Below are 248,946 nucleotides of genomic sequence, written 5' to 3' on the forward strand. Positions count from 1 at the left end.
AATGAAAAATATGAAATACTTTTTAAGATTCAAGATCTTTAAAAACAACTTCCATGGCAATTAGTTTTATAGTAATGTTTCTATTCAAGTTTGGAGTTTTAACATCTGTGTCTACATTTCCAGTTACAGAAAAATTGAATAGGTACTACGGTGATTTCCTAAGAAAAATAGCAAAGTATCACATCAGAAGACCTTATCTTCAAGTGACAATAAGTGCTGATTCTTCCCAAATCAACACAAGTACACTACTATGGTATCACTTTTATATTAAAAAACTGGTTTGTAAATTATAAAATATTACATAGTCTACCACAAGACCACAAACTGAAGTTTCTAATTTTAGATGGTACATGAGATGGTACATTTAAATCCTTTGGTAAGCTATTAAGAATCTGAGCACCTTTATCTTCTGTCACTTTTATTTCTTTGTTGGACTTATCCTGCATTAATTTTATTCACATTAAGACTAAGTCTTTAAAGAAATTTGAAACCCTTATTTTGTGACACTGGTAGCATTTGATGTTATTAAATATAGCTAGGTACCTTCTGCCAATATGGACTATCCATGCTGTGTCCTTGCTCAGTTGCTCAGTTTTGTCCGACTCTTTGCAACCCCATGGACTGTAGTCCACCAGGCTTCTCTGTCAGTGGGATTTTCCAGGCAAGAATACTGGAGTGGGTTGCCATTTCCTTCTCCAGGGGATCTTCCCAACCCAGGGATCGAATCTGTGTCTCCTGCATTGGCAGGTGGATTCTTTACCACTGAGCCACCTGAGAAGCCCCTTCAGAGCTCTGGGAAGCCAGTAAATGGTTTGTGGCCAGTGATATGCTTTGACTGGATTCATAATGCTTTAGAGTGGTAACTGTCTTCTGGAAAGAGAGTGGCATATAAGGAGGTTTGCAGAGACTGCTAGCTGTACCCTAATACCTATTCTCATAGAATAACAGTTCTCTCCATTTTTAGCTAAGCAGATAGCTACCTAGAATAAAGAATACTTTTCCTTGCCTTCCTTTGTGACTGTATGTGGTCTTGTGACACTTTTATTTGGCTTGGGCTAATATTAAAGTTAACTTACTTGTTTTGAACATACACCAAGTTAGTCACCCAGTCCAGAACTGGAAGTTTGCTCTTAAGAATCAAGAAGTATCTGTATTAGATACCATTCTTGTATCTAGTAAGCCCTGTACTTCATCTATAAATGATAGGTTTATCATAGCTCTTACTCAATCATATGGGAAAATCTGAAATTTTTCTTGCTTAAGGGAAGTTATTCCCTTCTCTATGCCTTTATTAATATTACATACCTTTGCTAAGATTCTTAATATGTATTAAGGTACTTAATAAAGATACAAGCAATAGAAAAAGTCAAGTAGTATCAAATGTTTGAAACACAACAGTGGTCCTCAAACTGGCTTCATATTGGTATCACCTGGGGAGTTTCAAAAATCACTATGCCAACATGTCACCCTCACCCCAAGTTTCTGATCTGGGTGTAGCCTGGACATCAAGATAGGTAACAGCTCCCCAAGTGATTATAATGTGCAGGCAAGTTTGTACACCACTAAAGTTACATACCACTAAATGGGTATATAGTCCCATTTCAAGCACTTCTTAGTTTTATTAGAGCTCAAGCTTTACCCAGTACATGGAACTTAACCTCCTATCTAGGTGCTGTAGTTTCACCTACACTCAATGCAGCTTCATCTTGAATTGTTCTGACAAGAAGGAAAAAAAAAACCTCATAGCTTTGAAACTTCTTTCATTTTTGTAAGAGTTCTAGCATGTCAGATCCAGAAAAGACTTGGTAGGTCAATTCTAATCCAACCTCTTTAATTGTGTCAATGAAGAAAAAGTCTAGGAGAACTTACTGTTTTCCTGAGGATATGACACTAGCTGCTGCCGTGTCAGCACATGCACAACATTTTGTCTTGTAAGAGAACTTCATGTTCAGAGAAGCATCTGAAGTACAAACAAACATCAAACCTTGGGGAGAAGGATAGTTAGGGAGTTTGGGATGGACAGGTACACACTGCTACATTTAAAATGGATAACCAACAAGGTCCTACTGTATAGCACAGGGAACTCTGCTCAATGTTATGTGGCAGCCTGGATGGGAGGGGAAGTTTGGGGGAGAATGGATACATGTATGTGTATGGCTGAGTCCCTTTGCTGTCCACCTGAAATTATCACAACATTGTTAATCAGCTATACTCCAATATAAAATAAGAATTAAAACATCAAACCGTTATAGATTGGGAATTGAAGCACTGTGAGGTTGAAATTAAATGACAGCAGCTAATCTGTTAAAACTACAACTAGATACCACGCTATTCATGTACAACTTGTATGATCTAAAGTTCTTAAATTGTATATTAACACATATAACAAAATCTAGAAAGATGGTACTGATGAACCTATCTGCAGGGCAGCAGGAGATGCAGACATAGAGAACAGACTTGTGGACACGGTGGGGGAAGGAGAGGGTGGGACAAATTGAGAGAGTAGCACTGAAACATATACATTACCATATGTAAAATTAGATAGCCAGTAGAAATTTGCTGTATGATGCAGGGAGCTCAAATCCGGTGCTCTGTGACAACCTAGAGGGGTGAGATGGGGTGGGAGGCCAGAGGGAGATTCTAGAGGGAGAGAACATACATATACTTACAGCTGATTCCTGTTGATATATGGCAGAAAGTAATGCAATAGTGTAAAGCAATTACCTCCAACTAAAAATAAATTTAAAAAATAAAGTTCTTAAATTTTAGAGTGCATGAGAATTACCTGGAGAGCTATTTAAAATGTGGATTCCTAGATATTTCCCTCTGATTTTGATTCAGGATGACTGGTAGTAGGAACCAGAAATCACTTTTGATAAATTTCCAAATGATTCTACTGTAGGTGTTAACAGAGAAAATCTTAAAAACACTGAATAAATTAGACTACTCATCCCCCAGCAAATTACCTTGAGTCAACTGGAAAACTGCACTGATGGGTATTTATTGTTCTAAGACTAATTTTACTTAACTGCAAAATTTTAAAAACAATTTAAAATTATCTTTGTAAGGTGTGACTCTGAAAGCTATAAAAGGAAACATAAAGGCACTTATATACAAGGTATATAATGCTGGCTACCATATAAAGTCATGCACTTCAACCATCAGAGCAATTTAAAATAGTTCAGCAAAGTTTTGTCATGAGCACTGCCACAAAGTGTTATGCAGAGTTGTCATTTAAAATCATATAATGATTTTCCTTTTAAAATCAATTTAATAACTAGTACAGAAGGTTAAATCTCTAGAACTTTACTAATGAATTATCTGTTGAATTGATCACAGATGTCTATTAGCAATCAGCAGATTAATCATTCTGACAATAATACTTCTATTTTCAATTTGATAGTTTTGTCTAGTGAGTAGTCTTTATTATGAGTTTTGACATCAAAATGATAGTGCTAATAGCAAAATAATAAACTACTTGCATTTACTCTTAAATAGACCATAAGCTAATACACAAGACCTTTAAACTTTTCAGTTCAATTCCATGAATAATTATTGAGTGGTTACTGTGTGTAAGTTGTTACTAATACCAGGTACTGTGAGGGAGGGGATACACCCATGAGTAATCAGCAGCTATAACAGGATAGAAAGGTTCATAATATTTGTATTGTGCATTTGCTGGAGTTTATCCATAAGTTTCTACTGCAGATTCCCCGAACTCCCTTCTGATGTTAACTGTTTGTTTCCACTTGCAGGGTCCACTCCCAACGCTAATACTTCAGATGCCCAGGAATGGACAAGTTGAGGGAGTGGGATGGAAATAGCTTCATTGGTCATCTTCAACGATGTCTCCTATTTTCCTGCTTTCTGTTGTCCTGTCCCATTGACTCTAGTGGTATTCCTTATTCCAGACTATTTTCCTTGGACTTCAGACTACCATTGTTTCTGCCTTCCTTTTGACCTGGTGTCTTTCTACTTCTCTGTCAGTCTAAAACCTATTTGTCTGTTTTTTTGACTCCTGGCCCAATCAGATTTCTGATATCTCTGTCTCGTTGTCCGTTCATCTACTTCACCAGCCCTTGGCACACATTGCAATCTACCTTTCCCAGCAACATACCAATGTATGCCCAACTGCTGCTAGTGTCCAGTGTACTCTTGATTAAAAACAGCTTACAGTGGTAAAGAATCTGTCTGCCAATGCAGGAGATGCAGGTTGCATTGGGAAGATCCCCTGGAGAAGGAAATGGCAACCCACTCCAATATTCTTGCCTAGGAAATCCCACAGACAGAGGAGCCTGGCGGGCTACAGTCCATGGGGTCACAAAAGAGTCAAACATGACTTAGCAACTAAACAAAGTGTAAAAAATAGATAACTAATGAGAACCTACTGTTTAGCACAGGGAACTCTACTCAGTGCTCTGTGGTGACCTAAATGGGAAGGAAATCCAAAAAAGAGGGGATATATGTATACATAAAGCTGATTCACTTTGCTGTACAACAGAAACTAACACAATATTGTAAAGCAACTACACTCCAATAATTTTTTTTAATTCTAAATGTTAGGAGATAAACCTTGAATAATCTTTTGTTAGAGTATAAGACATGGGACATAAAAATTAATGGAATGCATCACATCATAGGTATCAATCAGTTGAGAAATATTTGAGTGCCCACCACTGGGCAAGGCATTTTACTTCAAATGATCCGTAGTGACTGGAATATGTTTCCCTTTCAATGAATAAACAAGGTAGCAGAAGATATTCCTTGGGGAGATTGTTAAGAAAAATTCCACAAAGAAATAAAACCAAAAAAGGCTGCAAAATCAATTCCACCAATGCCATAGCAATTAAAATGACAGATATTAACTTACTTCCGGCTGAACTGGTTTATAGCATATATCAGCAGGGCTTGGAAAACCAGTTTGGTATTTTAGATAATCTGAGAGAGGTGACTTTCATTTTGTCACGTGGGAGTCCCAAGAGTCCAGTTCCTCATTCTAATCCACTCCGTGTTTATGAAAGTTCATTAGCTGGAACAATAAGAAGGAAAAAATGTCAATGCAGGAAGTCATCCAGTCCTGATAAGTTGACATGTAGAATAAAGTTGATGGTGTTATTTATCACTAAGGCAGTCCTGATTAAGGGTTATATGTGTGTACAGTTGGAGGAGGGACAGGCAAAGGGGAATATAGCTAAGTAAAGTGAAACAGAGCTGATGTATTCAGAGCTTACATTGCTAGAGGTGAGATCAGTTACCTACTTGCAACTGAAATTTCAAACTTCTGCTTAGCAGGGACCTGCATGGACAAATGGTGACAGTTGGAAAAATCAGCAGACATCTTAAATTTTATGCTCGAATGAACAATGAACCAGGAGACTAAGTCCAGTTGTTTTCAGCTGCTGGTAATTTTTACCTTTTTATTTAAAATCACAGCACCTTTTTCAATTAATGCCTATGTGACTGTGACTTACTACAATGAAACCAGCAACTACACTTCAGTAGAGACGTGCGAATGTGGTGTTTATGGCTTAGCCTCACCAGTGGCTAATGCTATGGGGGTGGTAGGAATCCCTAAGAACAATAACTACCAAGCTTGTGACTACAACACTGAGTTTACCTATACCAAGAAGCCCTGGATTGCGCTGATAGAAAGAGGTAATTGCACATTTTCAGAAAAAATTCAAACAGCGGGCAGAAGAAATGCTGATGCTGTTGTGATTTACAATCTTCCAGAGACTGGCAACCAGACGATACAGATGGCAAATTTTGGTAAGAACCGATTCCCAAAGAGTGTTAATGTCTTTGTTTATCTTAAAATGGTATTTCTATCTAGAATGGCTCTAGGATCTGGCAATGAGACTGTTAAACAAGTGTATTTAAAATTTTTTTTGCACGGCACTACTCTGAGTTACTTTACTATTAATATTTGGAATTAATTTGTTTCAAGAACAAAAGCAACTCAGGAAGTGGTTCCTGTTTTCCTTCATGATATCCTTAGCTCTATTAGTTTTCTCAGTGAGTATTATATAATTGCTTTTTAATGCCTTTACCTGTAACCATTAAAGAAAATATAAATTTTTTAATTTCATTCTTAATTTGTACTTTTCATTTTGATTCAGGGTTGTATGTATTCAAGTATGCAGTAACTGCAAAACTGATTCATTATTATTATCAAACAGTAGCATGTTTTAAGTGTTCAAAATGTTAACAGAAATGAGAATTCAACTATCTGCTATATGCATGTGAGATTTTAATATTTGTGGGACTAATATGTATAAAACTACTCTGTAAGAAACATTATACATTTAAAATGGTATGGCTGAAATTGGATATCTCTGTAAGTCACACCAAAAGTAAAGATTTCCCTTAAAAATGTTTCCCTTAAAAATGACTCAAGTAAATATAATTATCTAATGTATTAACTTTGTAAAGGAATTTACCTCTTAGAATTACTGTTTTTATTTTGTTTATTTTGTAAAAAATGCCAGTTTCAAAATAAATGGTTTTAAACAAGTGAAAAAGTAGACTTCTGAAACAAGTCTTCTGTACTTTAGGTGGATATAGGTATTTTCGACCCCAGACTTGGCCAAAGGAAAAAAATAATTTCAAACAGGGTAAGATCTGGTTGAATGCAATATCAGGATAATTAGTATTCTCACCACCAAATTTGGTGTCTGAGAAAATTAATGTAAATTAAATCAACCAGATTTCAGAATTGTAAGAAAAAAATCAAATTTGTGTTTAGTAGAATGATTGAAACATCCAGGTTGTGTACATACAATATGGCAATTTGGTACTAATGTTTGAAAACCAAGCTGCTTGTTTCTCTGGGTATTGAAAAACCAGGTAACATGGTCTTTAGCAGTACAAAATTGTTGTAAATGTACAAAACTCTACTTGCTACCTTTTATAACATATGCTGGACATCACCAGAACCCAAGTATTCACCTTTTTTTTCTTCTGAAGTTAAGAGTACTTCATAAGCATTCCCTGTGTTCCTATATTTTTACAGATGACTTTTATTCTTGTAAAAATAAAATGAAGCAGCCATTTCTGTTGAAAATTAGGAGTTAAACCTCTTCTAAGGAACCTATGTACTCTGTTTCAAATTAGAGACTCTTAAGTATTCAAGGTTTCCTTTTACATGGACAATCACATTCTGCTGTTTACTCCCCTGCTTTATTTAGCATAATTTTTTTAACTGAAGTATAGTTGATTTACAATGTTGTATTAGTTTCAGGTGTACAGCAAAGTGATTCAGTTATACACACACACACACACACACATATATATGTGTGTATATACATATATATATATATATATATGCTATATAGTAGGTCCTCATTGGTTATCAATTTTATATATAGTAGTGTGTATATGTTATTCCCCAAATTCCTAATTTATCCTCCTCCCCACCTTTCCCCTTTGGTAACCATAAGTTTGTTTTCTATGTCTGTGAGTCTGTTTCTGTTTTCTAAATCCTCTGGTTTTCTAAAAGTATAAACAGTATCAGACTAAACAGTAGTCATGTTTTCAAAACTTGCTTTGCAACATGAAGGGCCAACTACTGAAAAGTAGGTGCCCAGCTATTGAATTTAAAAGATTGCCAAAAAAAAAGAAGATTGCCAAAACACTAAGTCTCTCCAAAAGGCACGCACAGTCATCTGAGTATATGTCTCTGAGTAGAGTTTAAGAAACAAAGCAATTACATTTATTATTGAATATATAATACCAATATAATCAAGACTATGTGGTCAAAAACCTTTGTAAAAACTACAGCATTGCTCCTGTTTTAAAATAAGCACACGGGAAAAGATAGCATTATCACAGTAATTGCAATAGTTAATATTTATTGCCATTTAATATATGTCAGGCACTGTTTTAGGGTCTTTATTTTAACTAATGAATGATGATCTTTAACACTGAATGATCTCAACCCCAAAGAATTAAAATTGTAAGTTTAGTGTTATGCAGTTATAAGACCTGTCAGCTAGTGTGTCATTAGAGTTCTTCCTTCCTAGAAATTTCTCTTAGATAGAAACTATTACATAATGCAGTTGACAAACAACAAACATAGGGAAGTAAGTGTGGATATGAAAACTCAATGATCAGCCCCTAGACCATTAAAGACTGAGTCATTATTATATAACATAAGCTAAGATTGTGTTTGTTTTTGCTATCCTTCATTACTGTGTGTATGTTTTTTCAGGCACAGAGCATGGGGGAGCAACTCCTGCTCCTCCTACAAAAGCTCTAGGCTTTACCTTCCATCACCTTATCTTTTATCACCCCTGAAAGCCACCTTTTCAGAAAACCACACTCTAGCCCCCTCAGGGCAGTAGCACCCTTTCACTTCCTTGGTTCCCACTACCTCTTCATTCCTTCAGCCTCATTTTCCATGCTAGGCCTCCCTAGCCTTTCCACAAGGCTGTGCCTCCTTATGTCTTATTGATGTCAACACCCTCCAACCAAAGGCTGCTAGGAACAGACCTGTAGCTTTAAAAGTTGGATTTATTACTTACTGCAGCAAAGGGGGAATGCGTACCATCAAAAACGGTGCAGTATCTCAGTAAGAGGGCTTCAGAAAGGATTTCTAGGATTTGGGCTTGCTTCAGATGACTTGAGGGAGGATTTAAGGAAACAGGCCTTTGACCAGACATCCCAGTTTGCCTGAGACAGGAATTCCCTGGATTGTGGGTCTTGCAGTGCTAAAGCCAGGAAATTCTTGGGAAAACCAAGCTGAGTAGGTCACTCTAGCTGGCATTGTTCTGGATTTGGATGCTGTCAGAAAGTAGGGGGTAATTCTGTGACTGGATTTCTAAATAAATCTTATTTGTAAGTAGGGAAGACTAACCTGAACTGGCAGATAATTGGTAAAGTAGTCGTTACTTATGTTTGTTAGGATGGGAGATGTTTGGTCATTTTTGTGCCTTGGATGCTGTTCATATTTTGACTGGATTCAGATATAATTACAGAATGGTCTTGTCTTTGTCTTGATCCATCATGGGTACAGAATGACTTTCTCTACTATTGATGCCCTGTGAAATTATCTATGTTCAATAAGAAAACACCAAGTCCTGATTGTTAGTACCAAGCCAGGTCCCAGATATCAGGGGCTGCTTGTCTCTTTCTTATCAACAATACACAATGTCTATGTCTTTACTGTTGTGCAAATACATTATCTCCCCCCATTTGATGTATCAGTGCTTCCCCACCCCTCTATACCCTGCCTTCAAGGTCCCCAAGAAGCCCAAGAGATGCTTCTGCACTCCTTACCTCTCAGGGTTTCATGATATGGATACAGAATGCCTTTACTCCTGGGCCCAATTCATTCATAGCCCCCCTACTAGCAGAATCCTTTTTCTGATGGGGACGACTTCAGTCTGAGACGTGCTCTCACTGAGGAAGAATGGTGTATAGCCCAGTAAAGCTTTAATTCTGTTTTCCAGTTTGCAGTGTGTTTGGATTTGCATTATGATGCAGCTGGAAATAGAAAGATATGTTTATGGTATCCTTAAGTAATTATGTAACTTCTTAACAATCCTTTTCAAATATTTTGGAGACATCTATCTATCCAGCTGTCCCAGATATGCAAGAAAAGGCAGGGCTCCTCAGTTATAAATGAAGAATGAATGAATTAATTCTGAATGAATATGTTAAGTATTGGCTTTCTGACCGAACAGGTTTTCTTGAAAGTTAAACATGCTATTAATAGGTTAATTGCCCTAAGAAGCAATTAGATTTGAATGTATTGTAGTTTATTTCAGCAAAGTCAGTAATTTGAGAGGGATAAAATGGTTCTTTATCTATTTGATTATGTTCAATGAAGTGGATTACAGGGTGATGTCTATAGTCTTTCAGAATCCCCCAAACGCATCAATTCCCAAGCAGTTATGTGCATGGAAGGAAGAGTTTCATCAGAACAGCAAACTCACATGTTTTAGAAAAATGTTTTCCTGGAAATGAGGGGGTAAATAAAAATATAGGATATAAATGAAATGAGAAAATATAAAAACTTCACACACACACACACACACACACACGGGCTTCCCTGATGGCTCAGTTGGTAAAGAATCTGCCTGCAATGCAGGAGACCAGGGTTTGATCCCCAGGTCAGGAAGATCCCCTGGAGAAGGAAATGGCAACCCACTCCAGTACTCTTGCCTGGAGAATTCCATGGACAGAGGAGCCTGGCAGGCTACAGTCCATGGGATCACAAAGAGTCAGACACGACTGTGCAACTAACTTTTGCTTCTATATATAAGCTCATATGTGTGTGTGTGTGTGTGTGTGTGTGTGTGTGTTTAATTCAAGAAAACTAATCAGTTCCACTTCAAATTAATCTCAAATCTGCCTGGCACCATCTCCAAGACTTCATCCTCAGACCTCTGCAATAACTTCCTAACTCATCTCCCTGCCTCTCTTGTCCCCCTCTAAGCCTACTACCCACTCTGAAGCCAAAGTGGCTTTTGAGAATAAAATCAGACCACACCTTGTTTAAAACCCTTCAGTAGCTTCCCATGGCACTTAAGAGTACATTCAGACACCTTTCCATGTCCTCACCTGGCCATGAATCACCTGGCTCGTGCCCACCACTCTGATCTCATCTCCTCTCACCTCCCTGCACACCACCCCCTACACTGAGCTCCAGCCACATTGGGTCCCTTTCAGGCCCTCAGTCCCAATAAACCATTCCCCGCCTTGAGCCTGAAAGTGCTTGAAAGCACCCTCTTCTTTACACTCCCACATCTCATTAAGCATCAAGTCCTGTTGATTCAATCCCCAAGCATTCCTGAAATCCGTCCCTTTTCCCACCTCTGCTGCTTCAACCCAAGCACAGGCCAATATGATGCCTCACCTGCATGCGTGCTCAGTTGCTTCAGTCGTGTCCAACTCTTTGCGACCCTATGGACCATAACCTGCCAGGCTCCTCTGTCCATGGGATTCTCCAGGCAAGAATACTGGAGTGGGTTGCCATGCCTTCCTCCAGGGGCATCTTCCCGACTCAGGGATTGAACCCAGGTCTCTTATGTCTCCTGCATTGGCAGGTGCGCTCTTTACCAGCTAAGCCACTGGGGACCTGGACCATGGCAATAACCTCCCAGCAGCTCTCCCTCCTACTCTCCCCCCCTACAGAGTCTTGTCTTCCACCTAGCAGTCAGAGTGATCCTGGGGAAAATGGAATTCAGTCCAAATTAGAATAAAACCCAGGTTTCATGCAGGTCCTACAAGACCCTGGGTGGTGAGACCTGATTCCACACCCCTCTCCCCCACATTACTATGCCTCCACCACTCCTGTCTTTCTTGTTTCTAAACCAAAAGAGCTAGCTTTTGCACTTGCTGTCCCCTCTACTGAAGTCATTTCTCTTTCATGTTTTCATATAATGCTGCCTCCAAAAATATAACTGTGTCACTACTTTCTCGACATGGCAGCTGGAACGATCTTCTAAAAATAGAGGTCAGATCACATTGCTTCTCTTCTCAAAACCAACCCCCGCCCCCAGTGACTTAACATTATTCTTCAAATAAAATCTAAACTTTACCATGCCTGAAAAGACTTGTATGATCTGGTCTCTGCCTGCTTTCCCAACTTAACACTGCCACCCACCCTGCCTAAAGCCTAACCACTCTGACCCTCGGATATTTTCACCAACCCACGAAGCTTTTTCTGAGAGGCCCTTTGGGCTTGTTTTTCTCCTTATCACCATCATCACTACAATACATGATATACTGTATTCAATACTCTGAATCCCAGTTTAAATGTCTCTTCTTCACAGAAATCTCCCCGACCACATTAATTTCAATCAAAACTCGGTGCTCATTTCTGTTGAAATCACTTATAAAGTGTAATGACTGTCTCATTTGCTTATTATGCATCTCTCCCACTTGATTGTAAGTTCCAGGATGGCAGAGAACATGTCACTCATTGTACAGAGCATAGTGCATAGTCTTCACTAGTTGTTAAATGAATGAAAGATTAAGAAACTAAAAGGCAATTCCCTGTTATATATGAAAAGATGGACAAGTTCAAATGAAGTTTAGGTGAATTCAGCAAACTATTTCACTCTAAAATTGTTTTTATTTTTCCCTATGCAGGTAATACTTCCTCTTTTAAAAAAACAAAACACAAAATATAAAGTTCCCCTTGACCATTGCCTGCAGTCTCAGGCCTGTCCCCAAAGATAACCATTGCTATTCATTCAGTAGGTAACCTTTCAGGCTTTTTGTATAAATTATTGCATATGTATACCAATAGAAAATACAAAATCAATCTATCTTTTATTTTTCACATTAATGAAGTTATTCTGCAACTTGCTTTTATCACTCAACAGTAGGAACTGGAGTTATCTCCATGTTAATAAATTCATATTTAGATTGTATCCATTTTTAACCACTGCATAATGTTTCATAGTGCAAGCACACTCATAACTTATTCAACCACTCCTCATTAATGAACAATTAGGTTGTTTTCAGCTTTGCTTTTTTATAGACAATACTCCAATGAACATAATTAATGCTGATACCTAAGGAAGCTAATGACATTGACCTTGCATCACTATTTGATGCTGCTCTTATATCTGATCACTTTGTTAAACTATTTTATTTTAATAATTTGTTCTTGAATTTTCAGGATAAATGACCATTTTCTCTACAGTTTTGTCTTTTATACTAATAGTACCTCTTCATTCTTTCCAGTGGTCCTATTCTACTGTCTAGAGTTCTGGTGGTGGTAAAATGTACCCCTTTGACTTGTTCCTGATTTTACTACAGAAATGCTCCCACTGTTCCACCAATAAGTGTGTTGTTTGAGAGAAGTTTCTGGGAGACACTCTTTATCAAGTTTCAAGACTTTAGTAAGGCTTTTGAATCTTGTTATTCTTACTGGCAAGCTATAATATAAATACATATGTATAAGCATATATTTACGGGAATAATAGGTGAAAGGGACAGTTTTATTTCTTTCTTTTATTTTTTTTAGATATCATTTTATTGGTGCCTTTTTTTTTTTTGACTGCACCACACAAGTTGAGGGGTCTTAGTTCCCCAACCAGGGATCCCACCAGCACCTTCAGCAGTGAAAGTGCCAAGCCCTAACCTCTGGACTGCCAGGGAATTCCCAGGTGCCCTTGATTAAAGGATTGAAAATATTTTTGTTGCTTATACATATGACTTCCAGTTGAGTGTCAAATTGTAAGACACAAGTGAAATTTAAAAATATCTTGACAAATTAGAAAAAGTGTCTATTAAAACAAGATGAAGTGCCATAGAAAATAGTAAAGAATAATAAATATAGAGACAGATGTAAAATAGAAAAATCTTAAGACAGGTTTATAACCAAAATATTTGACAATTACATTGTGCATGCATGCTAAGTCACTTCAGTTGTGTCCAACTCTGTGACCCTATGGACCATAGCCCACCAGGCTTCTCTGTCCATGGGATTCTCCAGGCAAGAATACTGAAGTGGGTTGCCATGCCCTCCTCCAGAGAGGATCTTCCTGACCCAGGGATTGAACCTCCATCTCTTGCAACTCTTGCGGTGGCAGGATGGGTTCTTTACCACAAGTGCCACCTGGGAAGCCCAGTCACATTGTACCACAAGTTAAATAAAGAATGACACAAAGTTGTTTTAAAACTAGCATGATCATGAGATGTACCAGCAAGTATATAATATGTTAGGCCTGGAAAATACCATGGTTATGCTTGGAATTCACAAAACTCTGAAAATATCATAAGCCTTACTTTAACCTGGCTTACAATAACAGGATTTTAGTACCTCTCTCTCATATTCTCACATAAATTCCCAAGTGTCTGTCTCTCTTTTTCTCTCCCCGTCCCCACCTCCCACCATATAGACACAAACATACACAACTGCATAAGTTTATATTTTTATAAGTGAGTTAAAGATACAGTACCTCTGAATGCTGGTTCAAGAAAAAAAAATGAGTAAATTCACTATGAGCTATTTAAAGGACATTTTATCTCCCCTTTCTCCATTTTAAAGTCTAGGAATATATTTTTTAATCAAGGAATGTTTTGTAAGTCTAAACATGTGCTTTTTGTTTAGTGATATATTCTCTGCTTAACTCCTGTCCTCTTTCTCCTAAACTAGATGGAGAAATGCCTGAATGGCATTGCATACAATTGAACAGTCCCTCTTAAATTACCTCTCCATTTTCAGCAGTCCTTGGTTCCTAAGTCCTCTTACCCTAGCTAGTTCTCTTCCATCACTCAAGCTTACCTTCCCTAGACAGCAAGGACTTTATGTAAAGAAATTATATCCATTTCCATCTAAACTCACAAGTCTTATGTCCTACTCATTTAGGTAATTATTAGATATGCCAGAGCTACTTTAATAAAGTATCCCAGGGAGAACTTTACTAGTTGTCTCTAGGAACAACATGATTTAAACAAACAAACCTGATTTCTGATGATAATATCAGGACATTTGACAGAACTGTGGAACAGAAAATTGGAGTAAATCATATTTCAGAGCATCCCTTATCACATCATACAAGAAGCAATGTACTCTACTTAATGTTTTAGATTTTTAGACATATATCACATTTGTATCTACATTTTAATAATATATATTATTATGTGATTTTCTAATGACTTTACATGCAGTGATACATAGTGATACTATGTGGTTAAATAAATTGGTCTCTGGCATCTCCTTAGTGGAAAGTGCAAATTGAGGGAAATAAAAATTTGCTTAATAATTCACTTGCTCTCAGTTTTCTAAAAATGATTGTCTCCATATCATTATCCCTAATATCTGGAGTTCTTTCCATTCAGTATTGTACCTAATTCCTACTAAAAACTGGTTTTCGTTGCCCTTTATGAGGGCAGTTGTTAACAGTAAATATTCTATTAGCTATGTGCTGCACATAGTGTAATTAATCATTTCAAAAATCCATAAGGTACAAAGTGTTAGTATTCACATTTCATATCTATGGAAACTGAGACATAGAAAGGTTGGTTAACTTTCCCCTCATAGTCATAACAACTAGTAGATTACAAAACTAAGGTTTGCAATACTGATGTCAGAACCTGTGCTTTTAAACAGTACACAATAGTACTCTTCTGGTGAGCATACACAACACAAGGTGCCATACAAAATAGTACCAAAACACAATCATTGCCCTCAAGGAAGAAAATGTAGTAGGGAGAACCGATATTTACACAACTAGTAAAAGGCAGAATATAAAAAGCACTATTCAGAGAAGTGTTGAGATTGTAGGAGCTGAAGTGGTTAAGAAATTATGAGGTCATAGTGTTGGAAAGGTCATCAATGTGGGTGGATGTTAAAGTTATAGAAGATGATAGCAAAGAACTCAAAGATCAGGAGTGAGAACATAAAAGGGAGAGCTACCCAAGGAGGCAATTAGGAAGTGAAATATTTCTGTTAAGATTTCAAAAGTTGAGCAGATCAGGATGATAATAATGTCCAGAGTCTGGTCATGACAGTGGAGTGACTACAGTGGAATAGAGACAAATGTCCCTGAGGTTGGATCACAAGGAGGCCAGACTGTTGGATGATGGAAGAACTTAGGGTGGAGAGAATGACTGTGATTCAAATGCCAAAGTCTTCATGTTCATGGGGGAATGACTAGGAAGTAGGTCCATGACCAAACAGGGAGAGAAGGACTTGGAGGTGGTAAAACCAAGTGCCGTGAGTCTCTTGACTGACATGAGTTTCCAAGAAATGGGTTTTACTCATGATGGTGGGGGGAAAGTGGTCTGGAAACAACCGTGTGGGGGTGAGGAGACCCCCTGTAGCTCTGAAATGTGTGGGATACAAAAGGATGAGCTGTCTCTCTTAAAAGTAACTGAAGGAAAAGTGGTGTCCTCTGGGGTAAGATGGGTCAGGGACCATAAGGAAATATCATAAGTTTTAGTATAACCCTCAGTGATGAGGAAATGAGGGAATTTTACCAGTTGAGCATGTGTCATGGAACCAGAGATCTGGAAGACTCAATGGAAACTTTGGGGGAAAGAGCAGTGGAAGAAGAAAGTAATGAACAGTATAGAGAGGGGAGCACAGAATGAGGATAAAACAAATTAGCTTCCATTTGGGACAATAACTAAGGATGATATGAATGTGAGACCAGGAAGCATAAGTGTGAAGGTAAAGCTGTCTCAGACAAATAAAGGACTTGGTTTACCAGTGTAAAAGGATGGAATTGTATATAAAACATAAAAGAATTATTCACAAGAGAGAAGGAACTCTTGAAAAAGTTGAGAAGGGCAGAGCTGAATATAGTAAAGATGAAAATATGAAAGAAATGAGATCAGTAGGGTCCTAGAGCTGTGGCTATAGATTACAAGAGTGAAAGAAGAGAATGTTAATGTGTGGGCAGGGAGGGAGAGTACACTGAAGATAATAGATGCTGAATGACCCGAAAGTAAAACTAACCAGCCTTAAGTTTCCAAATGGAACTTCTTAAAAGTGTTAAATCAGGTGTAAGTTGGGACTTGCATCCAGTGTTACATAGATATCTAGAAGATGTTTCGTAAAAATATGAAATCCTTATAAAGAGTAAGCTCATGACAAAAATTATTTGGGTCCATTTAATAAATTAAATATTCTGGGAAAGAAATGATCTGTTTGTTATGACTAATGCTTTTAGTAAAAACTGGTAGAAACCTAGTCAAGGCCTTAGGATGTCAAAACTGCAATGATTAAATGCCTGGTTGCCCTGCATTCCAGAACTGAATTAAATCCAACCTACATTTACTTGTGTGTATTTTTAGCCTTTAAATGGAAATATAAATTGAGTTATTTTCCTCAGAGCAGTCAATTCAGTGATGGAGGCTGAGTAGAAGGAGTGGAGAATCAGTCAAATAGGATGTTTGACATTATTTTAGCTCTAAAAAAATACTTACATGGACCAAATAACCATTTGTCAAATTAATTTTCCCACTGATTATTTTTATTAGCCTCATAGAGGATATAACTGCATCTAAATGCTCAGTAACTTGTGTATGGTAAAGATCAGTTGCAGTTGGGGGCCACAGTGGTTAATTCTTAGAAATATATTACTATTACAACTGTACAGGCAAATGTTCTTAGAAAATTAGTCTTGTCAAAAAGCCAGGATATGCAGAAAGGCTGTATTTACTAGAGGGCTTTGTGGAGAATTCTTGGAACAGAACTCAGATGGAGAGAGGGATAAGTTGCATTTTGGCTGAAGGAAGATGTATGGTTTCTCTGACCATTTCACGAAGAACACATCCCTTCTCCTCAGAATACTGCAGCTCTTTGTCTGAACAAGAGAAGTTTAAAGAAGGCCTAAAGAGAAATGCTAGGGCCCTAACCTGATGCATATTATACTTGACACCTCCCCCATCACCCCTGGGAAACAAGAGGTGAGATTAAACACTAGGGCATAAAACCCTTGGGTGCCACTCGTCCTTGTTTACATATCCATAACCTGGGGCTAGGGATAGTTCTGCCGTGACTAAGATGTAAACTTCTAGGGAGGGCAAGTTCTGGCTGACAATTGGGTTTTCTAACATGGGAATAGAAAAAGACATAAAATGTGGGGTCTTTTTTTTTCCATCTGCAAAGCAAGGATTTACTTATTCATTTAACAAATACGTGCTAAGGACCAACTATTGGTCCTATCTTCCCAAATTTTACATTTCATAGCTTGCTCTCTCTCAGCCTTCAGAAAATGTAACAAGGGTTTTAATGAGCAGTGGCATGTCATAGTGATTTAGGGCATGGGCTTGGTAGGGAGACAGATCTGGATTTGAATATCAGATCTACTGTTTGTTTTCTAGCTGTGTGATCTTGAACAGGTTATTTAACTTCTCTGAATTCCAGTCTTCTCATCTTAGTCATCTCATCTATAAAGTGGGTATACTACAGTACTACCTTATAGCATGGTTGTAAGGATCAAATGAGATAACACATGTAAAGAAAGCATTTAGCATGGTGCTTATTCTATCATAGACACTAAAAAAGATGGTAATAATAGGATGATGATGATGAAGTAATTCCACTTCTTGATTTATTCCCTCTCTTTTCCTATCCAATTCTTTCTCACTTTAAAATCTTGGCCAAAATTTATGTCCTATTAGAAGACTTTCTTTTTTTTTTTTTTTTATTAGTTGGAGGCTAATTACTTTACATCATTACAATAGTTTTTGTTATACATTGAAATGAATTAGCCATGGATTTACATGTATTCCCCATCCCAGTCCCCCCTCCCACCTCCCTCTCCACCCGATCCCTCTGGGTCTTCCCAGTGCACCAGGCCCGAGCACTTGTCTCATGTACCCAACCTGGGCAGGTTATCTGTTTCACCCTAGATAATATACATGTTTCAGTGCTGTTCTTTTGAAACATCCCACCCTCGCCTTCTCCCAGAGTCCACAAGTCTGTTCTATACATCTGAGTCTCTTTTTCTGTTTTGCATATAGGGTTATCGTTATCATCTTTCTAAAGTCCATATATATGTGTTAGTATACTGTAATGGTCTTTATCTTTCTGGCTTACTTCGCTCTGTATAATGGGCTCCAGTTTCATCCATCTCATTAGAACTGATTCAAATGAATTCTTTTTAATGGCTGAGTAATATTCCATGGTGTATATGTACCACAGCTTCCTCATCCATTCGTCTGCTGATGGGCATCTGGGTTGCTTCCATGTCCTGGCTATTATAAACAGTGCTGCGATGAACATTGGGGTGCACGTGTCTCTTTCAGATCTGGTTTCCTTGGTGTGTATGCCCAGAAGTGGGATTGCTTTCTTGACTAACAACTTACCCTGATCTCTCCTTTGATATGGTGGTGGTTTAGTCACTAAGCCATGTCTGACTCTTGCAACCCCATGGACTGTAGCCCTGCCAGGCTCCTCTGTCCATGGGATTTTCCAGGCAAGAATACTGGAGTAGGTTGCCATTCCTTTCTCCAGGGGATCTTCCCAACCCAGGGATTGAACCCATGTCTCCTGCATTGGCAGGCGAACTCTTTTTATCACTGAGCCACCAGGGAAGCCCAACAGATATCATCAGTTCAGTTCAGTTCAGTCACTCAGTTGTGTCTGACTCTTTGAGACCCCATGAACCGCAGCATGCCAGGCCTCCCTGTCCATCACCAACTCCCAGAGTCCACCCAAACCCATGTCCATTGAGTTGGTGATGCCATCCAACCATCTCATCCTCTGTCATCCCCTTCTCCTCCTGCCCTCAATCTTTCCCAGCATCAGGGTCTTTTCAAATGAGTCAACTCTTCGCATCAGGTGGCCAAAGTATTGGAGTTTCAGCTTCAGCATCAGTCCTTCCAATGAACACCCAGGACTGATCTCCTTTAGGATGGACTGGTTGGATCTCCTTGCAGTCCAAGGGACTCTCAAGAGTCTTCTCCAACACCACAGTTCAAAAGCATCAATTTTTCGGTGCTCAGCTTTCTTTATAGTCCAACTCTCACATCCATACATGACCACTGGAAAAACCATAGCCTTGACTAGACAGACCTTTGTTTGACAAAGTAATGTCTCTGCTTTTTAATATGCTGTCTAGGTTGGTCATAACTTTCCTTCCAAGGAGTAAGTGTCTTTTAATTTCATGGCTGCAGTCACCATCTGCAGTGATTTTGGAGCCCCCAAAAATAAAGTCAGCCACTGTTTCCATTGTTTCCCCATCTATTTGCCATGAAGTGATGGGACCAGATACCATGATCTTAGTTTTCTGAATGTTGAGTTTTAAGCCAACTTTTTCACTCTCCTCTCACTTTCATCAAGAGGCTCTTTAGTTCTTCTTCGCTTTCTGCCATAAGGGTGGTGTCATCTGCATATCTGAGTTTATTGATATTTCTCCCAGCAATCTTGATTCCAGCTTGTGCTTTCTCCAGCCCGGCGTTTCTCATGATGTACTCTGCATATAAGTTAAATAAGCAGGGTGACAATATATAGCCTTGACATACTCCTTTTCCTATCTGGATACCATAGCAATTCACTGATAGTGATTTGAGTGCAAAATGGCAGATGGGATGAGCTGTGACCTAGAAGCAGTACTAGACAGTTGGAGATCCAGGGACCTTGTTTTGTTCATGTCAATATACATAGTACTTAGCACAGTAACAGACTAACACTAAGCCCTCACTGATGATTGATGAATGAGGCTAAAAAGAGAAGCATATACTCTCCCAAACAAATATTACGTACTTTACAACTCTATCTATAGTAATACCAGAGTGTTGGGGTTCCTCAACTTAATAATAGCCTTGCTGGCTATTAACATGTTCTTTTCATCTCCATCGTCTCTCCCTGAGGCTATTTGGTGTCTCACCTTCAGCTGGCAGTCAGGACATGACTTTTGTTAGGCTGCTTCTATATAAAGCCCTGGCAATAGGAACTGCGTAGATTACAACCAGTGATTCACACACCTACACAGAGGGCTTACACCCACACAGGGTCATGGGGTGAAGGATTCAAATTCCAGTTCAGGTCTTGTTTCACTAAACAATATCGTGGAATTAAAATGACTCTTTCACTTCTTTATATAAACTATTGTAGATGTAGTGATCTGTATCATACTATGTGAATTTGGGTAGCGTGTAAGAAAAACCTCATTAATTCTCAGGTGTTTAATCTAAGTTAAAAATGTGGGGTTGGCACTTAGAGGAGTGGGGAGATGATTAACTGCTTCAGAGAATAGAAAACTCTTTTTATGCGGTACATAAAAGCAACTATTTTCCTGCAAACAATCTTTGCCTGTTCATTAAAAGATCCCCAGTAGTGCTTCTCTTTGACATGATTTTAGTACCAATTCATTTGTGTTATTGTATTACTTGAAAATAATAAAGGTACATTTCATATGTTGTTAAAATTTTAAGAGGAAGGCTTATGTGACAGGAAATCACTGAACTCTGGAAGGGCATTTGAAAGAATATTTTTTTTCAGGCATATAACAGTAATGTAATCAAAGCTAATGAAATATAGAAATCTGCTTCAAAGAACAGTGAAAATGATTTTAATTAATAGTCTAATTGCTTTTATGTAAATGAATGCTTCCTAAGGCACTAGAAAAAATGGTTTTCTTGTACAAGGTAACTGTTCTCAGTGCAGAACTTATCTACACCATAAATTTCCTTTCATCACAGAATGAGCCCTAGCCCTTCTCCAAAATAATGAAATATTATTCTATAATTCCAATTATAGCACTTGCCAACTTCAAGCAAGTCTGATTTAGTAAAGTTTTTCTCTCTCTGCAAAATAATTTCATAATGAAAGTAGAGTTCTATTTTCTTTATTCTGTATACTTGGACTGTATTTCTGACAATGAAAAAAGTTAAATCTAAAAGAATATCCACATTGTTCATTTGTGAAAATTGTTTTAACTCTTGGATATCCTATTAATACTTCTCTGAAAAAAATCAATGTCCACAGCCCATTAATCCTCACTCTGTGAATACTTAAAATGTTAGTAAAGTGGTAAACAAAAGATGCATCTCCTTCAAGCACTAATACTTCACATACCCAGTCCCTTAGGCTGCCATTTAATGGACCTATGCTCTTAACCTGTAATTACATTTTAAAAACATGCAGTTGTGGTGTTCAGTGGGGTTTTTCTGACATTTATCTGGGACATTTTTATGCTATAACTTCTTATGGGAATATTTCCATTCCCTTACAATAAGATCTTGGAGACAGTATATACTGGGTTGGCCAAAAAGTTAGTTCAGGTTTTTCCATAAGATGGGATGGAAAAACCCAAACGAACTTTTTGGCCAATCCATATTTTTAAAATACCTTCTCAAATTATGTACCTATTGCACGTGAGAGAAAGAAAATATTACTCAGAGTAGGAGGGTAATTCAAGACTTCTTTGCATTCAGCAAACAAAAGGGCAAAAGGAAACAAAAAAACCACAAAACCTCTATTGTCTTAAATGTAATTTAAGATAAATTTAATTACTGCATAGATTGTAGTATTCTGATTTCTGAAAGGCTACACAGTAAAGCACCATGTTCTACTGAAATATGAAAAAATAGGTAGTCTAAATTCCTTTAGTATGTTTGTCTTCCTGTCCTGTAGTTAGTTTCACCCTTGTCTTTGACATACCACTAACATTCATAACAAAAGGAAAGCAGCAAAGACTAATATACACCACAAGACAGATTTCTATAATGCTCCAATCATTATCTTTGCAGTTATTATTTATTTTGTTAATAGTAGAAGTAATTGGATGCTTCAGAAAACTCAGAGTACAATGATTTCATTGAGGGCATTGACTTAAATGAGTCTGGAAGAATTTTCAGTTTGATAACAATGAAAACCTATTTGACTCCCAGGGCTCCAAGAACTGATCTTGGTGTCTTAGCAAGAAATTCATAAAAAAAATAGCCAGTTATATTCTGGCCAGTTCTATTTTTTTGAGTGCCACTTGGCACTGGGTAGAGGAGAAGCAATAGTCTCTGGATTTTGTCTATTTTCATGATTTGCTTCTTCTGAAGCTATAAGCAGGAACATGTGGTCAACTAAAATGTGGTGATTATAGCTTATACAAATGAACTGTGTACACCTTCATTTGACTGTAAGGAATTTGTGGGGAACATCCTTGCAGGATATTTGTTACTATACCACAGAGGATATTAAAAAATATTTTGATCCAACAAAAATATAAAAATAATTTGTGCTTAAAAAACACTGAACCTAAATCTCCATTCTTCTCTAAAATCAAAACACCCTCTTAATTTATAGGAAGGAACACCTACTGATTCATAGGATTTGGTCTCAGATAAAACCCTGGGGGTTTGGGGGAAGGGATAGGTAGAAATGCATCTTTGCAAACCCTGCAAATATCTTGAATTAAAATTCACCTCTTCACAGATATTCTCTTGTGGCAGAATGATTTAGTTGGTTTGTGTAATAATGTAATAATTACATAAAATATAATTATGGTAGAATTGTTCCATTGGTTTACATATTTATGGAGCGATTACCTGACAATGAGATGTTCTTGCTTCATAAAACACAAGGGAATTCCCAAACGCATGACGAAGTTTTCGTTTCTTTGGGTCGAGATAATATTTAAATCTTCCTTTTGAAACCAGCTAAGTGAGCCAGACTTATTCATGCCAGAAAAACTCATGAATCTGTACTTAAGGTTTATTCATTGCATGTGATCATTGTGGGGAATTCCTTTTCTCAGCCCTCTGTACAACCAGATGACACAGCATTTTTCAATTCCAATCTTATAAAAGAAAGGCCCAGCAGAGGGCATGTTGAGCATTTTTATGGCCAATCCAAACACCTTGGTACTTGCCTCAAGGATATTTAAGCAGTAACATTCTATATTTGCATCTGAAGTAAAATTTCCAATGTCTTCTGATGTCATATGACAACTTTTTCAATTAAGAGAACACCAAGATACTCAGTCAAGTTCAGCCAAATAGATTTAAATAAAACAAAAATCAATCTAATTGATTCCTTTAAAACCAACCACCTTGAAGATGTGAATAAATTCCCAGAATGAATAAGACCAGTGAGTTCATAGATCCTCTTTAGTGGTTACATGCTCATGGAAGCAAGGCGATAGACAGAATATAAATATGCTAAGTTATACCATTAATTTAATTATCTGCATGCAGCTAGTCCACTGGCAGTGTTTAAATCTCAGGCTAATTTTCTTTGATCACTCAAGCTACTTCAGTCACCTCTTATGGGTTTGAAGGGAATGCCTGCATAAAACATAAGATGAAAATGTGCTGAAAAATGCATTTCAAAGCCAACTTCAAGTGTCTTTGATAATCTGCTCTTTTGTATTAGCTATATCACTGCTTCCCATATACTTGTATCTATAACTGAGATCTGACTCAACTCTTTCTTAGGGGACTAATAAACAGTGACCCTAAGAAATCTAAACCTTCAGTATAATAATTCTGGTGTGCACCTAGTTTAGGTGGAAAATGAAATTCTATTAAAAAATAAAAAAGTTGATTTCAATATTTGAAAGAGAAAGCAAGACAGGCAAGAATATTATTTGCATTTTAAGAATATAATTCTTCTAATAAGAGAAAGATCATCAGAGCTTTGGTAAATGACCACTACTTTAAGCATGAGTGCCCTCTATTTCTAAATACTTGACAAACTGCAATGAATCAGAAAATTGCAAGATACCAGTTCTCTTACATTTTTCTCCATCTTTTTTTCTGCCCACACATCTAAAATGTTACTCAACTCAGCTATTTATCTTCCCATCACAGCAGTTAAAATCTTGCTTTTCCCCTCTGTTTTAATAACCCTTTGCCACAGTTAGTATCATATATGTTTACATGACACCCAAATAAATAAAAAATATAGTTGAACAAGGCAACTGAATGTTCTACTTTTAGCCAGTTGTTTTGCTTTTATGTAGGTAAGCCTGACTCTTGAATATCTCCTGAAATTATTCATCTGTATCTCTGTTGTCTTCCAAAATAATGCACTTGAAACAATTCTTCCTATTTGCAAGTGCCAGTCCTGTTTTCTTCTGCCATTATAGATAATAATGTAAATGGTTAACAATCAGTGTCTGCTACTGTTACTGATAAGTCATTTCAGTCGTGTCCGACTCTGTACGACCCCATCCCTGGGATTCTCCAGGCAAGAACACTGGAGTGGGTTGCCATTTCTTTCTCCAATGCATAAAAGTGAAAAGTGAAAGTGAAATCGCTCAGTCATGTCTGACTCTTAGCGACCCCATGGACTGCAGCCTACCAGGCTCCTCCATCCATGGGATTTTGCAGGCAAGAGTACTGGAGTGGGGTGCCATTGCCTTCTCTGACCTAATTCACAGGCATCTCAGTTAGTCCCTTGGTTAAGACCAATACAAAAATAAGACATTTATGGATAAAATAGAATCAATCTAAAGGAGGAATTCTTAGGCTGGAGTCCTTGGAGATGCACAGATAGGTCATACAAAGTCTCTATGCAGCTGAAGTATTCTTTTTTTTTTTTTTTTTTTTTTTTTGGCCACGTGGCATGTGGGATCTTGGTTTCCTGACCAGGAATCAAACCTGCACCTTGTGCATTGAAAGGGTGGAATCTTAACCACTGAACCACCAGGGAAGTACCAAGGTAAAATATTCTTGAAGTTACCAGTACATGGAGTAGATTTTTTTTAAATCATTCTAAATGTCAAGAGCAATGCAGTCCAATAGAGCATTCTGCAATGATACAAACTTCTATCTCCATGCATTCCAATATACATGGCCACAGCCTTTTGTGGCAGTTGAGCACTTTAAATGTGGCTAATGTGCTTGAAGAACTGAATTTTTACTTTTATTAAATTTAAATAGACACATGAAGCTGTCTACTGTATTGAACAGTATAGCACTAGATGAACATTAACACGGGGTCACTGGGATAAGCTTCATGAGGTCCATGAAGTCCTTGAAATTGTGCACATATTTGTGTGTGTTCATTCACTGTGTACATAAGTTTCATCAGTGGACATGAGTTTGAGCAAACTTCGAGAGATAGTGAAGGGCAGGGAAGCCCAGCATGCTATATAGTCCGTGGGGTCACAAAGAGTCGGACACGACTGAGCAACTGAACAACAACAAAGTTCCATCAAAGTTTCAGAAGGAAGTCTGGCCCCCCGAAAGGTTAAGAATCATAGCAAAAGCAGAAGTAGTGCCCCTGTTTGGTCTGTATGCCTCCTAACAACATAGTTAGAACTAGAAACTTGGTGAATTTTATTGTTTTTTCAAAACTTTAATGTCTTAAGAAAACATCTGAATCCCTCGGCAAAAAAAAAAAAGGAGATAATTTCCTAGAGTTAAATTCAAGTAATGTATTATACATATACATTTCTACAACCAACACACATTTCTCTCTTCAAAAAACTTTTTATTCTGAGATAATTGTAGATTTATGTGCAGTTGTATGAAATAGAGATCCCATATACCATTCACCTAGTTTCCCTGAATATTATCACCTTATGTAACTATAGAACAATATTACAACCAGGAAATTGACATTAATGCAATCCACTGAGCTTATTTAGATTTTACTAGTTTCACATGCACTCATGGCATGTTCTGGGACTTCCCTGGTGGCTCAAATGGTAAAGCGTCTGCCTACAATGTGGGAGACCTGGGTTCAATCCCTGGGTTGGGAAGATACCCTGGAGAAGGAAATGGCAACCCACACCAGTATTCTTGCCTGGAAAATCCCATGGATGGAGGAATCTGGTAGGCTACAGTTCATGGGGTTGCAAAGAGTCAGGCATGACTGAGCAACTTCACTTTACTTTCTATTGCATGTTCTATGCAGTTTTATCACATGTGTAGGTTCATGTGATTACCACCACAGTCAAGGTCCAGAACAATTCCATCACCACATTGTTCCCTCATATGGCCCTTTTATAGTGACACACACCTTCCTTCACCCCATACCCTTTCCTTGACTCTAGGCAACCATTAATCTGTTCTTCATTACTACAGTTTTTCATCTCAAAAATGTTATATAAACGGGGTCATACTGTATGTAATTTTTGCAGATTGACTTTGTTCATTCAGTGTAATTCTCTGGAGACCCGTTGAGATTGCTGCATATATTCATAGTTCATTCTTTTTTATTGCTGAGTAGTATTTCATGGCATGGATGTATCACAATTGGTTAACTATTCACCTATCAAAGAACATTTGGGTTCTTTCCAGTTTGGGGCAACTATGAATGAAGCTGCTATAAATGTTCATACACATATATTTTAGTGAACATAATTTTTCATTTATTTAAGATAGAGGCCCAAAACTAGTATTGCTGAGTTATATGGTAGTTATATGTTTAATTTTATAAGAAACTACCAGACTGTTTTCCAAATTTGCTATACCAGTTTACATTCTCACCGACTGTGTATGTGTGGTGCAGTTTCTCCACATTCTCACCATCATTTGGTGTGGTCATTTTTTTAAGCCATTCTGATAGGTATGCAGTGATATTACATCATGGTTTTAATGAACATTCCACTAATGGCTAATAACGTTGAACCTCTTTTCATGTGCTTATTTACCATCTGTATATCTTCTTTGGTGAAATGTGTGTTCTTGTCCCAGGGGAGAAAAAAGCATCCCAAATAGGAATGGGTTCTTTTTACATAGGAACTTGAATAATACCAGTGGATAATATAGTTTTATAAAAGAAAGAAATGCTGTTCAATCAGGAATTTTTACTGGCTACCTGCTAAGATAGAAGCCTTAACATTAATTGATACTTACAGTGGCTCAACAGTAAAGAATCCGCCTGCCAATGTAGGAGACATGGGTTCAATCTCTGGATCGGGAAGATTCTCTGGAGAAGGAAATGGCAACCCACTCCAGTATTCTTGCCAGGAAAATCCCATGGACAGAGGAGCCTTGTGGGCTGTGGTCCATGGGGATGCAAAGAGTCAGACATGACTGAAGTGACTAAACCACCACCACCACCACCACCACCACCATCCCAGTGAAGATGTTTCTGTGGAGAAGTAGAAAAATAGAATCCAGGAACAATACTTGGCTTTTTGATACCTTGACCTAGAGAGAATTGAGAGAATACAAATGAATGGAGAGATAAGAGAGCTTTTGGTTAAGTATTGGATTAGGTCATTTCATGAACATGTTTTCTAGCAAGTACCAGTACCACAGATATTTTATATCCTTGGTATGCTTTTGATATATTTAGATGTCATTTATGGCCTTATTTTATAGGTCACAGTTGTATATACTCACCCAGATAGAGAGCCATCTACTTCAACTCAGGCAGGGCAGCAGGCAGAACTATTACTCTCCTCTAAGAAGAGCTTGAATCAAATACCTGCAATCATGATTCGGGCATGCATGCTAAGTCACTTTAGTCCTGTCTGACTCTTTGTGACCCCATGGACTGTAGCCAGCCAGGCTCCTCTGTCCATGGGATTTCCCAGGCAAGAATACTGGAGTGGGTTGCCATGCCCTCCTCCAGGGGATCTTCCTAACCCAGGAATCAAACCCAGGTCTCTTATGTCTCCTGCATTGGCAGGTGTGTTCTTTACCACCAGCACCAAATAAATCAAGACCAAATTCCTAAATACATTTTTCAAGATCAACAAAGCCCTAATCTACCTTTTCTGTCCTGTCTCCCAATATTCCTCCTCTAATGTTTAAACAAACTGAAATAATGTTCCCTCAATCCCCCTGCTCTTTCCTGACTCTGAGCTTCTGTTTTTGCTATATCCTTCAGTGAAATATCTTCTCTCTATATAAAAATTCCACCTACCCACCCCTCAAGGCCCTACTCAGACAGATGCTACTTTCTCCATGAAATCTCCCCCAAATCATTAAGTCAAAAGCAAACATTCCCCCCTCTGCATTCACATAGGACTTTGTAACCCCTTCCAGCATCCATCCCTCTAACCACTCTTTTGTTTAAATGTCTTGCTATTGCAATAACTTAGATGAGTCTCAAACAAATTTTACTAAGAAATCAGATGCAAAAAAACTACATACTTAGTGATTTCATTTACATGACATTCTAGAAAAGGAAAAAAACATAGGGACAGAAAGCAGATGAAGGGTTGCTAGGGGTAAAGGATGGGCGCAGGGGGAGACTTGACTATAAAGGCATAGTATGTGGAATTTGAGGGAGTGATGAAACTTCTATATTTTGATTGTGGTAGTGGCTACATGACTATATATTTGCAAAATTTATGGAATTGTATACTAAAAAAAGAGAAGTTTATTGTGTGTAAATTATACCTAAACAAACACAGTAGGAAAAAATTAATACCAGCTAGTCAGCAAACCGGAGAAGGCAATGGCACCCCACTCCAGTACTCTTGCCTGGAAAATCCCATGGACGGAGGAGCCTGGTAGGCTGCAGTCCATGGAGTCGCGAAGAGTCAGACATGACTGAGCGACTTCACTTTCACTTTTCACTTTTATGCATTGGAGAAGGAAATGGCAACCCACTCCAGTGTTCTTGCCTGGAGAATCCCAGGGATGGGGTCGCACAGAGTCGGACACAAATGAAGTGACTTAGCAGCAGTAGCAGTCAGCAAACCATTCAGGTATAACCTAAATCAAATCCCTTATGACTATACAGTGGAAGTGAGAAATAGATTTAAGGGACTAGATCTGATAGACAGAGAGCCTGATGAACTATGAACGGAGGTTCGTGACATTGTACAGGAGACAGGGATCAAGACCATCCCCATGGAAAAGAAATGCAAAAAGGCAAAATGGTTGTCTGAGGAGGCCTTACAAATAGCTGTGAAATGAAGAGAAGCGAAAAGCAAAGGAGAAAAGGAAAGATATTCCCATCTGAATGCAGAGTTCCAAAGAATAGCCAGGAGAGATAAGAAAGCCTTCCTCAGCAATCAATGCAAAGAAATAGAGGAAAACAACAGAATGGGAAAGACTAGAGATCTCTTCAAGAAAATTAGAGATACCAAGGGAACATTTCATGCAAAAATGGGCTCAATAAAGGACAGAAATGGTATGGACCTAACAGAAGCAGAAGATATTAAGAAGAGGTGACAAGAATACACAGAAGAACTGTACAAAAAAAGATCTTCACAATCCAGATAATCACAATGGTGTGATCACTCACCTAGAGCCAGACATCCTGGAATGTGAAGTCAAGTGGGCCTTAGAAAGCATCACTATGAATAAAGCTAGTGGAGGTGATGGAATTCCAGTTGAGCTATTTCAAATCCTAAAAGATGATGCTGTGAAAGTGCTGCACTCAATATGCCAGCAAACTTGGAAAACTCAGCAGTGGTCACAGGACTGGAAAAGGTCAGTTTTCATTTCAATCCCAAAGAAAGGCAATCCCAAAGAATGCTCAAACTACTGCACAATTGCACTCATCTCACACGCTAGTAAAGTAATGCTCAAAATTCTCCAAGCCAGGCTTCAGCAATACATGAACTGTGAACTTCCAGATGTTCAAGCTGGTTTTAGAAAAGGCAGAGGAACCAGAGATCAAATTGCCAACATCTGCTGGATCATCGAAAAAGCAAGAGAATTCCAGAAAAACTATCTATTTCTGCTTTATTGACTATGCCAAAGCCTTTGACTGTGTGGATCACAATAAACTGTGGAAAATTCTGAAAGAGATGGGAATACCAGACCACCTGACTTGCCTCTTGAGAAACCTGTATGCAGGTCAAGAAGCAACAGTTAGAACTGGACATGGAACAACAGACTGGTTCCAAATAGGAAAAGGAGTACGTCAAGGCTGTATATTGTCACCCTGCTTATTTAACTTATATGCAGAGTACATCATGAGAAACGCTGGTCTGGAAGAAGCACAAGCTGGAATCAAGATTGCTGGGAGAAATATCAATAACCTCAGATATGCAGATGACACCACCCTTATGGTAGAAAGTGAAGAGGAACTAAAAAGCCTCTTGATGAAAGTGAAAGAGGAGAGTGAAAAAGTCTGCTTAAAGCTTAACATTCAGAAAACTAAGATCATGGCATCTGGTCCCATCACCTCATGGGAAATAGATGGGGAGACAGTGGAAACAGTGTCAGACTTTATTTTTCTGGGCTCCAAAATCACTGCAGATGGTGATTGCAGCCATGAAATTAAAAGATGCTTACTCCTTGGAAGGAAAGTTATGACCAACCTAGATAGCATATTAAAAAGCAGAGACATTACTTTGCCAACAAAGGTCCATCTGGTCAAGGCTGTGGTTTTTCCAGTGGTCATGTATGGATGTGAGAGTTGGACTGTGAAGAAAGCTGAGTGCCAAAAAATTGATGCTTTTGAACTATGGTGTTGGAGAAGACTCTTGAGAGTCCCTTGGACTGCAAGGAGATCCAAGCAGTCCATCCTAGGGGAGATCAGTCCTGGATGTTCATTGGAAGGACTGATGCTGAAGCTGAAACTCCAATATTTTGGCCACCTCATGCAAAGAGTTGACTTGTTGGAAAAGACCCTGATGCTGGGAGGGATTGGGGCAGGAGGAGAAGGGGACGACAGAGGATGAGATGGCTGGATGGCATCACCGACTCGATGGGCATGAGTTTGAGTAAACTCCGGGAGTTTGTGATGGACAGGGAGGCCTGGCATGCTGCAATTCATGGGGTCGCAAAGAGTCGGACACGACTGAGTGACTGAACTGAACTGAACTGAGTCAGCAAACTAAACAAGTTGCCCTACAGTTCTTGCCATCCACTTGCATGTGTGTGCTTAGTCGTGTCCAACTCTTTGGGACCCCATGGGACATGTAGCCTGCTAGGCTCCTCTGTCCATGGAATTTTCCAGGCAAGAATACTGGAGTGGGTTGCCATTTCCTCCTTCAGGGAATCTTCCTGACCCAGGGATCAAACCCATGTTTCCTGCATTGGCAGGCAGGTTCTTTACCACTGAGCCACCTGGGAAATCCTGCCATCCACTTACTGTTTTTCAAATGTATTCTAATGTCCCAGGCTAAAAGCTGAGGCTACAAAGAAGAAAAATACATGATTCCTTCTCTCAAGGAACTCAGTCTCTGATGGAGAAGGTATGCAAATAAATAAATGCACCATAGCATGGAAGATACTATATACGATAAAGTGGAGGTATAAAGGAGACAATGGTCAGCTGGACCTAGATTGTTGAGGTCCCAGCCCTTGAATTTTAGAAATTTCTACTCTATTCAATACACAAAATGAGAAGTAACATAATCATAGCTATGTTTTAGAAAGTACAGTATGGCAGTAATATGAAGGATGACTTGGAGTGGGGCAGAGACTAAAAGCAGGGAAATCAATTAGAAGGCTATTTACAGTGGTCTAGAAAATTAATATCACTTTTCTTCATTATTAGTAGGCTATTGAGATTAGACTAGGCTTTCAACTAAAGCTTGTATTGCTTATAATCTAGATAGGCAAAAAACAAAAAGGGCTCACAAAATTTTCCTTGGTACAACTGACTCCCAGTAGACTAAGATACTTAAAGGAGGGACCTTGTTGCAACTATCATAAGACTTTGTAGACATTAGAAGCTCTAAGAAATATTTATTATTCTAATGAATAAATTCAAAAATGTGTGAATTTTCTTTTAAGTCACCGAAGCTCCAAAAGAGAAGATCATAAATCCTGCATGCTCAGTGATACTTATCGCTTAACATTTTGTATGTCATTCTACAACCCAGAGGGTCAAGGTTAGAGAAACATTTTATTTTACTAATTTGAATACTGACTGCAGTGATCAGGTGGGATTAGTCTAGCACATTTTTTCCCTGAAAAGTCCATTCTTTGCTTGTTCACTGCTATGTAACACGACTTACAGTAACAGGGCTAAGATTCTGTTTAAAAAAATAGGATAACAGCAGGCATTATAAATCTACACTGGAACTACCCTTGGGCTTCCCAGGTGGAAAGTTAAGTGAAAGTGAAAGTCGCTCAGTCGTGTCCAACTCTCTGTGACCTCATGGACTATACAGTCCATGGAATTCTCCAGGCCAGAATCCCAGGTGGTGCTAGTGGTAAAGAACCTGCCTGCCAATGCAGGAGATGCAGAAGACACCAGTTCGATCCCTGAATCCAGAAGATTCCTTGAAGAAGGAAATGGCAACCCGCTCCTGTATTCTTGCCTGGAGAATCCCATGGACAGAGGAGGCTGGCAGGCTACAGTCCATGGGGTTGCAAAGAGTCAGACACGACTGAAGCGACTTACCATGCACACACTACCCTTAAGCAATTCACTATTCCATCTATCTTGGAACTCGAAAATCTCTGCTGAAAATATCGTATGTGTGGCAGAGTTGAAGACACTGATCTGAGATAGCCTGGTTCCTGGAATGTATGTGCTGAAAAGTGTTCATTCTGCCTTGAATCTAAACAAACAGAAGGTCCTAAAACCAGCAGGATGTTGGGCCCTAAACACCTTGTAGAGCCCAAACATATGCTCTCATCGGGTCTCTAAACAAACACCTCAACCATCACCACCTCAGCAAAACTAAGATGTTTAATGAACTGGTGGGATTATTAAAATAAACTTGATGAACCTCTTCAAACAAATAGGAGTTCAGGCTTTCAATGTCTACTTGCTCCCTCTCTTTTTCCCCCCACCACACAAAAACCAAACATTGCTAAGCCACTTCATTGCCTCTCCTAAAAGGCTTTCTGTGGCACCAGAGCTGACAACATCCAGAATATTAAGAAGTCATTGGTCTCTAGATCCAAACTACTTTGCTCTAAAGAACATGAAGGATACTGATCCGATCTGCCCCCAGAGTTACACGGACACAGCTTAGAAAAGAGTGTATCCACCCTCTGCTAACTGGAAGATTGGCAGTTAAGGGAGAATTTATTTTATGGATTCCTGGTTGTGCTGTGGTTCGTTCAATGGATCTGGGCATTTTTTCCTTGTGATGGTTCTGTTAGTACTTTTCGTCATTAAAGTTCCTATACTTTATATGGCATGATTTGTGATAAAGTCAAACCAAAGTAAGTTTTGTAGTCATAAAATACCCTTTTGTTGAAGCTGTGCTTGTCTCTTGCCTGTTTCCTGCAACCAACACAACCATGCTAAGCTGCTGCTGCTAAGTCACTTCAGTCGTGTCCGACTCTGTGTGACCCCATAGACGTCAGCCCACCAGGCTCCCCCATCTCTGGGATTCTCCAGGCAAGAACACTGGAGTGGGTTGCCATTTCCTTCTCCAATGAGTGAAAGTGAAAAGTGAAAGTGAAGTCGCTTAGTCGTGTCTGACTCTTAGCGACCCCATGGACTGCAGCCTACCAGGCTCCTCCATCCACAGGATTTTCCAGGCAAGAGTACTGGAGTGGGGTGCCACTGCCTTCTCCAACACAACCATGACACTTATCTAATTCTGATGTGCTGAACTTAATTACTGTGTGAATCATGAGTGGGAGACCAGCTAATTTCAGTTATCTCAACTGTGTGTTAGTACCTGATCATTACTGCCAGATACTTGTTTACTCCCAGTTTTTGATCGATTTTGAGCTCTGGCCAGCAGCAGCTAATCCTAAGGCATATTGTTGGCAGCTGTGAATTTTTGACTTTGCCCCTTGGAATACAAAGGCCACCTTTGCCCCACACTTTAGCTTCTAAAGAGTAAAGCTTGGCCTCACAGGTGATTGTGATTATGCACTACACTATAACTATGCTTATTCTTAAACTGCTTTTCAGAAGCTTCAGTTTTACTAGGAATTACCAAATCAGGCTCCTATTAAAAAGGAATCCCATTCTGTCTGTAGGTTAAAAAAAAATACTGCCCATGTACATTTTGAAGAACTCAACCCCTCCCTAATTTAGTAAACTGATCTTCTCCATGCCTGCCAGGCCCACTCCCTTCTTCAGCAATTCTGTCATTTGTCCTAGACAGTGGCAAAATCTTAGATAATTTATTTTAGTTACATTAGCTGATGTGGTAGGCTTTAATCTGAAGAAACACTAAGTGGTTCAGAATATATCTACACAATTTTTTCATTATTATTATCCCTATTTTGTAGCTGAGAAAGAAGAAACAGAAACTTCCCTGGTGTCACATAACCAGTCCACAGCAAAGTTAAAAATAACAACAGGATCTAGTCTACTAAGTAGCGCAAACGGATTGGAAATAAACCTCAGATATGTGGCCATATCTGTAGGGCACGATTCATTAAAAACATTTTCCTTAAGCAGTTGTTTTTCTTTCTTTTAATATACAGAAATCTCTTGTGTCCACAGATTTAATTCTTTGAAAGTCATCTTACTAGAAACCTAAAAAGAGAGAGTTAGAAGAGATTGCATGAGAACAGATTAATTTCCCAAGTATTTGGTTGAACGAAAATTTCTTTCAGGTTTTTCTGTAAGATTTTATGGAAAAGCCCAACAAATTTTTTGGCCAACCTGATAACGTTGTCCTGATACTGCAGGTGAGGGTAAAAATCACTCACATCCATCGTTCCCTCCAAGCACCTCCCTTGCCAACTTTCCCCTTGGACCATTGCTGACCCCATGCCTTGGGCTCTTCCCTACTCGTATCCCTTTTTAGCAATCTGAGATCCCCGCAGTCATCCCCCCAAACTCAAGATGGCTAACTTGACTCCCCTTCCCCATAGCAGTCAACTTGACACAATTCACTTTCAATTTTTCTTCACTGTCCTTATCAGTATGATTACTTTCTGTACTAGTTTGCATCAGTGAACAGAAAACACCCTTTCCACACATAACACGTGTTCAAGCACTCCTCCCCACACAAGCATGGGGGCCATGTGTACAACTCGATGTCGACATTTATAAAGGATGATGAAGCACTTGACTAAATGGACTTTCATTATCTCTGTTATCTAGGAGTTTTAGGGCTGTTCAGCAAGAATCAGTGCACTCTGGTAAAGGGGTTCTTAGTAGGTTGAATGTGTTACTGGATCTGACTGAAAAACAACAAATCTTTCCCCCTTGTAGTAATACCCTCACTATGCATGTGGAGAAGAAGTACAGCAAAATGAAAATGGCATAGAATTTGGAGTCAAATATAACTCCCATGTGAATTCCAACTCTGCCACTTACTAGCTGTGTGACCTTCAGCAAGAAACTTCACTTTTCTGAGCCTCATTTTTCTCATCTGAAAATAATAGGATTTTATTACTTGTTGTAAGAATCAAATGATATAATTAATACATGTAAAGTGTCTGGCACATAGGAAGTTCTCAGTAAATATGTTTCCTTCCTACTCCTACTTTGGTAAGTAGTTTATGGAATGAAAAGTTTTACAAGAAGAGTGTAGTTTTGTTCTAAGACATGGAGTCAAATTCCAATTCGATCGTTAGGTTATTCCCTAATGGGTGACCTCAGCAAGTTACTTAACCTGAGCACACATTTCTCCTCTGGTAAGATGTAGCATATAATACTTAACACATGGGTATAACATGTCTGCTTCCTGGCAGGTTCTCAATGGTAGCTATTAGTGTTACAGGCATGAGAAGACTGTTCTTAGATTGAGATATAGCACACCTACTGTTGTAAAGCCCCTCTCTGAAATTCTGTCTTTTCTTTGAGTGCATGAAATCTTTGTTTAAAAAAATATCTGTTGTTTTCTAATGGTTGTATACCCACTTGAGCTGACTGAGGTTTACCTGCACTTGCAAGTCATGGGACATAATTTGAAAGTATGCCACAGCACCACATTTGGGGTTTAGGGTTCTGTTTCGTTTGGCTGTTTGCTCTCTCCGCACTGCCATCTTCTTCTTGCTATCCAAAGGGCAACTGCCTCAAGTGGAAATTTGTTGCCATACATTCTCTGCACCTATATTGTTGAGCTGTTTGGCTACAGCATGTCTTTGATGCCAGGTCACCAGTTGTCCCAGATGGTACTTTGCCACTTATTTAATGGTAAGAAGCCAGATGTGGTGTCTAATTTCCAGGAGACATATTAAAGGCTGAATGCTCTTGTCCATCTCTGCACCACCACAGAAACTCCATGTGACCGGGAACTTAATCAGCTGCTGTGGTACCCTGCTGTGGCTTCTGCAGTAAACTCTGTTTACCAGTTCATCATTAGATAGTGCACTGCTCAGGGTGGCTTTCAGTTCAGTGTTGCTGATATACATATTTGGCAAGGCTAGCCTTTGTGGTAGGATTTGAGGAGTTGAAAAAGACTCCTGGCCCAAATATATCTCTGTCACTGATTACAGTGACTGAAATGCATGCAAGAAACTTTTCACATGAACTTTCCTTCTTGGGTGTAAGGCAATGTTAGAATGCAAATACCACTCTCGAGAGGAAACATACTGGGTCATTATTGGCTATTAATACTTAAAGTCAGAAGTGCATTGAAATCCTGACTATTATTAGCTATATGAGCTTAGGGAGTCGCTAATCCTCTCTGAAACAGTTTTTTTTTTTTTTTTTTTCTGAAAATAAGGATAATAGCAGACTTCCCTGGTGGTCCAGTGGTTAAAACTCTGCTTCCAAGGCAGGGGGTTGGGTTCCATCCCTGATGGGGGAACTAAGATCCCACGTGCCAAAGGTGCAGCAAAATATTTTTTTTAATGAAAATAAGGATAATAATGGAGGGTTGTGAGAATTTAATGAGATAATGCATGTAAAGGGCATAGTAAATGCTCAACGAACTCTTATTATTCTTGGGGACAGTAGGACCTGGAAGGAATACATCTAGAAGTGGTAAACTCAGTTTGAGAGCCAGGAAAAGGTGAAGTCTGGTACAGGGAAACTGCTCATAGCAAAGACCCTGGTGGAGTGCTGATAATACAGCTGGGGAAGAGCATGGAAACTCTGGGGAGCTGGGGTAGGAAGAATTGGATGGGAGGAAGAGGAAAGACTGAAACAAAATCACAGTACATCTGTAGGAACTTTCTAACAAGAAAAGCGCAGTACTATTCAGGATGCAGTGCTCTGGGAGGTAGTAAGCTCTGACACCCAGCAGAGGCTGGGTGCTGGCTACCTGTCAGGAATATTCTAGTCTACCCCAGAGTAGACTAAAAATCACCTGGGAATTTTGTTTAAATGCAGATTCTGATTCAGCAGGCCTGAGTGGAACCTGAGAGTCTTCACTTCTCAGGAGCTCACTGACAATGCCGATGCTCCCGATCAACAGATCTCACTCTTAGTAGCAAAGGCTCTGTTGCAGTTTTAAAAGAAATCATAATGAGACAGATGAATTTGGTTAGGAAAAGCCAGAGAGTTACCCAGACAAGGCTCCATAAAATGGGAGCACTCTAACGCAGTCAGGATCTACAGTCTGGTCCTTAGCTTCATAAGCTTTGCAATTTGATTGGTAGTATAACCAGAGCCTGGGCTCCTGGGGACTGACTCATGCTTAACCAAATTCACAAGATACCCATATACAAGTCAGAATGCCAACTGATTAATTTCTAATGAGAAGTATAACTTCTAAGAGGAACAGATACTAATGTTTTCTGATCAGTGCATTATCTCCCTGTAGGCATATTTACATGAGGAGCTAAATGATAATAAGAAGGTTGCTTGGTGAGGGTGGACTCATAGCAAGGGCAGTTCACAGGATGATTTTTAACAGTTCATGTCATCAAGCTATGATAGTCTGATACCTCCATCTCCACCACGGGGCTAGAATGGTCTAGGGTGAGGGTGTTAGCCTCAATACCAAGTCTGTTGTGCCCTAATACAATTTGGATGATATATGTAAGCCTGGGTCTGGTAATATCATTCATTTGATCCACTTCAATATAAATTTACAATCTAAACTCATCATTACAAAAAGTTTAAAATATAGAGAAAAGTTGAAAAAATATTGTAGCAAGCACCTATATACCCACCATCTAGATTCAACAATTGTTATCATTTTGCCATATTTACTTTATGTCTCTGTGTGCACACACGTGCACTGAGCCTACACTGTTTAACATAGATTGCGGAACTCTTCATGCTCTGGCACAACCTGCTTGACCTGCTCCATTCCTCCTGGCTCCCCCTTTGCTCCCCAGACATACCTAACTATTGGATGGGAGTTCCCGAATGTTCCCTGCTATTTATTACCTATTGCCTATGTCTGAATATCCTTATTTTCTTTTTCCTTGATTAACTCTATTTGTTCATAAAGACAGCCCTGGCCATGTTGCATCCTATACTCTTCTCAGTGATAACATGTATTACACTATGCTGTTATTTGCTTGCCTCTCTTCATGGCTCAGATGGTAAAGAATCTACCTGCAATGTGGGAGACCCGGGTTCAATCCCTGGGTAGGGAAGATCCCCTGGAGAAGGAAATGGCAACCCACTCCAGTATTCTTGCCTGGAGAATCCCATGGACAGAGGAGCCTGGTAGGTTATAGTCCATGGGGTCGCAAAGAGTCAGACACAACTGAGTGACTAACACTTTGACTTTCTTACTAAACTATGAACTCCTTGAGGGCAGGGACTGTTTCATTTGTCCCTGTATACCTGTACCTCTCAAGTGTCTTGTGCTTGGTAGATGTTCAGTAACCAGAAAATTCAACTGCCAGCTGGACAGTTCTACCTAGTTACATCATGGGCACGTTGAATTCAACATGTCTAAACTGAAATAATTTCTCCTCCTACTGAGTCTACATATTTAAAACGCTCCTCCTAATTAAATGCCATTCAGTCTTCCAAGTCAAAAACCTCAGAGCAGTCCCTAACTCTTCCCTCTCATTCATCCTCCAAACAAGTCTTATTGATTCTATCTCCAAAATACACTACAATCTGTCCATTTCTCTTTATGTCCATTACCTAATTAGTCTGGGCCACCTTCATTTCTCACCTGGAGAGCACTGCCAACAATCCTCTGCCTGGGTTCCCTACAGACAGAGGATTCCCTGCAGGAGACTCTTGTCTCCTCCAAATTTTTATTCACAGAGAAGCCATAATGATTACTAAAATTCAGATCTGATTTTATTACTCCCTGCTTAAACCTTAATTATATTACTCCTTGCTTTTGGATCAAGTTCAAACTCCTTAACTTTACCCAAAGGACTCTCAAGAACTGAACCCTTTGAACCTCTATCACTTTATCTCTTGTACTCTGGGTCCCAAACACTTGGTGTTTATAGAGTCTGTATTACTTATTGTTTCTCAACATTTTCAGTTTCATGCATCAATGCCTTTTCTTGTATTGTTCTCTGTCTAGAAAGGCTGACACTTTCAAAATCAGCACAATTGTAACCTCCTCTGGGAAGCTTTTTCTTAACTTCCCAGTCTGAGTTAGTTCCTCTTCTCTAACACCCACTACTGCCCTACACCTACCTCTAGCATATCTCTTACACTATAAACATCCAGCACTCTAGACATAATACAGTGATCAGTTTGCTTGTTTGTCTCATCAAAAATAATTTATGAGCTTTCTGAAAGCAGAGTTGGTGTCTTATTTTTTAATCCCAATGCTTAGCCCATGATTGGCATATAGAAGATTGCAATAAATATTTAAGAAAAGACAGAATGAATATTAATAAATGTCTCTCCAAACTTCATTATTGTAAACACCTCATAAAAGATCTCTTTTCTCTTGAACACATTGTTTCCTCAAAGTACCATATAGTTGTTTGTCACACAAGTAATATTGATTGAATGTTGAGTGCTCTTTACCAGTAATTTCAGACAATTTCTGGAATCATACAATTTCTTTAGATGGCAGATGCTATCCTTTTGTTTTACTCTAGGTAATTTTTATCTAAGAGAGTAACATAATCAGTAGTTGGGGGTGTCATGCTATTGGTCCCATATACTTCCCTTGACCTCTAAAGTCTCTTTCAACACCTACAGTTCATGGTTCACAAAATTGCCCATTTATTTGGATTCTAGGTGCTATTTAGTTATGGTATTAATTTTCCTCTAGGTTTCTCTCAAACCATAAGAGTCTCAAGTGCAGAACTGTCCCATGCTTAATCTTTGTGAATAATATTGATTAAGTAAATGTTGGGCCATGGGTGTGAAATGATTGATTGGGAACCTAACAAATGTTGGGCTGGATAAAGTAAATTATATTTATTTGAACTGAAAAAAAATTGTTAAAACTAAACATTCTGAACATTGCTTTCTCTGATTATTACCTCAAAGTAACAACCTTGATATTCTTTAAAAAGTATTGGGTCCCTGACTGTTTAATAATAATAGTATTTAACAGATAATAATTTTTATATTCTGCTAGTGAAGTGAAAGCCTCTCAGTCCTGTCTGACTCTTTGCGACCCCATGGACTATACAGTCCATGGAATTCTCCAGGCCAGAATACTGGAGTGGGTAGCCTTTCCCTTCCCCAGGGGATCTTCCCAACCCAGGGATCCAACCCAGGTCTCCCACATTGCAGGCAGATTCTTTACCAGCTGAGCCACAAGGGAAGCCCTATACTCTGCTAAGCACTGTTCTAAGGGCTTTATATGTATGAACTCATTTGATCATCTGGACAAGTCTATGAGGTAGGTACTATTATCACTCTCATTTTGCAGATGATGAGGAAACTGAGGCACGGAGAAGTAAGAAGTAATCGTGCCAAGGTCGAAGGTTATCCATGTGTCAGACACCAGAAGTATTAATTTCGTTTAATCCATTCTTATTTATTGAGCACACACTAAATTAACAACTAACAGGGTAAATGAAAATTGTATACTTAAAGTAAGGAGAAATCTTAACGCCAAAGTGCCATGAGCGAATTGTCAAGGTGAATCAGGCTCATTTTTGTTAGTGGGCAGTGGAGAAAGATTATGTAGTTAAGGTCATGAGTTGGCAGAGACATATCCGGTTGGGTAAATCTGGTTTGCGGAAGATGGAAGAGGCTTAGTTTCGAGGAGTATGAAAACAGTCATTCTTTTTTTGAGAGCTAAGATTAGCTTTAGAAGGGGCATCTAATGCGGTATATTTAGGATGAGGTAAGGGTAAAAGAAAATACACAGGTATGACGCTTGTTTAGAGCAGGAAAGGAAAAATTAAAAAAAAAAATGCGTTCTTCCTGCCCCTCTCCCCTTAGAGAATTAGTAAATAGCCTGCCTAGGTATCACCCACCTACACAAATTCTCTGGACTGCAACTCAGACCCTTCAGATCTGGGCTTTTTAGAAGTACTTTTCGAATTCTGGCACCTTAAACCTGAACAGCCTTGTGGGCAAACGTTACGAGGGAAAAAAATACATTCTTGCAGTTCAAAATGGACTCGAATCCTACCAGCGAGCGTTTCTGTTCGCGCTGATTCCACAGTTCACCTGTCCATTTTTCCGATCCTAGTCTAAAGCCTTCCCCTCCTGCTACCCTTTTAAGAGGCGGTCCCGCAGTGTCCTTTCCTCCCTCCCAGCCACCTCTACCCCCAGTCAACGGGGCGGAGCTTCTCGCTAAAACCCCGGAGCCCGACGCGGCCCCGGCTGTCGCGGAGAGGAGTGGAGCCACAAAGGGCTTCCTCTGCGGCAACATCTCCGGCGACGCTACGTGCCCGCCGGCTCTGACCCAGCCCGCCGAGCGCGCCAGTCTCTCCCGGTCCTCTCCCTACCTGGCGCGCACCTGGCCCAGGCCGGGGTCCCGCCGAGAGTCGGGAAGGCGCGTGCCAGGGGCCCTAGGGAACCTCGGAGCGCGCACACCATGGGGCCGCTGCTGGGGGCCGGGATCTTCTGCCGCGGTGGTTGTGGCTTTTCCCGATTGCTGGCCTGGTGCTTCCTGCTGGTTCTGAGTCCGCAAACCCCTGGCTCCAGGGGAGCCGAAGCCGTGTGGACCGCGTACCTCAACGTGTCCTGGCGGGTTCCGCACACCGGAGTGAACCGCACCGTGTGGGAGCTGAGCGAGGAGGGCGTGTACGGCCAGGATTCGCCGCTCGAGCCCGTGGCTGGGGTCCTGGTACCGCCCGACGGGCCAGGGGCGCTCAACGCCTGTAACCCGCACACGAATTTCACGGTGCCCACGGTCCCGGGGGACTGGGGCAGCGTGCAAGTGTCTTGGTTGGCCCTCATCCAGCGCGGTGGGGGTTGCACCTTCGCAGACAAGATCCATCTGGCTTACGAGAGAGGGGCATCTGGAGCCGTCATCTTTAACTTCCCGGGGACCCGCAATGAGGTCATCCCCATGTCTCACCCGGGTGAGTGCAGCTATCCGATTGCGCCCCATCAAACCCCTGCCGAGGCCGTTTTTTCCCATATTTCTCTCAGGGTATTCCTCCCCCCATCCCCTTGCTCCGAAGGAAGACGAGTGTCTTTTCTGTCCCCATCGAGTGAGGCAGGGTCCTCTCTTCCCCAGCTTCATCCTGCATGGGGGGTTGGGCGGGAAAATCCTTCAGAATTTGCCTCTTTGGTGGACAAGGGTAAAAACCAACGGAGTGCGGAGACTGGCAACTAGAGAACTGTTGGGGTTCTTTGCGTCGTCTTTTCCTGCTGTTTGTGAGGGTGCTTGCATGGGGTGGGCATTGGTAGTGGGCATTGGGTTTGATATGACTGAGAGGCAGCCTAACCGAGAAGCCCATCTGGAAAATCCCTTCCTCAATCTTGTCCTGATTCACAGCTTCAGGCCCGCCGCAGATTTTTTTCCCCTGCTCTCCCTGTTCTCTCTGCGTGTTTCCTCGAATCAGGTACAAGATTGTGTTACTGTGCCCTGTTAACCTCATTCCAGTTTTGTTGGAAGCTATGTTCAGCCCTTGGATCCTTCTCTGCCCCGGGGTCTCAGGCCCCAAGTGACTGTTGGCATCACTGCTTTCCTTGGCCTCTGGGGAAAAAAAATCTGATTTAGCTTATTGAGTGACAAAACAGGTGATTAGTGTTACTTAAAAGGGAGAGGTTTATGCAGGAGACTAGCAAGGACCTAGACGTTGGAAAATGTAATCGAGGTAGATCTTACATTTGTGCAGATGAGGTGAGTTACTCTTCTTCCCTTTTCAGTTATCCTTCCAGAAACCTTCTCCCTATTTGTGTTTATGTATTCATACCAGGCCTTAAAAGACAAAGAAAAAAATGTGGGGGGATAAAAAGGCAGAGACACATACTAGCGGTGTATCATAGTTGTTGAGAGCTGGGCCTCAAGTCAGATGTTGGTTAAATTCTCGCTCCATTGCTTACTAGTCCTGTGACCTTGAGCAACTTATTTGAAGTCTAGCCTGGGTTCCCTCCTCAATCAAATGGAAAAGGACTAAGAATGAACCACTCCCACAGGTTTTCCAGGAGGATGAAGTGATTATCCTTTTAGGAGTCACTGGAGAGATGAATCTGCTTGTTTAGCTACTGGAGGTTTTGTGTTTTTCCTAAAACAGTGTGTCTGGCCCTGCCTAGAGAGCACTTGTAGACAGAGTGGCTGGGTGGTATAAAGGAAAGGGCACTGAACTGGAACTCAGGAGATTTGAGCTCATTTTAGTCCCTTCTGTGCCTCTACCAGCTTTGTGACCTTGTACAGGTTACTCACTTAGTCAAATGATAGTACAGAGGTAGGAGCGGGAGGCCAAGTTGCAGATTGTGCAGAGACAAAAATGAACCAAATAAACTCCCTTCCAGCTCTAAAATGCTGTGATTCTTAGATTTTATATTGAGTAAAGATAGCAGCAACTCCATCTCTTTTGGTTGATAATTCATTGATTAGAATGAAAATACTTTTTAAAGGCTGATAGAAAGGAAGAATAAGGACTCATAAATTTTAAAGTCCTTCCATTTCAATTGGCTACTTACATGCAAGGTTTTGACTTTGCCTCCTCCAAATGAGATTTGTTTGCACAGATGATTTGGAATTGAAAAGTACTCTTTAATTAGAGAGTTCTGGTTTAGACTGCTTTCATACTACTTCTGTTTAAGGATATAAGCTTATATTTATCTGATAGTTTTAGGGGACAATAAAATTAATTTTTTTGCGTTCCTATGTTCCAGGCACTCTGCATACATCTTATACTTTGTGGAGAGATAGTATGGTGTACTAGGAAAAGCACAGGCATTGTAGTTAAGAATGAGAATCAAATTCTGAATTTACCACATAATAGCTTTGTGTCCTTGGTCAGATTTTTGAACTTTACTGAGTCTCAGTTTTCCCATCTGTAAGATGGAGATATTTACATTGCTGTGATCATTAAGGATAATGTATGTAAACTACCTAGCAGATAATAAATACTCAGTTAAAAGTCAGTTATTATAATAGGCTGATGTTAACAAGATGCAAAAAAATTAATGAGCAAACATAGGCTTACACAGCTGTCAGGGTACACTGGTAATCTAAGCATGGCTCCTTTGTTTCAGAATACTATATAGAAATAAAGCCCTAAATATCGATCACTTAATTAAAACTCAGAAGAGTGTTTTGACACTTTAAAAATGAATTATTATCTGAGATGTAGCAATGAATTTTTATCTGACTGTAGCAGTGTTACACTTAGGTTAACTAGCTGAAAGAGCTAGCTAGATACTTGAGGAATGGAATCACATTTCTCCCTTTAACTCCTGGAAAAACTACTTTTCAACACAGGGGAAAATCACTTTGCATTTCATCCACGTATGTTGTTAAATATTTTGTTTGCAAAGTGCCGTGTTGTTTGCTTTGCTCATTCCTGAGAGTAATCCCAGGGTTCATTGTAATCTCTGGTCAGAAAATGATTTCCTTGGATCCTAGTGGCAAAGAGGTAAGACTGAAGTTTAAATGTTGATTAACTTAATATATATTGCCATGAATTCTACAAGGGCCACTGAATGTGGAAAAGTCATTGCTGTGGACTTTGTTTTACAAAACCTTTCTCCACCCCCTCTCACAGGGGCCTGTGCTTGAATTGTCCTTCAGTGGAATTAGTGCTGATCATCCACACTCCTATCTATCACAGTTCTGTGACCATGAAGATCCAGTTGTTTCAAGTAATAGAACTAACTGGTTAACAGCAGTAGCTTTAAAACTTTTGTATATTGGAGAGAAACTCCACTATACAACCGCAACCAATTAGAAAAATCAGGCTGTTTTTATGGATACCAAATTTTCCCAAAGGGTAGCTATAGCCTTATAGCAACCTAGCAGTTTATTTCTGTACACTATCTTCCAGAAAATCTTGATTCATTCAGATAAAAAATTGTAAATGATAGATTTTTATTAACAGCTGATCCTGAAATCTCTGGATATTTTTCATTCAAATTGATCCAGAAACGGGGAAGAAAATTCAGAGAAAATTTTGGTTGCACAGTTAAATCACTGTCCGTGTCTTATTTAAATATGAAAATCAGATAAGAAGTGGCCAAAACTTAGAGTAAGCACTAAAGCCATCTAAAATGCAGAGTTGTTACGATGAGACACGTTGTGCATGCTCTTGTTATTGCACAACTAACTAGTCTGCTTTCCCAAGCAGATGAGCCTGAGCCTTGCATGCTTTCTAATTGAACACAGCCCACTGGTTGAAGTGGTGTCAGTACTTCCTTGTATAGTTTTCCTTGAGTCAACATGTGCAGGCATGAGTTTATTGAAAGACCTGTGCAAAGCTTCCACCTTCATAATCCATGACGTGCTTACAAGAACTTGAAACATATTCAAAGAGATGGCAAGAGAAGCATTATTCTTGAGGGCTGTAAAAAAGTGAATGAACCAAGCCATTTAAGTTAATGATTTGGTGGTCTCCCTTGGAATAGAGGTTGCTATATAAAACAGTTGCTTGTTGTATACATTGTTGAAAGACCTCTTAGAGCATATTAAGAAGATGACCTTTGCCACTTTTTAGTTATTTATTTATTTTTTACTTTTTGGCTGCTCAGTGCAGCATGTGGGATCTTAGTTCCCCAACCAGGGATAGAACCTGTGCCCCCTGCAGTGGGAGTCAGGAGTCTTAACTGCTGGACTGCCAAGGAAATTCCCAGGGTTTTTTTTTCTTAATTAAAATATACTTGATTTACAGTGTTGTGGTAATTTCAGGTGTATAGCACAGTGATTCAGATACACACACACACACACACACACACACACACACACACATATTCTTTTTCAGATTCTTTTCCCTTATGTGCATGCTTAGTTGCTTCGGTCGTGTCTGACTCTTTGTGACCCCATAGACCATAGCCCACCAGGCTCCTCTGTTGGTGGGATTTTTCCAGCAAGAATACTGGAGTGGATTGCCATGCCCTCCTCCAGGGGATCTTCCTGACCCAGTGATCAAATCCACGTCTCCAGCATTGCAGGTGGATTATTTGCCTGCTGAGCCACTGGGGAAGGCCCAATTCCCTTGTAGGTTATTATAAAATATTGAGTATAGTTCCCTGTGCTATACAGTAGGTCCTTGTTGATTATCTATTTTATATATAGTAGTGTGTATATGTTAATCCCAAACTCCCTCCCCCTGCCACTTACTATTTTTAAAATCTTAGGCCAGTGTTTTACTTCTCTATGTCTTAGTTTTCTCCTATGTAAGATGGACATAATAAAAAACTTGCCTGATAAAGTTAATGGAATTAAATGATATAATACAGATAAAGTGTTTAACACAAAACCTGACATTTAGGAAGCAACTATAATTTTTCTTAGGATAGGATAGTTATATGTATTTTAGAAATACATTTAGAGTTAGGATAGGGATAGCTAAATGTATTTTAGAAAATGAAAATTAATTTGTATGTTTGTGGTATATAATTTGAAAATGAATAGCCACGAGTACTCCAAGGTCCATATTATCTGACATCTAACTGTAACTCTTTGGGAATAAGTTGAGTAAACTGAATGCTTTACAAGAAAATGATCTTTTGGCCCGCATATGTTTGTCATTCTTTTCTCAAATAACTGCTTGTCCCTTGAGTAACCAATCTCTTTTCCATTCACAAGGACTTTGGAATAGGATTTTCCACTGGCTTATTACCACCCAGTTCCTTCTCAACCATTTGACATTTAGTTTTTATTCTGTTTTGAGTTTTGCTGTTTTTTCTATTTGTTTTTTTAATTTTTATTTTTTACCCCCTAGTAAGTTGACATCAAAAAGAACCTCTTTAGGCTCAAAAAGAAGTTGAGAAGAGATTGGGTGGTGATGATTTACCAAGGTAAAATACCATTCCAAAATCTGTTCTAACGGTCATCCTTTTTGATCTATCTGCAGAACTGTATTTGATATTGTTGACCACTCCTTCTTTGAAACTCCTTCCCAAGCAGTCTCTTGCTTCTCTTTAGCTTCATTTCTGTTATTTTATTAACACATTCATCTCACACCTTTTCTTCCTTGCATTCACATCCAGGGCCCAACTCTCTCCCTCTAATAAGTATCTGCCACGTCCAGTTGATTTAAACTTTTCCTTCTTCTCACATATGTTCCCTTCTCCCTCGCAATTGTTATTGCACTGCTTACAGTTCCAAATGTCTTCTAATGGAAACAAATGATTAGCCTCCTAATTGGTCTCCCTGCCTTCAGTCACTTCTTCCTTTCAGTTCTTCTTCCACATGGCCACTGGAACATAGCTCTGGACATGCATATGCCATTACTCAAGAGCCCATTACTTATAATTTTTAGATTATGTTTCTCAGCATGGCATATAAACTCTTAATAATCTAGTCCCAACCTAGTTTTGAAGCTTTATGTACCTCTTGTATCATATTGATCCTGAAACATATTCTCTACCCTCTCCCATTATCAGTCCTTTGCTCATACTTCTGCTTTTGCCTATGTACCCTTTTCTTCACAGTTCTGTTGATCAGAAACTTACCCATCCTTCAAAACCCAACACAGATGCCTCCTCATCTTTGAGGATTTTCATCATTCCTTCTTTTCCTCTTCTCACCACAACCCCCACAACCAAAAACAAAATAATCTCTTTATCTCCCATAGAATTCCATCCCTTATAAGTACTTTCTGCATTTTACTGGTAGTTTTTGTTCATGCATTTTCTCTTCCTACTGTATTGTAATCATTTTAATGTTTTATTAATTTCATATTCCCCATAGGAACCTTTATTAACTTTCCTGTTGGCTCAGTGGTAAAGAATCTGTCTGCCAATGCAGGAGATGTGGGTTCCATCCCTGGGTTGGGAAGATCTCCTGGAGGAGGAAATGGCAACCCACTCCAGTATTCTTGCCTGGAAAATCCTATGGACAGAAGAGCCTGGCGAGTGTACATGGGGTAGTAAAAGAGTCGGACTTGACTTAATGACTAAATAACAATTTAGAAATCTTTTTACTGTATGTGCTCTGCAAATACTTGTTGAGTGGCCTTAAATACACAAGAATGACAGAGGATCATAAGGTTCCCTAGAAAAATATCTAAAAAATGGGATTGAAACTCAATTCACTGAACATTTATCAAGGGTCTACTGTATGCTAAGTACTGAGCTTCCTGACTCGATATACAAAAAAAGGAGAAATAAGATTATATAAATACTTTAAGATTGCAAGCACCCTAACTTCTATGGTGGTCACCATCATATGCTAGTTTATGGTTTTTAAATAGTAATATGACCTAGATAACAAAGAAATAATGACAATGAGTATTTCCATTGAACCTTCTCTTTTCTATTTTTTTCTGATATTCTAAAAATTTCATTTATACTATTCAATTTATGTCTCCAACTAAAGTGCTTCCACTGAACATGTTGGTGAATGTTGAATTCCATAATATAAAAATTCCATGATATAAAAATCAATATAGTTTGATTGATGAATTGTTTTTCTAAGCACATAAGGAACTATTTCCCCTAGTACATGGAAGATGTGTATTGTCTCATCTAGATTGCATTTAGTCTCTATTCTTAGGCTTCAGTGGAGGAAATAAAGGAGAGTACCAAAGGTATTTTCTAAATTATTTTCTGATTATAAACTTAACTATGCTTCTTGCAGAAAACTTGGAAAATACAGAAAACTAAAAATAAGAGCTCCACATAATTCCACAATGCAGAGACGGTATTGTTAATATCCCTTCTTGTCTCTTTTTCCATGTATAGGTATAGTTTGGTATCCTGCTTTTATCATGAATATTAATATAGTATTAAGAAAATACAGACAATTTAAAGGAAAACAGAAAAAGCCATACATGTAACCATTTTAGCATTTGGGGATGTGTTTGTTGTCATTTTCTCCCTTTGCTCTATATATGTATTATGTAAAGAATTATAATTATATACTAGATATGCAGTTTTGTATCCTACTTCTTGTTATAAGCATTTTCCCATGTAATTAAAAATAGAAAGAGGGTTCTCTTATAAGCTGAAGATGGCAGTCTTTGGTGGGGGTGGGAATTGAGCTTCTTTTCCAATAACTAGCAAAAAGAAGTGCAGAATTGGTGATGTGGAGGGATGTGAATTGGAACATTTAAAACAAAAATATACACCAGAGAGCTTTACATAAAATATGCTAACTAGTCAAAAACATGATCTGGTCTAACCCATATTCATTACCTATTGTGGCCTTGGCATTTTGAAAGATTTGATCACCATTTGTGCCTTAGTTCCTCTTCTCCTATAGTATTCTTATAATATTCCTATATTATAGGAATTAGGTCACAAATGAAGTTTACACCCAGTTTCCTTGTTGGCTTGCTTAAGCAGCACCTCATTGACTAAAATAGCTTTTCTTTTTTTTTTTTTTAAGATTTTATTTATTTATTTATTTTTCCTTTATTTTTATTAGTTGGAGGCTAATTATTTTACAATATTGTAGTGGTTTTTGCCATACATTAACATGAATCAGCCATGGATTTACATGTGTTCCCCATCCTGAACCCCCCTCCCACCTCCCTCCCCATCCCATCCCTCTGGGTCATCCCAGTGCACCAGACCCGAGCATCAAGTGTAAAATGGCTTTTCTTATTCATGATGACCACTGAACTATAAACTATTGTTGGCTTTTCCCCAAAGTTTACTTGATAGGGTACCACAAATACTGCTTAGAGGTGAACAATTTTTTGTATATGTAAATTTTATTGATGAATAATGTACATACCAAAAAGGTACAGACATAATTAGTGTATAGCTCAGTGAATTTTCACAGAGTGAGCACACTTGTGTAACCAGCACCTGGATCAAGAAGCAGGATAGTCCCAGAACCCCAGAAGACTACCTGTGCCCCACAATGAAGAATCTTTGAAGCAGCACAATTGTCCGCTTTGTCTTCAGAGGAAATGACTTCTTGCAGCATGTGGTAGGAGCCCACTCACCCACAGAAACAAATCCTACACTGCATTGGAGCTAGTTAACTGTGGTTGATCCTCAGCTACACACTGTAGGGAGTTATTTCCAAGCATTTTTTGACAAAGTTATTAAGCCAGTTCAGAATTGCCACATTTTGCTGTTAACACCCACTTTGGAGCCCTGTGGGCAAAGCAGAGCACAAGGGCTCTTTGTTATTTTTCCATTTCCTGTTCTGCCTCTTTCAGCTGTATGTATGTCTTTCTATATATCATGACATATAATTATTGCCTGAATTTACCCCTAGGCTTGCTACAATATTGATTGCTTCCAGAAAGAAAGTTTGGTGATTCATGCCTGACTTCATGGGGTCTGTTAGGTTCAGAACCTAGACATGATTTACTTGGTTTTAATGCTTGAATGCTCAAGTTAGATACAAATCAGTGATTTTGAGTTAACCCTATTTATTTTGACCTTTTTTGAAAGAAGATGGTGCTTGAACTTACTTGATGTGTGTGTGTTTCCCTCAGGATATCAGTCATTATCATTTCAGATAAAATGTTGAATAAGCTTAGTTAAATGCTGCCTGCAACTAAAAAGTCTTAGCCTTTGAAAAGAAAACACACCAAAATGTTAACCATGGTTATATCCAGTTGGTGGAGTTATAAGTGATTATCATTCTGTTTATTATAATTTGTCTCTATTTTATGAATTCCTAAAATGAATGTTTTATACTTGTAATCAGAAAAATGTTATTTAAAAATCCAAAACATTCCTATAGTGTTCATAAATCCAAAAGAAAGCATTAATTATGTGACTATACCAATAGCAGGAACAAAGCATACCTAATGATAGAAATGATTTATAGACTATTATAAGAATTTAAAGAAGAATTACTTTGGTTTTTTGAATATATCTAGCTCACAAAATTGTTAGCATGGTCCTTTCTTGTTAATACTAACTGGTTTTTTCATATGTAATATAAGCCTTGAACACTAAAGAACTTTAAAGACTGACTTTTTCTATTTATAATAAAGAATGTTTCTCTTCTCTTTACTCTTTGTATTATGATTGGTATTTTTCCTTTCCCCCCTTTTATACATACCTTACCTTTCTTGTTTTTTTGTCTGTTTCTTTTCCATAAGAGGCCTGCTTGCCCTCACAAGCCCTCTTCAATAACTTTTCTATTCAATACTTTTAAAATTAATGCTAAATTTAATAGCTTAATATGAAGAATCCAATATATCAGCAGTTTTCACCCATGACACACTGAGTTCATCTGATGACAATTTGTTGTTCAGTCACTCAGTCGTGTCCAACTATTTGTGACCCCATGGGCTGCAGCACCCCAGGCTTCGTCCTTCATTATCTCCTGGAGTTTGCTCAAATTCGCATCCATTGAGTTGGTGATGCCATCCAACCATTTCATCCTCTGTCATTCCCTTCTCCTTCTGCCTTCAATCTTTCCCAGCATCAGGGTCTTTTCCAATGAGTCAGCTCTTCGCATCAGGTGGCCAAAGTGTTGGAGCTTCAGCTTCAGCATCAGTCTTTCCAATGAATATTCAGGGTTAAATAGGATTGACTAGTTTGATCTCCTTGCAGTCCAAGGGACTCTCAAGAGTCTTCTCCAACACCACAGTTTGAAAGCATCAATTCTTTGGTGCTCAGCCTTCTTTATGGTCCAACTCTCACATCCATACATGACTACTGGAAAAACCATAGCTTTGACTATATGGACCTTTGTCAGCAAAGTGATGTCTCTGCTTTTTAATATGCTGTCTAGGTTTGTCATAGCTTTTCTTTCAAGGAGCAAGTGTCTTTTAATTTCATGGCTGCAGTCACCATCTGCAGTGATTTTGGAGCCCAAGAAAATAAAGTCTGTCACTGTTTCCATTGTTTCCCCATCTATTTGCCATGAAGTGATGGGACCAGATGCCATGATTTTAGTTTTTTGAATGCTGAGTTTTAAGCCAGCTTTTTCACTCTCCTCTTTCACCTTCATCAAGAGGCTCTTTAGTTCTTCTTCACTTTCTGCCATAAGGGTGGTGTCATCTGCACATCTGAGGTTATTGATATTTCTCCCTGCAGTCTTAATTCCAGCTTGTGCTTCATCCAGCCCGGCATTTCTGATATACTCTGCATATAAGTTAAATAAGCAGGGTGCTGTACTCCTTTCCTGATTTGGAACCAGTCCATTGTTCCAAGTCTAGTTCTAACTGTTGCTTCTTCACCTGCATACAGATTTCTCAGGAGGCAGGTAAGGTGGTCTGGTATTCCCATCTCTTGAAGAATTTTCCACAGTTTGTTGTGATCCACACAGTCAAAGGCTTTAGTGTAGTCAATGAAGCAGAAGTAGATGTTTTTCTGGAACTCTCTTGCTTTTTCTATGATCCAATGAATGTTGGCAATTTGATCTCTGGTTCCTCTGCCTTTTCTAAATCCAGCTTGAACATCTGGAAGTTCTCAGTTCACGTACTGTTGAAGTCTAGCTTGGAGAATTTTGAGCATGACCTTGCTAGCTTGTGAAATGAGTGCAATTGTGTAGTAGTTTGAACATTCTTTGGCATTGCCTTTCTTTGGGATTGGAATGAAAACTGACCTTTTCCAGTCCTGTGGCCACTGCTGAGTTTTCCAAATTTGCTGGCATATTGAGTGCAGTACTTTCACAGCATCATCTTTTAGAATTTGAAATAGCTCAGCTGGAATTCCATCACCTCCACTAGCTTTGTTCGTAGTGATGCTTCCTAAGGCCCACTTGACTTCACATTCCAGGATGTCTGGCTCTAGGTGAGTAATCACACTGTCATAGTTATCTGGTGGCTCAAATCATGATCTCCTTATGGCAAAATTCAGACTTAAATTGAAGAAATAGGGAAAACCACTAGTCCATTCAGTATGACCTAAATCAAATCCCTTACAATTATACAGTGAAGTGACAAATAGATTCAAAGGATTAGATCTGATAGACAGAGTGCCTGAAGAACTGTGGACAGATGGGTTTGTAACATTGTACAGGAGGCACTGATGACAATAGCTTTTGTCATTCTAGAAGAGGAAGAAATTTTATGAGAATAAGGATAAAGGAGAATCATGGTATTCTTATTTTACACTTTATTAATGATGTGCAGAACATACAAGCTCAATCAAAATTGTATTTAACACATTATTAAAATTGAATTACAGATCTTCCTCGACTTATGATGGAGTTACATCCTGATAAACCTGTCATAAATGGAAAATATCATAAGTCAAAAGTGCATTTAATACACCTAACCTACCTAACATGATAGAATGTTCTTTAACATGCTCAGAACATTTATATTAGCCTACAGTTGGGCAAAATCATCTAAAAAAAGCCTATTTGATAATTAAGTGTTGATTATCTCATGTAATTTATTGAACACTGTACTGAAAGTGAAAAACAGAATTATTGTATGGGTACACAATGGTGGTAACTGTATTAGTTGTTTACTTTCATGGTCACATGGCTGTGTGCTGCTGCTCACTGTCTCAAGAGAGGATCATACCACTCATAAGTCACACCATCATAAGTTGGGAACCTTCTGTACTTGTTTTTTGGGGGCTTCCCAGGTGGCGCAGTGATAAAGAATCTGCCTGCCAATGCAGAAGATGCAAGAAATGCTGGTTTGATCCCTGAATCAGGAATATCCCTTGGAATAGGAAATGGCAACCTGCTGCAGCATTCTTGCCTGGAAAATCCTATAGACAGATGAGCTTGTGGGCTACAGTCCATGAGGTTGCAAAGAGTTAGACACAACTGAGCATGCATGTATTTGTTTTTTAAATTGGCATTTCCTTTGAAATAATATTTTGCTATGCGCAGGTTGGTGGTTTGTACAAGAAACTGTCAAATTCAAGGGTAGCTGTTATACCACTTCTTTTCCTCTTAGGATACATTTTGTGTCCTAATTTTCTACATGCTTCCTTTGCCTTTCATAGCTCAATAAATTCTCAGTTCAGTTCAGTCGCTCAGTTGTGTCTGACTCTTTGCGACCCCATGAATCACAGCATGCCAGGCCTCCCTGTCCATCACCAACTCCCGGAGTTTACTCAAACTCAAGTTCATCGAGTCAGTGATGCCATCCAGCCATCTCATCCTCTGTCATCCCCTTCTCCTCCTGCCCCCAATCCCTCCCAGCATCAGGGTCTTTTCAAATGAGTCAACTCTTCACATGAGATGGCCAAAGTATTGGAGTTTCAGCTTCAGCATCAGTCCTTCCAATGAACACCCAGGACTGATCTCCTTTAGGATGGACTGGTTGGATCTCCTTGCAGTCCAAGGGACTCTCAAGAGTCTTCTCCAACACCACAGTTCAAAAGCATCAATTCTTCGGCACTCAGCTTTCTTCACAGTCCAACTCTCACATCCATACATGACCACTGGAAAAACCATAGCCTTGACTAGACAGACCTTTGTTGACAAAGTAATGTCTCTGCTTTTTAATATGCTATCTAGGTTGGTCATAACTTTCCTTCCAAGGAGTAAGTGTCTTTTAATTTCATGGCTGCAATCACCATCTGCAGTGATTTTTGGAGCCCAGAAAAATAAAGTCTGACACTGTTTCCACTGTCTCCCCATCTATTTCCCATGAAGTGATGGGACCAGATGCCATGATCTTAGTTTTCTGAATGTTGAGCTTTAAGCCAACTTTTTCACTCTCCTCTTTCACTTTCATCAAGAGGCTTTTTAGCTCCTCTTCACTTTCTGCCATAAGGGTGGTGTCATCTACATATCTGAGGTTATTGATATTTCTCCCAGCAATCTTGATTCCAGCTTGTGCTTCATCCAGCCTGGCGTTTCTCATGATGTACTCTGCATATAAGTTAAATAAGCAGGGTGACAATATACAACCTTGATGTACTCCTTTTCCTATTTGGAACCAGTCTGTTCCATGTCCAGTTCTAACTGTTGCTTCCTGACCTGCATACAGGTTTCTCAAGAGGCAGGTCAGGTGGTCTGGTATTCCCATCTCTTTCAGAATTTTCCACAGTTTATTGTGGTCCACACAGTCAAAGGCTTTGGCATAGTCAGTAAAGCAGAAATAAATGTTTTTCTGGAACTCTCTTGCTTTTTCGATGATCCAGCGGATATTGGCAATTTGATCTCTGGTTCCTCTGCCTTTTCTAAAACCAGCTTGAACATCTGGAAGTTCACGGTTCATGTATTGCTGAAGCCTGGCTTGGAGAATTTTGAGCATTACTTTACTAGCGTGTGAGATGAGTGCAGTTGTGCAGTAGTTTGAGCATTCTTTGGGATTGCCTTTCTTTGGGATTGGAATGAAAACTGACCTTTTCCAGTCCTGTGACCACTGCTGAGTTTTCCAAGTTTGCTGGCATATTGAGTGCAGCACTTTCACAGCATCATCTTTCAGGATTTGAAATAGTTCAACTGGAATTCCATCACATCCATTAGCTTTGTTTGTAGTGATGCTTTCTAAGGCCCACTTGACTTCACATTCTAGGATGTCTGGCTCTAGGTGAGTGATCACACTATTGTGATTATCTGGATCATGAAGATCTTTTTTGTAGAAGTTCTTCTGTGTATTCTTGCCACCTCTTCTTAATATCTTCTGCTTCTGTTAGGTCCATACCATTTCTGTCCTTTATCGAGCCCATCTTTGCATGAAATTTTCCCTTGGTATCTCTAATTTTCTTGAAAAGATCTCTATAGTCTTTTCCATCCTGTTGTTTTCCTCTATTTCTTTGCATTTTTCGCTGAGGAAGGCTTTCTTATCTTTGCTTGCTATTCTTTGGAACTCTGCATTCAAATGCATTCAATCAATTCGATCTCGCTTTTATTCTCTCTTGCTGAGTCCCATCTTTACAAAAAAATTTGAGCTTCTTTCTGTGTGATGCCATTTCTTTTGAAGTGAAGTTATTCATAAAGAAGCCAGTGCTGTCAATATCTTAACAACCTTAAATGTGTCCATAACTAACTCCCACAGTCTCTACAGAAACTTCCTGTCAACCATGTAATCCTCCTGATTAAATATGCATTTTTCTTATGTCCCAGCATTTAAGATATTTTATATGTTTTGGTTTTTTTGCTTGCTTGCCTAGGTATTTCTGAGATTTTTTTTCTGAGAAGTTTTATTATAAATTTGGGTTAAATAATAATTTATATTTGCTTTGAAGTTTTTAGTCCTCAAAGCGTTTCACATGGAAATAATCTGGGAGTTAATTTGGGAGCTCAAACTCTGTTTACCAACATTACTATGGGAAAATGTATTGTCTCTAATTCCAAACAACTCATTTGCAGATGAATTTTTGAAACGCAACCCATCAGTGTTTCTGTTGTGGTTATTGTTTGTAGTGATAGCTCCATTAAATATAGTTTATTAGATTCTCCCCAATCATGCTAGTTTAGAGAGATTTCTCTACTTACTCAGTTTCTTTGTGATGTTGACGAAAGCACTACCTCAGCTTTTACATGTTTTTTACCATAAGGAATCTCCATTTTGTTTTCCTAACCTATGATCATCTCAGAGGTTGGCTTATTTTAATAGCATTTGTGATGTTCCCAAAAGTTTCAAGAATGTAATTTTGATTTGTGGCTTAACCATTAGCAGATTTCCAAGTCATTACGTCTTTTCTCATTTTAGAGGATTTCAACAGTCATTCAGATGAAGGCTTAGAAAAGTGTGATTATATTGAGTAAGGTTTTCATTTGTATATATACACTAGCAACCTATATTTAACAGAATTCGAAAGTGCTTTGAGTTATAGGAGTGCTTCAGAGTTTTGCTTCCCACCACCATCATTTCATCTTGGCAAGAGAGCAGGATGTGTAGAAGAAATGGAAACTGGCCAGTGCAAAAGCATCAATCACCTCCCTTGCCCTAGACCTCAACCCTCCACCTACTTTGCTGCTTCTGTCTGGCTGATGTCTTTTGGTTGAACTGGCAATCAAGACAAGGAAATTGACTTACTTTGACTAATGTAATTAAAGGCTAAGAGATTACCCTTTGTTAGCAAGGAAAGATGCATGATTACTATTTTTTATTTCAACCTATTATACCAAAGGTGAATGTGTTCTATTTGAAATTGGGAGATAGCATAATGCAATGGAAAAACAGATGTCCTTGAGTCAGACTGCTCTTTTTGAATTCCAGCCCTACTAATTAATATACATGTAGTCTTGGGCAAGTTGTTGACCTGAACTTCATTTATCTTGATTATATAAAGGGGGGGTAATAATGCCCATTTCCTGTGATATTGTAAATAAAGTGTTTGGCCTGAGGTGGATGTTTTGTGACTTAGTTCTCTTGAAACTTTTGTTGACAGTTTTTTCTATTTTTAACTAAACATAATATTTCAACTTTGATTATCACAGCTGTTCACTACTGCATTTTGAAATAAGTAATTGCTTTATATGTAAAAGTAGGAAAAATGTGGCATCCAAATTGCTATTTTTCTGGCAGTTTTTGAGAAATGCAGGTAGAAATCACATAATCAAGAAACTGAAACAACTCTTGTCCTTCTCCCCTGTGTATTTCCATTTTAAGCAGCAGCGGGACTTTAAAATCAAGATGTTAAGCTCTAACAATGAAATGGCTTTGAACCTTTTGAGGGCAAAGTGGTCCAAAGATCGGGAACTGAGGAATGAGGTAGATTTTGACTTAAAATCCAGATCTATCATGTAATAGCTTTGTGATCTTAACCAAATTAATCTCTATAACAGGACTCCCCAACCTCTGGGATCTAATGCCTGATGATCTGAGGTGGGCTGATGTAATAATAGTAAATTAATAATAATTATTAATAGTAAATTAATAATTTCTAGTAATAAAGTGCACAATAAATGTAATGCACTTGAATCATCCTGAAACCATCCTCCCACCAACCCCAGTCCATGGATAAATTGTTTTCCATGTAACTGGTGCCTGGTCTCAAAAAGGCTGGGGATCACTGCTCTATAAGATTAATCTGTTGATGTAAATCCATGGCTAATTCATATCAATGTATAACAAAAACTACTGTAATGATGTAAAGTAATTAGCCTCCAACTAATAAAAATTAAAAAAAAAAAGAAAAACTGAAAAAAAAAAAAGAAAAAAAAAAAGATTAATCTGTTGAATGGGGGATGATAGTTGTACCTATTTCATAAGGTTATTATGAGGGATAAATTAGATGATATATAATGTACTTAGTACATAGCTTTGTTCATTAAAAAATAGCTTAACCACCTCCTTACCCTCATGTATAGCCCTGTCTTGGAGACTGGCAATATATATCTCTGCGGGACTTCTCAGAACCTCTGAGAAGTCTAGATGAGTCTAAAACACTTTAACTTTGTCTAATGCATTATTTTCTAAACTTATTTATCTATAGAATGATTTTTATCTCAGAATACTAAACATCTGAAATATAATTTAGAAAACACTGATTACCAAGCACTTGATAACTTCTTTTCTCTCTTACCTTCTCTCCCCCTCCCCCTCCCTCTGTCTTTCTGTGTTTCTCTTAGACTGACCTCGTACTTTGACTCTACCAAAGTCCTGTCAGTGTCAAGGAGTGACTACACCAGTTATCTCACTATGATAAGAAAGAATGTTTTCAGCTGTGATGACAAACATTTAAGTTATGTTTCTTGGTACTAATATGGTACCTTTTTTTCAAGTTAATGTAACTTTATAGTTCCACAGGTTTATTCTCCTTATTGACTTTCAGAAACAATTTATTGTGAAAGGATAAAAACAAATGAGACAGGTTTGTGTTTTTATAAATTAGTGTATGGGACTAACTTAGCTTAGCTTTTGTAATAATTAATACAGGAGGAAATTTAGTATTCTCAGTTAGCAGAGTGTTCCTATTTATGAATTTTTTATACTAAATGGTACCACGATTTCTGGAGAGGCATACCAAATTCTCTTTTTCTCTGATTCAGATACCTAGTAGAATACTAATTTAACATCTGTACCTTTTGCCTGCATAGGTTCTTGTGGCAGGATCAAAATGAATACCTTATCTCTCAACATAATGCTCTTTCTGATTTTAATGATTAATACAATTTCCAATCTAATTCCCCTGTTATAATAACTATATGTGAAGAGAAGACAAACAAAAAGAGGTTCCAATTGCAGCAAAAGTTTGAACACTCCTTTATGACCAGCCTTGTGACTGGATATTGTAGTAGGAGAATAGTAGGTGAAGGAAGTAGGTGAAGATAAACAATGACCTGGTCCTTTTCATCTAGGTTACATTTTCAGCCTGTGTTGCCTATTTTTTGGCTAATAGTGATGTTTTTGTTTGGCACTCAAACATCAATAAAGGTAGGGCTTTTTGTTGTTCAGTCACTCAGTCATGTCTGACTCTTTGCAACCCCATGGACTGCAGCACACCAGGCTTCCCTGTCCTTCACCATCTCCTGGAGCTTGCTCAAACTCATGTCCATTGAGTCGGTGATGCCATCCAACCATCTTGTCCTCTGTCGTCCCCTTCTCCTCCTGCCTTCAGTCTTTCCCAGCATCAGGGTCTTTTTCAGTGAGTCGGTTCTTTGCATCAGGTGGCCAAAGTATTGGAGCTTCAGCTTCAACATCAGTCCTTCCAATGAATATTCAGGACTGATTTCCTTTAGGATGGACTGATTGGATCTCCTTGCAGTCCAAGGGACTCTCAAGAGTCTTCTCCAACACCACAGTTTGAAAGCATCAGTTCTTCAGTGCTCAGTCTTCTTTATGGTCCAACTCTCACATCCATACATGACTACTGGAAAAACCATAGCTTTGACTATACAGACCTTTGTTGGCAAAGTAATGTCTCTGCTTTTTAATACACTGTCTAGGTTTGTCATAGCTTTTCTTCCAAGGAGCAAGCGTCTTTTAATTTCATGGCTGCAGTCACTAGGGCTTTTAGACCTACACAAAAATGTCACTCTCTAGAGTCTGGCCATATTTAAGGTTCCGAGTACATTTTCCTTTCATACATTCTTGTACTAGTTTCACATGATCTGGAAATTTGAGGGTTAAGTGGCAAGTGATGGAGGCCATATCTGAATTTTATTTTATGCCTAGGCTATGGCCTCCTTTTGTGCTCATCCCATCCCACGCCCAATACAGTAGTAATTTATTCAGTGGGATTCTCCTTCTCAAGGTCTCACATTACAAGAATCAATGACTACAAGGAGAAAAGAGCACCATAATTTTCTAACATTTGTTTATATAAGTTTTCTTTCCTTGAAACCCCTAAATCTCTGTTTAACTTTTTTTTAACTGCTCAATAAAGATCAGGTTATTTTTAACCTGTGATGTATATATTGTAAGTCAGTAATTCCTTTACCTTGAGCCATTAAATAGTCTTATCAGATTCTGAATAGTTCTGGATATTGTGCAGTTTATTATCCCAAAGGATTGAATACATTGATGCTATGGAGTTTACTGACTAGCATTCCTCTGGAAAACAGTAATAGATAGCAACAACAATGTTGAATTGGTTTCTCGAAATCTTACCTCCCCCAAACAGAAACTGTAGCAATAGAAAACTTTAGCATAAACATTTTAATGCGATCACAGAATGCCCTTTTGACCAAATAACATACATACTAGAATTTCTGCCTGGCCTGGCAATAGCATATCTTATTATTTTCTTTTCCTCAGTATCAGCACAAATTTAAGGTGGTATAAACACTCAACTTGTTCCAATGCTTCAAGACCTTTTATGTCCTCTGAACTTCCTCATAAGTTCCCAAACAACCAACCTCCTAGTGAACCAGGATGGCTGACTGGGTTCTATCTTGAACTTGGCACTAAAATGATATCTGTCCAGCTCCTGAATGCAAGTGTGAAACTGTAGTGAACTCAAACTCAAGGATGGAGAAGGATTATTGTGACCATTAGGACTGCTCTGGCTATATGTTGATTTCAGTGGGATCAGTACTGAAGCAGTAACTCACACTAAACCCAAGATCTGCAGAGTAGGATTAGTATTTAATTTGTTACTTATTATAGATATGTCCTTGCTGTAGGCAGACGTGTCTTGAAGATACGCCATTGTTGAATGTAGGAAGGTGACGCATCTTCGACTGTTCACACAATTATCTTTAATGATGAATTTGTTTTCAGATTCAATCAAGATTCAAATTGTCACTAAATATAGCATTCTTTTTTTTCATTTATTTTTATTAGTTGGAGGCTAATTACTTTACAACATTGCAGTGGGTTTTGTCATACATTGACATGAATCAGCCATGGAGTTACATGTATTCCCCATCCCGATCCCCCCTCCCACCTCCCTCTCTACCCGATCCCTCTGGGTCTTCCCAGTGCACCAGGCCCGAGCACTTGTCTCATGCATCCAACCTGGGCTGGTGATCTGTTTCACCACAGATAATATACATGTTTTGATGCTGTTCTCTCGAAACATCCCACCCTTGCCTTCTCCCACAGAGTCCAAAAAGTCTGTTCTGTACATCTGTGTCTCTTTTTCTGTTTTGCATATAGGGTTATCATCACCATCTTTCTAAATTCCATATATATGCGTTAGTATACTGTATTGGTCTTTATCTTTCTGGCTTACTTCGCTCTGTATAATGGGGTCCAGTTTTATCCGTCTCATTAGAACTGATTCAAATGAATTCTTTTTAATAGCTGAGTAATATTCCATGGTGTATATGTACCACAGCTTCCTTATCCATTCGTCTGCTGATGAGCATCTAGGTTGCTTCCATGTCCTGGCTATGATAAACAGTGCTGCGATGAACATTGGGGTGCACGTGTCTCTTTCAGATCTGGTTTCCTCAGTGTGTATGCCCAGAAGTGGGATTGCTGGATCATGTGGCAGTTCTATTTCCAGTTTTTTAAGAAATCTCCACACTGTTTTCCATAGCGGCTGTACTAATTTGCATTCCCACCAACAGTGTTAGAGGGTTCCCTTTTCTCCACACCCTCTCCAGCATTTATTGCTTGTAGACTTTTGGATACCAGCCATCCTGACTGGCATGTAATAGTACCTCATTGTGGTTTTGATTTGCATTTCTCTGATAATGAGTGATGTTGAGCATCTTTTTATGTGTTTGTTAGCCATCTGTACGTCTTCTTTGGAGAAATGTCTGTTTAGTTCTTTGGCCCATTTTTTGATTGGGTCATTTATTTTTCTGGAATTGAGCTGCAGGAGTTGCTTGTATATTTTTGAGATTAATCCTTTGTCTGTTGCTTCGTTTGCTACTATTTTCTCCCAATCTGAGAGCTGTCTTTTCACCTTGCTTATAGTTTCCTTTGTTGTGCAAAAGCTTTTAAGTTTCATTAGGTCCCATTTGTTTATTTTTGCTTTTATTTCCAATAATATAGCATTCTCAAATTGCATTCATCAAACATTTGACATGTGTTATGTGTCAGGCACTCTGTTAGACATTGTAGTTTCAGTGATGAAAAACCCAGTCCATAATGTGAAAGAGTCCATGGTTTAGTGAAACTCAGGTAAACCAGATAACCTCAAGGAAGCCTGCACTGGACAGTGTAAAACCTGGCTATCTAATGTAGATGAATCAGGATCTTATGAAAGGAGGCTGAACTTTATTTTGTAGGTAAATGAAGCTACAGAGCTTTATGGAGTCCAGTTAGGGATCTTTGGCAAAAAAACTCTTTTTTTTTCATTTATTTTTATTAGTTGGAGGCTAATTACTTTACAATATTGTAGTGGTTTTTGTCATACATTGACATGAATTAGCCATGGATTTACATGTATTCCCCATCCCGACCCCCCCTCCCACCTCCCTCTCCACCCGATCCCTCTGGGTCTTCCCAGTGCACCAGGTCCGAGCACTTGTCTCATGCATCCAACCTGGGCTGGTGATCTGTTTCACCCTAGATAATATACATGTTTCGATGCTGTTCTCTTGAAACATCCCACCCTTGCCTTCTCCCACAGAGTCCAAAAGTCTGTTCTATACATCTGTGTCTCTTTTTCTGTTTTGCATATAGGGTTATCATTGCCATCTTTCTAAATTCCATATATATGTGTTAGTATACTGTCGCAGCACTGTTTATAATAGCCAGGACATGGAAGCAACCTAGATGCCCATCAGCAGATGAATGGATAAGGAAGCTGTGGTACATATAAACCATGGAATATTACTCAGCCATTCAAAAGAATTCATTTGAATCAGTTCTAATGAGATGGATGAAACTGGAGCCCATTATACAGAGTGAAGTAAGCCAGAAAGATAAAGGCAAAGAACTCTTTAAGAGCCTTTGGCAAAGGAATTATGTGAACATTTTTCCCATTTAGAAAATTTTATCTGGTAGCCATGAGGGGACTGAATTGAAGGACTGAGACTGGCAGCTTGGAAACTAGCTAGCAGGTTGTTACAGTGATTTAGGTTGCACTAGTGGTAAAGAACCCATCTGCTCAATGCAGGAGATGTAAGAGATATAAGTTTGATTCCTGGGTCAGGAAGATTCCCTGGAGGAGGGAATGGCAACCCACTCCAGTATTCTTGCCTGGAGAATCCCATGGACAGAGGACCCTAGTGGGCTATAGTCCATGGGGTTGCAAAGAGTTGGACACAACTGAAGTAACTTAGCACAGCACAGTGATTTAAGTAAGACACAATGGTGACAATGGAGCTGTGTTAGAAAAGAAATGGGCCTGTTTCTTATGTGGCCAATTTTCTAACTTCTCTTTGTGAAGTACTTACTGATAAAAACAAAATAAGTCTTTCTGGCTTACTTCACTCTGTATAATAGGCTCCAGTTTTATCCATCTCATTAGAACTGATTCAAATATTCTTTTTAATGGCTGAGTAATATTCCATTGTGTATATGTATACCAATACAGTATACTAACACATATATATGGAATTTAGAAAGATGGTAATGATAACCCTATATGCAAGACAGAAAAAGAGACACAGATGTATAGAACAGACTTTTGGGCTCTATAGGAGAAGGCAAGGGTGGGATGATCTGAGAGAACAGCATCGAAACATGTATATTATCAAGTGTGAAACAGATCACCAGTCCAGGTTGGATGCATGAGACAAGTGCTCGGGGCTGGTGCACTGGGATGACCCAGAGGGATGGGATGGGGAGGGAGGTGGGAGGGGGGTTCAGGATGGGGAACACATGTAAATCCATGGCTGATTCATGTCAATGTATGGCAAAAACCACTACAATATTGTAAAGTAATTAGCCTCCAACTAATAAAAATAATTTGGAAGAAAACAAAAACAAAAACAAAACAAAATAAGTCTATTGGCAAAGTCTTTTTATGCAGAGTCAAGGATTGGCATTGTTCTGGCTAGAGTGACTGAACCACTGTCTTGAAATTCCTTGGCCATAACATCAGTCAAGTTATAATCAAACTCCAGCCAATACTTCTAAAAGTATGGGTCACAGACTACGTGCAGTCAACGAATCCACAGAACTTGTTAAACTGCAGTTTGCCAAGACACACCCCAGACATATTGAATTAGGGAATGGGGCCCAGGGATTTCAATGTTTTAACAAGTTTCCCAGGTAATTCTCATGGATATTAAAGTTTGAGGATCATTGATCTAGTCCCATAGTTTTCAAAATATGATCTCAGAGCTCTGCTCCCTGAGATTCTTTCAGGCACCCATGAGGTCAAAACTATTTTCATAATACTATGTAGACATTATTTGCAGAATTCACGGTGTTGACATTTACATGGATGGTTTAAAAGCAGTGGTGGGTAAAAGCTGCTGGCACCTTAGCACCAATTAAGATAGAAGCAGCAAACTATATTGTATACATTCTATGCATTTGCAGTAAAAAGGAAATGCCAGTTTCACTTAGGACTGTTCTTGATGTAACAGTAAGAATAATTAATTTTTTTGAATCTCTACACAGCTTTTTTTTTTTTTTTGCCTGTTCTGTGTGGTGACAATGGGAAGTAGTTGCAAAGCACTCATATAACTGAGGTGTGAGCCAAACTAGCTGTTATCTCCAAACAACTGCTTTTTAACTTGAAAGAACTACCAACAAACAACAGTTATTCAGCCTAGGGTATCTGGAAGACCTTTTGTCAAAAATGAACTAAGTGAATCTGTCCTTTGTATGCTAAGTCGCTTCAGTCACGTCCAACTCTTTGTGACCCTATGGACTGTAGCCTGCCAGGCTCCTCTGTCCATGGGATTCTCCAGGCAAGAATACTGGAGTGGGTTGCCACGCCCTCCTCCAGGGGATCTTCCTGACCCAGGGATCAAACCTGTGTCTCCTGCAGCTCCTGCATTGCAGGCAGATTCTTTACCGCTGAGCCACCATGGGAGCCCTTTCAAAGAAAACAAATGACAGCATTTGCTGCTAATGATAAAATTTAAGTGTTCAAACAAAAATTAGGATTTTGGAAAACTTTTACCTACCAGATGAGCTTGACGGTTTCTAAAACTTAGACATTCCAGTGAAAACTGTTGCAATATTAACAACCATGATTTTTTTTTTGTTATTGTATAATCTTTAAATGAGTCACTATTTAAAAAACCTGCATAATTCAATGAATCAGTACTCTCCAGATGACCAACACATGGTGTCACAAAACCATGCATAGATAAAGGATCCATTCAATATATTAGATCAATGGATTTTCATTTAGCTAAGTACAAGGAATTGATTGATAGGATTTCAAATTCTCCCTTGCACCTAATATTTAAGAAACTACTACTTAATTGAGTTTTGTTGTAACATAAAAGAATATGTACAATTATTTGAAAATGCTATTAAAACACTCCTCAATCTTCTGATTACATCTTTGTGTGAGTACAGATTTACCTTCATATATTTCAACCAGAAAAACAGATCATAGTTAGGTCTAATGCAGAAGGAGGTATGAAGATACAACTGTTTTCTATTGTCTGACATTAAAGAGGTTTACACAAATGACAATGCCACTCATGACATTTTTTGGAAAAAGTTATTTTTAATAAAAATGTTAATTACATTAATATATATTTATAGCTGTTATATATGAATGAATAAATATTTCTAAAATTCCTTTTAATTTCTAATATGGTTTATATGAATAGAAATAATCTACATAAACAAAAGTTCTTTGGAGAATTTAAAGGAATCCTAAATCCAGAAATTTAGAGAAATGCTGATCTAGCCCTTAGGTTCTTAACAATGTGCCAAACATTACCACTTGTGGAAATCAGAATAGGCCTGGCAGGACTAGGTTTTTTTAATAAGAATCCTAAAATTTGTTTACCTGTGAATATGGTGTCATCAAAAAATTATGCATCTGTGACCTTTTGGACAGTATTGTTTCTAATTTTCTAGTGCCTTTAATGTGCTATTTCCTGAAAGTTCCAGCTGCCTGAAATTTTTTGGTGCCATATCAAATTGTTCCCTAAAGTATTATTACCATCAAAATCTTACAGCAGTCTTACAGCAGAAGTACTTGGGGATACAGGGCAGAAGGAAAGTCAGCTTGTTGAACTACCCATGGCTGTGTGCCTCTGTTTCACTTGTTGGCTTAAAAGAATGATAATAAAAGGTGATTTTGGTCATCTTCACTGCCACCACCCCTCCCTCAAAAAGATGACTTGTAACAGTGCAAAAAGTTAAGAACCATGGCTTTAACCAACAGGCAACCTGTTTCATATTCTGCAATAGACTAGAATTTACCTAAAGGCTAGTTAGGAGTGTCCATCTGTCCTAAGTCACTTCAGTCATGTCTGACTCTTTGCAACCCTATGGACTATAGCCCACCAGGCTCCTCTGTCCATGGGATTCTGCAGGCAAGAATACTGGAGTGGGTTGCCATGCCTTCCTCCAGGGGATCTTCCTGATCCAGGGATCAAACCAGTGCCTCCCTGCATTCCTGCAAGAACTTCTGCGGTTCCTGCATTTCAGGCATTCTTTACCTCTAAGCCACCAGGGAAGCCCCATAACACATTAAAGGGATGTGCAGTACTGGTTTGTCTGGTTCCCAGTAAACCACAGACATATATTCCCAGATACTTTTAAGAAAGCACTTGTATATTTGTTTGTTGAGGTGCAATGATAAAATTTAATTTTTTAATTGAGAGCTGCTATGAAACAAGTCAATTGAAGAAACTAAATTTGGTCTGTTGGTAACTGGTAGTAACCAGAAGTGAGCAAAAAACAAGTTGTCACAAAACAGGAACTTGCATAAAGAGAGGTTAGTTTGGCTTAAAAGTTTAGATAATTTTTTGTACTCATTAAAAAAAAAATTCCACTTAGGACTGCTTGGTTTGGGGAGCTTTGGTATCCCTCTTTGAAGTACATTGACCTTCCCCAGTTGTCCAAAGAGTTTGGGCTATAGGGAAGGAAACTGAGCCTTTAAAAGCTATTTGGTGAGGACTTCCCTGGTGGTGCAGTGGTTGAGACTGTGCTTCCACTGCAGGGGTGTGGGTTCAAGCCCTGGTTAGTGAACTAAGGTCCCAAATGCCATGGTGGTGTAGGCCAAAAAAAAAAGCTACTGTGGACAAATGAATATTAAGTTCACTTGAATTAGTTCCAGATTTTCTAAAGGAGGAAATGTTTGTTAGAAAATTGTGTTGAAATTCACCATACCTAGATCTTGTTCATTCCAGATACAAGTGAATTCAGAAGCGTTGACCCCATTTTAACATCAGAATGAATGTGAGTTTAGTTTTTTAAGAGCTACTTTGGCTTTCAGTTGCCCTTATTATTTGTAAGCCACTCATTGTGAAGACTTATTTTCTAATATTAAAAGTGAAAAACTGGTTGAAAGAAATATTAGAACAGCTTTCCTCACCTCCTTGTATTTTGTGATTGAATGCCAAGATGCTGTAAGTATGTCATCATTATGCTCAGGATATTTCACATTTTATATTTTAGAGTTCATTTTACATTTTGACACGTTACTGTTAAAATGTGGGAGAGAAAGATCCTGAAGCACAGAGCTCACTACATTTGCACCAAATGCAAATGGTTTGCATTTGACAAATAATTTATTCAATGAGTTTGTCTGTGTTCACAAATAAATAAGATTAGACCCAGACCATAATATCATTGGAGATATTGGAGAAGAAAGTGATAACCCACTCCAGTATTCTTCCCTGGAGAATCCCATGGACAGAGGAGCCTGGTGGGTTACAGTCCATGGAGTCACAAAGAGTCAGACACGACTGAGGCAAATGAAGCAAGCATGATATCATTGGGCTTCCCTAGTGGTACACGGGTAAAGAATCCTGTCAAAAAAAAAAAAAAAGAATCCATTGACATGCAGGAGACGTGGGTTCAATCCCTGGGTTGGGAAGATCCCCTGGAGAAGGGAACAGCTACCCACTCCAGTGTTCTTGCCTGGGAGATCCCATGGACAGAGGAGCCTGGCAGGCTACAGTCCATGGGGTCACAAAAGAGTCAAACATGACTTAGTGACTAAACAACAACAATAATTTCACTAGTTTTTTGAAAGAAATGAATGAGATTGGTCACCAGCAGGATCCTAGTGTCAAATTTCTATATATTATGAATAATAACTATGAAGTGTTTTTTGCCAGTAGTGATGAAGATACTAATTATAATTGAATGATATTTTAATTGAATGATATTCAATAACAGTAGTAAGAGTTGCTACAGCCTATTTTATTATCTTTGTTCCCAAGATAAGCACATGCCAAAACCTTTATTCATTGTTTTTTTCCCTCAAACTTTAAACTTTTTATTTTCTATTGGGGTGTGGCCAGTTAACACTAGTAGTAAAGGATGCACCTGAAAGTATAAGAGACTTGAATTTGAGATGCTGGTTCAATCCCTGAGTTGGAAAGATTCCTTGGAGTAGGAAATGGCAACCCACTGCAGTATTCTTGCCTGGAAAATTCCATGGACAGAGGAGCTTGGCAGGCTAAAGTTCATGGAGCCGCAGAGTCAGACATGACTGAGCACACACACACATATAGCCAATTAACAATGTTATGGTAGTTTTAGGTGAACAGCGAAGGGACTCAGCCATACATATACATGTATCCACTATTCACTGTTGAACATTTGAGATTAAGAGTCTAAATTTCCTCTTATGCTAAATTATCATCTATTCCTAATCTGTCTCTTCTCCCAGAATACCCTAGATAGCAGAGTGAAAATGTGAGAAACTTGAGCCACATCATGTTATTAATGGTTTTTAAGTGGGAAGTTCAAAGATTCCCTATAGAATTGAGTAACTGCTACATTTTGTCTATCAAAGATTTTTCTTTTGGTGGGGAAGAGGTGCTATGATTTTTGGAAAAACAATGAAATTAATAAATAGCTGGTTTGAAAATTCCATAAGGGGAGCAGGAGAAAATTGTCTTATTCCTTTGCCAGAATTGATCTTAGAAGCTTAGTACAGCCCTTCAGGCAAAAGCTGCAACCCAGTGGTGTGATTCCCACTTCAAAGTTATTTTTGTCACATTATACTTCTTCCCTCCCTCAAACTCTAGTCCATTTCTGGTTTCCAATTTTTAAATAAAGAGTTCTAAGTTCAGAAATATCAAAACAAGTACAGTTTGTTATATTACAAATTACTGGACATTGAAAGAAAATAGTCTTTTTTATGTAGGAAGCAATTCTACTAACCCAGTATCAGTTCAGAATGCGGTTTGGAAATTATTGTTTTCTATTACTGACCATGAAAATGGATATGTACAATTCATTTTTCAGGCTTAGTTCATATTCCTAATGATGAAAGGCTAATATACAGGAGACATCTGCAAATGCCTAGAGGGCAGGGACTGTATTTTATTCCTTTCTGTGGCCCCAAGGCCTAGCATAGTGTCTGTCGTGTGTGTAAATACTTCCAAAATATTTAATGAGTTTCAAGGTATTATCTTCTGTATGAGTGATCCACAAGAAGATTAATTGAACCATAGCCTTGATCTTTTTAACACTATGTTGTAATTAGCTGGGCTGTGCAACCCATATTTGGCTTCCTAGGCTTGGTCCTTTCCAAAGGAGATAGTTGTTACAGCAAAGTTGTTGGATAGAAAAGTGGAACACTTGACAACTTGTTTAAGAATATGTATTAGTGCACTAACATTGGTTTTAAAGATCAACTGTAAGAATGGTTTAAGGAAATAACAATAATGTAAATGATTGTGGTAAAAATATTTGCATGTAATATGTTATTGTACTACCATGAGAGAATAAACTGATATGCAAAATTCTACAGCATAAGGAACATAGATTCAATGATATAGGTTAGTAATAAATGACTAACTTTTTATACAGAATATGCTGTGTGAGACTTTAAAAAATCACTTACAAAGTTATTAATTTTAATTTGAGAGGTTTGGAATCAGCTGAAGCATAATAACAGCCTCCTGAATTTCCAATATTTTAAAGACAAGAAGAAAGCTTAAGGGAGAAAAAGACTTGGCCTGCCTGCTGTGGTAAGACACACACAGACTCACTCACTCGCCCCAGTCAGAAAAAGATATTTTTTTCTTTTCCACAAAAAGAAGTCTGACTGTTCTTCTTTGAAGTTTTGGGGTACATATTCTTTGGGTTTTAACAGAGTAGCAAGTAGAAAAACAAATTTAACTTGGGGCTGTACATGAACTTTGACTTTTTAAAGTAAGTATGAAAAAGTGAAAAGAATAAGCAAAGTATTAATAATTTTGCTATAATTGTATACTATATGTATTTAAGGTTTTTTTTTTTCTGATGGAGGTCACTTTATTTTTTTTTTTTTGAGGCTAATTACTTTACATCATTGCAGTAGTTTTTGTCATACATTGAAATGAATTAGCCATGGATTTACATGTATTCCCCATCCCGGTCCCCCCTCCCACCTCCCTCTTAAGTTTTGATTCTATAATGTCCAGTGGTGCACTGGAGTTTTCTGACTCAGCCAATTGCACCCATATTTTCCTAACTCCACATTTTTATGGCCATTGTTGTCATTTGTTGTTTAGTCAATAAGTCATGTCTGATTCTTTTGTGACCCCATGGACCATAGCCCATCAGGTTCCTCTGTCCATGGGATTTCCCAGGCAAGAATACTGGAGTAGTTTGCCATTTCCTTCTCTAGGGGATCTTCTCGACCCAGGGATTGAATCCATGTCTTCTGCTTAGCCAGCAGATTCCTTACCACAGGAGCCACCAGGGAAGCCACTTATATGGCCAAGGGAGTAGTATTTATGACATGGAAATTGGCACACACTACAAATCAAGGCTTCTTCCATCTCCCTCAAGAGCCAGTCGTTAAATCTTCCCACTCCCTCCTCCAATGTACCTATTTACTTTTCATTTTTTACTGTCAAATAATAGCTTTAGGTTTCACTGAAGATAGAGAACTGATGTAGAATGATGGTGAAGAGCAGAGGCACTGAAGCCAAACTACCTGGTTTCAGATACCAATTCTGCATGTATTAGCTTGTGTTATCCTAGGCAAGTTAGTCAGTCTTATCTCTAATAGGAAAATGGCAATGCCTATCTTGTAGGGTTGATATAAGGATTAAATATGTTAATACAGGTAAAACACTTAGAATAAGTTCTAGTTTATAGATCTTATCTGGCAACTTTAATTATCCAGAAAGTAGCCAGGATTCAGGAAGTAAAAATATCACTGAACAACCAATCTAAATATCAAAGGGTACTTGCCCCGAACCTCTCAAGTTCTCTCTGGAAGCCTGTTTTACTCTTTGCTTTGATCCAAGCTTGATTGACTTTTCAGAGCTGACAGTAGATTAGAGGTATAAAATTAGAAAGAGTGAAAAGAAGCAACAAGTGACAAGCTCTCTCCCCCAAAGAAAACTACCCAAAGTGAGAGCTCATAAATGAGTCAGACTGGATGATCTCTAAGGTTGATTCTAGCTCCCCAAATCTGTGACTTTGCTGGAAAATCATAACAGTTTTGGGACAAATAACCTAGTTACTATATTAAATAATGGTTTACAAAGATGATCCACTATCAATAGTAAATCATAATCAGTATATCCTAGTTAGGAAAGTAGGGCAGTATGGATGGCTTTTTTAAATGTCCATTCAAAATTGTTGAAATTAAATATGTGCATTAAACTTTTTTATTAAACTTGGGAATTTTGCTTATATGGAGTACCTAATTCCCTGACAATACTAGATAAAGAAGAGTGTTGCTATAGTTAACTAAAAGACAGAGGGAGTATGGCATGCCAATTGAAATGCAAAAGAAAATAAACTACTAGCTAGAAGTTAAAACCCAAGTGACAGGGGAACAAAGAGGAAATACTTACATTCTCACTTGGAACTTGGGGGGAAAAATAGCATAGAAGGCAACATTTGAACTGGGAGTTAAGTAATACATAGGCAGAAAAGGGATGAGGAGTGTCAGCAGATGTAGGAATTTTAGGCTGAAAGAACAGAATGAAAAAAAGGAAAGTTATGAAAAGTGAAAGATACTAGCCAATCCTGTGTGACTGGATGGATCCAAGTGTTCATGAGATATGGTTGTAGTGGAGATACATCAAACTGGAAAAATTGGTTTGGGACCAGATCATATAAGGCTTTAAGTACTAGGCCAAGAAGTCAGAAATTTAATGAGTAATAAGGAGCCAGTAAAGATTTTGAGCAGGGAAGAGTCATGATCCAACTACATAATGGCAAAAGTCAACCAGGATGGTAAACACTGATGAAACTTTAAGGGAAGGGGGAAATTTGGAGTTAAGAGCGACCAGTTAGGTTACTGAAGTAGTTCAGTCAAAGAAATTATGAGGGCCTATTATATAGGCAACAGGAACGGAATGGAGGTTCTGAAAATGAGAGATGCTAAGGAAGTTTTATCTATTGCATGCGTGCATGCTCAGTCGCTAAGTCGTGTCTGACTCTTTGGGACCCTGTGGACTGTAGCCTGCCAGGCTCCTCTGTCCATGGGATTTCCCAGGCAAGAATACTGGAGTGAGTTGCTATTTCCTTCTCCAGGGGATCTTCCTGACCCAGGGGTCGAACCTGTGTCTCCTGCCTCATCTCCTGCATTGCAGGCAAATTCTTTACCGCTGAGTCACCCAAGAAGCCCATATTCTATTGGGCTGGCCAAAATGTTAATTTGGTTTTTGCCATATGATGTTACAGAAAAACCCAGGCAAACTCTTTAGCCAACCCAATACATGAGACTGACTAGGTTAGCAGGGGGTATTCAAATGTGATTCTGATGTCACTAAACCTGGTGACCAGTGGGTTGTGATGCCATTAACTGTAACCAGGAACAGTGGAGGGGAAGCAGTTTTTAAATAGTCGCAAGGGTGTAAAGACTAGGAGATGTATAATAATGCTTAGAAATAGGACTTTTATATGATTAGAAAGCTAATTCAATAGATAGTTGTATTACATATAGCATACATGAATATGAATTGGGGTGATTGAAGTACAGCATTGTTCCTTATGTGTAGACAGTGTACATTTCTTGACTCTCCTCGTTTTTTAATCTCCATTTGACCACGAAGGCCAGTCATCCTTCCTGAGCATCCACCCCTGCCACCCACCTCATATCTTCTAAAAGAATGAAAATGTACTTCTATTAGTAAAAAACATTTATATACGCATCTGTGATTTAAAAAGAAGTCTTTAGAAGTATCATATATTCCTAAACCTCATTTTTAGAATGATCTATACAAATATTATACATTTTACAGTATCAGAGGTGAATGCTATAGTTAATCAAAACTTTATAACCATAAGCTTTCCTGACAGATAGCTTGTAGAGAAAAGCCAAATAATTACAAAATAGAATTGAAATAATTTCCCACATTGCAGGCAGACGCTTTAACCCCTGAGCCCTGACTCAGAGTAACCTCTGCCCAGGTTTGATCCCTGGGTTGGGAAGATCCCCTGGAGAAGGAAATGGCAACCTACTCCAGTATTCTTGCCTGGGAAATCCCATGGATGGAGGAGCCTGGTGGGCTACAGTCCATGGGGTCGCAAAGAGTCGGACATGACTGAGCGACTTCACTTTCACTTTCTGTGCTTTTAGTGCCAAGGCTAGAAACTTAAAGCTCCCAAATAAAGAGAAAAATCAGCCTCTCTCTTGCAAAATAGCCAGTTATTTAGGACCATTTGCATTATATACTGATAGAGGAAAGAGTTACAACAGAAGACATTTTAGCCTCCTTCACTTTCTACTGCTTTTGAAATTTTACTCATGTTAAATGAGGAGAAAGTGAGTCTTCAGTGTTACCAAACTGAGTAATGGCAAATGAGTCAGCAGTAATATAAAAGGGTTTAACTGAATGGCTATCCTGTGATAAAATAATGTCTTTTGGAACTTCAAGAATCTCTAATACCCTGTGAATATATTTTATGAGTTAGTGACTTCAAGTGAGGGGAGAATCTTGATCTTTTGTAGACTTTGGCCATTGGGGACTATAAATTTAGGAGATTACTTAGGTAATAATTCTGCTATAGACATTGCCATTTGAGGTTTGTACTCTTGATTTGATCATTGAAAGTGTGAGTAGCAAAGAACTCTACCCTTTTCCTAAACATTACTGATCTCAGGTCATTTAAACTAGAAGGAATATAAACCATGATAAGCATTGGACTGGTAAGAGTAACATTCTCACACCATTGGAAAAGATTGGGAAAGATAATGTCTGTCCTTTATTTTTATCACAACATTTATAAAGTTGGTAAAGCGGGAGATGTTACAGAGATTTAGCCTTTAGATTAAGACTTCTAGACCATTAGACTAAGAGCAAAGTTTAGTCTCATTTCAGACTTGACTTTAGTTGGAGTTGAATGGAAACACATTCCTATCAATTGTACATGTTACATTCATTGCTAACCTGATTCAGTTCAGTTCAGTCACTCAGTCGTGTCCGACTCTGTGACCCCATGAATCGCAGCACGCCAGGCCTCCCTGTCCATCACCAACTCCCGGAGTTTACTCAAACTCATGTCCATCGAGTCGGTGATGCCATCCAGCCATCTCATCCTCTGTTGTCCCCTTCTCCTCCTGCCCCCAATCCCTCCCAGCATCAGGGTCTTTTCAATGAGTCATTCTTCCCATGAGGTGGCCAAAGTCCATGCAAAACCTTAGGGCACCTTGGACAAATTTTATATTGCTTTTGAGGATATAGAAAAATGGCACACGGACATATATATATATACACACACACATATATAGTGTGTATATATATATATATATATTTATATATATATAGGTTGTCCATTTGGGCTGTAATCATTATCAAAAATTACTAATCCTGATATATATATCCTTATACATTTTATTTTTCTTTACTTTTTTTGACTATGTTGCATGTGGGATGTGGAATCTTAGTTTCCCAACCAGGAATCAAACCCATGCCCCCAGAAGTGGACGTGTGGACTCTTAACCACCAGACCTCAAGGGAAGTCCCTTCCTTATACATTTTAGTAGCAGGTTCATGAGATAGTCTATCACTTTATAAATTCAGAAATACATAGTTAAATTTTTCGTTTTTCCCAAATCTCAGATTCTCTAGGAGAATTCCCTACTATCCAGGTGACTACTTTAAGAAAACCTTCCCAAATAATAAAAATAAATGGGAAAAAAAAAAGAAAACCTTCATGTAAGAGGCAAATTGGGCCCCAAGCCCAATACTTTTGAATTATAGGTAGCAAACCTGAGAATGGGGGAGGTATTTATTATGTATTAATATCATGGCTTGCTTACCAAACTATGAGTTCTTAAGGTCAGTAACCAAGTCTCAGTATGCTTATATTCCCTGTAACTTACATATACATATGTGCCCAATAAATGTTAATTGAATGAAGAAGTGTCCTTCCTTTGTCTCATTGAGTGTCCTTTAAAATCATTTTAGCAATTGGATTTTTATACTAGGAAAAATTTTATACTTTAACTTTACCAAACTAAAACTGAATTCCTTTTCTTTTACAGGTGCAGGAGACATTGTTGCAATCATGATTGGCAATCTGAAAGGCACCAAAATTCTACAATCTATTCAAAGAGGCATACAAGTTACAATGGTCATTGAAGTAGGGAAAAAACATGGTCCTTGGGTGAATCACTATTCAATTTTTTTTGTTTCTGTGTCCTTTTTCATTATTACGGCGGCAACTGTGGGCTATTTTATCTTTTATTCTGCTCGAAGATTACGGAATGCAAGAGCTCAAAGCAGAAAGCAGGTTTGTAATGATCCTTTCTTCCAATTTAAAAATATTTTACTGTTTTAATTGTAGATTCAGTGTCATGCATTTTAATATGCTTCCCTTGCTGGACAATGATCCATGCGTGCATTTTGTGGCAACTGGTAGTTTTTAAAAGTACGTCCGCTTCTGTACTCTCAGATCTCTTATTTTCTGAAACTGGTCTAAGGCCTTAATCCAGCTGGGTTAAATCTTCTAATACTTTATTGGAGAGCACAGCAAGCATTTACGTATATATGGGTATAAATACATATGTTCTTTTGCACATTTTTCTAAATGACAAAAGCATTTCATATGCAATATAGAAAATTTAGAAACTAGAAAGTACAAGATGGTGGTTTAGTCACTAAGTCGTGTCCAACTCTTACGACCCCATGGATTGCAGCCTGCCAGGCTCCTCTATCCATGGAATTCTCCAGGCAAGAATACTGGAGTGGGTTGCCATTTCCTTCTCCTATGTGTGTATGCATGTGTTCATTTGCATTTGGGGGCAGGGCTGGGAAGAGAGACTAGGCTGAATATTATGAGTAGGCAAATTTAAAGATCTAATTGTGCATAATATAGTACTCAATTCTAAACAAAGTGACAGAGTCATAATTTCTCCCATATATTAACAACTGGTGTATAAACAAGTACAGAGTGTAGAAATAATAGAGCAAAAATACTGAAGTATCTTTGAACAGGGAAGTACCTGTTTGTCTAATGTTGATCCTACTACCTTTAAACTGCCCCTCATCCCTCTGATATCCTCACTTCTCTTCCTTACTCAACTTAACTTCCATAGCCATTCCCATGCATGTATCTTCAGTTTCTTTGGTCCTTGTCTCTCTTTGTTATACTTGCTGTCAAAACCCAATCCTGATTACATCCTACTTCCCACGTATTCTGTGCCTGTTCTTTGCTTAGCTGAAGTAGCGGAAAAACATTAGCATCTCTACAACTGGCTAATCTCACTTTAAATTTGTGACCACAAACTCAGAGTGAGTTTGCTTAATGCTGCCCAACAATCATACCATCTTTTCTTAGCCATTTCCTCTCCTTTCATAGGTACACATTCCTTTCTCTTCAGATCTCTAGTCCTTACCTCCAGTTTTTACTCTCAACTTGTATTTTGGGTCTTATTCCACTAAGAAAATTGAAGTAATCAAGAGTACTTCCACAAGCTTCTACCATATTTCTACATCTGTGTCTATACCCGCTGTCCTCTGCTTTGTCTTCTGTTACTGTAGACACGGTTACATACTAGTAATTGCTTCCATTTTCAAAAGAACTTCTTTTGACCCCAGGCCAGAAAACTTGGAGTTAATTCTTTATTCTTCTCTTTCTCTCACTTCCTGTATAACCTCTGTCAGTAAGTCCTTTGTTTCTACCTTCATTGTGTATCCAGGATCTGATTACTTCTTAGCATTTCCTTTGCTTCCACTCTGATCCACACCACAATCATTTCTTTTTTTTTTAATTTTAATTAATTAATTAATTTATTTTTTTACAATATTGTAGTGGTTTTTGCCATACATTGACATGAATCAGCCAGAGGGATGGGGAATACATGTAAATCCATGGCTGATTCATGTCACAATCATTCCTTAACCTCCTGTCTCTCTCAGGAATTCTAAACACAACAGCAAAGCTGTGTGCCACGTCTCCAGAATGTTCGCTAGGGATTTAAGGCTTTCAGCTGATCACATAGTGGGGGACAAGATTATATATGTACTTAAAAGTTTCTCCAAAGACAGATTCTGACCATTTCATGCACTTTTTCTTCAATAAGCAAAGATGAACCCAATTTATTTGAGAGTGGGGGAGCAGTGAGGATTTCTAGATGGCAAGAAAATAAGCTTAGGAATAGATGAAAAATTAATATCTTATTATAAAACCTTTGTAAAGATTTAGACACCACCATATGGTAAGGAGTGATGATTATCTTAATGTTTAAAGTTAATTGACTTCTGTACTTCTCTTTAAAGAAGCAGCTTATCACATTGGTGGCAGGTTCAGCCTGTTACTAGTTGTGGTCAAAAGGATATTTAAAATTCCTGTGCCAGATGATTCAGTAGTCTCACATTGTGTTAATATTTGACATTTGTATATTGTGCTGGTTTTTATCTCTGAGATTGGAAAGAAATTGGTATCCAGTATAATGAACTATTCAAAGGTTATAGTTACAATGAGAAGAGTGTTTGGTTTCTGGATGTTCATGGTGAGGTATATATTTCTGTTCTCCAAGTGCTATATGAAGTCTATTAACTTGGCATTAAACCCCATAAGCAAATAATATAGTTCATAAAGAACTACCTGGTGTTGCACAAGCTACATTGATATTTAACTCTGATCTCATTACTTGTTTAAGTAACTTTCATAGTTTTATTTCTTAAAAAAGTTAACTTCTGTACAAATAGTTAAGAAGAGCATTAAAACTTCTCACCTTTTAGAGAAGGCTTTGAGAGGGCATCTTTCACTATTTAATGGGCTATATCTGTTTATTCTTTGGTGACTAAAAGATTAAATATATGAGACTGATAATCCCTTTTGCTTATATATACTTGAGAGTGCTGAAATGTCATTTATATGTTATTTAATTTTCATAACTTCTTATTCATTTTTAAAATGTAGCGCTTGATGCATATGATAGTTATAACTATCACTAAATATTTGACTGCATTATCTCCACTTCACTGGTCGAAATGGTGCTGAAACTGAGCTATAAAAATTTACCTTCATTAGAACATTAGGAATTGATTAAATTATTTGTGTATGTCTTCCCTCTGAACCATTTTGACACATAGCAGATAATGTCAGGCAAACTGATAAATGTATGGCCATAAATTTGATGACCAAAATGCCAAAGTGTAATGGACAGCATGTACTGGTTGCATGCCTGACAAGCCATAGTATGCTGTGTAAGAACACACATTATCCATGGTTTTGTGGATGGAAAGCTTTTAAACAAGATGAAAAGTAGCAATGGGTTGTGAATGAAAATAACATATTAGGCATTATATGGTGGATTCAGGGAGAAGGCAATGGCAACCCACTCCAGTACTCTTGCCTGGAAAATCCCATGGATGGAGGAGCCTGGTAGGCTGCAGTCCATGGGGTCACTAAGAGTCAGACATGACTGAGTGACTTCACTTTCACTTTTCACTTTCATGCATTGGAGAAGGAAATGGCAACCCACTGCAGTGCTCTTGCCTAGAGAATCCCAGGGACAGAGGAGCCTGATGGGCTGCCGTCTATGGGATCGCACAGAGTCGGACACGACTGAAGTGACTTAGCAGCAGCAGCAGCAGGTGGATTCATGTTTTCACTGGGGACCACCCTAACCTAAGACAAGAAAGATTGTGGAAAACCTTATGGCATGCTCAGACTAAACTGAATTTGGGAGTGACCACTATAACTATACACATGACTGACGTGGGACACCTGCATTTTGGGTATACAGTGCATGTACCTTAACCTTATTCAAGCAATCAATACTCAAAGGAAACAAGATACATGTTGGGTTAAACATCAGCCAGTGAAACCAAAGAGGGCTCTAGGTGAAATAGAAGCTGGCCTTGGTCTAATGGAACAAGCTGAATTCACTTTTAGTGAAAAGTGTCTTTCAGAAGAAAAGAAATTACTCTTACATAGACAGATTGGTGGGAATCATCTTCCAAGAGCAAAGAAAAGAATGGGAATCTACTTGGAAAGATGGTAAAGACTTGGTAATATGGTCACACAGAGCCAATAATAATGCTAGAGAATGCTAGCATTCAGCGCTTGGGAAAGAGCATATACTCTGACACAACAGGGTCTGTTAACTATTTTACTTTGAATGGAGATCCAAGTAGTCATGGGATAATGGCTTTCCATTATCACTTATGGAAGTTGCAAGAGCATCTTTGAGACACATGCAGATCCTCAAACTTATGGAAGTTTTCTGGGTGAAATTGTAACTTACATTACTGATCTCTGACTGACCTTTACCAAAGGATGGACTGATGAGATGAGGTAGAGGAATAATGCTGAATGATACACATGTTTTCCCCATGGAAGGGAGATGGGCTTGCTGCACAATAGTCAGTGGGAAAACTGTATAATAGTGTGACTTGAGACAAATGATGGGCTTTGTCCTCAGCTAACATGGAATCTAGAAATGACAGAATCATCACCACTGGTGATAACACTTGTCCATGATATCTGATATGTGGGCAAACAGCAATTATTCTAGGAAGATTTAATAAACACTTCTGTGATACTTCCCAATTTCTTTTGTAACCAAATGAAACTGTATCATAACTATATTGTGATGGTGTAATACTGGTATTGTTGGTAAGATTCAGCTGCCTTATATAAACAAATTTTATGATAATCGAATGTATTGGGAAACTGAACTAAAACCTCCCAGCATGTGATGTCAATGGAGAGTGACTAGCCTGAGGAAGAATTAAATGTAGTTCATTACTTTAAATAGCTCTGTACAAGTTTGTCACAAAGTTCAAGTGACCATAGATCAAGGGAATAAACAGATAATTAAGTTGTTACATCAATATAAAGATGTCTTAAATGGTCTATTGACTAGAAGAATAATTTATTTGAGCCTATTTTCATCCTTCATTTGGCTTCTGCAGGTATTAGATATGGTTATGTTGCTCTTGCTTACCTTATATATAAATGCTGTACTATCTGTAAAAGCCCAAATATGCCTGTTTCATTGTTAAAAAGACCTTGATTGAAAGAGAGCGAGTGGACTGTAAAGAGACAATACAATAGATTTAGTTGCTTACTCCTTGAGAGTCTCCCAGGAAACTGTGCTTGGCCCTTAGCCAACCCTGGGAAAATGGTTCTCAAGGTGGTTTTATTTTGTTTGTTTTGTTTGATTTTCTGTTTTTTCCAGTTTTATTGAGATATAATTGACATAGAGCACTGTGTAAGTTTAAGGTGTACAACATAATGATTTGACTTACATATATCCTGAAATGATTACCACAATAAGTTTAGTGAACATCCATCATCATGTAGATACCACATTAAAGAAATAGAAAAAATAATTTTTTCCTTGTGATGAGAACTCTTAGGATTTACTCTCTTAATAACTTTCATTTATAATATATAACAGTGTTAATTATATTTGTCATATAGTACATTATATCCCTAGTACATACTTATAATTAGTAGTTTGTAGCTTTTGACTACTTTTATCTAATCCCCCCTCCCCCCACTATCTGCCTCCGGTAGCCACAAATCTGATCTCTTTTTCTATAAGTTTGTTTGTTTTTGAAGTATAATTGATTTACAACACTATGCTAGTTGCTGGTACGTAACCCAATGATTTGATATTTCTGTGCATTTCAAAATGATCACCATGATTGTATAGTTGTTACTTGTAACCATAAAAAGATATTGAGTAATTATTAATGGCTTCCAGATGGTGCTAGTGGTAAAGAAACTGCCTGCCAATGCAGGAGACTTGAGTTTGATCCCTGGGTTGGGAAGATCCCCATGGAGAAGGAAATGGCAACCCACTCCAGTATTCTTGCCTTAGAGAATCAACTTAACATGCACACACTCATAACTACTGACTATATTCCGCACACTGTGCATTTCATATCTGTGACTCGTTTATTTTGTAACTGAAATTTGTACCTCTTTATCTCCTATATACAGTGAAATATTATTCAGCCATAAAAAGAATGAAATCTTAACCACTTGTGACAACATGAATGGACCTAGAAGATATTATGCTAAATGAAGTAAATCAGGCAGAGAAAGACAAATAGTGTATGATTTCGCTTATATGTGGATTCTAAAGAACAAAATAAATGAACAAACATAACTAAACAGAAACAGAGTCACAGATACAGAGAACAAATAGGTGGTTGCCAAAGGTGAGGGGGATTGGGCTGGGGGGTAGAAATAGGTGATAGAGATTAAGTGGTACAGACTTTCATTTACAAAATAGATTAGTCAAAGTGTTCTTTATGTTAGTGGTTGATAATTTTGTGATATACATCTGAAGCAATGGACCATGTTGTACCAGTTTGTCATGGGTACTTGGCACAACAATCAAGATAAATAATATGTACTTGGTTTCATTGTTGGGGTCCTGAGTTTGGGGCAGCATGGCCTACTGCTAGTAGAATTATATAGTGACCAGTCAGTTCCCCATCTGAGCCTCACATCCTGAGATTCAAATTGGCTTCCTGGGCAGAGATATGTCACATGTGTCCTTGCAGTTTGCTGCCAAAGAGATAGCACTCCTGTGTGGTCTCAGATGAGGAAGAACTTAGCTACATTAATATCTTAAAATTTGTCCTTGAGCTTAAAGCATGACTAAAAATATCTGAAACATTTCTGATCACATTAAATTTTCTCTGCTCTCCTAGTATATGAAATAAACTGGAAGACTTACCAGGTGTCTGCATACTGTACCAGTATCTATCTATCTGTCTATCTATCTATCTATCTATCTATTTATAGTGGGTACATTTGTATGTATCTGTTCCTGCTTAAATTTGAGGTTTAGAACCCTTTACAAAACTACTGGTTTGGCTCTTACATGAGAAGAGCAGATAAAACAAATTCTTATCTGAGTAGGACCTAGTTTTTCTGTGATTTTCTCGTTGAACAAAAGGAAGCTCTTACAAGGAGTCTCTCAGGACTTTTTTTTAAAAAATATTCACTTACTATAATAAAGGTTTTGATTGTGTCTTTGAAAAAATGCTATAATCTGAGTCATAACCTATCCCCTGGGTCAAATTCCCCCTTTTCTCAATGCTCTTCCTTACAGTGTGTTTCTTCACACTGTTCACAGGGATGATCTTCATGCAAATGGTCTGTACTTGTATTTCTGTAATTTCATAGACTTATGGGAAGCTGTGTTACAGTCTGCAGCTCCTCTTTCCTTTAGGAATCCTCCCATTCAAATATTATATATAGGGGTGTTTTTGCTTACTCTTCTTAAAAATTATTTTTATTTATTTGGCTGTGTCTTTGTTGCAACATGTGGAATCTTCCAGTTGCAGCATGCAAACTTTAGCTTTTTAAATTGAAGTATAATTGACATACAATATTATATTAGTTTCAGATGGATGACACAGTGATTTGATGCATAGGTTTTTGATTGGGGAAAAAATAACTCTCAGTTCTCATATACCAAAATAGTCACAACACTCAGATTTTGATTTTGTTCACAGGAATCTGAATAAAAGAATCTCTTACCATAATTCTTGATTTTAAGTTTTCTGTTCTATAAATTTTTTAAATTTATTTTTAATTAATTAATTTACTTGTTTTACTTTACAACATTGTATTGGTTTTGCCATACATTGAGTTGATTCTGAGCCACATCTTTGTGAAAGTTTTTATTTTTAAAAAAGTGGTGGCTTAAGAACAGGAAAATCTAGTTTGCTTATATCCATGTTCTTTCCTTTCTTTTATATACTCGCTCTGCCAAGCCCTCCATCAAGTTATTAGGTTCAACTACATGCCTAGTGTTATTTATGTGGGTTTCAGTTAAACTGAAAGCTGAATACCTTGGGACCAAAAATCAGGCTGACAAATAACCAGACTAAAACATTTATTTTACTTAGTTCAATATAAATTCATAGGTAAAATAGGTAGAATATCTTTGTGTTCACTGTAATTTAAAAATTGAACTTTGTAATATAGGATGAGAATTGCCGCAAATCTTCATTTTCGGCCCACTCAAAGTGTCATCAGAACAACAACAAAAGAACTGTACAGCTGAAATTCGTCAGTGACTAGAACCATCCCAGCTTTTGAATAGAGTAATGACATTAAGCTTCTGTTAACAAAATTGGCCAACAACCAAGCTGCTTTGAATCAGTCTTCTACTCTGCCAAATTTTCTTAGGCCAGGTATCTCTTAGAACTGGTGAGGAGGTGGGTAGAATATGTTGATATAAAACACTTGTTTAAGAGAGTTCCCCAAATCACAGTAAGTAGTCAAATGAAGAAGGATTTGAAGATTGGATAATAGCTAACTTTGAGGGGTTTTTTTATTTCTTTCATTTATCTTTTTCACAAGGAATGTGAAGCCCTTTAAAGGCTTCTTTCCTGCTACACAATGGAGGCACTGTACTAAGTGGAGAGATCATGGGCTTTAAAGCCAGATAGAACCTGGGCTTGAATTGAATCACAGCTCTGCAACTAACCAGCTGCCTGGCCTTTAGTCAAGCTTCAGGACCTTTTCTTGTCTATTAAATTTGGATATTAAAATGCTATTCCATAAGGTTGTTACTGTTTAAACAAGATGACACATGTAAAAAGCTCAGGGTTAAACCTGACACATGGCAGGAGTCCAATACATGTTCTCTAAACCTTTTTTTCCCCTCAAAATTGATTGAGTAGAGGCTTTTAATGAATAAAACTTAGATGAGAAAATCTGTTTTTCTACATTCAAAAGCTATTCTTTGAGCAAAAATTAAGCATTATGGGGATTTTTTTAAAATGATTAAGGCCCAGTCTTCTACCTACTCACAATCCACTAGGAGAAAAAGACACATGAATAATACAACTACAGAATATAAGAGGTGGAAACAATGTGCTGTTGGAATTTATAGGATAGGAATTCTGATATGATGGAGAGGTACTCAAAAGGTGTCCGAAGTAATTTGTGTACCAAAGTAGATACACTTGAAGTTCTGTTTTTTAAGAAGTAAAACATAAATTATAGTTTGCATTGGGCACATTGTCTTTAAATATTAAAGCATATAGGGACACCCAAGGGTTTGACTTAATATTATTCAAACGTGTTGTTTAGTTGCTAAATTGTATCTGACACTTTTGCGACTGTAGCCCACCAGGCTTCTCTATCTATGGGATTTCCCAGGCAAGAATACTAGAGTGGGTTGCCATTTTCTTCTCCAGGGGATCTTCCCAACCCAGGGATTGAACCTGTGTCTCTTATGTTTCCTGCATTGACAGGTGAATTCTTTACCGCTGAGTCAATAGGGAAGCCCAAAATATTGTTGTAAAAATCCTATATAGGATTATTAGTATTCCTACTTACTGGTAAGGAGACAGAATTGGAGAGAGGTTTCATATTTCCCAAAATGTTAATTTCTTAGTCATGTCTGACTTTTTGTGACCCCATGAACTGTAGCCTGCCAAGCTCCTCTGTCCATGGAATTCTCCAGGCAAGAATCCTGAAGTGGATTGCCATTCCCTTCTCCAGGGGATCTTCTTGACCCAGGGATTGAACTGGGGTCTCCTGCATTGTGGGCAGATGCTTTACTGTCTGAACCACCAGGAAAATCTCAACATGTATTTAATATAAACTGTGCTGTGCTGTGCTCATTCATGTCTGACTCTTCAATCCCATGGACTGTAGCCCACCAGGTTCCTCTGCCCATGGAATTTTTCCAGGTAAGAATACTGGAGTGGGGTGCCATCTCCTACTCCAGATCTTCCCAACCCAGGGATCGAACCTGCATCTCTTGTGTCTCAAACATTGGCAGTCAGATTCTTTACAACTAGAGCCACCTGTTGTTGTTCAGTCGCTCAGTCACGCCTGACTCTACTACCCCATGGACTGTAGCACACCAGGTTTACTCTTTGTGTCTGACTCTTTGTGACCCCATGGACAGCAGCATGCCAGGCTTGCCTGTCCTTCACCATCTCCTGGAATTTGCTCAAACTCTTGTCCATTGAGTCAGTGATGCCATCCAACCATCTCATCCTCTGTTGTCCTCTTCTCCTCCTGGGAAGCCCTTAATGTAAACTACTTGGTCTTAATCTTGTTCTCATATGTAAATTTTTAGAGAAATGGGCGCATCTTGGAAACTCCTACTATCAATGTGACAGTGAAATATTAATATTTTGAGTGCTGATGGCAGTTTTAAAAGTGACCTTTATTCAGGTTCTAAAAATTGTGCTTCTTAACAAAACCACAAGTCACACCTCCATATTGAAATAAATATATTTTCCTTATAAAAGCTTGGTAGGAGTTATTGGAAACATTCAGATTTCCTTTCAAAGGCTTTTTAAAATTCTAGGGCTGCTTCCTTAAACACTGGTATATGCTGTGCTGCAAATCTTTTAGAGATCTTTCATGATCAAGTCCCTTGCTTAGGATATTCTGGCATCTTGGATTTTTCCCTATATTTTTGCCCCCCCTCAATTTTTTTTCAAAAAGCATTTGTCTTAATGTAAGTTCCACTTTTTTTCATCAACATAGACTTGAACATTACATTTAAAGTTTGCTTTTGATCCCATCTCTCAAATTAATTTGCAGTTAGTCTTGGATATAATCAAAGTTGTATAGTTAGCATCCATCCCTGATGAACTGATAAGCACTAGCACTGGAGGCTCATGCCTCCAGTTGAATATGTTGTTGAATATTTTGGAATGAGAAATCAAACTGTGCAGGCTTAATCATGTAAATACACTAGAGATGTATCACTTCCTTGTGAGTGCATTTCCCCAGTTGTCATGGAGCTGGTTGCTTAAACCTAAGTCAGAAGTGCGCTAAAGACAAAGTGCAAAATGGCTGTCAAAGACTTCTCATCAACTTCACTTTTTCCTTGTCTTATTTTCTCTTGTTGACTCTATTTTTGTATTGTCGCATTTTTTTCTTCTTCATGTCGAAATACCTTATGTTTTACAGGAAACAAAAGTAGTAATGTTTGGAAGTTTAGTCCAAGGCCAGAGCCCTGTGGGCATACTGCTTGTTCACTATAAGGACTGGCCACAATTTGCCAGACCATAGAATCCAGGAGTTGGAAAAACTTCAGATGATTTTGGATGACTGTATTATAGTAGAATCTTGGGGTATGAAGAGCAGACTTCCTGTACTAACTCTGTCGTTTACAGGTTGCATTCCCTTTTGGACAAATTATTTTACTTTTGCAAGCCTCTATTTGAACGGCATTAAAATAGAGATATCGTCTCCTTTAGGGGATATTGTGAGGATTAAGTGAGGTAATAGATATCAAAAATAATTTTAAATTATATGGCAGCTATTTTCTAAGTCTCCTGTAAATGTGTTATCATACTTTCACAACTTAAAAAAATAAAAAAGAAAGAGAAAAACAAAACAAACTAAAATTTTTTTAAATAATTATATAAATATAAGGAAGTAGTACTAGCTTCCTACTCCAAGCCACAGTAAACAAAAAGATGACTACCTTGATGTCAGAGTTAACTGTTCCCAAACTCTGGGTTTCGGTGGGACTGACACTAACCAACTCTGAGATTTTGAGCAAGGTAGTCTTTCTCTTTTGGCATCAATTTTCTTATCTGTCAGATTAGATATCAGGCTAGTTGAACTCCAAGAATTTTTCCAGCTCTAAAGACCCTAAGTGTACCTCATTTCACTTTCATTCTATTATTGTGATGCAAGTAACAAAATAGAAGGGAAATATTTAGGCTCAAAATTAAGTACCATCATAAAATTCCCCTTGTGAGTGAACTTCAAACAGGGAGTGAAAGGGCTTCAGTTCGCACTTCTTTCCTTCTAAGGGCTAAGCCTTCCTATTAGCTGTTTCTATGAGCTATGTTTGCCAGTCAGATAACAATCTGAGAAGTTTCTGCTGCTACTGTGACAGCAGAAAAATACTTTGGCGGTAATCACCTTGGCATCAAGTAAAATACCTTTCACAAAATGATATCTTACATAGGAGGCGGATTTGGGCATTAAGGAATAGCCTCACATACCTATACTCATGTGACTTCCCTGGTGGCTCAGATGGTAAAGTGTCTGCCTACAATGCAGGAGACCCGGGTTCAATCCTTGGGTCAGGAAGATCTCCTGGAGAAGGAAATGGCAACCCACTCCAGTATTCTTGCCTGGAAAATCCCATGGATGGAGGAGCCTGGTAGGCTACAGTCCATGGGTCGCAAAGAGTCGGACATGACTGAGCAACTTCACTTCACTTCACCTATACTCATGGATTATTCCCTTCCAAAATACATTTACTACAGACATGTATAAAAATGCTTATTGATGAAAATACTTTATATTTTCATTTAATAAACATTTTATTGAGTGTCTGCGATCAGCCAGACATTATGCTGGATACTTTACTTGCATAGCTTCCCTGGTGGCTCAGATGGTATAGAATCTGCCTGCAATGTGGGAGACCTGGATTTGATCCCTGGGTTGGGAAGATCCCCCTGGAGAAGGAAATGGCAACCCACTCCAGTATTCTTGCCTGGGAAATCCCATGGGCAGAGCAGCCTGGTGGGTTACAGTCCATGAGGTCACAGAGAATAGGACACTACTGAGTGGCAAACACTTACTTAAATTATCTCTAATTTTCATATAGCCTTGATGTCAGCTAGGGGGTCTCCCTGCTGGGGATGGAGGTACATACAGGGGGATGAGGAAGCTGTTGACATTTTCACAAGACTTCTGGTTCTGCCCATCTACTTTTTTGTTGAATTTCTCTAAGTTTGTTCATTTCACAATACAAAATAGGAAGATTGCTTATCATCTTGCCCTGCTAAACATGCTATCTCTCTATTCCATACAGCATCCACCCAGATGTGAAACCTGGCCTCTTCTTCAATTTACACATATATTATCTTTTCTTGAGGCATTTGTTTATGGGGTAGATTTTACTGAAATAGAAGGAAGGTTTATTTGTGGCTTCACAAATAATTTCAAATTAACACTGAATATCTCATACTACCTGGTTTCCCCCCTACCCCTGCCCACCAGTTCATCCCATACAAAGAGATAGCCTCTCATTGATTCCTTTCTTTCTCACTTTTCCCTCGCCTTTTAGATTTCCCCCATACTTTTTAAACTTTTATTTTTTTAATTTATTTTTATTTGAAGGATAATTGCTTTACAGTGTTGCATTGGTTTCTGCCATACATCAGCATGAATCAGCCATAGGTATACATATGTCCCTCCCTCCCATCTCCCACCCCATCCCACCCATCTAGGTTGTCACAGAGCACCAGGTTGAGCTCCCTGTGTTATACAGCAACTTCCCACTAGCTATCTGTTTTACACATGGTAATGTATACATTTCAATGCTACTGTCTCATTTTTTTCCACCCTCTCCTGCCCCCACTGTGGACATAAGTCCATTCTCTATGTCTGAGTCTCTATTCCTGCCCTACAAATAGGTTCATTGGCACCATTTTTCTAGATTCCATATTAAAACCTCACTTTTGATTCAAATATATATGTGTGTGTGTGTGTGTGTGTGATGGATAGATAGATATAAATGTAATATTTTAGTCCTTATTCCCTAAATGAACCATAGACTTGCCTTTGCATATTCAGACTCATCTACATATATCTTAAGTGAAACAAACAAAAAACTCTCAGAATCCACCGCTCTCAGAATCCTCCCACCTTACAAGGCAGTAGTGGTTATAAACAGCAATTTTTTCCCCCTAGTACCGAATAACACTGGAAGGGTTGATGTTATCCTCATTTTATAGATGAGTAAACAAGCTCAAAGATTTAATGACTTGTCCAGGATTTTTCATTTCATAAGTGAAAAAGTCAGGTTTTGAATCTAGGTTCATTTGAATCCAAATCCTATGCGCTTTCTACCAAATAAGACACTATTAAAAAAAAAAGAAATTGGAAAATATGTACTTTAAGACCCTCTGGGCTTTTGAAAATAGGAAAACTGCTTTGAAAATTCAAAGCATCTGAATTCATTTGGAATAAGGATATAGAGCTTTATCATTGTGGCCCAAAGCTGCTGTTTAAGAAGGTAGGAAACATAAGGTTTCAGTAATTTAAAAATTCCTGTTTGATATGAGATAAATGGACATTTATTATGGTTAATTGTGTCTTTCAGAATTTACTTATGCACTAACTTTTACCTTATAAATATTTATTAATCCTCTTATCATATTTATTTATTTTTTTATTTAATTTTTTAAAAATTTTTTATTAGTTGGAGGCTAATTACTTTACAATATTGTAGTGGTTTTTGTCATACATTGACATGAATCAGCCATGGATATACATGTATTCCCCATCCCGATCCCCCCTCCCACCTCCCTCTCTAATACCTGCTATTTTTTATTACAGAGACAGTTAAAGGCAGATGCTAAAAAAGCTATTGGAAGACTTCAACTCCGTACACTGAAGCAAGGAGACAAGGTGCATTTATGACTTTTAAATGCTATTTGTTTTAAAGCAGTGCTACCAATCCATTTTTTAAAGTTCATGTTCTTCCGAAGTATAATTTTAATTGGAATTTATAAATATAACTGATTTTTTAATCTATTTAATGCTGGAGGTTGGCTGAATAATGACCCCCAAGGACATCTAGGTTTTTTTTAAATCCCTGGAGCCTGTAAATGTTGTCTTATATGGCAAAAAAGACTTTGCAGATGTGATTAAGTTAAGGATCTTGAGATGGGAAGATTATTCTAGATTATCCAAGTGGGGCCTAAATATAATCACAGTGTTCTTATAAGAGGGAGGAAAGAGGAGATTTGACAGTGAAGTAGGAGATGTGACAATGGAAGTAAGATATTGGAATGGTACAAGAAAGGGTCCATGAGCAGTAACAGCTAAGAGTATAAGTTTGTCATTTTAAGCCACTAAGTTATTGTAATTTGTTATAGCAACAACAGAAGATGAATATAGTACTTAAGTACAACTTTACTTGAACATCAATTTTCAGATTTAGCACAGTTGAAAAGTACCATTGATGTTTAAAACCCATATAAAAAATAGCTATAGAGGTTTGTACTACAATGAAAATATAGCTATAGAACTTACTGAAATAAAAAAATACCATCTATGATAGCACCAAAACCATTATATCCTTAGGTATACATCTTACAAAATATGTACAAGATCTATACGCTGAAAACTGCAAAATATCAAAGAAAGAAAGAAATCAAAGAAGATCTAAAGAAATGGAGATATACCATGTTCATGAATTAGAAGACTCTCCCCAAACTGATCTAAAGATTCAATGCAGTTTCAATCAAAATATCAGTTGCAACTTTTGTAGAAATTGACAAGTTGATTCTGAGTTTATTTGGAAAAGCAAGAGAACTAGAATAACCAAAATAATTCTGATAAAGAACAAATTTGAATGACTAATATTTCCTGATTTGCAGTTATTTTAAAGCTACAATAGTCAAGAAGGTATGGTATTAGGAAAAGGCTAGACCTTTAGATCCTTGGAACAGAAGAGACAGTCCAGAAATAGACCTACATATATATGATCAATTGATTTTAGACAAAGATGCAAAAACAATTTTTTAAAAAAGGATAGCCATTTGTTGGAAACCATAAATGATGACTGAATATCCATATACAGAAAAAATGAAAAATGAACTTCAGTCCATGCTTTATACCCTCTGTAAAAATTAACTCAAAATGGACCACAGACTTAAATATAAAACCTAGAACTATGAAATTTTATAAGAGAACATTGGAGAAAAATATCTCTGTTGCTTGAGTTAGGCAAAAATTACTTAGATATGATACCAAAAACAAGTCCATTAAAGAAAAAAATGAAAAATTTGACTGTTAAAATTAGCTTTTGCTCTTTGAAAGACACTGTTAAGAGACTGAAAAGATGAGCCACGGACTTGGAGAATATATTTGCAAATCACATATCTGATAAAGGACTGTATCCAGAATATATAAAGAACTCTCAAAATTAAACGAAAGAAAAAGCAGCCTAGTGGAAAAATGGACAAAACAGACATTTTACCAAAGAAATATATAGTTGGCAAAGAAGCACATAAAATGTTGCTCAACAACATTCATCATTCAGTTCAGTTCAGTTCAGTTGCTCAGTTGTGTCCAGCTCTGCGACCCCATGAATCGCAGCACGTCAGGCCTCCCTGTCCATCACCAACTCCCGGAGTTTACTCAAACTCATGTCCATTGAGTCAGTGATGCCATCCAGCCATCATTCATCATTAGGGAAGTGCAAATTAAAACCACAGTGTGATACACACAGCACATTTATTAGAATGGCTAAAACCAATTGAACCTACAATACCAATAGCTGGTCAGATGTGGAACAGCTGGAACTTTCATACATTTTCTGGTGAGAATGCAATATACAGCCAGTTTGGAAAATGATTTGGCAATTTTATGAAGTCAAATATACACTCTTCAAAGAACCCAGCAATCTCACTGCTAGGTGTTTACCCATTCATGTAAAAGCTTGTTCAAAATTGTTCAGGGAAGCTTTACTGATGATTATCCAAAACTGAAAAGAAGCCAAATGTCCTTCAGATGGTGAATGGATAAAAAACTGTGGTACATCTATATTATAGAGTACTACTTAGCCATAAAAACAGCAGAACCCTACTGATACATTCACCAACAGGGATGAATTGCAAATGCGTTATGTTAAGTAAAAGAAGCCAGACTCAAAGGCTATATAATACACAATTCCACTTATAAGATAACCTGGAGAAGCCAAAACAGAAGGCACTGAAAAACAGATCAATGGGTAACAGAAGATAGAGATAAAAGGAGGGGGTTAATTACAAAGGGATATAGAAGAATTTATTGGGGTACCAGAACTATCCTATATCTTAATTATGGTGGGGATTAAATGACTGCATGCTTCTCCAAACTTGCAAAACTGTTTACTCAACATTTAGAATGAATTTAACTTCATGTGAATTATACCTTAATTTTTTTAATGGAAAAACATAGCCAAAGAACTTATGGCACTGTGTAAATTCTAAAACCAGGAAAAAGTTTACATTAGTGTTACATGTTTCTCTTTATACTATTCCTCTTGGGTTGACTTTATTCTTTTACATTTATTTATTTATTTATTTCAGTCATGCTACATGGCTTGCAGGATCTGAGTTCCCCAACCAGGGATTGAACCCAGGCTATGGCAGTGAAAGCCCAGAATCCTAACCACCAGGCTACTCAGGAATCCTCTTTTACTTTTTAAAGTCTAAGTATTTTATTTTCTAATTTCAATTACATAATACACAGTCTTTTTTTTTTTATAATACACAGTCTTATCGACTCTAGTCACCATGTTTTATATTAGATCTTCAGACCTCATAGTTGAAAGTTTGTACCCTTTTACTAACTTCTCCCTGTTTTCCCCACTCTGCAGCCCTTGGAAACTACTTTTCTACTCTGTTTCTATAAGTTTGGCTTTTTTTTAGATTCCAGTTAAATCTAGATAATTTTAAATTTCTTATTGAAAGTCATTTTAGTGATGTGATGCTCCTTCTGTAGGAATTTAAGTAATGTATTAAATACACGTATATTCTGATCTTGCTCTGTAGTTTAGTGTATTTTTCTTATCCATTGAAATAACAGTAACTCTTTGCTCTTAGGAAATCGGCCCTGATGGAGATAGTTGTGCCGTGTGTATTGAACTATATAAACCAAATGATTTGGTGCGCATCTTAACCTGCAAGTAAGTTTGATTTTTTTTTATGTTGTCAATAAAAATAGCTGATTTACAAAAATCATTATAGTGCAGGAAACTATTTTGAATGTCTCCAAATATAGAAAGTGTTTATTTTTAACTTCTTTTCACTTAAATATAGATGATTGCTTTGTTTTTAGTATCATTGGAAATAGTATAAGGCTAATTATATGAAGTTTCCATAATCTGGTACAATTTGGAAACTACTTCTGTAAAAAACTAAGAACCTAGCTAGCACCACTGTTTATAGTGTGTGTGTAGCCAGCACCACTGTTTATTTGTGTGTTTGTGTGTGTGTGGTACTGGATAATTTAATTCAAAAGATTTCTGCCCATCCTGTTGAGAAAAAAATAAAATCAATTTATGAGCACCTATTTGGAAGTCTTCGTTAGCTTCTCATTACCCGTCTCCTGGAAGTTATTCTTAACATTCTTCCTTTTTGCTATTAAAGAGTGGTATTCTTGGAATTTGTCACATTTCCCAAATTATCAGAATTATTTTGCACTCAATACTTTTGTCTATATTATCAAGAATGACTAACTGTACTGTTTTATAGTTAGGGTATAACAAAATAATCAAGATCCAAATTACTGTACATCTTAGGTCAGGCAATATCTTAAATATTTTTAAGTAAGTGGTATTGAAAATAGTTTTTATGAAGTTTTTATGAAGCTAGGGTATTGAGGCTTTTATATTTAAAAGTAATATATTATGAAATTTCTAAATTTTGTTTCTGTGATTGTTTATTTTAAAGGGAAAAAAGTCATTTGTTAAAAGACCAAATAAACTTGTAGAGTAACCTGTTAGTATATTAGGCAAAGTGTTGTTGCTCTTTCACATAACCAATTTATATGTTTTTTTCCTTCATTAGCCATGTTTTCCATAAGACATGTGTTGACCCATGGCTGTTAGAACACAGGACTTGCCCCATGTGCAAATGTGACATACTCAAAGCTTTGGGAATTGAGGTAAGCATTGTTAAACAATTTATACAAAGGAACTTAAGCAGCGTGTTATTTATATATCTTAACCTTCAGGAAGTTGTCATCCTATTTGTTAACTATACAATATGCTAGACTTATAGGTTATACCAAAAATGGGATCTACTTATAGTGACAATGAGATGTTATGTTGGACCACCTCTATTTTCCTCCTTCTTCCCCCTCCTCAAATGTACTTATTATGTGGTCAGAACTTGAAGTGATAACCCCAGCTGACTTCTGATACCCCTTGTTGTTTTTTACTATCTTATTATTGCATTGCAACCAAACTTGTAGTTAAATGAACATGTAAAGTTTGAGAAAGTATAATAAATATTGAATTATTTTTCATAAGTGAAAAAACTACCTGTTTCACAATACACACAACAGAGAGTCAAGCTCAACAGAATCTTCCTGACTTGAAGAGATAGATGACAGTGATTCTCAGTACTCATAGGGGACAGCATAGGAATTTGTTTTTCGAGTGCCTTCCTTGTCTCAGGCATTATATTATGAAGTGTTCACCCAGATAAGCATGTCAAATGTTGATGGTAGTCTGCCTGTAACATCTTTCACCCCATTGAACCCAGTTACTGCAAGTGCTCTGGCTGGGACCAGCAAGAGATGTTTGTGATCATCAAAAAATGGATTGTAAGTTTCAAAAGTCAAGAAGCCTTGCTCTAAGAAGTCACCTAGGGAGAAACTTTGTAATAATATGTCAAGGAAAAGCATGTACTCTGAGAGCCTGTTAATGTGGTCAAATGCTTTCCACAGGTGGATGTTGAAGATGGATCAGTGTCTTTACAAGTTCCTGTATCCAATGAAACTTCCAGTAGTGCCTCTCCTCATGAAGAGGATAACCGCAGTGAGACTGCTTCATCTGGATATGCTTCAGTTCAGGGAGCAGATGAACCACCTTTGGAGGAACATGCACACTCAGCAAGTGAGCACCAGACTGAGGGGCCCCAAGTGCCCCACAAATGATCCGCTGGAGATTAGACACCCAGGCAGAGTACTCCTGTTTTTTAGCATTTATTCTGTTCATCCATTAACACAATTAACACATTCCAGGTTTTTTCTAGTGACAGTGATGCAATGCAGGATGCACCCCTCTCGACTTAATATACACATATTCAAATATACCTGAAACAGATGAAATGCTTTCAGAATGGGGATTATTCACAGAAGAAAAGATTTTTTATTGGGAAGTTGCTCTCCAATGCATGTAAGTGTTGATTTATTAACTTACAGAGGCTAAGGACAAGTTTTCAACGTTAGAAGCCATTCTTTACTGCATATCAACCAGAAATTATGACAAAGAAGTTATGGAATGATAAGATATGATTTAATTTCCAAAACTTTTATTTATACACAACTTCTCCAGAACTACCCCCTCCTTTTTTTGCCAGATGGGAAACTGTGTTTAAGAACAGTATGCTGCCACCTGTTATTTGCCATGAAATGAACAAACCCTGGAAACTAAAAGTGGATGTATTAATTTCACAATAGTAATGCCATACCAGTAGAGAGATTTTAGGGAATTCTGTTACTTTTTTCCTTAGAGAAAACCCCTATACAAATTATTTTCTCTTCCTTTAACTTCCACCTTTGTCTTTTGGTTTTTGTTGGTTTGATAGTTTTTCCTCAGTCCCCATTTTGAGATGACCTAATTCTGGCCTAAAAATAGGAGGAAAATGAAATGTCAAGATGACTTGTAAAAGTTGCAGCTTCCTATGACATGAACCTTTGTCCTTGGTAGGCTTATCAGTGCCATAGATACCGTTTGTACAGAGGTCACGAGAAATACCAGCTTGCAAATGCAAACCTCATATTGTAATCTAATCTTTGAACATTTCGTAGAGTGCAAAGTAATCATAAGAATCTTAATAATCTATGTGTTATTCTACCTATAATAGATAATCATTGTCTATTAGCCTCAGATGAATTTTTGGTGTGCTAATAGAATTCAGTGAAGATAAAGGAGAGGGTATGGCATAATTCAGTTTAGCAGCATTGGTAGTTCAGTAGTAGAATTCTTGACTGCTACGCAAGAGGCCTGAGTGTATGGGATAATTCAGTTTATTGCCACGTCAGTTTAAAAGAAGAAAAAAAGTCCCAACCTACCATCTTGGTGTTCAGTTTTTATGGGGGAGAGTGGAAGGCAAAACAGTTTTTGCAGAGAATTTGAGAAGCAAATAAAATGATGATTCGTATTCCTTCTCCTGTATTCTTTATCTACATAAATGGTAGGAACACCAACCCAGGTGCCTCAATCCAGAAACTTAGGGAGAATCCTAGATTCTTCCCTCTCCATTTCCTTTTGATTCAATATAATTTTCCTTTAAACCATCTCCTAATTTCTAACCTTAATTCAACAGTCATAGTTTGAACCACTGTCTTCTCTCTGCCCATTACTTCCACTCTTCCTCTATGAAGAAATTGGGGAAGCCAAGTCCAACTCCTGTTCCTTCTTTAAAACTTGCCCCCCTTTGAGTTTGGGGGAGAATGGATACATATATATGTATGGCTGAGTCCCTTTGCTGTTCACCTGAAACTATCACAACATTGTTAATCGGCTATATCCCAATACAAAATAAAATGTTGAAAAGAAAACTTGCTCCCCTGAGAAGCCTATCTTTAGTTACATGTGTGGCCCTACTGTCTACTTCCACAGAACTTCTATCATTGCACTTATTGCACTGAATTGTATTAAAACCTTAAAAAGTCCATTTGGGTAGGGACAGTGTCTTATTGTTCACTATTGTATACCCAGCACCTAGCACAAGCTGCCTCACAGCAAATACTCAAATAAGTGTTGAGTGAGTGACCACACAGAATAGATTTTCCCACTCACACAACTAGAGAAAAGCCTGCACAGCAAATAAGACCCAACACAGCCAAAAATAAATAAACAAAATAAAAAGAATAATAGTTTAACCCACATAAATGGTGTTTGTTTGCCTTAATAAGAATAAAGTAATATGCTTCCTGTAACTAGAATATAAATTAGACAGAGATGTTTAAGCTGTGTGGAGTAGAAAACATTAGGAAACCAGAAGTTTTATTAAAAATAAAATTAGCCCTGATTTAAAATCATGTATTTTAAGATAAGCTTCTGATATCGAAGGGAAATATTTCTTTGTATTTTAGTTGTAATTTTTTATTTTACAGTTCTACTGTGGCCCCCAGTCATCATTATTATGCTGAGCTTGTGAGATATTCTAATTTATATCTAATAGTTTGTAGAAAAGTTACACATACAGAAATATTCATCTTTACCCTGCCTTTTCTTCACTTTTAGAAGCCATATGCTATTTCTAAAGTCAGTAACAGATACCAAAAACCAAACCAGTCTAAGAATACCCATTATAAAGTCAACAACCTATGTTACTTCCTCATATGATTGGATTTTGCTCAGACTCTGAATGTTTGAGGCATGCCAAATTTACAACCATCACAAGTGTGAGCACCCAAATAAATGGTTATATAGAATTGGTATGGCCTTGGGGTAAAATCCTCCCATTCAGAGAGTCAGAGCAAAAATAAAAGCTAAGAAATTTAAGCTTAGTTTCCTAATACTTTATTATGCTCTTCAAACAAATCAAATATTAAATTGACTTAAACCAACATCTTTGAAGGTGAATGTGTTAGTGTGACTTTTGTGACTACTTAAAATGTAATCATGGATAGAAGTGGCACACTTGCCATCCCTTTTATATATTGATATTTGGGGTTTCATAATTTAAGGGTTACTTTTCCTTCTTGGCTACTTCTCCTATAGTTTAGAGATACTGCTAATAGATAAATTGATGCCTCAGTCATATGTCTTAAATTAAGAGAATATACTTTGCTTTGAGGGAGAAGGAGACAGCAACCCACTCCAGTATTCTTGCCTGGAGAGTTCCATGGATGCAGGAGCGTGGCAGGCTACAGTCCGTGAGATCTCAAGAGTCGGACGTGACTGAGTGACTAAACCACCACCACCACCACCACTTTGAGATCAGACTACAACTGTGAATTTTTTAATTGGTTTTGCAAAAACATTAGAACAGCAAAATTTAACATTAATAGTAAAGTAGATTTGTCAGTTGGAGGAGGAAATGGCAACCCATTCCAGTATTCATGCTTGGGAAAATCCTGTGGACAGGGGAGCCTGGTGGGCTACGGTCCACAGAGTTGCAAAGAGTCAGACTCAACTGAGCGCATACATACTCACACACAATATGTATTAATTGTTTTGGCATCTTTCCTATTAACCACTGATTATTATGGTGATAGTTGGTTTAAATAGCTTCGAAAACATACAGTTGGTTAGTTCGTGCCTGTGTGTTCCATCATTGTGCTGAGTTTTATTAGAGCACTGGTTTTCAAACTTAAGCATACCTTGAGTCACCTAGAGGGCTTGTTTAAACAGAGGGGAGGGCCTTTCCTGGTTCAGTCACTAAGAATCTGCCTTGCAATGCAGAGGACACAGATTCAATCCCTGGTCCAGGAAGATCCCGGATTCCGCGGGCCAGCTAAGCCCCTGCGCCACAACTTGAAGCCAGCGCTCTAGAGCCCATGCTCTGCAAAGACAAGCCACAGCAACAAGAAACCCATGCATTTGCAACTAGAGAGTAGCCCCCACTTGCTGCAACTAGAGAAAGCCATGCACAGCAACAAAGACCCAGCACAGCCAAAATAAAATAAATGAATAAAAGTTTATTTAAAAAAAAAACAAGCAGAGTGGCAACCACTAGTTTCTGACTCAATAGGTCTGAGATGGGCCCTGAGAATTTTCATTTCTAAGAAGTTTCCAGGTGATAATGATACTGCTTGTCCAGGGACCACACTTTGAGAACCACAGAATAGGGCCCCTAGTTCTTAATCCTTGCTGCACATTAGACTCACCTAGAAGAACTTTAAACATTACTGATACCTGGACTCTACCCCAGAATAGTTCAATCAAAATCCATGAGATGTGGGCCCAAGCACAGTTTTGTTTGTTTTTTTTTTAAATAATTTCAGCCTGACTGAAAAAACATTTCAAAAATAGTAAAAAGAATGCCCATCACTGAACTTCTCCAAGTGTTAACATCGTATATAACCATATACAATTATCAAAGTCAGGAAATTATATGATAAAATGTTAGCAACTAAACTGAACTTACTCAAATTTCACCAGTTGACCCATTAATGTCCTTTTTCTGTCCTAGGATCCCACATTGTATTTCTTCTTCTCTCATTCCCCCCAATTTTATTGAAATATACTTGACATATAACCAGAGAAAGATTAGTTACCAAATCTATCATCTCAAATAATTACAAATTGTGTGTGTGTGTGTGTGTGTGTGTGTGTTGAGAACATTTAAGATCTACACTCTTAGCAACTTTCAAGTATATAGTACAGTATTGTTAACTGTAGTCACCATGCTATACATTATATCCCCAGAACTTATTTATCTTATAACTGGACACGTGTACCCTTTGATGGACATTTCCCCATTCCCCCCTGCTTCTAGCCTCTTGAAACCACCATTCTCTGTTTCTATGAATTTGACTTTTTTAAAAAAGATTCCACATATAAGTGTTATCATACAGTGTTTGTCTTTCTCTGTGTGGCTTATTTCACTTAGCACAGTGTCCTCAAGATCTATCCATGTTGTTGCAAATGGCAGTATTTCCTTCTTTCTTATGGCTGAGTAATATTCCTCTGTGTGTGTGTGTGTGTGTCTGTGTGTGTGTGTGTGTGTACATATATATGTATCTCACATTTTCTTTATCTGTTGATCAGTCAATAGAAACAGGTTATTTCTATGGCTATTGTGTATAATGCTGCAGTGAACATGGAGGTGCAGCTGTCTCTTCAAGATAATGATTTCATTTCCTTTGGGTATATACCCAGAAGTTGGATTGCTGGATGATATGATAGTTTTATTTTTAGTTTTTTGAGAACCTCCATACATGTTTCCCATAGTGCTGTACCAATATACATTCCCACCAACTGTATACCAGAGTTCCCTTTTCTTCACATCCTTACCAACACTCATAATTTTGATAATAGCCATTCTAACAGGTGTGAGGCAATATCTCATTGTGGTTTTCATTTGCATTTCCCTGATGATTAGTGATGAACATATTTTCATGTACCTGTTGGCCATTTGTATACACATATCTTCTTTGGGGTGCTTCCCAGATGGGTCAGCAGTAAACATTCTGCCTGCCAGTGCAGGAGCCACAGGAGATGCAGGTTCAATCCTTGGGTCAGGAAGATCCCCTGGAGGAGGAAATGGCAACCCACTCCAGTATTCTTGCCTGGAAAATCCCATGGACAGAGGAGCCTGATGGGCTACAGTCTATGGGGGCAAAGAGTTGGGGATGACTAAGCAACTGAGCATGCACGCACATTTTCTTTGGGAAAATATATTTTCCCCCCAAAATTTCAATTCTGCCCAGTTTTAAATCAGATTTACTTTTCTGCTATTAAATTGTATGAGTTCCTTATATATTTTGGATATTAACTCCTTGCCAGATATATGGTTTGCAAATATTTTCTCCCATTTTGTAGCTTGCCTTTTCATTCTTTTGACTATTTCTTTTGCTGAGCAGAAGCTTTTTAGTTTGATATAGTCCCATTTGTTGATTTTGGCATTTTAAATCCTTAATCTATTTAGAGTTCATTTTTTCAGTGGTGTAAGATAGGGGTCCGGTTTCATTCTGTTGCATATTTATCCAGCTTACCCAACACCATTTATTGCAGACTGTCTTTTCCCCACTGGATGTTTTTGGTTCCCTTGTCAAATATTAGTTCATCTCACACATGCGAGGCATGTGAGATCTTAGCTCCCTGACCAGGGATCGAACCCATACCCCCTGCAGTGGAAGCATGGAATCTTAACCACTGGACCACCAGGGAAGTCCCTATATACGTCCTTTATGTTTGGATATGTTCTTTCTATACCCAATCTGCTGAAAAGTCCACATTACATTTAACTGTCAAGTCCTTTTAGTCTTAATATGTGACTGTTTCTTAGTCTTCGTTTTTCTTGACTTTGATATCTCTGAAGGCCACCAGTTAGTTACTTTGAAGAATATCCTTCAATTTGGAATTGTCTGCTGTTTCCCAATGATTAAATTCATTGTCCATTGTCTATTTCTGGCAAGAAAACCACATATCTTATCTTGTCTGCCTGATATCATATAATGAGGCACATTATGCCCATGTCTTATTATCAATGTTTTTAACTTTGTTCACTTGGTTAAGGTGGTATCTGCCAAGCCTCTTCTTTTAAAGTTATTATTTTTCCCTTTATAATTATTGTGTTATTGAGAGACACTTGGAAACTATGCAAATGTCCTGTTTCTCATCATAATTTTTACCTACTAATTTTAGCAATCATTGATAGTTCTTGCTTACAATAATTATTACTGAAGTGTGTGCCAAATGGTGATTTTCTATTTCCATCCTTCTTTCTACATTAATTAAGCTTCTAATTTAAAGAAGAGCTATTGTTTCTCCACTTATTTATTCAACTGTTTATAATAATATGGACTCACAGATATTTCTTTTTCTCCATAATATTATTCTCATGATTTATTCATGCTTAGATTGTCCTAGATTTGGTCATTGGGAACTCCCTCAAGTTGGTTGATTTTCTTTCAAAATAACCCCCCCCTTTTTTTTGAGCACTTCCTTACTTTCTGTTATCACAAGATGTTCTAGGCCAAGGATTGGCAAACTTTTTCTGTAAATGGCCAAATAGTAAATATTTTAGGCTTTGAAGACTTTAGGTCTTTGTTGCTTTGGGGACTGGGACAGTGTTGTTTTATCTTCCAACCTCTTAAAAGTGTCAAAATCACTCTTAGCTATGGATTTGGCTTGCGAGCTGTAGTTTGCTGGCCCCTAGGCTAGAATCTAGGTTAATCTGCTCTCTTGTGCTAACCCTAGAATCAGTTATTTCTTCAGGGAGTGGGGGCTTTTATTGGAGAATAGCACCTCAGAATCAAGATCGGGCATTAGGTATGCTCATTGCTTTTGGAGTGTCATTGCTATTAGCCCTTTCAAGGAACAAAGTGAGGAAATATGTGTATGTACTCACACAAATATACACACATCTACATTCACCTATCTGAAGAACAGCTAGTTTATACTGATGTATGATTCTAATCCAACACCACAGAGTTTATTCTAGCCTTCCTCTTTCCTTACTTTTAACTCCATTCTTGGACATTGAGAAACCCGGCTGTTATTATCCTCAATATATTTACTTATTTGTTCAGTCCTAAAGGACATGTAAGTTGCAACATTGCTAACGTACCCTTGTGAAAAATAATTTCACTAACCAGTGTAGTTCTTTGGTTTTAACCTTATAGGATGTAGTCAAAATATAATTTTCCAAAATTACTTAGGTTAGTTCTTTTCTTTCCCACTCTCTTCAGAATGATTATGTATATTTCATCTGTAAAATAGTTATATTCACTTGTTACTACTTGTATTCCATTTTGGGAACTCCCTCCACAACTTCCTGGTTGATTAACTTTAGTCCTTCTGTCTACCTATCTTAATCTATCAGTTGGTAAAGAATCTGCCTGCAATGCAGGAGACACAGATGTGGATTCAATCCCTGAGTTGGGAAGATCCCCTGGAGAAGGAAATGACAACCCACTCCCCAGCATTCTTGCCTGGGAAATCCCATAGACAGAGGAGCCTGGCAGGCTACAGTCCATGGGGTCACAAAGAGTTGGACTTGACTGAGCACTGCACACAGATCTATCTTATCAATTTATCGATAAGATATATGTATATGAAAAAGCATACGTAATTTTTTAAAGTCCCCAGGTGATTCAAACATGAAGTTGATTTTAAGAGCTATTATATTTAGAACAGAGAAGAGACAGAAAACATAACTGTTGCTCTTAAGGATGTTATAATGTAGGTAAAAATAAACACATGTATGAATCAACAAAATAGTAATTGTAAATTAATATAATGCCATAAATGCTTTAGGGCTTCCCTGGGTACAGTGGTAAAGAGCCCGCCTGCCAATGCAGGAGATACCAGAGACAAGGGTTTGATTCCTGGGTTGGGAAGATCCTCTGGAGGAGGAAATAGCAACCCACTCCAGTATTCTTGCCTGGGAAATCCCATAGACAGAGGAGCCTGGCAGGCTACAATCCATGAGGTCACAAAGAGTCAGGCATGACTGAAGCGACTGAGCACACACATATAAGTGCTTTATGTAAGGCAGCAAAATCATATTAAAGAAACAGGGAATTAGTATGATAATCAGAGTGTGATTGAATTAGATAAGAAAGGTTTCTTAGACATGTGTGTTGAATTTTGTCTTAAAGAACAGAGGGGTGAAAGCATCCTAAAATTGCCATTTAAAAAATTAATTTATTTAATTGGAGATTAATTACTTTACAATATTGTGGTGGGTTTTGCCATACATTGACATGAATCAGCCACAGGTACACATGTGTCCCTCATCCTGAAGTCCCCTCCCACCTCCCTCCCATCCCATCCCTCTCAGTTGTCCTGGTGCACTGGCTTTGAGTGCCCTGTTTCATGCATTGAACTTGGACTGGTCATCTATTTCACATATGGTAATATACATGTTTCAATGCTATTCTCTCAAATCATTCCACTTTCGCCTTCTCCCACAGGGTCGAAAAGTCCATTCTTTATATCTGTGTCTCTTTTGCTGTCTCGCATATAGGGTCATCATTACCATCTTTCTAAATTCCATATATATGCATTAATATACTGTATTGGTGTTTTTCTTTCTGACTTACTTCACTCTGTATAATAGGCTCCAGTTTCATCCACCTCATTAGAACTGATTCAAATGCCATTTTTTTTTAAAGATGAAAATCTACAGCTGGTAAACCATGAAGCAAACTCCATGGCAGTGGATGTTGTTCCTCACGTTGACAACCCAACCTTTGAAGAAGATGATCAGGAGACCACTGTTCAAGAAATTAAGTCATAAAATCTGTGTCAATAGAAAACTTAAAACTTTAGTAATAACAGAACTGCCAATCAGGGCCTAGTTTACTACTAAGGAACTGGATAAACTTAATAAAATAAGAATGATACTGAAAGTGCTGAGATGACTAATATTATGCTATAGTTAAATGACTTAAAATACTAAACCTACTAACTTTTCCCACAAACACATTATAATGTTTTTCATAGGCAAGTTTCTTCTCGATAGCAGTAGCAACATTTTTAAACATTCAAAACTCTTGTCAAGTAATCATGTTTTCCATTTATAACAATTTTTTTTAATCAAAACTTGTTGCTTTTAAAATGTGGAACAGCTGTAATCACTTTATTTTATGATAGTATCTTAATTAAAAATACTACTACTTTAGCTTGGGCTATATATGTCAGGGTTTTTCTCCAGGTGCTTATATTGATCTGGAATTGTAATTTAAAAAACAATGCAAACTTAGGCTAGTACTTCATGAAATATCTATTTAAGCTGCATTAAGTTGATAGAACAGGATTAAAGCAAAATACTCATTTTAACAATTTCTTATTTTTAAAATCAGGCTAAATTTACTTCATTTGAGTGTCAAGCATAGTTTCTTAGAGAATATGTACTGGACTGGATTGGTTGGTATATTAACGACACCAATTTGACAAAAGATCATAGACAAAAGCTTTCCTTACAAAAACACTATATAACTATTTCTCAAACCTTACTTATGGGACTTTCAAAAGCAGAATATATAAATCATCATACCATTTGAAAATGATTATGAATAAGTCACACAAAAATTGTTAATTGATCTCTGTGTATGAATTTGTCTACAGAAATTAATCTATAGAAAATGTTTTCCAAACAAAGTTGACTGAAAATTGAGTTTACATTTTACCTAAATGGGCTTTATAAAATAACATTAGGTAAAATAAAATTCTATCTATGTAGCTATAAATTTTGTGAATGCATTTTCTTGGTATTTGAAAAAGAATTGGTGTTGGGGGGGGGGAGAATTCCAGGTGCCTTAATATAAAGTTTGAAGCTTCATCCACCAAAGTTAAATAGAGCTGTTATAAAAATGCACTTTATATTTTCGGTAGCTTATCTTTGGTTTTAGAGTTTTGTTTCCAGTACAAATTTCAGCAGAATTTAAGCAAAAGCAGAATAGACATGTATTTTTGTTGGCTAAATGTAGAGTGGATGAAACCATTGCATTCTTGTACACTGATTTGAAATGCTGTAAATAGGTCCCGATTTGTATTGATTCTCTTTAAATATAAAATGTAAATAAAATATTCCAATAAAAGTTTGTGTCTGGTGTTTAGTAATCATATACTAACTTTTAATATATGCTTGGATTTAGGAGGAAAAAGGTTTAATGTAAATGTTTGTTGATATATTTAATAAAAACTAAAACTTTAGTATTTGGGCTTCCCTGACGGAGGAACCTAGCAGGCTACAGTCCATGGGGTCACAGAGTCAGGCATGACTGAGCAGTTAAGCACAGCACAGCATGTTTACATATTTCACTACATAGTGAGGAACTGCTGCCATTATAAAATAAATGAATCTATCATGAATTATTTTTAAATGTCATCAAGGTAAATAATGAGGTTGACCACTAATAAGTTTTTTTCTTTTTCTTGTTTTATTGGAGGACAATTGCTCTACAATATTGTGTTGGCCTCTGCCACACATCAACACAATCAGCCACAGGTATACATATGTCCCCTCTCTCCAGAATCTCCCTCCTATTGATCACTGAAAATTTAAGGTTAGAAAAGGATCATGATGCCAATCCATTTTATACTGCTACTGCTGCTTAGTCACTTCAGTCATGTCTGATTCTGTGTGACCCTTTGGATTGTAGCCCACCAGGCTCCTCTGTCCATGGGGATTCTCCAGACAAGAATACTGGAGTGGATTGCCATGCCCTCCTCCAGGGGATCTTCCCAACCCAGGGATCAAACTCAGGTCTCCTGCACTGCAGGCAGATTCTTTATCACTGAGCCACCAGGGAAACGTCCGTCTTTATATTACACAAAACATAAGGCCATTTTATTGCTTTATAATTACCTCTAAGAGTCGGACACGACTGAATGACTTCACTTTCACTTTTCACTTTCATGCACTGGAGAAGGAAATGGCAACCCACTCCAGTGTTCTTGCCTGGAGAATCCCAGGGACGGGGGAGCCTGGTGGGCTGCCGAATATGGGGTCGCACAGATTCGGACACGACTGAAGCGACTTAGCAGCAGCAGCAGCAATTACCTTTTCCTTCAGTCTTCTCTTTGGAAGTATCATTCTTGGGATGCTCTAATTGGGTTAAAAGCAGCTCTTTATTTTTGCAAATATGTTAAGAATAAACAGTTGTTTGGAACACTTTAGAACCATGATGATGAAATCCAGGATATGCATATGTCTTATGTGGCAATATGCCCAATGTGTGTGATGCCACACTATAAAGTTTGTCTATATTCTCAGGAAGTTAATCATCTCAAGCTTTGCAGGGGTTCTTCTGGGGAGGCATTTATAATTCTGGGGAGGCATTTATAATTTTTGAATATTTACTAGCTGCATGAACATACAATTTATATACCAAAAATTCAGCCATTGTAAATGTATGGTTCTAAAGATGGATAGAATTGTGCTCACCACAAGTGATTCTGAGAATATTACATTAACCAGTCCATCCTAAAGGAGATCAGTCCTGGGTGTTCATTGGTAGGACTGATGTTGAAGCTGAACTCCAATACTTTGGCCACCTGATGTGAAGAGCTGACTCATTTGAAAAGACCCTGATGCTGGAAAAGACTGAGGGCAGGAGGAGAAGGGGTCGACAGAGGATGAGATGGTTGGATGGCATCACCGACTCAATGGACATGGGTTTGGGTGGACTCTAGGAGTTGGTGATGGACAGGGAGGCCTGGCGTGCTGCAATTCATGGGGTCGCAAAGAATTGGACATGACTGAGCGACTGAACTGACTGACATTATCCCCCAAAATCCCTTCATATCAATTTTCACTGTTTCTGCTCCCATTCCTAGCCCCAGGGGACCATCAATTAGCCTTTTGTCTCTATAGATTTGCCTATTCTAGACATTACATTTAAATGGAATCATATAATATATGGTCTTTTGTGACTGGCTTCTTCTACTTAGCATATTTTCAAGGTTTATCCATGTTGAAGCATGCATCAGTATTTCATCGTTTTAATTGCTGAATAATATTCCAGTCTATGGGTATTCCATATTTGGTTATCCATTCATCAGCTAAGGAACACTTGGATCGTTACCACTTTATGGCCATTATGGCTAATGCTCCTATGAACATTTATGTACAAGTCCTTGTGTAGATTTATGCTTTCAATTCTCTTGGGTATATGCAAAGAAGAGGAATCCATGTCACTTGTGAATTTTCTTCCTAGTATTATATTTTGATTATAAATAAGAGTTTTAGCAACAGACTTTATTATTTTCACATAGTCAAAATATAGGGCTTCCCAGGTGGCTCAGTGGTAAAGAATCCGCTTGCCAGTGCAGGAGATGGGTTCAATCCTGGGTCGGGAAGATCCCCTGGAGAGGAAATGGCAACCACTCCAGTATTCCTGCTGAGAAATCCCATGGACAGAGGAGCCTGGCAGGCTACAGTCCATGAGGTTGCAAAAGAGTTGGACACAACTTAGAAACTAAACAACAACATGACATTCAAAATATAGGCTGATATTTTTAAACAGTGACAGTAGATATAGTTGTATGTATAGGTAGTCTCCAACTTAAGATGATGGGGCTTTATGAAAATTCATTTGTAAAAGTCATGTTGTGTTAAGATCATGGAAGGAATAAAAAAGGAAATCAAAATGTGCATAGAAAAAAAACTGAAAATGAAAACATGACAACCCCAAACCTATAAAAACAGTGCTAAGAGGGAGGTTCATAGCAATACAAGCCTACCTCGAGAAACATCAAATAAACAATGTAACTGTACACCTAAAGCAACTAGAAAAAGAAGAAGAGAAGAACCCCAAAGTTAGTGGAAGGAAAGAAGTCATAAAAATTAGGGCAGAAATAACTGAAAAAGAAATGGAGACTATAGCAAAAATCAACAAAACTAAAAGCTGGTTCTTTGAGAAGATAAATAAAATAGACAAACTGTTAGCCAGACTCATCAAGAAAAAAAGAGGGAGAAGAATCAAATCAATAAAATTAGAAATGAAAATGGAGAAATCACAACAGACAACACAGAAATACAAAAGATCATAAGAGACTACTATGAGCAATTATATGCCAATAAAATGAACAACTTGGAAGAAATGACAAATTCTTAGAAAAGTATAACGTTCCAAAACTGAACCAGGAAGAAACAGAGAATCTTAACAGACCCATCACAAGCATGGAAATCAAACTGTAATCAAAAATCTTCCAACAAACAAAAGCCCAGGACCAGATGGCTTCACAGGTGAATTCTACCAAAAATTTAGAGAAGAGCTAACACCTATCCTACTCAAACTCTTCCAGAAAATTGCAGAGGAAGGTAAACTCCAAACTCATTCTATGAGGCCACCATCACCCTAATACCAAAACCAGACAAAGATGCCACACACACACACAAAAAAAAAAAACTACAGGCCAATATCACTGATGAACATATATGCAAAACCCTAAACAAAATGCTAGTAAACAGAATCCAACAATATATTTAAAAGATCATACATCATGACCAAGTGGGCTTTATTCCAGGGATGGAAGGATTCTTCAATATCACAAATCAAACAATGTGATACACCATTTTAACAAATTGAAAGATAAAAACTATATGATTATCTCAAAAGATGCAAAGAAAGCCCTTGACAAAATTCAACACCCATTTACGATTTAAAAAAATATATATCTCCAGAAAGCAAGCATGGAAGGATCAGACCTAAACAAAATAAAAGCCTCATACAACAAACCCACAGCAAACATTATCCTCAATGGTGAAAAATTGAAAGCATTTCCTCTAAAATCAGGAACAAGACAAGGGTGCCCACTCTCACCACTACTATTCAACATAGTTTTGGAAGTCCTAGCCACAGCAATCAGAGAAGAAAAAGAAATAAAAGGAATCCAGATTGGAAAAGAAAAGTAAAACTCTCACTGTTTGCAGATGACATGATCCTCTACATAGAAAACCCTAAAGATACCACCAGAAAATTACTAGAGCTAATCAATGAATATAGTAAAGTTGCAGGATATAAAATTAATACACAGAAATCCCTTGCATTCCTATACACTAACAATGAAAAATCAGAAAGAGAAATTAAGGAAACAATCCCATTTACCATTGCAACAAAAAGAATAAAATACTTAGGAATAAATTACCTAAAGAAACAAAAGACCTGTATATAGAAAACTATAAAATACTGATGAAAGAAATCAAAGGTAACACAAATAGATGGAGAAATATACCATGTTCATGGATCAGAAGGATCAATATAGTGAAAATGAGTATACACCAAAAGCAATCTATAGATTCAACAGATTGACACTACCAACTCTATTTTTCACAGAATTAGAATAATCTCACAATTTGTATGGAAACACAGTTCAGTTCAGTTCAGTCACTCAGTCATGTCCGACTCTTTGCAACCCCGTGAACCACAGCATGCCAGGCCTCCCTGTCCATCACCAACTCCCAGAGTCCACCCAAACCCATGTCCATTGAGTCAGTGATGCCATCCAACCATCTTATCCTCTGTCGTCCCCTTCTTCTCCTGCCCTCAATCATTCCCAGCATCAGGGTCTTTTCCAATGAGTCAGCTCTTCACATCAGGTGGCCAAAGTATTGGAGTTTCAGCTTCAACATCAGTCCATCCAATGAACACCCAGGACTGATCTCCCCTAGGATGGACTAAACACAAAAACCCTTGAATAACCAAAGCAATCTTGAGAAAGAAAAATGGAACTGGAGGAATCAACCTGCCTGACTTCAGACTATACTACAAAGCTACAGTCATCAAGACAGTATGGTACTGGCACAAAGACAGAAATATAGATCAATGGAACAAAATAGAAAGCTCAGAGATAAATCCACACACCTATGGACACCTTATCTTTGACAAAGGAGGCAAAAATATACAATGGAGAAAAGACAAGTGTGCTGGGAAAACTGGTCAACCACGTGTAAAAGAATGAAACTAGGACACTTTCTAACACCATACACAAAGATAAACTCAAAATAGATTAAAGATCTAAATGTAAGATCAGAAACTATAAAACTCTTAGAGGAAAACACAGGCAGAACACTCTTTGACATAAATCACAGCAAGATCCTCTATGACCCACCTCCCAAAGTAATGGAAATAAAAACAAAAATAAACAAATGGGACCTAATTAAACTTAAAAGCTTTTGCACAATGAAGGAAACTATAAGCAAGGTGAAAAGGCAGCTTTCAGAATGGGAGAAAATAATAGCAAATGAAAACAACTGTACAAAGAATTAATCTCCAAAATATACAAGCAGCTCATGCAGCTCAATACCAGAAAAACAAACAACCCAATCAAAAAGTGGGCCAAAGAACTAAACAGACATTTCTCCAAAGACATACAGATGGCTAATAAACACATGAAAAGATGCTCAGCATCACTCATTATTAGAGAAATACAAATCAAAACCACAGTGAGGTATCATCTCACGCTGGTCAGAATGGCTGCCATCAAAAAGTCTACAAACAGTAAATGCTGGAGAGGGTGTGGAGGAAAGGGAACCCTCTTACACTGTTGGTGGGAATGCAAACTGGTACAGCCACTATGGAGAACAGTGTGGAGATTCCTTAAAAAACTGGAAATAGAACTGCCATATGACCCAGCAATCCCACTGCTGGGCATACACACTGAGGAAACCAGAACTGAAAGAGACACATGTACCCCAATGTTCATTGCAGCACTGTTTACAATAGCTAGGACATGGAAGCAACCTAGATGTCCACTGGCAGATGAATGGATAAGGAAGTTGTGGTACATATACACAATGGAATATTATTCAGCTATAAAAAAGAATGCATTTGAGTCAGTTCTAATAAGGTGGATGAACCTAGAGCCTATGATACAGAGTGAAGTAAGTCAGAAAGAGAAACACCAATACAGTATATTAACACATACATGTGGAATTTAGAAACATGGTAACAACGATCCTATATGCAAGGCAGCCAAAGAGACACAGGTGTAAAGAACAGATTTTTGGACTAAGGTGGAAGAAGGGGAGTGTGGGATGATTTGAGAGAATAGCATTGAAACATGTACATTACCATATGTGAAATAGATGGAAAGTGTAAGTCTGATGCATGATTCAGGGCACTCAAAGCCAGTGCTCTGGACAGCCTAGAGGGATGGAGTGGGGAGGAAGGAGGGAGGGGGGTTCAGGATCAGGAGGCACAGTGATTCATGTTGAAGTAAGGCAAAAATCACCACAATATTGTAAATAAATTATCCTTCAATTAAAAGAAATAAATAATTTTTTAGAAAGTCACATTGTGTTATAATTAAGAATATACATGGTTCCCAGGTAAGTCAGTAAAAATATATTTAAAGATACAATTGGAACGCTAGATATACAGTACTTCTCCCCCCTCCATCTGGTTTTGGTTCATTTACTAAATATTCTAGCTATGTTCTGTAGTATCTGGATCAATTTTATCACCTTAGGTTATATAAATTTTCAGTTATTTACCTTACTTATTGTATCTTCCATTTAGAGTAGATTAAAAATATTTTTAAGCATATTAAACAATATAACATTTAGATTTGCATACTACATGGGATTTAAAAGAAGTTCATTATAACAGTGGGCACTTTGACCTCCAGAGAAAAATGTTCATTATCTTCTACCTTAGAGGTAATTCAATGAAAAGTTTGAAAACTACTACTCACAAGTTCTTAACCTTTTTTCTTCCAGAAACATACAATCTCATAAATGTGAGACACTTGTGGACATACCTAGATTTTTTGATGGTTAGGTGGTTCAGCTGGTAAAGAATCCGCCTGCAATGCCGGAAACCTGGGTTTGATCTCTGGGTTGGGAAGATCCCCTGGAGAAGGCAACGGCTACCCACTTCAGTATTCTGGCCTTGAGAATTCCATGGACTGAATTCTATACAGTCCATGGGGTCTCAGAGTTGGACACGACTGTGCGACTTTCACTTCACTTCACTTCAGAGAGTGTTTGTGTGTGTGTTAGTCACCCAGTCGTGTCCAACTCTTGTGACCCCTCACTGTAGCCTACTAGTCTCCCCTGTCCTTGGAATTCTCCAGGCCAGAATACTGGAGTGAGTTGCCATTCCCTTCTCCAGGGGATCTTCCTGACCCAGGGATCGAACCCAGGTCTCCTGCAATGCAGGCAGATTCTTTACCATCTGAGCTACCAGGGAAGTCCCAGTTGGAGAATAGTAGTATATATAAATAGAGTTTTTCATGGCTGGGCTTCCCTGGTGACTAGCTTGAGCAACTTGGTAAACAGTGGTGCTCGGAACTATGAGAATGTAGTAGAAGAGACTTTAGACAGGAGGATATTAGAGAAATAAATTAGGCTTTGGATATATTGTCTTTGAGGTATCTATAAACCATATTGTCAGACATATTGTAATCAGACAAACCCAGGTTCAAACCCTAGCTCCACCATTTATTTAGTTATCTGATTTTAGGCAAGTTAATTTCTTTGAGCCTCCTGTTCATCTGCAGATTAAGGATGTTAAAATGTACAAGTTTATTAATGAGGATCAAATGACTAGCTGTGCCTCCAGTCATAGAGAGATATAGATATTACCACACAATACCAGCAGTGATATCCATGGCAGTTTGTAATTCTTGTCCTTCTTTTCTAAAAACAATGTACACTAATACACACAATTGAATAGTGACATGGTCTGTTTTTTAAGTCATTTTAGGAAAAATACTTCTATTTGCAAAGGCTTGAAATATAGTAGATGATCAGGACAAAACGTTCTATTCCAGGAGTAATTTAAATGTGTTTTATTCACATAATCAACAAAATGTTTGTTTACTACAGTAGGAGCTCTCTAAATGCCCTGCTCCAAGCCAAAAGTGGGTTCACTTCTGTACCAGGGAGCATGTGGGTTTATCTGAGTAGAGTTGCCCAGTAAAGAGACAGAAGAACCATCCAGTTCTGCACAGCCCTTGCCACAACTCTTACAGTTTAAGGGTATTGGAAAAGAATGTGGCTTGATGAGGAAGGAAATAAAAAGTGGAAGGAAAGGTAAAAAATAAAGGATACTTCACATCTCTTTTTATTTGCCACATTTACTGATCTTTCACCAGGAAGACTTAGGAAATTATCTTCCTTAATAAATTTCCAAATTAGGATGGCTTTCCCCAAGGATACATTGCAGTTAGGGCTCTGGGAAGATTGCTGTCCACCACCACCACTCCCCTCACGCCCGCCCCCACCCCCACCTCCTGCCTCCAAAGAGCTGCCTTGGGACTAACAACTGCATTTTAGAAAAAAAGAATCCCCAATTGGCCTTTTATTCACTTTGAAGAAAAATCCCTGCTTGTAGCACACGCCTGCTTTCTTTGAGCTGGCCCACATTTTGTGAGGGTTAAGCCACAGATGCTGCTCTGAGGCAGAGTTTTATGGCTCCTTGGCATCGGGGTGTGCCCCACCCCATTTTTTTAAAGTCATATTCTTGAGGCTTCATTCTCAATATAGCTTGCCAAGAGCCCCTTGTATATATGTATATATTTTTTTGTACTCTGCCTCTCAACTCTTTCGTTCCTATAAATGTGTTTTCACTTTCAGTTGTTGTGTGTTAGTCGCTCAGTCTTATCCGACTCTTCGAGACCCCATTGACTGTAGCCTCTGTCCAAGGAATTCTCCAGGCAAGAATACTGGAGTGGGTTGCCATTTTCTTCTCCAGAGGATCTTCCCGACCCAGGGATTGAACCCAGGTCTCCTGCATTACAGGCAGATTCTTTACCATCTGAGCCACCAGAGAAGCCTCTTTAATTCTGGTGGGCTTAGTGACAGCAGTAAATAAAAATGTCCCTCAAATAATTTCTCATAATGATGTCTCACAAACTACCGACTTCAAAGTGTTTAAGCAGCTGTGTATCATTAACAAGGTACAGGCTGCCCTGAAAGGGATTCTTAAAGAACTTAAGAAAAAAATCGCTCAAAAATTGTTTATATCCAGTAAAGCAAAGTTGGACGACATTTTCTGTGGCTGATTACAATATTTAGAACAAATCTGGGAAGGAAGGAGCACACGGCGTGAAAAACACTATATGGTTTCTGGAGATTTTATATTTTTATTGTATGGGCAGAAAAGAGCTTAATCCAAGAAAGATTTTTCAATCAGACAATGATCAAACTCCACTTTCTGTGTGACTTTGGCTAAGTCACCGAACCCGACTGCGCATTTGTTTATTTATGTACAGAGTGGGGAATGAGATATGCATTGTGAGACTTCTGTAAGGATTATGTGAGACACTGTAAGTGAAATCGCTTTAGTACATAGTAAGAGTACATTAAACGTTAGTTCTGGAGAAGGAAATGGCAACCCACTCCAATATTCTTGCCTGGATAATTCCAAGGACAGAGGAGCCTGGTGGGCTACAGTCAATGGGGTCGCAAAGAGTCGGACACGACTGAGCTACTGAACAATAACAAAACGTTAGTTACGGCTACTGCTCCTTCCCAGAATGGCCGTTCGTTACTCCCAAATTCCGGAAACTATTTAGTACAGTTTAACACCCTCAGCTGTAAAAGGATGAGAAGAAACAACACCTCTATACCCGGGCCTCACTTATTCGCTCCAAAAACCGCTTTAAACTTTTGATTGGCAAAATCCACTTAACTAATGGCTGGACTCGCTTTGAAAGCACCCGCACCCAGTTTTCACCCCAATGGATTTTGGGAAGTGTAGTCCCGCGCTCCGGGTGCTTGAGTACAGAAAAGCGGAAAGAAAACTACAATTCCCAGAAGAGAAAGGAACAGGACTATTTCCCAGTCGGGCGTTAGCGCTGTGGGAGGGAATTGGCAATCTCGCTGCCTACGTGGGAGAGAAGGGAGGGTTGGGGGAAGTGTGGAAAAGCAGAATTCGAGAGGCTGCCGCCTGAGGCAGATTTGGTGGGAGGAGAAGTAGAGGGGAGGAAAAGAGTGGAGGGGTGAGGTGAGGAGGGCATCTGGGTGGCTGCTCCAGGGCGGCATAAAGTTCTTCGGGATGTGGCTGAAGCCCGAGGAAGTACTCCTGAAAAATGCGCTGAAGCTGTGGATGATGGAAAGGTCCAATGACTACTTCGTGCTGCAGCGGCGTCGGGGCTACGGGGAGGAAGGCGGCGGGGGACTCACAGGTAAGCTGTGGCCATTACCCCCACCCTCCCTGCCTCGGGCCTCGTGTTCGCTGGTTCTTAAAAGGAGGTGAGGGACAGTTACTCGTCGCCGCCCGCCGCCTGATCCTAAACCCTGAGCGGGGAGGGTGGGGGTGGGTGGGACTCGGATTCTTCTGCCCCCACCACCACCTTTCCGTCGCCCTCACTGTCCTGAGAACGCCTCCCTGTACCAGAAGTCGCTCTTTGGGTGGGACGGCGAAAGGGAGGAGGGGGTTCTTTCTGAAGCCAAGGAAGAATCTGAGGTAAAGGAGGGGCTGTTTCAAAGGAAGAGTACCTGCTCTGTTGCTTCCCCTGGGGGAGGGGGCTGGTGACAAGCGTTCGACGTGGGCAGATCGCTTTTAGGCTAGTGATCAGGGCCAGTTCGCAGTTGTGCACTTAACTTTTCCCCACAACTTCTCCTCCTCCCCCATCTTTAGCCACCACCCTGGGAGTTGGCGGGGGGGTGGGGGGGCGCGTAATTGTGTGGGAGGACAGATGAGGAGAAAGGGAGGAACTCCAATCACTTCTAGGGGGATTGGCGTCAAAAGAGAGATTCGGGAGTCAGGGTTGGGGGGGAAGAGTCGGAGTGCGGGGGGAAGGTGAGGAGTAGGTCTCAGAATTGCTAATTCCGCCCCGTTTAGCGTTTTTCACTTTGTTTCCAAGTTTTCGATCCTTGGGATCCCCTCCCAAAGTAACCGTTGTACTCGTTTCTCTGTTGAGTGTTTGGCGCTGGCTGCCCTTTCTTTCAGAGCCAAGGTTGTAAAGCAAACCGATTGAACAAACGGAAGTTTCTCTTCCCGCCTAATCCATCCTGCCTTCACTTCTTTGATTTACAAATCAAGAACTCTATTTAGGTCTAGTCTGGGAACTTTGTTTTGAGACCAGCCTTCTTGGGCAGGTGCAAACTTTTGGTCACTGGGGAGACCAGAGCTCATTTTCGTGACTACTTCTAGTTTGATAGTGTGGCCTTGAAGTGATGGTCCAGGATTAATTCATCAGCGAGATGGAACGAGAAGGAAGTGTCTCAAAACTTGCTAGTTAGTCCCATCATAATCTGTTGAATGATGTTCGACAAATTCTTTCATTCATTCAACCTTAAGAGCCTACCGTGTGCCATGTGGAATGCTAGTATACAAAGATAATTAATATTCAGTTCCCTGTCTTTGAAGTATTCATAATCTAGATAAGTGGCAGAGGGTCGGGTTTGAGGGAAATAATCAGCAAACCAGGCAAATTATAATTATGACCTGTAACTGCTAAACCCGGCAAATTGTAATTAGAACTAAATAACTGAAGGCATTGCTTTTTCTCTTCTGTTAAATGGTGTCTACCTCAGAGTTGAGAGGATAAAATGAAAGATTATAGGTGCCAAATCAATGTGTATTGTTGAGATGGTGATGAACACGTGCTATTATTTCCTTTTTGTTTTTTTTTTTTTTTTCAAGATCCGGGTAGTGTGGTGAGAATTCTGAGGTCCTATGGGACATTTAAAAAAATATCTTGCGTGACCTGTTCATCCTATTCAGCTTCTAAAAGAGCCCTCTTGAAAATACCTCCACAAAATTTGCCTGTTTAAACTTCATGTTTTGCCACTTTATAATTTTCAAAAATTAGAAGTGTTATTTTGCAGAGGAGACTTTCCATTTAATAGATGTATATATTTTCCAGATTAAAATTTGAGAATCAATGTTCATAATTACCCAGTGATGTAATTTGCCCATTTGAGTCCATTGAAAACAGATCAGAATATATTTAAAATATATTTTCCAGCCCAGTGTTACAGCATAAAATTTTGGTTCCCCATAATTTTATTTGACCAGAGTTTTTCTGGTTCTCCTGTCCACATTTACCAAAGTTTATTTCACTTTGTTACAACTACTGTGTTCCTGAAAAGTAATAGGTAAATCATATTTTTGAGAATCAAATCACTGTTATGTAGTAGTAAATATGTTTTTACTTGTTGCAAATTTTCTTTATATAATCACTCCTTGTTTTCTTTATTTGGGTTTTCATTTGACTTGCTGTTTTGTTTGTTTGTTTTTTGCTGTGTGACTTGTGGGACTTTAGTTTCCTGACCGGGGATTGAACCCAGGCCCCTTGGCATCGAGAGCCCAGGAGTCATAACCACTGGACCACCAGGGAATTCCTTTGATGTGCTTTTTCTTAAAGCATGCATCAGTTGAACCAGTTTCTTATCTCTCTCCCACCCATTCACATTTACTGTAGCCCCATCTCTCTAAAAGAAGAGAGGGTTTGTCTGAAGAAATAAACCAAGATTTCTGTCACACCTGTATGATGAGAACAGATATAGCCCCATTTTTGTGGTCAATTGGTATCTTACCATATTTGTCTTTTATCTGTGGTGTGGTAGAATGCTTGAAATTACCACATGAGAGCTACCACTATTATAGTTCATGTAAATTAAAATGGATCAGAGTGGAGCAAGGAGCGGTTTTTAAGATTTATTTGGTTCTTTTTGGTCCAGAGCAAAAGGGTGTGCTGATTTTCATGGCTGCTCAATTACTGTATTCTTAAAATTGTGAACCCAAAAACTTTGCTGTGCTTTACCACAAATACACATTTGGATTCACTCTCATAGGAGATTGATTCTGTGCCAGCATAAGCTTGCCTTCGTCCATTTTGTTTGCTAAAATCCAATGCTACATGCTCCCCCTTTAAGAGTTTTGTTTATATATTTTATTTTAATGCAGAAAATGAACACCTAGAGATGCTAATATTGTGCTTTTTTTAAGATTTCATTTCTTGGCCATATGATAATTGGCAATAAGCACCAGCAATGTAATGAATTTGGCTGTGGATTTGGTGAAGTAAGTTGGCTCTTTTTTTTTTAATTCTAATAATGGAATTGGAGCAACAGAGAACCCTAGGATGATTTTAGCAGGTGACTAACTTGGAAGTTAGAATTCTGAAGTCCTTTTCTAAGTTTTCTGAAACAGTTCTAGTGGATATCTGGTAGATTACTTAGCATTTGCCTAACTGTATTTACTTAATTGTCCTAGTTCCCAGCAGGGTGGAATATCTTGTGAAAAAATTTTTATACATAAGATTATTTTTCAGATAAAGTGATTTTCATTTAGAGAAGTAATTCACCCTTCTAGATTTTTGCAGTTACCTTGCAGTATTACTTGTTCCTCCTGAATGATAAGGGTAATGACTTTTCTCTGGCACCTAGATTTACCACTTGGCTTTATGTAATTAAAAATAATTTATGCATATTTGGCTTATTAAGCACAAATCAACAATTTTCTTGTCAGATGGTAGCTACTACATGAGTAAAATTATGGGGCTACAGTCTATTAAGTACTCTAGTATGGGACCTAGGAAGGTGTGCCAATTAGGAAGCTTTAATTTAGATAGTTCGTTGAGAGTATTTTACTCTTTTTTTAAAAAAATTTTATTTATTTGGCTGCACTGGGTCTTAGTTGCAGCATGTGGGATCTAGTTCCCTGACCAGGGATCGAACCTGGGCCCCCTGCATTGGGAGCTCAGAGTCTTAGTCACTGGACCACCAGGGAAGTCCCAGTATTTTACTCTTGAATTTTCCATATCTGAATAGTGTGAGCAGGTTCTTGTGTGTTAGACTGACAGTCTCCTTCAGTAGACCTTATTTTTTTTGTAATGTAGAACTAGACTAGGAAATAAAACATGAAAATGGAGGATGTTTCCTTATCCCTTCTTGCATCTTGGCACCGCTACTTTGAAATTAAACTATCTGTAAGCAGTAGAACATGATAACATTTGAAATGAGCTTCCCATTTTATGATATTTATATAAACTTAATAAATCACTATGTGAGTTATTATAAACACATACATAAAAATCAATTAGGTAGCCTTTAAAAAAGTTCTTCATGACCATCCCTCAAAAATACAAGGTTTTTCTCTCCCTTTTCCCTACTCCCAACTCAAGGACCCAACTCTGAAAATGTTCTCAAGTTTTCCTTAGCAAAACATTCCTGCATTCCATACTCACAAAGGAACCAGCTGATAAAATTTTGGCCTCCCGATACCTCATTACTGGGACCTGGGTGCCAAATAGTGGCCTTGACATTTCATTTTACATAAGGAAAAATCAACCCTCCCACCCAGTCCACCACCCCCACCCCACCACACTGTAAATTAATAAATATCATTTTGGCTTATTAAAGAGAAAAATCCCATAGGGCAACCCCTAGGAAGGCAAATCACACTGTATGCTCCCCCCTCTTCTTCCCTTCCTGGAACGTGTATCCATGTGAAATCCAGTAAACAGTTGCCTTTAAAGATCTCTTAGAATGATGAAGGACAGCTTTGCAGGAGGTTTTGAGACATAAAGGATGGTCAGTGTCATCACTTTTTCTAGGTAGTAACGGAAGGATTATTGAGTGCATACCTGTGAGCTTCAGGCCTTTCTTCAGATATCTGTTAATACACTGCTCTCTTGCCCTTTTCCCTCCTCTGCTTGCTGCTAGGGTCTTTCCTCCCTTAAGGGTAGCCTGGGAACCACCACTCCAGTTCACCCTAGGGTCATGAATCCTCAATCCTCAAGAGTTAAAGTGATAATGATGTGGATTGTGTGCAAAGAGGTTGATTTCTTCCAAGATATTGGAGGTTTATAATGTAAGTGGGAAATTAATATTTGCTGTCAAGTAGATTTCATTCTAATGAAAAAAGAATACTAAGAAGTGATAACACTGACCAACCTTCATTTTTCAAAACCTGCAGGCCTGTTCTTGTCAATCATTCAAAGAGATCTTTGAAGGTAATTTTTACTTAATTTCACCTGTATCAAAATGTCCCAGAAAGGGAAGTGAGCACAGTGTGATTTGCCCTCCCCAGGGGTTACCCTAATGAGATTTTTCTTTTTAGTAAGTCAACTACAAGCCAAAATCCACAAATGCATGAATGCACCACCTAGTCCAGTGATTCCATGTACCCCATTAACCCTATTTCCTTTATCTACTCTGATTCTTTAATATTTTTATGTGTCTGTTCAGTTGTAATTGTTTTATAAAAGCTTTGTCACGTGTAAAATGGGAACAGAACTTATCTTCAGTATCTCATGGCAATGTTTCATGAGTCAAATGGATTTTGAAACTTGTGAGCAACTGATTAAACATTTGACACTCATTTATCTGTTAATAAAGGAATCATTTGTTTAGTGCCATTTTCTCTTTTTTTAATTAATTAATTTAAATTAGAAGATAATTTATTTATAATATTGTGGTGATTTTTGCCATACATCAACATGAATCACCCACGGGTGCACATGTGCCTCCTGATCCTGAACCCCCTTCCCTCCTTCCTCCCCACTCCATCCCTCTAGGCTGTCCAGAGCACTGGCTTTGAGTGCCCTGAATCATGCATCAGACTTACACTTTCCATCTATTTCACATATGGTAATGTACATGTTTCAATGCTATTCTCTCAAATCATCCCACCCTCGCCTTCTCCCACAGAGTCCAAAAGTCTGTTCTTTACATCTGTGTCTCTTTTGCTGCCTTGCATATAGGATCGTTGTTACCATGTTTCTAAATTCCATATATATGTGTTAATATACTGTATTGGTGTTTCTCTTTCTGACTTACCTCACTCTGTATAATAGGCTCCAGTTTCATCCACCTCGTTTGAACTGACTCTGATGCATTCTTTTTTATAGCTGAATAATATTCCATTGTGTATATGTACCACAACTTCCTTATCCATTCATCTGCCAATGGACATCTAGGTTGCTTCCATGTCCTAGCTATTGTAAACAGTGCTGCAATGAACATTGGGGTACATGTGTCTCTTTCAGTTCTGGTTTCCTCAGTGTGTATGCCCAGCAGTGGGATTGCTGGGTCATATGGCAGTTCTATTTCCAGTTTTTTAAGGAATCTCCACACTGTTCTCCATAGTGGCTGTACCAGTTTGCATTCCCACCAACAGTGTAAGAGGGTTCCCTTTCCTCCACACCCTCTCCAGCATTTACTGTTTGTAGACTTTTTGATGGCAGCCATTCTGACCAGCGTGAGATGATACCTCATTGTGGTTTTGATTTGTATTTCTCTAATAATGAGTGATGTTGAGCATCTTTTCATGTGTTTATTAGCCATCTGTATGTCTTTGGAGAAATGTCTGTTTAGTTCTTTTGCCCACTTTTTGATTGGGTTGTTTGTTTTTCTGGTATTGAGCTGCATGAGCTGCTTGTATATTTTGGAGATTAATTCTTTGTACATTGTTTTCATTTGCTATTATTTTCTCCCATTCTGAAAGCTGCCTTTTCACCTTGCTTATAGTTTCCTTCATTGTGCAAAAGCTTTTAAGTTTAATTAGGATCTCCCATTTGTTTATTTTTGTTTTTATTTCCATTACTTTGGGAGGTGGGTCATAGAGGATCTTGCTGTGATTTATGTCAAAGAGTGTTCTGCCTGTGTTTTCCTCTAAGAGTTTTATAGTTTCTGATCTTACATTTAGATCTTTAATCTATTTTGAGTTTATCTTTGTGTATGGTGTTAGAAAGTGTCCTAGTTTCATTCTTTTACACATGGTTGACCAGTTTTCCCAGCACCACTTGTTAAAGAGATTGTCTTTTCTCCATTGTATATTTTTGTCTCCTTTGTCAAAGATAAGGTGTCCATAGGTGTGTGGATTTATCTCTGAGCTTTCTATTTTGTTCCATTGATCTATATTCTGTCTTTGTTAGTGCCATTTTCTTTACCTGAAGAGCAAATAAGGATCTATATTTATACCATTTTTTTCCTAGTAGTTACTTTTCCCATGTTGTACCCGACAATGGTTTGTATAGTCAAAGCTATGGTTTCTCTAGTAGTCATGTACGGATGTGAGAGTTGGACCACAAAGAACGCTTGAAAGTGAAAGTGAAAGTCACTCAGTGGTATCTGACTCTTTGCAACCCCATGGACTGTATAGTCCATGGACTTCTCCAGGCCAGAATACTAGAGTGGGTAGCCTTTCCCTTCTCCAGGGGATCTTCCCAACCCAGGGATCGAACCCAGGTCTCCTGCATTGCAGGTGGATTCTTTACCAGCTGAGCCACCAGGGAAGCCCAAGAATACTGGAGTGGGTATCCCTTCTCCAGCGGATCTTCCCAACCCAGGAATTGAACTGGGGTCTCCTGCATTGCAGGTGGGTTCTTTACCAACTGAGCTATGAGGGAAGCCCTTAGTGCTGAAGAGTTGATGCTTTTGAACTGTGGTGCTGGAGAAGACTCTTGAGAGTCCCTTGGACAGCAAGGAGATCAAACCAGTTAATCCTAAAGGAAATCAACCCTAAATATTCATTGGAAAGACTGATGCTAAAGCTCCAATACTTTGGCCACCTGACATGAAGAGCTGACTCATTGGAAAAGACTGTGATGTTGAGAAAGATTGAGCACAGGAGAAGGGGGCCACAGAGGATGAGATGGTTGGATGGCATCATTGGTTCAATGGACATGGGTTTGAGGGGTGATGGGAGATGGTGAGATGGGAGATGGTGAAGGACAGAGGAGCCTGGCATGCTGTAGTCCATGGGGTCACAAAGAATCAGACATGACTTCATGACTGAACAACAAATTATAGAAATTGATTTGGAGTAGTTTTTGTTCAGTCACTCAGTCATAGCCAACTCTTTGCAACCCCATGAAGTGCAGCATGCCAGGCTTTCCTGTCTTTCACCATCTCCCGGAGTTTGCTCAAACTCAGGTCCATTGAGCCAATGATGCCATCCATCCAACCAGCTCACCCTGTGTCGCCCCCTTCTCCTCCTGCCTTTAATCTTTCCCAGCATCAGGGTCTTTTCCAGTGAGTCAGCTCTTTGCATCAGGTGGCCAGAGTATTGGAGCTTCAGCATCAGTCCTTCCAATGAATATTTGGGACTGATTTCCTTTAGGATTGACTGGTTTGATCTTCTTGTTGTCCAGGGGACTCTCAAGAGTCTTCTCCAACACCACAGTTCGAAAGCATCAATCCTTTGGTGCTCAGCCTTCTTTATTATCCTACTGTACATCCATACATGACTACTGGAAAAACCATAGCTTTGACTAGATGGACCTTTGTTGGCAAAGTGATGTCTCTGCTTTTTAATATGCTGTCTAGGTTTGTCATAGCTTTTCTTCCATGGAGCAAGCATCTTTTAATTTTGTGGCTGCAGCTCCTGTCTGCAGTGATTTTGGAGCCCAAGAAAATGAAATCTGAAACTGTTTCCAGTTTTCCCCCCGCTATTTGCCATGAAGTGATTCAACCGAATGCCATGATCTATACAATATGCAACGATAACACTGCAAAATCAAAACAGTGATATTTAACTAAAATATCAGGACTTAGACTAGACTAAATAGCAGGAAAGCATTTCTTTTTGATCTATTATTGCCCCAAACCCAGAAGTCCTAGCATCACTTGTCTTTCTGAGTGGTGTTGAAGAGTGTGTGTAACTCTAGTTGTCTTTGTTATATTTTTCAAAACATAATATTTGGAGAAGAAATAACCATTTAGCTGGTGAAAGGCCATGCTTCTGGTGGACAGCTGTGGAAGCAGTATGGATATAAAATAGGCTAAAAATTAATAAAATAAAGGGGACTATACTGTTTCCCATGTTGCTGTACAGCTATGACATGGATTTTATATTACTTTTATGTTAGAAAATCTGCCCAGTTTTCCTCCTTTTGCTGCTGCTATGTGAGCACCACAGATAAGAGTAAATCCTAAATGTGATATTACAAGATGCATTCACTCAACAGATAATTACCAAGTGACTTCTAAAAATCAAGCACTGTTTTAGGTGCTACAGATGACAGCAGTGAGCAAAACAAAATCCCCGTTCTCCAGCATTGAAACAAGTATACTATCAAGGGTGAAACAGATCACCAGCCCAGGTTGGATGCATGAGACAAGTGCTCAGGGCTGGTGCACTGGGAAGACCCAGAGGGATGGGATGGAGAGGGAGGCAGGAGGGGGGATCAGGATGGGGAACACATGTAAATCCATGGCTGATTCATGTCAATGTATGGCAAAAACCACTACAATATTGTAAAGTAATTAGCCTACAACTAATAAAAATAAATGGAAAAAAAAATCCCTGTTCTCATGGGGCTAACATTTTAGTTGAGGGAGGCAAATTACTATATGGCTGGTAGCAGTAAACACTATAAAGAAAAATAAGGTATAGTAATAGAGAGGGGAGGGGATTGATAGTTTAGATAAGTGTGGTTTAGGAATACTTCCTTAAGGTGACCTATGAGTAGAGACCAGAGGGACTAGAGTACATGAGCCAAGCAGCTATTGTGAAACAGACTGAATATACGTAATTCTGTCTAGGAATTTCACTGTGAAAAGAAGCAGAGAAATAGGTGGTAGCCGGCTACTGGTTTGGGTGTTGGGTATACAGTGGTAAATAAAACAAAAATAGTTTCTACCCCCACAGACTTTATAATCTGGTAGGACAGACAAATAATAAGTAAGCAAGCAACTATGTAATTATTGGGGTAGTCAGTAATAATATCTGCCTGGTTTGAGTGGCTTATAAATAGTCACACATGAGGAATATTTAAAACTCTGAAAGCAATTTTCCAGGGCCAGATCTGGTATAAAGTATGCTTTATCTAATTTCATGTTAAATGATACCAAGATTTCCTAAAAGCAGTGATTAATATCAATAGGTGGTGTTTTGGTGGCAGAATTCCAGCGTGACATCTGTGGAACAACTTGTCAAAAGCCAGTTTGGATTGTTTTTTTAAATTAAATCAGCCATCTCTCAGCACTAACAAGATCTGGGATGTGGCTTGGTAGAGAAAACTGGGGAGGACGTTGTAAGTGGGAGGAATAATATGCTAGTGCAGAAGCAAAAGATGGCAGTTGTTGGGGACACAGTAAGTACTCCAGATTCACTTATTTGTGGCTGAAAATAGGAAACTCAAGATATATTGCCCTTAGCAACCAGAAGGGTTTGTTGAAGAGCAACACCCTCATCTATAGAAGAGGAAAACCTGGAAAACTGGAGATAGAAAATCAAAAGGACTTGAGAATGAAACCTTTGTTGTTTTTTGTCTCCACTGCCCTTTGAATTCCAGTCTAGATGGTTTTGTTTTTTTCTCTTTCACTCTAGTATAAAAAAGTGAAGTTTTAAAACAAGAAGTAATCACATTTGTTGATTTTTATCCTTAAATTAGTTGCTCTCTTGTTTTAAACTAACCAAAATCATAGCCAGCTTTAGTTCTTCTAAACAATGTTTTTAAAATACTGATTCCATTTGCTGCTACACTTGCTTTTTTCTTTGCCCCTAGGAATTCAGATGTTGTTATTTTCTTTAATTTTTTTAGAGCTACTCTTTTTGTGCCTTGATGCATAAGTCTTGAAGTATATTAAGGTGCTGTAACAATTCTCATATTTCTCTGTTTTAATCTTTAGAAGTATAGCTGTATTTGATGGATAATTCTTACATTCTTTTTTGCCCCATGACATTGTAATCTGCCATTTATGCTCAGTTACTTACCTTTACAAAATTCTAAATCCTTTAATGAAACAAATCTTTATTTTCAGTTAGGGAAGGAAATGAGTGCTTATGTATATCTAGTTTTCAAGTAAATGTCTGTAAAAAATGCAAGGAGAGGGAAAATAACACAGAATTATTTTTATTAACTGTTTTCTAAAGCTTTTAGTGTAAAGTTGGCAGCTTTCAAAATGTCAACTATGTCTATTGGATTATTGTAAAAGAAGAGTTCGCAATCTTGTTTTAAGGACTTAGAACTGGCAGCAAAAGCAGTAGAAAGAGGAAGACCTGTGACCTTTACTGAGAACATTACTTTCTCCTATTTGAATGTATTTCCTACTGAGTTTACCAGTTAGTTTGTTCATCAACATTTAATGAACCTGAGATTATAAAAAATTCAGTAAAGGTTTGACTTTGTAAACCTGGCAACTGAAGACAAGATACAGAATCCATTATAAAGTTTCGACAGTCATTTCTATGGCCAAAGCTTATAATTGAGTGTTTTACTTAGAATGGAAATTAAATGTTCTTTGTATTAGGAAGTGCATTTTAATAACTTCTGCAGCTGGAGCAGTGTTGCCTTACACAATGTCCTCAATCCAGTGTACAGGCAGAAAAAGCCACTTGTCAAAGTGAAAGTGTACTAAACTAACACATTGATAATGAGCACCATCTTCAAGCTTTGGCTATTATATAGCGTCCCTTCCTCCAACACTCAGCCTACTTGTTCGTATTATTATTAACCTAATGTAAGAAATAAATGTTTATCAAATTTGCAGGTGTCTGAAAATTGAAAGTGACAGTTAATACCACAGATCAGTTTTCTCAATACTGACTGCATGTTAGATTCAACTAAGAACCTTTTTAAACAAACTAAATGACACTGGAGTATCTATGGGTAAAATTATATGATATTTGGGATTTACTTTAAAATACTCTAGGAGGGAATAATGATAGAAGATTGGCAAAATGTTGGTAATTACTGAAGCTATGTCATGGGCACATAGAAGTTTTAGTTTATTATTCTCTTTTTGAAAATTTTTATAAAACACAGTTAAGGAAAAATAGAATACCTGGGCCCTACCCCAGATGAATTAAATTAGAATCTTCAGGCTTTAGTGGTTTTAGTGAGCTTGCGTAGTTTGTAAAACTCCTCCAGGGCTTACCTGGTGCCTCAGTGGTAAAGAATCTGCCTGCCAATGCAGGAGACATGGGTTTAATCCCTGATCGGGAAGATCTCACATGCCTTGGAGCAACTAAGCCCTTGTGCCATAACTACTGAGCCTGTGCTCTGGAGCTAGGGAGCTGCAGCTACTGAGCCCATGCACGCTAGAGCTTGTGCTCTGCAACAAGAGAAGCCACCACAGTGAGAAACTCTCAGACCACAACGAGAGTAGCCTCCACTTGCCGCCACTAGAGAAAAGCCTGTGCAGTGACGAAGACCCAACCCAGCCAAAAATAAAGTAAATTAAAATAAATAAATCTTTAAAAAAAACTCTCCCAAATGATTCAAACTTGCAGTTACAGTTGAGAATCACTATCATGGAAAATAAAGTCAAGATTCAGATAGATCTGGACAAGTTAAAAGCTCAGTTGAAATCAATGAGATAAAATTTAACATACGTAAATGTAAACTGCATTTATGTTTTTTTTTTAAATCAGCTGTATAGGACAGAGAATACTTAGGTTGGTGCTTGTGTTTGTGAAAAAGGTCAAAGTAGGTTAATTATCACAAGGTTAGTATGATGATAATATGACATCATGACTAGAAAGCTAGTATGATCTTTGACAGCATTAATAGAACCATGTAGCCTACAGTATAAAAAACCTGCATTTGTTCAGATCTTATTCATATTCAGGTTTGAAAGACACATTTTATGAGACTTTGACAAATAGGTATGTTAAGAGAATAGCAGAAGAAATAATAAGAGACTCAGACAATCTCTTTACAACAAACAGATGAAAGAACGAGGTATATTTTAAGCCAAAAGATGAGAAAAATAAGCACAAGGAGACAAGAGAACTATAATCATATTAATAATATTTGAAGGCCTACCATATTGAATAGAGCATATATTTTGTATGGCCCCAAAGTTGCAAAAGTAGTATTTATCCTAAGGAAGACCATCATTTTCTATTTTTTTAAAGTGTGTAAGAAATACTTTCATTTTTCTATCTTAAAGGTTAAAAAAATGTTCATTTCAGAAAATATGTATAGCTGTGGAAAAGAAAATGACCACCCATCATCCTGCTGCCCAGAGATAACCACTGTAACCCAGATTGGCTACCTAATGTATGTGGCTCAGTGCAAAATGAAAATGCAGGGGAAAAAAGAAAGAAAATGTGCAGGGCTCTATGTTAAAAAAATTAAGAATTTAAAGATGTAACAGCAGAGTATTAAAGCAAGCATGGGGCCCTTCTGGCATGAGGCCCTATGGACAGGTCGTAAGCTTATGAAACCAGCTTTAATTGTATAACATCTAGAAATTTACAGTTCACCCTGAACAAAATGGAGTTTGAACTGCATGAGTCCACTTTATGTGGCTTTTTTCCCCAATAAATACAACAGTATTATACAGTCTTCAGTTTGTTGAATCTGCGGATGTGGAGCTTCAGACATGGAGGGCCGACTATGAATTTATATGCAGTTTTGACTTGCGTGGGGTTGACTCCACTAACCCCTGCATTGTTCATGGGTCAATTGTAAAAATATTTTAGAAATAAGTTTCTAATTAGTAGAAATTCCCACCAATGCAATTGGCTGCCTTGGGAGAACTCTGGAGTTAAAAAGGGAAAAGCTAGACTTCCTATCAGGGATACTATAAACTAGATGAATGTGTCGGTGGTTGGGCTATATGACATGCTAGGATATTTTTTCATCTCTGACATCAATGGTGCTCTATCTCTATCCATCCAAAAATAATTGGTTCATGAACAGTTCATTACCTACAAGTTGTCTGTTTTTTAAAATCATAGAACCTTGCTTTTTGTTATCTTGCTGTATCATTTAATAAAAAGTATTTCATATCAACTGTGGTGATGGTTTCTTTCATAAGTTTGTTGCTACTTATATGGCAGAGTGCTATAAACTGCACAGACCTTTAACAGGGTATAGAACATTACCTTACTCAGTTATAGACATTCAAAAAATGATTTGAGTTTCTTGATATTTTTAACTCTCTTCTTATGTCCTGCAGCTGACAAACAGTATTCTTTTCCCAATTTACTATTGCTATGCATGCATGCTAAGTCACTTCAGTCATGTCCAGCTCTTGCGACCCTATAGACTGTAACTTGCTAGGCTCCTCTGTCCATGGGATTCTCCAGGCAAGAAGACTGGAGTAGGTGCCATGCCCTCCTTCAGGAGATCTTCCCACTCAGGAATCGAACCCATGTCTCCTGAGGCTCCTGCATTGCAGGCAGATTCTTACCTCTGAGCCATCAAGGAAGCCCATTTCTATTGCTATAGACCTTCCCATATGTAGGCTGATTCATGACCTTGGATGTTCAGGCTCTCAGATGATAAACCTCTGTGTATATGGAAAAGCAACCCAAAGTTCTCTGCTCATTTTCTTGTACTTCTAGAACCCAGACTTTGGTACATATTAATTCCTGAATGGCTTGCAGGGACTTGATGATGATTATAGCTTAATGAGCTGGAAGACTTCCCCAAGGGATTTGAAATGTATTGCACTAGCTTCCAAATTATTTGTTGCATGGTTTTGCACTAGCTGCCAGATTTAAAGCACTTACCAAAACTGACCAATTTCCTTTTTGCATAGTGTAAAGCAGTTATAATCTTGCAAACACTTTTGTTGCAAAAAAAATTACCTTTCATGCCAGTGATTTTGACTACTTTGTCCCCAGTCTCAAACTTTCTATCAAGGAACTAATTTTTCTTATGTTACTCAGGAATAATGATCTGTAGTCTCTCCTTTCCTTTCTGCCTCCTCACACATCCACACTCCCATGTTAACTTTCAGCTGAGCCAAACTTTTCTTTACCTCTTTGTTCTTTTTCCTGTTCTTCTAATACTGCTTTTTCTAGTGTATATGAAGAAGGAAATAGACTTTGAGCTCCTTTTCTTTGAAATGTGGCAAAATGTGCAATAAATAATTTTCCTTGCAAATTTGCAAAAACTTTTTTGAAAGCTTTTGCTGTTTTTAATGAATGCTTTTATTTGAACTCCTTATTTTGACAGTTTTGTTAAGTCATTGCATGTTTATTTATATAAACAGGCATTCATATACATGCCATTTTTTCAACCTGAAGATAGTTCCCTCTTTTGGTTTTCTTTCACTGCCTCTTTTATCTTTAGTATTTTCACTTTCCCATCTTCAAAATGAAAACATCCTCCTTTTTTTCTATTTCCTGAGTAATTTCAGTTATGTTGCTCTGAAGAGGCTATCTGCATATGTTTAACTCCCACTTTTCTTTTTCACCAGCTCCCACTTTTCTTACTTTATCCCTAATCTCTTAGCCAGATCTCCAATTTCTCACAGTCACTTTTTCATACTGAGAGTGATCGACTTATTTTTCCTTTTATCTCCAGCCAATCAGTAATTCCTTCATTAGTTGACATAGAATCACTTCCTATGTCTCGCGTCTTCATTCCCATTCTCTCTTCCCCCGTACCGTCTCTTTCATAATATTTGTCTGGGTGTTCATATTTCTTTTTCTTAGTCTTCAATTCATATTACAACTTTTTCATATCAGATAATTGCTTTTTTCTAAGCTGCACATGTTGTGATTGCCAAAATCTTCTAAGACTGACCTCTAAGACTGCTAATTGATATGCTGCATTTTGTGACCCCTGTTTTTACTTTTTACCAGTTCCTACATCTCTCTCCCACCCTTTCCTTTCAACTGAGCCAAGTTTCTCTTTATTTCTTTGTTTTATCTTCTACTCTTCTAATTTACTTCCCTCTATGCTTATAATAACTCCCTACCTCACATCTGCCAATGTACCTATATTCTCATTCAAATCTTGCTTGAAATCTTAACTCCCTTTAAGTGGGTAAAGGTAGGAAAATAGCCAAAGGCCTGTTTTATAGTTGTTATTTTTTTCTCAAGTTTGTATGCTAAATCAAAGAGGAATGCCTCATAAAGTAAAAGCAACACTCAACCAGTCAAAGCTTCCAGAAAAGAAAGGTTGATTTATGTTTCTCAGCTGTCTCACTGATACAGTTAAGTCAACAAATTTTGCTCCTGAAAGTTAGGGATAGAAACCTAGAGGTAGAAGACATGGTTATTGTCCTCAGGGAATTAATAATCTAAGTAAGGAGGCAAAATTAATATACATGAAGTACTTAGAAAGTAGCTGTAATAACTAATCTAATCATCAGAATGCTGGGTTGTATCATACAGACTTTAAGTGCTGTGTGTAATCAGAGACAAGGGAAGGCATAATTGCTTGGGGTTGCCAATGAAGATTTCATAGGGGAATTGGGTCTTGAAGAAAACATAGAATTTAGATTTGCCACACTGGGCTACAAGACTTCCATTAACATTTCTAGGTAAAAAAGAGACTTGCTTAGCAGAGACTTTTTAAGTTTTTATTTATTTATTTATTTTTGGTTGTACTGGATCTTTGTTGCTTTGCATGGGCATTTTCTCTAGTTGCAGAGAGCCCAGGCTACTTTCTAGTTGCAGTGCCCAGGCTTCTTTTGTTGCTGAGCATAGACTCTAGGGCACATGGGCTCAGTAGTTGCAGCTCTCCGGCTCTGGAGCACTGGCTTAATTGTTGTCTCACGAGCTTAGATGCTTCATGGCACATGGAATATTCTGTGACCAGGGATAAAACTGGGGTCTCCTGCATTGGCAGGTGGATTTTTTACCACTGAGCCACCAGGGAAGCCCAGACTTGCTATGCAAAGACTTTAACTGAGAAATTAAGAAAACAGGAAACTTATTCTAGGAGGAGTAAAAAATATCAGATAATTAAATTGAAGCTAAATAATCAAAACCTTGAATTTGAAATTGAGGAAGTAAATGTTAAAAAGAAAAAATCTCCTTTAAGCATTTAAATTAATCAAGATTTTTATCTTGTTAAAATTCATTGTTTTTCTTATAGTATTAGCTAACATTGAGTCTTTTACTATGTGCTAAACATTGTGCTAAGTGTTTTATGTGTAATAATAACTCATTTTATCTTTCCAACAACCTTTTGTGGTAGGCTCCAGTTTTACCCCCTTATTTTATAAATGAGGATGAAGAAAAGGTAAGTACAACTGGGTCAAGTTGACACAAGTTAGTACTAGGATTCAAACCTAGGAAATCTCTGATACTAGAATCTACATTCTTATCTGCTCTATACATAACCTTGTGAAGGAGGTAAATAAGTGCTGCAAATATATCATGAGGTTTAGACAAATAATAATAATAATAATAATAATAATTATTATTATTATTTTATTGAAAAATAATTTTTAAAGCACTACTGACATGGGAACACTAATCTCTTCATCCCGATTGTATTTTGAGTTAGAAATTTAAAAAAATATCCATTGGTTGTTAGTCGTGTGAAGCAATATTGATTTTATCTCTTGTAAGATCCTTGTTTCAACAGTCTCTTTATTACAACAGGACTTTTGGTTGGGACTCTTGATTCAGTCTTAGACTCTACTGCAAAAGTAGCTCCATTTCGCATCCTACATCAGACACCAGATTCTCAAGTTTACCTGTCAATTGCATGTGGTGAGTATGATTTTTAAAACATAGAATTCAAACAAATAAGGATCTTAAGAAACTGAATATTTAAATTTATTTATACTCCTCAGTTTTTTTAAATTAATTTTTATTGGAGTATAGTTGACTTAGAAATAGAGTCACAGATGTAGAAAACAAATGAGGTATAGGGGAGGGTCAAGGATAAATTGGGAGATTGGGATTGACATATACACACTACTATATAAAATAGATAACTAATAAGAACCTACTGTATAGCACAGGGAACTCTACTCAATACTTTGTAATGACCTATATGGGAAAAGAATCTCCCCAGTTGTTTTGATTTAGAATTGAGTTAAATGTGCAGCTCTACTTTGAAAGACTAGAAAAATATCTATTTAAGAAGGATTTCAGATTTTTTTTAAATCCATTAATATGTGAGACCTGAAGCATGTGTTCTGGCAGTGTTGATTCTGAGCAAATTTTGGTCAGTGCTACTGCTAATCTGACTCCTTTCTTCAAGTCACCTTTCCTGCTTAACCCAACTGCTAGGAAGATGAGAACCTCCCCCATGAAGTTCTTTGTTTCATCTCTAATAATGCAGATGAGGAGAATCAAGCCCAAAACTTAAAGGCTGATCTCTAAGAAAATATAAGCCTGAAAACCTGAATAAGGCATCATATCCTTGAAATATGAAAGGATAACTTACACGTAGTGCAACATATTCATCCATGAATAAAATGCATCCATATTCAGGTGGTTCAGATTCTTCCACATGTATCTATTGTGGTAGAAAAGGAATTAGGATGATTCTTCTTAACATAGCAACTCAAAATTAAGAAAAAATACAGTGACAATTGTTAATTCTTTAATGATGCCATTACAATGTTGGTCTAAATTAGAATCTGAGATTTATGTTTTTTTTAATGTTGAAAGGTTGCCTTTTTCTTATTCTTTCTCTCTTCTCCCTCTTTTTTTAAGTAGATATACTTAAATACAGAAACATGTGAATTTCTGGACAGTTCATGTGTGTGAACGTATAGCATACAATTAATTTTTAAAACTGTGTGGCTTGGTTTTTGCATCTCCCCCTCAGTTTCCTTTAGTGTTTCTGATGAGTGTTTTCTCCTGACTGTTTCAAATAGAATACAATTTAAACTAAATATGGAAGATATTATACTTACTGGCATCATGAGGCATCTATAACCTCAACTCTAAGTTGAGTTGGAAGAAATTATATCCTCACTTCTTTAAAAAAAAAAAAAGGATGATTATACAACTTACTTCCCAAATTAACCTGATGCAGAAACACAGTGCATGTGTGTTCAGTCACTCAGTCATGTCTGACTCTTTGTGACCCTATGGACTGTAGCCTGCCAGTCTCCTCTGTCTATGGGATTCTCCAGGCAAGAATATGGGAGTGGGTTGCCATTTCCTCCTCAGGGGATCTTCCCGACCTAGGGATTGAACCTGCATCTCCTGCGTTGGCAGGCAGATTCTTTACCTCTGAGCCACCTGGGAAACACACAGAAATATAGTAGTTATCTATTAGTGAAGCTTCTTTATACCTAAAGGGCCACAATAAAGGCCTTAAAATTTCCCCGTGGCTTTTATTTGTGGTTCATTAAAGAAAGTTATTACACATGGTATGATGACTTGAGTAACATGAATATAGTTCTAACTGATCTGTAGGAAATAGGCAGTTTTAAAAGTGTCAGTACTTTTTAAAAAAAAATTATTTTTGGCTGCCACTGGGTCTTCGTTGCTATGTATGGGCTTTCTCTAGTTGCAGTGAGCAGGGGCTACTCTTCATTGCAGTGCAGACTTTTCATTGTGGTGACTTCTGTTGTTGTGGAATACAGGCTCTAGGTGCGCAGACTCAGTAGTTGCAGTGCGTGGGCTCAGTAGTTGTGAGGTATGGGGTTAGTTGCTCCGACGTATGTGGTTAGTTGCTCCGACGTATGTGGAATCTTCCTGGACCAGGAATAGAACCCATGTTCCCTGCATTGGCAGGTGAATGAATTCTTAACCACTAGACCAGCAGGGAAGTCCATCAATAAATTTTTTAATGTATCACTCTCCATGTGTCATAAAACATACTTAGAAGTCAGGATATTTCTTTTGAGTGAGATTTGTATAATCTACAGTGCTGGGGAGATCTTAAAGCTATGTTGGTTTGGGGGGAAGTTGATAGATATTAAAATGTTCTTCAAACCAAAGCAACCCAGAGTTAAGTGTAATACTGACTGTCAATGCAAGTACTCTGACCCTCAGTAAACCACCTAACCTTGATTCAGCAGATCACGGGATTTAACCTTGCTATAGGATTTCTAATCTCTTTCATAAAATTTCTGTAAGTTGACTAGGCTTTTTAATGAAAGAGTTGACTGAGAGAAGTCTTCATACTCCTGGGAGTTGCCACAGTTGAGATCCATGTTTATGCAGTGTGCATAGGATTGTCATATGCATGCTATTTTCAGTCACACAGGCACAGTGCTGACTTATTTGAAGACCAAAGATTAAATTATGTATATTTATATTCTGGTACTCTATATATTTGGGCTTCCCTGGTGGCACAGATGGTAAAGAATCCACCTGCCATGTGGGGAACCCAGGTTCAATCCCTTGATTGGGAAGATCCCCTGGAGAAGGGAATGACAACCCACTCCAGTACTCCTGCCTAGAGAATCCCATGGACAGAGGAGCCTGGCGGGCTATAGTCCATGGGGTCACAAAGAGTCAGATACGACTGAGCAACTGAGCACACACTTGGTATATTCTCTTAAAAGAACTGGTTACTGTAGGTACCAGTTACTGGCACCTTGTTTTCAAAATTTTATATCTTTTCTCATGAGTTGTAGTTACTTTTCTCCACTTTCATTAAGTATTTTATTCTTTCTATTTATAATGAAAACTAGTGTTCATACTCACATTTAGGGATGACATGGACAATAAACATTGTATCCTGTTCCTTTATGATGATCATATTTTAAAAAGAGCAAATATAATTTTATATCTTTTTAAACTAAGCTTATAAATATCAAGAGCAGTTTTTTTGTGTGTGTGAAGTTTTCTTTGAGTCTCTCTTTCTCTTTTATTATTAATCAGGAGCTGATAGAGAAGAAATAACCAAACACTGGGAATGGTTAGAAGAAAATGTCATGAAGACCTTATCTGTGTTTGATTCAAATGAAGATATTACTAATTTTGTACAAGGAAAGATAAGAGTAAGTGGCATGGATATAGTTTTTTAGATGGAATACTAAACTCTTCAACCCTTTTATTTGAGGATGAAAGTTGCATGGAAGCTCATTGTTTTACTGGCACCTTTCAGGACTAGCAGAAGCACACATATGAATATCAGAATCAGAGCTAAAGAGAGTTGTAAACTTAGTAGTTAGTCTTTGGTGCCCTTGTGAGTGCACTTAGGGATATTTTCATTTCAGAATCTCTTTGAATGAACCCTTCACTCAATCAAAATAATATTTAGCACCTGTATTTTTGGTAGCTTCTTTTGAGGCATTAGGAAAAGATTAAGTTACAAAATTGGAAATTTAAAGGAATTGAATTACAAAATTAAAGAAGATCTGCCCACCTCTGTCATAAGAGATGTAGGTATGTGTGTGTGTGTGTGTGTGTATACACAGTTTTATTCAAGGAACTGTTTAAACATGTGCGGTATATTTTTGTTGGTGGATAATTACTAATTTTCAGAAATTATTTTGTCTCCTTTAGGGATTAATTGCTGAAGAGGGAAAACATTCTTTTGCAAAAGAAGACGATCCTGAAAAATTTCGAGAAGCCCTTCTGAAATTTGAAAAATGTTTTGGTTTGCCAGAGCAGGAAAAGTTAGTGACCTATTACTCGTGCAGTTATTGGAAAGGACGGGTTCCTTGTCAGGGTTGGCTATATCTTAGCACCAATTTTCTGAGCTTCTATTCTTTTTTGTTAGGATCAGAAAGTAAGTGGTTTCTGTTGTTTACTATGACTTTGAATTTACAAACGTACCTATCAACTTTGTGATGGTATTAGGTTGCATATAAAGTAATAGGATAGATATTAAAGGTAATTAAGCTATACATTTAAAAGTTCACTTCATCTGGGGAAGAATACTTTTAAGACTGGTTGTTTAACATAAGAACCATTTGAATTGTATATAGAATGCCTTGCCTGTTGTGGGAAGCAAATGAATATTAAACGATGATGGTAATCTGACATATCCTTTTTTTCCCTTGTTCTAAACTATGCACTTTCTTCAATCTATATTTAAATAATTGTTTTAAACATACAATACATAATGTATGTTGTGTAATCATAGTACCTAATGTATAGTAATCATAGTACCTAATGGCCTACAGCTACAAAGAAGAATCAAGCAGTACTGTTCATAGCACATGTATAGCTTTTACACCAATAGTTAAATAATTGTATAAATTGAAATACCAAATTTAATATCAGGTTTAAATATCAAATCAGAAAAAAAGATTAAAAATTATTTAAAATTAGGGACTTCCCTGGTGAATTATATCTGTTCCTAAAATCAATTGTTGTATGTTCATTGTTATGCTTCAAAATTTAAACTAATCTTGAACTCAAAAGCATTTTAGTTGTTCATAGCATTTTTTAAGTGACTATTATTTGTTTTAAAAGACCTGATTGATAAACACTAATCAACATTGAGAAATTTAATCATATCTGCTTATAACTCTAATTTGCAGTCAAACTCATTATCTCCTGGGATGCAGTCTCAAAACTTGAAAAGACTTCAAATGTCATACTGACAGAGAGTATTCATGTGTGTTCCCAAGGGGAGAATCACTACTTTTCGATGTTTTTACATATTAACCAAACATACCTTCTTATGGAACAACTGGCAAACTATGCTATAAAAAGAATTTTTGATAAGGAAACATTTGATAATGACCCAGTCCTTGATGATCCTCTACAAATCACTCAAAGGTATTCAAAGCTTAATTAATATTTATTTTTTAAAGTATTATTTGACCAAAGAATGGTGGCATTGAATAACATTAAAAGACGAATGGATAAAAAAGTTCTGATACATATACACAATGGAATATTACTCAGTTATTAAAAAGAACACATTTGAATCAGTTCTAATGAGTGGATGAAACTGGAGCCTATTATACAGAGTGAAGTAAGTCAGAAAGAAAAACACCAATACCAGTATATTAATGCATATATATGGAATTTAGAAAGATGGTAACAATGACCCTATATGTGAGACAGCAAAAGAGACACAGATATAAAGAACAGACTTTTGGACTCTGTGGGAGAAGGTGAGGGTGGGATGATTTGAGAGAATAGCATTGAAACATGTATATTACCATATGTGAAATAGATGACCAGTCCAAGTTCGATGCATGAAACAGGGCACTCAAAGCTGGTGCACTGGGACAACCCAGAGGGATGGGATGGGAGGGAGGTGGGAGGGGGGTTTGGGATGGGGGACACATGTACACCCATGGCTGATTCATGTCAATGTATGGCAAAAACCACCACAATATTGTAAAGTAATTAGCCTCCAATTAAATAATTAATTTTTAAAAAGTTAACTATTCTATGTTATATGAAAGTTTTTCTTTGGAGTAATCATTGATGTGTGAGTTTTTAAAGTTTATTCATATGCATTTCACAAATAGTATCCTCTATGAGAAATTTAATGTTAAGAAGTAATAGAAGTTAGATTTGAAAATTATTTCTTAAGATCTCAGTAGGATTTGCTCTGGAGTGCTTTTAGAAACATAGAAGTTTTTGTGTGCATGGTTAGTCTGAGGAGTAGCCTAGATAAATTTAAGGCTGAAATTGTTAAATGTATTGTTTATTTTTAAACACATTTTATAGGTAGTTTCATTTTTTCTTTGTTTACAAAATTTTATTGACATATAGTTGATTTACAATGTTGTGTTAATTTCTGCTATATAGAAGGTGACTCAGTTGGCTATACATATATCCTTTTTCATATTCTTTTCTTTATGGTTTATCATAGGATATTGAATATAGTTCTCTGTGCTATACAGTAAGACCTTGTTTATCCATCCTATATGTAATAGCTTGCATCTACTAATCCCAAACTCCCAATTTTCCCCTCTCCCAACCCTCTCCCCCTGAGAGTTTCACTTTTTAGTATAAGGATAAGTCAGTAGAATCAATGGAACATGAGCTTTAGAATAAGATTAGAGCAACCCTGGGAAAAGTTGTAACCTCTCAGGACCTCAGTTTTTTCATTTGTCATTTGTACCTCAGAGAGCACTTGTGAGGAATGAGCAATATAACATGTGAAAGCACTTTGTAAAATATAAAGCACTAGATAAATAGTAACCATTATTAGTAGTTGCATCAGAAGTATCTGTCTTAGAGTTGTTTGCCACTGTATTTGGTTTGCTGAAACCAACTGGAGCCCTTTCATCCTGTTCAACACTCAGAACAGTTGACTGAAATGAGTGTGCCAAAGAGGAGAGGATCCAGAAATAGCTAGTGAGAACCACTTCTGGCAAGAAGGATGAGGGTATAGACTGTATGGGAAAGTGTAAATAAGAGGAAACTAAGCTGCAGTCCTGTGGATAGACCAAAACCTGGATGCTGTGTGATTGTTACATAGCCCTCACCTGGGTACAGTTGTTCCTCTTGCCTATTCTTAAACCATTCCTAAAATTTGTAGACATAGGGTTCCCTTTGTGAGCCTTCTTATTTTTCTGGAAATAGATCAGCAAGGTGAATTTGTTTTACACCTTACTATCAAAATTAGGTCCCAGTGTGCATGATTTATCAGTAGAACTCTATAAGGATTAAGAGTATAATTTATGTTATGTTATGGTGAAGCATTTGTTTATATAGGTTGTTGTGATTGTCCACCCTAAGCATAAACATTTTAGCTATTTTATTTCCCTTAAAATATCCTAAAAGCCCACTTATCAATGAGTTATTCATTACCAAGTCTGTATTTAAATGAGGTATAGTAGATTCATTTTTGGCTATGTGCATTTTTAAAAGAACCTATTGAAAATTAGGGCGCCCCCTGCATACTCAGCAGTAAAGAATCTACCTTCAATGCAGGAGATGTGGGTTTGATCCCTGGGCTGGAAGATCCCCTGGAGGAGGAAATAGCAACCCACTCCAGTATTCTTGCTGGGAAAATCCCATGGACAGAGGAGCATGGTGGGCTGGTAGTCCATCGGGTGACAAAGAATCGGACACGACTGAAGTGAATGAGCACACGCGTTGAAAATCATATATATCTAAATCCTTTTCCCTCAGTCAGTTCAGTTCAGTCAGTCAGTCGTGTCCGACTCTGTGAACCCATGAATTGCAGCACGCCAGGCCTCCCTTTCCATCACCAACTCCCGGAGTTTACTCAAACTCATGTCCATCAAGTCGGTGATACCATCCAGCCATCTCATCCTCTGTCGTCCCCTTCTCCTCCTGCCCCCAATCCCTCCAAGCATCAGGGTCTTTTCCAATGAGTCAACTCTTCTCATGAGGTGGCCAAAGTATTGGAGTTTCAGCTTCAGCATCAATCCTTCCAATGAACACCCAGGACTTATCTCCTTCAGGATGGACTGGTTGGATCTCCTTGCAGTCCAAGGGACTCTCAAGAGTCTTCTCTAACACCACAGTTCAAAAGCATCAATTTTTCGGCACTCAGCTTTCTTCACAGTCCAGCTCTCACATCCATACATGACCACTGGAAAAACCATAGCCTTGACTAGACGGACCTTTGTTGGCATCCTTTTCCCTAGTACATTAAAAAAAAATAGATTATTTAGTCTTCGTCTCCAAGTGACATTTTTAAAATAAAATGGAATATCTATTGCTTTGGTTTATTGTTTCTACAAATATGTATTATAGTAGCTAAATTCAGTGTATATCCTTCCAGGCCTTTTAATGCATGAATTAAAAAATATTTGCTAAAAGCATGAATGGGATTAAACATCACATATTATGCTACAGACTACTTCCCCCCTTAAAATAATAAATCACAGACATCTTTTCATTCATATAAAAAGATCTTATGTTTTTCAATAATAGTGGAAAAACCCACCAAATTGCAATTTAAGTGAGGTAAAAATTGTGATTTTCTGTTCATATTTATCAGAATTATTTTTTAAAGACATGGTGAACTGCCACATATTCAAACAGTATATGCTGGAAGGATAAATTTAGTTTTAACTTTTTTGGCTTAGAGTTAGAACTTGCATAATTTACTCACTACCCCAGATGGCTTTGCTGCTTAGCACAAGTGTTTAGTGCCTCAAGAAAAATTGTGCTATTTTAAGCAATTGTTTTTTATTTATATATTTATGTGTCAGTTAACAAGACATCTGTATTTATTGACACCCATCCTGTGCCAAAAACTGTGCAAGCAATGTTGTTTTATTGTGTCTCTACTTTGAATTTTTTAAACATTCATTTATATTTTTGCTTCATTTGATTTTAATGTTATTTTTATGTACTAATCTTCCCATCTAAATTTTGATGCTGTAAATTTTCATCGTTTTGTTTGAACTGGGTAACTCTCTTGATTTTCCTGATAACCAGGTGTAAAAATTATTGTCTTCCAAGATTGGTTTTAGCCATATTCACATATGAATATAATAATAGAGTAGTCTCCTAGCAAATCACCCTTTAACAGATGGTTTGAAGACCTACGTCATCTCTAACTGTTGTGCATTGGAATCTACTAATAATACAAAACTGGAAAAGAGAACAAACAAATTAGTTAGGAATCAATGTGTTTCTTCCATTCCATAATTTGTTGAAGAATGTAGCATGTAGTGTTTAATCGTTCAGTTTTGCAGTGCACTTAATCAGTGTAGACATGGGTACACTTTAGAGGGCATCATTTGAGCCTCTTCTCTTTTTCTTTCCTATAGAGGTCTGGAAAACCGAGCCCACAGTGAGCAATTTAATGCTTTTTTTAGGCTGCCCAAAGAAGAGACTTTGAAAGAAGTACATGAATGTTTCTTATGGGTACCATTCAGCCACTTCAACACTCATGGAAAAATGTGCATCTCGGAAAACTATATCTGCTTTGCTAGCCAGGATGGCAATCTGTGTAGTGTAATCATTCCATTACGAGAGGTAAAGTAAGTTTAGTTGCATATCAGTTTTTAGTTCAAAAATGTTATCATTCAAAGAGTAAAATACCCTTTAATTTTGTAAATTATTAAAAACAATGTGCAGCATCTTTTTAGTAATTTTTAAATAATCTTTTTTAAGTTCCATATTATTCTCCAGGATAAGAGTACCATTCCTAAGGATAAGAGTACTAGGATAAGAAACTTATAGGTCTTACTGAAAATGAAAACAACTAAAAGCTTATATACAACATAAGGGTTTGGAATGATGCAACATGGAGTATAATTACTCAGACATTTATGACATGAATACCAAAACTTACACTATCACATTTGATACATATACATGGTCAGAAAGAATAGAATTGATAGCTTTTCTATAAGTCAAAAATCAGTTGTCAATATTGCAGCGTTGAATTTTTACATTTGTCATTTTTAAAGGTTACGTATTAGTTAACCTTTTCCTTAAGAAGTGAAATAACTTGCGCTTAGATTGCTTGTATCAGTGATACTACTAGTACCCAAAGTCTACTCCTTACTAAGTCCTACAACAGACCAAAACTTGTTGCCACAAAAAACAAGTAATAATAAGTAAGCCATTTTGCCTGACCTTGTCGAAAATGAGAAAAAAAGTGATTCACTTATGTTTTCATCCCCCAGGTCTTAGCTATAGATAAGACAAATGATTCCAGCAAATCTGTCATCATTAGCGTCAAAGGAAAAACAGCTTTTCGCTTCAGTGAAGTAAAAGAATTTGAGCAATTGGTGGCAAAACTCAAGCTCAAGTGTGGGGCAACTTCAACTCAATATCACAATATTAGCACAGAGGTAATTATATACCAATCAAATCATTTTGAAAAAAAGATTTATGTTTGTGCGGTCCACTCTTTAAAAGGAACTCATAGTGCCTTTCCTATTTATACTTATGTTTAGTTTTTATAAGATGAATACCAAAGAAATTGTATTCTCTAAGTCACATCATAAAGCAGAAGTGAAAATTAGGGACGTTATCATTTTTTAGGAATTTAGACTTTTAAAAAATTATCTTGTTATTTTTCTTGACTATATTTGTTATTTAATCATATATACATACCTTGTACTTTCACATAACCAATGAGGCATTGAAAAAGGACTCTTATTGCTGTAGGGAGATGGTCTGACAATCTTTTTATTTAACATCAAGCAGGTTAGCTTTATTTATATAATCTGGGCCAAAGCAAAATAGTGACATATCTATTTACTTGTAAACTATTAGACAAGGCAAATATTCTTGGCAGAGGATAATTAAAAGCCTGATTTCAGTGTTTTTCTTTTATGGAAATGTAGTTTCAATTCAAATTAATGTTTCTTTTTCAATCTCATGTTTTAATAGATTGATAAAACATTACATTATAACTACTTTTATTTTAATTAAAAATTCAAAGAAAAAAATCAACATTGACTTCACTGGCTATATTATTTTACTTGGATTGGATTATAGAGGCTTTTATTTATTCCCCTAGAGCAGAGACTGAAAATATTATGCTAAGTCAATTAGAATGCAGAATTGACAAGACTGACTCTCTACTTGATAATAGAAAAGTGCAGTGAAAGCATATAATTAAAAAACATGTATATATTTCAGTTTAAGAGTTGGACATGACTTAGTGACCGAACAACAACAACAATCTCTGTTCTGGACACAGAAACTTCATGTTGGCCATTAAGAGTTTTCATGCCCCAACTTGCTAAGCTTTCATTCTCGTCAAATATATATACCCACAATATACCACAGTTTGATGTGAGGACAAAGGTAAACTGATCAGTCTTGCTCACATATTCTTGCTTATCTCACTTTTGTTTTTCAGTCCTAAGTCCATTTCAGATTCAGTCTCTGTGTTGGATGTAATGCTCTGCTTATCTGCTTTCCTTTAACTTATCTGTTTCTCTTAAACCTGAATACCTGGAATTTTTTTCCCCTGAAAATTCTTAGTTCAATATGCTCAATTGTCAAGAAAGGATTTTGTTTCAAAATGAGTTTGCCGTCTTTTCAGATGTATGTCAAAGTTCTAAGGTTTTCTAGTTTCTCTTACCCATTTTTAAAGGTTTTAACAAAGATATGTATGAAATATCAGTTAGTAAACTGGCTTGCTTGGAAATGTTTTTTTTTAATTGACATAACATTCTATTTTCACTTAAGATTTTTATCTTTGCAATGAGGAGGAATATTAACTTGTTTTACTATAATGTGTATATGTCTAGCTTTATTTTTATACTACATTTTTAAAAATAGTAAAGAGAGTTTTTTAAAGAGAAGCTGGTTCCATTTGATTTCTAAATGGCAGACATTGTAGTTATTTTATAGCTACACCTAGCATACTGAAACAAAAAGTTATATTAAAAAATTATATACAAACAACAAGACTTTTTATTCAAAATCTCAAAGAAGTCTAAATCAACAAATCTAAATATGAATACAGGAAGGACTAGGAAATTTTTCCCATGAGTATATCAAATTGTGAAACAAAGAACGAATGCTCCCAGAAACAACTGGGAGTATGCATAAGTATCAGTTCTGTCTAAATTTTTAAATATGTCAATCAAAATTCTCCACATTTTGTTAAGTTAAAATCTGGGTGCATACACAGGTTTTGAAAATTTCCAATCAAATGCTTAGAAAACACATTAATCTTTTATTTTTTATTGACACATACACTCAAGAAATATTTTTCAGAATTATAATAAGTGAAAGAAATATGGGCCCTTTTAGGTTAGTTTTAAGCAAAGTGACTTAAGAGGGAAAGTACTGCTAAAGATCTTTGATGCTTTGCAACTACATTATAAGTGGATCATAGGAACTATAGAATGTCAAGAAGAGGTAGAAATTGAGCTATGCATTGGAGTGTTTAAAAGGGCAAAATCTACAGATTATTGAAGTGTTTATAAATATGCTTGTTTCATTAGTTTTCATAACCAACCCTATCTAACGGCTTCCTTATCCTCCATGATAATGCAGATAAGAATAATACTTTAGGGCTTCCCTGGTGGCTCAGTGGTAAAGAATCTGCCTGCCAATGCAGGAGACACGGGTTCAATCCCTGATCTGGGAAGATCCCACATGCCATGGAGCAACTAAGCCTGTGTGCCACAACTATTGAGCCTGTGCTCTAGAGCCTGGGAGCTCTAGAACCCATGCTCTGCAACAGGAGAAAACACTGCAATGAGAAGCCCGAGCACTGCAACTAGAGAAAAGTCCATGCAGCAATGAAGACCCAGCACAGCCAAAAATAAATAATTTCTTAAAAAAGAATCATCTAACCCACACAACTGATGTTTTCTTTGCCTTGTCAGAATAAAGTAATATATTTTCTGTAGCTATAATGTGAATTAGAGATGCTTAAGCTGTGTGGAGTAGCTTTATTTCAACATTTCTTGTTGTTCAGTTGCTAAGTCATGTCTGACTCTTTGTGACCGCATGGACTGCAGCATGCTAGGCTTCCCTGTCCTTCATTATCTCCCGGAATTTGCTTAAACTCATGTCCATTGATGATGCCATCCAACCATCTCATCCTCTGTCATCCCCTTCTCCTGCCTTCAACCAGCTTCAGGGTCTTTTTCAATGAGTCGGCTCTTTGCATCAGGTGGCCAAAGTATTAGAGCTTCATTATCAATCCTTCAGTGAATAATCAGGGGTGATTTTCTTTAAGATTGACTGGGTTGATCTCCTTGCTGTCTCAGGAGTCTTCTCCAGCACCAATTCAAAAGCATCAATTCTTCGATGCTCAGCCTTCTTTATGGTCCAACTCTCACATCTGTACATGACTACTGGGAAAACCATAGCTTTGACTATACAAACCTTTGTTGGCAAAGTGATGTCTCTGCTTTTTATTTATTTATTTATTTTTTCAAATCAAGAGTTTTTATTGTCTCTTTAAAATATCACAACTGAGTCCACAGAACCATCTGCTATCTTGTTTCTGCAGCAGGATCACTGAGATCTTATTCATCAGCCTGCTGAACTGTTCCTTTTTCAGAAACATAGATACCATCCAAAAATTTTCTGATATCCTTGTTTTTAACTGTGGTGGCTTGCTGAATCAAAGCAGCTGAATTTGACACAAGTTCAATGTCATTTCCTTCAAGAATCAACTCATCTTTCTGGGCTTGAGATACTGAACAGGCAACCCCTGGCCTCATTCGAACCCTGCGTATGTATTTTTCACCCAAAAAATTTCGGATTTCCACAAGAGAACCATTCTCCTGAATAACAACGTTGATGGGGAAGTGGGCATACACCGACCTCATCTTGTAACGGAAGCCCAGTGTAACACCCTTGATCATGTTCTGTACGTGACTACAGATTGTGCGAACAGTGGCCAGTTCCTTTCTGTTTCCCCACCATTTGTCAACACGGAGCCTCTTCTTTTTCTTTCCAAGGAGACTGAGTTCTACATTGATGTGATTGAAGTCCCTCCGCAGGGTGCCTCTGGGGCCCTTCACAATAACTGTCCGTCCCTTTTCTGGGATGTCGACAGTCTGATTGCTGAGAATGGTCTTCATTCTCGCAGTAGATGCGGCAAAGAAAGAGCTGTCTCTGCTTTTTAATATGCTGTCTAGGTTGGTCATAGCTTTTCTTCCAGGAGTAAACATCTTAATTTCATGGCTGCAGTCACCATCTGCAGTGATTTTGGAGCCCATGAAAATAAAATCTGTCACTGTTTTCATTGTTTCCCCATTTATTTGCCATGAAGTGATGGGACTGGATGCCATGATCTTGCTTTGAATGTTGAGTTTTAAGCCAGCTTTTTCAGTCTCCTCTTTCACCCTCAGCAAGAGGCTCTTTAGTTCCTCTTTGCCTTCTGCTCTTAGTATTATCTGCATATCAGATGTTGTTGATATTTCTCCAGGCAATCTTGATTCCAGCTTGTGATTCATCCAGCCTGGCATTTCGCATGATGTACTCTGCATATAGGTTAAATAAGCAGGGTGACAATATACAGCCTTGACGTACTCCTTTCCCAATTTGGAACCAGTCCATTGTTTCATGTCTAGTTCTAACTGTTGCTTCTTGACCTGCATACAGGTTTCTCAGGAAGCAGGTAAGGGTGGTGGTCTGGTATTCCCATCTCTTTAAGAATTTTCCACAATTTGTTGTGATCCACACAGTCAAAGGCTTTAGCATAGTCAATGAAGCAGAAGTAGATGTTTTTCTGGAATTCCCTTGCTTTTTCTATGATCCAATGGATGTTGGCAATTTGATCTCTGGTTCTTCTGCCTTTTCTAAATCCAGCTTGTACATCTGGAAGTTCTTGGTTCACATACTGTTGAAGCCTAGCTTGAAGGATTTTGAGCATTACCTTGCTAGCATGTGAAATGAGTGCAATTGTGTGGTAGTTTGAACATTCTTTGGCATTGCCCTTCTTTGGGACTGGAATTTCAACATTAGAAAATCAGAAGTTTTATTAAAAATAAAATTGGCACTAATTTAAAGTTATGTACAATATACAGTCAAACCAGTCAATCCTAAAGGAAATCAATCCTGAATATATTCATCAGAAGGGCGGATGCTGAAACTGAAGCTCCAGTACTTTGGCCACCTGGTGTGAAGAGCCAGCACATTAGAAGAGACCCTGAAACTGGGAAAGATAGAAGGCAGGAGGAGAAGGGGACAACAGAGGATGAGATGGTTGGATGGCATCACCAACTCAATGGACATGAGTTTGAGCAACTCTGGGAGATGGTGAAGGACAGGGAAACCTGGTGTGCTGCAGTCCATGGGGTTGCAAAGAGTCAGACATGACTGAGTGACTGAACAACAACAATATACAGGAGCATATTTTAAGATAAGCTTGTGATATCTAAGGGAAGTATTTCTTTGTATTTTTGTTGTAGTTTTTGATTTTACAAGTCAACTGTGGCCCCGTCATCATTATTATGCTGAGTTTAATGAGATATTTTAATTTAAATCTGTGGAAAAGTTAAAGTTACACATACAGAAATATTCATCTTTCCTCTGCCTTTTCTTCACTTTTAGAAGCCATATGCTATTTCTAAAGTCAATAGCAGATACCAAAAACCAAACCAGTCTAAGAATTCACTTTATAAAGTCAGCAACCTATGTTGCTTCTTCATGTGATTGGATTTTGCTCAGGCACTAAATGTCTGAAGAGTGCCAAATTTATAACCATCGTAAGTGTGAGCATATATTTATATACAGCATATTCTACATATCTATACAGCTATATGGATATATAAAATTGTTACGGCCTTGGGGTAAAATCCTCCCTTTCACAGTGTCAGAACAAAAATAAAAGTTAAGAAATTTAAGCTTATCTTCCTAATTCTTTATTATGCTCTTCAAATCAAATATTAAATTGATTTTTAAACAAACATCTTTGAAGGTAAATATGAAACATGAGATGCAGGTTCAATCCCTGGGTTGGGAAGATCCCCTGGAGAAGGGAATGGCAACCCATTCCAGTATTCTTGGCTGGAGAATCCCATGGACAGAGGAGCCTGGCGGGCTACGGTCCATAGGGTTGCAAAGAGTCAGACACAACTGAAGCAACTGAGCAGCAGCAGCATGTTAATGTGGCTTTTGTGAATACTTAAAAGGTAATCATGGAGGGAAGTAGCACACTTGCCATCTGTTTTATATGTTGATACTTTGCATTTTATAAGTTATTTTTATTTTCCTTCTTGGCTACTTTTACTATAATTTAGATACACAACTAATAGATAAACTGGAGTCTCAGTCATATGTCCTAAATTAAGAGAACGCACTTTACTTTGAGATCCAGACTACAACCATGAATTTTTGAATTGGTTTTGGAAAAAAATAATCCCTAATTAGAGCATCAAAATTTAGCATTAATAGTAAAGTACACTTGTCAAGTAGAGAGGGAGATGGCAACCCACTCCAGTATTCTTGCCTGGCAAATACCGTGGACAGAGGAGCCTGGCCAGCTACAGTCCATGGGATCACAGAGTCAGGCACATACTTGTCAAAACAAGCTTTTTTTAAAAAGAAAGTGTAACACAGGACATATACTCACTAATTGTTCTTTTTTTTTCCTTTCTAAGAGTCTTCTGTCCTACCCTTATATTCAGATATTGTTTTGAATACTCCTTTTAATCTTTCCCTGAATCCTCTTAACTTTCAACCCTTCTGTGTTCTGTGTTCAGTCGCTCAGTCGTGTCCAACTCTCTGTGACCCCATGGGCTGCAGCATGCCAGGCTTCCCTGTCCTTCACCATCTCCTGGAGCTTGCTCAAACTCATGTCCACTGAGTGCCATCCAACCATCTCATCCTCTGTTGCCCACTTCTCCTCCTGCCTTCAGTCTTTCCCAGCATCAGGGTCTTTTCCAATGAGTTGGCTCTTTGCATCAGGTGGCCAAAGTATTGGAGCTTCAGCTTCAGCATCAGTCCTTCCAATGAATATTCAGGGTTGATTTTCTTTAGGATTGACTGGTTTGATCTCCTTGCAGTCTGAGGGACTCTTGAGTCTTATCCAACACCACAGTTTGAAAGCATCATTCTTCAGCGCTCAGCCTTCTTTATGGTCCAACTCTCACATCCGTACATGACTACTGGAAAAACCATAGCTTTGACTATATGGACTTTGTCAGCAAAGTGATGTCTCTGCTTTTTAATATGCTGTCTAGGTTTGTCATAGCTTTTCTTCCAAGGAGCAAGCATCTTTTAATTTCACGGCTGCAGTCACCGTCCACAGTGATTTGGGGGCCCAAGAAGAGAAAATATTTCACTATTTCTATTGTTTCCCCATCTATTTGCCATGAAGTGATGGGACCAACTGCCATGATCCTAGTTTTATGAATGAGGGGTTGCCTTTCCAAAATTTTATATAACATAAATATTCTTTTCAGACTGACTCCTTGGCAGTATGCATTTAAGTTTCCTCCTTCATATCTTTTTGTGGTTTGATATCTCATTTTTTTAATTAAAAAAAATTCAACAGATACTTGTTAAACTTCAACTATGTGTGTAAGGAACTGCCAGGTTCTTCGCCCCCCCCCCCAGATTTATTGTGATAATTGACAAATTAAGTTTAAGATGTATGATGTGATGATTTGATACATAGATATCTATGTATCAAATCATCACATCATACAACTCAAACTTATACAATTTATATGTCAATTAAATGATTACCACAGTAAAGTTATTTCACTTATCACCCACTCATGTAATTACAATTTTGTAGTTATAGTGAAAACATTTAAAATCTACTCTCATAGCAACTTTCAGATATACAATATTGATAACTATAGTCATCATGCTGTACATTAGATTTCTAGAGTTTATTTCTCATATAAACTAGAAGTATGTACACATTAACCAACCATTTCATTTCCCCCTTTCCTAGCCCCTGGAAACCCCCATTCTACTCTGCTTCTGTAAAGCTGGCTATTTTAGATTCCACATGTAAGTGAGATCATACAGTATTTGTCTTTCTCTGTCTGATTTATTTCACTTAGTGTAGTGCCCTTAATGTCTGCCAGTGTTGCACATTACAAAACTTCCTTTTTATGGCTGAATAATAATTTTTTGTTTATCTGCATACCACATTTTCTTTGTTGATTAACCTGTCAACAGGTAGGTTTCTCTTAACTTTTGTGAACAATGCTGCAGTGAACATCAGGGGTGCAGTTATCTCCTGAAGATAGTGACTTCATTTCCTTTGAATATATACTGAGAAGTAGGATTACTAAATCATGTGGTAGTTCTTTTTTTAAAACTTTATTTATTTATATTTTTGGTTGTGCTGGGTCTTCATTGCTACGCTCAGGGCTTTCTCTAGTTGCAGTGAGCAGGGGTTACTCTTCTTTGTGGTACACGGGCTTCTCATTGTGATGCTTTCTCGCTTCCCTTTTTGCAGAGAACAGGCTCTAGAGGACAGACCTCAGTAGATGCTCTCGGACATGCAGAATCTTCTCGGACAGGGATGAAACCCATGTCCCCTTCCTATATTATACTGAGGCAGGCAGATTCTTAACCACTGTACCATCAGGGAAAACCCAAAGTGGTAGTTCTAGTTTTAACTTTTTTGAGGAAACTTCATACATGTTTTCCATAGTGCGGTACCAATTTGTATCATCACAAACAGTGTACTTGTGCTCTCTTTTTTTCCATATTCTTCAGTTCAGTTCAGTTCAGTCACTCAGTCGTGTCCGACTCTTTGCGACCCCATGAATCACAGCACGCCAGGCCTCCCTGTCCATCACAAACCCCTGGAGTCTACTCAAACTCATGCCCATCGAGTCGGTGATGCCATCCAGCCATCTCATCCTCTGTCGTCCCCTTCTCCTCCCGCCCACAATCCCTCCAAGCATCAGGGTCTTTTCCAATGAGTCAACATCTTCGCATGAGGTGGCCAAAGTATTGGAGTTTCAGCTTCAGCATCAGTCCTTCCAATGAACACCCAGGACTTATCTCCTTCAGGATGGACTGGCTGGATCTCCTTGCAGTCCAAGGGACTCTCAAGAGTCTTCTCCAACACCACAGTTCAAAAGCATCAATTTTTCGGCACTCAGCTTTCTTCACAGTCCAACTCTCACATCCATACATGACCACTGGAAAAACCATAGCCTTTGACCAGACGGACCTTTGCTGGCAAAGTAATGTCTCTGCTTTTTAATGTGCCATCTAGGTTGGTCATAACTTTCCTTCCAAGGAGTAAGCATCTTTTAATTTCATGGCTGCAGTGACCATCTGCAGTGATTTTGGAGCCCAAAGAAGTAAAGTCTGACACTGTTTCCACTGTCTCCCCATTTATTTCCCATGAGGTGATGGGACCAGATGCCATGATCTTAGTTTTCTGAATGTTGAGCTTTAAGCCAACTTTTTCACTCTCTTCTTTCACTTTCATCAAGAGGCTTTTTAGTTCCTCTTCACTCTCTGCCATAAGGGTGGTGTCATCTGCATATCTGAGGTTATTGATATTTCTCCCAGCAATCTTGATTCCAGCTTGGGCTTCTTCCAGACCAGCGTTTCTCATGATGTACTCTGCATATAAGTTAAATAAGCAGGGTGACAATATACAGCCTTGACGTACTTTTCCTATTTGGAACCAGTCTGTTGTCCCATGTCCAGTTCTAATTGTTGCTTCCTGACCTGCATACAGGTTTCTCAAGAGGCAGGTCAGGTGGTCTGGTATTCCCATCTCCTTCAGAATTTTCCACAGTTTATTGTGATCCACACAGTCAAAGGCTTTGGCGTAGTCAATAAAGCAGAAATAGATGTTTTTCTGGAACTCTCTTGCTTTTTCGATGATCCAGCGGATATTGGCAATTTGATCTCTGGTTCCTCTGCCTTTTCTAAAACCAGCTTGAACATCTGGAAGTTCTCGGTTCACGTATTGCTGAAGCCTGGCTTGGAGAATTTTGAGCATTACTTTACTAGCGTGTGAGATGAGTACAATTGTGCGGTAGTTTGAACATTCTTTGGGATTGCCTTTCTTAGGGATTGTAATGAAAACAGACCTTTTCAGTCCTGTGGCCACTGCTGAGTTTTCCAAATTTGCTGGCATATTGAGTGCAGCACTTTCACAGCATCATCTTTCAGGATTTGAAATAGCTCAACTGGAATTCCATTCACATCCACTAGCTTTGTTCATAGTGATGCTTTTTAAGGCCCACTTGACTTCACATTCCACCATGTCTGGCTCTAGGTGAGTGATCGCACCATTGTGATTATCTGGGTTGTGAAGATGTTTTTTGTACAATTCTTCTGTGTATTCTTGCCACCTCTTCTTAATATCTTCTGCTTCTGTTAGGTCCATACCATTTCTGTCCTTTATCAAACCCATCTTTGCGTGAAATGTTCCCTTGGTATCTCTAATTTTCTTGAAGAGATCTCTAGTCTTTCCCATTCTGTTGTTTTCCTCTATTTCTTTGCATTGATTGCTGAGGAAGGCTTTCTTATCTCTCCTGGCTATTCTTTGGAACTCTGCATTCAAATGGGAATATCTTTCCTTTTCTCCTTTGCTTTTTGCTTCTCTTCTTTTCACAGCTATTTGTAAGGCCTCCTCAGACAACCATTTTGCCTTTTTGCATTTCTTTTCCATGGGAATGGTCTTGATCCCTGTCTCCTGTACAATGTCACAAACCTCCGTCCATAGTTCATCAGGCTCTCTGTCTATCAGATCTAGTCCCTTAAATCTATTTCTCACTTCCACTGTATAGTCATAAGGGATTTGATTTAGGTCATACCTGAATGGTCTAGTGGTTATCCCTACCTTCTTCAGTTTAAGTCTGAATTTGGCAATAAGAAGTTCATGATCTGAGCCACAGTCAGCTCCTGGTCTTGTTTTTGCTGACTGTATAGAGCTTCTCCATCTTTGGCTGCAAAGAATATAATCAATCTGATTTCGGTGTTGACCATCTGGTGATGTCCATGTGTAGAGTCGTCTCTTGTGTTGTTGGAAGAGGGTGTTTGCTATGACCAGTGCATTCTCTTGGCAAAACTCTATTAGCCTTTGCCCTGCTTCATTCTGTACTCCAAGGCCAAATTTGCCTGTTACTCCAGGTATTTCTTGACTTCCTACTTTTGCATTCCAGTCCCCTATAATGAAAAGGACATCTTTTTTGTGGTGTTAGTTCTAAAAGGTCTTGTAGGTCTTCATAGAACCATTCAACTTCAGCTTCTTCAGCATTACTGGTCAGGGCATAGACTTGGATTACCGTGATATTGAATGGTTTGCCTTGGAAACGAACAGAGATCATTCTGTCGTTTTTGAGATTGCATCCAAGTACTGCATTTCGGACTCTTTTGTTGACTATGATGGCTACTCCATTTCTTCTAAGGGATTCCTGCCCACAGTAGTAGATATAATGGTCATCTGAGTTAAATTCACCCATTCCAGTCCATTTTAGTTCGCTGATTCCTAGAATGTCGACATTCACTCTTGCCATCTCCTGTTTGACCACTTCCAATTTGCCTTGATTCATGGACCTAACATTCCAGGTTCCTATGCAATATTGCTCTTTACAACATTGGACCTTGCTTCCATCACCAGTCCCATCCACAACTGGGTATTGTTTTTGCTTTGGCTCCATCCTTTCATTCTTTCTGGAGTTATTTCTCCACTGATCTCCAGTAGCATATTGGGCACCTACCGACCTGGGGAGTTCCTCTTTTAGTATCCTATCATTTTGCCTTCTCATACTGTTCATGGGGTTCTCAAGGCAAGAATACTGAAGTGGTTTGCCATTCCCTTCTCCAGTGGACCACATTCTGTCAGACCTCTCCACCATGACCCGACTGTCTTGGGTGGCCCCACACGGCATGGCTTAGTTTCATTGAGTTAGACAAGACTGTGGTCCTATGATCAGATTGGCTAGTTTTCTGTGATTATGGTTTTAGTGTGTCTGCCCTCTGATGCCCTCTCGCAACACCTACCGTCTTACTTGGGTTTCTCTTACCTTGGACGTGGGGTATCTCTTCACAGCTGCTCCAGCAAAGCGCAGCCGCTGCTCCTTACCTTGGATGAGGGGTATCTTCTCACAGCCACCCCTCCTGACCTTGAACATGGAGTAGCTCCTCTCGGCCCTCCTGCGCCCCGCAGCAGCCGCTCCTTGGAGGTGGGGTAGCTCCTCCATATACTTGCCAACACTTAATTCTTGTCTTTTGATAAAAGCAATTCTAATAAGTGTGTAGTTATATCTCATTTGTTTTTCTTGCTTAATTTATCTGGCCTGGATGTATGGTACTTTGTTCAATAGTATTAGTGACAGTGGGCACCCTTTTCTTGTTCTTAATCTTAGAAAGCTTTTAACCTTTCACCATGGAGTATGATAATCTTAGAAAGCTTTTAACCTTTCACCATGGAGTATGATGTAAACTTTGGGCTTGTCACACATAGCCTTTATTATATTGAGGTATGATTCTCTGTATCCACTTTATTGAAAGTTTTTATTGTGAAAGGATGTTGAATATGTGTCAAATAATTTTTCTGCATCTATTGAAATGATCATATGGTTTTTGCCTTTCATTCTATTCATTTTATTAATTTGCATATTTTGAACCATCCTTGCCTTCCAGAGATCGTAGTTGATCATGGTGTATGATCCTTCTAATGTGCTGTTGAATTCAGTTTGCCAGTATTTTGTTGAGAATTTTTACATCTGTATTCATCATGGATTTTTGGCCTGTAGTTTTCTTTTCTTGTAGTGTTCCCATCTGGCTTTGGTTTCAGGGGACTGCTGGCCTTGTAAAAGGAGCTTGGGAGTGTTGACTCCTATTCAATTTTTTGGAAGAGTTTGAGGATTAGCGTTAATTCTTCTTTACATATTTGACAGATTTCACCCATGAAGCCAGGGATTTTGTTGTTATTGTTGGGAGATTTTGTATTGGATTTAGTTTCCTTATATATCATTGGTTATGTTCAGATTTCCTATTTTTTATGATTACATCTTGGTAGATTGTATGTCTCGTAATTTGTGCATTTCTTCAGTGTCATCCCATTTATTGGCATATAATCAGTCATAGTAGTCCTTATGATCTTTTTAATTTCTGTGTCATCAGACAAAGTCTCCTCTTTCATTTCTAATTTTGCTTTAATTCTCTTTTTTTCTTGGTAAATCTAGCTAAAGGTTTACTCGTTTTGTTTATCTTTAAGAAAAAACAGCTCTTGTGCTCGCTTCGGCAGCACATATACTAAGAAAAAACAGCTCTTAGTTGTGTTGATTGTTCATGTCTTTTTATTGCTGAAAAATTCCGTTTTTTTATCTATTTGGATATATATATATATATATATATATAATGAATATAGCAGTGTTTATCCATTCACCTATTGAAGGATACCTTAGTTGCTTCCAGGTTTTGGCAGTTATGAATAAAACTGCTAATTCATGTGCAGATTTTTGTGTGGATGTAAGTTTTCAGCTTATTTGGGTATATCCGTCAGAGCGCAGTTGCTGAATCATAAGGTAACCCTATGTTTAGCTTTATAAGAAACTGTCACACCATCTCTTAAAGTACTGTACTGCTTTGTATTCCCATCAGCAATGAGTTCTTGTTCCACATCTTCAGTAGCCCTTGGTGTTACCAGTATTCTGGATTTTAGCCATTTTAATAGGTATGAAATGGTATCTCACTCTTTAACTTTGCAGTTACCTAAAGATGTATGATGGAGAAGGCAATGGCAACCCACTCCAGTACTCTTGCCTGGAAAATCCCATGGATGGAGGAGCCTGGTGGGCTGCAGTCCATGGGGTTGCAAAGAGTCGGACATGACTGAGCGACTTCACTTTCACTTTTCACTTTAATGCATTGGAGAAGGAAATGGCAACCCACTCCAGTGTTCTTGCCTTGAGAATCCCAGGGATGGCGGAGCCTTATGGGCTGCCGTCTATGGGGTTGCACAGAGTCGGACTTGACTGAAGTGACTTAGCAGCAGCAAAGATATATGATATTGAGCATCTTTTCATATGATTGTCATCTTTATTTTTTTTTTTTTGTTGAGGTCTCTGCTTAGGTCTTTTGCCTACTTTTTAACTGAGTCCTTTATTTTTTAAAAACAGTTTCCTTTAGTTCTTTGAATATATGTATAATAGCTGGTTTCCATTCTTAGTTTAAAAAAATCTTAAGAAGTGAGGCCCTTCAGGGACATTTGTTGTTTGCCTTTTTTTTTGGAAAAAAAAATTCATTTGTATTTTAAAAAATAATTAATTAATTTTTTGGCTGTGCTAGGTCTTCGTTGCTGCAAGGGCTTTTCCCTAGTTGTGGCATACAGGGGCTGCTCTCTAATTACAGTGTGTGGGTTTCTCATTGTGGCACAGGCTTGGTAGTTGTGGTGCACAGGCTTAGTTGCTCCACAGCATGTGGGATCTTCTTGGATCAGGGATCAAACCTGTGTCTCCTGCATTGTTTTCTGTGTCTCCTTTACCACTGAGCTACCAGGGAAGCCCCTTGTTTGTATTTTTAAGCCTGGTTTCTTCAGATCACCCCCTCAGTAATTCTAAATCAGTGGTCAGCCAATGATGGGTCAGAGATTTCCTTAAGTGCCTTGAACCATTAAGTTCTCCACCTTTTACCAAAGGGATCTTTGTATAAAGGTATTCCTCATACGTTAGGCAGTTTATCAGTCAGCCTTACTTTTCATTTCTTATTTCCAAGATCAGCCAGAGTTGAGTGACTGGGGCCTTCTGTCCCATCTTGTTCCTGGGCAGGTTCACAGTCTTGTATACTCATGCATACTTTCGGATTCCCAAGAATATGTTGGAATCTTTCAAAGTTCCCTTATGGCCATCTGGCTTTCAAAGCCTTCCTTTAACATTTTAGCCAGGCTCTTGTTTGCTCCATATTGAAATCATAGCCTTAGGCAGCTGTGATATTATCAGCAGATTGCTATGGTTTTCTTGTAATGCCCTGAGGAAAGTACTTTTTACAAAGAACTGAGCTAACTCAGTGAAACTAACCCATGCCGTGTGGGGCCACCCAAGACAGTCGGGTCATGGTGGAGAGGTCTGACAGAATGTGGTCCACTGGAGAAGGGAATGGCAAACCACTTCAGTATTCTTGCCTTGAGAACCCCATGAACAGTATGAGAAGGCAAAATGATAGGATACTAAACGAGGAACTCCCCAGGTCGGTAGGTGCCCAATATGCTACTGGAGATCAGTGGAGAAATAACTCCAGAAAGAATGAAAGGATGGAGCCAAAGCAAAAACAATACCCAGTTGTGGATGGGACTGGTGATGGAAGCAAGGTCCAATGTTGTAAAGAGCAATATTGCATAGGAACCTGGAATGTTAGGTCCATGAATCAAGGCAAATTGGAAGTGGTCAAACAGGAGATGGCAAGAGTGAATGTCGACATTCTAGGAATCAGCGAACTAAAATGGACTGGAATGGGTGAATTTAACTCAGATGACCATTATATCTACTACTGTGGGCAGGAATCCCTTAGAAGAAATGGAGTAGCCATCATAGTCAACAAAAGAGTCCGAAATGCAGTACTTGGATGCAATCTCAAAAACGACAGAATGATCTCTGTTCGTTTCCAAGGCAAACCATTCAATATCACGGTAATCCAAGTCTATGCCCTGACCAGTAATGCTGAAGAAGCTGAAGTTGAATGGTTCTATGAAGACCTACAAGACCTTTTAGAACTAACACCCAAAAAAGATGTCCTTTTCATTATAGGGGACTGGAATGCAAAAGTAGGAAGTCAAGAAATACCTGGAGTAACAGGCAAATTTGGCCTTGGAGTACAGAATGAAGCAGGGCAAAGGCTAATAGAGTTTTGCCAAGAGAATGCACTGGTCATAGCAAACACCCTCTTCCAACAACACAAGAGAAGACTACACATGGACATCACCAGATGGTCAACACCGAAATCAGATTGATTATATTCTTTGCAGCCAAAGATGGAGAAGCTCTATACAGTCAGCAAAAACAAGACCAGGAGCTGACTGTGGCTCAGATCATGAACTTCTTATTGCCAAATTCAGACTTAAACTGAAGAAGGTAGGGATAACCACTAGACCATTCAGGTATGACCTAAATCAAATCCCTTATGACTATACAGTGGAAGTGAGAAATAGATTTAAGGGACTAGATCTGATAGACAGAGAGCCTGATGAACTACTATGGACGGAGGTTTGTGACATTGTACAGGAGACAGGGATCAAGACCATTCCCATGGAAAAGAAATGCAAAAAGGCAAAATGGTTGTCTGAGGAGGACTTACAAATAGCTGTGAAAAGAAGAGAAGCAAAAAGCAAAGGAGAAAAGGAAAGATATTCCCATCTGAATGCAGAGTTCCAAAGAATAGCCAGGAGAGATAAGAAAGCCTTCCTCAGCAATCAATGCAAAGAAATAGAGGAAAACAACAGAATGGGAAAGACTAGAGATCTCTTCAAGAAAATTAGAGATACCAAGGGAACATTTCACGCAAAGATGGGTTTGATAAAGGACAGAAATGGTATGGACCTAACAGAAGCAGAAGATATTAAGAAGAGGTGGCAAGAATACACAGAAGAATTGTACAAAAAAGATCTTCACAACCCAGATAATCACAATGGTGTGATCACTCACCTAGAGCCAGACATGGTGGAATGTGAAGTCAAGTGGGCCTTAAAAAGCATCACTATGAACAAAGCTAGTGGATGTGATGGAATTCCAGTTGAGCTATTTCAAATCCTGAAAGATGATGCTGTGAAAGTGCTGCACTCAATATGCCAGCAAATTTGGAAAACTCAGCAGTGGCCACAGGACTGAAAAGGTCTGTTTTCATTACAATCCCTAAGAAAGGCAATCCCAAAGAATGTTCAAACTACCGCACAATTGTACTCATCTCACACGCTAGTAAAGTAATGCTCAAAATTCTCCAAGCCAGGCTTCAGCAATACGTGAACCGAGAACTTCCAGATGTTCAAGCTGGTTTTAGAAAAGGCAGAGGAACCAGAGATCAAATTGCCAATATCCGCTGGATCATCGAAAAAGCAAGAGAGTTCCAGAAAAACATCTATTTCTGCTTTATTGACTACGCCAAAGCCTTTGACTGTGTGGATCACAATAAACTGTGGAAAATTCTGAAGGAGATGGGAATACCAGACCACCTGACCTGCCTCTTGAGAAACCTTGTATGCAGGTCAGGAAGCAACAATTAGAACTGGACATGGGACAACAGACTGGTTCCAAATAGGAAAAGTACGTCAAGGCTGTATATTGTCACCCTGCTTATTTAACTTATATGCAGAGTACATCATGAGAAACGCTGGTCTGGAAGAAGCACAAGCTGGAATCAAGATTGCTGGGAGAAATATCAATAACCTCAGATATGCAGATGACACCACCCTTATGGCAGAGAGTGAAGAGGAACTAAAAAGCCTCTTGATGAAAGTGAAAGAAGAGAGTGAAAAAGTTGGCTTAAAGCTCAACATTCAGAAAACTAAGATCATGGCATCTGGTCCCATCACCTCATGGGAAATAGATGGGGAGACAGTGGAAACAGTGTCAGACTTTACTTTTTGGGCTCCAAAATCACTGCAGATGGTCACTGCAGCCATGAAATTAAAAGATGCTTACTCCTTGGAAGGAAAGTTATGACCAACCTAGATAGCACATTAAAAAGCAGAGACATTACTTTGCCAGCAAAGGTCCGTCTGGTCAAGGCTATGGTTTTTCCAGTGGTCATGTATGGATGTGAGAGTTGGACTGTGAAGAAAGCTGAGCGCCGAAAAATTGATGCTTTTGAACTGTGGTGTTGGAGAAGACTCTTGAGAGTCCCTTGGACTGCAAGGAGATCCAGCCAGTCCATCCTGAAGGAGATAAGTCCTGGGTGTTCATTGGAAGGACTGATGCTGAAGCTGAAACTCCAATATTTTGGCCACCTCATGCGAAATGTTGACTCATTGGAAAAGACCCTGATGCTTGGAGGGATTGTGGGCGGGAGGGGAAGGGGACGACAGAGGATGAGATGGCTGGATGACATCATCGACTCAATGGGCATGAGTTTGAGTAAACTGCGGGAGTTGGTGATGGACAGGGAGGCCTGGCGTGCTGGGATTCATGGGGTCGCAAAGAGTCAGACAGGACTGAACGACTGAATTGAACTGAACTGAGCTCTGAATCAAATCCAGTGGTAACAACACCCTGGGGATGGAGTTTTCTGGGTAGCTACTAATTCGGTGAAAATATTGTCTGTGTTCTGGGGATGCGGCTTTTAATGAACCTCCAGAAGATCCATTGGCTGTAATAGTGCTGGCTCATGACTACCATGCCTTTGAACTTGGAAGGGAGGGTGGATGGGAATAACCTCAAGTTAAAACTTAACAGATCTTACATTTAGATCTTTAATCCATTTTGAGTTTATTTTTGTGTATGGTGTTAGAAAGTGTTCTAGTTTCATTCTTTTACAGGTGGTTGACCAGTTTTCCCAGCACCACTTGTTAAATAGGTTATCTTTTTTCCATTGTATATCCTTGCCTCCTTTGTCGAAGATAAGGTGACCATAGGTTCGTGGACTTATCTCTGGGCTTTCTATTCTGTTCCATTGATCTATATTTCTGTCTTTGTGCCAGTACCATACTGTCTTGATGACTGTGGCTTTGTAGTAGAGTCTGAAGTCAGGCAGATTGATTTCCTCCAGTTCCATTCTTCTTTCTCAGGATTACTTTGGCTATTCGAGGTTTTTTGTATTTCCATACAAATTGTGAAATTATTTGTTCTAGTTCTGTGAAAAATACTGTTGGTAGTTTGATAGGGATTGCATTGAATCTATAGATTACTTTGGGTAGTATAGCCATTTTGACAATATTGATTCTTCCAATCCATGAACATGGTATATTTCTCCATCTGCTTGTGTCCTCTTTGATTTCTTTCATCAGTGTTTTATAGTTTTCTATGTATAGGTCTTTTGTTTCTTTAGGTAGATATACTCCTAAGTATTTTATTCTTTTTGTTGCAATGGTGAATGGTATTGTTTCCTTAATTTCTCTTTCTGTTTTCTCATTGTTAGTGTATAGGAATGCAAGAGATTTCTGAGTGTTAATTTTATATCCTGCAACTTGACTGTATTCGTTGATTAGCTCTAGTAATTTTCTGGTAGAGTCTTTAGGGTTTTCTATGTAGAGGATCATGTCATCTGCAAACAGCGAGAGTTTCACTTCTTCTTTTCCTATCTGGATTCCTTTTACTTCTTTTTCTGCCCTGATTGCTGTGGCCAAAACTTCCAAAACTATGTTGAATAGTAGTGGTGAGAGTGGGCACCCTTGTCTTGTTCCTGATTTCAGGGGAAATGCTTTCAATTTTTCACCATTGAGGGTGATGCTTGCTGTGGGTTTGTCATATATAGCTTGAACATAGGCAAAACACTCTCCGACATAAATCACAGCAGGATCCTCTATGACCCACATCCCAGAATTTTAGAAATAAAAGCAAAAATAAACAAATGGGACCTAATGAAACTTAAAAGCTTTTGCACAACAAAGGAAACTATAAGCAAGGTGAAAAGACAGCCCTCAGATTGGGAGAAAATAATAGCAAATGAAGCAACAGACAAAGGATTAATCTCAAAAATATACAAGCAACTCCTCCAGCTCAACTCCAGAAAAATAAATGACCCAATCAAAAAATGGGCCGAAAGAACTCAACAGACATTTCTCCAAGGAAGACATACAGATGGCTAACAAACACATGAAAAGATGCTCAACATCACTCATTATCAGAGAAATGCAAATCAAAACCACAATGAGGTACCATTATACGCCAGTCAGGATGGCTGCTATCCAAAAGTCTACAAGCAATAAATGCTGGAGAGGGTGTGGTGAAAAGGGAACCCTCTTACACTGTTGGTGGGAATGCAAATTAGTACAGCCACTATGGAAAACAGTGTGGAGATTTCTTAAAAAGCTGGAAATAGAACTGCCATATGACCCAGCAATCCCACTTCTGGGCATACACACCAAGGAAACCAGATCTGAAAGAGCCACATGCACCCCAATGTTCATCGCAGCACTGTTTATAATAGCCAGGACATGGAAGCAACCCAGATGCCCATCAGCAGACGAATGGATGAGGAAGCTGTGGTACATATACACCATGGAATATTACTCAGCCATTAAAAAGAATTCATTTGAATCAGTTCTAATGAGATGGATGAAACTGGAGCCCATTATACAGAGCGAAGTAAGCCAGAAAGATAAAGACCAATACAGTATACTAACACATATATATGGACTTTAGAAAGATGGTAACGATAACCCTATATGCAAAACAGAAAAAGAGACTCAGATGTATGGAACAGACTTGTGGACTCTGGGAGAAGGCGAGGGTGGGATGTTTCAGGAGAACAGCATTGAAACATGTATATTATCTAGGGTGAAATGGATAACCAGCTCAGGTTGGGTACATGAGACAAGTGCTCAGGCCTGGTGCACTGGGAAGACCCAGAGGGATTGGGTGGAGAGGGAGGTGGGAGGGGGGACTGGGATGGGGAATACATGTAAATCCATGGCTAATTCATATCAATGTATAACAAAAACTACTGTAATGATGTAAAGTAATTAGCCTCCAACTAATAAAAATTAAAAAAAAAAAAAAAAAAAACTTAACAGACTGGTGTTCTTACTGAAGTTCAATAGTTTTTTTTTTTTAATTGATGCATTTTAGTTTATTCTGTAACTTTGTTTAATTTCCAGTGTTCTGAACTTTTTTTTTGCTTTTTAATATTTTGCCAGTATTTAATTGCCCATATAGAGGAATTCATTCACTGAAGTCCTGAGTTTGATGTTCTTGACATTGGTTTGTTGACATCTCTCATTTTGATAGAAAAACAGTGTTCTTCTGAGACATTGCATTAATATTTATTATGTATATAAATTGTGGTTTGTAAATGACAGATAAAACATTAGTACTTTTTCCTCTTGCAGAAATTTTTAGGCATACATTTGGGACAATTATATTCTTTCCTTTTCAGGTTCCTGTTAGTTCTGATTCTGTAGACCCTTATGATGATACTGAGGTACAGTCTTTGACATGTCAGAGAGAATGCAGCAAAACTGTGAACACTGAAGCTTTAATGACAGTATTTCACCCTCAGAATTTGGAGACTCTTGATTCCAAAATGGTAGGAAAATAAAATATTTAAATCTATGGGTTGAAACAATTGATTAAAAATAAAAATGTTAGACTAGAAGGTATTGCAACTGAAAATTCTTCTTTTAGGTCTTGAAAAGATTTTCTAGCAGATACAAAATATGACTGTTATCTAGAATTAAGATGAAAGTTGAATCTTAGGTTTTATTTGCATAGATTTCTGACAGTCAATCCAAATTGGAGTGATTGGTGAGAATGATAGTTCAAAGTTTTACCTCCTGAGTGTCCTGATTTTCCCATTTTAACGTGAGTTTAGCTAAGAACTAAAATAGTAAATTAAATCTGTTATGCTCACATGGGTTTAGAAGATTTTTGTGATGACAGTGTTCCAGTGGTTAGCCCATCTGTGAATACCGATTTTTACTTTCTATGTTCTCATTTTCCATAGGTATTGTTTGTTGGTGAGGAAAGTTGTCAAGTTATTTGAAACTTAATTTCAAATTAAGTTAATTTCTCACCATGTTTAATTGGTTTGATTTTTTTTTTTTTGTTATAGTTGAAAGAAAAGATGAAGGAACAGTCCTGGAACATTCTGTTTTCAGAATGTGGACGTGGTGTTAGTATGTTTCGGACCAAAAAGACTCGAGATCTGGTTGTAAGAGGGATTCCAGAGACCTTAAGAGGAGAGCTCTGGATGCTTTTTTCAGGTATTACACTTATTCACTTTATTCATTTAACAGACATTAACTATTCCCCAATAAAAATAATTACAAAGATGGCTAGAACAAAGTCTTACTCATCATCCCATCTTGAGTTCAGATTAGTCAAAGAGAGTACAGTAGTTATGTGTACTTACCTTTATATACAGTGGACATCTAGGTTGCTTCCATGTTCTAGCTATTGTAAATAGTGCTGCAGTGAACAATGGGATACATGTGTCTCTTTCAGTTTTGGTTTCCTCAGGGTATATGCCTAGGAGTGGGATTGCTGGGTCATATGGTGGTTTTATTCCTAGTTTTTTTAAGGAATCTCCATACCGTCTTCCATAGTGGCTATATCAATTTATATTCCCACCAACAGTGCAAGAGCATTCCCTTTTTCTCCACACCCTCTCCAGCATTTATTGTTTGTAGACTTTTTGATGATGGCCATTCTGACCAATGTGAGGTGATATCTCATTGTAGTTTTGATTTGCATTTCTCTAATAATGAGCAATGTTGAGTATCTTTTCATATTTATTAGCCATCTGTATGTCTTCTTTGGAAAAATGTCTGTTTAGGTCTTTTCCCAGTTTTTGATTGTTTTTTTTTGTTTTTCTGGTATTGAGTTGTATGAGCTGCTTGTATATTTTGGAAATTAATCCTTTGTCAGTTGTTTCATTTGCTATTATTTTCTCCCATTCTGAGGGTTGTCTTTTCACCTTGCTTATAGTTTCCTTTGCTATGCAAAAGCTTTTAAGTTTAATCAGGTCCCACTTATTTACTTTTGTTTTTATTTCCATTACTCTAGGAGGAGAGTCATAGAGGATCTTGCTTTGATTTATGTCATTGAGTGTCCTGCCTATGTTTTCCTCTATGAGTTTTATGGTTTCTGATCTTACATTTAGGTCTTGAATCCATTTTGAGTTTATCTTTGTGTATGGTGTTAGGAGGTATTCTAATTTCATTCTTTTACATGTAGCTGTCCAGTTTTCCCAGCACCATTTATTGAAGAGGCTGTCTTTGCCCCATTGTATATTCTTGCCTCCTTTGTCAAAAATAAGGTACCCATAGGTGCATGGGTTTATTTCTGGACTTTCTATCTTGTTCCATTGGTCTATATTTCTGTTTTTGTGCCAGTACCATACTGTCTTGATGACTGTAGCTTTGTAGTATAATCTGAAGTCAGGAAGGTTGATTCCTCCAGCTCCATTCTTCTTTCTCAAGACTGCTTTGGCTATTTGGGGTCTTTTGTGTTTCCATATGAATTGTGAAATTTTTGTTCTAGTTCTGTGAAAAATGCCATTGGTAATTTGATAGGAATCACATTGAATCTGTAGATTGCATTTGGTAGTATAGTCATTTTCACAATATTGATTCTTCCTACCCAGGAACATGGAATATCTGTTTATGTCATCTTTGATTTCTTTCATTAGTGTCTTATAATTTTCTATGTACAGTTCTTTTGTCTCCTTAGGTAAGTTTATTCCTAGATATTTTATTCTTTTTGTTGCAGTGGCAAATAGGATTGATTCCTTAATCTTTCTGATTTTTCATTGTTAGTACATAGAAATGCAAGTGATTTCTGTGTATTGATTTTGTATCCTTCAACTTTGCTAAATTCACTGATTAGCTCTAGTAATGTTCTGATACTATCTTGAGGGTTTTCTATGTACAGTATCATGTCATCTGCAAACAGAGCTTTACTTCTTCTTTTCTGATCTGAAGTCTGTTAATTTCTTTTTCTTCTCTGATTGCTGTATAGTGTGAAGCTTTTCATTTTGTTTGTACTCAGATAACACTTGAGCATAGAGCTAAATTTAAAAGTAATCCAGTTCTTCATGTATATATGTAAGTTGTAGCTTTTATATATTCCTCTTCTTTTGTGTGTCAATGTAATCATCTATACAGGTGCTGTTAATGACATGGCTGCTAATCCTGGCTATTATGCTGAAGTGGTTGAGCAGTCCTTAGGGACCTGCAACTTGGCTACTGAAGAAATTGAACGTGATTTGCGTCGCTCCCTGCCTGAGCATCCAGCCTTTCAGAGTGACACTGGTATATCTGCTCTGAGGCGGGTGCTTACTGCTTATGCATTCAGAAATCCCAAAATTGGATACTGCCAGGTATGATGTCATTATGAGCTCAACTATTTACATGTTCCAAATGATAAAATCACCTCAAATCCAGCTCTACTAATAAGAACAGAGGTTGGGCTATGATTGATAGTGTATAATATTAACCTAAGAATGGTAGTAGAAATATTTAGAACTGATATTCCATTAATTCATTTCTCTTTTATATTTAACAAATATTCATTGAATTCCTGCTCTGTGAAAGATACTGTGCTGGGTACTCAGGACTACATAAAGCTGAATCAGATTAGAATCCTCCCCTTAAAAATATTTGGACTGGCAGGTATTAAAACAGATTCATTGGCAAATGAAAAGCAAATGAGACAGTTTATTAGAGAATATAAAGTCTCACCAGGATTCATAAAAGGAATAAGTTGGAGGAACAGAAAAGACTTCATGGAAGAAGTGGCATTTATAGGTCTTGAAATGCATGAATTTTGGATATATGGAGAAGGAATGAAAGACCATTCTAGATGAAGGGATCAGTGTAACCAGACACAGATAGAGGTAAATATGGAATATATATAGGACCATGTTCTGTTTTGGAGGAAATGGCAAACCACTCCAGTATCCTTGCCTGGAAAATCCCATGGACCGAGGAGCCTGGTGGGCTGCAGTCCATGGGGTCTCAAAGAGTCAGGCATGACTGAGTGACTGACAGAGACAGATGTTCTGTTTAGTGTAAGTGTAGAGTTAATGAAATGAAGTAACTAGGCAATTGGGCGGTGAGAGTGGAGAATCAATAAGGTAGATTGGGATAAGTCAAGAGTTTGATTTTACTTTGTAGACAGTGGGGGAATCATTGAAAAAATCCTTTAGGAGGACACTAAAGGGCATGCTTGACTGCTAATAAATAATTTCAAACAGATAATAACAAACAGACATTTACTTAAAGGAATAAACAGAGGAGAGCAAGTTTTCAGGTCAGTAGGTAGCTCTACTCCATGTGATTATTCAGAGGTATAGGATGACAGCAGGCTCTGTCATCTTCAAAATGTGCCTTCCACGGTGCTCTTTCATTGCCATTACTACTCACAGGAAGAAGGGAGAGAGCACAGAGAAACAATTATGGGAAATCATTTTGGCCAGGCCTGGAAGTTGTATACATCACTTCATCCACATATTATTGGAGGATTCTGGTCTCAGGTAACACATATTTATAAAGAAGTCTGCAAAAATCCCACACAATTACACGCACGTACATCCAGATACTATGGGAGAAAGGGAGACTGGATTATGATGACTAGCTAGCACTCTTAGCCACACATTTATTTATAATGAAGGTTCATCCAGTACTCATCACAATGAATGAAAATGGGCCAAGTTACATCTCTGTGAAATTTGAGAATTCCAAAAGTGAAGAGAAAATCTTTAAACTTCCCAGAGAAGGGAGAAATACATCACCAGAAAGGAAACAAAATTAGAATGTCACCAGAATCCTCAGCAGTAACTCTTAATGTAGTAAACAGTGAAACAATGCCTTTAAATCTTGAGGGAAAAATCTTTAACTTGGTATTCTATATTTAATCAAACGGTCAGTTAGATGTCAAATGCAAGCATTTAAAACATTTTTCTTCCATATATCCTTTCTTAAGAAGCTACTAGAATGTATGATTTTATAAAATAAGTTGTGTTGCCTGCGTGTGTACTCAGTTGTGTCTGACTCTTTGCAACCCCATGGATTGTAGCCCACCAGGCTCCTCTGTCCATGGAATTCTCCAGGCAAGAATACTGGAGTGGGTTGCCATGCCCTCCTCCAGGGGATCTTCCTGACCCAGGGATTGAACCCATGTGTCTCCTGTGTCTCCTGCATTGGCAGGTGGATTCTTTATCACTGAGTCCACCTGAGAAGCCCACAAAATAAGATGAGGAGGATGAAAAAAAGGAAGAGATGATTCTCAGAAAGAGGACATCAACCTAGGGAAGTAACAAGAAAACATGCCTTGAGAGCAGCTACTAAAGATTGAAGCAAGAGGCTGTGAAGAAACCAAAAGAAAATTTGAATCAGTACATCTACTCATATGTTCAGATATTTGAAAATTACAGGCCTTTTACAGAGGTAATTACAGTGTTTTACAGTCTCTGGTGGCTCAGTGGTCAAGAATCCACCTGCCAGTGTGTGAGACATGAGTTCAATCCTTGGATTGGGAAGATCCCCTGAAAAAGGAAATGGCATCCCACTCCAGTATTTTTGCCTTGTGAAATCCCATGGACAGAGGAGCCTGGTGGGCTATAGTACATGGGGGCGCAAAAAAAGTTGGACACAACTTACGACTAAACAACAACAACAACAACAAACCATTATGACTACATATCAATCCTATCTATCCATTGAAACTTATCAATAGAGAGGAAAGCTTGAAAAGTAATTTAAGTGAATGAATTATCTAAATAACAAGTATTTAGCCTGTTTTAGGGTCTCTGAAAGGTAAAAAAGAAGCATAATGCTTCTTTTCTCAAAGAGCTTACACTCACAAAGCCTGAGATATTATCTGTATGCAGTAGTTTTAGAGGCAGCTTCAAAGTAGGCAATACTCGATTTTTTATTTCTAAAAAATGAAAGCACAGTTAGAAACTTGGAGGGCCAGAGGAAAGTTACTGAGTTAGGTAACACTATGCGCACTATCATTCATGTGAAAATAAGTCGGCCATGGAGGTCAGACTGGCTAGGTTCATGCTGGACTCAAGAAGTAAGTTAAGTTTGTGTGAAGCAAGATCATGGTGAATCTTTTAAGTTTGGGAAAAGTTTGAATTTAATATGGTAAGCAGGTTTTATTGCTTGTTATAAAAAACCCAGGTGAACCATACTGACTCATTATGGCTGGCTGACTGGCTTTCTCTCTTCTTTATCATCTTTAAATTTTGTTTATCTTGTTATTGTTGAGTTGTAATGGTTCTTTATATATTTTGGATACTAATCCTTTATCAAATATAGTGTTTGCAATTTTTCTTCTACTCTGTGGATCGTCTTTTCATTTTCTTAATGGTACTCTTTGAAGCACAAAAGTTTTAATATTTACTTTTATGTTTTTCTTTTGTTGTTTGTGCTTTTTCTTTGTCATATCTAAGAAGCCATTGCCTAATCCAAGGTTAAAAAGATTTACTCCTATGTTTTCTTCTACGGGTTTATAGTTTTAATGCTTAAATTTAGGTTTCTGGACCCTTTTAATTTTCATGTGTAGTGTATGGAAAAGGTTCAGCTTCATTCTTTTACTTGTGAATAGCCAGTTGTCCCAGTGCCATTTGTTGAAAAAAACCAATCTTTTACTCACTGAATTGGAACCCAGCTGAAAATCAATTGACTATAAATGTTAGGGTTTATTTCTTGACTCAAAATTCTGTTCTATTGATTTATGTTTCTGTTCTTATGCCAATATCACACTGTGTTTTTTTATTGCAGCTGTGTAGTAAGTTTTGAAATTGGGAAATTTGAGTCCTTTAACTATTTTTCCAAAAATTATTTTGCCTTTTTTAGATCTCTTGCATTTCCATATGAATTCTAGGATCTGTTTGACAATTTCTGAAGAAAGCAAAAAAATCCTGATCTTCTAATCCATGAACACAGGATTTTTTTCTTTTCCCATTTAATTCTTTTTAGATTTTATTCAAGGTTGTTTTATAGTTTCCTATGTGGAAGGCTCTAGATTCTAACTTCCTTTGTTAATTTTATTTCTAAATTTTTTATTCTTTTTGACATTGTAATAAATGGAATTGTTTTCTTGATTTTATTTTTGGATTGCTCATTTGCCACTATATAGAAATACAGTTGATTTTTGTATATATTGATTTTCTATCCTGTAATCTTGCTGAGCTTATTAGTTCCAGTGGAGTTTTTCTTTTTTCTTTTCTTTTGTGGATTTCTTACTTAGGATTTTCTGTATACAAGATCATGGAATCTGAATAGTGAATATTTTTACTTCTTCCATTCCAACCTGGATGTCTTTTTCCCCTCTTTTTCTTGCCTGGTTGACTTGGCTGTAACCTTCAGGTACAATGTTGAAGAAAAGTGGTGAGAATGCGCATTCCTTTCTTGTTATTTATCTTAAAAGGAAGCAATCAGTCTTTCATCATTAAGTAGATGTTAGATGCGGGTGTTTTATAGATTCTCTTTATCATGTTGTGGAAGTTCCCTTATATTCCTAGTTCATTAAGTGTCTTGATCATGAAAGGGTAGTGGATTTTAAGTAATTTTCTGTGTCTGTTGAGATAATCATGTGACTTTTTCCCTTTGTTAGTAATATCATTGTTGACATGAAACAAATAGACAACCAGATATTTCTTCAGCAAAGATGGGTTAGGATGAGCAGAGATTTGGCAGTTTGGGGTCTACAACCATGGCGAGCCATAGGCAAGTCCCCTCATGGCAAGGGGAGGAGAAAACTTTTATAGAGAAGAAAAGGAAGTTGGAAGGGCTATAGTAAACTAAGAGTCCATAGCTCTGCATTGGCCTTGCCAGGAAAGAAAAGTCTTTTTCCTGTTAGTCTCTGCTGTAGTTGCAGAGCATGCAGCACCCCCTTTTGTTCTCCAAAATCTTTAATTGAAGTTTCCATTTGTTAATTTTTTACATTGTGTATTACTTTTGTTGTCATGTTTCACCACACTTGTATTGCCAGGATAAATCTTACTGGGTCATTATGTGCAATCCTTTTTTTTATAGACTATTGTGTTTGATTTTCTAGTATTCTGTTGGAGATTTTTGCTTTTATATTCATAAAATGTATTGATAATAATTTTCTTGTGATGTCTTTGTCTGGTTTTAGTGTCAGGGTGTGTCAGGGTGTCAAAGAATTGGGCTTCCCAGGTGGCGCTAGTGGTAAAGAACCGACCTGCCAATGCAGGAGACATAAGAGATGCAGGTTCGATCCCAGGGTCAGGAAGATCCCCTGGAGAAAAGAATGGCAACCCACTCCAATATTCTTGCCTGGAGAATCCCATGGACAGAGGAACCTGGCAGGCTATAGTCCCATAGGGTTGCAAAGAGTCAAACATGACTGAAGTGACTTAGCACGCATGTATGCACGTCAAAGAATGAACTTGGTAATGTTTCTTGCCCTCCCATTTGGTATTAATTCATCTTTAAATTGTGATAGAATTGGCCAATGAAACTATCTGTTCCTAGAGTTTTGTTGTAGAAAGTTTTTTTTTTTTAATTATTAGTTCAATATCTTTACTTATAATAAGTATTGTCAGATTTTTCTGTTTCTTCTTGAGTTGGTCTTGGTTTTTCTAGGAAATTGTCCATTTTATCTAGCTTGTCTAATTTTTTAGCATAGAGTTGTTCCTTGTATTCCCTTAATAATCCTTTTTATTTCTGTTAATGTTGGTAGTAATGTTCTCTATTTCTTGATTTTAATTTGAGTTAGTCTCTCTGTCTCTATTTTTTGTCGTTTTGGTTAGGTTACCTAAAGGTGTTTCAGGTTTTTGAATCTTTCTAAAGAACCAGCTTTTGATTTTGTTGAGTTTTCCCTATTTTTTCTATTCTCTATCACTTCCTGTTTGTACAGAGCCTCAAGATTAGCCAGGGATAAGAGCTTAGGGCTTTTTCTGTTCTTTCCTGAATGTGCATAGAGCTCTGGGCAGGCATAAAGCCATATCATGCACTTGGCCTTCTAGATTCCCCGGAATAAATTAGAGCTTTCCAAAGCCCCCCATGAGTGTCTCGTTCTCCAGCTTTTCATTTTCACCCCTCTTATTATTAGCCTGTTGTTTGGCCCAAGTGTTATCCATTACCTCAGGAAGCCACATGTTCAACAACTGCTTCTGATTTTTTCAAGGAAAGGCTGTTTGCCTTGGGTAAGCTTTGTGTTAGGTCAAATAAAGGCAGCCTTGTGAGTGCAGTTTTCTAGGAAACAACCAGATAGGTCAAATAATGACAGTTCACTGCGAATGGGATTTTGGAGGCACTTCAGCCCCATTCTGTTTCCTCCCATGGCTGCTAGGTGCTGAGTGTTGGTTTTTCAGGCGTCTGTGAAGCTCCGGAGGGGTGGGACTTGGACAATTTAAAATGCCACAGAGTTCACTGTTTTTACTGAGATTCAGCCATTTTATTAACTAATGCTTCCTGACTTGCTGTAAGCTTTTGGTGAACTTTCAAAGTTCTGAAAAATTGATTTTGATGATTTTTGCTAGTGTTCTTATTGCTTTTACTGAGGAAAGCTTTTTTCAGAGGGCCTTACTCTGCCATTTTCACTGATGCTGCTCCCATTATGGCTTCTTAAACAGGAAAGTGATGGAGTGAAAACCGAACTTGAAGTCAGATATTGCTCCAGGTCTGACAAAGGATTGATATACTTAATATACAAATCTATAAGAAAAGTATTGAGTTATATAAAATGAGCAATGGACATGAAAAGATTAGTCACAGAAAAAAATTACAGATAATAAAGTTTAAAAAAGAAGGTTCAATCTCAAAGAAAGTCAAATTCAAACCATGACATACTATTTTCACTATCAAATCAGTAAAGGCAATTATAATTGTCACAGTTCTTAGTATTGGCAAAGGCACAGGGAAGTAAACATTCAAATACTGTAAGTCAAGAATATAAATTGGTACAGTCTTTCTGGAATACAATTTGGCAGTAATATCAAGTCATTTAAAAATAATATTAATTGACCAAATAGTTTAATTTCTATGTATCTTTACTGAGCAAATAGTAAGCTACTTGGATGAAGATTTACATATAGAAAAATTCATTAACAGTGTTATATATAATACTGAAACACTAAAATCAGCCTAGATGTCCAATAATAGTAGAATAGCTAAATCATTTATAGTATATTACACTTATTAGATTTTTTACAGTTATTAAAATACTATTTTAGAAAAGCTATTTGATGATTTTATGGCATTGAAAATGTATAATATAATGTTAAGTGAAAAAACCAAACTTTAATATACAGTTTGGTCTAAATTTTAGAAGGTCTAAATTTTAGAAGGCGGAAAAGAAAATAAAAACACGGAAAAGAGTACATCAACTCATTAACAGTGGTGATCTCTGGCTAAGTAGGATGCAAGAGGTTTGATTTTCTTCACACCTTTCCATTCTTTCCAGATTCTATACATTATATTATCTTTACAGTAGGGGCTGTGACCAAATGTTGTATAAAAGTAATGATCTGACATTAGTATGGAAGATAGATTAGAAGAAAGTTAGTGTGGTAATGAGAATGGAGAGGTTAAAGCAAATCTAAAAGACATTTTAGGAATTCCCTGGTTGTCCAGTGGTTATGGCTCTGCAGTCCCACTGCAGGGGGCACAGGTTCAATACCTGATGGGGGAAGTAAGATCCCACATTCCATGTGGTGCAGCCAGGAAAATAAATACATAAAAATAAAAGACTTCTTATAAGAAGAAACCCTAGGCTATGAAGACAAATTGGATGTGGTAGATAAAGGGTTTCTAGCATGATCAAATGCATTGGGGAAGGAAATGGCAACCCACTCCAGTGTTCTTGCCTGGAGAATCCCAGTGACAGCAGAGCCTGGTGGGCTGCCGTCTATGGGATCGCACAGACTTGGACACGACTGAAGCGACTTAGCAGCAGCAGCAGCAACATGATCGAAATTAAGGTAGCAAAGAAAATGCTATTTAATAGAAGAAAGAAGATTTAGTTTTAGACACAATTGAGAATGACATTTAAGGGATGTTACACTGTGGGTAGATGAAAATACAGATGACGTTTGTTTTTCCAATCTTAATATGTCCTCAGTTCAGTTCAGTTCAGTTGCTCAATCATGTCCAACTCTTTGCAACCCCATGAACTGCAACATGCCAGGCCTCCCTGTCCATCACCAACTCCTGGAGTTTACTCAAACTCATGTCCATTGAGTCAGTGATGTCATCCAACCATCTCATCCTCTGTCGTCCCCTTCTCCTCCCACCTTCAATCTTTCCCAGCATCAGGGTCTTTTTCAATGAGTCAGTTCTTTGCATCAGGTGGCCAAAGTATTGGAGTTTCAGTGTCAACGTCAGTCCTTCCAATGAATATTCAGGACTGATTTCCTTTAGGATGGACTGGTTGGATCTCCTTGCAGTCCAAGGGACTCTCAAGAGTCTTCTCCAACACCACAGTTCAAAAGCATCAATTCTTCAGCGCTCAGCTTTCTTTATAGTCCAGCTCTCACATCCATACATGACTACTGGAAAAACCATAGCTTTGACTAGATGAACCTTTGTTGGCAAAGTAATGCCTCTGCTTTTTAATAGTGCTGTCTAGGTTGGTCATAACTTTTCTTCCAAGGAGTAAGTGTCTTTTAATTTCATGGCTGCAATCACCATCTGCAGTGATTTTGGAGCCCAAAAAAATAAAGTCTGTCACTGTTTCCATTGCTTCCCCATCTATTTGCCATGAAGTGATGGGACCAGATGCCATGATCTTAGTTTTCTGAATGTTGAGTTTTAAGCCAACTTTTTCACTTTTCTCTTTCACTTTCATCAAGAGGCTCTTTAGTTCTTCTTCACTTTCTGCCATAAGGATGGTGTCATCTGCATATCTGAGGTTATTGATATTTCTCCTGGCAATCTTGATTCCAGCTTGTGCTTCATCCAGCCCAGTGTTTCTCATGATGTACTCTGCATATAAGTTAAATAAGCAGGGTGACAATACACAGCCTTGATGTACTCCTTTCCTGATTTGGAACCAGTCTGTTGTTCCATGTCCAGTTCTAACTGTTGCTTCCTGACCTGCATATAGATTTCTCAAGAGGCAGATCAGGTGAAGAATTTTGAAGAATTTTCTTGAAAAATTTTCCACAGTTTGTTGTGATCCACATAGTCAAAGGCTTTACCATAGTCAGTGAAGCAGAAGTAGATGTTTTTCTGAAATTCCCTTCCTTTGCCTATGATCCAATGGATATTGGCAATTTGATCTCTGGTTCCTCTGCCTTTTCTAAATCCAGCTTGAACATCTGGAAGTTCACGGTTCACGTACTGTTGAAGCCTGGCTTGGAGAATTTTGAGCATTACTTTGCTAGCGTGTGAGATGAGTGCAACTGTGTGGTAGTTTGAACATTCTTTGGCATTGCCTTTCTTTGGGATTGGAATGAAATTGACCTTTTCAGTCCTGTGGCCACTGCTGAGTTTTCCAAATTTGCTGGCATATTGAGTGCAGCACTTTCACAGCATCATCTTTTAGGATTAGAAATAGCTCAACTGGAATTCCATCACATCCACTAGCTTTGTTTATAGTGATGTTTCCTAAATCCCAGTTGACTTTGCACTCCAGGATGTCTGGCTCTAGGTGAGTGATCACACCATCGTGGTTATCTGGGTCATGAAGATCTTTTTTGTATCATTCTTCTGTGTATTCTTGCCACCTCTTCTTAATATCTTCTGCTTCTGTTAGGTCCATACCATTTCTGTCCTTTATTGTGCCCATCTTTGCATGAAATGTTCCCTTGGTATCTCTAATTTTCTTGAAGAGATCTCTAGTCTTTCCCATTCTATTGTTTTCCTCTATTTCTTTGCATTGATCACTGAGGAAGGCTTTCTTATCTCTCTTTGCTATTCTTTGGAACTCTGCATTCAGATGGGTATATCTTTCCTTTTCTCCTTTGCCTTTTTGTTTCTCTTCTTTTCACAGCTATTTGTAAGGCCTCCTCAGACAACCATTTTGCTTTTTTGCATTTCTTTCTCTTGGGGATGGTCTTGATCCCTGTCTCCTGTACAATGTCATGAATCTCCATCCATAGTTCTTCAGGCACTCTGTCTATCAGATCTAATCCCTCAAACCTATTTCTCACTTCCACTGTATAGTCAAGTCATAAGGGATTTGATTTAGGTCATACCTGAATGGTCTAGTGGTTTTCCCTACTTTCTTCAGTTTAAGTCTGAATTTGGCAATGATCTGAGAAAGTATGTATTTTTTAAGACTTGTGCTAATTTATACTTTTTACTCATTGAAATTAGTCTAAATTAGAGAGGTTTTACTTAACTATGTTCTATGTTCATCATGTTACTATTTCATTTTCCTGGAATTTACCGTGTAAAATAACTGATTAGCAAATGATAGACTGATTTCAACTTGTTTTGCTTTGGACTGGCTCAGAGTTCTCATGTTTCCATTATGATTACTCTCATAGTTGTTGTTATTGCTGAAAACTGCTATATTTGAACAAGAGATGTAATTATTACCCAAGCAACATTTATGTTTTATTTTTCTATGAATTTTAGGCAATGAATATTTTGACTTCAGTGTTGCTTCTGTATGCAAAAGAGGAAGAGGCTTTTTGGCTTCTGGTTGCTGTATGTGAACGAATGTTACCTGATTATTTTAATCGTCGAATCATTGGTAAAAAAAAAAAAAAGCACACACACATGTATACATATACAAACACATATTTCTTTTCTAAAGACTTTATAGGCCTCTTGTCTATCCAGTTACCTATCAAATGGAAGAACTGATCAATTAATTTTTTGAAATGTATAAAATGTAAGCAATATCAAGATACCACATTCACTGGCATGCTCAAGAGATGAGCTTCTTGCACTCGACATATGATTGGAAAGATTGCTTAATATATTGCTTTTTAAAAAGAAAGTACCTGACCTGTTTCTTTATACAATTAAAGTTTTAAGTTTACTGTTCTTAAGTTTTCTGAATGAGATTTTAATCAGCTTAAAATATCTACATTTTTATGAATTTTATAGATATATGCAAGCTTGAAAAGAAGGATCAAGTTCTTAGTTTGTTAATTATATAATATTTTCTTCGGTCATCAAATATTTATAGATCTGTGATCCCTTACTTTAAAACCGTAGGTGGTCTTTCCTTTGTACCTTCATAATCCTTCTGTCTGCTTCAGTTATGGCTCAGCTTGTAAAGAATCTGCCTGCAATTCAGGAGACTGTGTTTCAATCCCTGGGGTGGAAAGATCCCCTGGAGAATGGAAAGGCTACCCACTCCAGTATTTTGGCCTAGAGAATTCCATGGACTGTATAGTCCAAAGAGTCAAACACAACTGAGCAACTTTCGCTAAGTCTTCTGTATCATGGCTAGGTCACTGATTATATTATCTTGTGTTATAGTTATTTGTGTATTTATCTTACGTTCGAATAGAGATTAAACTCTCTGAGGATGAGAACATTTTAATTAATTGGTGTATCTCTTATAGCACCTAGTACAGGTTTCTGCACATAATAAAGATTCTATAAGTAACTGTCAAATGAATATGAATTGAGTTTCTCAAGTGCTTCTTAATGCATGATACTGCTATCAGATAAAGAGATGTGTGAAATATAGAAAAGACACTGAAGAAGTTCATAATTTAAGGAAGAGAAATGAGATATATCAGCCTACTAATAGTAGTAGGAAGGTATTGAAAACAAGTCCTTTTGAAAGGTGTTCATTTTTAAATTTCTTTTTATGTTCTCCAGGTGCCTTGGTGGATCAGGCAGTCTTTGAAGAACTTATCAGAGATCACCTTCCCCAGCTGACTGAACATATGACTGATATGACATTCTTTTCCTCAGTTTCTCTCTCATGGTTCCTCACACTTTTTATTAGTGTGCTACCTATTGAAAGTGCAGTGAATGTGGTGGACTGTTTCTTCTATGATGGAATAAAGGCCATTTTACAACTGGGATTGGCAATACTTGACTATAACTTAGACAAACTGCTGGCATGTAAAGATGATGCTGAGGCCGTGACAGCTTTAAATAGGTAATGTGAAAACCATAACATTTAAATCTGGAGAACCTCTTAGAGATTATGTTGCTCAAGCCCTTTATTTTATAGGCGAAGAAACTGATCCCTGAAAACATTATATAATTGGTCCAAAGTCACAAAGCTAGCTAGTTGAATGAAAAAGCTAAGCCTAAAGTCCACTCCTCTGTTTCCAAATAGAATATAACAAAAATCAGTTTGAAGGAAACTGCTAGGTTATATACACATTTACACTAATATTGTTGATTCAATATGCTGAGACTTTCATAGTCCCTGTTTGAGCTATAAAGTGTATAAGAGTAATTTGAGGGGGGAAAGTTGGTTGATAATATTAAATATACAGTGGGGGAAATTGTTCTGGTTTTTAGGTATTTTCAGTTACATAGATTGAGCTTTATTTTCCTGGTGCCTTTTCTGTGAATTCTATTTTGTATTAAAGCACATATATGGAGATGTGTGTGTGTGTGTGTGTGTGTATGTATACACTAGGTATATGTTGAATGAATATATGAATATTTGGATAACTGTTGTAATGATGCATCAGATCCCATTTATGTACAGAATAAAGTGTAAACACCTCACTCTGGCATTTTGAACTCTCAATGTTAAGGCTTCAATGTATCTTTCTTAAATTATTTCTCCTTACATGCTTCTACATGCCCTAAATTCCATCTTAGTAAGTCTACCTCTGAAGTCATTTCATCACCATCCCATCTCTCACTCCCATGTCCTCCTAATTCCCAACCATCTTTAAATTCTACTTCTTCATCAAACTGTCCCTTGTCCTCTCAGTTGAAATTAACCTTTGACTAACTAGGGAGAAATTAATTGTCATGTTCTCTGCATGTCTCTGCATACTTCTACTAATTCTGTATTACTGTCACTTTTGGATAGGTTCTTCAACAATGTCACTAATAAGGATAGCCCACTGCCTTCAAGTGTGCAGCAGGGTTCAAATGTAAGTGATGAAAAAAGCAGTCATATTAGAGTGGATATTACAGATTTGATTAGAGAATCTAATGAGGTAAGTTTTTCTTATTCCATAAATATAATTACATAGAGTATTTAAAATGATAGGTACTATAGCTATATCTCTAGAGTAGTATATTGAGAGTAAGATAATAATACAAGTAAAGATGTAGTAATTTAAAATCTGACTTCAATTTAAAAATGAGTTCTGTGAACTGTTCCTCAGTTATATAGCTTCCTCTGCTTCAGTTTGCTTTTCATTAAATGAAATTACTCACATGATTTCACAAATAATGACCACTTTTAAATATTTATCACTATATTTAAAGGTGAAAATATTCTCTTCTTAGAGCCTAAGAATTTTTACCAATGTTCTTGTACTTAGTCTAGGCCCATAGTAGATGGAATGCTCTCCTGCAAATATATAGAAAAACTGAAATGTGGGAGGTGAAAATTTGCATAATCACTGAACAAGTTGGGAAAATAACTAGAAATAGAACCAAAGCCTCTGAGAATTGAATCTGATGAAATCCAACTATAAGAGAAGTGGGTGTTTATTATGAATGAGTATCCACTGAAATCATATTTCTTACAGAAATATGGTAATATTCGCTATGAAGATATACACAGCATGCGCTGTCGAAACAGGTTGTATGTGATACAGACCCTAGAGGAAACGACAAAGCAGAATGTGGTGAGTATCCACCGAATGGGGGAAACCAATTGGAATAACGTTTTTTTTCCTCAACTTCTTTTAAAAAATTACCATTTCATGTGAAGAAAATAAAATAACTATACATTTGAGCTAGAGTCTTGTCACAGCTTAGCTTACTGTAAATTTTTTGAGAGGAAATAAGTGATTTTCTTCTGGTTGAAATGTATTGGTTTCTCCAAGATGTTTTGTGTTATTTGACCTTTAGTATTGAATGCTATGATGTTGGCATTTAAGCATAACATGTTTGTGATGTACTTTATCAAGAAGAACAGCTGACCTACATAATAATCTAGTTTGCTAGTATATATTATTAACCTTGGATACTCAAGATAAAGTATAAAAGGTACAAAACAATGTGTTTTAAGTAATCTTTTTTTAATATTTGGATGATTACATTAGAAGCTGTTAATATTGATTTTCTCTAGTGAGTGGGATTAATAGATTGCTGGTTGAAAGAGGGAGCATTTTACTTTGTTGAAAGAATTCTTCTGGAGTAGAACATGGCAACCCACTCCAGTATTTTTGCCTGGAAAATTCCACGGACAGAGGAGTCTGGCGGTTTACAGACCATGGGATTGCAAGGAGTCAGTCATGCCTTAGCAACTGAACATGCACATATGCACATGAATCTTCTGTACTGTTCAAGCTTTTATCATGAGAATATATTGTTTTTGTAAACCTACTTAAAGATTAAGTCATCAGATATACAAATCTGGGAAAATTAACATTTCTGAATACATACTCATTGTGAATAATTCAAACATATAGAAATGTAAAAAAGTAAAACCTACCTACTCTAGGAATAATCGACATTTAAAATGATTCGGCATGTGTCCTTCCAGATCTTTTTTCTAAATATCTATAGACATACATATCTATGTGTGTAAGGGAGGGGTGAGAGGGACATTATAGTTTTCTAAGTGAGATCATACCATTTAGTTGCATGTTCTGCAACTTAACTTTTTTCACTCAGAAATATATCACAGTCATTGCATATCATTGTATAACTCACTTTTCTTAATGTGCTGAATAGTATACCACAGTATGGATATGCTATACTTGACTTAACTATTCCTTGTTGATATGCATTTAGTATGTCTACTCCCTTTCATTTCATTTTATTTTATTTTTTGCTCTTACAAGTAATACCTTATTTAAATCGCATGGGTTTGAACTGTGCAGATTCGCCTACACGTGGATTTTTTTCAATGAACATGTACTTTAGTACTACAGGATCCATGGTTGGTCGAATCTGCAGATGCAGAACCATGGATATGAAGGGGCAACTATAAAGTTATATGAAGATTTTTTTTATTTATTCATTTTTGACTGTGCTTGGTCTTTGTTGCTCTGCATGAGCTTTCTCTAGTTGTGGTGTGTGGGCTTTTCATTGCAGTGGCTTCTCTTGTGGAGCATGGGCTCTAGGTTTTAGTACTTGTGGCACTTGAGCTAAGTAGTTGCAATTACTGGGCTCTAAAGCACAGGCAAAGTAGTTGTGGCACACGGGCCTAGTTGTTCCAGACATGTGGGATCTTCCCAGATCAGGGATCAAACCTGCGTCTCCTGCGTTGGCAGGTGGATTCTTTACCACTGAGCCACCAGGGAAGCCCTATATGCAGATTTTTGACTGTGGAAGGTCAGCACCCTTAACCCCCATGTTTTTCAAGGGTCAACTGTATTTCTAATCTTACACATTTGTAAAAATGTTTCTATAAGGTGGATTCTTGGAAGTGGCAGCTGGGTCAAAGGGTATGCCCATTTAAAAATTGACAAGTCCTGCTCAGTTGTCTTCTAAAAGATTTGTATCAAATTATAATCCCACTGATAGTATGTAAAAATGCCCTTTTCCCCACATTCCCACTAGTGTTACTTACTAAAAAGTATTAGTGGTGTTAATTCTTTGTCAGTTATATTTGTGGCTAATATTTTCCCCCAATCTTTTTTCTTTAATTTTTTATGATGTATTTCAGGGTGTGTAAGTTTCAAAATTTTATGTCGTCAAATCTCTTTCTTCTTACATATTGTGTGGGTTTCATGTCAAACTTAGCAAGGCCTTCCCCATATAAAATTATATAATTTATAAACACACTTTCTCATATTAGCTTTTAATACTGGTATCACTTTTTTTAAAAACATTTAGATCTTTAATACACCTAAAGTATATATTTTGTTAATAGTGTGATACAGGACGCTAATGGTATTTTTTCCAGCTGAAACAATCCATTTTTTGAATACCATTTATTAAATAGTCCATCCTTTCTATACTCTGCCTTTTTCATATGCTAAATACTTACATACATACATGGGTTTATTTCTGTAGTTTCTTTTTTTCCCTATAACACCACACTGTTAATTATTGTGGCTTTATAATCCATTTTGAAATCTGGTAGTGTGCTTAGTCACTCAGTCATGTCTGACTGTTTGTGGCCCCGTGGACTGTAGCCCACCAGGCTCCTCTGCCCATGGAATTTTCCAGACAAGAATACTGGAGTGGGTTGCCATTTCCTACTCCAGGGGATCTTCTCGACCCAGGGATTGAACCTGTGTCTCTTGCATCTCCTGCATTGGCAGGCAGATTCTTCTCCAGTGAGCCAGCAGGGAAGCCCTTTTTAAAATCCATTTGAATGATGTCTTTTTAAATGTACTTTAGTATAAAATTTTATTATTTTCATCATATAGATCTTACACATTTATTATTGGGTTTGTCTCCTGTGTAGTTTATGGTTTTGTTACTAATATGAATGAGATCTTTTTTCCTTTATATTTTCTAATTCATTTATTATAGTGTATATAAAACCTATTGATTGCTACATGTTGCTTTTTTAATGACTGTGTTACTGACTCTCATTAATTCTGATTTTTTTCAGTTGAATTTCTGAATAGACAGGCATATCTTTTCTAGGCTTAAGAGTTTTGACCCTTCCTAATATGTATACCTCTTTTAGATTTTTATTTGTATTATTGTAGTAGGTAGAATCTTCAGAGAAGTATTAAATAATAGCAGTAGAAGCAAGCTTCCTTGTTTCATTCTGGAATTTAATAGAAGTGCCTCTGGTATTTTATTAAGTATGATGTTTGCTGTTAATTTTTGAAGGACTCTTTTTAATCAAATTTAGTAGTTTCATTTAGTTTCTAGGTTAAGAGATTTGGGACATTTAAAAAATCAATATTGAGTGTTAACTTTGATCAAATAATTTTTCCATATCTTGAAATTATATATTTTTCTACTTTATTAATATAGAATACATTAAAGAATTCCTAGATTGAACTTCTGTTTAATTCTTGAGATGAATCCTATTTGTTCATGTTGTGTTATTCTTTTAATACTCTGCTTTGAGGGTTTTCCTGAATAGTTTAGCTAGGTTCTTTACATATGTTAAAGTGACATTGACTTACAGTGTGTGTGTGCTAACTTTTTTTTCATATTAGAATTGTACTCTTGTCATAGAATGGAGTTTTGAATAAATCATATTTTTCTATGTGCTGGGACAGTTTAAACTACATAGAAATTACCTAGTATCTGAAAGTTTGAGATGAACCTGTAAAACCATCTGGATCTGCTGCCTTTGGTGGGCATTTGATTACTTTTTCAGTTCTATCTATTCAGAACTTGTTCTTTCTGAGTTAATTTTAGTCATTTATATTTTTATAGAGATTACCCATTTCATCTAGATTTTCAGATATATTGTTTTACAGCTTGTGTAACTCATTGAACAGATAATGTTACTTTCTATATGCTGGACACAATAATTTATATGTCTATGTTTATAGTATTCTTTTCCTTCTCAATGATATTTATTCATGCTTTCTTTTATCAAACTTGCCATATATTTATTTTACCTATTTAGTTTATAAACTCTTTGCTTTATTTATGTAGTATACTTTTTTTTAGTTACTCCTGTTTCATTAATTCTAGCCTTTATCTTTACCCTTGCTTTAAAATTTCTTAAATACCAAAATCATTGTACCATCAGTGCTTATTCTTCCTGGAGAAGAATTATTCTTTCTAGTAGAATGATGTTGCATATTTTATTCTAGTAGAATTTTATTCTAGTAGAATGATGTTGCATATTTTCTGAGATTATTCATTCTTGGGTTACGTTTTCTTGGCACAGAGAGGGAATGTACATCTCCCAGTGCCTTTGAAGTGTTTAATGACAACCCCACAGGGTGACTTGACAAATTGCCTATGTAGTAAGACAGGAATATATGGAAAAAAAACATAGAATACTGTGGGTTATATTTCAGTTAGTTCAGTTCAGTCACTCAGTCGTGTCCGACTCTTTGTGACCCCATGACTGCAGCATGCCAGGCCTCCCTGTCCATCACCAACTCCCGGAGTTTACCCAAACTCATGTCCTATTGAGTCAGTGATGCCATCTAACCATCTCATCCTCTGTCGTCCCCTTCTCCTCCTGCCTTCAATCTTTCCCAACATCAGGGTCTTTTCAAATGAGTCAGCTCTTCGCATCAGGTGGCCAAAATATTGGAGTTTCAGCTTCAACATCAGTCCTTCCAGTGAACACCCAGGACTGATCTCCTTTAGGATGGACTGGTTGGATCTCCTTGCAGTCCAAGGGACTCTCAAGAGTCTTCTCCAACACCACAGTTCAAAAGCATCAATTCTTTGGCGCTCAGCTTTCTTTATAGTCCAATTCTCACATCCATGCATGACTACTGGAAAAACCATAGCTTTGACTAGATGAACCTTTGTTGACAAAGTAATGTCTCTGCTTTTTAATATGCTGTCTAGGTTGGTCATAACTTTCCTTCCAAGGAGTAAGTGTCTTTTAATTTCATGGCTGCAATCACCATCTGCAGTGATTTTGGAGCCCAGAAAAATAAAGTCACTGTTTCCCCATCTATTTGCCATGAAGTGATGGGACCAGATGCCATGATCTTAGTTTTCTGAATGTTGAGCTTTAAGCCAACTTTTTCACTCTCCTCTTTCATTTTCATCAAGAGGCTCTTTAGTTCTTCACTTTCTGCCATAAGGGTGGTGTCATCTGCGTATCTGAGGTTATTGATATTTCTCCCGGCAATCTTGATTCCAGCTTGTGCTTCATCCAGCCCAGTGTTTCTCATGATGTACTCTGCATATAAGTTAAATAAGCAGGGTGACAATATACAGCCTTGACGTACTCCTTTTCCTGTTTGGAACCAGTCTGTTGTTCCATGTCCAGTTCTAACTGTTGCTTCCTGACCTGCATACAGGTTTCTCAAGAGACAGGTCAGGTGGTCTGGTATGCCCATTTCTTTCAGAATTTTCCACAGTTTATTGTGATCCACACAGTCAAAGGCTTTGGCATGGTCAGTAAAGCAGAAATAGATGTTTTTTCTGGAACTCTCTTTCTTTTTCGATGATCCAAGGGATTATATTTACAGACATTAACTGGCCGTCCTCTGGTGGCTATCTCTGGGTATGAAGAGACCAAGGTCAAATTACATATCAGAGTAGAATTGAACTATACTCTATGCACAGCTTTTTTAAAGGACAAAGTAGGTACATTTACCTTTTGTTATTCCTTAAAGTTTAAAATATTGTATTCTGGCAGAGGGAGTTTTCTAAATGGGTTCAAAGAGAATTTCTATACCAAAGTGTTAAATTCTAAATTGCTTTAAATCTTTTTAAAGTTGCGTGTTGTATCACAAGATGTGAAATTGAGCCTTCATGAACTGGATGAACTTTATGTCATCTTTAAGGTACTCTTTTTCTTCTTTAAATGAAAAATAATATTCTTAGCAGAATTTTAATACAACCACCCAACTATTTTATCTTTAATTATTTTAGTGGACAGGTTTAAAAAAAAGTTATGAAGTTCCTTTGTCTGATTTAATGACTTTTCTCTTTTTCTCCATTTTTCAAATAGAAAGAGTTATTTTTTTCTTATTATTGGTGTTTGAGTTCTCCAATATTGAAGCACCATGATCCCAGTCTGCCATATTTGGAGCAGTATCAGATTGACTGCCAACAGTTCAGAGTGTTGTATCACTTGTTGAGTCCCTGGGCTCATTCTGCAAATAGAGATTCACTAGCTTTATGGACATTCAGATTGTTGGATGAAAACTCTGACTGCCTTATCAACTTCAAAGAATTCTCCTCTGCAATTGGTAGGATGATGTCCAATAACTTTTCTTTTTTAAAGCAGAAAAATAAAGGTACCCCTAGAAATACTTAGTACTGCCTATCATTGCCAATTTATTGTCAGATTTTATCAGCCTGATTTACACTATCTCTAGCTTTAGCAATAACTGGACCATTTTCTTTGTTACTAAATCTAAATATTTCATCTCATCTTTACCCAACCCTCCCAGAAAAAACAAGCTGTTAGATGTGGTTGTTTTAATGGTTAACATGAAGGAAGAGAATGTCCTGATTTCCCCACCTTCAGACATATGGATTTTTCAGGAGGATGGTCTACCTCAGTAAAAATGCCACTGCATAGCCTAGAAAAGTGGTAGAGAAACAGTCAACAAATATTTTGTCCACCAGTTATATTGTTCCTTTGCTTTTCCAGACACCCTAACGTGCTTTCTTATCAGGGATTGCCTTTTGAAGAAGAAGGAGTTCTCTCCTCTGATGAAACATTCAAAAGAAAAAGTAAATTTTAGATTGGGGTTGGGGAGAGAGTTCAGTAGGAGAGCATTTTATTTATCCCTTTATTTTGCTTATATACTTCAAGGAGAGAATCTGGCCTACTGGGTGTTGGTTAACTGATAGTTTAAGTAACAGAAGGTTTCTGAATCCTGGCTCATATCTGTGTCTTAATTTATCTGTGTTGCTGTAATTGATTGAATGTTCTTTGGCTGTGATTATTTTCAATTTAATTTTATTGAACAGACATAATGTACAATGGAAGTTTTACTGAGAAGCTTAAGCTGCTTTTTAAGCTGCATATTTCTCCAGGTAAGAGTTAATAGTTGTTAGTGATGTATAGAAGTTGACTCTATGCATCAATTATACTTTTTAACAAGTATAATTACAGATATCATTCCATTTTAATGAATAATATAATTTTCCATGTGGTATAAGGTCATCAGTCTGTGAATCATGTTAGCAATATTTTTGCTAATATATAGTTACACTGAAATCTGCAAAGGAGATTCTGTGCAACAGATAGGTTCATAGATTTCCTTCCTGTTAGTGGTCAGTCAATTTAATAAGTAGTTTATGTGTAAGAACTGTCTATCACTTGAATATTGGCATAATGTTGAATTTTTATTGTTGTTGTCATTAGACAGTAGAATTTAACTTTAGACAAACTGCCAAACTTGTGAAATACTACAAATTATTCAGAAAAGTGAGACCAGGCAGCAAGGGATATTAAACATTTGGAGGAGGAAACAAAATAAAAACTACCATTTATTGAGCACTTGTTCTGTTCAGGCATTTATATGAGTTCTTTTATTTAATTCTCATGATATCCTTGAAAGGTGGTATTATCTGTCCAATTTTGACAATATGGAAACTAAGAGAAAGATTAAATTTGCTGAAGACAACATATCTAATAAATTGCTTAGCTGGAATTCAGACTAAGGTTTGACTCCAAAACTCAGACTTCTTTCTGTTCTACCGTACTGCCTTACTGTTACCACATCAGTTCTATTTAAGTGTTTCCCTATGAGCTCAAGAGGCTGCCTTTGCCAGCTTGATCCATAATTGGGAATCTAGTCTTAAACTTTAAAGGAACATTGCAAAAGTACCTTTTAGCTTAAATAGGGAGATTCACCAAAAAAAAAAAAAAAATTAAAAAGCACCTCATAATTTGTCTAAAACTACACCTGAGGTCTCTTTTAAAGTCTTGCCAGGATAGCTGGGAACCATTCTTTACCACACCAAAAATCTAAAGTCATGTTTAACCTTCACAAACTCAAATCACAAACACAGTGTTAAAAACCAAAGACAAATCAAATAATAATTTAACTGTGAAGGACTTTACATTGTCAAGTCAAATTGTCATTAGATTGTCTAATATTGTAATGGAATGAATATGATTTTCCATAGAAGGATCAAAAATAGATAAAACACTGTATATCTGTTAGAGCACTCAGTTTCATGTTTTCCTTATTATTAATGATGTTTTTAAATGACTGCAGTAACATTTTCAGAGACTGCGTGTCATATTTTTAAATTTCAACTTGTAATGGCTCTTGGAAAACTGTTAAAAAGCAAGTAATTTGGAGAAATAAGAGAATTCAAAGTGATCAAATACTTCTTGTTAAAATATTTGCTATAGAGTAGAGTAGTACCACTTCCATACTTCTTCACATATGTCTTTCTTTTACAGGGACCCTTTGTTTAATTCTCTGTCCCCAGATTTAATTGATCCATTATAGGACCTGTTTCTGTCTCTCATTGTTGCAAATATGATCTGGATTATCTATTTTCAGCTTATACTGAAGTGCAGTATAAAGACCCTTCAAAGGGAGATGAACTTTCCAAGGAAGAACTGCTGTACTTGAGTCAACTCCATGGTAAATATCTGTTTTGAATATATCTATTTTGCTGATTAGTCACTTAGAGACCTTTCTGGTTTAAACATTCTTTACCCAGCTACCACTAGTAAAATTTGAGTTAATTATACCTCACACTTCTTTTGTGCTACCATAGCACTTAGCATAGTCCTAAATGCATGGTAAGTATTCCATAAATATTTGACTGATTAACTAAACTACATTTTGGATTTTGATTTATGGAATTTCTCGTTTACTGGAGAATTTGAAAGAAAATACATTTTGATTCTACTTTTGTAGCAGAAATTTCTAAAATGTATCAGACTTTTTTAATGCCTTGTTAAAATGCAATGAAGACAATAGAATCTTTGATGATAGAAGGTCATAGCTATTATTCAAACAGTGAATACTTATTATAAATCACTGAGGGTGTAGGAGATAGGGATGAGTCTGTCTCTGAGACAAAATTTGGAAGTATGGGCTTATTTTTGTGTCTTTTGCTGCTTTTTCATAAATACAAGTATCTTAGAAGTCCTTATGTAACCTTGCGTATGGTTACTGTATGATGGTGTTGAACATTAAGTTTGAAGCAACCTTACAAATCATCTAGTCAAGTCCCTTAATTATATAGAGGGCATTGAGGCCCAGAAGGGAGAAGTGACTCGTGTGAGATTTTTCAATGAGGTTTTACCAAAGTTAGGACTAGTAGCGGGGGGAGGAGCCAAGATGGCGGAGGAATAGGACGGAGAGACCACTTTTTCTCCTACAAATTCATCGAAAGAACATTTGAACGCTGAGCAAATTTAACAAAACAACTTCTGATCGCTAGCAGAGGACATCAGGCGCCCAGAAAAGCAGCCCATTGTCTTCGAAGGGAGGTAGGACAAAATATAAACGATAATAAGGGAGTCAAAAGAGCTACGGACGGAGACCCGTCCCGGGAAGGGAGTCTTAATAGAGGAAGTTTCCAATCACCAGGAAACCCTCTCACTGGTGGGACTGGGGGAAGTTTTCTGCATTCTAACTGGGAGGAAAAATTAAACAAGGCCCACAGATTACGTGCCTAAAAGCAACTCCCAGCAGAAAAGTACCCCAGACGCCCGTACCTGCCAGCAACAAGCGGGGCGGAACGGAGAGGAGCAGGCGGCATTGCTTAGGGTGAGGACCGGCCTGAAGACCCTGAGAGCAATCGGAGGGAGCTTTTTTAAACTATGGGATAGCAAGGGACAAAATTAACTGGCCCGAACACACTGCCGGTGGTTCGCAAAACAAAGGGACTGAGAATCTCCAGAGAAGAGCCGGCCCATCCCCGCTGGAGGTAGGAGGCAGGGGGGAGGGGAAAAGGGCAAACTCAGCCCCTGAGAAGCCACCCCCTCCCACACTGCAAACAGGCCCCCGGTTCCATATCTAAAGACTTCCTGAGACCCGACTGGCAGTGCGTGCTGGGGCCGCGGAGGGAAAAAGCGCGCCGTACCCGGGGAGAGTGCGCCCAAGCCTCTGGCTGCCTGAGCCGCTCGCCGCGGAGGGAAAAGGCACGCTGCACCCGGGGAGAGTACGCCCAAGCCTCTGGCTGCCTGAACCGCTCAGGCCAGGGAAGGCACAAAACACAGGCGCAACCGAATCTGCGCTTTTGTGGAGTACCCGAAAACTGGAACCGCACTCAACGCAGGGCCCGCTCCATATAGAGCAGCCGGGAGCCTGAGCAGTGTAGACGGTGAAAGCACTGACACCCGTGAGTGGGGCAAACCCAGTGTGACCGGAACATGGTGAGTGCTATCCACACAGCGGTATCTGTCTGCAGCGCCCCGCCCTCCCCGTAGCAGGACTGAACTGAACTAGCGAACCTAAATAAGAGATCACCTCTGCCCGCCTGTGTCAGGGCGGAAATTAGACACCAAAGAGACTGGCAAACAGAAGCCAAATAAACAAAGGGAACCGCTTCAGAAAGGACCGGTGCAACAGATTAAAATCCCTGAAGGTAACACCGACTACACGGGAAGGGGCCTACAGATATCGAGACGTGTAAGCTGGAAAGAGGAGCTATCTGAAATTGAACTGAACCTACGCTGACCGCAACAACCTCAGAGAAATTCCTTGATATATATGTACATATTTTTTTTTTAATTAAAAAAAAAATTTTTTTTTCTTTCCTTTTTTTTTTTTTTATTTTTTATTTTTTCTCTTTTATTTTCTTTTATAATTCCCTATTACTCCCCCATTACTCCTCAACTTTCATTTTCATATATTTTTACGATTTTTTTAATTAGGGAAAAAAAATTTTTTTTTTCTTTCTTTTTTTTTTTCTTTTTCTTGTTTTTCTCCTATTTCCTTTTAGAGTCCTCTAATACTCCTCTATTATTCCTTAACTTTCATTTTCATTTCACTATAACCTTGCCAAAAAAAAAGAGAGAGAGAAACCCTATTTTTAAACTGAACTTCATATACAGTTCTAAATTTTTTGTGTGTTTTTGTTTTTAAATATTGTATTTCAAAGAGTCTAACCTCTACACTAGATTTTCAATCTTTGTTTTTCAGTAGTATGTGATATAAATTTTGGTCATTTAAGAATCCAATATTCAGTTCCCATTTCTATTCAGGAGTGTGGTGATACTCTCCCACTTTTGACTCTGTTTTCTACCTCAGAACACCTCTATTTCCTCCATTCCCCTTCTCTTCCCAATTCAACTCTGTGAATCTTTGTGGGTGTCTGGGCTACGGAGAACACTTTGGGAACAGATAACTGTGTAGATCTGTCTCTCTCCTCTTGAGTCCCCTTTTTCTCCTCCTGCTCACCTCTATCTCCTTCCTCCCTCTCCTATTCTTCATGTAACTCTGTGAACCTCTCTGGTTGTCTCTCACGGTGGAGAATCTTTTCACCATTAACCTAGAAGTTTTATTATCAGTGCTGTATAGTTGGAGAAGCCTTGAGACTATTGGAAGAATAAAACTGAAATCCAGAGGCAGGAGACTTGAGCCCAAATCCTGAGAAAACCAGAAAACTCCTGACTACACGGAACATTAAGGAATAAGAGACCATCCAAAAGCTTCCATACCTACACCAAAACCAACCACCACCCAAGAGCCAATAAGCTCCAGTACAAGACATACCACACAAATTCTTTAGCAACGCAGGAACATAGACCTGAGTGTCAACATACAGGCTCTCCAAAGTCACACCTAACACAGAGACCCATCGCAAAACTCATTACTGGACACTCCATTGCACTCCAGAGAGAAGAAATCCAATTCCACGCACCAGAACGCTGACACAAGCTTCCCTAACCAGGAAACCTTGACAAACCAATCGTCCAACCCCACCCACTGGGTGAAACCTCCACAATAAAAAGGAACCTCAGACCACAAGAATACAGAAAGCCCACTCCAGACACAGCAATCTAAACATGATGAAAAGGCAGAGAAATACCCAACAGCTAAAGGAACATGAAAAAAGCCCACCAAGTCAAACAAAAGAGGAGGAAATAGGGAATCTACCTGAAAAAGAATTTAGAATAATGATAATAAAAATGATCCAAAATCTTGAAAACAAAATGGAGTTACAAATAAATAGCCTGGAGACAAAGATTGAGAAGATGCAAGAAATGTTTAACAAGGACCTAGAAGAAATAAAAAAAAATCAATTAAAAATTAATAATGAAATAAATGAGATCAAAACACTCTGGAGGGAACCATGAGTAGAATAACAGAGACAGAAGATAGGATAAGTGAGTTAGAAGATAAAATGGTGGAAATAAATGAAGCAGAGAGGAAAAAAGAAAAAAGAATAAAAAAAAATGAGGACAACCTCAGGGACCTCTGGGACAATGTGAAACGCCCCAACGTTCGAATCATAGGAGTCCCAGAAGAAGAAGACAAAAAGAAAGGCCATGAGAAGATACTCGAGGAGATAATAGCTGAAAACTTCCCTAAAATGGGGAAGGAAATAGCCAACCAAGTCCAGGACTAGTAGCTCAGTCTTTTTTTTTTTTAGCTTAGTCTTTTGGCTCTCAGTATGTTTTTTCCTAATAAAAGAAGTAATACTATTCAATCTGAAGAAAATCACAGGGAAGGAAATAACAGATACCACCCAGAAATAAAATAATAATTCATATACTTCTATCTAAGCTTTTTTAATGTGGATTTTTTCCCCAGTGTTCTTTTTAAAGTTCTTGAATACTTTGTCTTCTCATGATAGGAGGTCAGATTAGCTATAATTGGTTTGTTGAATTGAAGAAAATAATGTGTGCTTATGTCTATCAAAATACTATTTTACTTTCAAAAGGTATTTTTTAAATATTTTACAAAATGCAGTTGTCCTCTTCTCCTCTAGTTTCCAAGCCTGCAAAGGAGAAGGAAGCAAAGTCAGCAAAAAACAGCCCTGAAAAAGGTACATGATTTAGGAGTATCATTTAGTTTAAGTTATTGTTTTTGTAAATAAGGTTAACTACACAAGGAGGCGGCATGGATTCCTTTTAAAATCTCTTGATTTGTCCTTAGAACTTTTTCAGTTCCTTTGTGTAAATTTAACTATTCTTCTCTGGATACTTTAGTCTCAGAAGTTATAGAAAATGTAACAGTGAATGACCCATATTTATTTATTATTTTAAAAATATTTATTTTAATTGCATAAGTAATAATTCATATAAAAGAAATGTAAATGGTACAGAAATGCTCATATCCCCACCCAACCCCACCCTGAAGTAGATGTGAAAACAGTTTGGCCTGTATTCTTTCCAGACCTACTTCTGCATATAAACAAATATAAATAGACATTTATTTTTAAAAAAGAAACACTTCATAAATACCATTTATAACTTGTTTTTTTATTTTATAGTATATCATGGACATCTTTGCATGTCAGTACATGTGGATCTGACATGTACTAAGTATTGGGGTACAGAGTTTGGTTGTATTGTTAGTTATTTCAGTAACTAGCTCAATACTGATGAACACTTTAGGTTATTTCCAATTAATTATACTGCAAACTATGCTCCAACAAACATTTTTATACTTACCTTTAATGATACTTTGGGGCATATTTATTTAAGATAGGATAAATTCACAGTGGTATGAGAATGCTGGGTCACAAAGAATATGCACATTTAGTATTTTGATAGAGACTGTCAAATTGTTCTACAAAAGTCCATCATTCTTTTTATGTTTTTGAGTAACAGCTAAAAAATAATTTTTGATGATCTGCTTAGATATGACTGCTTCACCAGGTTGTTCAGTATAATAATTATTAATAAAGTCACATTAACATCATTGTGATTAAACTATTCAAAGGAATGAATGAATAAGTACTGTTTTGAATTTTTGAAAGAGTCACCATAGACCACTTTGGTATCTGCATATTAAGAACATCATATAGAAGCTATTTTAAACTTAGTGGTATACATGAGAACATCTACATGAAATTTACATCATCATGTCAGGGTGTACTGTTTAATCTAAAAGGCATTCTTCTTCCCCTCACCTTACATCTTCTCTAGTCCCCAACCTTTTCAAAGTAAAAGTTTTAGTTTAATGGAAATGGAGAATATTTTGAGAGCCAGTAAGTGAAAGAAAAGGTATAGTCAGATCAATTTCTGGAGAAAAAAGTGGAATCTCATATTTCAATGAAATATCTTTCAATAATAATAGTTCTTTTGAGGATTTGGGAAAATATAGTAGGCTGTTCATTATGAAATTATTTTATTCCTCTCATTTAGAAAAAGAAAAAGTCAATATTCAAGCATATCTAAGTCAATGGCAAGATGAACTTCTAAAAAAAGAAGAAAACATTAAGGATTTACCAAGAATGAATCAGGTATTCAGTTCATAAATTCTGGTTTTCTTATGTGTTTTATTAAAATGAATGTGGGTGTTTCCAAATCTAAAATAGCTAACATGCTATTACAAAAATAATCTCTGCATCATCTCTGTAAGTTTCAGATAAGTATATAAGAATGGGAGTAAATTTTAAAATGATTTTCTACTTTAAACACTTAAATGCATTTAGAGTTTGTTACAGTCCTCTGCTGTGACATTTGTACCTATAGAAAAGATGTGTATATAGCAGTTATTTCAGGGTTTTCTACTTCCAGCTTTATTAGAAATGTTCATTTATTCAGTAGACATTTTTAGTGACAACTAGATGACATGCCCAATACTAGGTAGTAGGAATAAGAAATAACTAAAATAGGTTATACCCTGGTTCCTAATCATCTTGAATCTGCTCAGATAGTACTAACAACTACTGTTAACACAACTTTTTTTTTTGGCCATGCCATGTAGCATGTGGGATCTTAGTTCCTGGACCAGGGATCAAACCCGCACTCTCTGCTGTGGAAGCATAGAGTCTTAAGCTCTGGACCATCAAGGAATTCCCTATTGACACAATTATAAACCCATCTCTTTCTTGCACACTATTCAGTCATTATATGTTTGTATATTTTTTAAATAAATTCTTTTGGTACAGATAATGAGGATTATCAGAACTTAACCAAAATATGAAATAACTTCATTTTTCTCAGTGGAGTAGGTAATTTGATAGTTAAATAAGTACTTCTTAAAATTTAATCAATATATTAATACTAAAATTTTAATAAATAAAGTGTTACAGACTAAGAAAGAAAGAAAAATATAGCTTAAAGTTTGGTACAGTAAATTTTAATAAAGTGTATCTTTTAGGGGGACTTCCCTGATGGTCCTGGGGCTTCCCTGATAGCTCAGTTGGTAAAGAATCCACCTAAAAAAAAAAAAAAAAGAATCCGCCTGCAATGCAGGAGACCCCGGTTCAATTCCTAGGTCGGGAAGATCCCCTGGAAAAGGGAAAGGCTACCCACTCCAGTATTCTGGCCTGGAGAATTCATGGACTGTATAGTCCATGGGGTCGCAAAGAGTCAGACATGACTGAGCGACTTTCACTTTCACTTTCTCTAGCAGTCCAGTAGTTAAGAATCCATGCTTCTACTGCAGGGGACATAGGTTGGATACCTTGTTGGGGAACTAAGATCCTGCATGCCTTACAGTGCAGCCCCCGCCCAAAGTATATCTTTTTTATTTGCTTTTTATTTACAGATAAACTTTTCTAGTAGGATGATTGACTTACAGGACTTTTGTGTTGGGAAAAAAATTTTATATTGGCAAGGATCTTCTAGGAACATCTATGGATTGTCTAGGGACAGTTAGCAAACAATCCAGTTCATTTCTTTACTAGGGCCCCTCCTTAGCCTTTAAAAAGAAACATGTCCACATTACCTCCTTGTATTACTGGATTGGTTCCAAAACATTCTTCGTTAAATTTAAGTCATCCTAGTCTGTTTGTTAAGATTGATTAATGAATTAATTATTTGTATGTAGGCAAATATGGAACTTTGCCTAATTAAAAGTATTACCTAAGATTGAAGGAATGCTGGCAGATACCTATATATATATATATATATATATATATATATATATATATATATATATATATATATAATTTACTGTTATTAGGCAACAGATGAGAAAACTTAAGTGAAATTTTCTTTCATAATTCATACCCATTTTTCTAGAACCAAAATTTACTTGGGGGATTAATCATCAGTTCTTATAACTTCTATGGTGAAAGTTAGGTGGTGCAAATTCTAAATAGAAGACTATTCACTTCTAAGTTCTATTTATATATTTGCTAAGTCTAATATCAAATGTGATATTTCTAACTTGTGTCTTCTAGTCACAATTTATTCAGTTTTCAAAGACACTATATAACTTATTTCATGGGGACCCTGAAGAAGAGGCATTGTATCAAGCCATTGCTGTTGTAACCAGCCTTTTGCTCAGGATGGAAGAAGTTGGAAGGAAACTCCATAGCCCTACATCGGCAATGAAAGGACTGTCTGGTGTAGTCTGTGTTTCTGGAGTACCTATTGAGGGGCAGGCAGAGAAACCCTTGGAGAAAGAACCCTCCTCACCCAGGGAAGAACCTCAGTGGTCATTTGCATTTGAACAGATTCTTGCCTCTTTGTTGAATGAACCAGCATTGGTGAAGTTTTTTGAGAAATCCATAGATCTAAAAGCCAAACTAGAAAATGCAAAAACCTCTCAGTTAAGTTCTAGAACCAAGAAGTAAAGCTCTTAACAGGCATTTTACCAAGATTATTAGAACCGTCAGCTTGATTCCTGGAAATAGGGATCAGGGGTTTATCTTGTTACCAATGTATTTGAAGGTTAAAAAGAAGATATTGTAAGCACAATGATTTATTCCTTTGGGGTAATATCTAATTTTGATATTCTATAATACAGATATACTTTTTATATTTCGCAAGATATGCTGTATTGGGGGAGTATGCTAAATGTCACCACCAGAGGGCACCACCATATCACTTTTAGTAAGGAAATAACTAGTTTGTGCTGCTATTTACATATGAATTAGTGATAATTTTTGAAAATGTGGTGTTATGTTTGAGTATTAGTGATGCTGATATGCCATAATGATAAATCTTGCTTTCCAAATTGCCTCAGTCCTATTACAATGCTTTAGAAAATCAGACTCTTAGATTTGTAGCCTTAATTATCTAGAAGATTACCATATGGGAACCTCATTTTCAAGTTATCTAACTGAAATAATACTAACTTCTTAAAGTTAATCTCGCTCAGTCTTCTAGTATTATGTGGTTTTTTTTTGTTGTTGTTGTTTTTTTAAGTAAATTCTACCTTCTCCCTAACCTAAGCAGTTCAGAAGTCACTGACACATTTCTAGCTCTGTTACTGACAAAAATAAAAAACTCAAATACTGGGCTGATATGAGGAAAAAGGATACTGGATTTGGATTTGAGATAGTTAAAATGAGCCAATTCAGAAGGGTAAATAAATGTACAGTTAACTCTGTACAGGTCTCTCATTGGACTGAGAAGTTACTTGAAATTCTGAGCACTGCTCTTTGTGGTATTTTTCTCAGAGTAGTTTGGTTCTAATTTTATATTTTGGATTTTCACCAGTCATATTTTAAGTTATAGTAGATAGATTGAATTATTGTATTAGTCTGACAAGTTCATAAAGTATACACGCATACCTTGTTTTGCTGCACTTTGCTTGATTGTGCTCCACAGATACTACAGTTTTTTGTCTTTGTGTTTTTTTTTTTTGCCACCATGTGATTTGTGGGCTTGTGGGATCCAGGCTTACAGGATGGTAGTTCCCCACAGGGATTGAACCCAGACACTTGGCAGTAAAAGTGAAGAGTCCTAACCACTGGACCACCAGGAAATTCCCACAGATACTACAGTTTATTGAAAATGAAGGCTTGTGGCAACACTGCATTGAGCAAGTCTAATCAGTGTCATTTTTCCAACAGCATTTGCTTTTGTGTCTCTGTCACGTTTTGGTAATTCTCACAGTATTTGGAACTTTTTCATTATTATTATGTTTGTCATGGTGATCCGTGATCAGTGATCTTTAATGTTACTAATGCAACTCACTGAAGGCTCATATGATGGCTAGCACTTTTTAGTGGTAACATAGTTTTAATTAAAGTTTGTTCCTTTTTTAGACATAATGCTATTGTACACTTAATAGACTACAGTATAGTGTAAACATAACTCTTGTATGCCCTGGGAAACCAAAAAATTCATGTAATTTGCTTTATTGCAATATTTGCTTTTATCCCAGTGATCTGGAACCAAACCTGCAACATCCAAGGTATGCCTGTACTTGTGCATAAGGATTGTTAAAATAATGTATAGAATTTTGGCATCTATCTAAAAAGCTGTAATTTATCTGATTTAAATGTGTAATTTCTATGTACTTTATGCTGCTTATATTTCAGTCATTACAATGAAAGTTCATTTAGAGATAATGGGCTTTGTTAGCACTTTAAAGAGGAAAAAAAACCCATAGCTATCTAATATTCTGTGCTGTTTCTGATAAAAGCAATTTATAAATCAGTTGATTTGAAAAACTGAGGAGAAGGCATCCACTGGAACTTCTTTTTTCACAAAAGACTTTGGTTTTAAGCCTGTTGACTTTTCAGATTTGAAACCATGAGAAGGCAGACATCCTTTAAGAATGACCCAAGAAGTCTCCCTTGTGGAAAACAATTAGTATAATCAGCTTTTGGCAAGAATCCACTGTGAACAAGGCTTAACCCAGAGGGTTTCATCACCACAAAATGTATTATTTTCAGAGAGATTCAAGAATTTTTAAGTTGACCCCTTGAAAATTTTGTAAATTGGACTCGGCCAAATTTAAATTTGTCTTTAAAATGATTTTGGCCAAATTTAAAGTAATGTCTTTAAAATTATTTTGTCAGCTTTGTCTTTTCAAGAAAATTACCACTTAAGAGATAATTGCTAAATAAACATCTGTGCCTTTTCTCAGAAATGATTTGCCTGAAATGTGTCCAAATTTTAGACTTTAGTTAATAGTTTGTATGTGAACTATCACACATCTGCTTTTAAGCAATGATTGTTATACTATAGTAGCTCTATAAGACACAAGGCTCTGTGCTTATATACAAATGCACTGTTGCACATTGTTCAATATTTTGTCAGTTGTATTTACAAAAAGATACTTTCTTAAGAGCATATGTTATTAATATTTGATATGATTTTAAGATCAGAATATTGAAGATTACTTAGTATTGTATTTTAGCCTAGATTAGTTAAAATTGAATACCTAAAGAGATTTTTGAGTTGCAAAAAGATTATAAGTGCAAGTTAAAAAGATAAACATTTATTTTCTGAGTCTGTAGGAGAAATAAACTGAACACATAGTTTTGTAGTCACTACCTTGTTGAACAAATGGGTTTTTCTTATGTAGTTGTGTCACACTGAACCAGTGCATTGTACCTTATACATTAAGTGGTATAAAGTGGGCTTTACTTGTCTTTATAAAAATAAATGTTATAAATCTAATAAACATGAAAATGGCTTACTTAGAGATCTTACTATTATTTATTATGATGTATTTATATTTAACTCTATCACTTGAGGACTTCCTTCCTATTAGTTAAGGTTCAGTTGCAGAGAACAGAATTCACTCTAATTAGTTTAGGCAGGGAAAGATTTATTACCAGACATTAAGTGGCTTATAGAATTATCAAGAGGACTGACTCTCAATTGAGCATTCAAGAACAGCTTCCAAAGCTATACCACAGCATCAGGTCATCAAGGGAGTTGCTAATTCTTCTCCCATTAGGAAACTGCCACTTCCTACTCCATGATGAGAAGCCAGCTGTATGGTTCCTGTCCCCAGAACCACACTACACCTGCTACTATTTACACCAGTGAAATGGATGCCAAGCATCCTGCCTCTCAGCACCCACAAGCTAGTAACTAAATTGCAATAGGACAATCAAACAGCTGCACATCCATGTTTACCAGCAGAAATGGCAGAAGCATAGCCTCCACCTTCCTTCTGCCAGTTGTCTCACACATGTGTATCTGACTGCCCTATAATATGTCCAGAGTCCTGGTTGTGAGGGAATCTGGGAAATGTCCTTAGTTTCTTAGCCCCAACATTACAGAAAGGCACACTAAGAGACTGGAATGGACACCAAGCACTGTGTTTGCTTTCCCTTGCTGGGTAACAAATTATCTCAATACACATTATTTCACCATTGTAATGGGTCAGGACTCCAGGCTCAGCTTAGCTGGTTTCTCTGCTTAGGATCTCACAAGCTGCAAAACCAAGGTTTTTTTCAAAGGTGGTTCTCATTGTAGAGGCTTAACTGGGGAAGAATCCACTTCCAGCCTAACTCAGGCTGTTGACAGGAGTTAGTTCCATATGGTTATAGGTCTGAAGGCCCTAGCTTCTTGCAGGTGGTTGACTGGAAGCCACCCTCAGCTCCTAGAGGCTTTACTCAGTTCCCAGCAACTGCTTCTTCAGGCTTCCTGACCTTGCCATGTGGGCTTCACCCAGATGGCCACTTCATCAGTCCAGCAAGGACAGTCTCTGAAGCAAGTCTGCTAGCAAGACAGTGTCTTATATAATGTCACATGATCTCACAGTATGAAATATCCCCTTTGCCATATTCTGTTGGTTAATTAAAGGTAGGTCGCAGGTTCTGTCCACTTTCAAGGGGGGAAGGTTACACATGAACATCAGGAGACAAACGTTCTAGGGAGTGCACTGTGGAGGTCTCTTCACCACAATAATCTATGTTCAGTTCAGTTCAGCTGCTCAGTCGTGTCTGACTCTTTGCAACCCCATGAATCACAGCACGCCAGGCCTCCCTGTCCATCACCAACTCCTGGAGTTTACTCAAACTCATGTCCATCAAGTCGGTGATGCCATCCAGCCATCTCATCCTCTGTCGTCCCCTTCTCCTCCTGCCCCCAGTCCCTCCAGCATCAGGGTCTTTTCCAATGAGTCAACTCTTCGCATGAGGTGGCCAAAGTATTGGAGTTTCAGCTTCAGCATCAGTCCTTCCAATGAACACCCAGGACTGATCTTCCCTAGGATGGACTGGTTGGATCTCCTTGCAGTCCAAGGGACTCTCAAGAGTCTTCTCCAACACCACAGTTCAAAAGCATCAATTTTTCAGTGCTCAGCTTTCTTCACATTCCAACTCTCACATCCATACATGACCATTGGAAAAACCATAGCCTTGACTAGATGGACCTTTGTTTGCAAAGTAATGTCTCTGCTTTTTAATATGCTATCTAGGTTGGTCATAACTTTCCTTCCAAGGAGTAAGCATCTTTTAATTTCATGGCTGCAGTCACCATCTGCAGTGATTTTGGAGCCCAAAAAAGTAAAGTCTGACACTGCTTCCACTGTTTCCCCATCTATTTCCCATGAAGTGATGGGACCAGATGCCATGATCTTAGTTTTCTGAATGTTGAGCTTTAAGCCAACTTTTTCACTCTCCTCTTTCACTTTCATCAAGAGGCTCTTTAGTTCCTCTTCACTTTCTGCCATAAGGGTGGTGTCATCTGCATATCTGAGGTTATTGATTTTTCTCCCGGCAATCTTACCCACCTCTTTACCCACACAGCCACACCCTTCTTGTCATACTTCTGCAGAAGAGCTAATAGCATCAGTGGTATGCTTCTGCCTGTCACAACAGAAATCCTCATAGCAAAAAAATGCACTAATCCTCTCTCCTAAGGGAGAATCCAAGTTTTTATTCTTAATCAATCTCCATCCCATCTTACATGTGAACTACAAAAAGTTAACTACCATCAACTCACCTTATATAAAGTAGAGAAGTAGGGAAAGAAATTGAAGTGTATAATTCAGTTCAGTTCAGTTGCTCAGTCATATCAGACTCTTTGCGACCCCATGGACTGCAGCTTGCCAGGTTTCCCTGTCCATCACCAACTCCTGGAGCTTGCTCAAACTCATGCCCATTGAGTCAGTGATACCATCCAACCATCTCGTCCTCTGTCATCCCCTTCTCCTCCTGCCTTCAGTCTTTCCCAGCATCAGTCTTTTCCAATGAGTCAGTTCTTCACATCAGTTGGCCAAAGTATTGGAGTTTCAGCTTCAGCATCAGTCCAATAAATGTTCAGGACTGATTTCCTTTAGGATAGACTGGTTGGATCTCCTTGCAGTCCAAGGGACTCTCAAGAGTCTTCTCCAATACCACAGTTCAAAAGCACCAATTCTTCAGTGCTCAGCTTTCTTTATAGTCCAACTCTCATATCCATACATGACTACTGGAAAAACCATAGCTTTGACTAGACGGACTTTTTTGTCAAAGTAATGTCTCTGCTTTTTAATATGCTGTCTGGGTTGGTCACAGCTTTTCTTCCAAGGAGCAGGCGCCTTTCATGGCTGCAATCACCATCTGCAGTGATTTTAGAGCCCCCCAAAATAAATTCTCTCACTGTTTCCATTTTCCTCCCATCTATTTGCCATGAAGTGATGGGACCGGATGCCATGATCTTAATTTTCTAAATGTTGAGTTTTAAGGAAGTTTTTCACTCTCCTCTTTCACCTTCATCAAGAGCTCTTTAGTTCTTTGCTTTCTGCCATAAGGGTGGTGTCATCTGCGTATCTGAGGTTATTGATATTTCTCCTGGCAATCTTGATTCCAGCTTGTGCTTCATCCAGCCCAGCATTTCTCATGATGTGCTCTGTATATAAGTTAAATAAGCAGGGTGACAATATACAGCCTTGATGTACTCCTTTCCTGATTTGGAACCAGTCTGTTGTTCCATGTCTGGTTCTAACTGTTGCTTCTTGACCTGCATACAGATTTCTCAGGAGGCAGGTAAGGTGGTCTGGTATTCCCATCTCTTGAAGAATTTTCCACAGTTTGTTGTGATCCACACAGTCAAAGGCTTTGGCATAGTCAGTAAAGCAGAAGTAGATGTTTTTCTGGAACTCTTGCTTTTTCGATGATCCAATGGATGTTGGCAATTTGATCTCTGGTTCCTCTGCCTTTTCTAAATCCAGCTTGAACACCTGAAAGTTCTTGGTTCATGTACTGTTGAAGCCTAGCTTGGAGAGTTTTGAGCATTACTTTGCTAGTGTGTGAGATGAGTGCAATTATGCAGTAGTTTGAACATTCTTTGGCATTGCCTTTCTTTGGGATTGGAATGAAAACTGACCTTTCCCAGTCCTGTGGCCACTGCTGAGTTTTCCAAATTTGCTGGCATATTGAATGCAGCACTTTCACAGTATCATCTTTTAGGATTTGAAATAGCTCAACTGGAATTCCATCACCTCCACTAGCTTTGTTTATAGTGATGTTTCCTAAATCCCACTTGACTTTGCACTCCAGGATGTCTGGCTCTAGGTGAGTGATCACACCATCGTGGTTATCTGGGTCATGAAGATCTTTTTTGTATAGTTCTTCTGTGTATTCTTGCCACCTCTTAATATCTTCTGCTTCTGTTAGGTCCATACCATTTCTGTCCTTTATTGTGCCCATCTTTGCATGAAATGTTCCCTTGGTATCTCTAATTTTCTTGAAGAGATCTCTAGTCTTTCCCATTCTATTGTTTTTCTCTATTTCTTTGTATTGATCACTGAGGAAGACTTTCTTATCTCTCCTTGCTATTCTTTGGAACTCTGCATTCAAATGGGTATATCTTTCCTTTTCTCCTTTGCCTTTCACTTCTCTTCTTTTCTCATCTATTTGTAAGGCCTCCTCAGACAACCATTTTGCCTTTTTGCATTTCTTTTTCTTGGGGATGGTCTTGATCACTGCCTCCTGTATATAATTATGTACCTAAAAAAGAAAGGCAGAAACTATGGATAGCTACAGTAGTCCTCATTTCTACAACACAACCATAGTTGTGTTTTATTTTTGTTTTTTAAAAAAATTACCATACAATAAATTAGCTTTTTTTTTTTTATGTACACCTCTATGATTTTTTTTTTTTTGGTGGTGCAGAGTCTTTGTTGCTCCACATGGGCTTTTCTCTAGTTGCTGCAAGCAGCAGCTACTCTTTGTTGTGCTGTACAGGCTTCTCATTATGGTGGCTTGTCTTTTTGTGGAGAGCAGGCTCTAGGTGCACAGGCTTCAGTAGTTGCAGCACGTGGGCTCAGTAGTTGTGGCACATGGGCTTGGTTGCTCTGTGGCATGTGGGATCTTCCTGGACCAGGAATTGAACCTGTGTCCCCTGCACTGGCAGGCAGATTCCTATCTGCTGTACCACCAGGGAAGTCCCACTTAATATGAATTTTTAACACAGGTATGTGCTCCTGTAACCATCACCACAATTAGAATATAGAACACAATTAGAATTCCATCACCCCTAAAACTCCCTGAAGTAGTCTGTTCTTTCAGTCACATTCTCTCCCTACCCCTAATAACCACTTATCATCAGGGTTTTGCCCAACATATAAAAGACCAGATGTTAGCTTTCCCCAAATCCCTGTCCCTTGTAGCCATGTGACAAAGAATTGGTTAATGACATGCTTCTGCTTGGATTTCTCAATCTATAGCAGAGCAGGAGAGAAAGTAGAGAAAACATTCTGGTGGCAGTAGTGGCATCTTCATATCAACACTCTGGTTCTGAAGTAGGACTTCAAGTGCTTATGGATCCACAGACTTTATCCCCCTTTTTGAAGGAGAGGAGCTTCTTAGTGCATCTCTTGCAGGGCCCAAGAATGGGCTCTTGTCTGACACTTGGAAATGAATTGTCCAAGGAGACACACATGCTGACAAAGCAGAGACTTTATTGGGAAGGGGCACCCGGGCAGAGAGCAGCAGAGTAAGGGAACCCAGGAGAACTGCTCTGCACATGGCTCACAGTCTGGGTTTTATGGTGATAAGGTTAGTTTCTGGGTTGTCTCTGGCCAATCATTCTGTCTCAGGGTCCTTCCCGGTGGCATATTGCTCAACCAAGATGGATTCCAAGAAGAAGGACTCTTGCAAGTTGGTAGGACATATGGACTAGCATCTCCTCTCTCCTTTTGACCTTTCCTGAATTCTTCCAGTTGGTGGTGGCTTGTTAGTTCCATGTTCCTTACCAGGACCTCCTGTTGTAAAGTAACTCATGCAAATGGTTACTGCGGTACCTGGCCAGGGTGGGCGGTTTCAGTCAGCAATTCCCCTAACACATCTGTGAGCCCAACAGTTCAATAAAGTCTCTTTCTGCTTTTGCCAGCCAGAATCCGTTTCATTGGCTATCTAAAGTAAGGTTGATACACGTGACCCTGGGAGCCCTGTATTACCATCTTCCTTGAGGCCAGGCAAACAAATTATCCTGGTAGCTACATTCCTAGGCTTACACTCACTGGCAGAAGGGCATTTAATCCTTAATCTCACATTTTACTGCAGCTTCCATTTCTGTCATCAGAACTACAGTTTTTCCCCCATCCCAAAAGCGCCAAGCAGTAGATTTCCTATTCTCTAATTCTACTTGTCTTCCTTTGAGGGTAATGTTTTTTCTTTATGGCTGCTTTCAAGATCTTGGTGTTGCTAATGTTCTGCAGTTTCTTATGATTTATCTAACTTTTTAAAAAGTCATGTTTGACATTATTAAATTTTGATTATCAACCATCATTCTCCAAGATCTGCATGCTTTTTGCACAAGCCAAACAGGCAAATTAAATGAGGATGTAATAGAAATCACCTCCCATACATATATACATCCTTCAGATATTTGGTGGCACTCAGCTGTGTGATTTCCCTGGGGGTGCAGTACTGACAGATACAGTGAATTCTACTTGGCCATTTCTACTATAAATAGCCCTTACTACACTGGTCAGGGAGCAAATGTGGTAGGTCTGCCAGTTGTTGAGTATTACTATTTCAAATATTCATTCATAAACTAAGAATCATATGATATATTTGCAGATCTACTGGATCAATTGTGGATGCATTTAGGATAAAATTTTATTTCTGGACTCCCTAAGCCCTGGCTCTGACCAATCAATGACCATTGTGTTATAAACTCTCCCCCCACTGCCCCCCCACATTGGTCCTGGATGAATGTGAATTCATAATCAGTGTTCAAAACACTGAAAAGTGTGAATGTTTCTGTTACTGAGTCCAAGCTCACTCTGCTTGTACATGACAGGCCAGTGAATCAGGAGACAAGGTGTTGAGGCAAGGAATAATGACTTTATTTGGAAAGCTGGCAGACTGAGAAGATGGCAGAGTAGTGTCTCCAAAAAAAGCATCTTATTGGAGTCTGGACACTAGATTCTTTTATAGAACAGAGAGGGAGAGGAGGTAAGGAAGTAAAGTAAAAAGGCCATTTATCTTGCAAAATAGGAGGGGATGTGTTCTTCTTTTCTGCAGCCATTCACAGGTGGGCAGGGTCAGATTGTCTCCCTGTGAGCTGAACAAAGCCACTTTAGTTTAACATTCAGGCAGAGGGGCAGGGTTCCCTGAGGCAGGCCATTATGTATGATTATAATAACAAAAGCAATGAAAAGCAAAGGTTAAAGTCAAAGAAACAGATCCAACATGGAGTCAGAATTAGTTCTTCCCTGTTACATTTCCAATTTCTTAGTGCATGGCTACCCTGGTAAATGACCAAAGGCCCCTCTGGCTAGAAAGAAAGAGGAAAGCTAGGGAGAAAATCTACAACACATGTTTATGGTATTGCTGAATCCTTCTTCAAGGAGGACCTGGCTTTCCCTTCCAGGGCCTCTGGGTGTGTGAACTGACTCAGATCTTGCAAATAAGTGAAATTGATACCAAGCAGGACCCTGTGGGGCTGGGCACAAAAGTCTTTTTGTGCCCCGCCCCCCTTTTCTTGATTACAGGAAATAGGCTTCATTCAGCCTCCATGACCTTCCCTGAGTTCCAAAAGGCAGGTTCAAACAGTTGCTAATTGGGGAAGGAAGAGGATGCAGAGACAAGATAGTCAAAAGAAACAGTAGTGCAGCCTTGGGGCAGAGTCCTAGTTCCCCCTCAAAGGATACACGTAGCACTATCTTTGAGCTGTTTTGCAGATACTGAAACCCCTACCAGGTGGGAGAAGTTAACAGTATGCTGCCCACACACACTCCTCAGACCAGTTGAAACCAGAAGGTTGATGATGTTCTTTCCCACTTACCTCACCACCAACCAGTCAGAGGAATGTCCATGAACTTATTATGCCCTCTTTTAATCATTACTATAAAACTCCTCACTACCACACACAGTTTTGAGGGTATTAGCCCATTGTGGCCCCTTTTGCCTGGCAAAGCAATAAAGCTATTCTTTTCTACTTCACCCAAAACTCTGTCTCCGAGATTTAATTCAGTATTGAGGTACAAAGGCTGGATTTGGCTTCAAGAGGCCATGAACCTCCATCATAATAACTCAAACTAGATCTTTATTCACCAGGTAGAACTGTTTCCGCTATGCTGATCAAGTAGGAATTAGTAGGTTGCTCATCTATTTCCATCTGAAGAATAATTAGCCATTACCAAACTCCTCTGCAGGTCAGAACATTCAGATTATTTCTCTAGCTATGCTTCTGTCATGTTAGCCATGCTCACCCCATCTCTGGTCATTAAGTGCTGCCACTTGTTCTCTGCTATTCTAAGATCCCATTATTCTCATTGAAATTAGCAAATTACCTTCAGTGGCAGCATCTCTCACCTCTATCTCTGGCCTACTGAAGACTTCCACTGTACCATGTTCCAAGAGTGATAAGGCTCCTCTTGTCAATGTATTTTTCAGTGTCTTGTGGAAAAGAACATCCCCTAGGTCTTATCGGGGGATATGGTTAGGATGTAGGTGAGTGGATCATATATCATAAATGTATTCCAATGTTTCTATTTCCTTAAGCCTTTGGAGAACTTCCTTTACATTATACCAAGGATATCTGGCATGTCAACTTCATTTAATATGGGCTAATTTTCAGCCTTGACTTCAGTCAACCAAGCAAATAGAACCACTTTCAAGTGGGCAAGCTAGTAATTGAATGCAGAATCTCTGATAAGTGGCCCAATTAAAATTACATTCCTTCCTCCAAGGCATAATATCCTTAAAATACATTCCCACACATATTCTCCAAATTTCTGCTATTATAAATTAGCAAAATTTCACAATTTCCTCCTTCCAGTTCAGACTTATATTTGTATTCTTAGAGCATCAGTTCAGTTCAGTCACTTAGTCCTGTCCAACTCTTTGCGACCCCATGGACTGCAGCACACCAGGCCTCCCTGTCCATCATCAGCTCCCGGAGCTCACTCAAACTCATGTCCATCTGCCATCCAACCATCTCATCCTCTGTTGTCCCCTTCTCCTCCTGCCCTCAGTCTTTCCCAGGATCAGGGTCTTTTCCAGTGAGTCAGTTCTTCACATCAGGTGGTCAAAGTATTGGAGTTTCAGCTTCAACATCAGTCCTTCCAATGAATATTCAGGACTGATTTCCTTTAGGATTGACTGGTTGGATCTCCTTGCAGTCCAAGGGACTCTCAAGAGTCTTCTCCAACACCACAGTTCAAAAGCATCAATTCTTCGGCACTCAGATTTCTTTAGAGTTCAACTCTCACATTCATACATGACTATACTGTGATCTAACTCTAGTTGTAGGTCTGGAAGCAATGAGAGGTGGTAGGGATGGCACATGAGGAAAATTGGCATTCCCTTGCAAGTAACTTGAGGATGCTGAAGCAAGGCAGGGCCAGCTTCATCAACTAGGGATGGCTTTTAGGGCAAAGAAGTCTCATTGATGAGGTACTTAGAATCATCTGAATTCACCCAAATATCCTCATTTCTATTCTAGGAGATCTCATCTAGTCAAACAAATGCACTTACTTTCCCCAAAGTGACATATGACAAGGCTGTGAGTTCATTATATATTGTAATTCAAACACCTATAGGAACAAGACTCTAATTTTCAGCTATGTGAAGCTGAATCTGGCCTATGTACCCTGACATTGAATTAATTCTTAGAGGTGGAGTTTTGGGTGAAGTACAAAAGAATAGCTTTATTGCTTTGCCAGGTGAAGGAGGCCACCGTGGGCTAATGCCCTCAAAACTGCGTTGCAACCTGGAGATGGTAGTAAGAAATTCTTTTAATAATGGTTCAAAAAGGGCATGATCAGCTCATGGACATTCTGCTGATTGATGGGTAGTGAAGTAAGTGGGACTCAGCATCAACAACCTTCTGGTTCCAATCGGTCTGGGATCTATATCAACAAGAGATAATGGAAACTTACTGTCCTCTGTTTCTTGAGCTGGCAATTTAAATCTTAAGATTGCCATTTTATTTTTTTAATTATTATTTTTTGCTGTGCTGGGTCTTCATTGCTGTGTGCAGGCTTTTTCTAGTTTTGGAGGGAGGAGGCTACTCTTTACTTGTGGTGTGTGAGCTTCTCATTGTGGTGGCTTGTCTTATGGTGGAGCACAGGCTTTGGGGCACTTGGGCTTCAGTAGTTGCTGCACAAGGGCTCAGTAGTTGTGGCTCCCGGGCTCCAGAGTGCAGGCTCAATAGTTGTGGCACATGGGCCTAATTGTCCCTCAGCATATGGGATCTGCATACCACACAATTGCACTCATCTCACATGCTAGCAAAGTAATGCTCAAAATTCTCCAAGCCAGGCTTCAACAGTATGTGAACCGTGAACTTCCAGATGTTCAAGCTGGATTTAGAAAAGGCAAAGGAACCAGAGATCAAATTGCCAACATCCGTTGGATCATAGAAAAAGCAAGAGAGTTCCAGAAAAATATCTACTTCTGCTTTACTGACTATGCCAAAGCCTTTGATTGTGTGGATCACAACAAACTGTGGAAAATTCTTCAAGAAATGGAAATATCAGACCACCTGACCTGCCTCCTGAGAAATCTGTATGCAGGTCAAGAAGCAGCAGTTAGAACTGGACATGGAACAATAGACTGGTTCCAAATCGGGAAAGGAGTACATCAAGGCTATATATTGTCACCCTGCTTATTTAACTTATATGCAGAGTACATCATGTGAAATGCTGGGCTGGATGAAACACAAGCTGGAATCAAGATTGCTGGGAGAAATATCAATAACCTCAGATACACAGATGACACCACCCTTATGGCAGAAAGTGAAGAACTGAAGAGCCTCTTGATGAAAGTGAAAGAGGAGAGTGAAAAAGCTGGCTTAAAACTCAACATTCAAAAAATGAAGATCATGGCATCTGGTCCCATCACTTCATGGCAAATAGATGGGGAAACAATGGAAACAGTGAGAGACTTTATTTTTGGGGGCTCCAAAATCACTGCAGATGGTGACTGCAGCCATGAAATTAAAAGACACTTGCTCCTTGAAAGAAAAGTTATGACCAACCTAGACAGTATATTAAAAAGCAGAGACATTACTTTGCCAAACAAAAGTCCATCTAGTCAAAGCTGTGGTTTTTCCAGTGGTCATGTATGGATGTGAGAGTTGGACTATAAAGAAAGCTGAGCACCAAAGAATTGATGTTTTTGAACTGTGGTGTTGGAGAAGACTCTTGAGAGTCCCTTGGACTGCAAGGAGATCCAACCAGTCAATCCTAAAAGAAATCAGTCCTGAATATTCATTGGAAGGATTGATGCTGAAGCTGAAGCTCCAATACTCTGGCCACCTGATGGGAAGAACTGACTCATTGGAAAAGACCCTGAGGCTGAGAAAGATTGAAGGCGGGAGGAGAAGGGGACGACAGAAGATGAGATGGTTGGATGGCATCACCAACTCAATGGACATGAGTTTGAGTAAGCTCTAGGAGTTGGTGATGGACAGGGAAGCCTGGCATGCTACAGTCCATGGGGTCACAAAGAGTCACACACGACTGAGTGACTGAATTGAGGAGCACAATTAGAAGTCATCCCATTCCATAGTTCTTGGGTTCATCATTACTGTCCAAATAATCTGTAGTAGCAGCTATCCGGACCATCAAACCTTGCATTCAGTAGGCACTTCATTGTAGATGCCTACTGGTCATGATTTGATTGGTTTGCATTTTGTGTCATGAAATACCAGCATCTCCTCTTCTGAATACTAATAGAATTAGCACTACTTTCAAATCCAATCAGGCCATCTAATCAATTCCAATTCCCCGTTTTTCTGAAACACTTTTGGACCTGAAACAAAGCTAGTGGAGGTGATGGAATTCCAGCTGAGCTATTTCAGATTTTAAAGGATGATGCTGTTAAAGTGCTGCACTCAATATGCCAGTAGTGGCCACAGGACTGGAAAAGGTCAGTTTTCATTCCAATCCCAAAGAAGGGCAATGCCAAAGAATGTTCAAACTACTGCACAATTACACTCATTTCACATGCTAGCAAGGTAATGCTCAAAATCTTCAAGCTAGGCTTCAACAGTATGTGAACTGAGAACTTCCAGATGTACAAGCTGGATTTAGAAAAGGCAGAAGAAGCAGAGATCAAATTTAGAGCATCAGCTGGTTCATAGAAAACACAAGGGAATTCCAGAAAAACATCTACTTCTGCTTCATGGACTATGCTATAGCCTTTGTGTGGATCACAACAAACCAGAAAATTCTTAAAGAAATAGGAATACCAAATCACCTTACCTGCCTCCTGAGAAACTGTATGCAGGTCAAGAAGCAACAGTTAGAACTGGAAATGGAATAACAGACTGGTTCCAAATCGGCAAAGGAGTACGTCAAGGCCGTATATTGTCACCCTGTTTGTTTAACTTCTATGCAGAGTACATCTTGTGAAATGCTGGACTGGATGAAGCTCAAGCTGGAATCAAGATTGCCAGGAGAAATATCAATAACCTTGGATATGTAGATGACACCACCCTAATGGTGGAAAGTGAAGAGGAACTAAAGAGTCTCTTGATGATGGTGAAAGAGAGAGTGAAAAAGCTGCCTTAAAAGTCAACATTCAGAAAACTAAGATCATGGCATCCGGTCCCATGACTTCATAGCAAATAGATGGGGAAACAGTGGAAATTTTCTTGGGCTCCAAAATCAGTGTGGATGGTGACTGCAGCCATGAAATTAAAAGATGCTTGCTCCTTAGAAGAAAAGCTATGACAAACCTAGACAGCATGTTAAAAAGCAGAGACATCACTTTGCCAAGAAAGATCTGTACAGTCAAAGTTATAGTCTTTCCAGTAGTCATGTGTGGATGTGAGAGTTGTACCATAAAGAAAGCTGAGTGCCGAAGAACTGATGCTTTCAAACTGTGGTGCTGGAGAAAGTCTCTTGAGAGTCCCTTGGACTGCAAGGAGATCAAGCCAGTCAATCCTAAAGGAAATCAACCCTGAATATTCATTGGAAGGACTGATGCTGAAGCTGAAGCTCCAATACTTTGGCCATCTGATGCAAAGAGCCAACTCATTGGAAAAGACCCTGATGCTGGGAAAGATTCGAAGGCAGGAGGAGAAGGGGGTGACAGAGGATGAGATGGTTGGATGGCATCATCGACTCAATGAACATGAGTTTGAGCAAACTCCCAGAGATAGTGAAGATCAGAGAAACGTGGGGTGCTGTGGTCCACGGGGTCACAAAGAGTCGGACAAGACTAAGCAGCTGAACAACAGCAAGAACCCCATGGAGACTTGGTGGGGGAGGGAGCTGTGAGGAGACAGGCCTTCCTCCATATCCTCTGCTTTAGTTCCTCTCTGAAGTACCTAGATAATAGTATTTGATGCACATTTTCTGAGTTGTTTTGCAGATGTAAAAAACCTTCCCCTATCCAAGAATGGAAGATGTTAACTACTTGACAGAGCCCCAGGCCTCCTGGAGCCTAGGGACTGATAATGTTAACCCCTGTGATACCACCCTGTTACCTCACCATCAGCCAATCAGAGAACTGTGCACAAGCTGATCACAGACCCTGCGACCCTCCTCCCTCACCTGTCTTATATTTTAAAAACTTTTTATTTTGTATTGGCATGTGTGTGTGCATGCTAAGTCACTTCAGTCATGTCTAACTCTTTGAGACCCTATGGACCATAGCCCACCAGGCTCCTCTGTCCATGGGATTCTCCAGGCAAGAATACTGGAGTGGGTTGCTGTGCCCTCCTCCAGGGAATCTTCCTGACCCAGGGATCGAACCCGTGTCTCTTATGTCTCCTGCATTGGCAGACAGGTTCTTTACCACTAGCACCACCTGGGAAGCCCATATTGAGGTATAGCCAATTAAAAAACAATGTTGTGATAGTTTCAGGTGGAGGGTGAAGGGACTCAGCCATATATATACATGTATCCATTCTCCCCCAAACTCCCCTCCCATCCAGGCTGCCACATAACATTAAGCAGAGTTCCCTGTGCTATAGAGTAGGACCTTAGTGCTTTGCTGAAACTCTTAGGGGAGTTCCAGACTTTAGAGCTTGAGCCACCTGTCTGCTTGCATAGCCCTGCAATAAACCTTTCTCTTCTTCAAACTCCAAAGTTTCAGTTTATTTGGCCTCACTGTGCATTGGGCACACAAACTTGCATTAACACTATTGCCTTTGAGCACTCGTGGTACTACACCCTTCATTGGTCAGGGTTCAGTTGCAGAGATCAGAAGCCACTCTAGATAGTTTTAAGGAGGAAGCATTGTAGGGAGATTCTTTACTGGCTGAGCCATCAGGGAAGCCTATGCATCTGATTAGCTGAACCTAAATCATATTCAGAATCTCAGCTGAAAGGAAGTCCAGAAAGTGTGGTGTGTCTTTTTATACTTTCCATCATGACACACATCCTAGTGCATGACACACTAGGATGGGGGGTGGAATGGAGCTGAACACCAAGCTACCATACCTATCCTAACCCTCATGAAAGATTTAGTATATTTGGCTTGAATCCCAATTCCAGGATAACAGGAAACTCAAACTTCTTTCAATTTTCTTCTGTTTCACTGAATCATTCTCTGCTTCTATGTGCACACAGACTTTCTAGTGCCTCTAATCAGAACCTAGCCAAAAACTTTAGCCCTCTCACCATCTTCTAAAAGAAATCAAAATGTTAGGGGAAACACTGACTGAAACCCCACCCTGGCCAGGCACCACAGTAACCATTTGCATGAGTTATTTTATGACAGGAGGTCCTGGTAAGGAACACAGAACTAACAAGCCACCACCAACTGGAAGAATTCGGGAAAGGTCAAAAGGAGAGAGGAGATGCCAGTCCATATGTCCTACAACCTCCCAGAATCCTTCTGCTGGAATCTATCTTGGCTGAGCAACACCAGGAAGGACCCTGAGTCAGAAAGATTGGCCAGAGACAGCCCAGAAATTAACCACATTACCATAAAACCTGAGGCTGTGAACCACGTGGCAGAACAGTCCTCTTGGGTTCCCTTACCTTGCAGCTCTCTGCCCTCACGCTCCTTCCCAATAAAGTCTCTTGCTTTGTCAGCATGTGTGTCTCCTTGGACAATTCATTTCTGAGTGTTAGACAAGAGCCCACTCTCGGGCCCTGGAAGGGGTCTCCTTTCCTGCAACAAAAACACAATAAGTACTTGATGATTTTTGTCTTTTTCCTCAAGATTTGTGATATGAGAGAAAGACCATATCAAGGAACACGTGGCCATCTGCCATCTCACTGCATTCCTGACTGGTTCCATTTTTTTCCTCACTTACTTTTGAAGTTGATCCCTCAAGTTCATGTTCTTCCATGAATCCAAACTCTTTATATATGGCTCTTCCTGTGATACTTTTAATAATTTTATTTTTATTCCCGTTACTCTCCTTTTATCTTACTTTTTATGTTTCAACAAACGTTTTGGTCAGTTAAGATGTCTCCTACCATTTTTACTGTTGTTCTTATGCCAATTCTTTTATAGATTAGTTTTAAGTTTTCCCATCATTTTAGAGAACTTTTTAAAATTTTCAGTATCTTTTTGGAATTTAGAATTTGAAAAGTCCTTAAAATGGCTTCTAGGAAAAAAAATCCATTTTCCTAACAAACACACTGACTACATTTGGAGTGGTATAATATGTTCATTTTACTCAAACGTGAAGGCAGCCTAGATTTGCAGAAATAGTATGAACTGAGGATTTTGTAAGCCCTTGCCAATGGCAACTACCAAAAGTCACCACTCCCAGCAACTCAAGCAAAACTACTGTTCTGCTCCCATATTCACAGGTTTGTACACAGAGCCTCTTGGACAGATTTCCCAAGTTGACCAGGAGATGGAGTTTCCAGGAAAGTTGGACAGGACATAAAAATGGCAATATTTCAGCTACCTCTAGGAATAAAGCCATGAGCTTCAGCTCCTCCAGTAATATGCCTGAATGGCTTTTATGCCAGATCTCCAAGGGTTTCTCCTAGAAATTTCTGGGGCTTGTGCCTGCATTTTGAAAGGCAGACTATTATTATACTGAAGTTTCCTTCATGGTGCTTATTAAAATACAACTCTATATAAATTTTTTACAATTTTCAGAGTGATTTCATTATATAATCACCCACCCAAACCTCATTTCCAACAAACCCAAAGAAGTTGATAGGCTAAGGCCTGGCCCCCCTTTTAGAGATGAGGAAACTAAGTCAATAGTCCAACATATTACAGATAATAAATGACAGAACCCGAACAAGTACCTCAGTCAAGTCTCCTACTCACAATGCTCGCCCACCTTAGAAAATATTTGCCATAATAAAATCCGATAGGAACTTCACTGGTGGTCCAGTGGTTAAGACTCCACCTTCCAGTGCAGAGGGCATGGGTTCAATCCCTGGTTGGGGAACTAAGAACTAAGATCCCACATGTCATGTGGTGCAGGACAACAAATGGCAATAGAAAACTTGAATACCTCTATGCAAAAAACAGCAACAACAACAACAAAAAAAAACAGCAACTGATCATACCTTGCACCATACACAAAGATTAACTCAAAATTGATCATAGACCTAAATGTAAAACCAGAAGAAAAGAAGAAAAATGTCTGATAAGTTTGCATACAATGGATTTTTATTTTAAACTTTTCTTACCTGTGGAAATTGTCATCAGTTTTCCAGAGGTTCTTTGATAATTAAACAAGTTTCCTTGGATCTTTTTGAGCAGGGTACATTTTCACTGTTAGCCCAAGGTAAAACCACTACTCCCAGGCTCACAATTTCACAACATAGTCCTGTCATTCCTGGGTGTCCATGAAAGAGTTACACACATCTAGACTCAGTATGAAATTTGAATTTAAATTGAATTTTCTCCCCCACATCCTCAAAGATCAGAGGAATGTGAAGAAATGGAACACGTACATCCTTTCTGTCCAGTGTAGACATCGGTTACGACAAGACGCTGACCCTAGACCAATCTTCCTAGGTTTCATTGGTTCAAGGAGGAGTTTTCATGCCCGAATCCCACCACTCACTCTTCTTCTCTTCAAAGTTTTCCACTGAGGTACTGATGAACCTATTTACAGGGAAGGAATGGAGACACAGACATAGAGAATGGACTTGTGGACACAGCGGGGGAAGGAGAGGGTGGGACAAATTGAGAAAGTAGCACTGACATATATACACTATCATGTGTAAAATAGATAGCTAGTGGGAAGCTGCTGTATAACACAGGGAGCTCAACTTGGTGCTCTGTGACAACCTAGAGGAGTGGGATGGGAGGGGTGGGAGGGAGGCTCAAGAGGGAGGGGATATATGTATACTTATAGCTGATTCACATTGTTGTGTAGCAGAAACCAACACAACATTGTAAAGCAATTATCCTCCAATTAAAAAAATAAAACTAATAGTAAAAAAAAAAGTTTCCACTGAGAAAGCTATAGGCACACAGAGTGATTAGAACAGCAAGCAAAGTGTCTTTTATTAATAAAAGCTTGATATGAGAATTCAGATACACTTGGTAATCCCTCCTCCCCTCATTCTCTCTGTTTTAGAGTTCTTTGGTTTCACAAATTAATCAGAAAACACAACTTAAGCTACTCCTCCTCTGAATCTGAGAATCTAAGGTGGTCAGAACAAATGTGGCCTGACCTGATAGTTCAGTTGGTAAAGAATCCGCCTGCAATGCAGAAGACCTGGTTCGATTCCTGGGTCAGGAAGATCTGCTGGAGAAGGGATAGGCTACCCACTCCAATATTCTTGGGCTTCCCTTGTGGCTCAGCTGGTAAAGAATCTGCCTGCAATGCGGGAGACCTAGGTTTGATCCCTGGGTTGGAGAAGGGAAAGGCTACCTACTCCAGTATTCTGGCCTGGGGAATTCCATGGACCAGAGTTGGACAAGACTGAGTGACTTTTACTTAACTTAAATCATTCTGAACAGGTGGAACCAACAATATAGTCACAGATGTATAGATCACTTTTCACTGTGATGACCCTGCTCACCAGTGAGATGTAGTCTAATGATTGATCTCAGACCCACCATATTAGCAGCTTCTATGCAGGAAGAGCTAAGAAAGAGGTATAGCAAACATCAGGTTGCAGGTAACAGAATTTGCTCTGCACCATGGACCAAAGCTGAAGCATGGAGAGGAGGCTTAAAAATGTTCCCTTTCCTAATATGAGAGAGAATACATTCACTGTTCCACATATGTTTGCTAGGAAGGAGTTGATTTTGATGTTGGCTCCCTCAGGTTGCCATGGTGATGACAGAGAGAAGAGTAAGTGACAGCATTAAGAGAAATCCAGTGTCATCCAGAGATGCAGTATTCCAGGAGGAAGTAACAAGTTTCCCCTCACAGTAGAACCAAACTTGCTGGGGCTTCCAAGTAACATAGGGTCTGAGGAAGAGGTCTTTGGGCTCAAAGACCTGTTATCTCCGCAGGGCTTGTGCTGCTACCAATGTGTCAGAAGGAGAGGATCCTAGCTTCTGGTACTGACACTCAAGCCTGTGTTCATGTCAAATGACACCGAGGGCTATTATAATATTGCTTCCCTTAGTGCCTGCAAATAGGTGCTACCAATCAGGACCCACAGTGATGACACACATCAGCACCTCCCAATGTTTGTACTGACTCAGGGAAGATTTGCCCTTCTGAGGCCCCGATGGTTCAGTCCAACACAAGTGGCTAACCAAGTTGGCTGTGAATACAGGACAGCAGTTAATTTCTCCCACAGGTTGGCAGGAGAGATAATGTTCATCTCACCTCAAACCTATCATCTGACATTTAATTGTATTCTTGGCATGTGTTGGAGATGTGGCTATCTTGGGTAACCAATCCAGGGAAGTTGCTGTCATTTCTTTTAGGAAAATAATATGGTTTGACAGTTTACAGCAGATGCAGTCCTGGCCTTAGAAACAGGAAACCTTTTGTCAGAGTTCAGTGATGTGGCTTCCACACAATAAGGCTGTATTCTGGATTACAGATGCTTCATGTTTAGCCAGAGCTCAGAACGACTGCAAGGGTTAGTAGAAAAGCCCTGGACTCAACATAAGATTTAGGGGTCCAGTCTTGGCTCCTGTACTGACTTGTGGGGCAAACTTGAACCAATCGTTTCTCTCATCATCTTCAATTTCATCATTGAAAGATAGGAATATCTCATGGGGAGTAGTTAGAGACTCAGATTAGACCATGGATGCCAAGCTGCTCTGAAGTGCAGAAAGAGCCCAGCCTGTGTGTAAAGCCAGCTTACTAACATTCACAGGATAGTGAAGGACAAAGATGTACAGTCCAAGGTACTTGAAAGTATCCATGGAGAAAAACAAATGTTTTAACCCATTTCTTGCCCATAAGCCTTGGGTAAGTGTTGACAGTGCCTCCCTTCAGGGGAGACAGTAAGCTTGGAGGCACCAGGGACCTAATAGAGCCAAATAGGGTAAGACAGGGAAACCTGGCATGCTGCAGTTCATGGGGTTGCAAAGAGTCCAACACGACTTAGTGACTGAACAACAAGGGAAGTCAAGGGGAGCCAAGGATGTGATTACCAAAATGATACCATGATGGGGCTTCCCTGGTGGCTCAGATGGTAAAGAATCTGCCTGCAATGTGGAGAGACCTGGGTTCGATCCCTGGGTCAGGAAGATCCCCTGGAGAAGGAAATGGCTACCCACTCCAGCATTCTTGCCTGGAGAATTCCATGGACAGAGGAGTTTGGCAGGCTACAGTCTACGGGGTTGCAAAGAGTAGGACACAACTGAGCCCTGAAGTGTGTGTCCAAAAAGGAAAATGATTATATATATGCACACATTTTTTTCCATTTATTTTTATTCGTTAGAGGCTAATTACTTTACAATATTGTAGTGGTTTTTGCCATACATTGACATGAATCAACCATGGATTTACATGTGTTCCCCATCCTGATCCCCCCTCCCGCCTCCCTCTTCATCCCATCCCTCTGGGTCTTCCCAGTGCACCAGCCCTGAGCACCCATCTCATGCATCCAACCTAGGCTGGTAATCTGTTTCACCCTTGATAGTATACTTGTTTCAATACTGTTCTCTCTGAACATACAAGCAATAAATGCTGGAGAGGGTGTGGAGAAAAGGGAACCCTCTTATACTGTTGGTGGGAATGCAAACTAGTACAGCCACTATGGAAAACAGTGTGGAGATTCCTTAAAAAACTGGAAATATGCACACATTTTATAAATCTATATCTACCTATCTACACACACACACACAAACACACACACGACACACAACACATGACACACTGAGTCTCAGAGTACATGCTATGTACTCTGCTAAGTATTTTACATGTATTATCTAATTTAAACCTTACAATTACCCTGTGAAAGTATTATCATGCCTATCTTATAGATGAAGGAACTGAGGCTTAGAGACTAATTTGCTATTTTGGCTGTCATCGTTTAGCTAGCAAAGAACCCGTATTTGCAATTCAGGTGTAGTGTGTGTAGTGTGACTCCACAGACTGTATAACCACCTGGCACTAAATTGTTGGCCATAGAATCTCCTGGGTGCCTGGACCTCCTGATCCCTCAACCAGTGCTAAAGGTTTAGGGTCAGTTTAGAACTCAGCCACCAGAAGGCGCTGCCTCCCATGCTGTTAATGGGCAGCAGTTGAATTGATGGGGACTTGTGCATGCTGCATGCTAAGTCGCTTCAGTAGTGTCCGACTCTGTGCGACCCTATGGACTGTAGCCCGCCAGGCTCTTCTGTCCATGGGATTCTCCCAGCAAGAATACTAGAGTGGGTTGCCATGCCTGACCCAGGGAATGAAGTTGGGTCTCCTGCATTGCAAGCAGATTCTTTACCATCTGAGCCACCAGGGAAGCCAAAGCTGGCTATTCTCTCTCAGGGAGGGAAGAATTCTGGAAGAACCCAGAGCCCGACTCCAGGTTGTTCTTGAGTTCTCGCTCAACCCCTTTTAATTCACACTTAGCCCCCAGGGCCCAGATTTCCCCAGTGATGGAGATAGAAATGCCTTGCACATCAGTTTATATGCTTCTCTTCCATGTAGGCCACAGGAAACCAGGCAAGGTGCCTGTCTTCTCAGAACTCTGAAGGGAAATGAGTAGAAGGAGGAGCCGAGTAGTTAAGAGCCAGAACTCTGTGCCTACACTGTCTGGGTCTCCCTCAGGTTCCCCACTTTCTGGCCTTGCTGAGGTAATCTTAACTCTCTGAGCCCCCTTTTCCTATCTGTAAACATGAGGATAGCAACTTCCCACCCCACCCTGCTGGGATTTGGTGAGCCTTGTTCAGAATAAAGCATGTGGGGTGCTGAGCTCAGTGCCTGGTGCATCTCAGGAGAGCTGGGCTATTGAAAGTTTCTCCTTTTGGGCCCAGACCCTTCAGCCAGAAGGAAGCTCACCCAGCCAGAATGGAGTCCACACAGAGGTTGCACAGCACTGAGGGGTGGAACAGAAGTCCCTCATCCGGCCCTGGCCTCTGGTAGCCCTGTGCCCCAAAAAGCCCAGGCTCTGTGAGAGGCTGCCACTGCCCAGCAGGAGGCCCTCAAATATCCCTCTCTTGGTGACACCTTTCAGCAGCCCTCAGCTCTTCCTGGCTCAGAATTGTTCCTAATCTCTGATTTACTTCCCTCTAGCTGGAGTTGAAACGTTTTCTCTCTTGCCCTCTCACAAATTGAATCCTTCACCAAGGTCTGTAGACTCCACTTCCTAAAAGCACTGGGGCTCTGCCGTGAGACAGACCGGAAGCCTGGTTCTGCTGCTTATTACTGGCGTAACCTGGGGAAGTTCTGTAATCATTCAAATCTGTGCTCAGCCATTGATTCATGGTGTGACCTTAGGCAGATTCCTTAAACTCTCCAAATCTCAGTTTGTTCATTTTTGAAGTGGGGGTAATAACAGTACTTATGTATTAGAGTTGTTGTAAGGATTAAATGAGGTAATAGGGTAAAGTGCCTCATCCTAAGAAGTGGCCATGCTCATAGTAACCTCCACACAAACACACAAACCCAGGGACAAAATCCTTACTAACCTTAAGTTTCTCATTCATAAATGGACATAACAGTGGTGTCTCTCTCAGGATTGTTGTGATTATAGTACCATAGGAGATCATGGTGGGTAATGTGAGCAGCAAGTGCCTTAGAGAATGTATGACTACCACTTCCTAAAGACTCGCTCTTTGCCAGGTTTTCTACCTGGGTTTGTGCACTTGCCCGGAGGTTGCTACAAGCCTTGCCAGCTGGGGAGTAAACCCAAAACATAGTAACCAACACCAGGCCCCTGAGAGGTCCAAACAGTGAACTCAGGCCACCTAACAACTTTGTTTGGGGAGAGGATTGGCCACCATTTTACAACAGGGGCCTGGGTCGAAGAGGAGACCAACTGCCCACTAGATAACCACACAGGTACAGTCGGGGAGAAGAGGAGAGAGGTGGAGTTGGTAACAACTGACCTTGACACCTGAGGGGAGTGGGCCTATGGATGGAACCAGCAGTGTCAGATATGGGATTTGAACTGAGGTACATCTGCCTCCAAAGCTCATGCTCTTAATCACTATAATATTAATGCCTGGCATGGAGGAGGTGCTCAATAAACATTCATTTAATGAAGTAATTCACACAGCTGCCTCTTTGTGGAAAGTTTTCTCTCTCCATCTCTACCTGGGCCCATCCTTCAAGGCCCAGCTCAAATGAAGACTTGCACTCAACCAAAGTACCCTGTTCTCATTGCTATGGGGAAAACAGGAGCTGGGATGAGGAAGTATGGGCAACTAGGATGGGCCAGTTGGGTGGAGCCAGAGGAAGGACTCAGTTTTGCAAAGATTTCCACCCCGTCCCGAGTCTGTGCACTGGATTTGACGTTGCTACAATGACTGGATACATTCTTGACAACAAAGCAACTCACACTGTACTCTGATTAGTCAGAACAGTGACTTCCAATCACTTAGCAACTATGTCGAGGGAAGAGGATTGGAAGCCATTTCAGGGCAAGGGACTGGGAGGAAAATGAGACAAAATGGCTGCCACTGCACATGCTCAGTAAGGGGGAGGAGAGAGGGAAGTGAGAGGAGCTCATTGAGTTAAGAATTACTGGCCCAAGGGTTTTAGGATCTTTAAGCCACTGGGGATTTAGGGATTTGTAATTCTATGCTACATAATACCCTAAAACCAAAGATATTGGGATTCCAAAGATTTTAAATTCCTACTACCTATGGTACAAGGACTTGAGCAATTTTTGAGCTATGAAATGCTCAAATGAAATGAAATGCTGGGAGCCTAGGACCCAAAACAAGGATTTTAATCTGAACACTGGACATGTTAAAAATACTAATCCCTCTTCAACTTCAAATCAACCTTGGTTTAACCCTTGGGATAGTGGTTTCAAATAGTCTTTCACACCATCTACAGACCTCTGATGGTACCTCACAAAAAGGGAGTGAAGAGAGTTTGTTTACATAGAGAGGACACCAAAGTAGGAGTTCTGTGTCTCCCATTATAATTCCCAGGGCAGCTCCATCTTTATCTGGCTTGTATGTTGGCCCTCTGCATTCAGTTCAAAAGAAGGGTGTTCCTGCTGAAGCTCAGAAGATAAGTTGAAGTCATATTTGGCCTCTGTTTCCTTTTGTTTGTTTGCTTAATGGGGGACAAACAATACATGATGTGATTGGTAAACCATCAAATGGTGCCAGGGAGATCTGGTGGAGATGACTGATAAATCAATCTTTAGTTGAATAAATCCAGTCATTAGCTGACTCTAGCCTACTAGCTGATTTCTATCAAAAAATTAATGATAACCACTGCTACAACTATGATTACTATGAATACCATTACTAATTGTGTGCTTTTACTATGTGCCAGGAGTTGTGCTAAGTACTTTAAATATATTATCTCACTGAATCCTTACAACAACCCTGAGAGGAAGTATCATGACTTTTCCCATTTTACAGATGAGGAGACTGGGGTTCAGAGTGGATAAATAACTAGCCCAAGGTTATACAGTTAGAAGATTGGTAAATTCCACTTTACCTACAAGCAGAAACAGAATGGCCTAAAAGAATTAAAGTGATCAAAGGTCAACTGCCTGGTAGCCTTAATTAAGGAACGAAGTTAAATTTTGACCAATAGATGGCACCAGTGTATGTTTAGTGGGCTGCCCAAGGCTGTGCCCAATTAAGGGAAGTCCCAATGAGGGCTCAGAACTGAAGCAACCTGTCTTAAGTTGAGAGAGGAGAGAAAGAAAGATGGGCAGTGTTCTGCTCCTAAATCAGATAATGCTACCCTGTACTGTCTTGTAGCTCAGCAAAGACATGGGAAGTCTGGGCACCTCTCTTGTGCCAGACAGTGTGCTGTGCAAACAAGCCACATGGTGATATCAAACACAGCCCCATCTTACTGCAGAGGAAGAGAGGTAGATGCTATGGTAGACGGTTGAGGTACTGAATGATGGGGGCACCCAGCCTGGGCTTGGGAGTCTGGGGAGACTTATCACAGGAGAGGTGTCTGAGTTAGTCCTGTTGGATGCATAGGAGCTTATCAGACACAAAAATGAAAAAGCATCCCAGACAGCATTAAAGCCACAGAGGGATTAGAATCCATGACACATTCAAAGACAGGAAGCATGAGCTTCAAGTGTTGAGGGATAAGTCTAAAGAGACTAGCAGAACCAGGCAATTGAACAGCCTAGAATATCAAGTTGAGGACTTGATTTGTGAATGTCTTAGTAGAGAAGCTATAGATTCCCAGGAAGATCTGCGACTTAAAAAACAAAGTCCAACTATTGCTGAGGCAATGAAAAGCTGTGGTAGGGCTTTGAGCAGGGGGCACAGTCTTTGATCTAGTGGCCTGTAAGTTTCCCAGGTGGCACTAGTGGTAAAGAATCCTCCTGCCAATGCAGGAGATGCAGAGACGTGGGTTTGATCCCTGGGTTGAGGAAGATCCCTTGGAGAAGGGCATGGCAACCCACTCCAGTATTCTTGCCTGGAGAATCCCATGGACAGAGAAGCCTGGTGGGCTACAGTCCATAGGGTCACAAAGAATCAGACACAACTGAAGCAACTTAGCACACATGCACGCACGTGGAGGATGAATTGCCGCGGGACATGCTGGAGGCAAGAAAATGACTCAAAGGCTGTTTGGAACAGGGGTGGGCCTGAGGAGCTGAGCTATGGCAGATACAAAGGGATTTGAGAAGGTAACATTGTTAGGACTTGATCGCCTCTCACGGCCACTCCCCACACGCACAGGCTCATCACCAAGGTTCAGCTGATGCTGCATCTCTCACCTTCCCCCACCTCCAGCTCTGCTTCTGACTTTTAAGCTGCCCTCTGAGGTCCTTTTTGTTCCCTTTCCAAGCTGTCTTTAAGGTTTAATCAAACCTGATTGGACAAGTTGACCAAGAAGGCCTGGCCCCATGTTGGGCCACCCAAGGTACATCCCTGTGAAGAAAGATCTGTCAATTGACCTCAGGTAGAGCAATGGATTGGCCTTGAGCTGGTTTCTGACCCTCTGCCTATGACTTCACAACATGGGCAGAGTTCAGTTAAGAAATCAGTCCAGTTCCAGGAAAAAAGGTAAACATCATCTAGTTTATTTTTCTTCTGATTTGTCTCATGCCAAAATACAGACCCCAGTAGATAACAGCCAAAAGGGAAGAGGTCCCCAAAGTAGACTGATGTTTTAGATGTCCCCTTTCCTTCCTGCAAGGTCCATCAGAAAGGCACCCCAACTGGTGTTGGTATTGCATCCGTGGAAGTGAAGCCAGAAATCGGGCTTACCACAGAAAGACAGGACTTCATGGCCACCTGAATGGTTGGGTAGTCAAAGAGCCCTGAAGAGTGAAAGTTCTCTGCATAGGCATTCTTCATCCTCATCTGCTCCCTAGGGGGTTCAGAAAGCAAGTTTTCCTTCCCCTAGAGTTCCTAGGACCCTCTCACTGGCAACACAACAGCAACCCAATGAGATGCCAGAGGGCTGGGCTCACAGACCTATTGGGTGTAGCCAGGGTGAGCTGGTAACTTGAGGACCCAACTTTCAATCCAGAGAACTGTTCCTGGGGATTCCTGGCTAATCAATGCCCTGAAATGCTTCCAGGCATAATGAACCCCATCAGACTGACTGGTTCAGTTGGGACAGATCAGGGGCAGGGAGGGAGAATGAGCTCTGGCTCTGTATGGTGCTGACCCTGGTACCTTCACACACCCTTCTGGCCCCTTTCCATCTGCTTCCTCTTTCTTCTCCTCTTCTCTGTCCTCCACTTCCTCCTCCTCCTCACTGGTTGAGTCCTCATAGAGGTTTATGGTTGCCTGAACAGGGAAGTTCTGCAGTAAAATCTCCCCATCACTGTACAGGTAGTCAAAGGAGCAGGATTTAGGCCAGAAGAGTCTGTGGACAGAGAAGAAATATGGCCCCAACTTAGATAGGCTGCCATGTGCAGAGGTGTCAGTAGGGCCAAGAAAGAAACCAGACCCTAAACTCCTTCTATTTGCAGTAATGGGGTGAGATGGAAAAAGAAGAAAGGGAGCTTTGCAACAGAACCTTCTGGAGTGTTACAAAATGTCTCTAGGCAGGAAGGTCATGCCTGGTGGGCCTATAGTTGTGAAGAGACCCAGGCCTGGCATGTATCAATCCTGAAACTGATCCCACTCCATACTCCCCACCCCAGAAGGCCTGCAGCCAAGAATTTTCTAGCCCTGTATCCTCCATCTCCTACTAAGGCTTTCTTCACAGATCTCTCCACAAGGGCTCATTCTTAGGGGTCACTGACAGTGACTCCAGGGAAGGCAACCTTATCCAAGTCCCTTAACCTCTCTGAGCTTCCATTTCCTGGTCTGTGAAAGAGTGATCATAGCAGTACCTCCCTCCTCCTGCCTTATAGTGCTGTTGTGAGGATTTAAAAGGCTAATAGATCTACATCAGGCTCTGCGCCTGGTGCCAGAAGCTTACCTGACTGGGTGATGGAACTCAAAGTCAACCTTGGTGACCTTGGCACCTGTTGTCCCACTGGCGGCCTGTCCAAAGCAAAAAGTTAGCATGTGGCTCAAAGTTCATGGTCAGATAACTGCCTCTTCTGTATCAGGGGTCAGCAACCTGTAGGTAAGATAATCTAGAAGAGACCTTAGACATCTCTGGGTTTCAGTACTCCCCTATTAGGGGGTCTGTCCTGGTTCTAGTTGAGCAACAAGTGGATAGAGTCCTGGGGGTTGTTTGCTTCCCTGTCCTTGTTCTAACACCTGTTTGGAGATGGTCCAGGGGACAGAGTTCTACTGGAGCAGCAAAGACATGGGGGTGGGGTGGGGGTGGCAAAGAATGCCAGGGTTGGGTGCCAGGAGACCATGATTCTAGCACCAGCCCCACTGCACATGCACCGTGGAGCCTGCCCATGTCCCTCTCATGCTCTGGGGCTCAGCTTTCTGCACAGCTAAATTGCCCCAGAGGGCTCCCTGCCTTCCTCCTAGAGCTGTTGTGGGAATCAAAAGTGGGCAAGGCTGGGAAAGTGCTTTTCCAGGTCTACAGCCTGAGTCGAAGGTCAGAGGTTGGGGGCCTCTCTGGGAAGGGACCAGGTCTGCGTGCCTGCACGTAGTCTTGTGTGTGCATGAACACGTAGGATGGGGGCTCCAACTCACCAAATCCACATGTTTCCTCACCTGCCTGGGGAGGTGATTTGTAGAGGACAGCCAGGGCCTCCAGAGACAAGCTCCTCTAGGATAAAGAGGAGAGATTAGTTGGTGGAGGAGAAAGAGTCTGGGCTCCCTGAGATAAGAAAAGAGGCCCTCCAAAAACTTGACTCTGATTCCATCTCCTGCAGGAAGACTTTCCTAAGGACCCTGAGTCCAGGTCAAGACAGATGGCCCTCCTCTGCTTCAACAATGTTATACCCGTTGGATGATTATCTGTTTAGTTACCTTAGAGCTTCTTAAGGGCAGATTTATGTTGGATGGTATCTGAATCCCCAACACCTAAGCATAATGCCTGGTACACAATAGGTGTTTTGGTCAATGTTTAGTGAACAGTTAAACATTTGGAGGAATGAATGAGTGTTGGGTAGAAACTATCTTGCCCCCTACCTCCTGCCCCCAAAAGTAGAGCTCATAGTTCTGCCCTCTTCCTGGGATGGGGAAAGAGGCCAAATATATTTCTGGGTCCACTGCTTCCTCACTAGACTTCAAAAGGTAAGAAAAAAAGCAAATGGAAAGCTTATGGTGTGGTCAGGAAAGAGACAGTCCCTTGGTCATCAGACTCTTGGCACTTTGAACCTCGTTCCCTGCTCTTCAGCCTAGGTCCTGTCCAATCCAGATTTCCTGGTAGTCTCCCCTTTGCCCCTCAGTGGACTGAGCAACTTGGCACATGAGGGCCTGGCTGCTCAGTTTTCAGCTTTGCCCATTGTCCCCAAGTCTCCTCTTGTCGGTCAGAGGGATTAGTGAGGTGAAGAGCCAGTTGAGATATTAGAGTCTGAACTGTGGAGGGAGCACAGAAAAGAGGGGGGCCCTGGACTTCTCATTTCCTTTGTTGTCCCGGGAACCCCACTAAGCTTGAGTTCAAATGACCAAAGGCCAAGTTCCACTTACCGTTCATGTTTATTTACTTCTTGTCCAGAGGAGAGAAGGGGCGATGGGTTTCCCAGGTAGGGCAGTGCCAGGGAGCCCTGTGCTAGGGCTGGAGCTGAGGCCAGGGCCAGGTCAGGGGTGACAGCAGTGGGGGCAGGAGGGTCCATCCTTAGGGTGTAAAGGCCAGGCAGGCTGTGGGGGCTGCGATTCCTCAGAATGTCCCGCACTTTTCTGGCTTTTCCTGGGAGACCTTTTTATAAGGCCTGCCTGGACTCATAAATTATTCAGGAACATGCCGGGATGAGATACCTGGGGAGCAGTGTGTGTGTGTGTGTGTGTGTGTGTGTGTGTGTGTGTGTGTGTGTGTGTGTGAAGATTTAGGAAAAGGGGCTTGGGGAGGTATACCCGTGTTCCTGGGTGTGAAATTTCTCCCAGTTGAATAAACAGAGAGTCAATGGTGGGGGGGGGTTCTTTACCTCCAAGTCAGAAAGGAAAACACAAAAGGGGCAAATCAAACACCATTTGTGCGAATTCCCCAGGTGGTAGCAAGGCCTGAGGGAAGGGAACAGGGAAGTGCCTTAGAAACCACAGAAAGCTGTCAGGCGCTGGGGAGAGGGACCTGTAGCAAAGCTGGTTTCCAGTGAGGAGGGACAACTGACTCAGCTGAGGCAAATGAGACTCACGTTATTTCAGTTCAAACCCCAAATAGATTGGCCAGGTGGACCTGATATGGGGTGACTACTATGAAGCATATCCCCCGGGTTAGAGAAAAATGGTGAGTCTGGGTGGGGCTGGTCTGGCTGCCTGTGGGTTGGACCTCAAGTCTTCTTTCCATGCCCTCCCCTTTACTGAGCAGTACATTTGCAGAAGTGCCTGACTGAATCCCCTCTCCAGCCTCAGCCATCAGCGGTTTGAGAAGGGAGCACAGGCAGCATTTGCGGGGTTTCCAGGTCAGATTGCTGATCTCAAAACTCAGCTTCCAGTCTGCACGCCAGGGTGCTGGGGGAGGTCTGCTGAAAGACCATCTCTGGCCCCAGCGCCTGAGTTCCCGGTGCCTCAGTTCCCTCTAGTGTGAGAGGACGATGCAAGCCCAGTGGTCCCAAAGGGCCCTGTCAGGCTGAACACTCTGTGACGGGCGCTGGGTAAATGGGTACTGACCCCAGGCAAGCCCAGCACCTGGGTCACAATCCTCTCAGCCTCAGCCAGTCTTCTGGGCCTTTGCCAAAAAGTTTGCAGTTACAACTACTGGCAGGTTCCTTATGCTTCAGAGGTTTGAAAATATGACTACTGACCTCAGTGTCAAGCATCGGTGCGGATTTATTTAGCTTCTTGGATATTCATCACAGCCGGGTGTGTAATCATCAAAAATTAGAAACCACCTCAATGTCCACTGATAGGAAACAAGTTAGATTATTTAGGGTAAGTCCTTACCACCGAATACTAAGCAGGCACCCATAATTATGTTCTAGGAAGTATAATTATCAACACAGAAAGTTTAGGAAAAAAAGAAGCTAAAAGTGTGAATAATTTGATTCCAGGGCTGTTTTTTTTCGCTGTTCACATAACCCCCATTTCCAATTTCAAGCCCACTGTGTTCTTTGTAGCAAAGGAAAACTGGAAACAAGCCAAATGTCTTACTTTAGAAAGCCAGTTAAATAAATCATTGAACAGTTACACAGGTTCATATTAAAACTGGCGTGGTAGAAGATTGGGAAAAGGTTAATATATTGAAGAGTGAAAAAAAGGAGCCTTTATCATATAACTTGGAGGATGATCCTGTTTTAGTAAGAAAAAAAGAAGTGTAGAATATACAGTATGCAGGGGGGGAAAAAAGTCTGGTTAGAAGAAAGGAGAAAGTTACAGTGGTTTCTGGGAATAAGATTATGGTAGACTTTTACTTCCTTCTTTAGGCTTTTCTGAGTTTTCCTGAAAGTTCCACAAGCCCTGATACTGTTTGGGTAATAAAAAGTAAAGACACAAAATTAAAACAAAAGAAAGAAATGTTTATCCACAGAGGAGAGAAAACTGCTGGGGAAATGATAGCCATTTTCAAATATCTGAGGATTTGACTGAAATGAGATTACACTTGTTCTGTGTGACTTCAAAGGGCAGGACTGAGGCCCATGGGTAGAAGCTACAGGGTGACACATTTTGGCTCAGTCGAAGGAAAACTTTGTAACAGCCCAGCCTCCACCTAACCCAGAGACCTGGCACTGTATCGATTCTCCATAAACAGAGCTTTATTATATGTGGTGAAATGAGTGGAGTCTTGGACTGGGCTAAGCCCTCTGTCCCTGAATTGTGTAAGTATGGGCTGGATCCCGGATCCTGGATCTTGGAGTGGAAAATCTAGAGGAACGGGGGAGTGGGGGGATGGCGAGCAGAGCTGATGGGGAGCCCGAGTTTGTCAGTCTCTGAGGGTTCTTGCTAAATTTACCTCCAGGAGATGAAATTGTGCATGTATTGTGCCACTGGCTCAAAGGAGGGGGCGAGGCTGAGAGGTAGTCAGGATGAAGAGACTGGGCTGGAAGGAGATGGCACGTGAAGGAGATAGAAGCTGACCTATTGTCAAACCTGAGGATCTTTTTGACTTCTAGGTGGCTTGAAAATGGTCAGGAGCGGGGAAAGAGAGAAGAGGTAGATATTCCTCCATAGCCCAGGGCTCATGCCCAACCATCTTGAACTTGTGTCCATTCAGCCACAATCTTTCACAATCAGGGCCATCCAGCCCCTTCACTCCCCTGAGCTGCAGGCCTGGGGGTTCCCCTCGTGCCAGCTCCTGACATCTTCTCCTAGAGCTCAGGTAGCATTCAGGCCTGTGTCTGTGGATCTTTCTTCTCCAGCTGCACAGCTGCTGTGTCTCACTACCTCCCTAAGAATTGCCTCAGCCTCATTTAGCTTGTGGGAGGTGAAGCCACTGGCCCCTTTGGGGACCCCTCCTCATTCTGAAGGATTTAAGAACCGCAAGGGTTGCTGGGTAAGAATGGGAACCTGGCTGTTCTCCTTTGCCCTTAGCACATAAAAGGAGTGAGGTGGCCAGCAAAGTGGCAAGAAAGGTCTGGAATAATCAAAATGAAGAACTTCCTGTCACGGCAGTTATGATCCTACCTCTCTTACCCCTAACAGCCTTATGGTGCCTCTGGGTTTTGTCAGTGATTGCTTTGCCAGAACATTCAGAGAGGGCTTGGTGCCTCCTCTGGGCCAGATACTTCTGGACCTTGTCAGGCAAGAGAATGAACTATAAAGAGGAACAGACTCTGCCTCACGGTGCTGACAGCTAGGGAGGGAGACAAGACCTGCATGGGATAGGCTCAATCAATGTCAGTGGTGCCTGGTACTCCCTTCCACCCCGGAGCATGTTCCCTTGTCCATTCCTCAGCTCTCCCCAGCTCCAGTGTCCCCATTCCCTGGGGCACATTCCAAACTTGCTTCAACTACTACCACGTTCCTGCCCCGCCCCTCTGTCCACAGAACAACCTCTCCTCCCACTTCCCTGAGAAAACACAGGCTTTGAAGTGTGAATTACCTCAGTGCCCTGCCCCACTCCCCCCAAATTGGCCTGCCTCTCCAATTTCCTTCCCCTCCAGCCCTCCCTTCTCAGGGGACAAGGTGCCCCTCTCGTTAAAGGCTAATCTGTTCACCCAGGCCTTGGCCTCATCCACCCCCTCCTTCTCTGGGGCCTTCCTCTGGACATTATGACCCTTCTCTTCAGGAAACCTTGGCTTCTTTATACCAGCTCTTTCCCTCCTGATTATAAAGTACCTGTCTCTGTTACCCCCCAGAATTAAGTCCCTCCTTTCCTAAAAGTATTCTCTTGCTCCCCTAACTCTCAGTATCTTTCTCTCTCTTCCCCTCCCTTTCTCTCTTTTCTTTCCTTCACCCTCAAATTTGTTGAAAGTAGATTCTATACTTTTCCCAACTTCCCCTTCATACTTCAACCTACTGCCATTTGGCTTCAGCCCCATCCTCCTTGTGAAAGGGCACTACCAAAGGTCACCAACGACCACTTAAGTGCCAAGTTCAATGATCTTTTTGAACTCTGGGTGGCCAAAGGCACTCTTGGCCAAGTCCTCATTTCTGAGGCTCTCCTTTCTTTCTTGGTCACTATCTGCTGGTTTTCCTTCCTACTTCTGGAACCACCCCCCCTGTGTATCTTTTGCTGACCTTTCTTCTGCTCAGTCCTCAAATATGTGGCTGTCAATTACAATCCACAAATGAAGCTGATACACAGTAATGTTTTTAACGGGTCATGGCAAAATGGGAAAAACATCAAAAGTAGAGTTTTTCAATAATCTCAATGTATTTAATTATAAATGATTGTCCTTTATTCTGACATTCTGCCTTTTTAAAACTTTTTGGTGGCAAAATATTCTCTTTCCTGAAATGATGGCAATGGCGTATATTATTTCTTTAACATCCCTATTTGTCAAGATAGAAATGTCCAGTCCCATTAATGTGTTATTCAATGAATGAAAAATTGAAACATATTTCCATCCTGAAATGTTCTTGACAGGTGTCTCAAACCTGTTCCAAAACTGAACTGATTTTGTTCCCACCAACCTCCTCTGTACCTGCCTCGATAACCAGTATCATACTGGCCCAGTCACTCAAGCTAAAAGCCTCAGCCGCCAAGTCCTATTGATTTTGGGCTTGAGAAAATGAGAAAAGCATTTCTCAAGTTTGTCTCTTCTGTGCTCCCCATTCTCCTGGTTATTTCTTCAATTACGATCTCATCCATCCTCTCTCACATGGATGCTGGAAGCAGCTTCCAGATAGATTCCCCCATTCTTGACTTGGTCATTCCAATCATCCTCCTCCCAGTTCATCCTGTGATCTTTCTATAATATGGGACAAACTTTGCTCTTTCTGGGGTTGAACACTTAACAGTGATTCCCAGTTGCCTATGGGAAGTGTCCAATCTCATTTGTGTGGCAGTTGAACCCCTTTGCTGCCTAAGCCCAGCCTTCCTCTCCAGCCTTCTGCCTCCAAGGCCCTCCATGCACCCTCCACTGCAGCTCCCCTTTAGAGACCTCTACTCTATAAACAGGCCATGTCTTTCACCTGTAATCTTTTCATGGTTTAGAGCCTCTGAAGGTCTCAGTCCCATCCCGTATAGGGTTAATCTCAGGGAACACTGTGGGTCACAACCAGTGGCAGAGCTTAAAATTGATTTAGTGGGTTGTAGCCAGCATTTAACAAATTGAATGAACAGCAAATGGAAGAGTGAAACACATAGGGTAAGGGTATAAATTGTTCTGTGAAGCTTTTGTTTTAGTCATATATCTCTAGATCTAGATTGAAAGATATATAAATGCATGTCTTTGTTTATGCCATAAAAAACATTTCCTACTGTGGGTCCCAGTCATAAAATTTGACCACACTTGAGGGACTAGACTGGAGCAGGAAATGGCAACCCACTCCAGTATTCTTGCCTGGAGAATTCCATGGACAGAGGAGCCTGGGGGCTACAGTCCATGGGGTCTCAAAGAGTTGGACATGACTGAGCAACTAAGCACAGCACACACACACACACACACACACACACACACACATACATGTGTGTGTGTGTCTGTATTGCTTGCTGATGCCTGTCTTCTGAGATTAACACAACTAAGCAGGCATGCAAGGGACTATATGTTATTCTGGGACTCATATAATTAGTGCTGTTCATGTCAGAGTCCTTGCTTTTGCTGGGGAGTGTAATAGAGGTCAGGAGAACAGGTGGTGCCAGGGAGGCCTCATGGAAGAGGGATGATTGATCAGGGTGGGGCTTATGTGGGCAGACAGAATAGGGAATGTAATCCTGGCACAGGAGTGGATAGTAACAGGACAGAACATTTGTTAAACATTTATGTAGCAGGCACTGTCCTAAGCATTTTGCATGGATTAACTGGTCTCACAAACAACCTTGCAAAGAAAATGCAATTTCCAGCCTCATTTATTGGTGAGATTAACACATTATTGACTGGGGGTTGAGGGGGGATTGCAGAAACTGATGGCTGTGGCATTGAAACGTCTCTGGTCAATAACGTGTTAAGGTGCTTGCCTAAGGTCACATCCCAGCTTCCCTGGTGGCTCAGTGGTAAAGAATCCGCCTGCAATTCAGGAGACATCGGTTTGACCCCTGGGTGGGGAAGATCCCCTGGACGAGGGCATGGCAACCCACTCCAGTATTCTTGCCTGGAGAATCCCATAGACAGAGAAGCCTGGTGGGCTACAAGTCCATGGGGTGGCAAAGAGTCAGACACAACTGTGCAACTAAACAACAACAAGGTCACAGAACCAAAAGTGACTAGGCTGAACTTTGAACTCAGGTGGTCTCTGTTCTCTTAACCACTGAGACCCACCCTGCTACTGGGGATCTGGTGTGGAAAGGGGGCCAAGCAGGGTAAAGGGAGAGCCTATGTGAGCAGGAAACTAGAGGAGGACTTAGAATGCCAGGTAGAAAAGTCCAGAAAAGGCTCTGCTCTCACCTCGGGAAAGGAGATGTTACTTGTTCCCTCTAGCCTTTGCCTCTTGGTCCAGGGTCCCTGGGGTCGTGGGCAGGAAGCCTAGAAACCAGAATGCAGGCCTCATGGAGGCGAGAAGCAAGACAGCCTCTGTTCTGCGAGAGGAGGGATGGGGGCGATTCTCTTCCCACCCAAGCCTGTCCCCAGAGCAAAACTAGCAAATGGCGCCTGGGGCCTCTGCCCTCAAGTCCAAATGTCCCAAATGTGCCAAGCCTTGGACCCAGCCCCTTAGGTGCCTGGGATGAGGGTCCCCTCTGGAGAACAGTTTGTTGTTGTGTCAGCTCTCCTCCTACACATTTTTCCCTCTTGGCTGCCATCCAGTCCAGGGCCTGTGGCCCATGTGGTGCTGGGCTCTCTGGGCAGAGCCCCTCACAGCTCCCCATTTGCTCCTCATTTGGAATGGCAGGGGCTTAGAAAAACAGAGCACTGAGGAAGCAGGAGGGTGGGAGGGAAGGTGCCTGGGAATGTCACTCCCTCCTCTATTCAATCTGTCCAGCCCTGGCTCCTCTGGCCAGCCTCCTTTCCAAGCCTGGCCTGAGGCCTAGGGAAGATGCAGTGATGCCGAATTGTCAGTAGTACTGAATTGTCAGTAGTGCATTCTCTTCTCTTTTCTTTTTAGTCTTGGCACCCTGCAGATCCTGCCAAGGTAAATAACACATAATGGTAACCAGTGGCAGATATCTTCTTGGGAGGTGGGTCCTGACAAACTAGTAAGAATAATCACCACCACAACAAAAATGTTCTGTTCTGTGCTTAGTTGTGTCTGACTCTTTGCAACCCTGTGGGTTGTAGCCCACCAGGCTCCTCTGTCCATGGGATTCTCCCAGCAAGAATGCTGGAGTGGGTTGCCATTTCCTTCTCCAGGGAATCTTCCCCACTCAGAGACTGAACCTGCATCTCCTGGATTGCAGGTTTCTTTACTGCAATTCTTTACTGCAATCCTGCATTGCAGGATTATTTACTGCTGAGCCACTGAGTAGGTGACATGCATGGAGCACTACCTGTGGAGAAGGGAATGGCAACCCACTCCTGTATTCTTGCCTGGAGAATTCCATAGACAGAGGAGCCTGGTAGGCTACAGTCCATAGGGTCCCCAAAATTGGACACGACTGAGCAAATAACACTACTACTATGGAGCACTTGTGATGTGCCAGGCACTGTGCTAAGCACTTTATTGCTTTATTATTTCATTTGCTCCTATGGAAATATTAGGAGGTGGATACTATGATTCCTCCCATTTAAAGACATGCAGGAAACTGGGGCACAGAAGATTAAGTGACTTAGCAAATAGCTAGTGAGGAAAAGATCTGAGATTGAGATTTAAGTCTGTTTTGTTTCAGTGCTGTCTGAGACTTTAGAACCCATCTCTGTAGGGTATGGTCCTTGTGACAGTTGCCCCGGGTGCCCCACTTTGAGGCCCCTGTGCTGCTATGGAGTTAAGCAGATGGCAGAGGGGGCCAATGGAGGTGGGTGACTGGTGCCATAAGCATAATACAACTCCATCATGGCCATCACCAGTGCTCTGAGACTCGACCTGACCTGTCAACGGCACCACTTCTTGACTAGGAAATGGGGACCACCAGAAGTGCTGTCCTTATTTGCTTCATGAGAGTTCTGTATTCAGCCTCCAGTAGCCATTGTTGTATAATGGTTTGGTTACCACTCTAGCTCAGGCCCTTATCCTCTAATGTCAGTATTTTTGCAGTAGACCTTAAAGTGAAAAGTTTGGGCTTTAGAGTTGGATCAATTTAGTGTGTGCCCCAGCTCTGGCACTTAGCTGTGTGGCCTGGGGCAAATAACTTTTCATATCTCAATTTTCCCATCTGTGAAATGAGATAATAATGGTGCCTATCTCACAGGGTTGTAGTGAAGGCTGAATGAAAGAATGTGTCGATTGTTCAACCTGACACATATTTAGAACCCAGTATATGTTGGCTGTAATCAGTTATTGTAATTATTCTGTTTGTCTCCTCACCACTGTAGTTATTCAGAACATCGGCTTCGGAAGCAGGCCTGGGTTGGAATCCCTCCTCTGTAGTTTACCATTCAGGTGGTCTTGGGTAAATTAACCAATCTCTCTGAGCCTCAACTTCCTGGAGATGAAAACAATAGTACCCATCTCACAGGGTTGGAGTGAGGATGGAATGAAATAGTATAGGTAAACTAGTATTGATTATTTTTCTCCCACACACTTTCAGGTGTTTTCTGTACACACAGCAAGATTCAGCTTTCTAAAACACACCTTCCAGGCTGCTCATACATCTGCACTGGCAACCCATGACCAGATAAGTCAGGCATTCACAATTTCCCCTGTAACTTTAGCCTCACTTCCAATTCCACCCAGTTCCTCCTCTCACTTCCAGCAGGCTTGTTACTACACTGGCCCTTCACATGGCCATCTCTACTCCTGCCTGCCTACGTCTCTTTCCCCATGTCTCATATTCTACCTCTCCCTGTCCCTTTCAACCACAGTTACTCCAGGACATGCCAATATCCACCTACTTCCATGGCTTTATCATCTATGCTCCTTTCTCAGATGTGAAGCAAGGCATCCTATTGAAGTGATCAGGGGAGGGGCTGTGTCTTTGTCATCTCCCCACACCCCCTATCAGCACCCGGCACAGGACTGGGTACACAGAGGGCACTCATTCCATGTGACTGGGAAGCCATGCAACACAGGGTAATTGGTCTGAGAAGACTAATTTTAGTCAGTCTAGCAGAGCCTTAGGGGCTGTAGGGTAGGGGGACAAACAGCCATGACAGGTGCACAGGCCAGGATGGGTTTCTCTGTTTGTATTTTGGCCTTGTAAGACAGAGTATCCATGATCCCAGGATGGGGGAGTTTAGAAGGTAGCTGTTGACTTGGTTGGGGCAGCTCAGGAGCAAGGCAGGTCAGAAGTAAAAGGAGCACAGCAGAGGTCCTTGGAGGGAAGGAATCTAGACATTCTCTCCACCTTATTGCCAGTTATCTCCTCGATTGACAGAACATTTATAAGCACGTTTAAAGTTTCACCTCCACCCTCCTTCTTTCCCTCTCCTCTAGCCTCAGCCTAGACCAGCAGGCCTAAAAGTGTGATCCAAAAACATCTGGGGGCTCCTAAGATTCTATCAGAAGCGCGCTGGCTGCGAAGGACCGCGTAGAAGCGTGGCCCGTGAGGAGCTACCCCTCACCCAAGGTCAGGGGTAGTGACCGAGAGCGCCAGGCTGTGACAGCGCAGGAGCGGCGCAGAGGAGCTTCCCCACGTCTGAGGTCAGGGGCGGCAGCCGAGAGGAGCTACCCCACCTCCAAGGAGTGGCTGCTGCGCGGGCGCAGGAGGGCCGAGAGGAGCTACTCCACGTTCAAGGTCAGGAGGGGCGGCCGTGAGAAGATACCCCTCGTCCAAGGTAAGGAGCAGCGGCTGCGCTTTGCTGGAGCAGCCGTGAAGAGATACCCCACGTCCAAGGTAAGAGAAACCCAAGTAAGACGGTAGGTGTTGCGAGAGGGCATCAGAGGGCAGACACACTGAAACCATAATCACAGAAAACTAGCCAATCTGATCACATGGACCACAGCACTCAACGGAACTAAGCCATACCATGTGGGGCCACCCAAGACAGTTGGGTCATGGTGGAGAGGTCTGACAGAATGTGGTCCACTGGAGAAGGGAATGGCAAACCACTTCAGTATTCTTGCCTTGAGAACCCCATGAACAGTATGAGAAGGCAAAATGATAAGATACTGAAAGAGGAACTCCCCAGGTCAGTAGGTGCCCAATATGCTACTGGAGATCAGTGGAGAAATAACTCCAGAAAGAATGAAGGGATGGAGCCAAAGCAAAAACAATACCCAGTTGTGGATGTGACTGGTGATAGAAGCAAGGTCTGATGCTGTAAAGAGCAATATTGCATAGGAACCTGGAATGTTAGGTCCATGAATCAAGGCAAATTGGAAGTGGTCAAACAGGAGATGGCAAGAGTGAATGTCGACATTCTAGGAATCAGTGAACTAAAATGGACTGGAATGGGTGAATTTAACTCAGATGACCATTATATCTACTACTGTGGGCAGGAATCCCTTAGAAGAAATGGAGACTGGCCATCATAGTCAACAAAAGAGTCTGAAATGTAGTACTTGGATGCAATCTCAAAAACGACAGAATGATCTCTGTTCGTTTCCAAGGCAAACCATTCAATATCATGGTAATCCAAGCCTATGCCCCAACCAGTAATGCTAAAGAAGCTGAAGTTGAATGGTTCTATGAAGACCTACAAGACCTTTTAGAACTAACACCCAAAAAAGATGTCCTTTTCATTATAGGGGACTGGAATGCAAAAGTAGGAAGTCAAGAAACACCTGGAGTAACAGGCAAATTTGGCCTTGGAGTACGGAATGAAGCAGGGCAAAGGCTAATAGAGTTTTGCCAAGAGAATGCACTGGTCATAGCAAACACATGAGAAGACTCTTCAACAACACAACAACACAAGAGAAGACTCTACACATGGACATCACCAGATGGTCAACACTGAAATCAAATTGATTATATTCTTTGCAGCCAAAGATGGAGAAGCTCTATACAGTCAGCAAAAACAAGACTGGGAGCTGACTGTGGCTCAGATCATGAACTCCTTATTGCCAAATTCAGACTTAAATTGAAGAAAGTGGAGAAAACCACTAGACCATTCAGATATGACCTAAATCAAATCCCTTATGACTATACAGTGGAAGTGAGAAATAGATTTAAGGGACTAGATCTGATAGAGTGCCTGATGAACTATGGACAGAGGTTCGTGACATTGTACAGGAGACAGGGATCAAGACCATCCCCAAGAAAAAGAAATGCAAAAAGGCAAAATGGCTGTCTGAGGAGGCCTTACAAATAGCTGTGAAAAGAAGAGAAGCGAAAAGCAAGGAGAAAAGGAAGATATTCCTATTTGAATGCAGAGTTCCAAAGAATAGCAAAGAGAGATAAGAAAGCCTTCCTCAGCAATCAATGCAAAGAAATAGAGGAAAACAACAGAATGGGAAAGGCTAGAGATCTCTTCAAGAAAATTAGAGATACCAAGGGAACATTTCATGCAAAGATGGGTTTGATATAAAAGACAGAAATGGTATGGACCTAACAGAAGCAGAAGATATTAAGAAGAGGTGGCAAGAATACACAGAAGAATTGTACAAAAAAGATCTTCACGACCCAGATAATCACAATGGTGTGATCACTCACCTAGAGCCAGACATCCTGGAATGTGAAGTCAAGTGGGCCTTAGGAAGCATTACTACGAACAAAGCTAGTGGATGTGATGGAATTCCAGATGAGCTATTTCAAATCCTGAAAGATGATGCTGTGAAAGTGCTGCACTCAATATGCCAGCAAATTTGGAAAACTCAGCAGTGGCCACAGGACTGGAAAAGGTCCGTTTTCATTCCAATCCCTAAGAAAGGCAATCCCAAAGAATGCTCAAACTACCGCGCAATTTCGCTTATCTCACATGTTAGTAAAGTAATGCTCCAAATTCTCCAAGCCAGGCTTCAGCAATACGTGAACCGAGAACTTCCATATGTTCAAGCTGGTTTTAGAAAAGGCAGAGGAACCAGAGGTCAAATTGCCCCTGCTGGATCATTGAAAAAGCAAGAGAGTTCCAGAAAAACATCTATTTCTGCTTTATTGACTATGCCAAAGCCTTCGACTGTGTGGATCACAATAAACTGGAAAATTCTGAAAGAGATGGGAATACCAGACCACCTGACCTGCCTCTTGAGAAACCTGTATGCAGGTCAGGAAGCAACAGTTAGAACTGGGCATGGCCCAACAGACTGTTTCCAAATAGGAAAAGGAGTACGTCAAGGCTGTATATTGTCACCCTGCTTATTTAACTTATATGCACAGTACATCATGAGAAACGCTGGGTGGATGAAGCACAAGCTGGAATCAAGATTGCTGGGAGAAATATCAATAACCTCAGATATGCAGATGACACCACCCTTATGGCAGAGAGTGAAGAGGAACTAAAAAGCCTTTTGATGAAAGTGAAAGAGGAGAGTGAAAAAGTTGGCTTAAAGCTTAACATTCAGAAAACTAAGATCATGGCATCTGAGTCCCATCACTTCATGGGAAATAGATGGGGAAACAGTGGAAACAGTGTCAGACTTTATTTTTGGGGGCTCCAAAATCACTGCAGATGGTGACTGCAGCCATGAAATTAAAAAGATGCTTACTCCTTGAAAGGAAAGTTATGACCAACCTAGATAGCATATTAAAAAGCAGAGACATTACTTTGCCAACAAAAGTCCATCTGGTCAAGGCTATGGTTTTTCCAGTGGTCATGTATGGATGTGAGAGTTGGACTATAAAGAAAGCTGAGCACTGAAGAATTGATGCTTTTGAACTATGGTGTTGGAGAAGACTCTTGAGAGTCCCTTGGACTGCAAGGAGATCCAACCAGTCCATCCTAAAGGAGATCAGTCCTGGGTGTTCATTGAAAGGACTGATGCTGAAGCTGAAAGTCCAATACTTTGGCCACCTCATGCGAAGAGTTGACTCATTGGAAAAGACCCTGATGCTGGGAGGGATTGGGGGCAGGAGGAGAAGGGGACGACCAGAGGATGAGATGGCTGGATGGCATCACCGACTCGATGGGCATGGGTTTGGGTAGACTCTGGGAGTTGGTGATGGACAGGGAGGCCTGGCATGCTGCGATTCATGGGGTCGCAAAGAGTCGGACATGACTGAGCGACTGAACTGAACTGAACTGAAAATTCTATCAGGGGGTTCAGTCAAAGCTACTTGCTTGGTAATATGGAGACATTATTTGCCATTTTCGTTGTGTTGACATTTGCACTGATGGAACAAAAGCAATAGTGTGTCAAAGTACCTAAGCATGGATCAAGGCAGTGGCACTAAACTGCATTCATGTTTTTCATCATCAATATATTCCTGGTAAAAGAAATGTGAGTTTCACTTAAGAATGTTCTGGGGAAAAAAAAATAAAAGAATGTTCTGGGGGACTTCCCTGGCAGTCCAGTGGTTAAGACTCTGCCTTCCAATGCAGGGGTGTGAGTTTGATCCCAGGATAGGGACCTAAGATCCTGAATGCCACAAGGTCTGATCAAAAAGGTTAAAAAAAAAAGCTTTGATTGAACAGTGAAATTTCAGTTTAATATAATAAATCTCAACCCTTTGAGTATATTTTGTTTTTAACAGTTTGCATGACAAATAGGAAGGATATCTAAGACACTTCTACCTTGTATTGTAGTATGATGTTGGCTTGAGGAAAAGCACTTGTTTGATTGAATTGTAAGCTAAACTAGCCAGTTTTTCATGGAACATTTTTTTTTTTAACTTGAAAGAACAATTGACACAAAAACTATGGTTATTTAGACTTCAGTATTTGGCCAACATTTTGTTGAAAATGAATCAAGTGATCCTGTCATCTCAAGGGAAATATCTGTTGTCAATGATAAACTCTAATCTTTCAAGTAAGAAGTCAAATTTTGGAAAACCTGTAACTGTTACTGTAAGCTTGATAATTTCTCAATACCATAAAGACATTTTTGATAAGATTAATAGTTATATTAATGAATGTGAGTGTTTATATTATATAATCATAAAATGAGTCAACAATTGGAAGATCTGTATAACTGGGTGAGTCATTTTCCAAATGACTAATGTATGATGTTACAAAATCATGGATAATAGATCCATTCAAAGTGCAAGCTAGACCAATGGATTTTAATGTAACAGAGTACAAAAGGTTCATTGATATGGTTTCAGATTCAACATTGCCAATAAACGTTAAGAAATTACCACTTGTGCAGTTTAGGTGTAGCATCAAAGAAGAATATTCACAGTGTATTAGTTTTATATTGCTGCCATAACAAGATACCACAAACTTAACAACTTAATATGATAACCATTTATTATTTCACACTTCTGTAGGTCAGAAATCCAGGGGGTTTCACCTGAGTTCTCTGCTTAGCCAAGTTGTCAGCTGGGCTGGATTGTTACCTAGAAGCTCTCAGGGGAAATTTTCTGCTTCCAAGCTCACTCAGAACATTAGAAAAGCTTAGTTCCTTCAGGTTGTAGGTTTGAGGTCCTTGTTGCCTTGCTGGCTTGTCATCTAAAAGCCACTCTGTGCTCCCAGAGGCTGCCCACATTTCCTCTCATGTGGCCCCTTCCATGTTCAAACCATCAATGGCATGTTGTCATGCTTCCAATCTCTCTTCCTTCTCTGCCCCTAGCCAGAGAAAGCAATCTGCTTTTAAAGGATTCATATGATTAGATTAGTCCCACTGAGACTCTCTCTTTGCCAAATAACTAACATAACCATGGGAGTGATAAACATCGTTAACACCCACTCTCAAAGGAGAGGATATTTATTCACAGGTGAGGGTCATTTTGGGGACCATTCTTAGAATTCTACCTAAAAACTATTAAATAACTCCCTTCTCTAACTACAGATCTTTGTGAGGCTATATTCTCCTCATATACTTTAACCAAAACAACATATTGCAACAGACTGAATGCAGAAGCAGGTATGAGAATCCAGCTGTTTTTTATACCATCGGATATTAAAGAGATTTGTAAAAATGTAGTACAATGCCAGTTTTCTTGCTAATATTTTTTGTTTTGGAAAATAGTAATTTTTCATTAAATGAGTTCAGTTTAGTCACTCAGTCGTGTCCAACTCTTTGACCCCATGGACTGCAGCACACCAGGCCTCTCTGTCCATCACCAACTCCCAGAGTTTACTCAAACTCATGTCCACTGAGTCGATGATGCCATCCAATCATCTCATCCTCTGTCATCCCCTTCTCCTCCTGCCTTCAATCTTTCCCAGCATCAGGGTTTTTTCCAATGAGTCGGCTCTTTGCATCAGGTGGCCAAAGTACTGGAGTTTCAGCTTCAACATCAGTCCTTCCAATGAATATTCAGGACTGATCTCCTTTAGGATGGACTGGTTGGATCTCCTTGCAGTCCAAGGGACTCTCAAGAGTCTTCTCCAACACCACAGTTCAAAAGCATCAATTCTTTGGCGCTCAGCTTTCTTTATAGTCCAACTCTCACATCCATACATGACTACTGGAAAAACCACAGCTTTGACTAGACGGACCTTTGTTAGCAAAGTAATGTCTCTGCTTTTTAATATGCTGTCTAGGTTGGTCATAACTTTTCTTCCAAGGAGTAAGTGTCTTTTAATTTCATGGCTGCAATCATCATCTGCAGTGATTTTGGAGCCCCCCAAAATAAAGTCTCTCACTGTTTCCATTGTTTCTCCATCTATTTGCCATGAAGTGATGGGGCCGGATGCCATGATCTTAGTTTTCTGAATACTGAGTTTGAAGCCAACTTTTTCACTCTCCTCTTTCACTTTCATCAAGAGGCTCTTTCATTCTTCTTCACTTTCTGCCATAAGGGTGGTGTCATCTGCATATCTGAGGTTATTGATATTTCTCCCGGCAATCTTGATTCCAGCTTGTGCTTCATCCAGCCCAGCGTTTCTCATGATGTACTCTGCATATAAGTTAAATAAGCAGGGTGACAATACACAGCCTTGACGTACTCCTTTCCGATTTATTAAATATATGTTAACATGCAACTTTTTTTTCAAACTTTTAACTTTTTATTTTGTATTGGGGTATAGCTGATTAACAATGTTGTGGTAGTTTCAGGTGAACAGCAAAGGGACTCAGCCATACATATACATGTATCCATTCTCCCTCAAACTCCCCTCCCATTTAGGCTGGGATGTAACATGGAATCTTTAATAGTTTTTTTTAAATAGTTTTTTAGCTAGTACTTTTTATTTATTTATTGTTAAATTGACATACATGTCATTCTATATCGTGTGACCAAATGTGAAAAGATACTTAAAATTCATTCTTTTGGGTGTACAGTTCCATGAATTGTAGACTTATACAACAATCTTTACAGTTACAACATCCAAAACAATTCCCTGTGCCACATCATTGCAGTCAACCGCTGTCCCTACTCCCAGTCCCAGGCAACCACTAATCTGTTCTGCATTCCAGTAGCCTTGTCATTTGAAGAATATCATATAAATGGAATCACACAGTAAGAGGCCTTTTGAATCTGGCTTCTTTCACTCAGCATAATACATATGAACTTCATGCATGTGGTTGCCTGTATCCGTGTTATTAATACATCCTTTTTATTGCTGAGTAGTATTCCGTTATGGACTTCCCAGGTGGCACAATGGTAAAGAATCTGCCTGCCAATGCAGGAGATGCAGGAGATGCAGGTTCAATCCCTGGGTTGGGAAGATCCCCTGGAGGAGGAAATGGCAACCCTCTCCAGTATTCTTGCCTGGAAAATTCCATGGACAGAGGAGCCTGGCATGCTACAGTTGGAGGGGGGCAGTCACAAAGAATCAGACTCGACTAAGAATACAGACACATACGCAGAGTATTCCATTGTACAGATGTGCCATAGTTTATTTATCCATTCAGTAGCTGAAAGACATTGAGTTGTTTCCTAAATAGTTTTTAAAAGTTTAAAGTGGTCTTATATGTGGAATTTAAAAAGAAATGATGCAAAGGAATTTACTTACAAAACATAAATGGATTGTCTAAGGAGAACAGACTTATGGTTGCCAGAGGGAAGGATGGGGGAAGGGATAGTTAGGGAGTTTGGGATGGATATGTGTGTATGTGCTTAGTTGCCCAGTCATGTCCACCTGTTTGTGATACCATGGACTATAACCTGCCAGGTTCCTCTGTCCATGGGATTCTCTAAGCAAGAATACTGGAGTGGGTTGCCATTTCCTTCTCCAGAGATCTTCCTGACCCAGGAATCGAACCTGGGTCTCCTGCATTGCAGGCAGATCCCTGGGTCGGGAAGATCCCCTGGAGAAGGGAATGGCTACCCACTCCAGTATTCTTGCCTGGAGAATCCCCATGGACAGAGGAGCCTGGCAGGCTACAGTTCACGGGATCACAAAGAGTCAGACACGACTAAAGTGACTTAGCACACACACATGCACATCAGTATATAAGGGTCTGGATTTCAGAGGGGATAGTGTTGGAAGGATTTAAAGATCAGATGCAACGGGGTGTGGAGGGTCAGAGAGAGAGAAAAGATTGAGATTAACTCTGAGGTTTCTGGCTTAAACAGCTAGCTTTTTCAAAAGGAAAAAAAACTGAGGGAGGATTGGTTTTAGTTCAAAGGCAATCCAGGATACAATTTTGAACATGCTGATTTTGAGATGCTTTTGAGGTATTTAAATGGAGATCTTTCCAGGTGGCACGGGCTTCCCAGTTGGCGTTAGTGGTAAAGAACCCACATGCCAATGCAGGAGATACAAGAGACCTGGGTTTGATCCCTGGGTGGGGAAGATACCCTGGAGAAGAGAATGGCTACCCACTTCAGTATTCTTGCCTGGAGAATCCCCATGGACTGAGGAGCCTGGCAGGCTACAGTTCATAGATTGCAGAGTCAGACACTACTGAAGCAACTTAGCACACACACACAGATGCACATCAGTATATAGGGGTCTGGATTTCAGAGAAGTCTGGGCTGAAAGTGATGATTGGAAGTCATGAGACTATAGAGGGTCATTGAAACCATAAGAGATAAATGAGACTTCCAAGAGTGGAGATGCAGAGTGAGAGGAGAAGAAGTCCTAGGTCAGGCTCCTAAGAAACACATATAAAAGGGAGGAGGAATCAATGAAGAAGTAGCCAGAGAGATAGGAGGAGTATCAGGGGAAAGTTATATTACAGAGGCCAGAGGAAGAAAATATTTCAAGAAGGGCAAAGTTATTGGGGACATTGAATTCTGCATGGAAGTCAATAAGTTAAGAATTGAGATGTGGCCTTTGGATTTGATGACTTTAGGGGTCATTCATGAACTTGATGAGAATTTCTTGGTTTGGCATGTGTCTGACCCTCTCTGCCATCAGCCCTGATTCCTCCCATGGTCTTTTCATGCCTCCCCTCTTTGTCCCTAGAACCTCTTTTTTTTTTTAAGTATTTATTTATTTGGCTGGGTCTTAGTTGCGGCATGTGGGATCTTAGTTCCCTGACAAGAGATTGAGCCCGAGTCCCCTGCACTGGAAGGTGGATTGTTAAGCATTTGGCTACCAGGGAAGTCCCCCTAGAATCTTTTTTTATTTCTCCTTGTTGTTCAGCTGCTAAATTGTGTCTGATTATTTGTGATCCCATGGATTGGAGCACGCCAGTCTTCTCTATCTTTCGCTGTCTACCAGAGTTTGCTTAAACTCATGTCCATTGAATCCAACCATGTCATCCTCAGCCACCCACTTCTCCTGCCTTCAATCTTTCCCAGCAACAGGGTCTTTTCCAGTGAGTCAGCTCTTTGCCTCACATGGCCCAAGTAGTAGAGCTTCAGTTTCAGCACCAGTCCTTCCAATGAATATTCAGGACTGACTTCCTTTAGGATTGACTGGTTTGATCTTCTTGCTATCCAAGGGACTCTCAAGAGTCTTTTCCAACACCACAGTTCGAAAGCATCAATTCTTTGGCACTCAGCCTTCTGTATGGTCCAACTCTCACATCCATACATGACTACTGGAAAAACCATAGCTTTAACTAGATAGACCTTTGTTGTTAAAGTGATGTGCCTACTTTTTAATACGCTGTCTAGGTTTGTCATTGTTTTTCTCCTTCTAGACTCCTCTTTTTATAGCACCATCTCCTCCCTCTCCCTCAAGACCTCACTTTATACAGATATCTCTTAGATTTTCTTTCTCAAAGTCCCCACTCCTGCCTCTTCTCCTGCTCTCTTCCCTAAGCCATCTCTTCCCAGAACTAATTTTCCTCCCTTTATTCTCTCACCACGGACTCCTCTCCTTCAACAGATACTGCTTTTCTCAGACTGCTCTTCTTTTTCCTTTCAGACTCATCTCCTGTTCCCTTACTATCTAGGCTCCCTGGATCTCAGCAGGTGTCCTAGCAGATATAGCCTCCTAGCCTTAACACTGACAAATCAGAGCATGGCACGATTCCATCAGGATCTGACAGTGCTGACCTGGAGGAAATGCAGCATTAGAACTTAGTCCTTGAGTGGTTGCCAATCTGCTAACCACATCCTGCCCTCATCCGCCCTGGCACTTGCCCCTGAGGTTCTGCCTTTTCCTCTCCTCTGTTGCATAGAATCGCTGTGAGCTGATAAGGTGCCCTTCTACTACAAATTCTATCGTGATTCAACCAGCATTTTCTACATATCAAAATGTCTTCCTCTACGTAAGCTTCTCAAGCAGACTTAAGAAGTCAGCAGGAGAAAGATAAGAAGACTTGCCCCAGGTCACACAGCTGGGTAGAGGATTAGAATGTTCTCCCTCCTACCGCTTTGGTCTTGCTTGCTTTCATGCCCACAGGCCTCCTCAGGCCTGTGCTCAGGCATGGCTGCCCTTTTAGCTTGACCCAGCCTGCCATGGGGTAGCCCCCTGGAGATACCCTGGCTTAGGAACATTGTCTGGGGGTCAGTACCACATCTGCACCTGGAAGACAGTTATAGGCCACCTTTGGAAGAAAGATGGTTTCTGATTTGCTTTGTTGAATTCACACTAGGCAGCAAATCTCTTTGCTTTGATATTGCTTCCAAAATGGAGTTGAGAGTGATGATTAAGAGTCAGGCTCCAGGGTGGACTCTTAATGCCCAATACTGCTCTGCAGTAGCTCAGTCAGATGATGTACATGAAACCCTGAGCACAGTGCCTGACACCTTGAAAGTGTTCAGTGAATAGTGGCCATTGGCCTTATCATTTTTACTGAGGAATTCTTGGTAGGGAGTCAGTGTGATGCACTGGCAAGTTTACTGAACCAGACATAGAGAGCCCTAGATTCCAGGTCTAACTATTACTGCTCAGCTTGAGTTGCTGGGTGAGTCATTCATTTCATCTCAGTGGGCCCAGGTTTTCTTCTCTGGAAATATTAATAGCTGCCCTACTTCTGTAATATGCTATATAAGCCTTTAAAGCATTCATAATCTTTGACCTAGCAATTCTATTCCTAGGAAATTGTTAGTATTACATGTAAAGATGCTAGGTTATAATAGTAAAAAAAGGAAATTAAAAAATGTCTAATAGTTAATGGTTTAATTATATTCCTATATGATAGAGTGTAGCATATCCATAAGAGAATGATGCAGGTCTGATTTTCAGTTGACATGAAAATAGGGCCATGTCAATGGATCTTGTCAATGTCATATTATTGTATTATTTAGAAATGATAGCAGATTACAGAATTGTAGAGAATAAAGTGATTCAGTTGTGTAAAAAAATTATTTTGATGTCTTTTATAGTATACCAAAGTGTTATCAGTGATTAAAACTATGTTTATTGCTTGTGGTATTACAGAGACCTTTATTTTTCTCTTTATACTTTTTAAAATTCTTTGCAATCACATCTAGCATGTTTCTAATCAGAAAAAAATAATAGGAAAGCTTTTCATTTTCCATTTGGAGAGGAAACCCATGGCTGTACTCCACTCCACAGAACTTTGGAGAGACTGAAGTAACATAGAGTGTGGTACAAAGGGGAAGCCCACCATGATCATGGCCGCCTCACTCCCACCTTGTAGGGACCAGGACCTCCTCTTTGAAGTCACCAGAGTCTGACCCTGCAGTTCACATGTCTGCCCTTGGAGTCAGTTTTAGGAGTGGGGTAGGGATGGGGTTTGCTGGAGAAGAAGCTGGGTGGACGAGTCTGTGGGGTTGTGGGCAGTGCAGGGTTGCTGAGGTACTAGCTTACCAGGGCCATGTTTATGAGGCTTACTTCCTGCTGGCCCTCAGGGCCACTAGCCAGGAACACCTAATGGGGGTTAGCAGAGCCCCC

General features: G+C 39.0%; 3 protein-coding genes and 1 pseudogene across 5 annotated transcripts; 2 read left to right on the top strand and 2 right to left on the bottom strand.

Moving 5' to 3' along the window:
- Nucleotides 1-41,745: 41,745 nt before the first annotated feature.
- Nucleotides 41,746-106,098, top strand: RNF128 (ring finger protein 128). 2 transcript variants are annotated; one of them, XM_020877932.2, is made up of 7 exons: nucleotides 41,746-42,465; nucleotides 76,217-76,464; nucleotides 90,493-90,564; nucleotides 93,750-93,832; nucleotides 94,716-94,812; nucleotides 95,599-95,831; nucleotides 104,671-104,760. In XM_020877932.2, exons 1-6 carry the CDS (start codon nucleotides 41,976-41,978, stop codon nucleotides 95,806-95,808), a joined length of 1,200 nt encoding a protein of 399 aa, XP_020733591.1. In that variant the 5' UTR covers nucleotides 41,746-41,975; the 3' UTR covers nucleotides 95,809-95,831; nucleotides 104,671-104,760. The 2 variants fall into 2 exon arrangements, with proteins under 2 accessions (XP_020733591.1, XP_020733589.1); XM_020877930.2 differs by having other exon boundaries at nucleotides 41,747-42,465; nucleotides 95,599-95,767; nucleotides 104,671-106,098.
- Nucleotides 106,099-115,844: 9,746 nt separating this feature from the next.
- Nucleotides 115,845-199,458, top strand: TBC1D8B (TBC1 domain family member 8B). Of its 2 annotated transcripts, none has more exons than XM_020877937.2 (21): nucleotides 115,845-116,137; nucleotides 133,207-133,317; nucleotides 136,399-136,517; nucleotides 137,026-137,251; nucleotides 138,009-138,249; nucleotides 142,185-142,392; nucleotides 143,049-143,216; nucleotides 163,813-163,962; nucleotides 164,488-164,638; nucleotides 166,541-166,755; nucleotides 176,936-177,053; nucleotides 178,139-178,424; nucleotides 179,322-179,451; nucleotides 179,992-180,090; nucleotides 185,746-185,814; nucleotides 185,982-186,222; nucleotides 186,953-187,018; nucleotides 188,503-188,586; nucleotides 192,893-192,949; nucleotides 194,274-194,371; nucleotides 196,262-199,458. In XM_020877937.2, exons 1-21 carry the CDS (start codon nucleotides 116,008-116,010, stop codon nucleotides 196,655-196,657), a joined length of 3,363 nt encoding a protein of 1,120 aa, XP_020733596.1. In that variant the 5' UTR covers nucleotides 115,845-116,007; the 3' UTR covers nucleotides 196,658-199,458. The 2 variants fall into 2 exon arrangements, with proteins under 2 accessions (XP_020733596.1, XP_070318310.1); XM_070462209.1 differs by having other exon boundaries at nucleotides 142,233-142,392.
- On the bottom strand, nucleotides 146,250-146,927 carry LOC110127619 (large ribosomal subunit protein uL6 pseudogene; annotated as a pseudogene).
- Nucleotides 199,459-224,669: 25,211 nt separating the features above from the next.
- On the bottom strand, nucleotides 224,670-227,905 carry RIPPLY1 (ripply transcriptional repressor 1). The gene is made up of 4 exons (XM_020877933.2): nucleotides 227,669-227,905; nucleotides 226,727-226,802; nucleotides 226,047-226,111; nucleotides 224,670-225,485 (listed from the first exon to the last, which is right to left on the bottom strand). The coding sequence occupies exons 1-4, from the start codon at nucleotides 227,812-227,814 to the stop codon at nucleotides 225,224-225,226; spliced, it is 549 nt and encodes a 182-aa protein (XP_020733592.1). The 5' UTR covers nucleotides 227,815-227,905; the 3' UTR covers nucleotides 224,670-225,223.
- Between the last annotated feature and the right edge of the window lie 21,041 nt (nucleotides 227,906-248,946).

The sequence above is a fragment of the Odocoileus virginianus genome, unplaced genomic scaffold (genome assembly GCF_023699985.2).
Source record: "Odocoileus virginianus isolate 20LAN1187 ecotype Illinois unplaced genomic scaffold, Ovbor_1.2 Unplaced_Scaffold_1, whole genome shotgun sequence".
NCBI classification, from domain to species: domain Eukaryota; kingdom Metazoa; phylum Chordata; class Mammalia; order Artiodactyla; family Cervidae; genus Odocoileus; species Odocoileus virginianus.

Coding starts and splice junctions, on each gene's coding strand:
- RNF128 (XM_020877930.2), top strand. CDS start 41,976: ATGGGGCCGCTGCTGGGGGCCGGGATCTTCTGCCGCGGTGGTTGTGGC. Junction 76,465..90,492: donor GAGCTCAAAGCAGAAAGCAG/GTTTGTAATGAT, acceptor TTTTTATTACAG/AGACAGTTAAAGGCAGATGC. Junction 90,565..93,749: donor CACTGAAGCAAGGAGACAAG/GTGCATTTATGA, acceptor CTTTGCTCTTAG/GAAATCGGCCCTGATGGAGA.
- RIPPLY1 (XM_020877933.2), bottom strand. CDS start 227,814: ATGGACCCTCCTGCCCCCACTGCTGTCACCCCTGACCTGGCCCTGGCC. Junction 226,112..226,726: donor TGAGGAAACATGTGGATTTG/GTGAGTTGGAGC, acceptor TGCTTTGGACAG/GCCGCCAGTGGGACAACAGG. Junction 225,486..226,046: donor GAGTTCCATCACCCAGTCAG/GTAAGCTTCTGG, acceptor CTCTGTCCACAG/ACTCTTCTGGCCTAAATCCT.
- TBC1D8B (XM_020877937.2), top strand. CDS start 116,008: ATGTGGCTGAAGCCCGAGGAAGTACTCCTGAAAAATGCGCTGAAGCTG. Junction 180,091..185,745: donor AAACGACAAAGCAGAATGTG/GTGAGTATCCAC, acceptor ATCTTTTTAAAG/TTGCGTGTTGTATCACAAGA. Junction 192,950..194,273: donor AAAAAACAGCCCTGAAAAAG/GTACATGATTTA, acceptor CCTCTCATTTAG/AAAAAGAAAAAGTCAATATT.